General features: G+C 39.1%; 3 protein-coding genes, 1 long non-coding RNA gene, 1 other non-coding gene and 2 pseudogenes across 12 annotated transcripts, besides 11 other annotated features; 2 read left to right on the top strand and 5 right to left on the bottom strand.

Annotated features, from left to right (window-relative positions):
- Nucleotides 1-18,995: 18,995 nt before the first annotated feature.
- Nucleotides 18,996-51,919, bottom strand: DDIAS (DNA damage induced apoptosis suppressor). 5 transcript variants are annotated; one of them, XM_024448400.2, is made up of 6 exons: nt 51,833-51,919; nt 40,269-40,372; nt 38,804-38,932; nt 24,717-24,878; nt 23,381-23,498; nt 18,996-21,923 (listed from the first exon to the last, which is right to left on the bottom strand). In XM_024448400.2, exons 3-6 carry the CDS (start codon nt 38,914-38,916, stop codon nt 19,320-19,322), a joined length of 2,997 nt encoding a protein of 998 aa, XP_024304168.1. In that variant the 5' UTR covers nt 38,917-38,932; nt 40,269-40,372; nt 51,833-51,919; the 3' UTR covers nt 18,996-19,319. The 5 variants fall into 5 exon arrangements, with proteins under 5 accessions (XP_024304168.1, NP_659455.3, NP_001350410.1 ...); NM_145018.4 differs by having other exon boundaries at nt 40,269-40,368; NM_001363481.2 differs by lacking the exon at nt 40,269-40,372.
- Nucleotides 28,628-28,677: a silencer, noted in NCBI's record as "silent region_3818". NCBI's record gives its function as "represses an Ori minimal core promoter by ATAC-STARR-seq in GM12878 lymphoblastoid cells {active_cell/tissue: GM12878}" and the evidence as "EXISTENCE:reporter gene assay evidence [ECO:0000049][PMID:35858748]".
- On the top strand, nt 51,600-52,741 carry LOC124902602 (uncharacterized). The gene is made up of 2 exons (XM_047427953.1): nt 51,600-51,607; nt 51,974-52,741. The coding sequence occupies exons 1-2, from the start codon at nt 51,600-51,602 to the stop codon at nt 52,629-52,631; spliced, it is 666 nt and encodes a 221-aa protein (XP_047283909.1). The 3' UTR covers nt 52,632-52,741.
- PRCP (prolylcarboxypeptidase) lies at nt 52,011-130,719 on the top strand. 4 transcript variants are annotated; one of them, NM_199418.4, is made up of 10 exons: nt 53,225-53,420; nt 68,770-68,832; nt 93,538-93,678; nt 100,377-100,478; nt 103,150-103,331; nt 103,584-103,741; nt 104,437-104,606; nt 114,230-114,394; nt 115,081-115,268; nt 128,533-130,719. In NM_199418.4, the coding sequence occupies exons 1-10, from the start codon at nt 53,253-53,255 to the stop codon at nt 128,747-128,749; spliced, it is 1,554 nt and encodes a 517-aa protein (NP_955450.2). In that variant the 5' UTR covers nt 53,225-53,252; the 3' UTR covers nt 128,750-130,719. The 4 variants fall into 4 exon arrangements, with proteins under 4 accessions (XP_005274150.1, NP_001306143.1, NP_955450.2 ...); XM_005274093.2 differs by lacking the exons at nt 53,225-53,420; nt 68,770-68,832 and adding an exon at nt 52,011-52,062; NM_005040.4 differs by lacking the exon at nt 68,770-68,832.
- Nucleotides 52,290-52,379: a silencer, noted in NCBI's record as "silent region_3817". NCBI's record gives its function as "represses an Ori minimal core promoter by ATAC-STARR-seq in GM12878 lymphoblastoid cells {active_cell/tissue: GM12878}" and the evidence as "EXISTENCE:reporter gene assay evidence [ECO:0000049][PMID:35858748]".
- Nucleotides 52,430-52,479: a silencer, noted in NCBI's record as "silent region_3816". NCBI's record gives its function as "represses an Ori minimal core promoter by ATAC-STARR-seq in GM12878 lymphoblastoid cells {active_cell/tissue: GM12878}" and the evidence as "EXISTENCE:reporter gene assay evidence [ECO:0000049][PMID:35858748]".
- Nucleotides 52,502-52,795: an enhancer blocking element, noted in NCBI's record as "294 bp MIR3 fragment used in the reporter constructs". NCBI's record gives its function as "blocks activation of a CMV promoter by a CMV enhancer when located between the enhancer and promoter in transfected HEK293 cells {active_cell/tissue: HEK293}" and the evidence as "EXISTENCE:reporter gene assay evidence [ECO:0000049][PMID:26216945]".
- Nucleotides 52,528-52,789: a mobile genetic element.
- Nucleotides 52,690-52,739: an enhancer, noted in NCBI's record as "active region_5336". NCBI's record gives its function as "activates an Ori minimal core promoter by ATAC-STARR-seq in GM12878 lymphoblastoid cells {active_cell/tissue: GM12878}" and the evidence as "EXISTENCE:reporter gene assay evidence [ECO:0000049][PMID:35858748]".
- Nucleotides 53,020-53,119: an enhancer, noted in NCBI's record as "active region_5335". NCBI's record gives its function as "activates an Ori minimal core promoter by ATAC-STARR-seq in GM12878 lymphoblastoid cells {active_cell/tissue: GM12878}" and the evidence as "EXISTENCE:reporter gene assay evidence [ECO:0000049][PMID:35858748]".
- Nucleotides 53,270-53,329: an enhancer, noted in NCBI's record as "active region_5334". NCBI's record gives its function as "activates an Ori minimal core promoter by ATAC-STARR-seq in GM12878 lymphoblastoid cells {active_cell/tissue: GM12878}" and the evidence as "EXISTENCE:reporter gene assay evidence [ECO:0000049][PMID:35858748]".
- Nucleotides 53,450-53,499: an enhancer, noted in NCBI's record as "active region_5333". NCBI's record gives its function as "activates an Ori minimal core promoter by ATAC-STARR-seq in GM12878 lymphoblastoid cells {active_cell/tissue: GM12878}" and the evidence as "EXISTENCE:reporter gene assay evidence [ECO:0000049][PMID:35858748]".
- Nucleotides 85,823-86,082: an enhancer, noted in NCBI's record as "active region_5332". NCBI's record gives its function as "activates an Ori minimal core promoter by ATAC-STARR-seq in GM12878 lymphoblastoid cells {active_cell/tissue: GM12878}" and the evidence as "EXISTENCE:reporter gene assay evidence [ECO:0000049][PMID:35858748]".
- Nucleotides 94,396-95,595: an enhancer, noted in NCBI's record as "CDK7 strongly-dependent group 2 enhancer chr11:82569102-82570301 (GRCh37/hg19 assembly coordinates)". NCBI's record gives its function as "activates an origin of replication core promoter dependent on BRD2, BRD4, P300/CBP, MED14 and CDK7 cofactors, with strong dependence on CDK7, by STARR-seq in HCT116 cells {active_cell/tissue: HCT116}" and the evidence as "EXISTENCE:reporter gene assay evidence [ECO:0000049][PMID:35650434]".
- LOC124902840 (small nucleolar RNA U13) lies at nt 109,670-109,770 on the bottom strand. The gene has a single exon (XR_007063023.1). It is a non-coding gene; the product is annotated as a small nucleolar RNA U13 (small nucleolar RNA).
- EIF2S2P6 (eukaryotic translation initiation factor 2 subunit 2 beta pseudogene 6) lies at nt 116,213-118,243 on the bottom strand (annotated as a pseudogene).
- Nucleotides 130,720-135,913: 5,194 nt separating the features above from the next.
- Nucleotides 135,914-172,153, bottom strand: LINC02734 (long intergenic non-protein coding RNA 2734). Its single transcript, NR_183631.1, has 3 exons — nt 172,060-172,153; nt 161,960-162,066; nt 135,914-136,891 (listed from the first exon to the last, which is right to left on the bottom strand). It is a non-coding gene; the product is annotated as a long intergenic non-protein coding RNA 2734 (long non-coding RNA).
- On the bottom strand, nt 146,452-148,460 carry RBMXP3 (RBMX pseudogene 3; annotated as a pseudogene).
- Nucleotides 172,154-216,243: the final 44,090 nt, after the last annotated feature.

The following is a 216,243-nucleotide window of genomic DNA, read 5'->3' as shown; positions in this document are numbered from 1 at the left end:
AACTGAACAACCTGCTCCTGAATGACTACTGGGTAAATAAAGAAATGAAGGCAGAAATAAAGATGTTCTTTGAAACCAATGAGAACAAATACACAACGTACCAGAATCTCTGGGATGCATTTAAAGCAGTGTGTAGAGGGAAATTTATAGAACTAAATGGCCACAAGAGAAAGCAGGAAAGATCTAAAATCAACACCCTAACATCACAATTAAAAGAACTAGAGAAGCAACAGCAAACAAATTCAAAAGCTAGCAGAAGACAAGAAATAACTAAGATCAGAGCAGAACTGAAGGAGACAGAGAAACAAAAAACCCTTCAAAAAAATCAGTGAATCCAGGCGCTGGTTTTTTGAAAAAATCAAGAAAACAGACTATTAGCAAAACTAATAAAGAAGAAAAGAGAGAAGAATCAAATAGATGCAATAAAAAATGATAAAGGGGATCTCACCACTGATCCCACAGAAATACAGCTACCATCAGGGAATACTATAAACACCTCTATGCAAATAAACTAGAAAATCTAGAAGAAACGGATACATTCCTGGACACATACATCCTCCCAAGACTAAACCAGGAAGAAGTTGAATCTCTGAATAGACCAATAACAGGTTCTGAAATTGAGGCAGTAATTAATAGCTTACCAGTCAAAAAAGGTCCAGGACCAGACGAATTCACAGCTGAATCCCACCAGAGGTACAAAGAGGAGCTGGTACTATTCCTTCTGAAACTATTCCAATCAATAGAAAAAAAGGGAATCCTCCCTAACTCATTTTATGAGGCCAGCATCATCCTGATATCAAAGCCTGGCAGAGACACAACAAAAAAAGAGAATTTTAGGCCAATATCCATGAATGAACATGGATTAGAAAATCCTGAATAAAATACTGGTGAACTGAATCCAGCAGCACATCAAAAAGCTTATCCACTACAATCAAGTTGTTTTCATCCCTGGGATGCAAGGCTGGTTCAACATATGCAAATCAATAAACATAATGCATCACATAAACAGAACCAATGACAAAACCACATGATTATCTCAACAGATGCAGAAAAGACCTTTGACAAAATTCAACAGCCCTTCATGCAAAAAACTCTCAATAAACTAGGTATTGATGGAACGTGTCTCATAATAATAAGAGCTATTTATGACAAACCCACAGCCAATATCATACTGAATGTGCAAACACTGGAAGTATTCCCTTTGAAAACCAGCACAAGACAGGGATGCCCTCTCTCACCACTCCTATTCAACATAGTGTTGGAAGTTCTGGCCAGGACAATCAGGCAGGAGAAAGAAATAAGCATATCCAATTAGGAAAAGAGGAAGTCAAATTGTCTCTGTTTGCAAATGACATGATTGTATATTTAGAAAACCCCATCGTCTCAGCCCAAAATCTTCTTAAGCTGATAAGTAACTTCAGCAAAGTCTCAGGATACAAAATCAATGTGCAAAAATCACAAGCATTCCTATACACCAATAACGCAGAGCCAAATCATGAGTGAACTCCCATCACAATTGCTTCAAAGAGAATAAAATACCTAGGAATCCAACTGACAAGGCATGTGAAGGACCTCTTCAAGGAGAACTACAGACCACTGCTCAGTGAAATAAAAGAGGACACAAACAACTGGAAGAACATTCCATGCTCATGGTTAGGAAGAATCAATATCGTAAAAATGGCCATGCTGCCCAAGGTAATTTATAGATTCAATGCTATTCCCTTTAAATACCACTGACTTTCTTCACAGAATTGGAAAAAACTACTTTAAATTTCATATGGAACCAAAAAAGAGCCTGCATAGCCAAGACAATCCTAAGCAAGAAGAACAAAGCTGGAGGCATCACACTACTCGATTTCAAACTAGACTACAAGGCTACAGTAACCAAAGCAGCATGGTACTGGTACCAAAAACAGAGATATAGACCAATGGAACAGAACAGAGGCCTCAGAAATAACACCACACCTCTACAACCATCTGCTCTTTGACAAAGCTGACAAAAACAAGAAATGGGGAAAGGATTCCCTATTTAATAAATGGTGCTGGGAAAACTGGCTAGCCATATGTAGAAAGCTGAAACTGGATCCCTTCCTTACACCTTATACAAAAATTAACTCAAGATGGGTTAAAGACTTAAACGTTAGACCTAAAACCATAAAAAGCCTAGAAGAAAACCTAGGCAATACCATTCAGGACATAGGCATGGGGAAACACTTCATGACTAAAACACCAAAAGCAATGGCAACAAAAGCCAAAATTGACAAATGGGATCTAATTAAACTAAAGAGCTTCTGCACAGCAAAAGAAATTATCATCAGAGTGAACAGGCAACCTACAGAATGGGATAAAATTTGTGCAATCTATCCATCTGACAAAGGGCTAATATCCAGAATCTACAAGGAACTTAAACAAATTTACAAGAAAAAAAACAAACAACCCCATCAAAAAGTGCGTGAAGGATATGAATAGACACTTCTCAAAAGAAGACATTTATTCAGCCAACAGACATATGAAAAAATGGTCATCATCACTGGTTATCAGAGAAATGCAAATCAAAACCACAATGAGATACCATCTCACACCAGTTAGAATGGTGATCACTAAAAAGTCAGGAAACAACAGATGCTGGAGAGGATATGGAGAAATAGGAATGCTTTTACACTGTTGGTGGGAGTGTACATTAGTTCAACCACTGTGGAAGTCAGTGTGGTGATTCCTCAAGGATCTAGAACTAGAAATACCATTTGACCCAGCAATCCCATTACTGGGTATATACCTGAAGAATTATAAATCATTCTACTATAAAGACACATGCACACGTATGTTTATTGCGGCACTACTCACAATAGCAAAGACTTGGAACCAACTCAAATGTCCATCAATAATAGACTGGATAAAGAAAATGTGGCACATATACACCCATGGAATATTATGCAGCCATAAAAAAGGATGAGGTCATGTCCTTTGTAGGGACATGGATGAAGCTGGAAACCATCATTCTCAGCAAAATACCACAAAAACAGAAAACCAAACACCACATGTTCTCACTCATAAGTTGGAGTTCAACAATGAGAACACATGGACACACAGAGTGGAACATCACACACCAAGGCCTGTTGGGGGTGGGGGTCTGGGGGAGGAATAGCATTAGGAGAAATACCTAATGTAAATGACGAGTTGATGGGTGCAGCAAACCAACATGGCTCATGTATATCTATGTAACAAACCTGCACATTGTGCACATGTACCTTAGAACTTAAAGTATAAAAATTAAAAAAAGAAAAAAGAAACCTATCAAGACTTTAGTTACTAGAATTGTCATACACAAGTATAAAACAGCTATGTTTACTTTGCTTAAAGCAGTAACAGATAAACTTGAAAATGTCTGCAGGAAATAGAAAACCTTAAGACAGAGCAGATTTGAAAAAGACTATATCCAACTTTTAGAAATAAAATATATAATTTTTAAATGTACACAATGAACAATCAAATATATAGAAATTAAATATATATAATTTCTTTTGAAAAAGAGTTTTGCTCTGTCGCCTAGGCTGGAGGACAGTGGCACAATCTTAACTCACTGCAACTTCCACCTACTGGGCTCAAGCCATCCTCCCACCTCAGCCTCTCATGTAGTTGGGATCACAGGCATGCGTCACCATGCCCAGCTAATTTTTGTACTTTTTGTAGAGACTGGGTTTCACCATTTTGCCCAGGCTGGTCTGAAGCTCCTGGGCTCAAGCAATCCACCTGCCTCAGCCTCCCAAAGTGCTGAGATTACAGGATGAACCAACGCACCTGACCTAAGATATGTAATTTTATATATAAAATAAAAAATACAAGAAAATATTTAAAACAAAAACTCAATGGATAGGTAGAAAAGTAAATTAGACATACATGAAGAGATGAAAAGAAATCACATAGAATGAAGCATAAACAGATATAAAGATGAAAAATATCAAGGAAATGCTAAAGAGACATGGAAGATAGAGTGAAAACATATAATATTTACTTGTAATTCTAGAATGAGAGAAAAGAGAGAATGGGGTAGATGCAATATTTTACAAGATTATGGCTAAGAATTTTTCAGAATTGATGAAAGGCACTAATCTACAAATTCAATAAACAATGAATTTCAAGAAAGATGAATAAAAAGAAATCCATATCACAACACATGATTAGTAGAACTAAGTAACACTAAAAAAAATTCAGCTCACTTTCAAAAGCAAAAGGCAGTTAGATAGAAAGCTGGCTTCCTAACAGCAATGAGAGTCAGAGGACAGGGGATTGGCATTGTGGTTGGAAAGAAAATAACTCCCAACCTAGACTTCTGCATCGAGATAAAATATCTTTTAAGATTGAAGCCCAAATAAAAACATTTTCAGACAAATGAATAAGTAAGCAAGCAAAGAAACAAAAATTGAGTTTGCACAACATGGCACATGTATACATATGTAACAAACCTGCACGTTGTGCACATGTACCCTAGAACTTAAAGTAAAAAAAAAAAATATATATATATATAGCAAAAAAAAGATACTATCTTAAATAAGCTAATATAACTCAGTAATCACTATAAAAAATTGAGTTTGTCACTAAGAGAACTTCAACAAAAGAAATTCTAAAAGATATATTTCAGGCCAAAGGAAAATGATATAAAGTCTGAGATGAAAGATACATCAAAGAGTAAAGAAAATAGTAAATATGTGAGTAAATCTGAAAGAAAGAAAAAGAAAAATGGTAGAAATTGGTATTCTTTGGAGTTAAAAAATGTAGAATTACATGACAAACATAATTCAAGAGAAGAGTAAATGGAATAAAATAATTTAAGGTCTTTGGGAAAAGACTGTAAGTATTGATTAGCTTTATACTTTGATAAGCTAAGTTTGCATGTTGTAATTCCTAAGGTAAAAACAAAAGAAATAGCATTTGACTTTCAAACCTAGGAGAAAAACCAACAACAAATAATAAAAGTAACAGAAAAAGAAAAGAAGGAGAAGAAACATTGAATAGGCAGGACAAATAGAAAATATGAAATAAGATAATAAACATAAATATATTTTAATTATTACATTATTAATGGACTAAATGTTCCAGTTAGAGGACAAAGATTGTCATACTGGACAATAAAACAAAGCCCAACTACAGGTTTACAAAATAAACATCGAAGACAAAGATATAGAAAGATTGAAAAAAGAATAGTGGGACCTCTCACAAACACTAACTAAAATAAAGCTAATGTAGTATAGTCATAATAATTAGATTTTAGGACAAAAAGCATTAGTAGTGATGTAAAGGAACTTTTATGATGAAATCAGGAAGACGTAAGATTGAATTTGTGCCTAATAACATAACCTCAAAATAAATTAAAATGGACAGAACTAAAAGGAGAAATAAACACATTGACAGTCATAGAGGGAGAGTTTATTTGATGTGTGTGTGTGTGTTTGCAGAACAATTGTTGCCTAGAGATGGAGATTTTAACATCTCTCTTTCAGTAATTGATAGAATAAGGGGAAAAATCAGTACAGATATAGATGATTCAAACAGTATAATTAATATATCTAACATATGCACAAAAAATACTCTGACCATAATGTAATTTAGGTACAAAGCATTCCCAAAGACATAACTAGAAAAAAACCCTTTCTGTTTAGAAATTAAGAAACACATTTTAAAATAATTCATGCATCAAAGAAACCACCTGAAAATTATAAAACATTTTGAACTGAATGAAAATAAACATTAACATACAAGTTTGGTCTCAGGAAGAAATTTAGACAGAAGATAGACTTTGGATTAAACAGCCTATAAGTGGTAACTGTAGATAAGCAGATGAATTCAACCAGCGAGTACATGTAGAAAAAGGCCAATTCTAGAACATTAAAATCTTTTACTTCTTTCTTTAAAATTGATGCATAATAGATGTACTTTTTTTGGGCAACATGTGGCAATTTAATACATTCACATATTTTGTAAAGATCAAATCAATATAATTGGGATATCCGTCACCTTAAATATTTGTCTTTTCTTTATGCTAGAACAATTTCAATTCTCTTCTAGCTGTTTTGAAATATACAATGGATTACTATAAACTATAGTCACTCTGCTGATCTGTCTAACACTAGGTCTTATTTCTTCTATCAAGCTGTATATTTGCACCCATTAACCAACTTCTGTTCATCCTCCTTCCCCCTTTCCCCTCTCAGCCTCTGGTAACCACCAATCTATTCTCCATTTTCATGAGATCCACTTTTTAAGCTATTACATATGGATGAGATATTTGCCTTTCTGTGCTTGGGTTATTTTACTGAACATAATGGCCTTCAATTCCATCCATGTTGCTGCAAATGACATCATTTCATTCTTTTTTTTATAGCTGAATAGTAGTCCATTATGTATATGTACCACATTTTCTTTATCCATTCATCCATTGCTGGGCCCTTAGGTTGATTCCATATTTTGGCTATTGTGAATAGTGCTGCAATAAACATGGGAGTGCAGATGTCTTTTGGACACATTGATTTCTTTTTTTTTTTTTTTTTTTTTTGGCTATATACCAAGTAGTGGAATTGCTGGATCATATGGTAGTTGTATTTTCAGTTTTTTGAGGTACCTCCCACCAACAGTGTATGAGGGTTCCCCTTTCTCCAGATCCTTGCTGGCGTCTGTTATTGCCTGTCTTTTAGATAAAAGCCATTTTAACTGGGGTGAGCTATCTCCTTATAGTTTTAATTTGCATTTCTCTAAGATTAGTGATGTTGAGCATGTTTTCATATACCTGTTAGCCATTTATAGGTCTTCTTTTGAGCAGTCTACTCAGATCTTTTGCCTTTTATTTTTTTGCTGAGATGTTTGAGCTCCTTATATAATCTGATTATTAATCCCTTGTCCAGATGGGTAGTTTGCAAAAATTTTTTCCTATTCTGTGGATTGTCTCTTCACTTTGTTAATTGTTTTTTGTTTTTGTTTTTCTCTATGGAAGCTTTTCAGCTTGATGTAATCCCATTTATCTATTTTTGCTTTGGTTGCCGGTGATTTTGAGGTCTTACCCCAAAAATCTTTGCCAAGACCAATCTTCTGGAGCATTTCTCCAATGTTTTCTTCTACTATTTTCATAGTTTGTGGTCTTAAGTTTACGTCTTTAATCCATTTTTTTTGGTGGTATGGTGAGAAATTAGGTGTCTAGTTTCATTGTTCTGCATCTGTTATCCAGTTTTCCCAGCACCATATATTGATGAGACTGCCCTTTTCCAATTGTATGTTCTTGGTGTCTTTGTGGAAAATGAGCTACTGTAAATGCATAGATTTATATCTGGGTTCTCTATTCTGTTCTATCAGTCTACGGCTGGGACTGCATGCTCCATGGAGCTGCAGGAGCTGGGAACAGGCAGAAGCCTCACTCCCTTGTGAGTTGACAGGGCAGGAGCTTCGTGCTCCCAGGGTGCAGCTGCAGTTGCCCAGCCGTAGTTATGTACCCAGGCATCCCTGTGCTTTTGGGGGCTGGGAGCAGGCAGGAACCCTGCCCTCCCAGGTGCAGCTGCAGCCACCCAAACTGCAGCTGTGGACCTGGACATCCCTGTGCTCTTGGGGCCCAGGAAAGTCCCCCTGCTCCTGCAAACTCAGAAATGCCTGCTCCTGCTGCCTGGCCTCTCCCTGCTCCTGGTGCCTGCTCAAATCTTGGAACAAAGACAAGACTGAGCCCAGGGGCTGTCATAACCCACCTGGGTATGTGCATGCTTGGGGCTGTGCTGACATGCTAGCTCCCTGCCACCTTGGCCACCTCTGGACTTTGGGCCAGAGCATGGGAGGGAGGCTGAGGGGGAGGGGAGGGCAGCTCAGTACTGACTTGCAGGGTCCCATCTGGCATGAACAGCCTGGGTGCCATGAACAGTGGCAGAAGGCAGACAGGATCTGGGGCAGAAAGGGGCAGGTCCCCAGTGAAGCCTCACTTTCAAGCTGGGGAAGGCCTGAAGCCTGGGGGTTGGGCTGCCAGTCCCACATACCAAAGTGGGAACTTATAGTGCTTTTTCCAGGTCCTCCCATGGCTGCCTATGGACCATTCAGCATGCATTTTCTCCTCTCTGAAGTCCATAAAAACCCCGTACTCAGCCAGGCTCAGGGAGACGACAGGATGACTAGTCGTAGAGAGGAGCTCCTCACCCCAGGGTCTCCTCTCTGCTGAGAGCTGAAGAGACGTCAGGACAACCAGCAGTAGAAAGGAGCTACTGATACGGTTTGGCTGTGCCCCCACCCAAATCTCATCTTGAATTGTAGCTCTCATAATTCCCATATATTGGGGCAGGGACCCAGTGGGAGATAATTAATTCATGGGGGTGGTTTCCCCCATACTGTTTTCATGGTAGTGAATAAGTCTGATGAGATCTGATGGTTTTATAAGGGGAAACCCCTTTCACTTGGCTCTCATTCTGTCTTGCTACCACCTTGTAAGAGGTGTCTTTCAGCTTCCACCATGATTGTGAGGCCTCCCCAGCCACATGGAACTATGAGTCCATTAAACCTATTTTTCTTTATAAATTACCCAGTCTTGGGTATGTCTTTATCAGTAATGTGAGAACAGATGAATACAGTAAGTTGGTACTGGGAGTGGGGCGCTGCTGTAAAGATACCCCAAAATGTGGAAGCGACTTTGGAACTGGGTAACAGGCAGAGGTTGGAACAGTTTGGAAGGCTCAGAAGAAGACAGGAAAATGTGGGAAAGTTTGGAACCTCCTAGAGACTTGTTGAATGGCTTTGCCCAAAATGCTGATAATGATATAGACAATGAAATCCAGGCTGAGGTGGTCTCAGATGGAGATGAGGAACTTGTTGGCAATTGGAGTAGAGGTGACTCTTGTTGTGTTTTAGCAAAGAGACTGGCAGCATTTGCCCCTGCCCTAGAGATTTCTGGAACTTTGAACTTGAGAGAGATGATTTAGGGTATCTGGAAGAATAAATTTCTAAGCAGCAAAGCACTCAAGAGGTGATTTGGGTGCTGTTAAAAGCATTCAGTTTTAAAAGAGAAACAAAGCATAAAAGTTCAGAAAATTTGCAGCCTGACCATGCAACAGAAAAGAAAAACCCATTTTCCGAGGATAAAGTCAAGCTGCCTCCAGAAATTTGCATAAGTAACAAGGAGCCAAATGTTAATCCCCAAGACAATGGGAAAAATGTCTCTAAGGCATGTCAGAGGTCTTCACGGCAGCCCCTCCCATCACAGTCTTGGAGGCCTAGGAGGAAAAAAAATGGTTTTGTGGACAGGACCCAGGGTATCCCTGCTGTGTGCAGCCTAGGAACTTAGTGCTGTGTGTTCCAGCTACTCTGGCCATGACTAAAAGGGATGAAGGTACAGCTTGGGCCATGGCTTCAGACAGTGCAAACCCCAAACCTTGGCAGCTTCCATGTGGTGTTGAACCTGTGGGTGCACAGAAGTCATAATAATGGTTTGAGAACTTCCACTTAGATTTCAGAGGATGTATGGAAATGCTTGTATGTCCAGGCCAGGGGTGTGCTGCAGGGTGGAGCCCTAATGGGGAACCTCTGCTAGGGCAGTGCAGAAGGGAAATGTGGGGTTGAAGCCCCCACACAGAGTCTTCACTGGGGCACTGCCTAGTGGAACTGTGAGAAGAGGGCTACCATCCTCCAGACCCCAGAATGGTAGATCCACCAACAGCTTGCACTGTGTGCCTGGAAAAGCCACAGACACTAAACACAAGCCTGTGAAAGCAGCCAGGAGGGCTGCTGTACCCTGCAAAGCCACAGGGGTGGAGCTGCTCAAGACCATGGAACCCACCTCTTGTATCAGCATGACCTGAATATGAAACATGGAGTCAAAGGAGATCATTTTAGAGCTTTAAGATTTGACTGCCCCACTGAATTTTGGACTTGCATGGGGCCTGTAGCCCTTTGTCTTTGCCAATTTCTCCCATTTGGAATGGCTGTATTTACCCAATGCCTGTACTCTCATTGCATCTAGGAAGTAACATGCTTTGGGATTTTATAGGCTCATAGGTGGAAGGGACTTGCCTTGTCTCAGATGAGACTTTGGACTATGGACTTTTAGATTAACGCTGAAATGAGTTAAGACTGGGGGACTGTTGGGAAGGTATGATTGGTTTTGAAATGTGATAACATGAGATTTGGGAGGGGCCAGGTGTGGAATGATATGGTTTGGGTGTGTCCCCACCCAAATCTCATCTTGAATTGTATCTCCCAGAATTCCCACATATTGCAGGAGGGACTTGGTGAGAGATAATTAAATAATGGGGGCAGTTTCCTCCATACTATTCTCTCATGGTTTTATAAGGGAAAATCCCTTTCACTTGGCTCTCATTCTCTCTTGCTGCTGCCAAGTAAGACATGCCTTTAGCCTTCCACCATGATTGTGAGGCCTCCCCAGCCATGTGGAACTGTGATTCCATTAAATCTCTTTTTCTGTATAAATTACCCAGTCTTGGGTATGTCTTTATCAGCAGTGTGAGAACAGACTAATATAGCTGCCACTCCAGGATCTCCTCTCTGCTGAGAGCTGAGCAGATGTTGGGGCAACCAACTGCAGAGAGGAACTACCCATTACAGGGTCTCCTCTCTGCTGAGAGCTGAACACTCATCAGGACACCATGGCTGTGGAGAGAAGTTATCTACTGTGAGTCTCCTCTGGGCTGTTCTATCACTCAGTAAAGCTCCTATTCGCCTTGCCCACCCTCCACTTGTCTGTGTACCTTATTCTTCCAGGGCGCAGGACAAGAACTCAGGACCCACCAAATGGCGGGGATGAAAGAGCTCTAACACAAACAGGGCTGATACATGCCCCTTGCTCACCATATTGCAGGGAGAAAAAAGAAAGAAAAGCTGCAGCCCTTTGGGGATCCCAGACCTAGTAGCTCCTTAAGCCAGGGCTGTGACATCCTCTTTGGGGCTCTGCAGTTCCTGGCATCTCCAAGCTTCTGGGCCCCACCACATTCCCCAATGTCAGCTGTGGAAGTAGCTTGTGGGATGACTGGTCCAGCCACAGCCTTGCAGAGAGCTGGTGCTTGTGCTGGTTCCTGGAGCTGCCCATCCTGCTGCAGTTAGCATGCCTGGCTGTGCGCAGTGGCTGGACCTCAAGCTCACTCGCTCACTCACACACCCCCTGCTGCTCCTTTCACCCTTGACAGGCATGGGATCCAAGCTGGTAGCATGAACCAAGTGCAGTCTGCCAAGCTGAATGGGCCCAGTGGGCCTGAGAAAAACTCTGGCAAAGGCACCATTGGCCACAGAGGTTTCTGGTTGGTGAAGCAACACCCCAAGGATCCCATAAGAGTACCATGCTGATTTGGCTACTCTAGCTCTGCAGTAAATTTTGAAGTCAGGAAGTGTGATGAGCTGAAAGGTTTTTTTGTTGTTGTTGTTCAGGATTGCTTTGGCTATTTGGGGTCTTCCATGGTTCCATATAAACTTTAGGATTTTTTTTCTATTTCTTTGAAGAATGTCATTGGTATTTTGATAGGGATTGTATTGAATCTGTAAATTGCATTGGGTGGTACTGTCAGTTTAACAACATTAATTCTTCCAACCCATGAGCATGGAATGGCTTTCCTTTTTTTGTGGTCTCTTCAATTTTTTTCATCAATGTTTTATAGTTTTCCTTGCATGGATTGTTAGCTTCTTTGTTTAAATTGATTCCTAGGTATTTTCTATTCTTTGTAGCTATTGTAAAAGAGATTGCTTTCTTGATTCCTATTTCAGATTGTTTGCTCGTGGCATATATAAATCCTATTGATTTTTGTATGTTGATTTTGTATCTTGCAACTTTACTGAATGTTTATGAGTTCTAGTAGTTTTTTTTTTTAAGTCTTTAGGTTTTATTTCTTTCTCTTGCCTTAGTGTTGTGGTCAGGACTTCCAGTACTATGTTGAGTGGAAATGGTGAAAATGGGCATCCTCTTCTTGTTACAGACTTTAGAGGAAAGGCCTTTAATTTTTCCCCTTTTAGTACAATGTTAGCTGTGGGTTTGTCATATGTGGCCTTTATTTTGAGGTATGTTCCTTCTATACTCAGTTTGATGAGGTTTTTTTATATAAAGGACATGAATTTTATCAAATGCTTTTTGGCATCTATTGAAATAATCACAGTTTTTGTTCTTGGTTCTATTAATGTGATGTGTCATGTTTATTGATTTGTGTATATTGAGCCATCCTTGAATCCCTGTGATAAATTCTACTTGATCATGGTGAATGATCTTTTAAATGTGTTCTTAAATCAGGTTTGCTAGTATTTTGTTGAGGATTTTTGCATCTATGTTCATCAGTGATATTGGCCTGGAGTTTTATCTTTGTGTCCTTATCTGGTTTGGTATCAGCATAACACTGGCCTTGTAGAATGAATTTGGAAGTATTCCCTCTTCTTCAATTTTTATTTTTTGAAGAGTTTGAGTAGAATTTGTAGTTGTTCTTTTTAAAATGCTTGGTAGAATTCAGCAATGAAGCTCTTGGTTCTGGGCTTTTCTTTGATGGTAGACTTTTTATTACAGCTTTGATCTCACTACTTTTTATTGGTTTGTTGAGGTTTTCTATATTTTTCATGATTCAGTCTTGGTAGGTTGTATATGTCCAGGAATTTACCCATTTCTTCTTGGTTTTCCAGTTTGTTGGTGTGTAGTTGTTCATAATAGTCTGATTCTCTGTATTTCTGTGGTCTCTGTTGTCTTGTTTCTAATATTATTCGTCTGGTTCTTCTTTCTCTCTCTTTTTTGTTGTTAGTGATATGGCATGAATCTGTGTCCCCACCAAATCTCATGTTGAATTGTAATCTCCAGTATTGGAGGTAGGGACTGGTGGGAGGTGACTGGATCATGGGGGTGGATCTTTCATGAGTGGTTTACCACCATCCACTTGGTGCTGTTCTCGTGATGGTGAGTTATCATGAGATCTGGTTGTTTAAAAGTGTGTAGCACTCCTGCCCCCTACTCTTGCTCCTGCTCCCACCATGTTTGCCTTCTGCCTTAAGCAAAAGCTCCCTGAGGCCTCCCCAGAAGCAGATGCTGTCATGCTTCCTGTAAAGTCTGAGAACGGTGGGCCAATTAAGCCTCTTTTCTTACAGATTACCCAGGCTCACATATTTCTTTATAGCAGTGTGAGAATGGACTAATACAATTAGTCTAGCTAAAGGTTTGTTGGTTTTGTTTCTTTTCAAAAAACCATTTTTTTTTTCATTGATCTTTTGGGCTTTCTTTAAGTCTCAATTTCATTTATTTCTGCTCTGATCTTTATTATTTCTTTCCTTCTACTAATTTTAGGTTTGTTCTTGCTTTCCTAATTCCTTTAGGTACATCATTAAGTCATTTATTTGAATCTTTTGACTTTTTTTCATACAGGTGTTTATTGCTATAAACTTCTTAGTACTGCTTTTGCTATGTCCCATAGATTTTCATATATTGTATACCCACTTTCATTTGTATACCCACCATCATTTTAAGTTTCTTTTTTTTTGAGACGGAGTCTCACTCTATTGCCCAGGCTGGAGTGCAATGGCGTGATCTCGGCTCGCTGCAACCTCTGCCTCCCGGGTTCAAGCAATTCTCCTGCCTCAGCCTCCTGAGTAGCTGGGATTATAGGCATGCGCCACCACACCTGGCTAATTTTTGTATTTTCAATAGAGACAAGGTTTGACCATGTTGGCCAGGCTGGTCTTGAACTCCTGACCTCGTGATCTGCCCACCTTGGTCTCCCCAAGTGCTGGGATTACAGGCATGAACCACCGTGCCTGGCCTAAAATTTCTTTCTTAATTTCTTTATTGACCTGTTGGTTGTTCAGGAGAATGTTTAATTTCCATGGAAATTAATTTTGTAAAGTTTCTGAGGTTCCTTTTGATATTGATCTCTTGTTTTATTCCATTGTGGTGAGAAAAGATACTTAATATGGTTTTTACCTTTTTTTGAATTTGTTCAGACTTGTTTGGTGGCTTAAGACATGGTCTATTCTTGAGAGTGTTATGTGATGTTGAAAAGTATGTGTATTCTGCAGCACCTGGGTGAAATGTTCAGTATGTGTCAGATAGGCCTTATTAGGTGTTTTCCATCTAGATGATCTGTTCATTCCTGAGAATGGGGTATTAAAGTCCTCTACTATTATTTTTAGAGACAGTGTCTCACTCCGTTGCCTAGGCTGGAGTGCAGTGGTGTGGTAGCTCACAGTAACCGTGAACTCCAGTAGTGGCTCATTGTAACCATGAACTCCTGGGCTCAAGTGATCCTCCTACCTAAGCCTCCCAAGAAGCTGGGGCTACAGGTGCACACCACCATGCCCAGCTAACTTTTACAATTTTTTGTGGAGATGGGGTCTTCTTTTTTGGAGATGGGGTTTTGGAGATGGGGTTGACCAGGTTGGTCATGAACTCCTGGCTTCAGGTGATCCTCTACTTCAGCCTCCCAAAGCACTGAGATTGTAGGCATAAGCCACTGTGCCCAGCCCCTTACTATTATTGCATTACTGTTTATCTTTCCTTTAGCTCTATTAATGTTTGCTTTACATACTTGAAAGTTCTGATGTTGGGTGCATAGATATTTTTAAAGGTTATACCCTCTTGCTGAATTGACCTATTCATCATTATGTAGTGATTTTTTTTGGTCTCTTTTAACGTTCCTTGATTTGTCTTCTATTTTATCTAAGTATAGCTACTCTTGTTCTTTTTTTGGCTTTCAGTTGCATGGAATATCTTTTTCCGCCCATTCACTTTTAATCTACATATGTCTTTATAGGTGAAGTGGGTTTCCTGTAGTTAGCCCTTGTTTCTCTATCCATTCAGACACTCTATAAGAGGCACCATCATTGGGCTGAGCATGGCAGCTCAACCCTGTAATCCCGGCATGTTGGGAGGTTGAGGTGGGAGGATTACTTGAGCCCAGTAGTTCGAGAGCAGCCTGGACAACACAGGGAGACTCTGTCTTCCACAAAATATTTAAAAAATTGGCCAGGAAAGGTGGCTCATGCCTGTAATTTCAGCATTTTGGGTGGCCGAGGCAGGCAGATCACTTGAGCTCAGGAGTTCGAGACCAGCCTGGGCAACACAGCAAGACTCTGTCTCTACAAATAATAATAAAAAAAATTAGCTGGGCATGGTGGTGCACGCTTGTAGTCCCAGCTACTCAAGAGGCTGAGGTGGGAAGATTGCTTGAGCCCGGGAGGTGGAGGTTGCAGTAAGCCAGGACTGTGCCACTGCACTCCAGCCTGGATAACAGAGTGAGATCCTGCCAAAACACAAAAAACAAAACAAAAAAAGGCACTATCTTTTTAAAACAGGCAAATAAGGAGGCACAAAAGGACAATAAGGAGGGATGATAAGAAAGTACCTCTGAGGCCTGGGTGAGAGGGGATCCTGTCACAGCCCTCTACGCTTCAGGGAGACTAAGGCTTTGGAATGCCTTCCTCAAGTTTCCTTCTAAATTCTCCTCTAGCGCCTGGTAGAAGTCCACCCTGAGCCTGGACCTGGTCCCACGTGGGAGCTAGTTGCCAGAAGTGCCTCCCTCGAAATTTTCTAAGTCTCACTTTTGTGCTTGTGACAGTGCCATTTATCCCATTTGAGGTATTCTCCAACCCTCTACATCATGTTTGGTGTGTACCAAATGTCCTGAGGAGCTTGGGACTTGCGCCTATGAAATCAAACCTGGGTCATTCCCATTGGCTGAGGCAATAGTGCTTTCATAAAATAGTACAAGATTGGGCTGCCAGAATGGTGCTGACATATTTTTAGGTGACTCTCAAATTCATTTAGGTGACTCTCACAAGTTCAGGGTTGTGGCTACCAAAGGTCACCACTGGTCCTTGGGATTGAGTTCTGTGTGTAGGCCTGTGCATTGGCTCTCCCTGGTCTGTGAGGGTAGTGGCAGCTGTTATTTACCCTGTCTGCCTCCAGCCACTGACACCAGGAAGGTCACCCTTCCCCCTTCTGCAGGCCATGCCTATCTTCTCTGAGGCCTTTTAAGACTGTTGGTCCACAATGCCAGTGGGCACTTCCAATCAATGTCCTCTCATTTCCAGTTGATAGTGACACTGTGATTTCCAGATTAGGCGTTAAGCCATGCTGATGGAGGAATAGATATTCTTTGCACAAATGGAACCGCTCTTGTTGCTCCAACCACAGAGCAAGGATAGGCTCTTGCCTATCCTTCCAGGGTGCAGCCAACATTGAAAGAGATCACAGTATAGGAGTGCAGTAATTGCAGCCTAAAATGTTCAAAAGACTGCATGGTTGGGAAGCAATATTTAGTACAAATGGTAAATAGGACCAAAAAATGGATTATTATTTATTTTCCTGCACACTCTGGGTAGGACTTGCTTTTCGGTAGTCACCAGCAAAGTATAGTAACAACCTTTGAGAGATCATTGGAAACCAGTATTCACAGTAGCACAACGGATGCTGCATCACAGAGGAACTAGCATTAAACAAATGACATTAGGTAACTGCTAAGGCAAGATCTATATAGCTCAACAAAAACAGTTTCTGAAGTCATGACATTGTAAATACTAACAGCATCGTTACTCTTTTATCACAGAGGGAGGTATGAAATTAGCCAGGAATAGAACATCTGACAAAAAGAACACAGACTATTTCCTAGTCCCAAAGACTAGGAAACAGTCTAGAAAGAATTAAGAATCTTTGTATGAAATGATTGGACAATAAATATGCACCAGTTTTTTTGAGACAGGGTCGCCCAGGCTGGAATGCAGTGGCGCAATCTCAGTTCACTGCAAGCTGCACCTCTTGGGTGCACCTTAGCCTCCCAAGTAGCTGGGACTACAGGCGTGTGCCACCACACCTGGCTAATTTTTTGTAGAGATGAGGTTTTGCCATGTTGCCCAGGCTGGTCTTGAATTCCTAGACTCAAGCAAGCCTCCTGCCTCGGCCTCCCAAAGTGCTGGGATTACAGGCATAAGCTACCAGACGTGGCTTGTTTTTCTTTCCATAGGAAAAATAAAAATTCTTGAGTCTGTAGTGATAGAAGGAAAAGCAAACTAATTTACCACCACTGACTCTTTACTCTTAAAAAGGAAAAATAAAGTATATTTAACATCGAGATCCGGTGGGCAACATTTTAACCAAGCAATCTAACTTAGCATTACTAATAGTGGAACAACTTGATATTGTGTCTCCTCATGTGTTACAACATAAAGTACACAACATGAGCCATGGAATATCCCTGCCAAAACCTGAATCACATCTAGTCTTTAGGCCTAATTTTCAGGAAATGTGGGGACTGGGGTGGGGTAGAGAAACAATGTACTGATAGTATAAGGAAGCAAACATACCAGTCGAGAATGTGGGACATTCTACAGAACAGTGGTTTGAGGTTTTTTTTCCATAAAGTTACTATTATGTGAAATAAGAGGTGAGGTTCTAGAAAAAGAGACAAGCAAACACTATGGATGAACCTTGATGAAATTCTGGTTAAATAACAATTATAATTTGGGGACAAGTAGAAAAATTTGATTATGGGCTGAATATTAGATATTGGGGATTACTGTTATCTTTCCTTGGTGTGATAATGATACTGTGGCTATGTAGAGAGAAGCCTTTAAGAAAATTTGCACTGAAGAATTTAGGGGTGAAATGTCCTGTCTGCAGCTTACCTTTAAATGGTTTAGCAAAGCAAAACTGTATCTATTTAGACACACAGAAACCAAACACACACACACAAAGGCAAAATGTTTAAAATGATTGAATCTAAATGGTATGTACAGATACCGTATCATTCCGTATCATTGTGCTATTCTTTCAACTTTTTTTTTTTGAGACAGAGCCTCACTCTGTTGCCCAGGCTGGAGTGCAGTGGCAAGATCTTGACTCACTGCAACCTCCGCCTCCCAGGTTCAAGTGATTCTCGTGTCTCAGCCTCCTGAGTAGCTGGGATTACAGGCATGCATCACCATGCCTGGCTAATTTTTGTATTTTTAGTAGAGACAGGGTTTCACCGTGTTGGCCAGGCTGATCTCGAACTACTGACCTTAGGTGATTTGCCCACCTCGGCCTCCCAAAGTGTTGGGATTACAGGCATGAGCCACTGCGTCCGGCCGCTTTCAACTTTTCTGTTTGCAAATTTTCAAAATAAAAAATTGTGGAGAGGGAGAGACACAGTAGGGCAAGAAGGTGAAAATATAGGGGGAATATTTGGTATAAGACCTCAAAGATGGGTGTAATAGATCAATAGTCTAAATGGAAAGATTAGCACTTAGATGGTATTTTCTGAGACTAGAGGAAAGCAGCTGTGGGTGAGTACAGATAGACATGTGGGTAGGTATGGGTGCGAGAAGTTGAGAAAATATCAAGTGATCTCAATATTGTCCATGAAGTAGGAGGCAAGGAGAGTAGCAGTTGCTTTGTGGCATGAAGAAAGTATTGTTTTGGAATGGTTGCTGTGGGGAATGGCAAAGGAACCTGGCCAGGTATATGTGAAAGATTTCACAGGGTGCAGCAGAGCTGCTGCTAAGACTTGAGTGTCTGAAAATTGCTTTTCATTTTTGTTCCTGTTAGCACCCCAAGCTTACCTCCTATCATAGAACCTACCAGATTCTAATTACCTGATTATTCCAATAGCTCATGAGTTTGAGGGAAGGAGCTTGATTTTTATCTTCAGTTTCCAGCACTAAGCACGGCCCTTGGCATGTAGAGTAGGCATTCAGTGTATACGTATTAAATAAAATAGCAACAGTTTCACATACAACTTCTAAATAGCTTTTTTTCTTAAAACGTTTCTTCTTACCCTCAGCTCACTGATGAGTTAGCTGCTTTTCTTCCATGCTCTCATAGCAACGTAAATGTTTGTCATGCCCATTACAAACCCATATCATTGCATCTTCTGCACTGTATTGAAGTTACCTGTTTATCTGTCTTATCCAGCAGACTAACATATTTTAAGATCAGTGATCTTGTAGCTTTCTATCCCAAACTCAGCACACTCATTGGCCTATAATATAGCTGGCATTTTCTGGTCTGAGCTGAACAATTAAAAAAGACTAAGTTTTGGTTTGCAAAGTCTTTATTTCTGGATGTATATGTGATTTTAACAAACATTAATACTTTCAAAAACAATCTTAACAATATTATTAAAGTACAATAAACAGTATAAGATAAAGTGCTCAACTACCTAATCATAGTATTCTAGATAAAACCCTGGGGAAAACAATGGCTTTATATTTTAAAAGGCACAGTAGCTCCCAGCAGAGTCCTGTTTTCAATTTGCTTCTCTCCAAGTGTTCAAAATGTAAAGAATGCTTTCCGTACCCCTGAAGGCAAACATTTCCAAACAGATTTAAAAGTTCAGGAATTGGGTTCAGGTGACTTTTTATGAAAACAATTCAGGTGACCAAGCACTTCGAGTTTCACACACTGAAGGTGGGCCTTTTTCTGAAAATGGAAGGCAACATTTGACTTCTGAACAAGAATCAGGTCCAAGAATAGGGTGCAGCTGAGGTGCTGCTAAGACTTGAATGTCTGGACATTTGGAAATCCAGCCTGAACTTTTACAGTTATATTTATGAGTTTTCTTTTTCGTAACAACTGCTGCAAGCATATTCTTTAATTTCTTCTTAATTAAACCTTTATTGGTTCCTTGTCTAATATGTTTCAGTTTCTTTCTTGGTAACTCTTGTTGATCAGGGAAATGATAGGCAGCAAGGCATTTCCCTAGACCTATGCCTTGGAATCCAAGCATATCTGAAGGAAATATTTTTTGTGTGGTAGGAGGGACCCATTCATCACTATCAGTTTCATGGCACTCAGCAAAAGGGTAGTGATTGAAAACGTCTGGTTGTGAAACACCAGATACAATAGGGCTTCTGATTTTCTGGCTAGGTGTTTTTATATTTTTTGGACAGCTTGGGCTGGCTTGCTGTTTGTCATTTTCAGGGAAAATCCTTATTTTTTCATAGTTACCATCAAGATCTGAATAAAATACAGGTTTTTTGAAAGCTCTGTTTATCCCATGAATTCTTGTTTGGTGGAACCCTGAAATTGGAGTTGACTGTGAACATGGAACAAAGTCTTGACTATTTTCAAAATTATATTCTGAATCTGATTGAAAATGAGGTGTTGGAGAGCATGTTCTTGAATGCCTAGAGTCAGATAGGCTTTGCAAGGATAATTTTTGTGAAGGCTGGATGAAGTCTTCAGAAAGTGATCTCAGTGAAAAATCAGACTCTGAAGGGTGACTTTCTGCCAAAGATGTTCCCCATTTTAACAAAATATCCTGTGATTTTTTGGTAATCTCAGTTGCAATGTCCATTTCTTTAGCAATATCATCAAAGAGATCAGCAGAGGCATCATAGCTACCTTCATAACCAATAGAATAGCTCTGTGTTACGTTGTTATTGATATGTCCCCAAGGCATTTCTTTCAATGTATTTGTACTTCTATTTGGACTATTGCAAAGAGTTTCTAAAGGATATGTAAGTTTCCTGCAAATTGTAAAACTGTCATCTTGGTTCTTGGACCACCTACAATATTGTTTATTTTCTAATTTGCAAAGATCAGAGACATCATTATACTTCCTATAACACAGAGTTGTCAACTTTTCATTCATTTCTGAAACTGATATTTCTCCACATCCATTCAAATATTTGTTATTTAGACTAGAATGGTCACTCTCCCTGTGTGGTGAGATTCTGATAGTCTTCTTAAGAGTAACTATTGTTTCTAAATCTTTTGAAGATGAAGACAGAGCTGACAGGTAAGGATTCGGTAAAAAATATTCTGACATATCTCTTCCATTATGATTTACAGAGACAGCCTCTACTTTGTTATCTGGTTGTGACTCCTTTTCAACACTAGGACTTAGATTTCCTTTACAGTTGAAAAGGAAGTCATCTTTGCTACAGTTTGCTTTGACTATTACTTGTGATGATCTTAAAGCTATAGGTGGTGTATGCAGGGCTCCAGTAGTTCTCTGGGGAGTCACAGATAACCTGCTGTGGTCTGCATGAAATTTATCAATGTCATTATCTACATGATGTTTCCTACTACTGACATCTGCCTGGGTTACAGCAATCTCACTTTCAAGAACTGCCAGAAACTTGTTCAGGCTTTCAGAGAATGGCAGATCATCCCAAATTTGAGGGTCACCATCCTGGGAACTGCTGGCTGTCTCTTCAAGTCTGAGTAACGAAGGTGGACAACATGCAGATCTCTTCTGAAGGCTAGTTGGGGTATCTATACCATGATGCTGAAAACATGGTAGCTCATGCTGGGACCTATTTTTAATTTCCACTGCACTGTGGAAGGATTTTGTATTACTTGACTCAAGGGGCTCTCGCATTTCCAAAGAGAATAAATTAGAGTCATTAACTCCAATTTCATGATGACTGCTGTGAACTGCACTCAGCTCCTTAGCTTGTAAGCCAAGTTCTTTACCCAACTTTTCTGCTGTACTCTTTTTATCCATATATGAAACAAGGCTCCATGAATCCTGAATGGGATCATGGCAGCTACTGGAACCAGTGGCCTCTGCAATGGAGATGGACTTTCTGTTCTGCTGAAGAGTACCAAAGGCCTTACTTTGTTCTGAAGCTGAAAAATCATCATTATCTGTTAGTTGTGAAACAATGCAAGTGAATTCAAGTGATGGCTGCCAGAATTTTGAAAAAGTATCCTTGCTGCAGGACTTGAAAAAATCAGAAGTGCTGTCAGAAGTATATATGCTGCTGAGATCACTATTTGAGTGATCTAAAGCAAGTAAGTGATTGTTAGGTGCCTGAGAGTCACACTGAAGTTTCCTGAAATTAAAAGTCTGCAAAAGTTGATGGAAGTAGTCAATGACAGTAAAGCCTGCAATACCTGGGTCTGGTAGAACAATCTGGCAAGCCACTAGTGCTTTGGCTTTTCTTTTGTGGTCAGAGCATTGCTGTAAGAAGTTACTGGCATCTGAACCTTGTCCAGGTTGGTTTTCAAAATTCTGTGAAAGAAGCAAAGAAATTTAAGTAAGAATAAAATTGTCTTCCATTTACTTAAACATGAAACAGAAATTTAGCCAGGCACAGTGGCTCATGCCTGTAATCCCAGCACTTTGAGAGGCCGAGGCAGGCAGATCACTTGAGCCTCAAGAGTTTGAGACCAGACTGGGCAACATGGTAAAACCTCTCCTCTAAAAAAAATACCCCCACAAAAATTAGCTGGGCATGGTGGCGTGTGCCTGTAGTCTCAGCTACTCAGGAGGCTGGGGTGGGAGATCACCAGAGCCTAGGGAGGTCAAGGCTGCAGTGAGCCATGATCTTGGTACTGCAGTCCAGCCTGGGTGACAGAGTGAGATTCTGTCTCAAAAATAAAATAAAATAAACAGATTTAAAAGGTTAAAACAGATACAACTATTACCTCCATCCCCCAATTCCAATTTCGATTCTGTTAGTTTTATAGGCAAAGTAGCATATGTAAGAGAATATAAACCTTAGAGTAAAGAGCTTGTTTAAACTGATTTGAAGAAATCCTAGTTCCCGCATTTATTAATAGTGTTGAGACTTTGGACAATTTATTTAACCTGAGTCTTCTCCTTTATAAAATAAAAATAAAAATAAAAATGCAGGATTACTGTTTAGTAATAAAATGGAAAACTGCACAGTGCTTAGAAAATAGCAGTGGCTCAATAAATGGCAACTATCATAGTTCTCTTTAGCTAAGGAAAGAGAGGAGGGGAGGGGAGGGGAAAAAGGGGAGGAGGAAAAAGAAGAGAGGAGAGAAAAGGACTGTCTACGATTTTAACAAGTAAAGCTCTGTAGCCGTTGATTCTACCTTCCCTTTGGATTTTTCTCACTCTTCTGTTGTGGAGTCCTCTTTTAAAACCCTGATTCCAGTGTGGAAAAAAATGTCTCTTTGTTCCCTTTAGCATAGATGAGACAGAAAACTATTACTCCTTCAAAGTCAAAGGAGTAACTTCTTTTTTTTTTAACTTCTTCTACAGTCACTTTTATATTTAAGACCATCTTTCTTAATCTAGTTTTAGTATTCTTATCAATACTCAAGATACTTTGCCTTCAGTGTTCCATTATTCTCTTTTATAGAAGACAGAATTAAAAAGCTAGAGAATTGGTGGAAGTTTTACTATAGAATTTGAACAAAATCCGGAGGGCAAAATAAATACTAAATACCAAAAACAAATATCTAACATTTCTAAATATATAATAAATTTATATTTTTAAGCTCTGAAAGCATTTGAAGTAGGCTCCCCTGACTTTCGAAAGAGGAAGTTGTCACACATGGTGTTTTAACAGACCACCTATAGGCTATTTTTACATAGTTTAAAGTGTTTCTACAGGCCTTCACATGTACAGAACTCCTAACAACTATTTAGAAAATTCACATAATTCATTACAATGGAAATGTTAACAGATTATTAAAAAGAAAGCTAGTCTCAATTACCGTCACTCCAAAAATAAAGCTTTGTCCAACAAAGCAAGTTTCAACTGCTTTAGTTAATAGATTCTGAGTTGTATCATTGTCCAGTGTTTCTGGAATTTTATTAGGATCCTGAATGTACCTTGATTGGAAAAAAAGTAAAAAATGTGAAGCAATGAACTTTGAAATTTTACTTGCCATAAAGTCAGAGACACAATTAATTTGAAAATGCAGCATGAACCTTTTATAGAGGAAAAAAAGTGACTTTAAGAGCCAGGCAGTTTGTTCTCTCTAGTTTCTCATAGCACAGAAAAATCAACAAAACCAATTGATCAAGTGGGAGTAAAGTAGTTACCTGCCTAACCATCAGGCCCGGCAATGATTATAAGGAAAAATAAAAGTGGCAGTGGGAATAGTGGTGGCATCTCTAGCTCTTCACTTGAAAGCAGGAAAAAGTCATCCCTTTTCTCTGATAAGCCTGGTTGTGGTCCCTTTATTGTCTCAAGCACAAAAATGTGGACATAGATTTCTTGCATGTGATTAGGGGAGGAGGGCAGAAGACTGAGGGGGAAGAAAAGCTTTTTTTTTTTTTTTTGAGACAGAGTCTCGCTCTGTCTCCCAGGCTGGAGTGCAGTGGTGCAATCTTGGCTCACTACAAGCTCTGCCTCCTGGGTTCATGCCATTCTCCTGCCTCAGCCTCCCGGCGTAGCTGGGACTACAGGCGCCCACCACCATGCCCAGCTAATTTTTTGTATTTTTAGTAGAGATGGGGTTTCACCGTGTTAGCCAGGATGGTCTCCATCTCCTGACCTTGTGATCCGCCCGCCTCGGCCTCCCAAAGCGCTGGGATTACAGGCGTGAGCTACCGCGCCCGGCCAAGAAAAGCTTTAATTGCTTATTCTTATATTCTCAGGACAATGTCGTAAAAGGTCAAACTATGCAAATTAAATTGCAATACAGATAAAAAATAAAATTTCAATTTCTGAAATGCAAATATTCCCTCAAATAGATTCTTCTGCCTCAGGGGAACCTAACTGTTTCAATGCTAACCTCAATTTGGATAATTCTTCAATTTGAAATGATGTTACTTTCTTAGCCTCTATTTCTGTAACTTGGATTAGAGATTTATAACTTAATATTCTAATTACAGATTAATTACCCTAAATAAAAGGAGACTGTTTTAATATCATCATAATATGTATTCAGGAAATAAACATCTTTCTTACTTGCTTGTCTTTTAAAGGAATTGACAATCTGGGGTTGAATGATTATCTTTCTACAAAAATGCATATTGCCTTATAAACTTGTATCTTCAAATTCTAAGGGCAGTCAGGAAAAAGGATGTTTTAAGTATTCTTACCTGTGCAAACCAGTGGCAGTAAGACCAAAAAATGTATCTAAGCAACTTCCAAATACAGTAATAACAAACAATTTGTTTGATTCTGCAACTTTTAAGGAAAGTTTGTATCTGTAATTGGCATTTCCAGATTCACCAGTAGAGCCACATTTTGGACAATTAGACCTAGAAAAGTGGTGGAAAAAAGTGTGGAGATGTTCATTAAATGTTTTTCATATGATGAAAAATCCAGAACAGTAAAAATTTAAAATAACATTTTGTGTATAAATGCTCCTACACAACTCAAATTCTTCTTAAACTCTTTCAGATCAACTTATTTTAAATTTCTCTAGTCAGAATAGTTAGCGTTACTGATTTAAATTAAACAGCCCCAAGTTGATAGAAATACATACCAAATTGATGGAAAACTAAAGGAGAACTGTGCATGAAAGAGAGGACGAAAAGGCCGGGCGCGGTGGTTCACACCTGTAATCCCAGCACTTTGGGAGGCCGAGGCGGGTGGGTCACCAGGTCAGGAGATTGAGACCATCCTAGCTAACACGGTAAAACCCTGTCTCTACTAAAAATACATAAAAATTAGATGGGTGTGGTGATGGGCACCTGTAATCCCAGCTACTTGGGAGGCTGAGGCAGCAGAATGATGTGAACCCGGGAGGTGGATCTTGCAGTCAGCCAAGATCGCACCACTGCACTACAGCCTGGGGGGCAGAGTGACATTCCGTCTCAAAAAAAAAAAAAAAAAAAAAAAAAAAAAAAAAAAAAAAGAGGACAAAAAATAATCTCAAAATATTTAATACCTATTTATACACAAAGCACTTAATTGCATTTTTCTCACCATAATGAAAATTACTTTCTTTAATTCATTAGACTATGTTGATAACTTATCAGATTATAAAATTTGATATGAAAACCATGCAATTTAACTTGTTTTTTTAAGACAGTATGTAATGGTGGCTAAAGGCTTTCTAGTCAAAAAGTACACATCTACATGGCAGTGTAACTCTATTGCCATGTACTCATTGTCTGACAGTTACTAAATTCTTGAGTTCCTCATCTATGAAGTCCAGGGCTGAAGAAGGATTAAAATAGACAAATAAAGGGTCTAGTGCAAATACTGTGAAATTAGTGTTAGTCTGCTTCTCCCTCATAATTATATCAAGTATTGTGATAATTACTGTCACTTGTACTGTTAACTTCTCTTCTAGTTTGCAATGTATTATAACTCTGATTTCTATCTTTCAGGTTCTTAATGTCCACCCCTCAGTTAGGTTAACTTTATTTAACAGACAGAATAGTTTAAAAAATTTTTTTGAAATACAACAAGCACCTAAAAACATTTTATGGTAATGGCTAATACTAGAATTTTGTTTTTTCTTCAGATTGCTAAAGATCTTAAAAAAGAGTGGCAAAAGGCAAACAGAAAGCAAGGTGAAAGATGGTTGTATAAATTTGATTGTTGCCAGATGGCCACTAGGGGGAGTCTAAAATCTGTAGCTCTGAAAGTGACTCACCTTTATTAGATCTGTGCTGTTATTCTTCTGCCATACTGAGGATAGATCTATACCAACCCATTCATATAATCCTATACAAATCTGCTAGAGTTTGTGCTGTAGGTTAGCCATAGAATGAATTAAAGGTAATTGACTCACTAGGGGATAAAACTCCATTAGTACCAAACTCTAGGGAAATGAACTGTTTAAAATATATATTGGAATTTCTTTAAAGGCTATGCAATAATGCATACAGGTTTAATGTAAAATTCCTAGCAAAACTTAGACTAATATGCATTAGCATTCAGTTTACAAATGTTTTCAACATACATTATTTCATTTTTATAGGTAAAATTTACAAATGGGGAAATTAGTTTGAATTTTTATCTGAGATGACAAAGTTGGTAAATATATGACCCAAACCCAAGACTGTGAACTCGTATCATGAAGTTCTGATATTATGATATGATAACAGTGGGACCAAATGGTTAAAATAAAGAACTGCTTGCAATGACAGTATCAATAATAGCCTCAAAAAACTATGTCTATTAGTGTTCATGCATTTACATATTAAACTATATATATTTTTATAAAGTACATATGTATAATGAAGATATTTATTTATATAGTTTTCTTTAATCCTTTTAGGAACGATGCTGGATTAAAATAAATGTTAGTGTGGTGTAATACAGATTAGAGCTTCTCAAACATTAATATGTATACAAATCATCCAGAGATCTTGTTAAAATGAAGATTCTGATTCAGGAAGTCTGGGATGAGGCCCAAGATCCTGCATTTTTAATAAGCTCCCAGGTAATACTGATGCAGATGTACCTTAGGCCATACTTTGAGAAACAAGGATATAGACAACATATTCACATCACCGTCCCGATTTAACTTCTAGAGGCACCCATATTTCTAAAATGTCATTTGTTACAGAATAGCAGTTTTCAAACTTTTTGGTTTCACACTCCTTTAATACTCTTAAAAAATTATTGAGAATATCAAAGAGTTTTGTTTATGTGAATAGTATCTATTTTTTTTATTCAAAAATATTTACTTGGGCCAGGCGTGATGGCTCACACCTGTAATCCCAGCACTTTGGGAGGCTGTGGCGGGCAGACCACTCAAGCTCAGGAGTTCGAGTCCAGCCTGGGAAACATGGCAAAACTGTGTCTCTACAAAAAATACAAAAATTAACGAACGTGGTGGCATGCGCCTGTAGTCCCAGCTACTTAGGAAGCTGAGATGGGAGGATTGCTTGAGCTCAGGCGGCAGAGGTTGTGGTGAGCTGAGATTGTGCCATTGAACTCCAGTCTGGAGGTGACAGAGCCAGACCCTGTCTCAAAAAAAAAAAAAAAAATTACTTGCCAAAGATTGAATATATTCAAGGTATACAACATGGTGATTTGAAATACGTCTACACTGTATAATGATTACCATAGTCAAAATTTTTTTTTTTTTTTGAGACAGTGTCTCGCTATTGGCCAGGCTGGAGTGCAGTGGTGCAATCTTGGCTCACTGCAACCTCCACCTCTTGGGTTCAGGCGATTCTCCTGCCTCAGCCTCCCGATTAGCTGGGACTACAGGTGCCCGCCACCACACCCAGCTAATTTTTTGTATTTTTAGTAGAGGCAGGGTTTCACCGTGTTAGCCAGGATGGTCTCGATCTCCTGACCTCATGATCCGCCCACCTCGGCCTCCCAAAGTGCTGGGATTACAGGTGTGAGCCACCGCACCTGGCTACCATAGTCGAATTATTTAACACATCATCCATTACCACTCAAGCTGTACATTAGATCCATAGAACTTGTTTATCTTATATCTGTCTATATTTCTTTTTTGGTTTGTTTTCAGACAGGGTCTCATTCTGCTGCCCAGGCTGGAGGACAGTGGTGCTATCATAGCTTACTGTAACTTCAAACTCCTGGGCTCAAGAGATCCTCCTGCCTCAGCCTTCTGAGTAGCTGGGACCACAGGCACATGCCACCATATGTGGCTAATTTTAAATTTTTTTGTAGAGATGGGGGTCTCACTGTGTTGCCCTGACTAGGCTTGAACTCTTAGGCTTAAGTGATTCTCTTGTTTCGGCCTCCCAGAGTGTTGGGATTACAGGCGTGAGCCATCACACCTGGCTTCTATCTACATTTCTCATAAAACGAGAAATTAAATGAAAGTGAGAAATTAAAACTGAGAAATCAAAAAAATATTAATTCATTAAAAACAGACCCTTTACATGGTTAACACAAAAAACATACTTTTATGAAAAATAGTTATGTTTTTCAAATTTTAAAAATTAGTAAGAAGAGACCAGCATTGTTTTACATTTTGCAAATCTCTTTAATGTCTGGTTTCATAAAAAGACAGCTGGATTCTCATATCTGCTTCTCTGCTCAATCTGTTGTGATAGTACGTGTTATGTAGCCTCTGGGAAACTCCATTATGCACTCATGAGAGACTGAAAGTGAAAAGGCAAATAATGCCTTAGAATTATGAAAATAGATTTGAGTTCAAGGAGCCTCTGAAAGGATCTATCTGAAATAATAGCTGTAATTTGCTATCTTTTTTGTTTGATCCCAGTTAAAAAAATACCAAGTTTCATTTGTTTTTTTTTTATTTTTATTCATTTATTTTTTTGAGACAAGGTCTTGCTTTGTTGCCCAGGCTGGAGTGCAACGGTATGATCTTGGCTCACTGAAGCCTTGACCGCTCAGGCTCAAGCGATCCTCCCACCTCAGACTCCTGAGCAGCTGGGACTACAGGCACATGCCACGATGCCTGCCTAATTTTGTTTATTTTTGGTAGAGGATAGGTTTCACCATGTTGCCCAGGCTGGTCTCAAAATCCTGGACTCAAGCAATCCTCCCATCTTGGCCTCCCAAATGCTGGGATTGCAGGCATGAGCTACTATGCCCAGCCTCATTTGTTTATTTTTCTAGCGTACTTATATTTAGCCCAGATGTAGAAGAACTGGTGAGATAAGTAATCCTTAATGTTTTCTTAGTCTTGAAAACCTTAAAAAATCTGATGAAAGCAATGGACTCACTCTCTCCCCACAAAAAACAGATATGAACACGATATTCTACATATCTTAGGGACTGGAGGAGTCATACATACCTATAATGTATCCACAGATTCCAGCTTAAGAATATCCTGACTATATGATTATATAACATCCCTTTCCAAGTTTATAGACCCAGATTAAATACACACAAAGTAATGAGACATATTTTAAAAAACATATCTCTTAATGCTTCCACATATCACTTCCCCCACAAAGTAAGAAAACTATGATCTATATGTGTGAAATTAAATTTGACTTGCTTAAGTAAATGATATAAACTTTTTGGGTAGTTGGGAATGGGGGAGAGGATAGGTAGCCTCTGAGCGATGAGTCCTATTTTAAGATAGGAAAAGAAAGTTATTAGTGTTAGAAATGGATTTCTAGGCTAAAAGGAATTATGGGTCCCATTAGTCACCCAGAAGGGCAATTTCTATGTAGATAGCTTGTCTGGATAAATAAATCCCTTCTCCAGCTTATAATCTGGGGAGAGTACAGACATACACTATTGTGTGTGTATGTGTAGTTACTGCTTCATATGAAGGACCGAACTAACTTTGTACACATTTTTTTTTATAGATGTATGTCTATGTTTGTATATTTACATAATGAAACCCCCTTTCAAATGAAATTTAACTTGGAACACTAATATAAGGATGAGAATAGAGATCTTGTTGAAACTAACGTGGGGGCCCTAGAGTCTTACCTACTACTCAGCACTAGGTACTATTACTACTCTAATCCCATCTCCCTCCATAAGCACTTCCATGGAGCCCCAAGGCTCTGCAGAATACCTATAGATTGAAAACTACATTCAATCTACTGATCTGATCTTGGAGGTAAGAAAGTTAATTCCATAAAGCACAAAATACTTATTATGATTATAGTCACTAAAAATTTCAGGTTCAAAGAAAATATTTAGGGACGTCTCTCTGTTCTTCAGCATCTCTAAGATCTTCTGCAAAGGCAAGAGCATGGAACTCCTCTGTCATAAGCTTGCAGTGCTATAGCAATGGGGAAATGAACATGAGGAATTTCTGTTTCCTGTGTTGGCTTACAACTGATTCCAAGTAAGAAAAAGGGAAAGCAAAAACAACAGTAGAAAAGATAAGCACCAGGATTTAGATCATCATGGCGGATGGGAGGCAGGATTAGATTGCAGCTCCAACTCGGACAAAGCAGCATGTTGGGGCTCGCACTATGAATTTTAGCTCCAGAACAACTGCAAGAACAAACCAGGAATCCCAAGAGGACCCACAGACCCTCTGAAGGAAGTGGACTGCTCCTGCAGGACCTGGGAGACACCCCAAATACTGTGTGGTATTCAGGGCCGAGACACCCATAAACGATTCACATCACAGGACTCTGTGCAGACAAACCCTGAATACCACCCCGGAGCCAGACAGACTGGCTGGATGGCTAGACCCAGAAGAGAGATAACAATCACTGCAGCTCGGCTCATAGGAAGCTACATCCATAGGAAAAGGGGGGAGAGTATCACATCAAGGGAACATCCTGTGGGACAAAAGAATCTGAACAACAGCCTTCAGCCCTAGACCTTGCCTCTCTGACAGAGCCTACCCAAATAAGAAGGAACCAGAAAACCAACTCTGGTAATATGACAAAACAAGGCTCTTTAACACCTCCAAAAAAAATCACACTAGCTCACCAGCAATGGATTCAAACCAATAAGAAATCCCTGATTTACCTGAAAAAGAATTCAGCGAGGCACCAGAGAAAAGCGAAGCCTGACGCAAGGAAATCCAAAAAACAATACGAGAAGTGAAGGGAGAAACATTCAAGGAAATAGCATAAAGAAAAACAATCAAAACTTCAGGAAACACTGGACACACTTACAAAAATGCAAAATGCTCTGGAAAGTCCCAGCAATAGAAATGAACAAATAGAAGAAAGAAATTCACAGCTTGAAGACAAGGTCTTCAAATTAACCCAATCCAACAAACACAAAGAAAAAAGAATAAGAAATTATGAACCAAGCATCCAAAAAGTCTGGGATTATGTTAAACAGCCAAACCTAAGAATAATCGGTGTTCCTGAGGAATAAGAGAAATCTAAAAGTTTGGAAAACATATTTGGGTGAATAATTGAGGAAACCTTCCCCGGCCTTGCTAGAGACCTAGGCATCTAAATACAAGAAGCATAAAGAGCATCTGGGAAATTCATCACAAAAAGATCATCACCTAGGCACACTGTCATCAGGTTATCTAAAGTTAAGACAAAGGAAAGAATCTTAAGAGTTGTGAGACAGAAGCACCAGGTAATCTATAAAGGAAAACCTATCCGATTAACAGCAGATTTCTTTGCAGAAACCCTACAAGCTAGAAGGGATTAGGGCCCTATCTTAAGCCTCCTCATGCAAAGCAATTATCAGCCAAGAATTTTGTACCCAGTGAAACTAAACATCATATATGAAGGAAAGATACAGTCTTTCTCAGACAAACAAATGCTGAGAGAATCTGCTACTACCAAACCACCATTACAAGAACTGCTAGGCTGGGCGCAGTGGCTCATGCCTGTAATCCTAGCCCTTTGGGAGGCTGAGGCGGGTGGATCACCTGAGGTCAGGAGTTTGAGACTAGCCTGGCCAACATGGTGAAACCCTGTCTCTACTAAAAATACAAAAATTAGCTGGACGTGGTGGTGGGTGCCTGTAATCCCAGCTACTCGGGAGGCTGAGGCAGGAGAATTGCTTGAACCTGGGGGGGCGGAGGGTGCAGTGAGACGAGATTGCACCACTTCACTCCAGCCTGGGCGAAAAAGCGAAACTCCGTCTCAAAAAAAAAAAAAAAAAAAAAAAAGAAAGAAAGAAAAAAACTGTGAAAAGGAGCTCTAAATCTTGAAACAAATCCTGGAAACACATCAAAAACAGAATCTCTTAAAAGCATAAATCATGAAGGACCTATAAAACAAAAACAATTTAAAAAGCAAAAACAAAAAAAACAAGGTACACAGGCAACAAATACCACAATGAATGCAATGGTACCTCAAATCTCAATACTAACATCGAATGTAAATGGCATAAATGTTCCACTTAAAAGATACAGAATAGCAGAATGGATAAGAACTCACCAACCATCTGCTGCCTTCAGGAGACTCACCTAACACATAAGGACTCACATAAACATCAAGTAAAGGAGTGGAAAAAGGCAGTTTGTGCAAATGGACACCAAGCAGGGGTAGCTATTTTTATATTAGACAAAAACAAACTTTAAAGCAAAAGCAGTTAAAAGAGACAAAGGACATTATATAATGATAAAAGGCCTTGTCCAACGAGAAATATCACAATCCTAAACATTTATGCACCTAACACTGGAGCTCCCAAATTTATAAAACAATTACTAATAGACCTAAGAAATGAGATAGACAGCAACACAATAATAGTGGAGGACTTCAATACTACACTGACAGCACTAGACAGGTCATCAAGACAGAAAGTCAACAAAGAAAAAATGGATTTAAACTATGCCTTGGAACAAATGAACTTAACAGATAATATACAGAGCATTTCATCCAACAACCGCAGATTACACATTCTATTCAACAGCACATGGAACTTTCTCCAAGATAGACCATGTGATAAGCCAGAAAACAAGCCTTAATAAATTTAAGAAAATTGAAATCATATCAAGCACTCTCTCAGGCCATAGTGGAATAAACTGGAAATCAACTCCAAAAGGAACCTTCAAAACCATGCCAATACATGGAAATTAAATAAGCTGCTCCTGAATGATCCTTGGATCAAAAATGAAATCAAGATGGAAATTTAAAAATTCTTCAAACTGAATGGCAATAATGACACAACCTATCAAAACCTCTGGGCTGCAGCAAAGGCAGTGCTAAAAGGAAAGGTCATAGTCCTAAATGCCTACATCAAAAAGACTGAAAGAACACAAACTGACATTCTAAGGTCACACCTCAAGGAACTAGAGAAACAAGAACAAACCAAACCGAAACCCAGCAGAAGAAAGGAAATAACCAAGATCAAAGCAGAACTAAATGTAATTGAAACAAAAACAAATACAAAAGATACATGAAACCAAAAGCTGGCTCTTTGAAAAGATAAATAAAATTGATAGACCGTTAGCAAGATTAACCAAGAAGAGAGAAAATCCAAATAACCTCATTAAGAAACAAAACGGGACATATTACAACTGACACCACTGAGACACAAAAGATCATTCAAGACTACTACAAACACCTTTACACAAGCTAGAAAACCTAGAAGAGATGGATAAATTCCTGGAAAAATACAACCCTCCTAGCTTAAATCAGGAAGAATTAGATACCCTGAACAGACCAATAATAAGCAGCAAGATTGAAATGGGAATTAAAAAATTACCAACAAAAGGCCGGGCGTGGTGCCTCACGCCTGTAATCCCAGCGCTTTGGGAGGCTGAGGTGGGCGGATCATGAGGTTAGGAGATCGAGACCATCCTGGCTAACACCGTGAAACCCTGTCTACTAAAAATACAAAAGATTAGCTGGGCATGGTGGTGGGCACCAGTAGTCCCAGCTACTCAGGAGGCTGAGGCAGAATGGCGTGAAGAGAGGTAGAGCTTGCAGTGCGCTGAGATCACGCCACTGCACTCCAGCCTGGGCGACAGAGTGAGACTCCGTCTCAAAAAAAACCAACGAAAAAAAGTCTGGGACCAGATGGATTCACAGCAGAATTCTACCAGACATTCAAAGAAGAATTGGTACCAATCCTTCTGACGCTATTCTATGAGATAAAGAGGGAACCCTCCCTAATTCATTCTATGAAGGCGACATCACCCTAATACCCAAATCAGGAAAGGACATAAGCAAAAAAGAAAACTACTGCCCGATATCCTTGATGAACATAGATGCTAAAATCCTTAACAAAATACTAGCTAACTGAATCCAACAACATATCAAAAAGATAATCCACCATGATTAAGTGGGTTTCATACCAGGGATGTAGGGACAGTTTAACATACATAAGTCAATAAGTGTGATATACCACATAAACAGAATTTTAAAACCAAAAATCACATGATCATCTCAATGGATGCAGAAAAAACATTCAACAAAATCCAGCATCCATTTATGATTAAAACTCTCAGCGAAAGTGGCATACAAGGGACATACCTCAATGTAATAAAAGCCATCTATGACAAACCCACAGCCAACATAACAATGAATGGAGAAAAGTTGAAAGCATTCCCTCTGAGAATTGGAACAAGACAAGGATGCCCACTCTCACCATTCTTCTTCAACATACTACTGGAAGTCCTAGACAATGCAATCAGACAAGAGAAAGAAAGAAAGGGCATCTAAATCAGTAAAGAGGAAGTCAAACTGTCACTGTTTGCTGACAATATGATTGTTTACCTCGAAAACCCTAAAGACTCCTCCAGAAAGCTGCTAGAACTGATAAAAGAATTCAGCCAAGTTTCTGGATACAAGATTAATGTACACAAATCAGTAGCTCTTCTATACACTAACAGCAACCAAGTGGAGAGTCAAATCAAGAATTTAACTCCTTTTACAACAGCTACAAAAACACACACACAAAAAAAAACCACACAAAAAAAACAAATTTAGGAAGATACCTAACCAAGGAGGCAAAAGACCTCTACAAGAAAAACTACAAAACATTGCTGAAAGAAATCATAGACAACACAATGAATGGAAACACATCCCATGCTCGTGGATAGGTAGAATCAATATTGTGAAAATGACCATGCTGCCAAAAGCAATCTACAAATTCAGTGCAATCCCTACCACCATCATTCTTCACAGAATTAGAAAAAACAATTTTAAAATGCATATGGAACCAAAACATGGCCTGCACAGCCAAAGCAAGACTAAGCAAAAAGAACAAACCTGGAGGCATCGCATTACCTGATTTCAAACTGTACTATAAGGCCATCGTCACCAAAACACCATGGTACTGGTATAAAAATAGGCACATAGGCCAATGGAACAGAATAGAGAACCCAGAAATAAACTCAAATACTTACAGCCAACTGATCTTTGACAAAGTGAACAATAGTGGGGAAAGGACACCCTTTTCAACAAATGGTGCTGGGATCATTGGCTAGCCACATGTAGGAGAATGAATCTTATATAAAAGCAACTCAAGATGGATTAAGGACTTAAATCTAAGACCTGAAACTATAAAAATTCTAGAAGATAACATTGGAAAAACCCTTCTAGACATTGGCGTACCCAAAAGCAAATGCAATAAAAACAAATAGCTGGGACTTAATTAAACTAAAGAGCTTTTGCATGGCCAAAGAACAGTCAGCAGAGTGAACAGACAACCCACAGAGTGGAAGAAAATCTTCACAATCTATACATCTGACAAAGGACTAACATCCAGAATCTACAACGAACTCAAACAAATCAGTAAGAAAAAAACAAGCAATCCCATCAAACAGTAGGCTAAGGACATAAATAGACAATTCTCAAATGGCCAAGAAAACACATGAAAAAATGCTCAACATCACTAATGACCAGGGAAATACAAATCAAAATCACAATGCGATACTACCTTCTTCCTGCAAGAATGGCCATAATCAAAAAATCAAAAACCAGTAGATGTTGGTGTGGATGCAGCAATCAGAGAACACTTCTACATTGCTGGTAGAAATGTGAACTAGTACAGCCACTATGGAAAACAGTGTGGAGATTCCTTAAAGAACTAAAAGTAGAACTACTATTTGATCCAGCAATCCCACTGCTGGGTATCTACTCAGAGGAAAATAAGTCATTATATGCAAAAGATACTTGCACACTCATGTTTATAGCAGCCCAGTTCACAATTGCAAAATCGTGGAACCAACCCAAATGTCCATCAATCAATGAGTGGATAAAGAAACTGTGGTATATATACACGATGAACTACTACTCAGCCATAAAAAGGAATGAATTAATGGCATTGCAGTCTCCTGGATGAGACTGGAGACTGTTATTCTAAGTGAAGTAACTCAGGAATGGAAAATCAAACACCATATGTTCTCAGTGATATGTGGGAGCTAAGCTATGAGGATGCAAAAGCATAAGAATGATACAATGGACTTTGGGGACTTGGGGGGAAGGGTGGGAGGGGGTGAGAGATAAAAGACTACAAATAGGGTGCAGTGTATACTGCTCGGGTGATGGGTGCAGCAAAATCTCACAAAGCACCACTGAAGAACTTACTCATGTAGCCAAATACCACCTGTACCCCAATAACCTATGGGAAAAAAAGGTAAGCACCAGAAATTATGGAAATAGTTTTAAAAAATTTTTGTGTCAATGTAGTATATGCAGAAAACAGGTTATATTTCCATGGACTATGTTTCCATAGGCAAGGACTATGTGCCATGGGTTTTATATTCCAAAAGGGTCCAGTCACAAGTCCTTTCCGAGGTCACTTTAAGTTCTAAGAAAGAGAGGGGAAGATGTCATTCTGAATACAAACTTCGCTGCTAATTTGGAAGTAATATGGTGACTATGAAGGTAGACAGAATTCAGATTGTTTAGGCTTGAATATGTTTCTGCCCCTAACTAGCTGGCTGTGTGATGATTTGCGGTAAGTTACTTAACTTTCCCAAGCTTCAGTTGTCTCCTTTAAAGGTTGGCATTAACAATAGCATTCACTTCATAGGGCTATTGTATTAAAAGATATAATGCCCACAAAGTTCCTAGCACAGTGCCTACTGTACAGCAAACACTCACTAATGTTATCTACTGGTATTACCCGTCTAAATAAGTAACAATGGCATTATTGTTCAACCTAAATTTTTGTTGCAGATTATCTTTAAAATAAATGACTGGAAAGAAAGAGTTTTAAAAATATTTTATATCTATATATTACTGATAATGTATCAGACAATGTTCTAGGCATGTTATGTATATTAACCTATTTGATCCTTACAAGAACCTTATTAGGCAGATATTACTTTCCCCATTTTGAGGCTCAGATAATTAAAGTGACTTGCCCAAGGCCACACAGCTATAATGGCAGGGTTGCAATTTGAATCCAGGCAGTCAGCTCCAGAGAATTATGCTTTTAATCATGATAACATACTGCAATAAGGTAAAGTATACTTATAATAGATTATAATAATAATAGCTACCACTTTGGAAATCCTAATATATGTTATGTATTCTACTAGAACATTTCTGTGCATTATCTCTAACTTTACAATGATCCCATATTGTGGGTACCATGATCCCACCTTACAAATGAGTAATTAGACTCACAGAAGTTAACTATCTTGCCCTAGGTCACATAGTTAATGAGAGCCAGAGCCTACATGAAACTCTGTTGTGTTCTCTGAAGCTTGAAATTGTTCCATTACAGTAAGTCCTCATTTAATGTTAGTGATAGGTTCTTGGATACTGTGACTTTAAGCAAAACTACTTATAGCAGATTCTCAAACAACATCATTATAACGTTGATGAGAAAAAAATTTGTTTCATTATACATCATTTTGCGTAAAGTTGCGGTGTCTAAGAATCCAACAACATTAAGTAAGGACTGTATACCACACTGCTTCTAAGTACAGATTTTGATGAAAGGCAAATAGCCCATGGGTTTTAGTTGTTTCAGATGACAGGCAAGAACCTGAAAAGGGGTGAACCTAAGACAATCTAAACACTATCATGCTATCACTTATTCATTCATTTAACCAACATTTGTTGAACACTTTCTATGAACTAAGCCCTAGCCAAGGATTTAATGATGAATAACACAAACAGGGTCTTTCTCTTAGAGCTAACAAATGAGTGCTTGAGAGAGTGGCTTAATAAAGGAACAGTGTGATAACTACTTCAAGGATTACTTAGAGTCTAGATATGAGTTAGAACTGCCAATCCTTTTCTGCCTCCCCATTCAATGCTAACTAGACAAAAAGACTAGTTAAGAATATTGCTGGCACACTACTCTTTCTTACATAGTTCTAGTTACTTACTAGGTATTCTTGTCCTCTCTTCGATGCAGAGAGACAGTGTTCTGGAGAAACTTCAAACCTAACCTCTCGTTTCTACTCTATAAAGATCAGAGGAAGACCTTAGGCTCTCAGGTATAGTTGGCTTGCATCTGAGCACCATGATAAAGAATTATACGCCAAACACCTTTCTAGTTGCTAAAGGATAGAAATTACTATAACATAGTCCCTGGTCTCAAGGAATTTATTTATTTATATTAACAACTATTCTACTGATCATGCAAAAATAAACAAAGAATAAACACAAGTCTCCTATATTATTCCCAGGGATATCCCAGAAATGGGCTAAGTTTTGTACCCAGTATTGGAACTTACTCTCTGAGAAGTTATTTTTCTTCAATGAGGCAAGTATTTAGCAAAGGACTTGACAGTAACTTAAAACTTTTCTCTAGTAATAGAGGATTAGCAGTGAAATCTGTTCTGGGATTTACAGAAGAACCAACCCCTGAGAGAATCTAATGTCCTTGTTTGGTAAATCTGGTCCTTGCCCTTGAGCCATAGGAAATCTACAGTGTGCATTTGTATTTCCTCTCTCACACTTACAGACTTTACTTTTACCTTTTGGAGACCAGGATTATCCTAGAGAAGCACTTCTGACATGATGGATATATAAAACTTGAATTCTGGAGAGCAAGTACTGAGGCTAGAAGAAATTTTCGTCTTCTGTTCATGTGTTCACACCGTGGTCTGCAAAACAAAATAGCCATTGGGATGACTGGCAAATCTTTCATTGCAGTGCATATTCTTTTCTTAGGAAAACCACTTAACCTCTACTGCAAAGCTAATAGATGTCATTTGTTTCACTTTCAAAGTGAAGGTGGTATCAATGTATTGGAAAATTAATTCTTTTTCTCCTTAAAATATTAATAGGAAGAAAATCACATTTAAAACAGAGTAGTTTAAGAAAATTCTTGTATCCTGTTTCTTAATAAATGCTCTATCCCAGTAATTCAGGAAAGATGTCATTTAGCTTCTTCACACCTTTACAAGAAGATACACAACTTGTGTCTGCCATCAATACAAAGGAAACTACCGGTTGAGCATCTTGAATCTGAAAGTCCAAAACCCAAAATCTGAAATGTTTTGAGTGCCACCATGATGGCACAAATCAAAATTCCACACATAAGTACTTAACACAAACTTTGTTTCATGCACTAAATTATTAAAAGTATTGTGGCCGGGCGTGGTGGCTCATGCCTGTAATCCCAGCACTTTGGGAGGCCGAGGCAGGCGGATCACCTGAGGTAGGGAGTTTGAGACCAGCCTGGCCAACATGGTGAAACCCCATCTCCACTAAATACAAAAAGTAGCTGAGCATGGTGGGGGGTGCCTGTAATCCCAGCTACTCAGGAGGCTGCGGCAGGAGAATTGCTTGAACCTAGGATGCGGAGGTTGCAGTGAGCCGAGATTGCACCATGGCACTTCAGCCTGGGCAACAAGAGCAAAACTCCATCTAAAAAAGAAAAAAAAAAGTATTGTATAAAATTACCTTCAGACTATGTGTATAAGATGTATATAAAACATAAACAAATTTTATGTTTAGACTTGGGTCCCATTCCTGCATCTCATTAATTATGTGCAAATATTCAAAAATCCAAAATTCACAAGACTTCTGGACCCAAACATTTCAGATAAGGTATATTCAATGTGTACATGAACTTACATGAATCTTTTAAAGAACCTAAATTGGTGGAAATTGTTCTTTTTTAGCTGAAATATCACTTTATTAGATTTCAGTGTGCTCATTTGATACATCTTGAAGAGAAAAAAAAGACTTCAGATTTTGTAAACAGAAAAAGCAAAATGTTACATGTCAAATGATAGCTCAAAGTGTTTTAATATCCTTGTATAAAACACATCAGGAAGGCCAAGTGTGGTGGCTTATGTCTGTAATCTCAGCACTTTCAGAGACTGAGGTGGGGGGATTGCTTGAGCCCAGGAGTTCAAGACCAGCCTGGGAAACACAGGGAGACACTGTCTCTACAAAAATATAAGAGAATTAGCTGAGTGTGGTGGCACGTACCTGTAATACCAGCTGCTTGGGAGGCTAAGGCAGGAGGATCAAGGCCATAGTGAGCTATGATGATGCCATGGCACTCCAGCCTGGGTGACAGAGCAAGACCCTATCTCCAAATAAACAAAATCAGAGAAGTCAAATAATAAAATACAGACACACCTCATTTTATTATGCTTCACTTTATTATGCTTCACAGATATTACATTTTTTTTACAAATTGAAGGTTTATAGCAACCCTGTCTCAAGCAAGTCCACTTTTTCAGTGGCATGTGCTCACCTTCCATCTCACATTTTGGTAATTCTCACAATATTTCAAAAGTTTTCATTTTTATTATATCTGATGGTGACTTGTGATCAGTGATGTTTGATGTTACTATTGTAATTGTTTTGGGGTGCCACAAACTGTACCTATATAAGATGAATTTAATCTATAAATGTGTGTCTGACTGCCCCACCATCTCTCTCCCTCTTGTTGGGTCTCCCTATTCTGAGACACAACAATATTGAAATTAGGCCAGTTATTAACCCTACAATGACCTCTAGGTGTTCAGGTGAAAGGAAGAGTCACATATCTCTCACTTTAAAATAAAAGACAGAAACAAAAATTAAGGTTAGTGAGGAAAGCATGTTGATAGCCGAGACAGACCAAAAGTTAGGTTTCTTGTGCTAAATAGCCAAGTTGTGAATGTAAAGGAAATGTTATTGAAGGAAATTAAAAGTGCTACTCCAGTGAACACATAAGTAAGAATGTAAAACAGCCTTTTTGTTGATATGGAGAAAATTTTAGTGGTCTGGATAGAAGATCAAACGAGCCACAACATTCCCTTAAATCGAAGCCTAATCCAGAGTAATACCCTAATGCTCTTCAATTCTATGAAGGCTGAGAGAGTTGAGGAAGCTGCAGAAAAAAATGCTTGAAGCTAGCAGAGGCTGGTTCTTGAAGTTTAGGAAAAGAAGCCACCTCCAAAACATAAAACATAACTTGCTGCAAGGTAAAGCAGCAAGCGCTGATGTAGAAGCTGCAGAAAGTTATCCAAAAGATCTAGTTAAGATAAGTAGATCTTAACTAGTTGATGATGGTGGCTACACTAAACAACAGATTTTAAATGTAGACACAACAGACTTATATGGGAGGAAAATGACATCTAGGACTTTCATAGCTAGAGAAGTCAGTGCCTGGCTTCAAGGCTTCAAAGAACAGGCTAACTCTCTTGTTAGGGGTGAATGCAGCTGGTGTCTTGATACTGACACCAGTGCTCATTTGCCATTCCAAAAATCCTGTGGCCCTTAAGGATTATGCTGAATCTACTCTGCTTGTGCTCTAGAAATGGAAGAAGAAAGCCTGGATGACAGCACATCTGTTTATGGCATGATTTACTGAATATTTTAAGCCCACTGTTGAGACCTACTGCTCAGAAAAAAAGATTCCTTTCAACATATTAATGCTCATTGACAACGCACCTGGTCACCCAAGAGCTCTGATGAGATGCACAAGGAGATTGATATTGTTTTCATACCTGTTAACACATCCATTCTCTACTCATGGATCAATGAGTCACTTTGACTTTCAAGTCTTATTATTTCAGAAACACATTTCCTAAGGCCATAGCTGCCATAGATAATGCTTATTCTGATGGATCTGGGCAAAGTAAGTTGAAAATCTTCTGAAAAGGTTTCACCATGCTAGAAGCTAATAAGAACATTCATGATTTATGGGAGGAAGTCAAAATATCCACACTAATTGGAGTTTGGAAGAAGCTGATTCCAGTCCTCATGGATGACTTTGAGGGGTTCAAGCCTTCAGTGGAGGAAGTGACTGCAGATGTGGTGGAATAGCAAGAGATCTAGAATTAAAAAGTGGAGCCTGAAGATGTGACTCAATTGCTGCAATCTCATGATAAGGCATGAACTTATGACGAGTTGCTTTTTATGGATAAACAAAGAGAGTAGTTTCTTGATACGGAATCTACTCCTGGTGAGGATGCTGTGAACATTGTTGAAATTACAACAAAGAATTTAGAATATTCCATAAGCTTAGTTGATAAGCAGTGGCAGGGTTTGAGAAGATTGACTCCAATTCTGAAAGAAGTTCTACTGTGAGTAAAACGCTATCAAACAGCATTACATGGTACAGAAAAATCTTTTGTGAAAGGAATAATCAATGCAGCAAACTTCAATGTTGTCTTATTTTAAGAAATTGCCACTGCAACCCCAACCTTCAGCAACCACCACCCCAAGCAGTCAGCAACCATCAACACTGAGGCAAGACCCTCCACCACAAAAAATTATGACTCATTGAAGGCTCAGATGATCATTAACATTTTTTAATAATAAAGTGTTTTTTAATTAAGATGTATTTTTTAGACATAATGCTATTGCATACTTAGACTACAGTATAGTGTAAACATTTTATTAATATATGCACTGGGAAACCAAAAAATTTGTGTGACTTGCTTTACTGCAATATTTGCTTTATTGCAGTGGTCAGAAACACAACCCACAATATCTCCAAGGTATGCCTGTAGCAATGTTCTCCTCTTTATACTTTCTTTTTAAAAATTCAGCCTGGGCAACACGGTGAGACCTCATCTCTCCAAAAAACAAAAAAAATTAGTCAGGCGTGGTAGTATGAGCTTGTGGTCCCAGCTACTTGGGAGGCTGAGGTGGGAGGATCACCTGAGCCCAGGAGGTAAAGACTGAAGTGAGCTGTATTCATGGCACTGCACTCCAGCCTGGGTGAAAGAGTGAGACTTGTTCTCAAAAAAAAAAAAAAAAAAAAAAAAAAAGAGAGAGAGAGAGAAAAAATTAAAAGCTTGATCTGTGGCAGGGTGTGGTAGCTCACGCCTATAATCCCAGCACTTTGGGAGGCCGAGGTAGGCACATCATCTGAGGTCAAGAGTTTGAGATCAGTCTCACCAAAATGGTGAAACCCCATCTCTATCAAAAATATACAAAATTAGCCTGGTGTGCACCTGTAATCCCAGCTACTCAGGATACTGAGGCAGAATTGCTTGAACCTGGGAGGCGGAGGTTGCAGTGAGCCGAGATCATGCCACTGCACTCCAGCCTGGGCCACAGAGTGAAACTCTGTCTCAAAAAAAAAAAAAAAAAAAGGTTGGTTTGTTTACTAATTTTTTAAATGGATTAGCATAACATAAAACATATAACATAAAATACATGCCTTACAACAAAGGTCTTTGTAACTGTTTGAGATAAAGCTGTATTAAGAAACTTTCATTTTTAAACACATGGCAAAAACTTTCAATTCTGAAATGGGTGATGCTGTTTTTGACACTGGCATCAGCAAACTGACAAAGTGGAGGTCACTGGTTTTAAAATAATAAAATCTTTTCGGTATAGTACTCTAAAGATGATGACAAACATAGAAATGTGGTGACTATGGAAGGGAGATGTTAAAGTGATACTAATTCTGATAGTCAATCAAAATAACATTTCTATAAAAATAAAATCTTGCCACTCAAGGTAATAAGATGGAAATTTACAGATGAAAGATAAATAATTTAAATAAATCACTAATCTGTATTACTGAAGGGAGCACAGAAAAGAGAACGCTAATCCTAATTTTTTGCTATCCTTGTTGGGACTCTTATATATACATTAGTAAGGTTCTGCCAAAGCCGATTATGTATTCCTAGATTTGGTTGTCACCTTAGGCTACATGGCAATCTCAAAGGACATGGTAGGGTAGGTAATACAGGATACAAAGGAAAGGCAGAAAGAAGGGTCAAAGAAAATTGCCATTGTAAGTGCTAAAACCTCAAATTCCTTGCCATTGCAACTGTCAAAAGACAAAATTACAACAATTTTGTGAAAGATCTTAATTGGCTTTATTTATGATTCTGTCAGATGTGTTTGAATAAAAAAGCAACTCCATCTTGTCTAGAGGCTGGGTAAAATGAAGCTGAGACATACTGGGCTGAATTCCCAGACGGTTAAGGCATTCTAAGTCATAGGATAAGATATGAGGTCGGCACAAAATACAGGTTATAAAGGCCTCGCTGATAAAACAGGTTGCAGTAAAGAAGCCTGCTAAAACCCACCAAAACTAAGATGGTGATGAGAGTGACCTCTGGTTGTCCTCACTGCTACACTGCCACCAGCGCCATGACAGTTTACAAATGCCATGGCAACGTCAGGAAGTTACCCTATATGGTCTAAAAGGGGGAGGCACAAATAATCCACCCCTTGTTTAGCACATCATCAAGAAATAACCATAAAAATGGGCAGCCAGCAGCCCTCGGGGCTGTTCTATGTCTTTTATTCCTTTACTTCCCTAATAAACTTGCTCTCACTTTATGGACTTGCCCTGAATTCTTTCTTGTGCGAGATCAAAGAAGCCTCTCTGGGGGTCTGAATTGGGACTACTTTCCTGTAACAATTCTAGAATCGGGAAATACTTTATTCCATAAAATAGAGTAAGTGACCCAAGGGGCTGAGCAGAGAAGTTCAGTTTTACAGAAAGAGAAGGGCTAAAGAAAGTAGAAACAAAGAACAAAAAGCAGCTTGGTCATTTCAAAGTTACTTTCCTCCTAAAGTGGGAACAGAGGAACAGAAAAATACAGGAATAACTGGTTAACATAAGGCTACTTTTTGTTGTAAGCATCAAAGGCAGAGCGAAGTTCGTTGTTATGACAATTGAAACTGGCACATGTGGGAAATTTGGTTATTTCTCTCTTCTGAGTTCTAGGAAGGTCAGATAACAATGTAGTTTTGATTTGGTGAGGTGGAACTTTAAGTATAAATGACTCTATTTTGATTTTTAGTCTGGTCCACTGGGGCCTAGTGCAGGAGCTTAGTCCAAAACAAAGGCCTCCTATAACTTTTAGTTAACATAACAAATGATGTTATGTCAACAAAGGCATTGTCCTCCACATTCTAAAATCCAATTTAGTGTAGGGTTTAGTATGGAGGTACATCTACCTGTGAGTTAGGGGAGCTAAAAGAGCATAAAGCTCACTCCTGAACATGCTGTCTCTTACCTGCTTAAAATCCTGCTATTTAGAATGAAGCCTCAATATCTCACAATGGTCTGTGCAGCCCTGGGTCATGTAGATCTTGCCAATCCCTGACCTCACTTTGTACCACTCTCCTCCTCAATCACTGTATTTCAAGCCATGCTGGCCTTCTTTCTGCTCCTCAAGCACACCAAACGATTTCCCTTCTCAGGCTTTTGTGCTTACTATTCTCTTTGGCTACGATATTCTTCCCTTAGGTCTTGGAATAGTCGGTTCTTTATTGTCCTTCAATCTGTAACTCTAATGTTATCCCTTCAGAGAGCCCCACTTTAGCTCAAGTAGAATCCTCCTTCCTCTTAGTTTCTATGGCATCACCTGTTTTATCCTTCATGGTACTAACCCTGCTGGATAGTCATCCTATGTATGTCTTTGCTTACTTATTTTTGTTCATCTACCCATCACTAGCCTAAGTTTCATAAAGACGGGGACCTAGTCCACCCTGTTCTCTACTGTAACCCCAGTGCTTAGAACAGTGCTCAGTACACAGTAAGTTCACAATAAATATTTATTGAATGGGGCCAGGTGTGGTGGATCAGGCCTATAATCCCAGCACTTTGGGAGGCCAAGGTGGGAGGATTGCTTGAGCCCACCAGTTTGAGACCAGCATGGGCAACACAGCAAGAACTCATCTCTACAAATAATAAAAAATATTAGCTGGGCATGGTGGTGCATGCTTGTAGTTCCAGCTACTCAGGAGGCTGAGGTGGGAAGGTCACTTGAGTCTGGGAGATTGAGGCTGCAGTGCGCGGTATTGCGCCACTGCACTCCAGCCTGGGCAACAAAGACTAGTCTCAAAACAAAATTTATTGCATGAATGAAGAACTATAAGCAGAATTTTGCAATTCAAGAAAATTTTTACAACAGAGTAGGCAGACGCCATACGATAACCAGAATTTTCTTCCTATTTCATTTGAAGTTCCCCTAAAAAGTCTTTCTTTATTAACAAAGGGAATGGCTTTTCTTTTTTTCTACACCATATACTATTGTACCTCTGTAGTCCTACCATTTGTTTTGTCTATTGTAGTGTATTGTCTATTTGGTTTTATTCTCCCTAATGCCTATTCTCTTAACTTTCTTTTTGCTCTTTATGTGCTAGTAATTTATGCCAAGAGAAACAATCTGAGTTGTGTTCCTTGCTTCCCCACCCCCACAATATGTTTCACATTTCTATGCCTTTGCTTTTTTCCATTCTTCTCTCTAAAATGCTTTCATTCTCTTGGTAATGCTTATTATTCTTTAAGATCCTTCTTAGAAGTCTTCTTTTCTAGGACGTTTTCCCAGAAGTTAAATTACTCTTTAATTCATCACATGCCACATTATATTAAATTTATCTGTTCAATATGGCTTGTTTTTCCTGGACTCAAAGTAAGATCGTAGAAGGACTATCTGTTTATATCTTCAGTGCCAAGCTCAGAAATTGTCAATCTGAACTTCAGATATTAATCTTCATGATTTGCATTTCCTCTTCCCAAGCCACAATTTTGTCACATAGCGTTAAATATAAAACACAATTTTACCAAATCATAAAATTATCTTCTATTTGTATACGAAGTACACAGCCTAGTTTCATATATAGTACCTTATTTCATACTTATTTTAATCATTACTTACATCTTATCCTCACTTCTAATTTTTTTACTTCTGTTCATATTGTGAGCAGAGACTATTTTCTTTAGGGCTCTAAAACAGAATTTTATACTGTACCACAACAATATGGGCATTCATCAAATCATGTTCTTTACACAATTGTTATTCAAACTTTAGGAAATGTAATAAACTTGTAACATGACTCGTACACTGGGCTAAGTGAAAATAAGATACTGTCTGTCCTAAAAAAAATTGCTAATTGGGCAGACAACTCACTAATAAATGAAAAACTTAAATAAGCAGGAAATTTTGGGTTCATTTCTAAATTAATTGTGCCAGCACTTATTACTATACTTTTAAAGGAAGGTTGGTTACATTGTCTTTATTTAAGGGTTTACTGCCCTCTAGTGGATCAAATAAGTAAGTCTAAAAATCTATAAAAACAGCAAATTTGAGAACTGTAATGAAAGGGATCATTAGTATTTTTACTATTTGTATTTCACCTGGTGAACCCCAGAAAATGGCAAAAAGGCTTCCCATTTATTGTCTGTTGGACAATAATAGAATAAGATCGTTTCAGACAGTTACTGTTAATTAATTTCCTTTGGTGTTTTCATAATATTTCCTTCATACTTGCCACCTAGTTTATTTTTGTATTTATTTATTTATTTACCTAGGCTCTGGGGGTGTTTTTATACTTTGTTTTATTTCTCTGTCTCTCTCTACTGCTTGACTTGCAGTATAGTGGATGCATGTCTGATGAATAATTGAATGAAACATCAGGAATAAGTAAATACTAAAATTAGGAAGATATGATGATACACTTGGGAACAATTTCATATGTGGTATCTTTTGCAGTTTATCTTTCTTTTCACATTTATTGGGAAGGATGATGATATAGTATTACATTTCTTTCAGCTCCATCACAGCAAACCATATCCCAATTTAATATGCGAACATATTTATTTATTCATCAGTTATTAGTTGTGCAGCTGCTAAATGCTAGGTGGGGATAGTGTGATTGATGGACAAACAGACAAGGTCCCTACCTAGTCACTAGACTTACAGTCTAGTGTAAGAGACAGACATTAAAATAATCACACAAAAAATTTAACTGCAATTCTGGCAAATTCTATTTTGGAAATGCATAGTGCCATGAGAAAATATAACAGGGGGACTAATTTAGTTTTTGATGGGAGGAATGGGGAAAGAGAAGAGGATAGTTAGGAAAGTATATAATCTTATTTTTAAAAAGTATTTTCTCAGGGTGGTAGTGTTAAGGGCGATTTTTATTTTCTTTATATATTTAAGATATTTTCTAAGTGTATTGCTTTTATAATTAGAAAAAATCAATAAATACAATCTAAGTGTATTGCTTTTATAATTAGAAAAAAATCAATAAATACTATAAAAATGCTGGATAGGGACATTAGCAATAATATACAAAGAAAATCTTGCTTTCTTTAAATCTCTCACACATAAAAGTAGAAATGAGGGTAGAAAGAGGGACAAAAGTGTAAGTGTTGGGGCAGAACTAATTAAGGCCTCAGTTGGCCTTTGATTTTTCAAAGGGCACATACCAGGGATTACCTAGGTCAATGTCCAGGAATGAAGGCTCCAATAGACTTATGCTTATTAAAATATGTGGGGTCCATGTGGACACACTATAGTACATATCTAATTTACCATGGGATATTCTGGAATACTTGCTTTCTCTCCTTTTAGACAAGCCATATGGGGAGCTGAACTGTAATCCAAAGATGTTCTACTAATTTACCACGAAAAATTACCATCACAGGGAAGGGACATATCAGAAGCCCATATTTGTATATTTGGTATAACCTCATATTATACTAAAATTATAAACAGAAAGTTGCTTGAAGAAGAGCTGTTTGGTGAATCAACTATTTAATGGAATCAAGCTAATGCCTGATGCATTTTTCATTCTAGAGATGGTTTTGTCAGTGGTACCAGATATATAAACTCATTGATTACAACCTCTGCATCCCATTTTCATACTAGACAAGTATTTCTCAAACTTTATCATATATCAAAATCACCCAGAAGGCTTGATAAAACAGATTGCTGGGCTCCAACTCCAGAGTTTGATTCAGTAAGTCTGGGATAAGGGCCTGAGAATCTGCATTTTAAGTTCCCAGGTAATGGCCAAATTGCCCACACTTGAAAACCAGTAGCCTAGTCATTGAGACTATCTCATGGTGTGTAACACTTGTGATAAACATGGTTATAGTTAAATCCCCAAGGCCTGACAGCATCTTAGTCTCATTTGGATGATTTTGCAATTCTTTACTCTAATCCATTATTTGGTGATCTTTCAGCTTAACTACCTCATAATCAAGTTCTCAGAAGGCAACTTAATCATTTATGAAAAACCGTGCCCATACATGCACATACCAACACATCTTTTTTTCTTCTTCCGGCTAGACTAGAAGATCTAGAAAAACTGGGTTAGATTAGAAAATCTAAACTAATTCTTATTCTATGTTAGATCCTAGAGAAAAAGTTCAATTAAGTATTTAGTGTAAACTGGCATCTGGGGATGGGGCTGAAGAGAACATAAAAGTATAAGATGTGAATCCTATCTTAAAGTTCATAATCCAGTTTGAGTTCATTTGACTGCTTTACAGTTTGCAAAGTGCTTTTGCAACATTATCTGATCCACTCAGAGAAGTTAATCAGGTCTGGAACTCATGCCTTCTGATGAGTAGCTTACCAGTCTTTCTAGTCCATTACTCTCTTTGCTCAAGCTTCACACTTGAAAGAAACTATGTGTATTTGCTTCAAGACTGTGCCCAAAGGATGAAATTACTCCTTTAAAAAACTAGTTCCACTTCTAATGGCATAAAGAAAAGAAAGTATGACTAATTTTTCTCCCTTTCTTCGTTCCTCTCCAAACCCTTCTTGCCTTGCATGAAAATCTTTGTCACCTTGTAATTCTCCAATTTTCTGTTTCATATTTTACAGGCCAAGAGGCCTCAGCTATGGGAAGGGTGGCTGTTTTGAATTGTTTTCTTAACACTGTCTAATGGTCTCCTCCAATGGCACATACTTGTTTAATTTTTCTAAAGGCAGTCATAATAAGTCCCTAAAAAATAATTTAGTAACATTGACACGAAAATTCTAGAAAAGTAAGAGAGGCAGGCAGGAGAGTGAAAATTAAGTAAGCAAAAAAACAAAGAGACAAAATCTTCAGTGAAAGGAGAAATACTGATGAAAAATGCTTTAAAAACATGAACCAGGAAAATCTTAGTACGATACAGTTTTTCCATTGATATCATTTATGAGACATTTATTACAGGGATGGAGAAGGTCACATCTCAGTAAATGGTACTACTCACTAACCAGTAACTCAAACCAGATACCTAGGAGTCATTTGTCATTCCTCCCTTTCCTTCATATCCCACATCACACTCATCAGAAGGTACTTGAATCTACTTCCATACTTAGAAACCATCATTCACTTTTCCCTCATATATTCTGCCATCATCTTAATCCAAATCACCATTATCTCCTGTTTATGGTGCTGGATTAACCTCCTAACCATGATCCGGTCTCTGCCCATCTTTCCAGACTCATCTCATACAACTGTCCTTTCTAAATATATTCCAGCTATACTGGTCTTTCCTTAGATTCTTGAACATTAACATGTCAAGCTCTTTCCTGCCTCAGGACGTTTGCACAACCTGTTCACTCTGTTTAGAATGTTTTTCTTTCCCTCTTTTGCATGGTTGGATCACGCTCATCTTTTAGGCATCAGTATCAACTCCTTGGAAAGGTCTTCTTAGACCAGTCTAATTCACATAGTTTCCTTGTAAATTCTCCTTAATTCCATCCATAAAAGGTAAGTTCCATTAGAACAGGAATCTACCTTGTTCATCATTGGATCTCAGTACCTAGCAATTCTTGGCACAGACGAAAGAAGCATTTAACTATCTGCAGAATAAACAAATAATTACTTGGTGCTCTGTGATCCAGTCCTGTGGGGTCAGGAAAGGGTTTCTGATTTAAAAGGCTTTGCAAACTGACTAAGAATTAGCCAGGTCAGGGACAGGGTCAGAAGACGGTTTGGGGTGAGAAGGAGGATAGTGCACTTCAGGAACACAAAAGACATTCTATATGGCTGGAGCGGTGGAAAACCACTAGGGCTGAAGAGCCAGGCAAAAGTCAGATAGGAAAGAGTCTGTAAGTCATGTTAAAGAGTTTGGGCTTAAACCTGAGGGCAAATAGGAGCGACTGAAAGGTTTTCAATGGGGAGTGCCTCGGTCAAATATGAACTTTATCAGCCCAGCAATGTGGAGACTGGACTGGAAGGTAGCAAGATTGAAAGCAGGAGAACCAGCTGGGGCGGCGGGGGAGGGGGGGGTTACTGTCACAGCTATGTAGCAGTCATAGGGTCGAACCAAAATAATGTCAGTAAAAAACGGAGAGAAGTGAACAGATCTGAGATATTCAAGAGGCTGGTAGGGACTGGCTGGATGTGAAAAGGAAGAAAACTTTCAAGCTCTGGTTTAAGCACATGGCTCAGTTAAAATATGTTCCTTCTAAGCCATCATAGCATTTTGGAAGATCCCCTTTCAGCACGTACTACTCTGCACAGTGGCCCACTGAATACGTATTTGCACATTACAGAAGCAAGAGTCGCGCCTTTTCCTCTCTATTTCCGATTCTAAAAGCTCACTCCGAGTCTAGCTCGATGGCACTGTAAGTGTTCAATAAACGTTCGTTAGGTGATTGCAAAAGCACTGAGTCTAAAATAAAATAACTGACGTTTATATTCTGTTACCCTCATGGCTGCCCGTTTACAGAGAACCACTTGTGAAAAAACAAGCGCCGGGCTCTGGGTGGGTCTCATTCATAATGAAGTTAAGAGCCTCCTTAGGAGTCTCCGGCTCTTCGGCTTCCCGAGAACCCCTTTACCCAGCTCACCTGGGGGAGAAGACCAGGAACGGGCCCAGGCGACGCACAGTGACTCGGACCGGCCGAACTCAGTAGCACGCCGGCAGCCTTCCAATCGAATCTCCCGCGTCCTTTTCCGCCGGAAGTAACGCTTTGGCTCTGATTACTCAGAGCCAATCAGAAGAAGGCGCCGCAGAGGGTGGAGCTTAGCGAGGAAATCCTACAAGCATCTGGAAACGACCATTTTCGTCAAACTGCGGGTAGAGTCTTTCTCCCCGACAGGTGGATCAGTAGTACAGTCCGTAAAATTGGTTTTGGAGCTTCGCTGAGCCTCCTGGGCGTAGGGTTCCCGGGAAAGTGTGGAGTGAGCCGCAGCGCCCTGGGGTCTGGCGGGGTGACTGAAAGAGGGAATGGAAGCTGGATGAAGAGGGTTGAGGGAGCTTTGGAAGCCAGACCCGGCGCTGTCCTAGGGGCTAGCACTACCCACGGGCGGAGGGAGGAAGGGGGCGGTGGCAGGAGGCAGGAGGGGGGTGGAGCGCGGAGTGGGTTTTCGGGTGCCGGAGAAGAAAGGGGGCGTTATTTGAAAGAAGGGACCGGGACCTGGCGGGATTTAGGGGCGATGTGGACCCGGGGCGACCTGTGTAATGGATGGGTTGTGCGAGCAACACAGTTTTGGGGTGACCCAAGAACGGAGTATCATAGGGAGTGGTTAGGCTCCAGATGGAGGTGGGTGCAAGGAGCACAGTCTTTGGACCTGGACCCAGCGGTCTGCGACGACGTGCTCCGCTCACTGCTGAGTGATCTAGTGCAAGTTCCCGCACCTCTCTGAGCCTCAGTTTCCACATCTGTAGATGGGAATAACAATCATATACGACGCACAAGATTGCTGTGACGATTTAGTTAGAGGAGATGATGCGTGTGCCTCCCTGCCTCGTGATACACTGGCCTGTAGTGAACCTTCAATAAATTGTCATGGTAGCTGTTATTGCCGTTACGTAGGATTTGCGGAAGGCAGGAGGTGTCGCAATGGAATTGCGGTGGCCAGGGCAGGGTTTGGTGGTGATGATAATGGTAGGGATATTGGGTGACCTGAAGGACAGGTGGGCTTCGGGGGCGCTATAGATAAAGCATGGGCTACAGCGATGAGTTAGGAAGAGGCCCTAGCATGATAAGGGCAGACTTGGGGTGTGACCGCAATGAAGGTGAGTGCTAAGGAGCAGATGGCACGAGAGGAAAGTGGAGTGGAGGCGGTGTCCTCGGGGATGGGGGCGGAGTGGCTGTGGTGACCTGGCTTGGGCGGCGTCTCTGAGGAGCTGGCTGGCTTTGGGTTTCCCCTGGGAGGAGCTGTTTTGCGGCGGGCGGAGCTGCAGGCTGGGCAGGGCTTAGCCTGTGCGCTTCTGCTGGCCTCCTTTTCGCCCTCCCACCCGCACTGCAGTCTCCAGCCTGAGCCATGGGCCGCCGAGCCCTCCTGCTCCTGCTTCTGTCTTTTCTGGCGCCCTGGGCCACCATAGCCCTCCGGCCGGCCTTAAGGGCCCTCGGCAGCCTACACTTGCCAACCAACCCCACATCCCTCCCGGCTGTAGCCAAGAACTATTCGGTTCTCTACTTCCAACAGAAGGTAAGGGGGAGCGGGGGCTTCGCCGTCCCAGGCCCAACCGCCGGGAACCCTGACCCTCAGAGCCCGGGCAACGGAGCCTACCTCGAAATTCACACCCCTTGATGCCTAGGATCTGTTCGGTTTTTGGCTAACATCTTCCAGAAGGTGGTCCCAAATCCCAGTTCTGTTTAAATTTTCTCCTCCCATTACCAATAATTTGGTAGTAGTTTTGGCTGCATACTCTTGATTCAGGCTTTTCTGTAATTGGACACGACAGTCACTTCAACTCCCTCTGCTCCCAGAGGGTGCCCCAATCCGAACTCCCTTGACCTTCCCTCAAATTCAAATTATTAAATGCCAGCTCTGGTACCTAGTCTGCGGTGATAGTCATCCTTTGCCCCAAGGCAGCCCTAAATACAAATTTTAATATCTTTACCTATTAGAAAATATTGGATAGTTATCCATCCTAAAAGCCAGCCTCTCAGAAGGGGTCAGCTCAGAGCTGATTTTGTAGCCCTATTATTAAGAATTGTTGACAGTCCCTATTCCCCATAAGACTGAATGTATGTAGCCTATGCTTGTAAAAGGAGTTGTAGGAGTTTGTGGTGGGGGTGGGGATTAGCCTTTCTATGGTCTGTAACGTGAAATTAGAGGTTTTTGGGCTTGATGCCTTTGTGCTTGGCTGCAGCATGAGGCATTCCCCCACAGGTCTTGATGGAAAAGTACATCCTCTGTGAAATGACAAGTAATCCTTACAGTTCAGCATTTCTGAAAGCCTGTGTAAAAATAGGAAAAGATTTGGAAAAGGTTGGGATTAGAAAGAGTGCAAGGGTCTGAAGCTTGGCTTTAGGAGTCAGATAGAACCGGATTCCACCCTGCTAGCTCTGTGACCTTGGGCAGGTTACAGTACTTCTGTGAGCCTAGTTCCTTGATCTCTTGGGGTTTGTGGTGATGGTTGAATGAGAGCAGATAACGTACTCTTAGCAGAGTATCTGGCTTCAAGTAGGCACTCATATAATATGTGGTTATAGACCTATGTGAAATTTTGTTGTTGTTAATTGTGCAGAGACAAGGCTCACTATGTTGCCCAGGCTAGTCTTGAACTTGTGGGCTCAATAATCCTTCTGCATCAGCCTCCCAAAGTGTTGGGATTACAGGTGTGAGCCACTGAGCCCAGCCCTTATGTGAATTTGGAATGGGAATTTGTGGTAGAGGGATGTCATAGACTTCCAGAATAACTTAGAAATAATTTAAAAATTTTTTTATTTTTAAAAATAGAGATGGGATTTTGTCATCTTGCCTAGGCTGGTCTTGAACTCCTGGGCTCAAGCGATGCCCCTGTCTTGGCCTCCCAAAGGGCTGGGATTGCAGGCGTGTGCCACTGTGTCCCCAGCCAAGAAACAATTTTTAACCCAGACATTTGAGTTCAAGTTTATGAGGAAGAGAAAACATTTTAATTTTAGCAGGGGTACTAGGAAATAATCTTTTTTCTCAGGCAACTCCCTTAAATTAATTCTCTAGGGCATAATTCCCTCATTTGTAAATTAGGAGGGTTGGGACAAGGACCAATGTGTTTTACACTTTACTGAGGAAAATTAAGGGCTCTTTGGGGAGCTGTTTCAGAGGGAAAGTGGATGAAGGCTGAAGTGGAGGCCAAATTAGGTGCTCTAGTACCCTCTCTTGGATCTCTTTCAGCTTTTACCTGTTTTATATGCTGGGATTTTATATACAACTATTTGCAGAACTCAACTGCTAAAGTAAAACGGTGGGGAGGACTATTGGATTGGGAGATCTCTAAAATCCCATTGGGATTGATGAAAAAGAGAACTATCAGCAGAAAAGAGGAAGGGAACAAATGAGTTGTTAGTACCTTAGTTCCTAATTTATGTTCCTTTATTGTAGATTCTTTTCTTGGCCACTACACTCCTTAGAAATATAATTCAACACTGTTTCTTTTTCCATTTTTGATGATATGCAAAGTCCAGCTTTACTCAGCCACATTTTGTCCACTGGCTTATATTTAATTTATATTTTAGGATACAGATTCCACGTATGTATTTATTACCATAATAATAATTTTTCTTCTGTCTATTCCAATTGAGTTTTATTTCATTTTCTGAGGAAAACTTTTACATATGTATTTATTGCATAATTATAATTATACTAGTTGCCAATTTCTGAACCATTGATTTTTAGTTAGGACTATGTGTGAACTCAACTTTAAGTTTTTAAGTTAGAGCACATGAAATACTTTGATGCCTTCTAGTAATAAACTTATTATTAAAACTGTAAGGCTTAGTTTTTTATTCAAGGTTTAATTTTTATTAAACTTTATAATGATTTACCTGTGGTTATATCTGCCCCAGTGACCAAGCTGGACCCAGCTGTCCTTCTATGTATATAAAGGATGTGGTTTTATGGAGTGGTCTCTAAGAAGGCTTAGCCCATGGTCTTATCCCTCCCCTGCTTAGAAATTCTTCATAACTCTGATTGCAGGATAAAGGCCAAACACCTTGGCATGGGAATCCATTGTTCCTTACTATGTAACCCTAGCTGGTCGTTCCAACTTTATATTCTGCCATAATTCCCCATCCCAGCTCCCACTTTTAGCAACCTAACAGACTCAAGTGACTTTTACTGTGTCAGAAATTCTGTCTGGAATACCATCCCTCTTCCCCACTATTTAAACTCATAATTCTATTCCAGCAGAAATGTCTCACCTCTTCTGCGAATCTTTGACTTCTTTAAGGAAATTTAGTTGGTCTTTTTTCATCCTGCACATTTACTATATTGTATGTGTCCCTCCAGCTCGTTAGTACTCTACAATACCTAGAAGAGCCTATAAAAAAGTATAAAGCACAAAATAAATAGTTGTTGAAAGAGTGAATGCATGATTATTCAAAAAGAACCTAAACAAAGCAAAGGCTACCATCATTTAATTGTCACAAATCATTTTTTATTTTTCTTTTTATCTTTTACTTTAATTCTTTACTAATTATTTTTTCCTCCTTTTTCAAGGTCTTCAAATATTGAGTTAGGTAGGACTATTTGATTTCTTTTACCTGAAATAACTGAATTAGGAGACCAGAGAGAGGATAGTACATCACTTGGGCACATCGAGGCTCTGGGTACATGTGTAGTATGTGTGGTATCAGTGTCATAAAGGGCTCTCTGGAATATGTGGCTTGTGGTTACAATGTTGCATGCTTATTACCTTGTACCTCCCACCTGAGCCCCTCAGGCTAGAATGTGAGTCCCAAATCACACATTTTAGTGTGTGATGTAGTGAAGAGGGAGAATGGGTCCTGTCAGGCCATCATTTTTCTCAGTGGTAAAATTGGGAGCAATATCTATTGTATTAGGGTGTGTGTCTGTGTGTTTCTCTCTCTATGAGAGAGATTTTTATTAAGGAATTGGCTCATGCAATTGTGGAGGCTTAGTAAGTCCAAAATCTTCAGGGTAGGTTGGAGGCTGGAAACCCAGGGAAGAGTTGCAGTTTGGATGCCCAGGCATTCTGCTGGCAGAATTTCTTCTTGCTTAGGGGAAGTCAGTCTTTTTTTTTTTTTTTTTTTTTTTTGAGTTGGAGTCTCGCTCTGTTGCCCAGGCTGGGGTGCAGTGGTGAGATCTCGGCTCACTGCAACATCTGCCTCCTGGGTTCAAGTGATTCCCCTGCCTTAGCCTCCCGAGTAGCTAGGATTACAGGTGCCCGCCACCACGCCTGGCTAATTTTTGCAGTTTTTAAAATACAGACAGGGTTTTACCATGTTGGCCAGGCTGGTCTTGAATTCCTGACCTCAAGTGATCCACCCACCTTGGCCTCCCAAAGTGAGGGGAAGTCAAACTTTGTTCTATTAAGGCCTTAAACTGATTAGATAAGGCCCACCCAAATTATGGAGGGTAAAGTCCACTGATTTAAAGTCCGCTGATATAAATGTTAATCTCATCCAAAAAATACCTTCACAAAAACATCTAGAATGATATTTGACTAAATAGCCGGGCACCATGGCCTATAAAGTTGGCATATAAAATTAATCATCACATCCACCAAGGTTGTTGTCAGAGTTCAGTGTCGTAACAAATGAAAGCCACATGGATGGTGCATAAAACATGGTAGGAGTTTAAACAACTTGATGGAACAAGTGCTAGTTCCTTCACAACTCTGTCCTGAAAATACACTCTCATCCAAATGCATGACAATAGTGGTAATGCCTCTTCTGAAAACTTAGTACCCAGCTATTCCTATTTAACTGCTGATCATTGTTTCTGTTACAAGTCTGTGTGTTGGCCCAGCATTGAGCTCATGGTCACTGACTTCTGCAGCTCCTTCCTCATTTGCTGTGAGGGGATCACATCAGTGGGCTAAGCTATTTAAATTTATGTACATCCTTTATAGTTCCACTTTCAATTGCTGTTCTAGGTTCCCCTTTCCCACCTTTGTCACAGTGGCCCTGATGTCTAGTAAAATGTTATGTCTAGCTATGTTAGGCACCTTGTAGGGCATGTTGATAAAGATCTTTCTCCTCCTCCTTTAAATTTTTCTTCCCCTTTCTCCTCTTCTTATCTGTTCATCTATTGATGGACTTTCCCTTAGGCCTGGAGTGTCCTGTCAGAAATATTGTGTGAATTCAGAACTGATTTATGTGTTTGGTGACACAGAATCATTTTTAGAAGGGGCCTTAGAGATCATGTAGCCTTCCCCTTAGATATGATGGATTGACCTTGATCTAAATTATAGAGGGTCAGAAACTTGATAGAGCTTGAACAGGAGGGTGGTTAAAAGCACAGCTTTTAGTGCTGGGTGTGGTGGCTCACACCTGTAATCCTAGCATTTTGAGAGGCTAGGAGGATCACTTGAGGGCAGGAGCTAGAGACCAGGTTGGGCAACATAGTGAGACCCTGTCTCTACAAAAAACAAAAAACAACTACAACAAAACCTAAAGCATACCATTTAGAGGCAAACAGGTTTGAGAGCAAGTTCTGTTTCTGCCACTACCTGAGTAAGTTACTCAGAGGCAGCCCCTATTTTCATAATCAGCAAAATGGAGATAATTATATTACCTATACCATAAGTTTGTTGTAAAAAGAGGTGGTATGTGTAAAGTGCATATTTAGCACAGTGCATAACAGTTAGTAAACAATAAATGATAAACATTATTTTTATCTTGCAGTTTCCTAATGTACATGGCTTTAATTAACCCCTTCACTTTTTTAAAATCAATAGGATTAAAATAATCAATACTTTAATAGATTTGTGGCCTAGGAATTAACCTTTTTTCTTGCTTAAAATCATTCTTTTCACACAAGATTCTGTACATAAAAAGAAGCATATGAAACTATTTCTATTTTTCTTTCTATGCTATTTTAAGTGTTGATAAAGTGTTGGGGGGAAATATGGTAATGAATTTACCCTTTTAGGTTTTTGGAAGTACCTTCTTCTCTTGATAACAATAGTAAATCTAACACTGTCTTTCTGATAGCTGAGTTTTAAATTTCTTACTAGCTAATGCTAAAATCTAATTTCAATAAAAATTAACTTTAGGTTTTTCACTGACTTGTTTATATTCCTCTGTCAGCATACTGCAGGAACTTTGTGCTTTAGAGAATTTAGACTTTTAAAACATTTTCAAAGTTTGGGTTCTAGGATCAGCCCTGCCACTAAATCACATCATACTTTTGGGCAAGTTGCCTAACCCTCTAGATCTCATTGTACTAATTTGTAAGATAAATGGATTGGATCTGCTGATCTCTGATTTACCTATAATTTTGTTCACTGAGTGCCTCCTGTTTATAGGGCACTGCGTTAGGAACAGTGGGAATGTGGGTACAAGTTTTGTTTTTTGCCATAACATTAATTGCCTTTGATGAATTGGACCTAAACAACTTTACTATCTTGACTTTGAATAAGACACAGACCCATAACATATAAAGTGTTTTTAAATTAAAAAGTAATCACCTCTTCAATTGGTACAATATTTATAATATTGCATAGTTGATTTATATTATAATATAATAAAACATTGTGTTTATGATTTTAAAGTTTGCTTGGTTGTGGGTCTATTGCAGAAGAAAGGAGAATCATAGGTAAGGAGAATACCTTGATGGTAGATCTTATTTGTCTTCATTTCTAGTGCCTTGGATGGTACTTCTTTTTATTTTTTTATATGGTTCTGACAGGATATGGTACTTCTTAATAAAGATATTATGAATTGAAAAAATTGACCATAAATTAAAATGAATAAGGAGTAAGAGATGAAAGTAAAATTACATATGTAGTGTAAATGTGTCTAATGCATTATTAATGATAGTAATTTACTACCATTTATTGAAAGCTTCAAATACCGTAAATATTATCCTAAGTACTTAATAGACATTCACTTAATTAATCCCTATTACTGTTCTATGAGGTAGATGCTATTATTCCATTTTGTAGGCAAGAGAACTATCCTTTTTGTTTGTTTATTTTTAGACAGGATCTTGCTCTGTCACTCAGGCTGGAGTGAAGCCATGTGATCATAGCTCACTAGAGCCTTGAACCTATGGGCTCAAGTGATCCTCCCACCTCAGCATCCCGGGTAGCTGGGACTACAGGTGTACACCACAATGCCTGGCTAATTTTTTAATCTTTTTGTAGAGATGGGATCTCGTTATGTTGCCCAGGCTGGTCTTGAACTCTTGTCCTCAAGCAATTCTCTTACCTTGGTCTCCCAAAGTGCTAGGATTACAGGCAGGAGCCATCAAACTCGGCGAGCAAGAGAACTATCATATAGAGAGGTTAAATTATTATACTGAGCTATACTACTTATCTGTACCATTTTGTTTTTCTGAAATTAAACTCTGATTAATTTCTAGTGCTGAAATGAATGCCATTAGCTTGCTTGTATTATCCAGGATAAGTTAGGTTTTGCTGCTATAGTAAAATTTATGAATTTCGGTCACTTAACCTAACAAAATGTATGACCCTTACTGTCATAAACTTCCAATTGAATGAGCAGGGGGCTGTGCTCCTGCTTTCACTCAGAGACTAAGTGGCTGATCGGGGTTTCCTTTTTAGCATATGCTTTCATGAACACTTAGCAGTGGAAAAAGAACATGGAAGATCTCATATGAATGCTCCAAAATGGAAATTACTTATGTCACTTCTTCTCACAATTCCTTGGCTAGAACTGGTTAAATGACTGTACCCAATCACAGGGTAGGGAGACAAAAAGTATTGGCTTTGTAGTGCCTAGACAGACAGCACTAATGACTACCATACTCAATCAGTCACTTACCCACCCACCTACCTACCTACTCAGTGCTGATCTGGTGTCTTTTGTATGTCAGGCACTGGGCTAGGTCCTGGCCAGGCATAGATGACTATACCCTGAAGGAGTTCAAATTGTACTTGTTGACCATTCCAACTGCATATACTCAAACTTATATCGAAACAACATGGAAAACACTGAAAATTTTGTAATGTCTTGGCATTCATCTGACTCCAACACACAGATTGCTTCAAGAAATAGCCCTGAAGTGAGGCGAATTTTTAAAATGTTTTCTTGCTTAACTTGTCATCATTATAATAGTTTACTGACCTGTTGTGTGTGTACATTAAAGCACATGATAAAAAGGAACTTATTTATTGATACCATCATTCAGTAATTAAAAATAATTGTTTTGCCTAGCTTTATTATAATAAAAGAAACAAAATTGATATATAGATTTTTGTAATCTTAAGTGTGCTTTGGTAAGTGTTGAGTAATTGTTAATTAAAAAGAATAATTCTGTACTGAAAATTTTTATTATCTATTTAACAATATGTATGTAATGGGATAATTTATAAAAATATTTTTTTCTTTCTGGTTCACAATTTTAAAAACCCTAGGTATTGTTTATGAGAAGTGAATGAATGAACATTTATTGATTATCTACTCTGAGCTCAATATTATGCTAAACTCTTTTACATCTCTTTTTAATTATTATTAATATAATCGCTTTTTGAAATAGATGGTTTAATTGAAACTCATAGAGGTTAAGTGTCTTAAGCTATTAAAGGACAATATTGTGAGTCATGTTTTTTATCTGTTTCTTTCAAGATCTATGATCTTTCATTGACATCATGATGTCTCTGTAATCTAAGCAGTAGTAACAAAACTGATGTCTCTGTGTCCACTTATTAGTTCATATTCAGCTTTACAACAATCCTGTGAGGTACATATTCTCACTAGTAGATTCACTTCTAAAAGTGAAGTGAAGTTCACAAATATCAAAGGAAGAAACATCCAAAATATCCCATTTGTAAATATCCTGGTTTTTCAGTCCCAAATTGTAAATAACTTGTGGTATGTCTATAAAATGGAATATTGTTAGCCCAAAAAATTATGGTCTTAAAGTATTCTGACAATGTGATAAAATGTTTATGCGTTAATAATAAATGAAAAAAGCAAAATGGAAAATGAATGTTCAATGTCTGTCTAAATTCATTTACCTAATTTTTTATTAGGTGCCTACTATATTCGAGGCACTGGGGAAAGAGCATTCTAGGCATGGGGAAAAACATTCTAGGCACAGGGAATGTCTAGGCAGGGAAGGTCAAGTGCAAAAACCCTGAGGTAGGTGTGTGCTCAGTGGGAGGAACTGTAGGGAGGATGGTATGTCTGGAGGGACATGCCCCAGGGAGAGAGTACTAGAGGAGGACAGAAAGGAGGTTCAGGGAGCCAGATAATGCGGGGACATCTGGGCCATTGTAAGGAATTTGGCCGTAAATCAGAATGAGATGAGAAGCCTTTGGAGCTTTAGGGGTAGAAGAATGACTCTGATTAATAAATCTTAAGAAACACTTTGGCTATTGTGTTGAGAATAGACTATGTAGGGGAAAGGGGGTAAACAGAAAGACCAGGTTGTTGCAAAATTTCAGATTAGAGACGATGGTGGCTTGGATTAGTGTGGTAGTGGTGGAGGCTGAGAAGTGCTCAGATTCTGGATATTTTTGAAGGTGTAGCTGAGAGGTATAGTTGATGAATTAGATGTAGGTTGTGAGATAAAGAATTGAAGATGACTCCAAGGTTTTTGGCCTGAGCAGTTAGAAGGTAGGAGTTGTCATTTACCAAGAAGGGGAAAGCTGCAGAAGGAGTAGGTTTGGGGAAGGAAGGAGAAGAGGAACTTGGTTTCAGAAATGGTATTGTGTCAAGAATTTAGAAGAAAGGTGGGGCAAGTAATACAAATTTGAAGCTGTTAGTATACAGATGGTATGTAAAACCATGAGATTGGAAGAGAGCAACAAAGGAGTTAGTGAAGATGATCTTTTCTTTTAAAGATGATCTTCTCAACACTGCATATTTAGAAGTCAGGGAAATGGGGAACCAGTTAAGGAGACTGAGAAGGAACAGTTGGAGGAGGAAAACCAGGAGGGTGTGATACCCTGATTACTTAATGAAAAAAGCATTTCCGTAAGAAGGTAACCAGTAGTGCCTAAATAAATGACTGGGAATTGGCCACTTGATTTAGCAATGTGGAGGTTATGGTGACCTTGACAGCAATTTCCTCAGAGGGTGAGTGGAGGCGAAAGCCTCATTGGAGTGGATGCAAGAGAGAATGGGAGAAGCTGAATTGAGACCACGAGTGTGGTAATCTTTTGGGGAATTTTGCTGTGAAGGGGAGCAGAAATATGGTGTGGTAGATGGAGGGGGAGAGGGTTCCCATTTTTAAGATGGGAGAAATAATCGAATGTATGCTAAGGGAAATGAGCCGAGAGAGTGAGAAAGTGACGGAACAAGAAAGAAATAGAATTGGTAGTGGGATATCTTAGGCAAGAGGAAATGGGATCTAATGAAAAAACAAGAGCATGAACAGTTTGACCATAGTCAAACTGGGTTAGGCACATCATATAGGCACAGATGAAGGTAAGAAGGTGGTATGGTAGTGAGAACTTGTGTGCTGTTTCTCAGAACGCTTCCCTTTTCCCAGCAAAATAAGATGGAAGGTCATCAGCTGAGAGTGAGAAAGGGAGAGAACAGAAATGCTCCTCTAGCAGAGAAGGAAAGTAAATGCACTAGGGGCATATGGTTTGATTGCAGGGCAGCTTTTCTAACTTTGTAAGGCCATTTGATGTAACTGTTATGTAAGTTAGTAAGGCCATTTGATGTGGCTGTATGTTTCTCTAGCTACATTCAGTTTCTTGGGTATGGCTGTGGAGTTGGTGAATTGCACTTTTGCCAAGTGAGAACAAAAAGGTGAGAGAGGCCTGGGTAGTGAGAATTGCATGCAAGGGAGTGATTACAGCCCCTTTTTGCAGCCCCTATTACCGCCTCCCCTGACTACTAGAAGAGTAAACCAGTTGGTCTTCCTAGCTTCCTGCAGTTTCCCCCTCCGGTACAGCTCCCATGGGTTGTCACATAAATCACCTCTCCTCCAGTTGAATCACTGTTCTTTTCAGAAACTGCGACTCTTTATTGTTTGCTTTATTAAGAACAAAATCCTGTAGCATTTAAGGCCTTTCAATCTATGGCCCTAACTGCCTTTCCATTTTGCTTATCTATTCACCACATATGCCCATTCCTTTCCTGTCTATGTGTTAATCCACATTGTTCCCTTTGCCTGGAATCTCTCTCTCCCATGGGCCTTACCTCTTTTATCAATCCCATTCCATTTTTTAACCCCTACCTCTAACACTGCCTCCTCCAGGAGCTGTTTTTTTTCTTCTGCTTCTGCTGCTCCTGCTGCTGCGTCTTCTGCTGCTGCTTCTGCAGCTTCCTCTGCTGCTTCTGCCTCTGCCTCCTCCAGGAGCTGTCATCCTTCTCCTTCTTCTCGCTTCCTCTTCCTCTTCTTTCTTTCTCTTCCTCCCCCTCCTTCCTCCATCCCTCCTCCTTCTCCTTCTTCTTCTTCCTCTTTTTTATTTTGTTGGTTTTTTTTTTGAGACAGAGTCTTGCTCTGTCACCCAGGCTGGAGTGCAGTGTTGTGATCATAGCCCACTGCAGACTTGGCCTCAAACTCCCGGGCTCAGGTGAACCTCCTGCCTCAGGCTCTTGAGTAGCTGAGACTAAAGGCTTGTGCCACCATGCCTGGATATTTTTTTTAAAAAAAAGAAATGGGGTCTTGCTATGTTGCCCAGGCTGGTCTTGAACTTCTGGCCTCAAGTGATCTTTCCTTCCACCTGTACCTCACAAAGTGTTGGGATTACAGGTGGGAGCCACTGCACCCAGCCCATTTTTAAATCTCCTGGACAGTGTGTGATTGGTCAAATCTTTTTTTGTACTTTTATGGCACATGTCTTATTCTAGCCTTGTGTTATATATAATCTTTTATACTCCTCTCTTATTCTACATTTAAAGCAGGAATCCTGTCTTGTAAACATCCATACTCCTCCATAGCACATGTGACATTGTTTTTCCTAGAGTATTATTTTCACAAATCTGATGAATCTCTATCTTTCCCCCTCCTTCTCTCCCATTTTTCTACACACTGAGGTAAGGAAGGTGTGTGTATATGGAGGAGGGGAAGGTTAAGGAAACTTGGATCCTAGCTGTCTCACATCCTTTGGAGAGCATGATAGAATGTCAGATAAAGACAGACCTACCTGTTTTAATTTTCTTATTTTGGGGTCTGGAAGCTGTGGCTAGAAGTTTGTGCTTTTCCTTCTCCCAACATATCTACAGAGAAAGGATTAAGGGAGGGAATGCTGCATTTCTTGTTTTTTCTTTGTTTTGTGTATGGGCGAGGGCTGGGATGGAGAATGAACACAAGAGGAATGTCTCCTTACAGGCTACTTCTGTGGTAATTGTGTACCACCTGTATTTATTATTGGAGTGTTAAAGTAAACTTTTTATGATTTCGGTTTTTCATTTGCAAGTGGAAGCCAGTTAACTGTGTATATTTGTAAATCCTTACTTTCTATGGCATACATGTTAGTTCAGGTTGCCCTGTGGTGCTGCGGCTGGAGAGAAGCAGCAGCTGTGTCTCTGTCAAGCCCATGATGCTGTCTTTCCTGCTGCTCATATGGTGCAGATTGACCACACAGGTTAGGAGAAACAGATTTGTTAAAGGCAGATTTTCTTAGAAGCTTTCTCTGAGCAGCCCTGCAATTTGGTTGTACGGTATGTATGGGCAGAAAGGTGCGATACTTTTTCTCACCCATCATAAGGGTCATGGTCAATGCCCCTATAATAAAATACAGTTTAACAAGAGAAAAGCATAACAAGTGTATTTAAGCACAGTTTTATGTGATATGGGAGTCTTCAGAAATGAAGACCCAAAAAACTCAGGGGAAACTCTTCATTTTTAGGCTTACGTTTGATGAAGAATGGACAGTCCTGTAGAAAAGTGATGGAACAAAAAGGGAAAGATCCTAGTGGTAATAGTCTGAATGGGGAAACTCAGCAAGGTCTATCTGTTCTGATTCTTCTTGGTCTCTGTGTGGCATTCTTTCCTCCTGGATGTAGTGTCAGACCCCTTTTGGAATGACGGTCTTAAGATCAACTATGGGACAAGGTAGGTCAGATAATTTCTTTGTAACCAGCTCCTATACAGAAAGGAAGGGGAAGGTTAGATTTAGTATTTTTAGGCTTCATGGCTGGCTTTCAGGAAGAAGGGTCCTAGTTTCTATGACCTGCCTTGGGGGAGAAAGAGGAGTAGGAGAGAGAAAGACAGAAGAGGGAAAGAGACTTTGCTTCTGAGACTCTTCCAGTGTTCTTCAGTTCAAAGTACTCCCAAGGAACAATACTTTGATAACAGTAAGTATCACTCTATGATAGTTGACATAGTATCAATACTTTGGGGTATTGTTTTCTGAGCTCCAACAGATAACAATGAAGTATCACTCTATGATAGTTGATATAATACCTAACAGTTACACAGTAAAACAGCACAGTCATACATTCATTTAAAAATATTTGTTGAACTCTTCCTTTGTGCCATACTCCGAGTTAATAGCTAGGGATAAATGGAGAGCAAACATAGGCCTCATGCAGCTTACAGTTTAGTGAGAAAGAAGATAGTCACAAGTAATTAAAGGTGTGATGTATGCTTTAAGGAAGTATGAGATGTCTATAATGGGATCCTAAGTCTGGAGTATTAGGGAATCCTATAGATGGTAATGATGTTAAAGGAGAGACCAGAAAGATGATTAGGAGTGAACTAGAAGAAGGGAGATGATAAAGATTTCTGTCAAGGTAGAAGGTATATCATGTACAAGATCCTAAGGTAGGAAAGACCAGGCTGTGTTGGAGGAACTGAAAAGAGGTCAGTAAGACTGAGATGGGAGGGTCAAAGATGATGACCTTGGAGGTGGGCTTCCAACACTGTGAGGTCAGTATTGTCATTATTTCCATTTACATACACACGGTGTGGATATTCCTTCTCTGTAGCTTTCATTGACTTTAAGAGCATAGCTTGGTGTTGAGATGGTGTGGGACAGAACACAGTTGATCAGAGTATGGTTGTTTTGTATTCATCTTGTGATGGCACTGAATAAATGCATATTTATCTTTTACCCTGTAGGGAGTTACTACAATTTTATAGAGGAAAAAGGGCTCAGAGGCTGAAGTGATTTATGCATGATTGCACAGCTGATAAGTGATAGAGCCAGGATTTAAACCTGGCTCTGTCAGCATCACAGCCCTTGTACCATGTTGCCTCATATTTCAGAAATAGACAGAAGGTTTTACAATTCATGGCTTATATTTAATTCATGTAGTTCAACCAAACATGTTGGTTCACACCTGTAATTCCAGCACTTTGAGAGGCTGAGGTAGGAGGATCACTTGAGACCAGGAGTTTGAGACTAGCATGAGCAAGAAAGCAAGACCCTGTCTTTAAAAAAATACAAAAATTAGCCAGGCATGGTGGTGTGCACCTGTGGTCTCAGCTACTTGGGAGGCTGAGGCAGGAGGATCACTTGAGCCTAGGAGGTCAAGGCTGCAGAGAGCTATGATTGAACCACTGTACTCCAGCATGGGCGACAGAATGACACCCTGTCAAAAAATTTAAGAATTAAAAAAATTCAGGAAGTTCATGGCTGATTTAGAGATATTAACCCATATTAGACAGTAATAAAGTTGAAGAATAAGCAGAATTTTAGTTCTCCTAACACCAGGTTGGGTAATTTTGGACAGCAAAAATATAATGGAGATTTCAATTATACAGAACTTTCTTCTGACTTTGACTTTGTGTTACAGAAAGAAGAGATTTAAATTAATGGGAACTATGTTAGCATCAGAAGGGGACTATGAAAACTTCTAAAATAACTCTATGAGTTATTTTGGATAGCTCTATATATTCATTGAGTGAAGGATGTTAAGAGACCTCCATTGACTATCACAAAAAGGTCCTATCCAAGGGAATAAAGGAAGATACATCTTTGGTGAGGCAGGAGTGAAGTCACTACTATAGAACTTTCTCTCCTGAAGCTTGGTGCTCAGTCCATGAGCAAATTATCCATTTTAAGCTTTCCCAACAACTTGAGTATAAAATTTGGCTTGGAATAAGTTATAGAGTTTGTGTAAAAGTCTCTAATCCATGCTGCATGGACTGGTCACTGCCATGTATTCATCTTTCACTCTTGGAAGAGTGAAAGGTCCTTGCATGTCCCTATCTTGCATTCTGCTTTTGAAAGTCTACCAGCTCTTAGACTAGGGAGTCAAATCTGATGAACTATACCTAAGTATTTTGTTTTCTTTAAAAGCCTGGAGACTGGTCTTATTTTTAACATGTTGTTTAGAATAAAAATGCGTTCTTCTATTTAATAAAGTGTATAATTTAAAAGGATATTAGACTGAAAATTTAAGCTAGTCTCCTTAACCACATTTATGAGAAGCCTGGCTGTTTGGACCATGATTGTAGTTGTATTATTCTGCCATCTAAGGGGAAATAAATAGTCCCTTGAGATGTGGGTTTATAATCTTCAGTATGTGGAACAATGAAAGTGATGTCACAGGTTATTTAAAAAATAAAATATCCAAAGCACTCATGTTATATTTCTGCAATATGTACCATTCCTCATAGCTCAGTTATTTATACAATGAGGAATGTATATTAAATATATATTACACATGTCACAGCATTGGTGACTATAACTGAACAGAAAGGAAAAAGAAAAACATGTCATATACCAGGCCACATCATATTTGGTGTATAAGAGGTTCTTACTGTCACGAAGACACTACCCTGTTTCTGTTATCTGTTCCAAGATAGCTGCCATTAAAAAAGTAATTTTACTTTGCAAGTCATGGTTTCTTAAGTGACCACTCAGAACAAATTGCTGAAGTTTTATATCATATTTTTTCTTTCACATGACAATATTGAGCACTGATGGCATATATTGTTTGAGCTGGGAGGTGTGTGCTAGTAAAACCTTTCAAAATATATTAGTAATAAATCAAGCCTTTACTTCCTGCAGGCCCTTGCTGCTGGGCAGTTGCACATATGTATTATCCAACTAAATCATTACAAGACTCCTCTGGTAGGTGTTATTTTTTTCATTCTGCATTTGAGAAAACAAGCTGAAAGCCATGAACTTGGTTAAGTAGCTAATAAATGGCCAAGATGGCACTGAAAGTCAGGTCTGTCTGCAAATTCTCTTCTTTTTCCACTACATCAGAACATTTGTGGTCTTCAGAAGGAGGGAAAAAAGGGTGTTAAAAGGTGCCTTGGTACAGATTAAATTTTATTAGTGCAAAAGTATGTGTGTTTATATGTTTAAGACTTGACACAACTGGATTTTTTGTAGTTGTTGAGACAGGGTCTCACTCCCAGGTGGGAGTGCACTGGTGTGATCATGGCTCACTGCAGCCTCGACATCCCGGGCTCAATCAGTTCTCCCATCTCAGCTTCCTGAGGAGCTTGACTACAGGTATGACCATTATGCCTGGCTAATTTTTGTATTTTTTTGTAGAGATGGGGTTTCTACAGGTTGCCCAGGTTGGTCTCGAATTCCTGGGCTCAAGTGATCCTCCTACTCAGCCTCCCAAAGTTCTGGGATTACAGGCCTGAACCACTGTGCCCAGCACAAATGATATTTTTGATAAGTTTTCCTGATGGCATATGACCAGCATGTTTGGCCAGCATCATTGTGATTGAATAATCTAATTTAAACCAGGAACTACAACCCAAACAATGGCTGTGATTCAGCAGATAGGAAAGTAAGGAAGTACTTGTTATCATTTGTCAGTGAATTTATATTTTTATGCAGCTTGAACTGTGGGTCACACTGCAGACACTGTCCTTTAAAACTGTCGGAAATCTCTGCCTCTTCCTGAGCACTGATGGCCTCTTCCTTTGAGGGAGCAGCTCATACAACAATTTTGGAAAGCAGCGGTGATGACTCTCTTCTCCTTGGCGTTGAGTGTTTCCTTCCTCTTGAACAATTGGCTCTAGATGACAGTGACCAGTGCAGACTAAAACAGGCTGTGGTTTGCCTTTTTATGTAGTCTAATTTCTAAAAAAACAACAACCCTTTAAAAGAGATGGGAATTTACACTTACCAACCACCCTTCTGTGATTTCATTAAGCAACCTTGGGTCACACTCATCTGTGCATCTGAGAGGCCTGCAGCAGCACCAAGTCTCATCTTTGCTTACACACATCTAACAAGTGCAGTCAACACTAATTGATGTTGTGAATTTATTTTTACGTGCTTTATTTTTAAATTCCAAACTGACTGACCCCTGCCTTCCGGGATATCTTGAATGCCCATCCCTTGCTTAGCTAGTGTAGGCTTAGACAATGCAAATATATTTTAGGATCAACCTTTAAAAACATAATCAGAGAAATAAATCTGCCAGAAAAACTCTAATATTTATTATTTATTGTTATTTATTATTGACACTGTGTGCCAGACATTACACATTTTTCATTTCATTATTTTGTACACAGTATATTGGGTTGTGGCTTACATAGTGCTGCTGTCTATCAGCTTGGAATGGTTTGTCTTCCTCCTTTCTCTCCCTAGCAAACTCCTGTTCATCTTTCACTGCTCAGGTCTTGTATCACCTCTTGTTAGGAACTGCTTTGCCTCCCTGCCATGGGCTGGGTAACTGACTACTATCCTCTTTGTGCCTCTTATTGCACTTTATAGCTACTTCGATGCTGCTACTCTGGATCGCATTGCTTTATTTATTTATATGTTGGTATCCTGTTAGACTGTGAGCAGCCTGAGTGCTAGGACTCCACCCATCAGTGTATCTCAGTGTGTGCCTTCATCAGCTCTTCAGACAAATAACTGGCTCAAGCTGAAGTTATTCTTCTACCATTAGTACTTGGTTTTGTCAACAGTCTGCCAGTATTGTACTACCAATATGGCATAGACACTGGCCAGTGGGAACAGAAGCTAGTCATGGAGTTGAGGCCTTTTGAAGTATCATCGTTCTTTAGGTCTGGAGATCTAAAAAAGGGTCTGTGGCAGTAGGGCTGTGTGTGTGTGTGTGTGTGTTGCACAGGTAGTTTTTCTCCAACTCATATGGAAATATTTCAGTATTTTAAGAACTGGCTCGGCCGGGCGCGGTGGCTCACGCCTGTAATCCCAGCACTTTGGGAGGCCGAGGCGGGCGGATCACGAGGTCAGGAGATCGAGACCATCCCGGCTAAAACGGTGAAACCCCGTCTCTACTAAAAATACAAAAAATTAGCCGGGCGTAGTGGCGGGCGCCTGTAGTCCCAGCTACTTGGGAGGCTGAGGCAGGAGAATGGCGTGAACCCGGGAGGCGGAGCTTGCAGTGAGCCGAGATTGCGCCACTGCACTCCAGCCTGGGCGACAGAGCGAGACTCCGTCTCAAAAAAAAAAAAAAAAAAAGAACTGGCTCAGTATCAGCTTTGGTCCTCCCAGGTAGTGAGTGCCTACAGAATGGGATTCTGTCTGTACTGCTTAGTGTCCCTAATATGGATATCTCAGCACAACTCAGGTGTCCAAAACAGGTTTAACTTCTATAGCAAATGTTAATGTTATTACATAACACTTCTTTTTAAAACTTCTCTGAATTTTTCACATTACTATGAATACTACTGCAGTTGACCCTAGAACAACATGGGTTTGAACTGCACGTGTCCACTTATAAACGTTTTTTTTCAATACATCTCTTCTGTCTCCCCTTTCACCTCCTCCACTTCTTCTGCCTCTGCCACCCCTGAGACAGCAAGACCAACCCCTCCTCTTTCTCCTCCTCCTGTTCAGCCTTCTCAAAGTGAAGATGAGGATAAAGACCTTTGTGATGATCCACTTTCACTTAATGAATAATAAATATATTTTCTCTTCCTTAAGATTTACTTAATAACATTTTTACCTAGCTTATTTTATTGTAGGAGTACAGAATATAATACATATACAAAATATGTGTTAATTGACTTTATGTTATCAGTAAGGCTTCTGGTCAATAGTATGTTCTATTAAGTTTTTGGGAGTCAAAGGTTATAGGCAGATTTTTGACCATTTGTGGGTTGTGGAGGGTGGGTTGGTGCCCCTAATCACCCTGTTGTTCAAGGGTCAGTTGCACTCTCCTGTTCACATGGGATAGAAAACTTTGGAATTTTCTGATTCTCTCACCTTCACATCCAAACCAAAATCCAGTCAATCACCAAGACATTTCCAAGATTCCATCCTCGTTTCTGCCCCTTCTTTGCTTTCCCAGGGTTACCAGTTTGTACCATATAATTCCAGGCTAACTTATTATAATACCCCCTTCAGTCCCTCTGTTCTTTTAGATTCAGCCCAGGCCAGCTGGCACCATGTTTTTTTTCTCCTCTCCTTTTGTCCAATCCAGGCTTTATAGGGCCCTGCTTAAACCCCACATCTTCAGAGAAACCTTCCCCGCTGACTCAGCCCAGCGGGGGCTGTCCTACCCCCAGGTGCCCTAGTCCTTACTGTCTGTAGCATTTGGATGTTACCTGTGCTCTACTTTGTGAGGCTGCCTGAACTGTAATTACATCTTCAGATGACGTTGAACGGGTGGTTGTCCCTCAAGTAGAGAGCACACACAGCCATTAAGTGAGAATTAATACACTCACCGGGGCATAATGGTTCAGGTCACTTAGATTTTTAAGATTTCTTAATAGAAATAATTTCAAATTCTGTAACTTGGTTGCTGAATAGCATGAAATTTTGTTAAAGAAAAACACTATGACCCACTAAATGAATTCCTAACCTACAAATGGATCACAACCTCCATTTTATATAACCCTGATCTAGACCACAAAGGCCTTAAAAAGAAGAATGTTTCTCTCATAATGGAAAGGTAAGACCTGGAAGCAAAAGCCTTTACTATGAGTATAAAGTGTTGCAAGAGAGGCATAAAGCATGCAAGTCTAGAAGAGGGAAAATTGCACAGTGAAAATGACTTCCTATTGTAGGAAGATGATTCTGTTTGTGGGAGCAGGCACTTGGCAGTGGCTTAGCAGTTTATAGGTTTTCCCTTGAAAATTAAGTCCTTCCTTGCAGAGGGTTTTTTTTTTTTTTTTCCTCCATAAGGGCAGATGGGAAAAACACACATTTCCTCCTCTCTAGTTTTCTTTAGGCTTTTATTTATTCACCATTTTGTTTTCCTTCTCAATATTTTTGCTCTTGCATAATAGCAGGGCTTGTTGAGCTTTTCTGATTTGGACTGTGTTTCTAAACACTAAAATGAGCAAAGTGAGGAGGTTCCAAGATGGCCGAATAGGAACAGCTCCAGTCTACAGCTCCCAGCATGAATGATGCAGAAGATGGGTGATTTCTGCATTTCCAACTGAGGTACTGGGTTCTTCTCACTGGAGCTTGTCAGACAGTGGTTGCAGCCCATGGAGCAGGGCAGGCCATTGCCTCACCTGGGAAGTGCAAGGGGTCAGGGAATTCCCTTTCCTAGCCAAGGAAAGCCATGACAGACGGTACCTGGAAAATTGGGACACTCCCACCCTAATACTGTGCTTTTCCAATGGTCTTAGCAAATGGCACACCAGGAGATTATATCCTGTGCCTGGCTCAGAGGGTCCCACACCCACAGAGCCTCGCTCACTGCTAGCACAGCAGTCTGAGATCCAACTGCAAGGTGGCAAAGAGGCTGGGGGAGGGGCATCTGCCATTGCTGAGGCTTGAGTAGGTAAACAAAGTGGCCGGGAAGCTCGAACTGGGTGGAGCCCACTGCAGCTCAAGGAGGCCTGCCTGCCTGCCTCTGTAGACTCCACCTCTGGGGGCAGGGCATAGCTGAACAAAAGGCAGCAGAAACTTCTGCAGACTTAATTGTTCCCTGTCTGACAGCTTTGAAGAGAGTAGTGGTTCTCCCAGCATGGAGTTTGAGATCTGAGAATGGACAGACTGCCTCCTTAAGTGGGTCCCTGACCCCTGAGTAGCCTAACTGGGAGACACTTCCCAGTAAGGGTCGACTGACATCTCATACAACTGGGTGCCCCTCTGAGACAAAGCTTCCAGAGGAAGGATCAGGCAGCAACATTTGCCATTCTGCAATATTTGCTGTTTTGCAGCCTCCGCTGGTGATACCAGGCAAACAGGGTCTGGAAGGGACCTCCAGCAAACTCCAGCAGACCTGCAGCTGAGGATCCCGACTGTTAGAAGGAAAACTAACAAACAGAAAGGACATCCACACCAAAACCCCATCTGTACGTCACCATCATCAAAGACCAAAGGTAGATAAAACCACAAAGATGGGGAGAAACCAGAGCAGAAAAGCTGAAAATTCTAAAAATCAGAGTGCCTCTTCTCCTCCAAAGGAATGCAGCTCCTCACCAGCAACAGAACAAAGTTGGATGGAGAATGATTTTGATGAGTTGAGAGAAGAAGGCTTCAGATGATTGGCAATAACAAACTTCTCTGAGCTAAAGGAGGATGTTTGAACCCATCGCAAAGAAGCTAACAACCTGGAAAAAAGATTAGACGAATGGCTAACTAGAATAAACAGCATAGAGAAGACCTTAAATGACGTGATGGAGCTGAAAACCATGGCACGAGAACTACGTGATGCATGCACAAGCTTCAGCAGCTGATTCAATCAAGTGGAAGAAAGGGTATCAGTGATTGAAGATCAAATGAATGAAATGAAGTGAGAAGTTTAGAGAAAAAAGAGTAAAAAGAAACAAACAAAGCCTTCAAGAAATATGGGACTATGTGAAAAGACCAAATCTATGTCTGATTGGTGTACCTGAAAGTGACGGGGAGAATGGAACCAAGTTGGAAAACACTCTGCAGGATATTATCCAGGAGAACTTCCCAAACCTAGCAAGGCAGGCCAACATTCAAATTCAGGAAATACAGAGAACACCACAAAGATACTCCTCGAGAAGAGCAACTCCAAGACACATAATTGTCAGATTCACCAAAGTTGAAATGAAGGAAAAAATATTAAGGGTAGCCGGAGAGAAAGGTTGGGTAACCCATAAAGGGAGGCCCATCAGACTAACAGTGGATCTCTTGGCAGAAACTCTACAAGAGTGGGGGCCAACACTCAACCTTCTTAAAGAAAAGAATTTTCAACCCAGAATTTCATATCCAGCCAAACTAAACTTCATAAGTGAAGGAGAAATAAAATCCTTTATAGACAAGCAAATGCTGAGAGATTTTGTCACCACCAGGCCTGCCCTACAAGCGTTCCTGAAGGAAGCACTAAACTTGGAAAGGAACAACCGGTACTAGCCACTGCAAAAACATGCTGAATTATAAAGACCCTCAGTGCTAGGAAGAAACTGCATCAACTAATGAGCAAAATAACCAGCTAACATCATAATGACAATGGGGAAGAAGCAAAAGTGGAAACCCTGATAAACCCATCAGATCTCATGAGACTTATTCACTATCATGAGAATAGCATGGGAACGACCCCCATGATTCAATTACCTCCCCATTTGTCCCTCCCACAACATGTAGGAATTCTGGGAGATACAATTCAAGTTGAGATTTGGGTGGGGACACAGCCAAACCATATCATACCACTCCTGGCCCCACCAAATTTCATGTCCTCACATTTCAAAACCAATCATGCCTTCCTAGCAATCCCCCAAAGTCTTAACTCATTTCAGCATTAACCCAAAAGTCCACAGTCCAAAGTCTCACCTGAGACAAGGCAAGTCCCTTCTGCTTATGAGCCTAGAAAATCAAAAGCAAGTTAGTTACTTCCTAGATACAATGTGGGTACAGGTATTGGGTAAATACAGCCATTCCAAATGGGAGAGATTGGCCAAAACAAAGGGGTTACAGGCCCCATGCAAGTCCGAAATCCAGTGGGCAGTCAAATTTTAAAGCTCCAGAATGATCTCCTTTGACTCCAGGTCTCACATCCAGGTCACACTGATGCAAGAGGTGGGTTCCCATGGTCTTGGGCAGCTCCACCCCTGTGGCTTTGCAGGGTACAGCCTCCCTCTCAGTTGCTTTCACTGGCTGGCATTGAGTGTCTGTGGCTTTTCCAGGCTCACGGTACAAGCTGTCAGTGGGTCTACCATTCTGGGATCTGGAGGATGGTGGCCCTCTTCTCATAGCTCCACTAGGCATTGCCCCAGTAGAGACTCTGTGTGGGGGCTCTGACTCCACATTCCCTTCTACCCTGTCCTAGCAGAGGTTCTCCATGAGGGCTCCACCCCTGCAGCAAACTTTTGCCTGGGCATCCAGGCATTTCCATGCATCTTCTGAAATCTAGGCAGAGGATCCCAAACCTCAATTCTTGACTTCTGTGCACCTGCAGGCTCAACACCATGTGGAAGCTGCTAAGGCTTAGGGCTCCCACCCTCTGAAGTCACAGCCTAAGCTCTATGTTGGCCCCTTTAAGCCATGGATGGAGTGGCTAGGACACAGGGCACCCAGTCCCTAGGCTGCACACAGCATGGGGACCCTGGGCTCAGCCCACGTAACCACTTTTTCCTCCTGGGGCTCCAGGCCTGTGATAGGAGGGGCTGCCGTGTGGTCTCTGACATGGCCTGGAGACATTTTCCCCATGGTCTTGGGGATTAACATTGGGCTCCTTGCTACTTATGCAATTTCTGCAGCTGGTTTGAATTTCTCCTCAGAAAATAGGTTTTTCTTTTCTACTGCATCGTCAGGCTACAAATTTTCTGAACTTTTATGCTGTTTCCCTTTTAAAATGGAATGCTTTTAACAGCACCCAAGTCACATTTTGAATGCTTTGCTGCTTAGAAATTTCTTCTGCCAGATACCCTAAATCATCTCTTTCAAGTTCAAAGCTCCACAAATCTCTAGGGTGGGGCAAAATGCCACCAGTCTCTTTACTAAAACATAACAAGAGTCACCTTTGTTTCAGTTCCCAACAAGTTCCTCATCTCCGTCTGAGACCACCTCAGCCTGGACCTTGTTGTTCATATCACTATCAGCATTTTTGTCAAAGCCATTCAACAAGTCTCTAGGAGGTTCCAAACTTTCCCACATTTTCCTATCTTATTCTCAGCCCTCCAAACTGTTCCAACCTCTGCCTGTTATCCAGTTCCAAATTTGCTTCCACATTTTCGGGTATCCTTTCAGCAATGCCCCACTCTACTGGTACCAATTTACTGTATTAGTTCGTTTTCATGCAGCTGACAAAGACATACCCGGGACTGGGAAGAAAAAGAGGTTTAATTTGACTTACAGTTCCACAGGGCTGGGGAGGCCTCAGAATCATGGCAGGAGGTGAAAGGCGCTTCTTACATGGTGGCGGCAAGAGAAAATGAGGAAGAAGCAAAAGCGGAAACCCCTGATAAACCTATCAGATCTTGTAAGACTTATTCACTATCACGAGACTTGCACAAGAAAGACTGGCCCCCATGATTCAGTAACCTCCCCCCGGTCTCTCCCACAACACGTGGGAGTTCTGGGAGATACAATTCAAGTTGAGATTTGGGTGGGGACACAGCAAAACTATATCACGTGCCAAATGCAAAAATACACATATGGTTGTAATGTACTTTTGTGTGTGTTTTGTTTAATACCACAGTATAAAGTTATTGATGGTTATCAGTCACTGGGAGTACTTTTTGAGCCTTTGCTGTGGTCAGGGACTTGTACACACACCACTTTGAATCCTTGCAACCTTGTAAGGAAGTTAGTTTTCCCTTTTATAGATGAAGTAACTGAGGTACACCTAGCTAGAAAGTGGCACAATCAGCATTTCAACGTGGGACTTTCAGGCTACAGAGCTGGGCTCTTTTCACTGTGCTGAGCCAACCTTCAAAACAGTGACAGCACAGTGTGGTGGTGACTGTTCTGGAAGCTGTCATAGGATCAGAGAAGGAGCATTCTCCTTTGGGCCTGGGGTTGTCCTAGAAAACTTTGTAGAGGGGACAGCACTTGAATGAACATTTTGAGGATGAGGTAGTAATTTTTTTTTGTAATGATGCGAGAGAGGAATGCATTCCAGGCAGGAGGAAATCCATGTAGAGAAGCCTGGAGACTTCAGAAAGCGTATGTCCAGAGCATTTCTGGAATATGAAGTGGGAGAGGGCCATGTGGTAGAAGACGAGGCTGGAAAAGAGGTGAGCAGGGTGCCAGGACAGACATTATCAGCTTCTCTTGAGTTTGCCTTCGCTACGGCCTTGTGTACCACTGGTTAGTTGGGTTGTGCCTCCTCTTTGCTGCCATAACAATCACCCTGTTCTCACCCACATTCATAATGTGCATTCCTTATATAGAAATAATTTCTTTGCTTGCTTGTCTCCTCTGGTAGACTGTGGCCTCTTTCAGAGCAAAAAATAAGGCTTTTTATCCTTGTATCCAGTATAGCCCGGCACACAGAGTAAGTACTCAGGAAATGGTGGAACGATGAAAGAGCCTTGTCTTTGCTGAGGAGGCTCAGTATTAATTATAGTCACCTATGTGTTTACAGCTTTTCTACCTTTCAAGGTTGAGTTGGATTTTAACTGAGTAATTGTAGGATCTGTTCACATTTCCTGAGGCTAACACACCTCTGATAGAAAGAAAACAGTCTTGCTGGTAGCCCCACAGGCCTAAAGCAGAGTTAACTGGTGTAGTCTAAGTTCGGGTGAGGTCACTTGGTCTTCAGATGTCACATCATACTTCTCAGTTCTTCCAGTTCAACTCAGGAGTCATTGATGTAGTAAGGCCTGTGCACATTGTGTTTTGCACTTTGTGGATACAGAGATTAGCCAGAAAGGGAGAGGCAGTAAGGCATGGTGGGGAAAACACAGCCTCTCTACTCCATAGGGTTCCTCTGAAGAACAATTGAGATTATTTACATGTAGTCCTAGTTCAGCCCTTACACTATTCACAGGGGCAGGAAGAAATAACACACATGGTGTGTTCAACAGATTCTAACTTTTTTTATACAGGTTTTTTTTTTTTACAGTTTTACAGTTTATAACAGTATGGTGGTTATAAGACATGTATGTATAAATAACTACTGTGCAAGGATACATTTGAAAAGATTATAATATAGCTAAAATACCATGAAAGCACAAAGAAGGCAGGAATGCTTCATGAAGGGAGTGGCGTTGAATAGAACCCCCAGGACATTTCACAGGGTAGACGGCTGTGTGGATTAAAGGCTTAACTATTGCCTGCTCCAGGACTTCTTTTCTGACCACCCTGTTAGAAGTCGATCTGCCTCTTTTATTCTCTATCAGAATAAAACCTGTACAACTAGTTTTCTTTTTTTTCTTTTTTTTTTTTTTTTTTTGAGACAGGGTCTCACTTTGTTGCCCAGGCTGGAGTCCAGTGGTGTGATCACAGTTCATTGCAGCCTTGAACTCCTGGGCTCAGGTGATCCTCCCACTTCATCCTCCTGAGTGGCTGGTACTACAGGTGCATGCCATTATGCCATGCTAATTTTTGTATTTTTTGAAGAGACGGGGTTTTGCCATGTTGCCCAGGCTGGTCTCGAACTCCTTGGCTCAAGTGATCTGCCAGCCTTGGCCTCCCAAAGTCCTGGGATCACGGGTGTGAGCCACCGCACCCAGGTAAAACTTGTACAATTAGTTTCTAAGTTCTTATTTGTGTATTTGCTTGTTTGTTTTTTGTTTCCTGTTGTCTGTCACCAGACTATAAGCCCTGTGCGGGCAGTGACCATATCTAGCTTGTTCACTGTTGTTATACTCTAGTACTTATCCCATGGTAGGCACTCAAGAAATACTTACACATCCCACTAACTCTGGGAAGTTGTTGATTATCTGGTGTCGTGGTGGCAAAACCACCTGAAAGTAATCAAAGGAAGCCACTTGGTTACATTTGAACTTGTTGTTATTGTTCTGAGCTTTTTGGTTTCTGCTGAGGATATCCTTTTCCCTTCCTTTATCTTTTTTACAGCGCCATTATCATTTAGACCGGATGAATGTGCAAAACAATGAATAGTCTGTAGAGTGTATCTTTAAGATAATGATAAAAAGTCCCTGGAGGACATTTTATAGTGAAATCAGGACTGCGAATTTGAGTTGGAGTTTCCAGGGAGGAAAAAACTTAGACATTACTTTCCTCAGCTGCTTCCTTTGGTGGATGCTATTCATGTGGGGATTTTGTAAAGTTTAATTTTCCAGAGTGCTTTAACATCATGTATTTTTCAATGTGATAAAAAAATTTATTTTAAAGCAGTCTCTGAAAAGAGGTTGTAGGTTTTCTGTTTCAGTGGTTCTCATGGTATCATTCACAGAAGATTCTCCATGGAAGAAGAAGAGTTGTATTTTAGCATTATGTTGTAATACTATGTTTGTATGTACTTTTTCTTTTTTAAACATGTAGTTTATTAATTCATCAGAGGTAACCAGTGAAGATTGTGGCTGCTGATGTCTTTTATCTCACCAGGGTGGAACGGGACCTAAACATTTGAGAACAATTAGTTTTATTACCTTCTATCAATTTCTTGAATAGGTTTTGGAGAAAAGGGTAGCAATAGAATATGCTTTACTGACTTCTATTAAATGCTGGGGGGAGCCTGATGGCCTTGGAACTCTTTTGCCAATTTAGTGGGGCATTTCGTGTTTAAAATGCCCACAGTCAGGGCCACTGCAGAATCTGTTATAAGTGGGCTATAGTGGTGACTACAGCTGTTCAAAAGACTTCCTTTTGTTGATTGTTGTTAAACGAATACTGCTGATGTCATATATTGAGTCCTTCTTCATTGAGATCTTTCTGGGGTGTATTATGACTTTGGAGATTAAACATTGTCATATATGTTAAATATGTAGCAATTTAAGAGAGACATACCTTGGCTTGAAGCCTGGCTTGTTCTCATAATCATGTGCCATGTGAACCTTTCAATAGCCTTCTACTTATTCTTCTTACTTTCTTTTTTTTTAAAAAAAAAAAAACAGATCAGAATAAGTTTTAAAACTCTTGAAGGCTTCCTATTGCCTTTAAATTAAGTTCAGTCTCCCTATCATAGCCCACTTAGCGCTAAGCCTCATCCAGTACCATTCTCTCTCTTGTTCACCACTGATCTTATCTCTCTTTCTACATTAAACTCTTTCTGGCCTCTGGCTCTTTGTATTTTCTGTTTCTTCTTTCTAGAGTTCTTTCTTTGTCTGGCTCCTTCAGGCTTCGGTTCCATTGCCACCTCCATAGAGAGGCCTTCTGTATTAGTTTCTTAGGGCTGCAGAGTATCACAAACTAGGAGGCTTAAAACAATAGAAGTTTATCCTCTCACTTCCCGAGGCCAGAAGTCCAAAGTCAGGGTGTCAGCAGGATTGGTTACTTCTTGGGGACTCCTGGGGAGAGCCTGGTCCGGGCTCCGGGGAAGAGTCTGGTCTGTGTCCCTCGCTAAGCTTCTGCTGGCTGTTGGCAGTCCTTGGCGTTCTTTTGCTGGAAGCTGCTTGACTCCAGTCTCTGCTTCCATTGTCACATGGCCATTTTGCTTTTGTGCATCTGTGTCTTAACATGGCATTCTTCTCTCTGTGCCTCTTTGTCTCTTCTTTTCTTATAAGAACACCAGTCATATTGGATTAAGGGCCCACCCCTCTCCAGCATGCCCTCATCTTAACTAATGACATCTGCAATGATCCTATTTCTAAATAAAGTCACATTCTGAGGTTCTAGGAAGGACATAAATTTTGGGGGGATGCTATGCAACCCAGTATACCTACATGACTTTCAATTTAAAGTAGGCTGTGTTATTGGAGCTATACAGTAGTCCTCCCTTCTTCGCGGGGGATACGTTTCAAGACCCCCAGTAGATGCCAGAGATGTCGGTTAGTACTGAACCCTATATATAGTATGTTTTTTCCTATACATACATACCTGTGATAAAGTTTTATTTATAAATTAGGCACAATAAGAGATTAACAACAATAATGAATAATAAACAACTATGACACATTATGTGAACGCGTAGTCTCTTTCTCTCTCTCAAAATATCTTGTTGTACTGTACTCACCTATTTTCTGACCATGGTTGACCATGGGTAACTGAAACTGCAGAAAGCAAAACCATGGATAAGGTCTATAAGCACACTCATCGGTTATTTATTCCTGGCCAGTGATGAGCAAGGCACTTTATTAGACCACGTTACATATTGTACTCAGCTCTGGGCACACCATCTGTAAGAGGGAATGTTAATTAATCCAGTGTGAGCAGGGTTAGGAGGACTTTAGAATATAGTGTTATATGGGAAATAGTAAGAACTGGGGTTGCTCAGTTGGAGAACAGAAGATTTATGAGGTCATCACAGTTCTTTGCAGGAGGAGTGGTAGTATGCAAGATTGGATTGTGAGTTACATAGATCACAGGTCTGAACTCCTGTTCGTGAGAAACGTGGTTTTTGCCTTTTTTGGAGGTTGAGGGGTCTTTGTCCTTTTACATTATACCAGCAGATACCAGCCTCTATCTCTCAGAAGATGTGATGTAGTTATAACAGTGGTGTCAGGAGAATATTTTGCATGTATAGAAGAAACATTCAGAACAGTCCAGGTGCAATGGCTTATGCCTATAATCCCAGCACTTTGGGAGGGCAAGGCGGGTGGATCACTTGAGTTCAGGAGTTCGAGACCAGCCTGGGCAACATGGCAAAACCCCGTCTCTACTAAAAATACAAAAAGTAGCAGGGAATGGTGGGGCACGCCCATAGTCGCAGCTACTCAGAGGCTGAGGCAGGAGAATTGCTTGAACCCAGGAGACGAAGTTTGCACGAGCCAAGATCATGCCACTGCACTCCAGCCTGGGCGACAGAGTCAGATTCTGTTTCAAAAAAAAAAAAAAAAAAAAAGAGAAACATTTAGAACAATAGACTATAAAGGAAGAAAATCAGTAACACATCATCTTATGTTTAACAAAGCAGAAGAATATAAACTTTCAAGGCCTTGATGATATGCAGCCTTACATTATTTTTATGAGATTATTATTGAAATGCTTATATATCATATATATGAGTTCTGGCAAGATTATTTACTCCTTAAAATAGAATAAATACAGCATAGTTTAGATTACCTTGCAAATCAGCAAACAGATTATGGCAGCATTTGTCTGTGGTGGACAGGACCTCATAGCTCTGGGCATATTCAGGCTGCATGAAGATAGGAATGACCTTAATTCTCTTGCCCCCTGTCCTCTCACAACCCCTTTATGACATTCTCATCCTAGTTTTATCCAACCATTAAACTTCTCTGCTCCTGCTCCTGGGTTGTAAATATCTGCTAAGCGGCAGATTATTGTGCATACCAATTCAGTCTCCAACCTCAGGAGCTTTATGGAGGCCTAGGCATCAGTTTTTTCTTCCATGCTGAACTTTTACCTCTGTCTTTAAATCATTGCCATCCTAGGCTCTCTTTTACTATCTCTTTTAATAGATTACTTTGTCCCTTTACTTCATTGACTAAAAACTAAGGTGTTATATGAGAGGCATTTTAACTAGAATCCTTTTAGTTTCCTCCCTCGGTAATTAGAAAGATAACTCTTGCATCCATCTGTTTCCCAGTGGAGAAGGGGTTCCCAAGTCAGATCCTTCTGTTGGTGCTATTGACCCCATTCCCTCCTTCCTTCCCAGGATCTCGCAGCATCACATATCCCTCACTTACCTAGAGTCTCAACTATTCCCTCCAATTACTTTTTGTCCTAGGGTATTATACCTCTTCCCTGTTTCTTCCTTCTTAAAACTCTGTTGTTGGAAACACAAATTTTACACATTGATCAAATCAACATTTTGCAGCACATGTGGATTCACCAAACACTAGTATGCTGCTGAACGAGCTGCTATGTTGTACATTTTACAGAAAGCTGTTTCTCAGGTAAAGTTATTGTGTCCTGGCTGACAGCCATGACTTTAAAGTCCTTTCCAGTCTTAAAAACTTTGACTTATAACCTTGTCACCAAGATCAATTATATTTTAGGTAATATGCTTTGGTAAAATGCTGATTAGTCCTTCTCCTGCACTCCCTGCAATGTTGGCCTTCTGTCCATATTATTTGTAGTTATATAGAACTGTTTCTTCACCCAGCAGAAGGCATGCATTTCCTGCTTCCTCAGCAGTCCAAATGTTATGTGGTGCTCTTAGATTTAAGGCTTGGGTTCTCCATTAGGCATGTGATTTGTCACTGGGCAAAAGGCACATCCAACTACAGTGTTGTGCAACTCTTCCAAAGCTGGGAACAGACCCACCCAATAAATGAACCTGCACAAACTTGACCTTCTTGGGAACTTTGCTTTCCATTCTCATTTTTGTTTTTATACCAACTGCAGAGCCATGATGCATGCATGCATTCATTTACTCTCTATATATTCATTGGTCTTCTACTACATGCCAGGCCTTATTCCAGTCACTGTGTACTCAGAAGTGGACAAAACAGAAAAAAGTCCCTGCCTATTTGAGTCTATTTCCAGTGGATGTTTTTCATTCACTGTTGGTTTAGAGAAACAATCTTGGATTTCAGCTAGGTTTCTTTCCTCCCTTTCTCCCTCTCTTCCTTCTTTCCTTCCTCCTTTCCCTTCCCTTCCTTCTCTTTCTTCTGTCTCTCTATACCGCTTTCTTTCTTTCCTTCCTTCCTTTCTTCCTTCTTTCTTTTCTTCTTTTCTTCTTCTTTTTTTTTTTTTTTGAGATGGAGTCTCACTCTGTCGCCCAGGCTGGAGTGCAGTGGCATGATCATAGTTCACTGTAACCTTGAACTTCTGGGCTCAAGGGATCCTCTGATCTCAGCGTCCTGAGTAGCTAGGACTATAGGCATGTACCACCACACCCGGCTAATATTTTTATTTTTTGTAGAGACAGGGTCTTGCTATGTTGCCCAGGCTGGTCTTGAACTCCTGGGCTCAAGTGATCCTACCACCTTGGCCTCCTGAAGTGTTGGAATTACAGGTGTGAGCCAGTGCACCTGGCCTAGGTTTTTCTTTTTCCTTATTTATTTATTTATTTTTTGAGACAGAGTCTTGCTCTGTCACCCAGGTGGGAATGCAGTGGTGTGATCTTGGCTTACCGCAACCTCTGCCTCCCAGGTTCAAGTGATTCTCGGGCCTCAGCCTCCCAAGTAGCTGAGATTATAGGCGTGTATCACCATGCCTGGCTAATTTTTTGTATTTTTGTAGAGAAGAGGTTTTGCCATGTTGGGCAGGCTGGTCTCGAACTCCTGGCCTCAATTTGATCCTCCCGCCTCAGCCTCCCAAAGCGCTGGGATTAAAGGTGTGAGCCATTGTGGCAGCCCAGTGAGTCTAATCTCATCTCCCATGTCTTCCCCTCATAAACCTCTTGCCGTAAAACAACAGTTCCTGAATTTATGCTCATTCTGTATAGCTCATCATAGCCTTGCACATGTTTTTCTTCCTTTGCTTGAAATGCTCTTTTGTACCTGAAAAAAAAAAATTCTTCTCTGTGTTTCAGCTCAGATATTACCTCCTTGGTGCAGCCCTCTGTAATTTCCTCAGGCAGGGTGGTGACTTTGGCTTCTGAGCTCCCACAGTGCTTTGTATACAGAACTTAACCACACCACTGCTTGGTTGTTTACTAGCACATTAATCATTTCTGTTAGATTCTCCAGAACTTGAGAAATGGAATTGTATCTTAGTTTTTTTCTTAATACCTGCCTTTTAGTGAGCACTCAATAAGTATTTTTAAATGAAAGAAAAATTTAATATTAATGTGATTTAGTGCAATATAATTTACATATGCCTGTATAGTGAAATAGAAATATAAACATGTATCTTGTAAAATAATATATATCTTCAATGAGATTTTAAATGTTTATCAATCTGCTTTTGAATTATCTTATTATACATACAGAACAATGCATTATCCTAACTCCAGAATCCCCTCATTCTCTTTTACAGTCAGTTTTCCCCTGCACTGGTAACCAATATCCTGGTTTCTGACAGCACAGATTTTGAATCCTGACTTTAAAAAGAAGGGGGATGATTGTTGTTTCAATCATGTGAACATATAATATATTTATTTAGAAAAGAAAGATTTAAAATAATTGGCCTCTGTGTCTGTTTTTTATCCAAGAGTTTGGACTTGAGATCTAAGTTCCCTTTCTGTCCTAAGATTTTCTGAAACTTAATTTAAAACTTAACAAACCGGGTGTGGTGGTGTGCGCCTTTAGTTACAGCTACTCTCGAGCTTAGGAAGGAGGATCGCCTGAGCCCAGGAGTTCGAGGCTGCAGTGAGCTATGATCTGGCCACTCTACTTTGCCTGGGCTACAGAGGGGAGACCCCGTCTCTTAGAGAACAAACAAAAAAAAAGTAATGGTCTTTCCGACTTTACTACTTATATAAGGGCGCCCTCTGGTGGTGTGTCATTTCCTAAAATTTATATGCAGTGCTTGATTACAGCAGCACTTTATCTCTAATTTGGGAGCTTGAGCTGTGGCCCGGTAATTCTTCTAGTACAAAGCTTCCTGAAGCCGTGGGAAGGCATTGATTATGTGGTGCTTTCACAGAGCTGTTTGACCAACAGATAGAATCTCCCTCTAATGAAACACTTAACTGTTATTTGTCAAAACATGTTATTTCTTGATTTACTGGAGCATTTTAGGTATTCTCAACGGCAGGATATTTTCACCTCTGTTTTAGCAGTAAAGCAAAGAGTGTTTTGGTTTCACAGCATTTTGATAACTTAGCAATTCCCCCTCTGGGCCCAGGAGTTCTTGGTTTGAGGAAAGAAAGGTTATTAAGCACTGCAGAATTTTTCGAGAGGGTGTTTTCTCTCCCCATTTGGTTACTAAGCACAATTTTTTTTTCCACATAGATAGATGCTGTTGTGATATTTATTTATACCATTATTGAATTTATAATAGCTTCTCATATTTTCTCAAGCACTGGCTACTAATATATAACACATCTGTGATAATTTTAACATTAAGAAGGGAACCTCATAATCAGAAACACAAGAACCACTTACTTAGAAGATTTAAACTGCATCAGTTGAGCAATTATCTATGGCCGGGCGCGGTGGCTCATGCCTGTAATCCCAGCACTTTGGGAGGCTGAGGCAGGTGGATCACTTGAGGTCAGGAGTTTGAGACCAGCCTGGCCAACATGGTGAAACCCTGTCTCTACTAAAAATACAAAAATTATCCGGGTGTGGTGGTGGGCACCTGTAATCCCAGCCACTTGGGAGGCTGAGGCAGGAGAATTGCTTGAACTCGGGAGGTGGAGGTTGCAGTGAGCCGAGATCACGCCCCTGCACTCCAGCCTGGGTGACAGAGCAAGACTCCGGCTCAAAAAAAAAAAAATTAAAAACAATTATCTATAAAGTATCTGCCATGTACAAGGGCACTGTGGTAGCTATTGTGTTCTTGCCTTTCAAACCATCTGAGTATAGGAGGCTGGGGCACTAAATTTTCCCCATGATGGACTCTCCCATTATCACTTATTTGCTTCCCTTTCTCATTTACCATTTTCTCTTTAAATAAATTTATTTCTAAGAGTCTCATTTTTAAGATTAGGGGCATGTTAGGAAAAAAAAAGCATAGGAGTCAGGGAATGCAGTTCTGTCTCCTGGTTAACACTTATAGAAGTATGTGTAAAGAGGAGCAGTGTCTTATTACATACGAAGATGATTGCCTTTGAAGCATATCTCTGAGAGGACTTCCACCCTTTTTGTTAAGATGGAAGCTCGACCCTCTAAGGTTGGCAATGACGAGAGCATCTTCGTGGGAAGGGAGGACAGTATCTTCTTGGACTCACCTTCCTCTTGGAGGGACTTGTAAACATTTCCTTTGCTACCACTACACTCACTGGGGGATACCGTTTCCTCTTTAATTCTTTAAGTCAAATTTAATCTCCAATACTTTCTGGTATCTTCATTGTATGGATGAGTAAAGGTAGAACATTTAAGCAGGGTTTTTGAAAGGCCTTGACATAATAAAGAAGAAATAAACCAGGAGTCATCCAAGAGCCAGAGATCTGACTCATAAGATGTGGCTTGCTCTCTGATCTTGTCCTACCTCTAGGGTGCCCATGTGTGAGGGACAACTTAGTAGGAATCCACTCCTAGACATCCATCCTTCTCCAACTGTAGATCTAGGGCTTGTCTAAACTCCACCTTCCTTCCATGTTTTAGTCCTTCTTTGGGAACCCGTGTTCTTCTAACATAAAAGTGTCCATCCTTTCAGGGCATATCAAGCTTGCCCAGAAAGCTGTCAGTCTCCATTTAAGAACTCTAATGGAATGTAACCCCACAATCCCCAAATTAATATAAGACACACACATCAAATGGGAGAAAGAGGGTCTTATTTTATTTTAGATCTCTGCATTAGAGTTGGAAACCAGAGCACATGAAAAACTCCTTTAAGGTGCTTTGATTTATTGGAGGCGTAAGTTAATTTTTTTGGTCATGTATATCTCTGGGTATACTTTTTGTATCTTTAGTAAAATTTTAGTTAACTGTTATTAGATGTCTGGGTGCCTGAATAAATCCAACTGCATACTGAATTTTCTAAAACCGAAGGCTGCCAAGAAGGAGCCAATGTGATTTTGGTTTTATCAGTGGCCTAATGGAGTTAGCAATAGTAGTGTAGTAACAATTATTGTCAGGTCAGTGAAAAGACCAACATTCCACATATTCTGCAATGTAACTGTTAGTAAATGGCTGGGAGATTTGTCCTTCATTTTGCAAATTTAGGAGAAAGATACTCACTCTTAAGTGTCGCCTACCGAGGGTTGAAGTTTATAGTCAGCTTTATCTGCATGAGCGTGTTATAATGCAAGGAGTATAAAGATCTGGGTTTTCTTGGAGGCGGGATTGGGTAGGGGTTAAAAGCACATGAAAAGAATTACATTTGATTCCTAATTATTAGTTACATTACCTTGGGCAAGCTCTCTGACCTCTCTGAGCATCAGCCTTCTTATTTTAAAACTGGGTGATGAAAGTGGCCCCAGAGGGTAACTGCCGAGATGGTGAAGGGATCTGTGTAGAGCAACAGCACTGTGGCAGACACGTGGTAGGTGCTCTGTGTTATTCCCTCCCATCCCCACCTCTCCCACCCCCGCTGTCCCCAAGTTGCCATCAAAACTAACAGATGTAATGTTGCTACTGATTTTTCTGGATGCGAACTTTATTCTTGAGTGGTTTTAAAGTCCAAATAATTACTTTTATACAATAAACATCATTTAAAGGATGGTCTCTTTTCTTCTTGCCTACCCATTCTCACAGATCTATTTCTCCTCCACATGGTAAAGTGGGGAAGCATGTTTTGAAATTTCTTGGGCCATAAAAAAAATTATAAAAAAGAAAAAATGAAATTTCTAGGACCACGTGCTAGAAAGAACTGCTGTGCATGACTAGAGAGGTTTGTTTCCTTTCCAAGGTCATACGGTGTTGTCTTTACCATGCTATTATTTATTTTAATTGGTTCAATAAACCAAACTGCAAAAATAAAGTTCTAGCTCTGCCTCTGCCTTGTGACCATGGCTAAGTCATGTGACCTCTTCGAGCCTAATTTCTTCAGTTGAGCAACACAGACGGAATGGTTTCTAAGGCCCTTGTGACCTTTCCGTGTTGTAATTCATAAAATCTTTATTCAGGAGCCCAGAACAGGGAGTGGCACGTGGGTCCCACTTCTCAACAGCAGAGGGCATGCTGCCCCTAGTGTGCCTGGCCATTAGGTGTTGAAAACTATCTAGTTATCTAGCCAGAAGTTGATATCCTTGATGATAGGAAGGAGCCAAGGAAATTCTGTAAATTCATGTTGTGCAAAGAACATTTCACTACGTATTTCCAGTTGTTTAGCACCTAGGTGAAGCACTCAGAAAATAGGAGATTTTGACATTCTAAGGTCCTGTAATTCTGTGAAGAACTTAATCTGTCTCCCATCTAAGTACTCCGTGCTTAGGATTGGTGTGCAAATGGGATAGAGAGGAGAACTAACATCTTTTAAGCACGTATATATCTGGAACTATGCCTGGTACATTAGGTGCATTTTCCCTATCCTCACAGAAATCCTTTGAATTGTATGTGGTTATCCTTATTTTATACAGGAAGATACTAAGGTTCAGAGAGGTTAAGTAATTTGCCCGAGGCTTCACAGTTAGAAGAGATTCAAGTTCAGGTCTTTTAACTCCGAAGTCTGCTTTCTTGCCAGGGTTCCTCTCTCTTTTCCCCAATCTTAACAATCAAGGCTGATTGCTGGGAGCAGGAGTACCTTGGGCATGGCCACACAAGGGAATTTGGCTTTCTCTGGTTCTGAAGTTCTTGTGGCCCTTGTGATTCTAGATGGAAGTGTTTCTCTGGCAAGAACTTTATATCAGTTATATTTAGCATGACATATACAAACACATACCCATGTTTTCAAATCTGAAAATTTTAGACTGGATTATTAATGTTTTTCTTTGTGGGATGCTTTTAAAGGCTACGGCAATATCTCAGTTTACATGAAGACTCAGTTCTGTAGTCAGTGGGTGAGGTGAAAATCATTAGGGCAAAATTATCTTCAAGAATCTCATGGGAAGGCATCTTGTTAGAGAGCCATGAGCTTCCTTTCTTTAAGTCCAACACAGTCAGTCTTTCCTCCCTTGTTGAAACCTGCTGAGTTTCGAAAGGTGTTCCTGTGGTGGTTTCTCATGTTGAGTTTCAAATGATACAGTTAGCTTATATTTGGGGGTATGTTCAGTGGTAATTCAAATCTTTAGACACCAGAGTCTCATTCAGCATGATGAGATACTTACAGTATTTCAGGTACTCTGAAACCTAGAACAAGAGAAGGAATAACAAATTAATGTCTATTTTGGTGCTTATTCTAACTCAGTGGTTTTCAAAACTTTACAGAATCACCTGTACGGCTTGTTAAAGCACAGTTTACTGGGTTTTACCCTCATGGTTTCTGATTCTGTAGGTCTGGGATTCAGCCAAGGGGATTGCATTTTCAGCAAGTTCTCAGGTGAAGCTGATACTGCTGGTCTGGGGACCTCACCTGGAGAACCACTGTACTAATTGAATGGAAGCAGGTGGAATCACTTATCCGTCTTCCTTTCACTGTCTGTCTGCCTTTCTTGCCCTTTCATTTTTAGGCTGAGTGGATATAGTTGAATTAGCTTAAGTTAAATTCAGGGATTGCAGCTCAGCCAACTCTTTATCCCATTGCTTAGCTTAGTACTTGGCCCAAAATAGGAATTCAATAGATTCTTGTTGAGTGAATGATTGAGTAAATTAACATGTATAATGGAAGGGTTTATAGCACATGGACATCATTATTACATACCTCGTCCATAAAAACTGCTTATTTTCCTGAAAAGTAGACAGTCTTTAGATTAGAATATCATATTTTAGGACTACATATGGTGATGATCATAGATACCAGGAAGTTTGCAGTTAGGTAAAGTTTTGAGACACTTGTGTTTTGGGACCAGTGGTATGAATGGGAACTGTGTGTGTAGATAGAGCTGGGTGCAGGAAGTCCCATCTGTTTTAGAATGACCTAGGCAAGTCTTACAGGGTCTGGTTTAGGTCAAAACTAAGCACTGTTCCTGGGAGACTGGAGCAGCGCTGGAACAGCCTATGTCTGACCCAGACTGGGTGCTGCATTCTCATTTCTGTCTTTCCAAAGCACTGAGGAATTTAGCCCCCATGATGCTAAAGGCTCAGTGAGACTCTGTGCTGCAGGGTAAATCTGTAAATTCAGATTGTTGTACATGAATCTTACCATGTTATAGTATTTGATAATTACATTTTAAATAGTAAGTTAAAAAATCTCAAAGGGTAAAAAGAAATCTCAAAAATATATTTAAAATTCCGTTTAAGAAATCATTTTCTTATGTAGCCAAAACAATATGAACACTTTTGACAAAATGAACAAGTCTTTAGGTCAAATTGAGTATTCCTTTTCTGAAATGCTTAGGACCAGAAGCATTTCAGATTTTGGATTTTTTTTTGGATTTTTTTTTTTGATTTTGTAATAGTCATATTATGGTTACTGACTGAATATACCTAATCTGAAAATCCAAAATTTGAAATACTCTAATGAGCCTTTCCCTTGAGTATCATGTTGGTGCTCAAAAGTTTCAGATTTGGAGCATTTGGATTTTGGATTTTTGGATTAGGGATGCTCAACCTGTATCATTTAATAACTAGTCCATATTAAAATTACACATTTGTCCCTACATCATTGTGTATATCTTGTTTGTTCAAACTAGGATCCAATCCAGGGTCATGTATTATGTCTGGTTATTATGTTCCTTAAAATTCATTTAATCTAAAATAGTCCTTTCTCATGATATTGCCTTGTCAATTGTCTTGTAAAATGTTCTACCTTCAGTATCTGTTGTCCCTTTGAAATATCTTCAACTTGCTCTTTTACCTTTATATTTCCTGGAACCTGGAAATTAGATCTAAAGGCTGGATTAAGATGAAATGAAACATTTTCGGCAGGAATACGTCATAGGTGATATGTGCTTCATGTTGTGCCACATGAGGAGATACATAATCCCTGCGTGCTCTACCATTGATGATACTAACAAAATTAATTACTAGATTAAAGTGATAGCAGCCTGATCCTTCCATTGTAGTTATGTTTTCCCCTTGTGACAAGCGAGTATTCTCTATTGTATTACTTTGATACTATATGAATGTTCATTTTCATATTATTCATTTTCCTAATGCTTTTAACACCAATTGATAATTCTTGCCTGAATCAGTAACTTTACAGAACTGTCATATTCTAATTCTGTCATTCCTTCCACATTAGCTGACATTTGACTAAACACAGCTCTTCTTTATTAACTGGGACTATTCGTAGCCATCAAACACAGTTCTGTTGGACAGGCAGGTTAAATGTTGAATTTTTTACTTTTTAATTCCCAATTTCAGAGTAAGAGTTGATTTAATAAACAAATGGTGGCAAATGAACCTTTTCCTTTCTTTCCTTTTTAGAAATATTTTTGTGGACTAATGGAGTTTCATGAATTGAATGTTTCAATTAACTACAGTCATTATTCTTTTTATGTTTAATTTGTTTTTGTTTTACGTTCAATTTATTAAAATGATTGCCAGTGATAGTTCCTTGTGGTTGGTTCCTATCTTCTTTAAATATAACTCTCCATTAATTGTGAGCACTTTCTTGCTTCCTTGCACAGCAAAATGCATAAGCTTATCTTGCAGCTTCCTTGTCCCAAATGTCAATCAGCCACTTCACTAATAAGCCCTAATTTCTTTTGGTGGGAATGATATAGACATGAAATTCTTGTAACTTAGAATATCTATGGTGTGCTGGGGTGACAAGGTTTATGGACCTTTTCAGTAGTCTATTTAGTTCATGAATTTTTAATATTGAAAGTTTGTACAATGAAAATTCAGATAGTAATGGAAAACTGTATTTTGAAAAATAATGGGATGTATTATATACTTAAAAATTGCTAAGGGAGTAGATTTTAAGTGGTCTTATCACAAAAAATGATAAATATATGAGGTAATGCTTATGTTAATTAGCTCAATTTAGCCATTCTACAGCATATACGTATTTCAGAACATCATGTTATATACACCATACGTAAAATTTTATTTGCCAATTAAAAATGCATTAAAAATTAAAAAAGGGTTCACATTGTATTTACAATTCAATTTTAACATTATGTTTTTAAGTAGCTATTTGATTTTATAATTGTATTTTTTCTTTTACATTGAAAATCTTGATCACCAATAGCAAATATTACTTTATTTTATAATATAAGGAAATGATTTCAAAATAATAATATCGATATTACTATTAATAATAAAACAGTGAAGTTTAAAATTTCTTGTGATTATTTTTGTAGTAGAGATTGATTTTAATGGAAGAATTAATTACCTTTATGTTGATCTCATTTTATTACTTTCCTTTGAAATATGTTTTGTTTTGTTTTTATCACAGGTTGATCATTTTGGATTTAATACTGTGAAAACTTTTAATCAGCGGTACCTAGTAGCTGATAAATACTGGAAGAAAAATGGTGGATCAATACTTTTCTACACTGGTAATGAAGGGGACATTATCTGGTTTTGTAATAACACGGTATGTGCAGATTCATGAAATTCCAGTGCTCAATTTGACTTTTATTATGATAACTTGGAAGAAATGTTTTGCAATATGTATGACCAAACATTGCTGTTCTTAATTGTAAAGTTCTGTAAAAAATAACAAAAAAATTAACACACTAATAATAGAAAAATAGCAAAAGCACATGAATAGGAAGTTCATAAAAGAATTAAATACAGATATCCAATAAGTCTGCATATTCAGCTTTAAAGAATTACAAATGAAAAGAATAATGTACAATTTTTGGAGAATTGAATTATTTTATTTTATTGTATTTTTCATGGACTGCCTGAACATCCCAGAGAATTGAATTTTGCAAGTTTTTTGTTTTTGTTTTGCTTTGTTTTGTTTATAAAATCTCAGCTTGTTTCTAGAGTGAACAAGCATATAAGGGAAACGGATAAGAATGTTACTGTGTATAGTTTATTTTGATTATGGTCTCTAGAAGGTAAAAACAAGGGTGGGAATTTTTGTATGTTTAGTGTTATATTGTCAGTGTCCAGGACATATAGAAGGTGATATATGTCTGTTAAATGAATGAATGAATAAAACCTAAACAAAGCCAGTGCAAATGAGAAAAAAATATACAAATAGGAATGGGAAAAGGTAAAGTTGTAGTTACATTTTAGTTTAGCTTTCCTGTTCTACCATTTTCTTTTATTTGTGAGGGTTAAAAGTAGTATATAGCCTGTTAGCTTGCTTCCCTGACTATATTTTCTATCACCTTTTATAATGCCGAAATCCATTAACAAAACTTAATTTGGAAAGATATGTGAAAGGAAGAAATGCTCCTTTTCAATGTGTCAGTGCTGTGACTAGGAAATGTCAACTTTCTACCAAAAAGCTAGTTGTGAACTACCTTAAAGTGGGGAATGAATTATGTATTATCCCTAATGCCAGTGTCTGGCACAATGCCTGGTAGTCAGGAGGTCTCAGTAAATGTTTGTTTAACTGGTATATGAATTTAAAGTAAAGATATGAACCCAATTACATTGTTATTGCATTTCTCATTTCTGATTATTTCCTTAGGAATGTTAAGAATCTAAGTAATTTAGTTGAAATAAAATACTTCCCAGAGAAATGAGATCCTAGGATGCCTATTTCTTTTAGGTCAGTGACAAGAGAAATCAGATTCTTTCTCTGATTTCTGGAAAGGAGACAAGAGAAATCTCCTTTCCATCAGATTCCCGTTCTGTTATTCTGTGAAACCACAGAGGCTGCCTTGTCTCTTTTCTCCTTTTGGTGTGACTTTCATTTTATGTGAAGGCCACAGGGTAACTTACCCTGTCCAGTGATTTTTCCAGTTTCCATTCTCTTGTATTATAGGCAGGTAGCTGTTCCTGCCTCCACTAGGCACTACTCTGACAGGCACTGTGGCAGAACTTAAGGTTTGCTGGGGTATCTCTGTTCTCGAAAGTGGTGGAAAGGAAGAGATATTCAGTGTAGGAACAGTTCTGAAGAACTGACTAGAGGCAGATCATAGAAGAGCAGATCCTGGCCCATCCGCAGCCCCAGAGACCTTCCTTTACATACCAAAATGTTCCAGTGCACATTCACTGCTGGACATTAATTTGTTGAGAGGCAGCATCACACAGTGGTCGAGAGTGAAGGCTTCAGTCAGATAGACAAGGTTTGAATGCTGATTTTGCCACTTTGCTGTGTGACTTTAGGTAAGTTTCTTGTTCTGTGCCTCAGTTTTCTCATCTGTTAAATGGATACAGTAATAATGGTTCATAGAGTTGTGTAAAGAATTAAAGAAGATTAGGGGACTTGCAAGCACATAATGTTAAAAGATGTTGATATATTACATTGACCTCTTTTGAAAAATAAGAATACTCCTGAAATACATCACTTATTACTTTGTGAACTAGTTCAATGAAATTGCCTCCTCTCAAAGCCTGAAATCAACTGCACAGAGGTCTGGACATTGTAATGGATGATCTTTACTCTTAAGATACTCACGGTCTGGTGTGTGACATACATGTAAGCAAATTTTGCGGCACAGTACCAGGGACCTATACCTAGCACAGTGGTGTTGAGAAGGGGGAGTGATCAGCACTGCCAAGGTGGGGCAGGCAGAGGTGGGCATGCTTGAGCTGGGTGTTTGCAAGATCTGTAGATAAATGGCAGGGAATGAGTAGATCCTTAAGAGAGAAAGTGGGGGTTATTGAAACCATCACAAATATCTGGTTAAATTCTCTATCCTTACATGCATATAACTCTTCTAATTGTTCATTTATCGATCAAAACAAAAACACTTGAGGTTCTTAGTCTTTGTTAGGGAGCAGGAACTCACTAAAAAGCAACAATGTGCACTAGGAATGACAAGTAGTTTTAATCTGTGCTAAATCTAAATCTAATCGATTGATGTTGACTACCTAGAATGCTTCGTTGAGAACAGATTCTGAGGCCACAACTGAGTAAGCGAAAAAATGAAGTGATTGGCTAATGACCAGATATAGATGGTTCTAGCAAGGAGATCTAACAGCTCTTGATGATGGTGCTCTGGAGCCAGACACCTGTTTGAATCTTGGCAATGCCGCTTACTAGCTGTGTGAATGTTGAAAGTTATTTAAACTCTTGTGCCTCAATGTTCTTGTCTATAAAATGGGGGTAATCAAAGTGCCTATTTCATAGATTGCTGTGATAATTAAGTGAATTAATTCATATGAAATGCTTAGAACAGTGCCTGACACATTATAAACACTCAGTTATTATTAGCCATTGTGTGCTACTATTTATTTTCCAATAAAGAAGATTAATTGAAACCCCCTAGGGAGTTTAGTATGCTTGTTTGTTTTGCTTTCTCTTTTATGTTGTCAATGCCTATGAGTAGACAGCTTCTTTAGATATCTTTAGCTCTTTCCTAGAAGATTTGGCAAACAGTGCAATTTGTAGACTTTTTTTTTTTTTTTTTTGAGACAGAGGCTCGCTCTGTCGCCCAGGCTGGAGTGCAGTGGCGCTATCTCGGCTACTGCAAGCTTCGCCTCCCAGGTTCACGCCATTTTCCTGCCTCAGCCTCCCGAGTAGCTGGGACTACAGGCGCCTGCCACCACGCCCGGCTAATTTTTTGTATTTTTAGTAGAGACAGGGTTTCACCGTGATCTCGATCTCCTGACCTCGTGATCCGCCCGCCTCGGCCTCCCAAAGTGTTGGGATTACAGGCGTGAGCGACTGCGCCTGGCCCATTTTTTTTTAAAGTTGAAATTACCTTTTATTTTTATTTAATTTGTTTTCTCTCCATCGTGTTTTTTTTTCTTGACTTTTATTTTAGGTTCAGGGGGTACATGTGCAGGTTTGTTAACTTGGGTAAATTGTGTGTTGCTCAGATTTGGTGTATGAATGATCCCATCACCTAGGTAGTAAGCATAGTACCTGATACGTAGTTGTTGAACTCATGCCCCACACCCACACTCCCTGCACTATTAGCCCCTCTAGTAGTCATGCAGTGTCTATTGTTCCCCTCTTTGTGTCCATGTGTATTCAGTGTTTAGCTCCTGCTTATAAGTGAGAACATGCAGTGTTTGGTTTCCTGTTGCTCTATTAGGTCACTTAGGATAATGGCCTCCAGCTACATCCATGTTACTGCAAAGGATATTATTTTGTTCTTTTTAATGGCTACGTAGTATTCTATGGTGTATATAGACCACATTGTCTTTATCCAGTCCACTCTTGAAGGGTATCTAGGTTGATTCTGTGTCTTTGATATTGCAAACAGTGCTAAGATGAACATACAAGTGCATGTGTCTTTTTGGTAGAATGGTTTATTTTTATTTTAAATTTTTATTTAGTTTTTAATTTTATTTTTTGTAGAGAAAAGGGTTTCACTATGTTGCCCAGGCTGGTCTCAAACTCCTGGACTCAAGTAATCAACCTGTCTTGGCCGCCCAAAGTGCTGGGATTACAGGCATGAGCCGCCACACCTGGCCTATTTTTCTTTAGGTATATACCCAGTAGTGAGGATTGGTGGGTTGAATGGTAGTTCTATTTCAAGTTCTTTGGGAAATCTCCAAACTGCTTTCCGTAGTGGCTGAACTAATTTATATCGTACTAACAGTTTATAAGCATTCCCCTTTCTCCACAACCTCACCAACATCTGTTATTTTTTTACTGTTTTTTAATAATAGCCATCCTAACTGGTATGAGATGGTATCTCATTGTGGTTTTCATTTGCATTTCTCTGATGATAATGATGTTGAGCCTTTGTTCATGTTTGTTGGCCTTGTGTATGTCTTCTTTTGAAAAGTATCTGTTCATGTCTTTTGCCCACTTTTTAATGGGGTTGTTTTTTCTTGTAAATTTATTTACTTATTTATTTTATTGTTATTATTTTTTGAACAGAGTCTCGCTCTGTTGCCCAGGCTCGAGTGCAGTGGCGTGATCTGGGCTCGCTGCAAGCTCCGCCTCCCGGGTTCACGCCATTCTACTGCCTCAGTCTCCCGAGTAGCTGGGACTACAGGTGCCCGCCACCACGCCCGGCTAAGTTTTTTGCATTTTTAGTAGAGACGGGGTTTCACCGTGTTAGCCAGGATGGTCTCGATCTCCTGACCTTGTGATCCGCCCACCTCAGCCTCCCAAAGTGCTGGGATTACAGGCGTGAGCCACCATGCCCGGCCCTTTTCTTGTAAATTTAAGTTCCTTATAGATTCTAGATATTAGACCTTTGTCAGATGCATAGTTTGCAAATATTTTCTCTCATTCTGTAGGTGGTCTGTTTACTCTGTTGATAGTTTCTTTTGCTGTGCAGAAGCTCTTTAGTTTAATTAGGTCCCACTTGTCAGCTTTTGTTTTTGTTGCAATTGCTTTTTGGGACTTAGTCATAAATTCTTTGCCAAGGCTGATGTCCAGAATGGTATTTCCTCAGTTTTCTTCTGGGGTTTTTGGGCTTTTTATAGTTTTCAGTTTTACATTTAAGTCTTTTATCCATTTTGAGTTGATTTTTGTATATGGTGAAAGGAAGGGGTCCAGTTTCAATCTTCTGCATATGGCTAGCCAGTTATCCCAGCACCATTTATTGAATACGGAGTCCTTTTCCCATTGCTTGTTATTGTTGACTTTATTTAAGATCAGGTTGTTGCAAGCATGTGGCTTGATTTTTGGATTCTCTATCCTGTTACATTGGTCTGCATGCCTATTTTTGTACCAGTACCTGATGTTTTGGTTATTGTAGCCTTGCAGTATAGTTTGAAGTCAGGTAGTGTGATGCCTCTGGCTTTGTTTTTCTTGCTTAGGATTGCTTTGGTGATTCAAGTTTTTTGTTTGTTTGTTTGTTGTTGTTTTATATGGATTTCAAAATAGTTTTTTTTTCCTAACTCTGTGAAAAATGATGTTGGTAATTTGATAGCAATAGTATTGAATCTGTAAATTGCTTTGGGGAGTATGGCCATTTTAACAATATTGATTCTTCCTATGTATGAACATGGAATGTCTTTCCATTTCTTTGTGTTGTTTCTGATGCCTTTCAGCAGTGGTTTGTAATTCTCATTGTAGAGATGATTCACTTCCTTGGTTAGCTGTATTCCTGGATATTTCATTCTTTTTGTGGCTATTGTAAATGGGATTGTGTTTTTGATTTGGCTGTTAGCTTGATTGTTATTGGTATATAGACATGCTACTGATTTTTATACATTAAATTTGATAATGAAACTTTACTGAAGTTGTTTTGTCACTTCTAGAAGTCTTTTGGTGGAGTCTGTGGGGTTTCTAGGTATAGCATCATATCATTTGTGAAAAGAGACAGTTTGACATCCTCTCTTCCTGTTTGGATGCCTTTTATTTCTTTCTCTTGCCTGATTGCACTGGCTATAACTTCCAGTGCCGTGTTGGATAAGAGTGCTGAGACAGAGCATGCTTGCCTTGTCTTAGTTCTCAAGGGGAATGCTTACAGCTTTTGCCCATTCAGTACGATGTTGGCTATGGGTTTGTCATAGATGGCTTTTATTATGTTGCGGTATGTTCCTTCAATACCTACTTTTTTGAGAATTTTTACCATGAAGGGATGTTGAATTTTGTCGAATACATTTTCTGCATCTATTGAGATGATCATGTGGTTTTATTTTTTAGTTCTGTTTATGTGGTGAATTCTGTTTATTGATTTGTGTATGTTGAACCATCCTTGCATCCAGGAATAAAGCCTATATGATTCTGGTAAATTAACTTCTTGATGCTGCTGGATTTTGGTTTGCTAGCTTTGTTAAGGGTTTTTGCATCTATTTTCGTCAGGGATATTGGCCCGAAGTTTTCTTGTTTCATTGTGTCCCTGCCAGGTGTTGTATCATAATGATGCTAGCTTCATAGAATGAGTTAGGGAAGAGGCCCTCGTCCTTATTTAAAAATAATTTCAGTAGGATTTGTACTGGCTCTTTGTACATGAAGACCATTTTAGACATAATGTTGATGCTAGGGCTAGAGTGTCAGGATAAAAAGACGTGGATGACTAGTGGATGAGCAACCTGGGATTATTTTTAATTGTTTCACTCATAAAGTGTGAGATTGATATGCAACAATAAGACATCAATTATGTCATTTATTTGTGGAACAAACACAAATTGTGCAACTTTGTAGAGTGCTCTTTTTGTTCTGGCTTAACATCTATTCCATATGGTTTGCCAAAAGGTTCAGTGACTTTTTTTCACATTCTGATTTTATCCTGTGATTTTGTAAACTCTTCTTAGGGGTTCATGTGGGATGTGGCTGAGGAACTGAAAGCTATGTTGGTGTTTGCTGAACATCGATACTATGGAGAGTCTCTCCCCTTTGGTGACAACTCATTCAAGGTAAAGATACTTTTTACTTAAAAGTTACAAGCTTTTTCTTTTCAATTTAGAATAGTTTCTAAATTATATGCCCCACTGTGAGATAACTTAAATTTGAAATGCCTAAAAGCTCAATAGTTTATATTTAATAGTTTCTTTTTAGATACAATTTGAACAGACTGAGGGTTTTTTTTAAGCCATTTTATTATAATTCTTAATGTTAATCAGTTTTTAACTCTGTGTGCCTCAGAAAGTTAAATTTTACTCTGTGGCTGCAGAGACAGCACAGGGAGCTTTTTATTATTTCAAAAATATCAGTAAACAATTCCGCTTTATAAATCGTACACTTAAATTATTGAGCCTGCCACTGGAAAAAATATAATGAGCATAACAAATTTATCTGATAAGATGTTTTTAATAAAATAAAATCAATAAAATAAGGACAAATAAGCTGTATGATGCATTAAGGCCAACTGGCCCCTTGGATTCCCTTTCAGCCTTTCCTGTTCTCACAGGAGCTTTGGCCTTTGTCACAGACTCTACCTAATAAACCAGGACACTTTTTCTTCAACTGAGTCATTCATGTACTACTACACTTGTGACTTTGGCTATATTAATTTGCCACGTGTACTATTATTTACCTAATATTTTTCTTTAATCAGCTCACTTTTTAAACTTAGCATTATCTTAACCAAGGGCTCTGTGTACTGGTTATTCTTTACAAATTACACTAAAATGAAGCAATAAATGTTCCATTAAAAATGTTTGTGTGCTTCCTAATACCATCAGTGTATACATATGCTTTTGGGAACTCTCAGCTAGAAGGACTTGGGGCCAGTCCTTTACTAGGCTGCCTATTTTGAAAGGAGTTTTTATTTTTAAAAAGGATATTTTACTATCTCATATTATAAATAAATACAATAGTAAAAATAAGTAAAAATGTTGTGTTATAAATATAAAGTGGGATGATTTGCTGATATTTGTTGAGCTGTATGGGAAATTCTATTCTTTAGCTTGGTATTTTGCGTAAATATCTGATTAAGGGACTTGACAAGTCCTGAAACCACTGGGAAGCAGTTAGCTTGTTGTAGATAGAACATAACTTCCTCTCCTAGGTTTCTATAAATGATACTGTGTTAGCAAAATGGAGCCAGGGGCTCTTTTTGATATACTTCTTTCCCTTTGTGTGCTCACAGAATATGTCAGTAGCATGAAGGATATTATAGATATTATGCAAGGATTAGAAAAAAAATGCACTCAACTGTACAGAGTGCCATAAAAACTGGAAGTAAAGGATAGTGACAGACAGGGAGAGAGGAGGTAAGAAGGCATACATCTTGGAAGAGGGGGGAAAGCTAAAGGAGTAGGTGGCATATATAGGAGATAGGAAAGATGGGATCTATGTGATTCAGTAATATGCCAGATGATGGAAGAAATCAGGATGGTGAGACCAAAGCATGAAAGTCAAACAGGGTAGCCTAATAGAGGTATGTAGCTGTATTCGTTGTCTAGTAAAGATGTACTTCAAACCTTATGGCTTAAAACAGCAATAAACATCTATTACTTTATAGTTTCCATGGGTGAAGAATTAGGAGTGGTTTAGCTAGGTGGTTCTGTTTCAGGGGGTCTCATGAGGTTAGGATGTCAGCTGGTGCTGCAGGCATCTGAAGTCTTGACTGGGGCTGGAGAGCCTCTCATATGGAGGATTACTCACATACGAGATAAAACTGGTGCTGGATGTTGACAAGAGGCTGCAGTTAAGGGTCTACTTGAGTTCATTACAAGGCAGCTAATTTCCCTCAAAGTTGGCAGTGCGGGAGAGCAAGGTGGAAGCTGCAGTGTTTTTTTAATGACCTAACCTTGGTAGTCACATATCATTATTTCTGCCCCATTCTATTCATTAGAACCAAGTCATTAAATCCCATCCAAGTTCAAAGGGAGTGGAATTAAGCTTCACCTTTTAAAGGAATGAGTGTCAAGAATTTGCAGACATATTTTAAAAGACCTTCTTAGCCTTCTCAGCTCAGCAGGACACTGGGCTTCACCTTCTGCAGTAGGGAAATTGTCTTCATGTAGAGAGCAGGATGTTTATGAAACTTAACATTATGAGTTTTCCTTTTCTCAAAGATCAATGTCTCATGTTGCCTGTTTTCCAATACCTGAAAATAGTTTTTTTTTCTTTCCAATTTTATAATTGTTTAAAATAGGCAGGCTACTTTGTTTCAGTTGTTGATATGGCCGAGGTCATATATAATCTTTCCGATGAAGAAGGGTGAGTTTTATTTTTACTGGTGATTCTTACCTCAATTGTCCACTAGATTTAGTTTATATTTGCCTGTGTGGCAGACATTTTAAATGTGCCAAGATTTAAAACAAAAGTTATAACAGTTATCTATTAAGCTTAGTTTATATTCGATCACATTTGCTATTAAATTTTACCTACAATTTGTTTCTGTTGTTTCTACAATCTACTTGCATACAAAATACATTATGTTCTTCCACAAACTTAAAATCATTTTCATGAGTTTGAATCCACACAGTTATTGCTTTGACTAGGCATTTTAGCTCAATTGCCTAGAAATTCTATTTAGAGAAAAGCTTATCTGACACTGGCTCTCTTCTGGATCCATGCTATTCCTAAGCTGCTGTTATGTGCACATTTATACCCGTGTTCTTTGTTATATTTCTTTAGGATTCCAGACACTTGAATTTCCTGACATCAGAACAAGCTCTGGCTGATTTTGCAGAGTTAATCAAACACTTGAAAAGAACAATCCCAGGAGCTGAAAATCAACCTGTCATTGCCATAGGAGGCTCCTATGGTGGCATGCTTGCCGCCTGGTTTAGGATGAAATATCCTCATATGGTAGTTGGGTAAGTGCATTTGTACTGGACATGAACGTTTCTTAATGATTATCAAGGGAAACTTAGAGATTCATTTTGGGTAAAACATGTTCCATGCCATTACCCTGAGGTTTCTGGCTTCTGTCTCATTAACAGCTGTGTTATTTTTCTCAATATTTTTATTATGTTTCAACTTTAAAACTTGATTTAGATGACATATATATAATATATATATATATTTTTTCTTTTCTTTTTTCTTTCTTTGATTTTCTTGCCATTTAGAGCTCTTGCAGCTTCTGCCCCTATCTGGCAGTTTGAGGATTTAGTACCTTGTGGTGTATTTATGAAGATCGTAACTACAGATTTTAGGAAAAGCGGTCCACATTGTTCAGAGAGCATCCACAGGTCCTGGGATGCCATTAATCGACTCTCAAATACTGGTAAGCTTTAATTAAGAGAATGGAATTGTGTGTTTTTTTAACCTTTCATTTGTTAAATTCAGTAGTTGTCGCTTTTTAAGTAAACATTTTGTTAAAGTATAATGTACATACAGAAAATTATACAAATCAAAATCAAATCAAAATGCGTAGCTTGATGAATTTTCACAAAGCAAGGACACAGTATAATTAGCATTTAAATCAGTAAAGGGCGTTGTCAGCATCTCAGAAATCTCCTCGTGCCTTTTCAGTCACTACCTCTATACCTACCCAGCAAAAACATCCTCACTTCTAGAACCATAGATTAATTTTTACTTGTTCTTAAATGTTTTAGTAATTGGAATTACATAGCATGTCTTTTTTGTGTCTACTGTCTTTTGCTTAGCACTGTTTGATAGATACATCCATTTGTTTTACTAAGTTGTAGTTTATGTATTCTTGTTGTTCTATAGTGTTCCTATTTATTCATTTTAATAGTATATTAAAAAGGGAGAATAATTCTGAATACTAATTATGGTAAACTCTATGAGGATAGGCAACTTGTCTGTCATGGGATTCTCCAGTTGCTCTGAAAATATCCTGGGAGAAGGGGTATAAAAGATTGAGTTTTCTAAAATACTATGTGAAGAATAAATGATCTGTAAAGACATCTGTTGACCAGTACTTTTTAGATTCCAACAGTGTGATTCTATTCCCAGGCAGTGGTTTGCAGTGGCTTACTGGAGCCCTTCACTTATGCAGCCCATTAACTTCTCAGGACATCCAACATTTGAAAGACTGGATCTCTGAAACCTGGGTGAATCTGGCAATGGTGGACTATCCTTATGCCTCTAACTTTTTACAGCCTTTGCCTGCTTGGCCTATCAAGGTAATAGGAAAATGTCCTGTCATCATTTTTTAATAACACACTTTTTTTTTAATGTGCATACTCTGACTTTCTGCCTCAGAGAAAGTCCCAGTGACAAAGGGGCTCCAGAGTTTGTCAAACTTGAGCTGGAATCCTGGGTTCTGCTACTTTCTGATTATGTGGGCTTGGACATGTTACCTAGCTTTTCTGAGCCTCAGTTTCCTCATTTGAAAAATGGAGATAGAATTCATTGATTATAGAGTTGTACGAATTAGAAATAATACCTAAAGTTGCTGTTAATGGAATAATTACTATGTGCCAAATCCTGGGCTGTGTACTTTGCATGTATAATGTATTTAATCTTTGTGATATATGTGTAACTTCCATCTATGTAATACATGGTTGATGCTTAATAAATGGCAGTCATTATCATAGCACCATGATCTAGTCAGCTGCGAAAGCATTGTAGGTGCTACCCTCAGTGTGAAGAGTGACCCCATGCAGCACAGTAGAGTGGAAAGAACATCAAATTAGATTCTGAAAGTGAGGTTTTGGTCCAGAACTGCTGCTTCACTTACCAACTGTGTGATCTTAGGCAAGGTGCTTTTCTTTCCCCATCCCGTCTTCCTCTGTAGAAGGGAATAACAGTACTTACATACCAAATAGGGTTGTGCTGAGGATCTAATAAAATGTTGGATGTGAAACACTTTGGAAAGTATAAGGACACATTACAGTATAAATTTTAAGGTTCTTTTCATGTCAAAATTATTTATTGTGTATGTTCATTTTAAGCATTTCTTTGTAAAGAGCTTTCCTTTTAGTTTTAAAAACAAAGGCTGGCCAACTTGATGGTTAAATTTAGAGAATATAACCAACTCTTCAGCTAGAATGAGTGTTGGAAGTGAAAATAGAATTGGCGATATAGAGCCGGGTTTCAAATGCACTTTTAATTTAACCACCCCTTTGAATTATTACATGTATACCTTGCTTAAAAATTTGTAACTTAAACAAGTTCATTTGCTATTATTTTTCTTCATTTAAAAAGTAGAATGACCAGTGAGTGTATTGCATATAGCAGGCCAGAGGTAAGTATATATTGAATTAGAATGAATTTCAACAATACAAAGTTGTTGAAAAGAGCAGATCATGTTTTATGTTAGAAAACCTAAATCAATAGGCCTGGCATGGTCGCTCATCCCTGTAATCCCTGCACTTTGGGAGGCCGAGGTGGGAGGATTGCTTGAGGCTAGAAGTTTGAGACCCACCTGGGCAACATAGTGAGACCTCATCTCTACTAAAAATCAAAAAAATTAGCAGGGCATAGGGGTGCCTGCCTGTAGTTCCAGCTGCTTGGGAGGCTAAGGCGGGATGATTGCTTGGGGCTGCAGTAAGCTGTGATCATGCCACTGTACTCCAGCCTGGGCAACAGAGCTAGATCCTGCGTCAAAAAAAGAAAAGTAAAGAAAAGAAAACCTGGATCAAAATGATAGGGAAAAACTAAATCTAAACTAGTTCATCTCCATAAACATCTATGTGCTAATAATGCTTTATCTGTCCATATTACTTTACTATTTACAAAGCGCTTTCATGTATGCTGTCTCACTAAATTCTTTTAAAAGTACTGTGTAGAAAAAGAGGTATAATCCAAGATTTATGGAGAAGAAATTAAAGCTCAACTAAGAGGTGGTAGAAGTAGGATTTGAACTTGGGTCTTCACTGTTCAGAGCCTCTGATCATCTACTGCATTGCACTGGGTTAGGAGGAAACTTGACTGAGGATTGAGGGGACCATTGCTCACAGGGTGACATCTATCAGATTTAACTCTATATCTATCTGTGTACAAGGTGAGAATTACATTTGTATCTTTATTCTCACTTGAAGAATGAATGAGTTGTCAGATGATAAAAACATATGGGGAATTCTCTCATTATTTAGAACAGAGGTTGAGAAACTTTCTGCATTCAAAGGGCTATATTTTTAGGCTTTGCGAGCCATATAGTTTCTGTCACAATTACTCAACTCTGCAGTTGTAGCATGAAAGTAGCCATAGGTAATACATAAACAATTGAGGATGGCTGTCTCCAATAATAACTTATTTGTAAAAATAGGCAGTGGGCTGGATTTGGCCTGGGGTTTGTACTTTGCTAACCACTTATCTAGAAAAAGGCTGGAGAAATATAGCTGTTGAATGTTAGTTGGTGTACCACAATTTGGAATAGTGAGCAGTCTAACTGGTTTTCTCCCTACCTCTTTAATGTTCATTTTGGGATATTTTGCTGTTCAGTCTTACATGTGAATAAATATTTTATCCTTTGTTCTTCTAAATAATTACTCAAAACCAGCAGAGTATACCTCAAATATTTTGTCATCTAGTTTTGATTTACTGCAATCCTTTTATGCTTTATATATATGCATTATAAAAGTTTATTTTTAAGGTAAGATATCTTTAGGTCTTTCCCTCACAGTCACCCTTTACTTCTTTTATCCAGGATTAATTCTTGTCATTCTCTTCAGTTATTTCTTACTGACATTATCCTTTCTTTTGACAGATCAAGGAATTCTTGATTGCTGGTATTTATGATTCTGTTTCCAGCCTGCACCCCACCAGAAGTAATCTTATCTCTTGCCCCCTGCTTGAGAAATTCCATTGCCTCTGTTTCCAATTTCATCCTATAGTTAGTTACCCATCTGATTTTCAGAATTTTTCCACTACGTCTCCCTCCCAAACTTGTAGCTTCAGATCACTTTCTTTCACTGTTCATTCTATTTCTCCTTTTTTTGACCCCCCTCTGTGTTCTCCCAACCCACTAATCCCTGGAACACTACCCAGTTGGGGACTGCTCTTTCACTTGGATAGTTCCATTTAACCAGAACTCCTCCTCCCTCTGATACACTTCCTCCTTTTTAAAGGGCTGACAAACAGGCGTCCTTTTCTGAGTCTGTAACTCAGGCTTAGGATGGTGAGATAATATGTAACAGTTAGGTTATGAAAAAAAGCAGGTGATTTCCAATTCTGTCTGGGACCTTGTACAGTTCTGAAGGATCCATGGGCAGCGACTAAATGCCATTTTCCGTGTCAATTCAAGTATCGTTCCTTTTAATTTGTCTTTGGGCTTTGCACACTCAGACTCCATTTGCTTTTGTTTACTGTTAACAGAAGCTGCAACATTCATGCAGAAATAATCATGGACTTGGCTGGTAGAACACAAGGAAGAAGAGAAAAGGGAAACAGAAAACCCCTCTGTCATTTGACTGTTCTGTCAGCATGAAAACTACTAGGTTTCTTCCCAGCTTAAAGAGCAACTTTAAAGGATGCTGTAATTTGTTAATTTTGGAATCACATTTCAGCTGATAACTTCTCAAATATTTCAGCATAGGCTGCTGTGCATGTAGATAGATATAGTGAAATAATGACATAAGATGGAAAAATCTCTTCCGTTTGTCTTGGTGTTTGGTAATGTATGCGACCTCTCTGGGTGGTTTAAGCGGTTTAGGTGCATTCTATGAAAAGGGAGCTTTTAATGACAAAACTAATGTGATTATCTGAGTGAGTGTGAGAGGGGTATTGAAGCCTTAGAGAAAGAAAATCTGTTAGAAAAGCTGAATGTATCTGCTTAATCCTTTCTCTAATGTGGATGGACCATGCTCTGAGAGGAGATTGGTCTTTTTTTTTTCCCCCAACATATCTTCTTTCCTTCCTCTGTTAAAAAATTTTCTTTGACCCCCTTTTCCTTCTCTTATTTAAATGTGTACTCTCATAGGTAGGAACACTTAAAACTTTTAAACAAATCATTATCTTTACTTTGTCTGGTGCATGTGGGATTAAAGGGCAGAACTGAAATACTTGGTTGCAGATCTGATTAGTTTGGTAGTAAGGTTGCATGAATGTTCTATTTTCTCAACTATTTCTATACACTTTAAAACTGGAATGAGTAAAATGGACTTTCTAATGCTCTTTCTGTTTCCTGAATGTTCATCTTTATTCTAGGAAATGCCGTATCACTCTACTATTTTACAGTTGTTTTTTTTTTTTTTACTATTACATACTTTTAATGTTTTATGATTTCATATTGCCACAAAATTCATTCTAAGTTTTTGCCAAAACAAATAAACCTAGAAAAATATAAAGATGATCTAAGAATTAGGAAAATTGTTTTAAAAAATTAAGCATGAGACAGCAGGTGTATTTAAGCATTGTTTGTGTTGTTATTTTTCTTTTAGCTTTTAGTTGAATACATGCAATATAGTTACAGTGGTTGGAAGCTCCAGAGAGTCTGCATTTGTGTTTTTTTCTTTTCTTTTCTTTCTTTCTTTCTTTCTTTTTTTTTTTTTTTTTTGAGACGGAGCCTCGCTCTGTCTCCCAGGCTGGAGTGCAATGGCATGATCTCGGCTCACTGCAACCTCTGCCTCCCGGGTTCAAGCGATTCTCCTGCCTTAGCCTCCCAAGTAGCTGGGATCACAGGCACCCACCACTGTGCCTGATTTTTGTATTTTTAGTAGAGACGGGGTTTCACCATGTTGGCCAGGCTGGTTTCGAACTCCTGATCTCAGGTGATCCACCCGCCTCAGCCTCCCAAAGTGCTGGGATTACAGGCGTGAGCCACCGCGCCCGGCCTCTTTCTTTCTTTCTTTTATTTATTTTTTTAAGAGAGAAGGTCTCATTCTGTTACCCAGGCTGGAGTGCAATGGCATGATTTTAGCTCACTGCAGCCTTGAACTCCTGGGCTCAAGGGATCCTCCTGCTTAAGCCTCCTGAGTAACTGGGATTACTAGAGTCTGTATTTGAATCCCAGTTCTGCCACTTCCTTGCTGTGTGGTTTTGGGCAAGTTTCTTAACCTCTCTGTGCTGTAGTTTCCTCATTTGCAAAATGTGTATAATAACAATTGTAATGCTTATTAGGGTTGTTATGAGTATTTCATAGCATCTGGTATAAAGTAAAAGCACTAAATTGATGCTAGTTATAAATAATAATAGCTATTATTATTATGTAATATTGGGAAACCAGATGATTATACCAGGACTTTGTGGTTGACGTCTGGGTTGAGACCTATATTCATAGTGCTTTTTTTTTTTTTTTTTCCCACATCAGACAGGTAATGTGCTGATAGCATAACCAGGTTTGAGGGTGGTCCATTTCACACGTGAGCATGAAAACCCAATCATACGCTTCTTGCATTCATGGTTTTTAAATTGTGTATCTGTAGCCAGACCTCTGAGCTTGTTTTCTCTTCTGTGAAATGGGAATGATCATTATATGGTGCTCTCTTGGTTATTGTGAGGAAAGAACCTGCCCTGCCATCAAAGAATATTCAGTAGTTGTACTAGCAACCTCAGTCCCAGCTATTCACATTTCAGCGCATTTACAGTATGTGTAGGAATGACACGCCTTATGTAGAAATTGTTTAGAAGAAGCCGTTTGCTAGGGCTCACAAAATAAATAGAAAGTAAGTTCAGGGATACCTGGGTGTTGAGTATTTTGGACAGAGATGGTTGTCTGATTATATCACAGCCTCTATGTAAACAATCAACAGGCCAAGTGCTTGCTTTTGTCACGTCAGTAATATCTGCACATTATCAGGGTTAAGCTAAAGTATTATATGAGGTTAAGACAAAATTGTTGATATTTGACTGTTTTTGACTTATAAATGTGAGAATTTCATATGGTTCAATTTAATATTTATGTATTTTATGCATCCTACAGTTATTTGATAAAAGTATGTGAATATCTCCTTTTAAACTACTCGTCTTTTTTTTTTTTTTTAAGAGATGGAGTCTCACTCTGTCACCCAAGCTAGAGTGCAGTGGTGTGATCATAGCACTGGAGCCTGGAACTCCTGACTGAAGCAATCCTCCCACCTCAGCTTCCTGAGTAGCTGAGACTATAGGCACGTGCCATCACACCTGGTTAAGTTTTAATGTTTTGTAAAGATGAGGACTTGATATATTGCCCAGGCTGGTCTTGCACTCCTGGCCTCAAGTGGTCCTACTGCCTGGGCCTCCCAAAGTGCTGGGATTACAGGCATGAACCACTGTGCCTGGCATTGAGTTACTCTAGTCTTTAAATAAGCATAGGAATAGTGCTGAGGTCTGGCTAATATGACTTCAGTATTTTTTTGAAACTTCATTCACTCTGCTACCAAAATTGTTAAGGAAGTGCAAAGAGATATTAGAGATTCTGTTTTTTAATGGTAGAGGATGATGCTTGGACTCACAAAATCTTTGAGTTAGAAAGGAAATTTAGACTTACCTAAAATAAAATTTCCATATTAAATTTGCAAATATTTTGCAAAAAAATTTTAAGTGACATTTTTTCAGGCTTTCTATCTAGCATAGTAGTAGAATTAAAAATCAGCACTTCCTTTCTATAAGGCAGTTTGACAGGATGTACCAAGGGCCTTAAACATGTTGATCTCTTTTGAGCCAGTAATTTAAGAATTTATCCCAAGAAAACAATTAAGAATATAAGAAAGATTTAGCCCCAAGGGTATTTATTGTAGCCTTATTTGTAATGATGAAAGGTGGGGAATGACCCAATTTTAGGGTTGCTTCAGCTGTTTTTCAGCTCCCCATCCCGATTGCTCTCTTCTAGATTTTCTAATGTTGGTCGGTGCCCTTCGTAAGTTGTGTACAAAGCTGGATCCAGTACTCCAAGGGTGATCTGACCTCACAGAGCACAGTGCCTGGGGAGTGCCCTTAATCTGGACTTGGAATTCCATCATACAGAGGCCAAGTCTCTGACCATGATGTTCTCTCTGTGTAACTGGGGCTGCTGAAACCCAAGTATTGTCAGCCAGTGCCGGTCTCCAGCCATGCTTGTGTCTTTTAAGAAGTGACAGTAACTGCTATTTGTGGAGATGGCTATTCATAGGGACTCCTTTTCTTTGCCTGACAGAGGCCCAGTGTTCTAAGCTCTAAGAGGGGCTCTGATGCCAGCATGTGAGTCACACTCACTTGCTACTGTTCTTTTCCAGAGTTTTGGGCCACTTGTTGCTGCACATCACTACCTCCTCTCCCCCTGCCCAGCTTGCATTGTCGCCCTTCCCCATCTACCATGCTGTCCTTGAACATAAGGCGCTTCTCTGCATTCCATGTGTCTACTTTGTAGTTATGTGCTGCATTTTGAAAGAGCTGAATCTATGTCCAGGTTCAGGAAAGAATGCTGATCAACTGTTGGCAATAGATGGTTTAATATATCTTATGATTGTTTCTTGATTTCCATATTGTCTTGAGTTATTTCTTATTGACATATTTCCTAGGAATGTTTTCTGAGAAAAGTGCCATGCAAATGTTAGGTATTTTTTTGACTTACCATGAAAAATCGAGAGTTGCCAAAATAAACACTATTTTGACTTTTAATTAGCTCTCAGTTTAGCTCAATTCTCTCTTCATGTACATCCTAAACCCTGGTATTCCTTATTCTTATGACCTCACAGTTACTTTTGAAAGATATATCCAATTATTTGAACATCTTAATTTCTGACTTTTCTCACATTCAGCAGTTCTGAAAACTTTTGGCAATGATGCACACTCCATCTTCCTTTGGAAAGTCATATTACATTTGAGCATGTTAAAGGTTCTGAGAAATCATCTGAGATTATATAATAATAACAACCAGTCAGGAAAACTGTTCACATTTGCTAATATACAGTTTCTCAAAACTATCTGGCTAGGAAACATTTTTCCACAAAGTACCAATAAACATTCCATGGAAATATTGTGGTGCAGAATATATTTGGGGAGAGGCATTGAATTTTCCTGAAAATTCATTTTCTCTTTTACAGTTTTCCTTTTTTTTTTTTTCCCCCGCTGGCAGCTGGTGCCAGGCAGAACTGTGATGAGGGGCTGGGTTTGGTTGCATCCTTTCTCAGTACCCTCCTTTCCTGACTGGGAGCATGTCCCCAGCCCAGGCCCTGTTATTCCTGCTGCCCAGAATCTCTCTCCCTGAGGTGGGGTGACTGGGCTCCTTTCCTGGCTTCTTCTCTGGACTAGTCTTTTTTTTGTCAGGACTAGTCTATTATATATATAATCTTTTCCGTATGAAATGGAAAAGGACCAGATTACTGAATTCATGTCAGAGTCAATAGAGATTCAAGCTTACTGGGTTTGCCTTGCCACTGGGACTATTTGTAGTTTTACAGGTGGACACTTCCTAAGCTGTGTGTCATAATGGATAAGATGTATATTTCATAACCAGAGACAGCTGGGAACAAATCTAGGCCCTATTATTTACCAACTGAGTGACCTTGAAGATGACTTAACCTAAGAATCAGGTTTTTTTTTTCATGTAAAATAATGGACAATCATCTATCTGATAGGGTTCTTTGAAGATTACATGGTGTATTGGTTGGAAACCCAAGGCTTAATAATTACTAGCTGTTGTTGTTGTTAGTATTATTCAGCTATGATTCCATTGCCTGTTATTTTTCTCCAACATTTTATTATGAAAAGTTTGAAACATATGGAAAAGTTAAAATAATTGGACAATGAACACTCATGAACCTAACATCTAAATTCAATAAATAATATTTTATTATATTTGATTTGTCACATATATATTCACCTATCCATCACTTCATCTATCTTTTAATTTATCCTATTTTAAAATGAATTTTAAAGTAAATTGCAGACATCTTCCTCTTAAATACTTCAGCTTTATTATCATTAACAAGAGTTCAATATTTGTGTATGGTTCTTCTTCTGGTGGTGGAGGGGTGAAATCTAGATACCATGAAATACACAAATTATATCATTTTTCATGTAACCCTATTAAGATATAGAATATTTCTGTACCCAAGAAAGTTTGCACTGGCTCTGTTTAGTCAGTCCTCACCTTTACTCCTAACCCTGAATATTGTCTGATTTTTATAGCTAGGATTCCAGGCATTTTTTATAGGATAGTGATAGGAATATTTGGGAGCTGGGGAGTTGCAGCATATGCTTTTTATCACACGACAGATGCTGGAACTTGGTATAGTTTTTCCATACGAGATTTTATAAATTTTGCATTTTTATAAAAGTATAGTAATTCATTCAGCAAACATTTACTTACCAGATACCTTGCTAAGTACTGAGGGAGACATTCTGAAATCAAGTGAGTGAAGTAGAGCATTACAGGGGCTGTGATAAAAATAGGTACAGGGTATAATGGAGGCACCAAGAAGGGAGAGGTTTAATTCTTCCCAACTTGGAAACATAGGCAAGGATGGCCTTGAAGAGGAGGTAATATTTGAGTTGAGTGTTGTAAAAGATGAGTTGGTGTTCAAAGGCATTAGTGGAGTGGGAGAGGAGTTGGAAAACAGTGTTTCAGGGTGAGAAAGGGCAAAGGGGAAGGAGCCTGGTGTGGTGGGGAATGGTTTTCCTAGGCTGGAGCAAAGGCAGCAAAGAGGAAGCTAAGATGGTAGATGGAGAGGACTTTGCATACCATGCAAATGACTTCGGTTTATTTCTATAGCCTAAGGAGTAATTGAAGAGGTTTATTCATTTATGGAGGGGATTAAACCCAAGAGAGAAATTAAACACTGCAGTTAGTAGCTTAAGAATATTTTATGATCAGATCAAAATCATATTTCTTCTTTGTGTTATTAAACTGTCATTTTATATTCATATTCTGACTCTTTCCCCATTTATCTTTCTAAAATGACAGGTAGTGTGCCAGTATTTGAAAAATCCCAATGTATCTGATTCACTGCTGCTGCAGAATATTTTCCAAGCTCTGAATGTATATTACAATTATTCGGGCCAGGTGAAATGCCTGAATATTTCAGAGACAGCAACTAGCAGTCTGGGAACACTGGGTTGGAGCTATCAGGTAAATATGTATAATTTCCCCAAGTGGAACTTACTTTTCACTGACACAGTTGTGCTGTAAAAAAAAATCAGGGTACACAAGATTTTGTCACCTAACCTGGATCCAGTTTTGGGCTCTGTTACCTTATGCTGTGATACTATGGACAAGTTTTCTTGTTCATTCATTTGTTCATTTAATAATCACCAAATAGATATTGAGTTCTTACATGTGTCAGGCACTCCTCTAGGTTTCAAAGATACAAAGATAAATGGTACATGATCAAATCTAGTGTAGTAAAAAAGTAAGTAAGTAGTATTTCAATAGATCTTGATAAGTCCTACAAAGGAAGCATTTTATAGACATATAAAAGAAAGGGAGTCTAATTTGTCCTTCATCTGCACAATGAGACTAATAATAATAAACTTTCCTTGCAGAGTTGTTTTGAGGGTTAAATGTGATAATAAATGTGAAATCAAGCAGTTTGCTATGAAGGGACATAATCCTGACTTCCGTGACTTCTTGGCCAAGTCTTTTTAAGAATAATGAGAGATTATATGGCGCAGAAGTAAAGAACAGGGCGTTGAAGCTGCCTTGCCTGAGTTCAAACCCTGCCTTCACTACTTACCAGCATTATGACTTTGTGTAATTTATTTAACCTCTTTTTGCCTCATTTTTCTAATTGGATTCTCTCTTGGTTTGCTTCTTAGGCCTGCACAGAAGTAGTCATGCCCTTTTGTACTAATGGTGTCGATGACATGTTTGAACCTCACTCATGGAACTTAAAGGAACTTTCTGATGACTGTTTTCAACAGTGGGGTGTGAGACCAAGGCCCTCCTGGATCACTACTATGTATGGAGGCAAAAACATTAGTTCACACACAAACATTGTTTTCAGGTGAGTTTTTGCTGTCCAAAGATAAACTTCAGTTGGTGGAACATTTGTAGAATATCTGAAAAAACAGAACCAGGGAAATGCTGGACAATATAACAACATAGAATACAACAGTGCTACCTGTCATGTTTTCCTATGCCTTGAAAGATAGGATGCTGAGAAGAGATAGGATTTTTTGCTCTATTACCAATGTGCTTTATGAAAGTCTTAAAAATCAACAGCAACAAAATTTTTTAAATATTAAAAAAACTCTCCAGCACAAAATAAAGCATCATCTGTTGTTCTTAATTTGTCTTATTATTGTTATGTTGTTGTTGATGGTAATAAAAAATTTTCAGTATTCATCACTTTTGAAGTGCCCACTTCATTCTGTTCCAAGTACTAAATGAGGCACTTTAAATAAATTACCTGGTTAAATCCTCACAACAACCCTGTGAAGTAGTTTTTATAGCCCCTTTTTTACTGTGAAGGAAACTGAAGGTCACTGTGTTCAATCACTTGCCAAAGCTCATCCAGCTTTGTTTTAGTTACTAAGTGATAAAGCCAGCTTTCTATCATGGCCTGACTACAAATCCCATGTTTGTTTTTCTACATTACACTGTTCCTTAAGAAGTCACACAGTTGCCACTGGTTCACATTAGAGTTAATTGAGCAGACTCCATGTGTATCTGACTGGGACTTCAAAATTTCCATGTTTTGAGTTGAACATTAGGTTGTCAGCTATTAAAATAGCAACAAGTTAATCAAGAATTTCCCCAAGTCTATATAGAAATAGGAGATGCCACTACATACCTGTTAACCAGAGCTATTTTTAAAATTGTAAATGTCATTCTTTTAGAAGTTCTTTTATTTGTTTTAGTTTTTATTTTTTGAAAAAATCTGTTAAAACTTTATCTTGCATTTTACAGAAGTCTATGAATGATTTTTAAAAGGCATCTCCTTACCCCATGTCGCATTTCTCTGACAGTTGTTAAAGTAGGCAATGGATATATCACCAGCTTGAGCATTGCCATCTTGCAAGGATTTCAGACCAACCAACTACTCACCAAAGAACTTGGCAGCTTTTTAATCTCGTTTTTAATACAATGGTAGATCCACTCTGATGGCAAACTTATCCAGCCAAATCTCCACAACACAATTTGCAAAATTAGTGATTAGCAAATTGGTTAGCTTTGGCATGGAGCTGTGCTTATTTGCCCGTGACAGCCTGGTGTTGATACTGGCAACAGAACATTGAGAAGGACAACTTTCACACTGTAAGAAATAGAGTCGGATGCCCTTCTGCAGGATTGTGTCTGGTGATTGGCATGTGTGACATCACCTTGACAATTCCTTGATGTATCAAGGGCTAGTTTCCTCCAGCCCTTTTATGAGGCACTACTCTGTTCATAAGGGTGGAGCCCCATAACTTAAATGACATATTCCTTGATATATCTCCTCAAGACATTTTCTGTTTCTATGGGAATCTTCCTTTGATTACAAGTTGGTTATTACCGTCTGTAGAACCACTTGTACCCAATTCAGCCAACAAAAATGCAAGGAGGCTGGATGCAGTGGCTCACTCCTGTAATCCCAGCACTTTGGGAGGCCAGGGCAAATGGCTTGCTTGAGCCCAGGAGTTTGAGACCATTCTGGGAAACATGGTGAAACCCCATCTCTACAAAATATATAAAAATTAGTTGGCATGGTGGCATGTACCTGCAGTCTCAGCTACTCAGGAGGCTGAGGTGGCAGGACGGCTTGAGCCCAGGAGGTGGAGGTTATAGTGAGCTGAGATTGCACCACTACACTCTAGCCTGGGCAATAGAGCCAGATCTTGTCTCAAAAAACAAACAAACAAAAACTCCCCAAAAACCATAAAAACAAAACAAAAAAAAATGAAAGAAATGCAAGGAGACATTTGGGCTGTTGATGTAATAGTTTACAGATATCCATAAAGTTGATGAAAGGAGTTTTCTTGGTTCCTACTTGGACGACCTGTAGAGGTTTCATGGTGAATTTCCTTTTCTTTCAAGCAACTGTGTCTGGATTCTTTCCCCTTATAATGTTGAACATATGATCCAGTAGCTCCTTATATGTGCAGTCTCTTTCTGACCTACCTATCAGGGCCTATCTGATTGCTGAATGAGACAGCATCGTCTTTTTTGCTGTCTTCATCTTCTAGAGCTGTGTCTTTTTTTTTTTTTTTTTTTTCCTCGAGATGGAGTCTCACTCTGTCACCCAGGCTGGAGTGCAGTGGCACAATCTCTGCTCACTGCAACCTCCGCCTCCTGGGTTCACACCATTCTCCTGCCTCAGCCTCCCAAGTAGCTGGGACTACAGGCTCCCACCACCACGCCCAGCTAATTTTTTGTATTTTTAGCAGAGATGGGGTTTCAACCATGTTAGCCAGGATGGTCTTGATTTCCTGACCTTGTGATCCACCTGACTCGGCCTCCCAAATTGCTGGGACTACAGGCATGAGCCACCACGCCCGGCTAGAGCTGTGTCTTTAGTATTCCATCCTCATCTGGGATCTTGACATTCTTCTTTTTATTGCCAAGCATAATGTCAAGGTCCTCCTCTGGTTCATCTGGTTCTTGAACATCACTTTCAATCTTAAGATCCTTTACAACTTCTTCAGCTTTATCAGCATCAAATGTCTTTTTTTTCTCCTTTTTCTTCTGATTAAAGAAGTTCAAGTCATCTAGAACATCAGAAATGTCTTTTTTCCTACCGTCGTCTTCATCAGCTTCTACATCGTTGTCCTCAGCTGGTTCTGGTTCCACTTCTTCGGCTGGTTTTTCTCTGTTTGTGTATCCCCTTCCTCATCTAACATAAAGGGATTCTTCTTTTTCTTCTTGCTCATAGTAGGACCAAAAACTGTCTCATCCCCGGACGTGGCTGTGGCTCAAGTGGGCTTAGCACATGGGAACTCGGACAGCCCAGCCCCAGGCCCCTGGCAGCATTGCTGCTCCTGCAAGTACCTCTCTGACCACTGTGCTCTACAGATTATTTTAAATAAGTCAAATTTGGCCTTTGGTACATAGCCAAAAGCTTTTAGGGATGAGGAGAGCTGTTTGCCTGGAAGTTGACTCTGAGTTTAGGCTAGTGGCACTGCCCACTTTGCAAAAAAAGGCCTCTTATTAGACTCTTATTAGACTTATTAGACTCATTCTATTTTCTTTTTTAATTTTTAATTTTAATTTTTAAATTCTGGGGTACATGTGTAGGATGTGCAGGTTTGTTACATAGGTAAACGTGCACCATGGTGGTTTGCTGCACCTATCAACCCATCACCTAGATGTTAAATCCAGCACGCATTAGCTGTTTTTCTTTTTCTTTTGAGATAGAGTTTTGCTCTTGTCGCCCAGGCTGAAGTGCAATGGCATGATCTTGGCTCACTGCAACCTCTGTCTCCTGGATTCAAGCCATTCTCTTGCCTCAGCTTCCCAAGTAGCTGGGACTACAGCTCACCTGGCTAATTTTTGCATTTTTAGTAGAGATGGGGTTTCACCACGCTGGCCAGGCTGGTCCCAAACTCCTGACCTCAGGTGATCCGCCTGCCTCGGCCTCCCAAAGTGCTGGGATTACAGGCATGAGCCACTGTGCCTGGCCTTAGCTGTTTTTCTTAATGCTCTCTTTCCCCCTACTCCACCCACTGACAGGCCCCAGTGTGTGTTGTTCCCCTCCCTGTATCCATGTGTTCTCATTGTTCAGCTCCCACTTATAAATGAGAACATGCAGTGTTTGGTTTTCTGTTCCTGCATTAGTTTGCTGAGGATAATGGCTTCCAGCTCCATCCATGTCCCTACAAAGGACATGATCTCATTCCTTTTTATGGCTGCATAGTATTCCATCCAGCAGGATACCTGTCCCCAAATAAAAGGCCAGACACTTTAATGGAAAACGTAAAACTGCTTTTTGTTTAATTTCCTTACGTTGTATTCCTTGTTCTCAACAGGATTCTTCAAAACTATACTCTTCAGCTCAGTCTTATAAAGTGACAGTTAAGCAAATACGTCTGCTTAGGATGTTTAAGGAAATTGTGCCAAATTTATGGTATTTGAAATAGGAAAACTTGAAAGAACTGAGAGGGTTGAAAAAGACCTAAATATAAGCCTTTGGGTTTGTCTTAGTCCACTAGCACTGCTATAGCAAAACACCTGAGACTGGGTAATATATAAACAGCACAAATGTATCGCTCACAGTTACGGAGGCTGGGAAGCCCAAGATGAGGATGCTGGCAGGTTTGGTGTCTGGTGACGGCCCAGTCTCTGCTTTCAAGATGGCACCTTAAGGCAGCACCCTTACATGGCTGGAGGTGGAAGGGCAAGAAGCTCGTTTCCTCCAGTCCTTTTACAAGTATATTAGTTATCCATTTGCTTTTTTATGTTATCTTTCTCAGATTGTCAAAGCGATGATGATGATCATCATCATCATTACTATTATCATCATCATTGGAGAAGGGGGCATATTTTGTGAGAAAAGTAAGTGGGTAGGAATTAGAGCTCCATGTAAGAAACTTTTAGCTCAGTGTAAGAAAGGACTTTCAAGAAGAGCTATACAAAGGTAGAATGAGCTGTCTTGAGTAAAATTACTTAAGCTTTTTTGATTCTCAGTCTTATCCTTTGTGAAGTGAGAATAATAATACCACTCACCCCATAAAGTTGTTGTGATGCATTAAAAGAGTTAGCCCATCAAAGTACTTGGCCCAGATCTGGCAAATATCTATGCTCAAAAAATATTTGTTGAATGAATAAATGAAAGTACACTCTTCACCTTGCCCTTTATGTTCTAGCCACAGAACATAAAGGGAGTATATACCCAGGAATGGGATTGCTGGGTCAAATGGCTCTAGATCCTGGAGGAATTGCCACACTATCTTCCACAATGATTGAACTAATTTACACTCCCACCAACAGTGTAAAAATGTTCCTATTTCCTCACACCCTCTCCAGTATCTGTTGTTTCCTGACTTTTTAATAATCGCCATTCTAACTGGCATGAAATGGTCCCTGAATGTCCTTTCTCATCCTCTTTTTCCATTTTCCTTAAGATTCATACCTTCTCCAAGAAATATTCCATAAGGGAGGATAGGTTTCCACTTCCCCCTTACTTCTACTAGCACCTGTAAATACCGCTTATCACTCCATGTGGTAGTTACCTGTTTGCGTTTCTATCTGCCCCATGAGATTGTGAATTTATCACTGGCAGGGACTTCATCTTAATCATCTCTGTATCTTTAGCATCTGCTACAGTGACTGGCGCATAATGAATGCTCAGTAAATGTGCCGGTTGTTGATAAGGATGATGAATGAAATACACAGCTCAGGAAGGCTTCAGAAGCATGTGAAAATTTAAAGGCAAGACTGTGTAAAGATGCTGGTTTATCTTTTAGCAGTGGCAAGTCTACTTCTACAAAGAAATCTTTTTCTATAGTTTGGTAGGTATGAGAAATACAATGCAAAAATTAAGTAATTAAAAAATTCAAAATTCTCCTACTTTTCTGAAGAAACAGCACTCCCAAAGTAAAAGAACAGCCATAGGTGTGTCTGTTCTGTGTACTTCATGACCACTAGCTGTGAAACATTTCTGGTTGCTGAGTAAGAAGGTGTCCAAGCATAGACATGGGCAAAGACTTCATGACTAAAACACCAAAAGCAATGGCAACAAAAGCCAAAATTGACAAATGGGATCTAATTAAACTAAAGACTTCTGCACAGCAAAATAAATTATCATCAGAGTGAACAGGCAACCTACAGAATAGGAGAAAATTTTTGCAATCTGTCCATCTAACAAAGGGCTAATATCTAGAATCTACAAGGAACTTAAACAAATGTACAAGAGAAAAACAAATAACCCCATCAGAAAGTGGGCAAAGGATATGAACAGACACTTCTCAAAAGAAGATATTTATGCGGCCAACAAACTTATGAAAAAAAGCTCATCATCACTGATCATTAGAGAAATGCAACTCAAAACCACAATGAGACACCATTTCACGCCAGTTAGAATGGCGATTATTAAAAAGTCAGGAAACAACAGATACTGGAGAGGGTGTGGGGAAATAGGAAGATTTTTATACTGTTGGTGGGAGTGTAAATTAGTTCAACTATTGTGGAAGACTGTGGCAATTCCTCCAGGATCTAGAGCCATTTGACCCAGCAATCCCATTCCTAGGTATATATTCAAAGGATTAAAAATCATTCTAAAAAGACACATGCACATGTATGTTTATTGCAGCACTATTCACAATAGCAGAGACTTGGAACTAACCCAAATACCCATCAATGATTGACTAGATAAAGAAAATGTGACACATATACACCATGGAATACTATGTAGCCATAAAAAGGATGAGTTCATGTCCTTTGCATGGCCATGGATGAAGCTGGAAACCATCATTCTCAGCAAACTAACACAGGAACAGAAAATCAGACACCATATGTTCTCACTCATAAGTGTGAGTTGAACAATGAGAACACATGGACTCAGGGAGGGGAACATAACACACTGGGGCCTGTCGGGGGGTGAGGGTTGGGGAGGGATAGCATTAGGAGAAATACCTAATGTAGATGACAGGTTGATGCCTGCAGCAAACCACCATGACATGTGTATACCTATGTAACAAACTTGCACATTCTGCACATGTATCTCAGAACTTAAAGTATAATTAAAAAAAAAAAGAAAGTGTCCAAGGAGCCCTGTGGAAAGTATCTTAATCTTTGTTTCCAGGCCTCTCCTTAGGCTGCCTCACATGAATCCAAGTGTGATTGCTTTTCCGGTTGGGAAGTTTAATCTTTAACTGTTGGATTGGAGATTTTTCTGTTAAGGCTTTGAAGTCAGGTAGACCTTGATGCCATTTTTCTTCTTCCCTGAATTAGCTGCGTGGCCTTGGGCAAATTGCCAATTCATATTAGTTAGGAATAATAATGAGTACCTAACAGGGTTATTTCAAGGAACAAATTATTGTGGAAGTAAGCAACAGAGATTTTGTCTGTTTTGTTGACTGTGGAGTCCCGTGCCCAATCAGTGCCTGATATATAATAGGCAATCAGTAAACATTTGTTTACCTGTTAATAGTCTCATTACAGCAATTCTTTTTTTATTCCACAGTTGCTTTTTGGGGGGAGTTTTATTGTCTTTCCCAACTTGTAGGCATTATTTTACCAATAGTCATTTTCAGTTATTTTAGTATAAATCCAAAAGGGAGTCCCTGAGGAGCTGGTTAGTTTAACATAATTTCTCAGGCAAATTAATTGTTGCCAGTGACTAAGTGAAGCTCCCTGTTGGGGGAATTTTACCCAGGCATCTAGATCCTCTCATGAAAGCCAGGATTTTTTTTTTTTTTTTTTTTTTTTTTTGTAGATTTTCCAATGACTGGTTTAGCTTTCACATGTCTAGGACCAAGAAATTCAAGTCCATGTGCATCTTAGGTCTCTCAGCAACTCCAAACACTGTTGCTAAGCCACTAGGCTATTTCAGATGACCTTTTAAATCAAATGCAGTTTGCTTATTATGTGGCTGTTGGGATAGCTTCTTTGTTTTGCAAATAATGGAGAGTTTCCTATCTGGGTTGGGCTTGTCAATTTGGAATAATGATAAAGGCGATTTGTTAATTTAAGAGAATCCAACTCCTTATGTAGTTTACTTTAAAAGTTTACCTGGTAGTTGAAAACTAAGGCTTCTATTTTACATGAGTGTTCCTTTTTGTTTTTAACAAAACCAAAAAAGTACACTTCTGGAGTGTAGTTTTTTTTTTTTTTTTTTTTTTTTTTTTGAGATGGAGTCTTGCTCTGTCACCCAGGCTGGATTGCAGTGGCATGATCTGGGCTCACTGCAACCTCTGCCTCCCGGGTTCAAGCCATTCTCCTGCCTTAGCCTCCCAAGTAGCTGGGACTACATGCATGCCCCACCACGCCCGGCTAATTGTTGTATTTTTAGTAGAGGCAGGGTTTCACCATATTGGGCAGGCTGGTCTCGAACTCCTTACCTCAAGTGACCCATCCACCTCGGCCTCCCAAAGTGCTGGGATTATAGGTGTGAGCCACCGTGCCTGGCCAGCGCAGGCAATTTTAGATTGTATTACAAACACACATATACTTAATGTACCTAAATGTTTTTTTCTCATATAATTTGTACATTTACATTTTCATGATTCATTTACCTCTTGGTGGTGGTAATACTTATTATGCTTACAGAGTATGGTAATAACTATAATGACATCGCACATTTGTATAGTATTTATAGTTTATTTATTTTCACATATATTATTTGACTTGGGTCTCACAGTAGTTCTCTGAGAGAAGGGTACTATCTTTCTTAAAAAACATTTTTTTCTATAATCCAGTGAGAATTGAGGTTCACAGGGGTCAGTAACTTACCCAAAGTCATTCAGCTAGTAAAAATGTACAACGTAGATCTACTGAATTAATTCATTGTTCTTTCCACTATTAACACACAGCTGAAGGTTAATCTCTTTATATTTCTATTAATCATTTATATCAACTTTTCTTTCCCACGTAAAAAGTACCAAAGTGATTTACAACATGTTTATGAACTTGCATACGTGTATTTATAGATGTCTATGATGGGCATCCAGTATGAGGCCACAGACAACTAGACACTTTTTAAGTTCATTCAGTAAATTTTTTGGGCCTCCTTTTCTAAGCCAGGTCTGCTTCTAGGAACTTGGAGATGTAGAAATAAACAATATGGACAAAAATCTCGGCTCTCATGGAGTTCTAATTTGAGAGATAGGAAATGAAACAAGATAGAACTTATAAATATGTTAGAAGGATGTGAGTGACAAGGAGAAAAAAGTAAACCGGGGAAGGGGACTATAAAATGTCATAGGGAGGGAAAACAGTTGAAATTTTTTATTAGAGTGACCAGGGAAGACTTCATCAAGGGGTGACTTTTAAAAAATGATATAGAGGAAGTAAAGGAGCTAGCCATGAGGTTGGTGGGGTAAGAGGATTAACCAAAGGCAAAGGCCTTGAAAGAGCCCCAGCATGTTCTTCTTCACGTGGAGTAAGGTCAGTGTGGCTGGAGTGGAGTTAGTAAGTGAGAGAGTAATAGAAGGTGAAATCAGGGAGGGAGCAGAGGGCCTGAATCATGTAGAAACTTGTTGGTTCTAGTAAGGACTTAGGTTTTTACTGTGAATGAGATGGGAAAACTTGGAGCATTTTGAGAAAAGGAATGACATTATCTGGTTCAGGTTTTAACAGGATCAAGTTGCCTGCTCTATTGATATTAAATTGTAGGGAGACAAGAGTAGAGGCAGGAAGATCAGTTAAAAGGCTATTATAGTAACTCAGGCTAGAGATAATGGTGACTTGGATCAGGGTTGTGCAGTGGAGGTAATACAAAATGGTCAGATTATGGATATATTTGAAGATATAGATGACAGGATTTGTTGACAGATTGTGTGTTAAACAATGAGAAAATTAAAGAGTGAGACCAAAAAGATTAAAGAGTGACATCAAACTTTTTGGCCTGAACAATGGAAAGGATAGACTTCCCACTGACAGAGATTGGAGAAGATGGCAGGAGGAGCTGGTTGGCATTTGGGGAGCATCAGGAACTGCCAAGTGTCTAATTTGACTTCCATGTAAAAATGTCAAGTACACCATTGAACTTTGGTTCTGAAGTTTAGGGGAACAATCCTGGCTAGATACATTATTTGGTAGTCATCTGTATATAGGTTGTACTTATAGCTGAGAAATTTTTTGATGATTTTGCAAATTATGGGAATTATTTTCATGTATTTGATAATGTGGGCTTGAAGACTTTTTATTTCAGGCTTTGTAACCAATACCAGCAAAATGGAGTTTGCATTAAACAAATATCAGGACACACATAAAATGTTCTAGAAGTGATTTCAAGTGGTGGGTATAGATATGCCGAGAGGTACCATTCAAGGGGAAAGTGATCTAATACATGCCATGGGTGGAATACTCAGATCCAGGTATTTCAGTGACAGTTTTTTTCCTAAGGAATCTGTTTCAATGAGATTAGGTAGATGAGAGGCAGACCTGGGACTGGAACCAAAGTGTGTCTGATCCCAAAGCTTATGCTTTTCTTACTTTGCAGCACACAAGAGAGTGTAAGCTGTCGACTTCCAACAGCAGTCATGGTTCCGCTGAAATGCAACATAGTGTAAAATTAAGCATTGGACTAGGGTTTTTAGAACTGTGTTTGAATCTCAGATTTGCCAAATCAAATGATTTTGGCAAGCCTTTTAACCTCTTTGGGCATTAGTTTTCTCTTTTATAAAAGAATTGTAATTAAACCTACTTCATAGGGTTGTTACAATGAACAAATGTGAAAGGCTTTGTAAACACGAATGCAATCTATGCATAATATGTTATACTAGGGAAAAATTTGATTTAAATAGCATCAAGAATAAAATGCTTTGGAATAAATTTAACAAAAGAAGTGCAAGATATATACATTGGAAACAAAGACATTAAAAATTGCTTCCTTTAAATGGAAAGACATCTCATATTTATGTATTAGAAGAATTAATACTATTAAGATGACTATACTCCTCAAGTTGATCCACAGATTCAACGTGATCTCTGTCAAATTTCCAGCTGGACTTTTTTTTAAAAAAATAGAAATTGACAAACTGATCCTGAAATTCATATAGGAATATATGGGACCCAGAATAGCCAAAACAATCTTGAAAAGGAAGAACGAACTTGAAGAACTCACACTTCCTGATTTCAAACTTATTACAAAGCTACAGTCAATACAGTGTGATACTGGCATAAGGATAGACATATAGACAAGTGGAAGAGAATCGAGTGTCCAGAAGTCAAACCTTATATGTATGGCATATTGATTTTTAACAAAAGTGGCAAGACAATTCATTGAGAAAAGAATAGTTTTTTCAACAAATGATGCTGGGAAAACTGGAGATCCGCATGCAGAAGAATGAGGTTGGCTCCCTATTTCATACTATAACAAAAAAATCAACTCAGAATAGGTCAAAGGCTTAAATATAAGAGCTAAAATGATAAATCTCATAGAGGAAAACATAGGAACAAATCTTCATGACCGTGGGTTAGACACCAGTTTCTTGGATACCATACCATAAACATAAACAATGAGAAAAAATAGATAAATCGACTTCATGAAAATGAAAAACTTGTGCTGCAAATGATACTATCAAGAAAGTTAGAAGATAGTCTACAGGATGGGAGAAAATATTTGCAAGTCATATATTTGATAAGGGACTTGTATCTAGAATAGATAAGGCTTTGTAAACAATACCAGCAAAACGGAGTTTGCATTAAACAAATATTAGGACACCCATAAAAATGTTCTATAAGTAATTTCCAGTGGTATGTGGGTAAAGATATGCCAAGAGTGCCATGCAAGGGGAAAATGATCTAATGCTTGCAATGGGCTGAGTACTTAGATCCAGGTATTTCAGTGCCAGTTTTTTGCCTAAGGAATCTGTTTCCATGAGATTAGGCAGATGAGAGGCAGACCTGAAATTGGAACCAAAGTGTGTCTGATCCCAAAGCTCATGCTTTTGTTACTCTACAACACACAAGTTAAGAGAGTGTGAGCTCTCACTCAAAAATAGAAAGATATATAACCCTAGTTAAAAAATGAACAAAGATATGACTAGGCATTTTCCCAAAGAAGATATAAAAATGGCCAATCAGCACATAAGATGTTTAAATACCATCAGTCTCTTGGGAAATGCAAATTAAAACCACAGTGAAATACCATTTAATACTTACTAGCTTAGGATGTCTAAAATAGACAGATAATAATAAGTGTTGAAGATGTAGAGAAAGTGGAACCCTCAAATGTTGCTACTGGGAATATAAAATGGTGTAGTCCCTTTGGAAAGTAGTCTGGTAGCTAATTAATAGGTTGTTACTATATATCCTAGAAATTCCTAAGTATATGCCTAAGAGAAGTGAAATCATGCATCCACACAAAAACTTGTATGTGAATGTTCAAAGGAGCAGTACTCATTAGCCAAAAAGTGGAAACAATACAAACGTGCATCAAATGATGAAGAGATAAATAAAACATGATGTATCCATAAATGAAATATTATTTGGCAATAAAAAGGAACATGTACTGATTCATGCCACAACATGGGTGAAACTTGAAAACATTACGCTGAGTGAAAGAGACCAGTTACAAAAGACCGCCTACTATTTAATTCCATTTGTATGAAATGTCCAGAATAGGCAAATCTATAGATTCAGAAAATAGATTCATGGTTTCCTGAGGCTGAGAGCAAGGCAGGAAGATGGGGAGTGACTGCTAATGAGTATGGGTTTCTATTTGGGGTGACGAAAGTGTTCTAAAATGGATTGTGGTGCTGGTTGCACAACTCTGAGTATACTAAAAACCATCGAATTATGTGTTTTAGATGGACAAATTCTGTGGTAGATGAATTATATCTCAACAAAACTGTTCAGAAATATTATTAGGGATGCTGTCTGTGGTTGTATTGGATTTTTTACTCAGTGAAAGTAGATACTCAGTTTCAGTGACTGATTCTCTTTACATTATTCTGAATTGTGTTGTGTGAACCAGCTGAGACTAAAAACCTAGTAGCATTTCCTTAACTTTAAAGCTAATGTAAAATGAAGATTTTCGTGTAATGCCCAAATTTTCGGATTCCAGATCCTGGTGACATTTTTTAGATCTACCATCCTGTTTCCCAAAGTACTGTACTATATTAGATAAAAAATGCAGCCTTCTCCTTTCCTCCCTCCCTCCCTCCCTTTCTTCTTTCCTCCCTTTCCCCCTTCTTCCCTCCCTCGAGAAGACGGAGTTTCACCATGTTGCCCAGGCTTGTTTTGAACTCCTGGGCTTAAGCGATTCACCATCTTGGCCTCCCAAAGAGCAAAGATTACAGGCATGAGCCACTGCGCCTGGCATGTTATCTCCATTTTACAGATGAGGAAACTGAGTCAGGTAACTTGCATTATATAACTTTTGAATAATGAAATCAGGATTGAAATTCAGGTTTCTAAATTTCATATCCCAGTACAGTCTAGGTTGATTTGTGGGAACGCCTCCTTCAATTATCTCTGGTTCTTTTTTTGCACCTGGTTGCATGAATATTGCAAAACTCCAGTATGAAGTATCTATCCATATGATAAATTAGATCCTCAGATCAAATCCCCCAGGTTACAAGTTTATAATTTTAGGTGTTAAACATGTAATAGGTTTCTTCTAGCTTATCTGAGTGTTAACATGAAAAACTAACAACTTTATTTTTTCTTCTTTTTTTCACTTGCAGCAATGGTGAACTAGACCCCTGGTCAGGAGGTGGAGTAACTAAGGATATCACAGACACTCTGGTTGCAGTCACCATCTCAGAGGGGGCCCACCACTTAGATCTCCGCACCAAGAATGCCTTGGATCCTATGTCTGTGCTGTTAGCCCGCTCCTTGGAAGTTAGACATATGAAGAATTGGATCAGAGATTTCTATGACAGTGCGGGAAAGCAGCACTGAGAAACTTTTGATTGTTTTCAATTTCTTCTTTTATGTTCACACCACCACATTCCCATTCACTTTGATTTTCTACATGTAATTACCTTCTTTTGTTTATCATTAGATTTGATGGGGCCAAAGTTGAGATAGAATAGAGGGTGATGACGGTAAGAGCAAGTGTCCCATGAATGTGATTTCCTGGGTTCTCACTGTCTTTGCACCACGTCTAGGAAGAATCTTCTTGATAGCTCTCCCACACCATCAGTGGCCCTCATAACTGGAGTAGAGTTCCTGGTTGCTTTTCATAAGAGGGAGAGTTACTTTCTTTGTATCTCTGCAAGCAGAGATTTCTCTTTGGTTTTGAGGTTGAAGTGTCTTTGGCCCATTTGTAAGTCCCCATCCCTACCCTACACAAAGTAAAAGCAGAAGATAGATAAAAAATGATGTAATTGCAGCTGGTAGGATGTCTGGTGCCAATCCAGGAAGTGAGAGCCATTTCTTTTGTACCGGATTTAATGACTTTGAACTGTGCTGTAAATAAATAATACAGCTGGACCTTATACCTGTGTGTTGCTTCTGAAGCTCACTTCAACTCCGGCTGATGGAAATGCTGTGTGCACTGGGCTTAGCTGTTTTTGGAAAGTCCTTTAATTTTTTCTCTTCCACTTGGCAGCTTTTCTTAGTTCTGGGATGTTGGCCACTGTGGTACTGCCAGTAAGAAATCTGGCCTTTTTCTGCTCCATTTCTCTTTGTTTCTAAGGTCAGTTTTAATTTGTTTGAATTCTGCCAGTTTAGGAAAATGACTCTGTTTTGTCTTTTTAAATCTGAGCAAGCTTTATGCTGTAGTCACTAATTATATTTCAGTAAGAAGCCTTTAAAAATTGATGAATCAGCTATTCCAAAAGTAGAATATAGTAATATTCAGCTTTTAAATTTTTAAAATTTTATTTTCTGATAGTTGTTACTGCTGTCATTAAAACCAGAAGTGTTAGACACTAACAGGCAGGTGCACAAGAACTTTTCTGTATGACTTCCAAAAGACAAGCTGACTAATTCATGCAGGCAGCATATTTGACATTAATAAATGGCCAAGCCATTCCTATTTCCAAGGGGTTGGCTTCTTTCAAGCAGTTCTTACACTGAGACCTTTCTTCAGAGAGCTTTTCTAGGATAACAAATAGGGTTGGATCAAAACCTTTCAGGGACACAGAGAGACAGAGAGAGAGAGACTAACAGTTTCTACTCTGTTGAAAGATTTCTTCCTCCTTGTTTCTTTTCATTTTCTCTCAATAATTTTTTTTTCTTCACCCTGCCTTGGGAACATTTTCTGCTTTTAAAAAACTGTACCTTGAGCTTGATCATTTTTATGGCATTTTTTTTTTTTAAGGGCATATATAGAGTTCATTCTTGGGATGGAAAGCTGAAATATTTCCTTTACTTTCCCTGGCATCTGGGAGATACAGGAAAATCTTTGTCTTATTTTGGGAGCCTTCAGTTCTCATTGTAATGAGTTGTCTATCAAAGCATTTGGTAACTATTTTGTTTCAGCATCACAGAACAATCGATTTGGGTGGGAATTTAAGGGCCAAAACAATACTAGTTTTTATTCTTTGTCAACTAAGAAATTAAATAATGCAGGGTTTATGGGCTCAATAGAGGATATTCTTACAATTTATTTTACGATTTTAGGGTTTTTCCCTTGTGTAGAATCTTTAAAATACTTTGCCATTTTATTTGATGTTGATTATTTGGATGAGTTACATTATTCTGAAGAAACAAACTGCAAAAAATAGAATTTTTTGGCAAGCATAATTGTATCCTATTACTGTATGCATTTTAGGAATATAGATAGCAGCCTTAATTGAAGTGAGTATAATTATAATATGCTAAGGTTTAATTTTAACATGAAAAAGAATTGGAGTGTCAGATAAGCCTTATTATTTAAAGCATCCCTCTAATAAAACTGCACTTTTTACTGACAGGGAAAGAGAGACATGGAGACTTGAGTGCTTTCTATTTTTATTTTTTTCAGCTCCCAAGAGCTTAGAAAGAATTGGGTGCTTTTTATTTTCTGTTTTTGTTACTTTAACTGCCTGGAGTCAATGGGTAGAACTAAAGTAACTTAGGAGAACCTTCATAAGGAATCTGTAGCGCCAAGAGGTTATCCAGAGGAGCCAGTGTCTAAGCCAGCATAGTAGAGGGTGAAGGCCCCTGAGATATCCAGTTCAACTGCATCATTTTGTAAGGGATAGAATTGTAGCTTAGAGAGAAGGAACTTATCTACGGCCTCACAGCTCCTTTTTGGCAAAACTGGGGCAGAACTGGGGCTCCTTTTTGGCAAATTTTGTTTGCTTCATTTTACTGGTACAGTTTTATTTTTGTTTGGATTCAAGCAACAAAAGCCCACAAAACCAGCTTAAGGAAAAGAAATGTTTTGAAACTGCCAGATCAGCTCCAGGACTTGGGTTACCAGGAATCATGGGGAACTAGAACTAGGGTCTGGAAAGTCATTAAAAATCAGTACTGCTGTGTTCTGTTTCACTTTCAACAGAGGTGACCCATTGTCAGACTGTGGTTTGGATTTGTTCGTCAGATGTCTACAGTTCGATAGGCAGTCTAAAGCGTGCATCAGAATTACCCAAAAGGGCTTGTAAAAATGCTGATTGCTGAGCCCCATCCCAGAGTTTCTAACATGTCTTGGGGTGGATCTTGGGAAGGTGCATTTCTAACAAGTTCCCAGGTGATGCTGGAGCATCACACTTTTGAGAGCCCCTAGTTGAAAGAATCTGGAATTTGAATTTGAATTCAGTTATCTTACTTCTGTCATCCTGCCTGACTCATTTGAGTGTGGGAGCCCTGCCTAATGCTTCTCTTCCCATGACTGCTTTATTCTCCCTCTACAGACCAGCTTACTTTTCTCTACTCGCACAATGCCCATAATGACTTCTTAGAATGGTGTCCTCGACCCTCTGAGGGAGCAATACCTCACAAATGCACAACTCTCAGGTGGTTAGGAAAGAACAGGGCCATGAAAACATGGTTACAAAGGTGTACTTCTTAGGATTGGGGAAGCAGTTCAGGCAACTCAATCACACGACATCTATCACACAGTGTTTCTTGGAGCACAGGTATCCAACAAAATGCCAATAACTTGTGTAGTAGAAAGACTTATACCTATAGTTGAGCAAGTGTGGAAAATAATGGGACAAATGAAGTTAAATAGTTGCTTCGTTTATCTGTAAATAGTATGTGACTCTCCAAAATGGTGATTGAGAATACAACTTTTTTTTTGGAGACGGAGTCTCGCTCTGTTGCCCAGGCTGGAGTGCAGTGGCGCGATCTCGGCTCACTGCAAGCTCCGCCTCCCAGGTTCACGCCATTCTCCTGCCTCAGCCCCCGGAGTAGCTGGGACTACAGGTGCCCACCACCACACCCGGCTAATTTTTTTTTTTTTTTTTTTTTTTTTTTTTTTTTTAGTAGAGACGGGGTTTCACCGTGTTAGCAAGGATGATCTCGATTTCCTGACCTCGTGATCTGCCCGCCTCGGCCTCCCAAAGTGTTGGAATTACAGGCGTGAGCCACCGCGCCTGGCCAGCTTTTTCTATTCTTAACAGAGCATCTCCTAGGCATAAGGCATTGGTCTAAAACCTAAAAAATGCAATGGCGAAAAAGCAAACACAGCACCTAATTTAATAAGGTTTGTGTTCTGCTGGGAGAAAGACACGAAATGTCAAGTTATACAATGAATTGGTACAATTATAAATGTTACGAAGAGTTGAGCTTATTAGGACATTAATTGCAATCTAATAGGAAAATAGAGATTAATTGCTAAATGTTCTAATCTAATGGCCCCAACTCTTCATAACACTAAATGTTAAATGTTTAGCATTTAGACAATGTAAGGTAGTCTGGGGGAATAGCAGTGCCTTTTTGAGATGTTACATTTTAGCTGTGATCTAAACGATGAATGGGAACTATACTAGGAAGAGGAGTGGAGTAAATGACACATGCAAAAGCCCTGAGTGTAGCATATTCAAGGAACTGAAAGAAGGCCCCTGCAATGGGAAGGCAAACAACCACAGAGAATGTGACATAAGGTGAATATGGAGACATGGGCAGGGGGAATGCTCATTCAAGTAGAATTATGCGGATGAAAAACCTTTGATGGGCTTTAATCGGGGGAGTGACACGAACAGATTTTCATTTAAAAGGACTACTCTGGCTATAGAGTAGAGTAGGCATTGTAGGGGACAAGCAAGTAAGGTAGGAGACCCCAGTCACAGTTGTCAAGTTAAGAGAAGAAGGTAGGTTTGACTAGAGTGGTAGAGATGGAGATGAGGAGAAGTGGGAAAATTGGAGAAAGATTTAGTAAGGAAAGTCAATGGAATTTGACTCAGTGTGTGCTGGAGAGTCATGGTGAGTAGATGGCAATCAGAGCATGAGCTCAAGGAGCTAGTGTTTGAGAAACATACTTCAGGAGCTATAGTGTACTGTCTTTAACCTGATACTTTTTAAAGAAATACCCAAACATCCTAATTCCTCTGCATAGGACTCCACTGATCCAAGACACCACTTGAGCCCCACTACAGCCTTTCCTTAAATTACCTCTCTGGACTCATTTCCCATTTTTACTGCCACCCTTCACTTTCCTAATAACCCTGCACTTCAGGTATACCAAACTTCTCATAATTCTGAAATACTGCTCTTCTGTCTAAAATTCCTTTCTCAGCACCAACCTCCAATATTTTTTTTACTGGTAAACTGCTGTGCATCATTTAAAGCCTGGAACAATTTGACTACCTTCCCTCTGAAGTCTCTCCCAGCTTTCCTAAAGGAAGTAATTCCTTGTCTGTGCTCTCACAGAACCAGGCTTACACTTAGTGTGTCTGCTAGAATGTAAACTCCACCAAGGTGGGGATTGTCTGTCTTCTTTTCTAGCACTGTAAACAGTACCTGACCACCTCTAAGTTGGTATACATATCCTAAGTTATAATATTTTGCTTAGTGTTCTCATCCTGTTTTTAGGAAAACCAAGCTCTCTGAAGACAAGGACTATATCTTATTCCTTCTAATGATCAGCAATCTAGCACAGGTCCTGGCAGGCAGGACACAGTAGGCCCTCCATACATTTATATTTAATGAATACATTTTAGGGCAGAAAGATCAGGATTTCTATTGATCTCTTTCTATAGCCATGTACCTTTCGGAGCTCTGATGTGCCCATGTAACCTTGTGCCCTTGGCTTCCCTGGATTTTGGAAAGGGGATCTCCAGTACTCAGTACCTCTGAAACTTGGACTTTCTGATTTACCCTCACTTGAACTGCATGTGCCGGGCTCCCTCTTCCACTCTATCAGGCTGGAACTCTCTGTCAAGGTAGTTGAATGTAATTTTGCCTTGATGTTAGGTGGGAACAGAACATTGAACACAGCCATTCAAGGAGTCAAAGAATGGGTTGGGGCTGGGTGTGGTAGCGTACACCTATAACCCCAGCACTTTGGAAGGCCAAGGCAGGAGGATCACTTGAGCCCAGGAGTTCCAAACCAGCCTGGGCCATATCATGTATTGCCTTGCAAAAAATTTCTTTAAAAAAATTAGTTGAGCATGGTGGTGCATGCCTGTAGTCCCAGCTACCCAAGAGGCTGAAGTGGGAGGATCACTTGAACCTGGGAGGTCAAGGCTGCTGTGGCCCATGATCATGCCACTGCACTCCAGCCCGGGCAACAGAGAGAGACCCTGTCTTAAAAAAAAAAAAAAAAGAAAAAAAAAGGGATGTGGTGGGGTGTGGGGTTGGTGCCAATAAACTTTGCTATCTTTAGTAATGGGAATGGAAAGATAGAATCTTCCAACAGCAGACCTGGAAAGCAATCTTGGGATCATTTATCTCTTTGTGTTTGTTTAATGTGGCTAACATCTTTAACAAGAAACTCAAATGTGAAAGTTACTTGCCTAAGGTTGAGGTATTGCTTCTCACAAGAGGTCATTAGCTGTGGGGTTCTGCCTGCAGACCCTGGCCTAAAGGACAGATGAATAAAACGTACACTGACACACAGATATTCTGTTTTGCCAGTCCTGCTGAGTGCCCGACTGCCTGCACACCAAGAGAGGTTTGTTACTGTGGCCGGCCCTGAGCAGCTCGCACTTCAGGCATTTATTTAGTATACAATTAACAACAGAAGCTTTGAGTCCACACACTTGTGGATAATTAACGTGGTTAACAGAGTAGTTCCACGAATGATTAAAGCTCAGGTACTGCGGTTTAAAATAAATACCATTAGGGGGCAATATTCCTGGTAGACCTCCACACCGCCTTGGAGAGGGCCATCTGGTTCAAAGGTTAGTTAATGGAGGTAAGGTAAACAGACTTAAATGGGGAAGCCTCTATTGTCCCTACTATTTACCCTATGACCTAATGCTGTAAGGTAAGAACTGGCTGCCTTCAGCCTGTTCAACTATTAGAAGCTATGTAACCTTTCGGCCTTCCAAAAAGGTTCGTGACTATTCCCTATAACTTTCCCTAATATTTCCCTTTAATATTTCTGCCACCATCCTGAGTGAATCCCAACACAAAGTCATACAGCTCAACATGTTTATTAGTTATTCATGTATTTTTGTCACACTTTGTTCTGAAAGGATTTCAGATGATCTAAAGATACACACTGAGGCTGAGCGTGGTGGCTCATGCCTGTAATCCCAGCACTTTGGGAGGCTGAGGCTGGAGGATCACGAGGTCAGGAGATCGAGACCATTCTGGCTAACATGGTGAAGCCTCATCTCTACTAAAAATACAAAAAATTAACCAGGCATGGTGGCACGCGCCTGTAGTCCCAGCTACTCAGGAGGCTGAGGCAGGAGAATTGCTTGAACCTCGGAGGCAGAGGTTGCAGTGAGCCGAGATCACGCCACTGCACTCCAGCCTCGGTGACAGAGCAAGACTCCATCTCAAAACACACACACACACACACACACACACACACACACACACAAAACAGATATACACTGAACACAGCACAAGTGGGACATAAGAGATTTAAAAGGGTTAGAGATGTAAAATGGATCTAGGAATGGAAACCATAAGGCGGGATTTATCAACTGGATTCTGCAGAATGCTGTTAAGGCCAGATGTTAGCAGGTGTTACATAAAAAAGGGATACCATGAGCAAAAGTATTTGAACATGGGCAATGGTTGAAACAAGTTTAAACAGATTATCTTTATTACCAAATCTCTCAAACCTTTAATATGCTATAAACATTGTGAAACAATAAAAAAACTTTCCAAAACTAAGGTTTTTTTCCCCAAAACTTATTTGATCCAGAACCCTTTTTCATGTAACATTTCACTCATTGTGAATTAACAAGAATGTGACATTTCTCAAATTTATTTGATCTGAAACTCTTTAAATGCAACATTTGAGAAACTAGTGCTCTGCTGAGCACCTGTTGGGAAATACTGCCATAGAAGTCTACATATTTTCTGAAGATGAGGGCTAAGAAAATCTGGCTCTAAGCTTTCTAGCAGAAAACAAAAATAAAAGCAGTTAAACAGTTTACTCTGTGCAGCAGATAAAAACAGACCAATTAATCTGGAGAAGCCCACGCGGGAACTTACTGGAAGAACCTCAGAAATGGGAAAAGTATGAGTGGGAGCTCTAATCTCTCTTCACATATTTATAGATTTCATTGTATTCATACTTGTACATTCTTTCAGTATAAACGAAAGTCATAACACCAGAGTATAACAATGATTTTACAGTGAACAAAGGAACTATATTACAGGTGTACACATTTTTGCTAATCTGGTTTAATTTAGAAATAGATTATTCTATTTGGAGGAACACTCTCAGCCAAAATTTTGCTAGATAGATGTTTCTTGGCCAGTTTAAATGTCTTAGTAGATAGTTGAACAGGGGGAATGAATAATGTGTGGTAACACAAATGAAGTAGATTCAAAAATGAGCTCAGACACCAAATATACTCTCATCCTACTTGGCTTAGAGGTGAACTAGACTCCTCAGCGATGGGAGGCAGGGTCAAGACAAGCAACAAGGAGCTTCTTCCAATACAGAGAGGTTGACATCTTTACTAAATTTCCTCTATTCATTTGGTGGAGTGGTGTTAACTGTTTTTCTTTGTTTTGTAACTCCTAAAATGTAGGGATGCACAGCTAAAGAAAGAAAGTTAAAAAAAAAACTGTCAATCAATAACTCCAAGATACTAAACTCTAAATGAAGCTGTGTGCTAAGGAGATATAGAAAGTGCCATGACACGCACATGTATACATATGTAACAAACCTGCATGTTGTGCACATGTACCCTAGAACTTAAAGTATAATAAAAAATAAAAAATAGGAAGTGCCATGACACTGATAATGTACAGTAAGTGTCCTTGAATAAATTTACAGAAGTGGAAGAAGCCAGATGATTTGATAAATGGCCTCTCATCATCAAAGAACTATCAGATTATTCCTATTTCAGAAGTCTCTTTTATGGTTAACAGAAGACATTTCATATGTTACCATATGATGTCAGTTCATTTGGTCAATCTACCTCCCTTCAAAGGTAAAATATAAATCAGTAAAACACCCATCTGCTTTATCTTCAACGAGCTTACATTCAGATCTACCATCTCTTCCGTCTCCTTTTCTGATGCCACAGAACCCTCACCTGAGTTTGTTCTTTAGATCTAAAACAGTGGTTCTCAATTTGTAGCAATTTTGCCTCCTAGAGGACAGCTGGCAATGCTGGAGATGGTTTTAGTTGTCACAGCTGGGGTGGGGGCGTGCCAGCGACATCCCTGATACAGACCAAGGATGATGCTAAACATCTTACAATGCACAGGACAGCTCCCCCGTAACAAAGAATTAACTGGCCCCAAGTGGCAATAGTGTCGATGTTAACTAGGTCGAATCTAAATTTTTCCCATCATAATTTAAGACCCTTTCCTCAAGTTTTACCCTGCATACGAAATGAAAAACTGATTGTTAACTCAATAGCCTTACACTTTATCCTCTACACAGCGCAATAGCACAACGTCTAGTATAGACATTAATCTGCAAATTTAATAAACTTAATTTTGGGGACTGATTCTTGAGATACTTCCTCTTTTCTAGGCCAAATAACCCCAATTCTTTGGATTGTTTGTTTACTTATCATTCATTCACTCAAACATTTATTCAACGGCAACTTTGTGAAGGTATAGTGTTAAGGAGTTTAACTGTTTAAAGGTAAAGCTCAGTGTTCTCAAGGAGCTCAAGGCTCATGGGGAAAGACAGTCACAATGTCAGATGATTACACACATTGGGCTAAGAATCTGTGTTGCATTCAGGATGCTGTGGGAGTGTGAATGCAGATGTGATGAACTCCTCCTAAAGTTCTGAGGAAGGCTTTAAAGGAGAAGCAACATTCAAACTGCGATTTGAGGGATGAGAGTTTGCAGTATGGTTGGGGACTTGAGGGAAAGACAGTAAAAGCACTATTCATTGAGAAAAAGTTGCTAAGCACTCATTATATGCCAGTAGTTAGGCACCACACATTACTGTGAAAAATCAAAGCAAAACAAACCCCAAAACACGTAGCTTCTATCATGAGGCCTATTTAAAAAAGAAACAAATAAAATCTCCCCTTTAATGCTTGAATCATACTTTATAGACCTCAGAACTCTTCTGCTTACCTTTTCTCATTTTAGTCCCACAAACACCCTGAGTGAGAGGAGAAATACGTATTGTCTCAATTTTATAAATGAGGACCGTGAGGCAAGATAAATGAAGTGACTCCCTTCTCTCCCCAACCATGACCACAGATCTAGTAAGTGGTAGTTGCCTGATTCCAAGTCCTGTGCTTTTCTACTCTTTTTCAGTTCCAAATGCAATTTCCTGTGGCAGAGAGGCAAGCACGCTCCTTTCTACCCCCTCCTTGCCCTTGCTGTCTTCATCTCATTCTAAACTGTTTTCTGCCAGCCTCAATGCTGAAGTTGTTTTCCAGTCTTCCCAGTTCTGATTGCAGAGGGACTATCCAGGGAAGGAAGGAGTGAGGGTTGCTCTGCAGCCACTGACCATTTGGCAAAATCATTTCTACCTTAATTTCCCAAATTTTTTGAGGAAAAAGGAAAACTGAGATGTGGGACAGAAAATCCCTTTTGTTTGTCTTGGTGTTTGATAATGTATGCAACCTCTCTGGGTGGTTTAAGCGGTTTAGGTACTTTCTATAAAAGGGATCTTTTAATGACAAAACTAATGTGATTATCTGAGTGAGTGTGAGAGGCGTATTCAAGGCTTAAAGAAAATCTGTTAGAATAGCTGAATGTATCTGCTTAATCCTTTCTCTAATGTGGCTGAACAATGCTCTGGGAAGCCATTGGTCCGTTCTTTCTCCTAGTAAATGCCTGCCTCCAGAGGTAGGGACTGTTTGCAGCTTTTGATACCCGTATGCTTCACCTTCTCAGCTGCACAAAAGCACAGGAAAAGCTGAAGGAGTCTGAAGCACTGACAGAAAGCAATGTCCCCTCTGAATGCTGAGGGCTAAATGTACAGCACATGGCATGCTATCTCCAGGGCATCCTGAGAAGCGAGGACTGTGGTCACCATTGGGCATGGCATCTCAGAGAAGGGTCCCCCTTCCCGGCACCTGCTTTCATTAGGTGCTGGGTGTCAGATCACTTATCGATGTTTAAAATCTTACACCTGAGATTTAAGAGTGACCAGCCTGATCAACATGGTGAAACCCTGTCTCTACTAAAAAATACAAAATTATCTGGGCATGGTGGTGCATGCCTATAATCCCAGCTACTTGGGAGGCTGAGGCAGGAGAATTGCTTGAACCTGGGAGGTGGAGGTTGCAGTGAGCCGAGATCGTGCCATTGCACTCCAGCCTGGGCAACAAGAGCGAAAGTCCATCTCAAAAAAAAAAAAAAAAAAAAAAAAAAAGAGTGGTTTAGCTATTCCTCTTTGGGGGCAAGAGAAACATAAGAGGGGATAAAAGTGATACAGGTTTGAGTTCTGCAACCTCCTCTGTAACTCTGGCCCAAAACCAAATTCTTCTGGTCCTCTGCTCTCTCATTTGTGAACTAGAGATAATAATACTTGACATATTAATTCATGTGAGAATCAAAATAAAAATGGGAACATGAATACAAAAGTGCCCCAGCCAATCTGGAATATTATCACATAACAAGTTGCACACTTTTTATTTTTATTTTAAAGTTCTAAATCTTGTTCTTTGAAGAATACTCTTCTAGATGTATAATTGACTACTTACATGCTGGGCGTTATGCACAGTTCTGGAGATACAGATAGGAGTAAGTCAGTCTCTGACTTCTAAGAAGGTCACAAGTTATAGGGAGGCAGAAATGTAAGGTGCAGCTAAAAATGTGTATTAGAAATGATTAATTCTAACTTGGGAAAATTAATAATAATAGCTAAGACTCATATTGTGCATATTATTTGCTTGGAGGTGAGCCAAATGCTTTGCTTGAGTTACCTCATTCAATCCCAACAGCCCCAGGAGGTAGGAACTGCTATCATCCCATTCACAGATGAGGAGGCTGAGGCTCAGTCAGATCAAGTAAGTCACGTTCCCATAGTATCACAGCTGGCACTTGGTGGGCCAAATTAGAGTCCTGGGTCTGCTTGACTTCCCAGTCCAAACTCTTCCCCATTGCTTGGTGCTCTATCCCAAGTTAAAAGAGACATCCTAAAAGATGTGGCCACAGGTGGGTTTCAACGCAGAATTGGAAGTTTGCTAGGTACACAGAGGAGAAAGGGCATTCTGAGCAGAGGGAATGGCACAGGTAAAAGCATTTTGGCCAGGAAAGCATTTGTGCAGAGAGGAACTGGAAGCAGTTTGTAGTTAGCAGTGGAGTGGGGACAGGTTAGAGGAATAAGCAGGGGCCCAACTATGATCTCCTTTATGGCCCCTTTGTGAAAAAAAAAAGTATTTCTATTTTAATTAATTATTTTGTTTATATATCCCGTTTGTCAAAAAGATTTTGCAGCAAAGTGGGAACTGTTGTAATGGTACAGGGTTACAAAATATACTTCAAATTTTAGAATCAGAAAACTTTAAGGATGGAAGGCACTTAAAAGATCAAATTCATTCTACGCAAGAGGAAATCAAAACTGAATGCACGTAAATGTCTCAATCAAGGTTACAAAGGAGTTTAACCAGCCAAACCAGAATATTTGCGTTTTTTAGATGAATTATGGAGTTAAAGTAAACATTAAATGAGAATTACAGAATTATCTTCAGATGCATTTATAGAAATTGGTGAGTTGAAAAGAGGGAGAGATGCAGTTGGTAATTCCATGAAATGAGAAGGAAGTTCTGCTGAAGCTGTAGGTTTCCCATTGAGAATGCTTGTGACAACTCTGTGGAGAACGCTGCTGGGTGTCTAAGTGGGTGCCTTGGCTGGGTTAAAGCTGGGAATCAGGTCTGCCTGGAAAGTAGAATTTATTGATATCTTTCTATGTCAGTTTATTAATTTTCATTGGCTACTTAAATGGGGGCCTGGTACAGATGTGGCCTGGTTCTTGTTCTCACCAAGCTCATGATCTGAAAGACGTAACAGACAAGAAAACAGGTAATTGCCACAAACTGGGATTAGTCATGTAATATGGAATAGGATGCTTTGGGAGCCCAGAGGAGTGAGCAACCAAATGGGTTAGGAAAAGCTTCCTGGGGAGAGTAATGTCTAAGAAAGACTTGAAAGGTGAGTGAAAGTGGGGTAAAAGGGAGAACAAATAGTGCTCTAGGCAAAGGAAACAGTTTGTGCAAATGCTCCAAGAAGACCACAGCATTTGGGAAAATTAACTTGAATGCACTTTCCCATTTGATAGTCTTGGCATGGAGTGTGTAAGTTGGGAGTGACGTGAGAGTTTTTTCTCTACCCTTTCCTTCTCCAATATGCAAATATATATATGCAGTTTATTAGAGAACGTCACAACTCTGATAAAAAAGATTGAAATGCATTTGGGAATGCCACAGAGAGCAGGTGCTGACATGCTGGGACTCACTAAATGATTGCACAAAACAAAAACTCCAATATTCCTCTTTCCCATGTCACTACAGCCATCCCACTGACCTGAGAACCAGTCTCCCCAAAGTGACTACTTCTCACCCTAAGATGGAAAACAAAAAGGCATGAAATCAATGCTCTGAATGTAAACTAGACAGAGTGCAGCAGGAGGGGAGAGCAATAAAGTGAGCAGGCCTGAGTGATGGTGGTAGCCAGCTGGATTCTCAGGTCACAGAGTAATTTACTCACTGGTCCTAGGCCACTGGCTAATTATCCAGACAGCCCTGATCCTGGTGCGAAGCCTCCTGCTGCTCATGTTATTAATACCAGCAGCAACCAGCGGGCGTTGGTGGGAGCAGAGGAGCAGACCGAGTTGTTAGACTGCTGAGCGAATGCAGAGGCATCTGCCTGGTCCCTCTGAGTTGGACCTCACCAGGAAAACTGACCCAGCGCCAGCATTCAGCTCTCGGCTCAGCCACTGCATGGGCCCCAGGGAGAGGCTCTCCAAGGATGGCCGAGAGCTTGGGCAGAGGAAGAAGTCACCCAAGTCATGGAGTTTGACCAGCTTGTGTCAAAGAACCTCTGCCTGTTTCCCCCTTGGAGCTGACTGGAAAGTGATTTTGAAGCCTACCCAGAATAACTTAATACCCATGGAGTAATGTCAAACACTCCTCTTTGACATGGCGTGGGAATTAGACTTCACTGCACTCAAATGGGGCCAGGGAAGGTTATGGTGTTTGTTTTAGGGTTTAATAATTTAGGAGATTGACCTTAGGTTACCCTGAAGGGATTTCAGGGGCCAGTGGGGATGGAGGTGGGGTTCTCTTGTCTCATACCCCACTTTAAAATACGAAAACATATGTAAAGTCCCCAGCTCATAGTAGACATTTTCAATCAATGTAAGTGCACTGCCCTCTTTCCCCTATAACATTTTCCAGTAAACGACCTCTATCTGACTGATCTTTCATCTTTTCCCTCTAGGGCAGTAGTTCTCAACCAGGAGCAATTTTGCTTCATAGGTGACATTGCAATGACTGGAGACTATTTTCATTGTCACAACTGGGGGCAGTGGGACGTTGCTGGCATTTGGTGGAAGAGGCCAGGGATGCTGCTAAAAATCCTGCAATGCACAGAACAACCCTCCACAACAAAGAATTATCAAGTCCAAATATCAATAGTGCTGAGGTTGAGAAATCCTACTCTAGAAGATTCTGTACATTGTAGCCTGAGTAATCCCTGTAAATACAAATCTTGTCATTTGCTTGCTTAAAAAAACCCCAGTGGTTTAGTTATCATAAATAATGCATTCCAAATTATTTACTCAATACAGAGCACCTGTTCTGTGGCAGGCACTGTGTTATGGTGTGAGATTGCACAAGTACATCTATATAGACCCCGACCTTGAAGAGATGGTTACAAAACACTGGCTTCCTGTCATCTCCAGGGTAAAGTCCAATCAACTGAGGGTAGAGATGGGGTATAGAAGAATGAAAAATAAGAACTTTGTTTTAGGACATGAGGAGCTAGTTTGGTGGTGGGCCATTCAGGTAGATTGGGCAGAAAGGACAAGAACCAGTACATTAGATGTGGAAGAACTTTCTACACCAAAAAGAGGGGGAATATGTGTGTTTCTAATTTCAGTAAATAGAACTCCCAGCTTCACAGTTTCCAAGCCAGGAACCCATGCTTTCTTCTTAACCCTTTTCTCTTTCCTAAGCTTTCTATTCTGAATACCACAAAGGAATTATGCCCCAATGGTGTAAAGCATCCGTTGTGTAAAAGTATCCAATGGTGTGAAGTATCCAATGGTGTGAAGTATCCATTGTGTAAAATATACCCAATGGTGTAAAGTTACCATTACTTTACACCATTGTGTGTGTAATGGATTAACATCTCACCATTGCATCTAGAAATGGTATTAGCTATATAACATTGTTATGAGAATTTTTTAAGAAGTCATTCATGATATTTTTTATAGAATTTAATTTTCTCAAGAGACCATTACTGAGAAAGACTGCCAAACATTGTGTCTCTATGGCTTGTGTTTTAATTGAACTCTTAACATTATTATCTTTAAAATATCTCTTTTCTTTTCTTTTTAAATAACAATCCCTCATGATTGCCATTTGTTTTGAGACAAGGTCTCACTCTGTAGCCCAGGCTGGAGTGCAGTGGTACCATTACGGCTCACTGTAAAGCTTCATTAAAAAAGTTTGAAACACCTGCAAACTTCCAAAAAAGTTCCATATGCAGATTTTTTAAACTTAAACACTTGAGAGTAAGTTGCTGACATAATGTCCCGTTGCCTCCAAATACTTTAGTGCCAATTCTGACAATTCTCCATAACAACAATATATCATCAAAATCAGGAAATTAATATTGGCATATTATTACCATCCAATCCTCAGATCCCATTAGTTACCCCAGTTGCTCCAATAATATGCTTTATAGCCAGAAGTTATAATTCAGAATCAAGCTTCGAATTTAGTTGTTATCACTTCTTCAATGTGGACCAGTTTCTCAGACTTTCCTTAATTTTCATGACCTTGAAACTCTTGATAATTACTGGCCAGTTATTTTGTAGAATATCTTTCTGTTTGGGTCTGCATCAAGTTTCCTCACGGTTAGATTCAGGTTATGCATATCTAGCAGGAATGATGCTGTGTTTTCACAGCATCTTATTAGATGATGCATGATTTCAATTTGTCCTGCTACCGATGATGTTTACTTTAATCATTTGATTATCTCTGCCAGGATTGTCCAGTTAAATTTACTCATTTTTAACTTTGTAATAAATAAGTATTTTATGGGTAGGGACTTTGAAAATATGTAAATAATGTGTTTCCCTTTGAACTTCTCATTTATTCATTTATTTATTTTATTCAATGGATTATACTTTGTTACTATTTTTATTTTGCTGCTCAAATTTTCTTTGATTTGGTCAGTAGGAACCCCTTTAAGCTGAATTCTCTGTCCTTTTGACGTGGTCCCATCGTTCTCTGAGTCCTCCTGTGTCTTTTAGCACGATATTCTAGGCTTATCTTGTAATTTCTCTACCCCAGCCCTGAAATCAGCCATTTCTCCAAGGAGCCCTGGTTTCTTTCATTAGAGAGTGGTATTTTAGAAACCACACATTGGTACAAATTGTACTCATAGCTAGTGAAGTGTTGCTGATCTCAGACCCTCTCAGGGGATAGAGTTAGGAATGATATATATCTTTCCATAATTATACATATATATTTATTTCTACATCTATCATTATATATTGAAAACCATGATGCTTCCAATTTCAGTCCAGTATCACAGGGTTCCTGCTAGTTTTATTCCTTTCCATAATTATAATTCTCTTTTCTAACAATGAGGAACCAGCTCTCAATATACTTAATATATTTACTTATTTGATCAATCTCCCCACATGTAACCAGTCTTCCATCAATGACACCAACCTTTCTTAGCATGTATTACTTCTCACTCTACTTGGGTGGAAGCCTCCTGTCTTAATCTGTTTGGGCTGCTGTAACAAAATGCATAGACTGAGTAGCTAATAAACAACAAAAATTTATTTCACACAGTACTAGTGACTGAAAAATCCAGTGACTGGTCAGGACCCAGCCTTTTCATTAATAAATGGTGCCTTTTGTCTGTGTCCTCAGATGGTATAAGATGGATGGTTGTTTTCTTCTTTCCCTACTATCACACAGACCTTATGGTTGCTTTCCTTCCTTCTTGCCTATATCATCCTAGGTGTGCTACATATTTAGTTTTCCCTTTAATTTCCCTCAAATCATCATTAATAAAAGTTATGTCTGGCATACTTTCATAAAGGTTTGTGTAACAAAAGGGGTTACAGCATGTGCGTGTAACAACTGACAGCTTTCATTGATGTAAATATCAACGGACCATTTCTTGCTCTATGGATTTCTGGCTAGAAATATTTTCCAGCTCACTGTCATGCTTTCTGGCATCATTTCTCTTCAACTTTCCCCCTATCCTCCTAGCTTCTAGCCTCCTTCTTGTACATTCCTGCTACTTATACACAGTTATTCAATTCTCTCTGTATTTTTACGTTCTCCTTTCTGCCATGACTTGCATTTAAATGTGTAATTGTTGTAGTTTATTCAGCATCTAGATATTTCTTAAAGTACATAGTCTATCATGCTGTCAGTAATTTATGTCTCTGTTTTTGTCTCTTATGTTCTTACAATATTGCTTTATGGAGTTACGCATTACAGTCAGTAAAATGCACAATCTGAAGGGAATAGATCAGTACATTTTTTTACATAGATAAAAACTTACGTGACCATCATCCAGAAAAAGATTAGAACATTTTCATCACTCCAGAAAGTTTCCTTATGTCTCTTTCTGGGTGATGCCACCCCCTTCCAGAGGTAACCACTATATTGATTTCCATTACCATAGATCTGTTTTGCCTGTTATTGAACTTCACATAAATGGAATTATACAGAATGCACTTTTGTTTCTAGTTTATTTTGCTCAACAAAACAGTTTTGAGATCCATTCTTGTTTTCACTTGTTAGTAGTTCATATTATTGAGTAGGTATAATTCATTGTATAAACACAAAACAATTTCCTCCTCCTTCTCCTCCTTCTCCTCCTCCTTCTCCTTCTCCTCCTTCTCCTCCTCCTCCTCCTTCTTCTTCTCCTTCTTCTGCTTCTGCTTCCTCTTCCTCTTCTTCTCTTCTTCTTCTTCCTTTTTGGTTTGCCAAACTTTTTTTTAGTATTCCGTAGTTGTTTAACACACACTTAAAAGATCTTATTTGGGGGAGGCAAAAGGGGAGGTTCTTGCAGATACCCAAGGAAACGTCAGAAAGGTAAAACGGCCAGCATTATCCATTTGCTTTTTTGGGTTTACTGGGTGAACAGCACTTTCCGTAATAGGCACCTGATTTCAGGTTTTTTATATTGAGAACATTGAGATTTCAGTTGGAAATATATATCATATATTATAAGTAGCATACCCCAACCACCCTCTAATAGCTAGCTTGTTTGTATGGGCAGAACGATTCATCTCTCCATATTTTAGATGGCTAGATGTCTTGTGGAGATCTTAAGAATTGCTTGCCTCGTTTACTGGGAAAAATCCGATAAGAAGTGGCCTTTAGGGACACTTTTACTTGGAAAGTTACAACACTAGTACAACAAGTCTTAACACATTTAACATTTGCTTGTTGAAAAGCAACGTCATAAAGTCAAATAAAATTAAACAATGTTTTACTTTTTTCCTCACAAGAACATAAAAATTATGGAAGGAAACTTAACAGGGAATTTAAAAAAGGTAACACAATTTTTCCTTTTAGTAGTCCTTGGGTAGTTATGACAGAATAGTTTCCACTTTTTGTTTGTTTCTTTGAACTGGGATTTTGTTCCAAAGTTTTGCTTGTTTCTAGTATCTGCTTCTGCCTCCCCCTCTATCAGACTGGCTTCCTCCATGGCCACCACCTTGGTGCTCTGTGGCTTGAACTGCTGTAGGAATCACGTGGAGGAGGGTGCCCCCTTTCCATAGAAGGAGGAAGCCCTCTTTCTTATCTGCCAACCCGATCACGACCACTTGAGTAGAGATCACTTCAGCTGCTGAGTAACTGTCTGACTTCCACCATATCCATCACGTGAGCTGCTGTAATCATCATAGCGACTGCTTCCGCCGTAAGCTGGCAGGGGCCCTCGTGTATGTCCAGCACTACTTGAGTTACCATAACTCTCATATGAATCTCTGTAGGAACCTCCATTTGGATGATCTGAATAGTCAAGATCACGACCATATCCCTCTCTATCGCCATAGCCTCTTGATGGATAGTCATCACGTGAACTGGAATGACCATAGTCACGGTAAGTATAATCTTGTGGTGGTGGTGTATAATCTCTTGTATCACGAGAACTTGGGTAATCTTTGCTGGAATAGCTGTCTTTAGTAGAATACACATCATCTCTTGGGGACAAATAAATATCTCTGTGAGAGGGCAGCGGTTCCCTTCGAGGTGGACCTCCGTAACTATCTCTTCCACGTGATACAGGAGCTCTTCCTCCCATTCCACTGCTGCTGCAAACTGGTCCTGAAAGTGCAGATCTCTTAGGAGGAGGACCCGCACTTCTTAATGGGGGTCCTCTTTTTACTGGGAGTAATCCCCTGGAAGAACTCATGTTAAAATTCATGGACTATCCACCATCATACATGTGTCCTCCCCGTGAGGGAGGTCTCCTGGTTCCTCCACTTCCTCCTCTTCCACCTCTAAGACCTCTTGGAGGGCCTCTACTTCTTGGAGGTGGAGGGGTCCACGTCTACTACTTTCAAATGATGGTTTGGTGGTTTGTTCCACCTTAATGGCTTTTCCATCTAGTGACTTTCCATACACGTCTCTGGCTGCATCCTTATCGTCTCCTGGGCTATCAAAGGTGACAAAAGCAAATCCTCTTTATCTGTTCGTTTCATCAAGAGTACTTCCACTATTCGTCCATATTTGCCAAATACTACTTCAAGACTTTTCTCACTTGTTTCCGTATTAAGCCCACAAATGAAGAGCTTTCCTGGGCGATCTACTTCAACCATTTTTTGTTTGTTTGTTTTTGTTTGCCGGTGAGTCAGAGGAGTAACAATGGGTTCGAGCTTCAACAAGCTTGCAGACAGGGGCTTCCTAGCAGCTCAGCACCAGTGGTGGCTGCCCGGTCCAAGGACCGAACCTTGAAGTCGCTAGCACTACTGCACAACAAAAACAATTTCTTCTTTGTCTATTCTTCTGTAGCTAGACATCTGGGTTATTTAAAGTTTCGGCTATTATAAATAAAGCTCTTATGAGTATTACATTACAAAACTTTTTGTGAATATTTGTACATGTTTATTTTAGGCATATACCTAAGAGTGGAATTGCTTGGTAGATATATGTTTATGTTTATGATAATTGTTAGACCAATTTCTAAAATTGGCTTAAAATTGTAGAGTTCCACTCACAATGCATGAAGGTTCAAATTACTCTATCTCCTTGATTACTTTTTGTGGCCAATCTTTTTTTAAAATTTGGCCATTCTGGTGGGTGTGTAATGGCATCTCATTTTGGTTTTATTTATTTTTTTTTTGAAAAGCGTGTGTTTTTAGTTTTTATGAAGTTGGATTTATTATTTTTTGTGTGAGAAAGAAAGTGACTTTTGTGTCTTAACTAAAACACTTTTGCCCACTCCAAGGTCATGAAAATACTCTCTACGTTTTCTTCTAGGATCTTTATAGTTTTAGCTTTCACATTTAGGTCTGTGACACAGATTTAATTACTCATTTATGTGCTGTGAGGTAGGGGTTAAGGTTAATTTTTATAAGTTTCAAACATATGTAAAAATATAATAGTATGATGAGCCCCCAAGTACCCATCACTCTGCTTTGATAATTATCATGGCCAATATTGTTAGATATATTCTCCTCACCCACTTTCCTTAATTCAAACTGAATTATTAGTAAGAAAATTTCTGATATCATACTTTTCATTATTACTATTTCAGTATATATCTCTAAGAGATAAGGAGTGTTTAAAAAACAATGCAACCACAACACTCCTATTATATCTAAGCAAGTAACCATAATTCCTCAATATCATCAAATATAGAATGATTTTCCACATTTTCCCAGTTGTCTCATAAATTTAAAAAATTATTTTTTTTATGTTATTTTTTTGAGATGGAGTTTCACTCTTGTTGCCCAGGCTGTAGTGCAATGGTGTGATCTCGGCTCACTGCAACCTCTGCCTCCTGATTCAAGCAATTCTCCTGCCTCAGCCTCCCAAGTAGCTGGGATTACAGGCATGTGCCACCGTACCCAGCTAATTTTATTGTATTTTTTAGTAGAGATGGGGTTTCACTATGTTGGTCAGGCTGGTCTCGAACTCCTGACCTCAGGTGATCCACCCACCTTGGCCTCCCAAAGTGTTGGGATTACAGACATGAGCCACCGCGCCTGGCTAAAAATTAGTTTATTTTTAAAACTAAACTACGATCCAAGTGATTTCTTTTTATTGATTTGGTTGCAAAGTCTTGCAAGTATAATTTAATAAATATACTTCTACCCTTTACAAGTTATTTGTTGAAGAAATGTTGACATTTTTTCCCCTATAGTTTCCCATACTCCACATTTTGCTGTTTGAATCTCTTTGGTGTGATTTAAAATGTTCCCTCTCTTCTGAAATTGCTGCGAACTGATGATTAAATCAACACTCCCCAAGGGGCTCAAAGACACATCCAAATGGCTCAGGACCTGTGAATTCACTGGCTAGGAGAAATGGCAACAAGTTTGATCTCCTCTAAATTAATGTTTCCAATTTCTCTTCTTCCTTTCTTACAGAATACAAAGGGAGAAATCCTCTCATTCTGAGTAGCTCCATTCTTCCCCTGTTGGCCTCCTGGGTCAAGTGGGTCAAATATTCCTTTCTGTTCAGAGGTCCCTTGGTGCAGTGGGGCCCTTTCTGCTCCACACTGGGGCATAATTTGGTATACTCACTTACCTGGATTAGGAACCTGAGCTACCTCTTCCTTCAGGTACAGAGATCTTGGTGCAGTGACACCCCCTCTACTCCATGCCTGGATTTATCTCCAGGCATTCAGCACACCCACTGTTTAGGTGTTTAGGCCACCCCTCCTTTCCTGGGTGGAAAACTTGGGGAAGCAGAAGTTTCTCCACTCCATACTCAGGCACAACTCTAGGTGCTTGGTGGCTGCCTTCTGGACTTTACTTTGGAGCCAGTGCTTACACCTGCCACTGGGGGATGAAGAGGTGGGCCTGCCCAATTTGGCAGGCCAAGCTTGGTCTCTCCTGGAACTGAGCAGGGAGCTCAGACCACTGTGCATTCCACAGGATGGTCTATTGCCTGAGGCAACAGGGAGCATCTTATGGCAAACAAAGATCAAGCATATACCCATTTACCTCAGCTGCACCTGGCTGTTACCCATAAGCATCACCCACAGACTGAGGATGAACTGCACAAGCCAAAATATACTTTGCTGACATAAGCACACAGCAGTGGGGAACTAGATTAGCTTCCTGAGGCCTCTGCTACACGAGCCATGCAGGAGGCAGAGAGCCTGCTCATCTGCCCAGTACATTGCTAGCACAGCCAGCATTTAAGAAAGCTACTGTACAAAAGCTATCTGTAACTAAGGAAACTACACAAAGTCTTTGCCACTGGAAGCACCCAGAACCAAAGCCAAAGGACTCAATACCATAAAAATTGTAGTCAAATCCTTGAGAGAGAGAAAAATATCTCATCCCAATGAAAGTAAATTCAAAAATAAGCAGAAGAGATAGCTTACCCAGATGAGAAGGAACCAGAAGAACAGTTCTGAAAGTATTTAAAGATAGTGTTATAACCCCCAGCAAAGGACCACACTAACTCTTTAGCAATGGATATTAACCAAAATAAAATTTTTGAGATGCCAGATAAAGAATTCAAAATATTGATTTTAAAAACATCCAGTGAAGAGAAAGTTGAAAACACACACACACAGAGACACACACAAACACACACACACGCACACACAAAATCAGAAAAACAATTCAGAATATGAAAGAAGAGACAGATATTATTAAGAAAACCAAACAGAAGTTCTGGATTACAGGGGCTAACCTAGGAGTTTTATATTTTCCTGTGTGAAATACTGTTGAAAGCTGCAACAATAGGCTTGGCCAAGCAGAAGAAAGGATTTCAGAGCTGGAAGACAGGTCTTTCAAATCAACCCAGTCAGACAAATATAAAGAAAAACAAATTTTACAAAATGAACAGAGCCTTCAAGAAATATGAGACTATGCATATGGCTCAAACCTACAAGTTATAGATATTTCAGAAGGAGAAGGGGAAAAATTACAAGTATGGAAGGCCTATTGGAGGGAATAATTCAGGAACACTTCTCTGGTCTTGCTAGAGATATATAGAGCCAAATACAAGAAGCTCAAACCTCTTGAAGATACATTGCAAGAAGAACCTCGCGAAAGCACATACTCATCAGACTATTAAGTTAACATGAAGGAAAAAACCCTAAAAGAGGAAAGAGAGAAACATCTAATCACCTATAAGGGAAATCCCATCAGACTAACAGTGGACTTCTCAGCTATAAGAGACTGGAATCCTATTTTCAGTCTTTGTAAAGAAAAGAAATGCCAGCCAAGAAATTTTTTATCTTGCTAAACTAAGCTTCATAAATGAAGGAGAAATAAAAAGTCTTTCCCAGACAAACACTAAGGGAATTTCTCACCACCAGACCAACCCTTCAAGAAATGCTCAAGGGAGTTCTAAACATAGAAATGAAAAGGTGATACTTGTCATCATAAAAGCACAGGAAAATATAAAACTCCTAGGTCTTATAAAGCAGTTACACAATGAAGACTGCAAAGCAACAGAGTAACAATTAACACTTAACAGGAACAAAACCTTACATATCAATACTAACCCAAATGTAAATGGACAAAATTCTCCACTTAAAAGATATATGCTAGGGAAATGGATTTAAAAAAGCAAAATCCAACCATATTCTGCATACAAGAAACCAACCTAACTGGTAAAGACATTTACAGACTCAAACCAAAGGGGTAGAAAAAGATATTCCATGCAAACAGAAACAAAAAATGAGCAGAAGTAGCTATAATTATATCAGATTAAACAGACTTTAAATCAACAACCATAAAACAGACTTTAAATCAACAACCATAAAAAAGACAAAGGAGGTCATTATATAAAGACAAAAAGATCAATCCAACAAGAATATATAACAATTCTAAGTATATGTGCACCCAACACCAGAGTACCCAGATACCACTAGATCTAAGAAACAAATACTACTAGGTCTAAGAAAAGATATAGACACCAATACAATAATACTGGAGGATTCAATATCCCTCTGACAGTACTAGACAGATCATTGAGACAGAAAATCAATACAGAAACTCTGGACTTAAACTGGATTCTAGACTGTACAGTTTTAACAGACATTTGTAGAACATTCTACCCTACAAACACAGAATATACATTCTTCTCATCTGCACATGGAACATTCTCAAAGACTGAACATATGCTAGGCCACAAGGCTAGTTTCAACAAATTTTAAGAAATTGGAATTATATCAAGTACTTTCTCAGGTCACAGGAGAATAAAACTAGAAATGAACACAAAGAGGAACAGTCAAAACTATAAAAATACATGGAAATTAAATAATCAGCTCCTGATTGATTGTTGGGTCAATGATGAAATTAAGGCAGAAATAAAAATATTTTTTGAAACAAAATAGAGACACAACCTATCAAAACCTCTGGGATACAGCAAAAGTAGTGCTAAGAGCGAAGTTTATAGCATTACATGCCTACATCAAAAAGGTAGAAAGATCTTAAATTAACAACTTAATATTGCACCTCAAGGAAATAGAAAAACAAGAACAAACCGCACACACATTTAGTAGAAGAAAAGAAATAACAAAGATGAGAGCAGAACTAAATGTAACTGAGACCAAAAAATAATACAAAGGATCAATAAAATGAAAACTTGGTTATTTGAAAGGCTGAATGTGGGGGCTAACACCTGTAATCCCAGCACTTTGGGATGATGAGGCAGGAGATCCACTTGAGCCCAGGAGCTTGATACCAGTCTGGGCAACATACTGAAACCCTGTCTCTATAAAAAAATTTTAAAAAATAAAAAGTTGGATATGGTGGCACACCCCTGGACTCTCGCTACTTGGGGGGATGAGGTGGGAAGATCTCTTGAGTCTGGGAGGTTAAGGCTGCAGTGAGCCATGATTGTGTCATCGCACTCCAGCCTGGGTGACAGAGAAAGACCCTGTCTTTAAAAAGCAAGCAAACAAACACACAAACAAAAAAACAGAACAAAAGATAAACAAAAGTGATAGACCACTACTAGGTTAACTTATTAAAAAAGGGAATATTCAAATAAGCACAATCAGAAATGACAAAGATGTCATTATAATTGGTACAATAGAAATAGAAAAGATCATGGGAGACTACTCTGAGCATCTCTATGTGTGCAAACTGGAAAATCTAGAGGAAATGGATACCTTCCTGGAAACAGAAACCTCCCAAGATTGAACCAGGAAGAAATAGAAATCCTGAACCCACCAATAATGAGTAGCGTAATTGAATCGGTAATAAAAAATCTGCCAAAAACTACAAAAAAGGCCCAAGACCAGACAGATTCACAGTTGAATCCTTTTTTTTTTTTCCTATTTGGCCCAAACAAATGTCTACACAGGCCAGTTACACCAGATGTACAAGGAAGAACTGATACTAATCCTACTAAAACTGTTCCAAAAAGATCAAGAAGGAGGGAACCCTCCCTAACTTATTATACGAAGCTAGCATCATCCTGATACCAAAGCCAGGCAAGGACATATCAAAAAAGAAATCTAGAGACCAATATCCCTGATGAACATAGATGTCAAAATCCTCAGCAAAACACTAGCACATTGTATCCAACAGCAGATCAAAAAGATAATACACTATGGTCAAGTGGATTTTATTCCAGGGATGCAAGGTTGGTTCAACATACATAAATCAATAAATGTGATTCACCACATAAACAGAATTAAAAACAAAAACCATATGATCACATTGATAGATGCAGAAAAAGCATTAAAAAAACCAGCATCCTTTCATGATAAAAACGATTACCAAACTAAGCATAGAAGAAATATATGTCAAAATAATAAAGGCCATATATGACAAACCCACAAGCAACATCCTACTGAACAGAGAAAACTTGAAAGCATTGCCCCTAAGAACTGGAACAAGACAAAGATGCCTACTTTCACCACTTGTATTCAACATAGTACTAGAAATCCTAGCTAGAGCCATCAGGCAAGAGAAAGAAATGAAAAGCATCCGAATTGGAAAAGAGGATGTCAAATTATCTCTGTTACATGATGATGTACTCTTACACCTATAAAATCTTAAAGACTCCTCCAAAAGATTCCTAGATTTTATAAGTAACTTCGCTGAAGTTTGAGGATACAAAAATCAAACTACAGAAATTAGTAGCATTTCTACACATCAATGATGATAAAGCTGAGAACCGAATCAAGAATGCAATCCCATTTAAAATAGCTATGAAAAATATGTAGGAATACATTTAACCAAGGAGTTGAAAGATCTGTACAAGGAGAACTACAAAACACTGATGAAAGAAATCATATGTGACAAAAACAAATGGAAAAACATCCCACGCTCATGGATGATCTCCTCCAAACTATTTTTCCCGATTTCTCTTCTTCCTTTTTGACAGAATAAAAAGGGGAGAAAACTTCCTATTTTGAGTATCTCCATTCTTCCCGTTAGCCTTTAAAAATTTTGACCTATTTAATGCTATTAATTGGAAGAATCAAATCTTGATTGGAAGAATAAAAAATCTTCCAACAACAACAAAAAAAGCCCAAGACCAGACAGGTTCACAGTTGAATCCTTTTTTTCCCCTATACTTTGTGCACACCTCTTTTGGCTTTGTAACATCACAATGTGATTAAGTGTTTTTTATGTTTGTTGTTTTCACTGGGCAGGGATACTGACCCCCCTCTGCCTTTCTAAACTATTATTTATTGATTATCTTCTATGTCCCAGTTACTGCATAAGAATTTAACATAAGGAATCTCATTTCATCGCTTCTTCAGCAACATCTGGAAACAGGTATGATGATCTCCACTTTAGAGGTGAGGATTCAGAGAACACAGATTTGAAGTGACTTGCTGAGTTGTGAGTCGAACTTTATATTCTGCATCAGCCAGCCTCGGGACCAGGCATGTGGCAGATGTTCAATGCTGAGTTACGACTAATATTATGAAGGTAAACCTCAGTGCAGACACCATCTATTCTAGGAATCCTCTGTAGCCTATTTTTGCTGATATTGCCTCCTCTTTGTTGCAAACGAACCTGGAACAGTCCTCTATTATCACACTTCTCACACTGACTTTGATCAAGTCAGTTTTCTATGTGGAGTGGACTATATGGATTTTGCATATATGTATCTTCTGGCAGGAGTGGGAAGCTGGACTGCTGAGCTGGCTCTGGAGGGATGCTCCCAGAGTACCCAGGACTGAGGCAGTTAATTTGCCCCACTGGTGAGGAGGAAATTTCTTGTAAAAGCTAGCTCCCCTCAGAACAAAGTGGCCTTTTATTTTTTAGCTTTGGAAAGGAGCCTAGCTGTCCATGGAAACAAAGAGAGGAGAGAATCACTGAACCAGTCTTGCACATAAAAAACCTACCATGCCTGTCTTTGAAGTCTCCTTTATGTCATTTAGAAAACTTTGGATTATAGGAGTGTTTTTTCCTCCTTTTTTTCCTCAGTTCCTCACCCACCCCAATTTTTTTTTTTCAGAGAAAAGAGAGAACTGGGTATAAGAGAACCTTTCTTTGAAACAGGGCAGAAGTCATTAATTAAGGTTCCCATTCATTCCTGCTGACACTTGCTCATCAATCAGATTTCCTCTTAGCATTCTGATGACCTTGCTGACCTTGGTCCTCCATGCTGTCTGCTAGACAGAATTGAGACTCAGACCACACACACCAGAACTGAGGGAATGGGCTCTGACTCTCGGCTTCCTGAGATGGAGGAGAAAGGGTCTGGGGACAAAGCTGGCTGGTCCGGAGCTCTTCTGGCTGAGGTGAAGGTGAATAAAGAAGACATTTTCTTTGCGGAAGCAAGTGTTGCTTACTTCACACAAGCAGTGATCTATAGCTGCCCTTCTCTTTTTCCCCAGAACCCAGGGCCAGCCATGGAGCTTGGAGCCCAGCCAGCTGAGCCCAGGAAACAAGGCTAGCAATTTCTCTCTGCTAACTCAGCACTGCTGAAAGAAGTTAACAGCTCTAGTCTTCTCTCAGAAAAGTACAGGAAACTGTTCTGGAGATGGGGGTGGCATCTGGGACTAGTCAGCCTAAGGTGTGGGACTTTTATTTCATTACTTGTGCCTTTATTCATTCATTAAATATACATTTACCTGGCAGCCACTGTGTATACTAGGCAAATTTTATGTTATGTATAGTTTATCACAATTTAAAAAAAGAATTAAAAAATTATGTGTGTAGATAAACTTGGAAACACAAAAAACACTTGCTACATTACTGGGGGTAGTAAGGTTGTGGGTAAATTTCTTCTACATGTCTGGTGCTAGAAAGTATTTGCAAAGCATAAAAACCTTAAAGAAAAAAATGGACAAAAAACTAAAATAGATTTTTCTAGAAAAAACCTATATACACAAATGGTTAACAAATGCATGAAAAGATATTCAATATCATTAGCCATTAGGAAAATGCAAATCAAAATCATATGATACTACTTCAAACACATAAGATGGCTATGATAACAAAATGACAAAAAGTGGAAAATAGCATATGCTAGCAAAGGTGGGGGAAAATCAAAACTTTCATACATGACTGGTGAGAATATATTAATAAGATGGTGCAACTGCTTTGGAATTACCGAAAAGGAGAAGAGATTTTCTGGAATGATGCCTTTTTAACTAAGGGAGTGGGGACGGCATCTCATATACAAGTGGACAGGTTGGCCTGAAGTAGGAGTAAAGACAATCCATTCACAGTAACGAGAAGGAAGGAGGCGAATGTGGGCACAGACAAATGCATTAGGTCAAATGTAGTGATGCAACTTCTGAAAGTTCTATGTGACTGTTGCTATTTCCTCAGTGAAGAAAGTGGAAGAGTGAATGGATCTGGAAGATGATTCCTGAGCAGTTACAAGGGCCTGCTTGAGCTTAAAGTAATGGACTTAAAATCAGACTGGTCAGCATGGTTGTGTGTTGATCTTCAGCCAGGTTCAGCTGCTCAGGTGTAGGCTGGGAGTGAAGAGGTGAATCTCACTGAGGTTGGAGCTTTTCAAGAAGAGTATAATAAAGCAAGAAAGGGAAAATATAGTTGAAGAGAGAAATTATGATGATGAGAATATGCTCTAAGCTAGATATGGAAGGGAGGGGAGTGAAGCCTCCACAGGTACTGATAGTTGGGGCGAGGGGGTGGTGAAAAGGAGTGGTATCTGTAGATTGGAGGTCTCTGTGGGGTCAAAAACTTGCTGGAATTGGGACACTCAAACTGGAAAGATAAGAGGGGGGATGATCAGAGAGTGGGTTGCTTGAAACTCAAATTAGGTAAAATTTGCAAGTATTGGGAATAATAAGGTGCAGTACATGACCATGGGAATGATGGCTAGACGAGGGTGTGAGACAATGGAGGAGATGAGGTCAATGAATACATGAGCCAGGATACAGGGAGGAAGAGCTGCATGATTATTTAAATTATGTCTCAGTGAAATTATTGATTTAAACTAAATGAGAGCAAAAGTGAGATATAATCTTCAAGAAATGAGGGAGCATGACTTAGAGGTCAGTAGATGACAGCAATGAAGTGGGAATAGGGGATTGTATAGCCTGGTGATGTGATTAAAAGCAGAGTGTTAAGGCAGAGGGGTGAAGTGGTCAACAAGCATCAAGATGGGCAAGGAAAACTTTTACCCCCACCAGGGATCTGTGTGGTACAAGGAGTTTGGAGATAAAACAGCAACCACTTGAGAGGGTTTCTGGAGAAGCAATGTCCTCCTGGGAGAGTCAGATGTCTGTTAGACCAAGAAGGCCAAGGGAGAGTACAAGATTGAAGATGTATGGGATTTGCTGATGACTGGCTCTGATTTCCAGGGGGATATAGCGGAAGCGTTTCCTCAGACATCTCCCCAGGTAGATGGCATCAGAAAAGTGAATATAGCAAGCCAAATGGGGATAAGAGCCCAGAGGACAAGGAAGCTCCACACTCTTTTTGGTGTCTGACTTAAGTAGATGTAAACGGCATATGAGGTAACCCTGATGGTCTCCAGGCAGGAGGGGTGTAGGCTGTGAGTGCTGGAGGGACAGGGAGGAGAGAGAGTGAGGGTCCTGTCAGGGGCACAGAACTCAAAAGAGGGGTGGTCTTTTCTGGATCAACCCAAACTCTGAGGCACTCTTCTTACTTATATGGCACAAGGTGCTCTGAGGCTTTCTCCTGACTCGATTGGTGGATGTTTCTGGTGAAACTGGGCTGCAGTTAGTTGTTTAAAACCATCTGTTGACATTTATTCCAGACCTGCTTTGGCTCCCCTTATGAACCAGGATGTTGGAAAGTAGCCTGGCAGGCTCACTCCTAAATTTGGCCTTTAAAATGGTGAATAACTCAGTTTGGTTGAAGATAATCACAGGATTACTAATAGATCATTCGTGGCAGGATGTAAGTCAGTCAGGATATCCTTGATTCTGGGATGTCTGGCAAAGCGCTGGGAGTAAGAGCTCATTGAATCCTAGTGTGCTCTTTGGGCCAGGTCTGCTAGTGGTGTATACTATACACCTTTCTAAAAGTGTATTGGGCATCATACTTTTTGGACTATTCAGATTATTTTTAATATATTATAAATCTTGCTGCTTTGTAGCTCTTCACTCAATGACTCAATGTCATCATCTGTCACTGCAAGAGTAGATACCACCATAGCAAAATGTCCATTACTCAGAATTCAGCTTCACCCCTGAATTCTTCCATGAATTTCTAGTAAAACAACGGTTTTGAGATCAGACATTTTTGACAGAAAAGATTGATTTTTTTCCTTTTTTATTTTTTTTTTGAGATGGTGTTATTGCTCTGTTGCCAATGCTGGTCTCAAAGTCCCATATTCAAGCAGTCTTCCTGCCTCAGCCTACCAAGTAGCGACAGGGATGCACCATTTTGCCCGGCCAGGATTGATTTTTTAAGTCTTAAGCTATCTTTACATACCAAAAGCATTGCTTGAATTTCTATTTATTTATTTTTGAATTTTTCAACAAGCTCATTTAAATGTAGCTAGTGATTTTTAGTTTTTGTTTTGTTCTGTTTTGTTTTGTTTTGTTTTTTTTTGTTTTGTTTTGAGACAGGATCTAGCTCTGTCACCCAGGCTGGAGTGCAGTGATGCAATCACAGCTCCCTGCAGGCTTGACCTCCTGGGCTCAAGAGATCCTCCTATCTCAGCCTCCCGAGTAGTTGGGACTACAGGCATGTGCTACCACGCACAGCTAATTTTTATTTTTTGTGGAGACAGGGTCTCACTATGTTGCCCTGGCTGGTCTGGAACTCCTGGGCTCAAGCAATCCTCCTGCCTTGGCTTCCCAAAGTGGTGGGATTACAGGCATGAGTCACTGCACTGGCCTGGACTTTTTGATTACAATCTATGGTAACAAATATATTTTTTGTTATCACTCAACACACACACACACACACACACACACACACACACACACACACACATACACACATTCATGTAAAATTGTAATAAAAATTTCAGATGCCCTCTGATTGACACTTTTTATTGTGTTTTAGATTTTATTTCTAAAAATCTGGTCTTGGCCTGCTAAATTGATTTTATGACACATTAGTAAAGTATAATTTTAAAAATTACTATAAACCATAATACAAGGAATGCTCAGGGTACATAGGAAAAGGCTCTGACTCATGAGAAATAACTAGAGAAATCCCACCTCTTCTGGCATTGTTAATCTTAGAAGGAGGAGAGAGAGCATGGTAGGGTAAGACAGACGAACACCAGCGTCCTCATTTTCCCCTCTTTTTAGGGTATAACTTTGAGGTGTGTGTGTATATGTGTTTGTGTGAGGGATGTGTGTGTGTGTGTGTTTATGTGTGTGCACCATGGAAGTCTTCAGAGAGGCATAAGACAACTGAAGGCATTAGAAATACTGGCCTGGGTCCAGGGCTTAGGGACGCAGCAAGCCTCTAGAAGAAGTTGTGCATTCTGGTTAGCACTGAGCCTAAGCTGAGGCAGAAGCTGTACAGTGCAGCAGTGGCTGACAAGTGGTCTAGATAGATAGTGTAAGATAGTACTGCTGATTGCCCTGGTCTGTGCAGGACGCACAGGGAATTCGAAAGTTTCTGCTTGGTTTGGTGATGGGGCTCAGATGTGCCAAGGAGATTAGTGGACTAGCCGAGCTGGGCTTGAGATAAAGAAAAGATCACATAGAGGCCAGGTGCAGTGGCACACACCTGTAACCCCAGCACTTTGGGAGGCAGAGGCAAGTGGATCACTTGAGGCTAGGAGTTCAAGACTAGCCTGGCCAACATGGCAAAACCCTGTCTCTACTAAAAATACAAACATTAGCCAGGCATGGTGGCACATGCCTATAATCCCAGCTACTCGGGTGGCTGAGGCAGGAGTACCACTTGAACCCGGGAGGCAGAGGCTGCAGTGAGCTGAGACTGCGCCACTGCACTCCAGTCTGGGAGACAGAGCAAGATGCTGTCTCAAAAAAAAAAAAAAAAAAGAAGGAAATAAAGATCACATAGGAGTTTTGCAACCCAGCCAAATGACTAGTACTAAGAATTTCAAAAGCAGTAGATACAGTATGATAACCGTAAAAGATATGATGGAATCAGCAACACCTCATCGTGTCCCAGTCTAGAGGCCAAATGAGAGTACAATATAAGGAACTTTCTGGAGAAATGTGAGGACCCTGCTCTTCAACTGCGGCAAGTCCAGGTAAGCTCCTCCTCACTGACCCAAATGCCATTTCTAGGTGGATCAGAGGAAGGGAGAGAAAGTCAAAAGAGCATTGACCCCAAAGACACCAACATACACAAAAGAGACTGTTAAACATGAAGAGAAAGAGATACCATGAATTGAAAAATTTGTCTTCTCTCTCCTGTAAGTTTTGAGGATAATTGGAGCAATTAAAGAAAATATGAAATAGTAGTTTGTTAAATTGCACCCTCGTTACAGGAGTACTAATTTCAAGATATTTTGTCTTAGTGACCTGGACAAGCATAATCATGCTTATCTCCACCTACCAACTGGGAAGTTTAGACAGCTTACCAATCACCCCAACTCAGAAGGTATGTGCCGTTGGCCTGATATCACCGATAAGAGTGCACAAACAAAAACATAAGGTAATGTGCCCAAGGCCCTGTAGCTGGTAATTGCTTATCTGCCTTCAGGCCTATGTGATTTCCTCTCCACCTTGCAGTCTTCTTCGGTGATCTAATTAGGCTATTGTCCCAGGCAACATGACAATTGGCAGTCACTGATTCCTTTGCTTTGTCCTAGGTCATACATAGGACAAAACAGAAAACAGGCAGATGATAATTTGATGAATACACTCAAAACCAGACTCTAGAGAGCCTTTAGATGCTCTTAATACTCACTTATGTTTAGTGCTTTATAGTTCACAAACCTTGTCACATTTCTTAGTTGACCTTTATGAAAATCTTGAAGCAGATGTTCCTATTATTCTCTCTCCACAGAAGAAGCAGCCAGGTCTTAGGAGGCCCAGGTAAGTTTCTGAAAGGCACAGTGAAGGAGTGGAACAGAAACCCTCAGCCAGATCATTTTACTCCTAGAGAAACGCACATCCACAGACTCTGCTGCCCTATTTAGGTCAAGGACAGGAAGATACTGGCAAAATGTTCTGTTATGTTACTATCTTCTTCTCTGCAAGTGGGCTACAGGCCCCTTGGCTCTCCCTCACATTCCCCTTCTTGTCCTCTGACTGGTGCTTATCTTAGTGTGTCTGGCTGTGATGTTCAGGACAAGTGGAGTCTGAATTTTTGACAGGTGATAAATGGCTATGGTTTCATTTCCCTCCCTCCAGTCTGAGGGTTGGCAAGCACTGCAGCTGGGAAGCAGCTGCCCAGAGCTGGGGTGTGGTGGGAGAGGGGCCTCCGGAGGATGCCTGGCTACAGGCTGATGCGGTTACACAGGCTCCTGCCTCCACAGCCTTTGAAAGAAGGTCTTGCGTGAACTCAGACCTGTCTTACCATCTGGTTAGGTATATTTTCCTCTCTGGTTTTGAGGAGTCAAGAGGTAGTTAAGGGATAAAGGACAAATGTTTCCCTGGTGACTAGAGACCTATCTTGGAGGCCTGAATAAACTGGCTTCCACATAAATGAAAAAACAAAAAGCTCTAAATGAATTGTAAACAGAAGAACTGATGTGTCTCTTATCAGTCTGCTGCCTGTAGACTTTGGCTGAGAGATAATCACCATGGTTAGTGAGGATCCTGGAAGCCAGTTATCATTCATTCCTAACTGTGTTCTCCCGCCATTGTTTTGGCATAATAAAACCCTAAAGAATATAAAATCCCCAGTGCTCTGCAGCATCGTGGCTTCTCTTTATGAACCATAACCTCCTCATCCTTTTCCCAGTTCTCCCCATCTGCTTGCAACCCCACGCCTACCAAGTGCAAGGGACAAGGAGGGGGCTGAGCAGGTGGCATTCTGGACCTCACACCTTCACTTCCATCAGAAGAGCTCTGCTCTCATCTGCTTTATGAAATGACCTACTGGGCACCATTTACTCCTAAGGTTTCCTCTGTGGCAAGGTGAAAACTGCCTGCTGTCAGATGTTCACCATCTTTAGCTACAACAGAAAGGGTTGGGGAAGAGAGTGAGGTGGGTGGATTCAGGCTTCCTGCTCTCCACTTACTGTATAAGTAGGCACAAATAATTGTTGGTGCTTACCATATGTTTTTCCCTCCAACTGTGACACAAGAAGGAAGGTGAGGAAGCCCTGGCACATCCTGTGTGTTCCAGTGTCTGAAACGTAACTAGCTGCCTTTTCTTGATCAGCCTAGTGTCTCATGTCCTCTTGCCTCAGCCTCCTGAGTAGATGGGACTACAGGCTTGCACCACTACACCTGGCTAGCATTTTATTATTTGCAGACACAGAGTCTAGCGATGTTGCCCAGGCTGGTCTTGAACTCCCGGTCTCAAGTGATCCTTTTGCCTCTGCCCCACAAAATGGTGGTATTATAGGCATGAGCCACCATGCCTGGCCCCTTGCTAGATCTTGATGGGCAAATTCTAGGAAGTTTCCTGCCTGAATTCTTGTTAGGAGGAGATAAACAGGAATGTGAACACTTAAGGAAAGCCCAGAGAAAATAGTAAAATCTCTATTAGGATTGAGAGATTGGGCTATACATAGAATTATTAGCAGGCACTGGGCCAAGTGCTGGAGCCCAGAGGTGATCAAGACCCAGTCTTTGCCTTCATGGTGCTCACAGGCCAGGTGCTCTTCATGGAAGAGAAGGCAACTTCCAAAGCAAATAGTTCCAATACAGTTTGCTCAGTGTTGTAATAGATCGCATATCAAAATCCATAGGAAGGAGAGAGTAATTGCTGAACGGTAAGCTTCATGAAGGTAAACATCCTGTCTGTCTTATTCACTACTATTTACCTAGGACATCGCAGGGTGCCTGGGATGTAATAGCTATTTATATGTATTTGTTAAATGGAATTGATTCATTTACTCCAGGTATATCAAATGGTTTGACTCATTGCTGTGATTATTCATTGATTTATTTAGTCATTTATTCACTCCTTAAATAGTATTAGCTATTCATAGGTAGTAAGCAACTTATTATCATTTAATTTGAATATAAAGTTATATTCAAATAATAATAGGGGGAATTTTGATTAAATACAAGTAAAAAAGTAATGGCCATGGACAAACCTTAGGGAATAGCTGACAAGTAATGAAAACACCTACCCTTTATTGCAGAATGATAGTGTGCCAGGTTTCTCATAAGGGGAATAGTATTCTATTTCTAATGCAGACTGAAAAAGTTTACACAGCTGACATAACTTACCCAGCTCATATAATGGGATGCAAACCGAAGTCTCTGCCCGACTCCAAGTCATTCCCTTGGAGTCAGGCAGGATCATTCCCTACTCTACTCTACCTCTGCCACGGGGTATGAAACTTTAAAGTCAGGCCCTGGAGAAGTGACTGGAGCTGGACTCAGGGAGGGCTCAGGTTGGAGGAATGAAGCTCTCTGTAGGGGAGACCTGACCTCTGACCTCTGAGGGGGATAGCCAAGAATTTGATTTAATCCAGACTGGTATCAGGTGGCCAGAATTTTTACCTGGGAACCAGAACCACTCATGATACACCAGCAAGGGTTCTTGGCAGTGATGATACTTAGACAATAGGGAATGGGGGTAAGGCAGGGACAGGATTTGAAGTAGGATTAGAGCTAGCATCAGGTTGGGAGGTGGTGGTGAGAGAATTGGGATGGGGCAGAGACTCCTCAGCAAAGATGGGAGGGCCTTAGGACCCAGATCAAGCAGGCTGGGTTCAAAGAACTAAAGTAAACCAGGACATTGCTGAACTAAATTAAAAGTTGCTTTTAAGGGGACAGCTCTCATTTTAATCCTTTTGCCGATGTATTAACAACATAGCTGCCGTGTGGTGCGGTATGAAGAGTTTTGGACTTCAGTCACCTTTACCCATAGTTGCTGGCTCTGAAGGTTTCTTCAGGTGACTTAATCTCCCTGGATTTCATTTTCCCCATCTTAAGTGTGAGGATTTTGACACTTGCTTCACTCTGTGGTTCTGAGGATCATATGAGAGAGTTTGTGAAGTAGCACACTGTCAGGATGCTGAGGCTTTATAACCACTGAAGTCGTATTCTTATGTTCTATGTCTCTCACAGAACCAGGGCTTGAAACTATGTGAGTGGATGCTGGTTTTGAAGGCAGAGCTGGTGGAATGGTACACGTCAGTGATTGTAGGGCAACAGGGGCATCGATTAAAAATGGACCTTCTTAAGGTGGGGGGTGGTGGGGCTTAATTGAAAGTAACAAGAAATGCTCATAAAACAGCTCTTTATGCAGAGAGGAGCCAGTTTTTGCCTTGTTGCTAAGGTCCCGATTGTTTCCTGGCTGTGTTTTGTGTGTCTGTGTCAGGCCATTCTGTGGGCTCCTTTCAGGAAGTTAGTGATATTGGCCTGCAGATAATTAGATCAGTGTCATCACTTTCACTGTCCCCCTTTTTATTCTGCTGGGACAATTTGCATGAAAATAGAAGCGGGTGATATTCCTTTCCCATTAATAAGGCTCAGTCTCTTACTTGGGGGGCTATCCACATATAGGGGATTTGGAAAAAAATCCCAAATCTACATATAAGTGAGCCTTTTTTTAAAAAGGCCTTAAAGACCCAAATGTTCAGCCCAACCATCCCCTTGCCAAAATGGCTTTAAAAAAGGTTCCCTCATAAGGTAGAAGATCTTCATCTGGGATGCAGGTTTTTCAAGAGAAATGTTTAGGAGGCCTGTATTCTGCAGTGAAATTTACTCTGATGTTAATAAATATATATTAGTTTTTACAGGTCTTCTCTCAGCTTACAGCTTATCAAAGAACTAGACCCATTAGAAATCTTACTTTGCAACAATGAAGTTTGGGAGGAAGATTCTCATATTTGTTATTAATTCGCTATAAAGCAGTGGAGATGCAGTAGAAAGGATAGGTTTAGGCATCAATCAACTAGATTTAAATATTTGCTCCACCATCTACTGGTGGTATGACCTCAATAACCCTGTTTTCTCATCCATAAAATGGGAACGACAGACTTACCTTGCTATTTTCCTTCTCATATACGAGCATGCAAATGATATATAAAAGGCCTAACAAGGCAAGAGGCATGTATTAAGTGCTCGTTGGATTTATTTTTACTTCTTTTTTTTTTTTTTGAGACGGTGTCTTGATCTGTCACCCAGGCTGGAGTGCAGTGGCGAGATCTCAGCTCACTGCAAACTTCGCCTCCTGGGTTCAAACAATTCTCCTGCCTCAGCCTCCCAAGTAGCTGGAATTACAGGTGCCCACCACCACACCCGGCTAAGTTTTTGTATTTTTAGTAGAGATGGGGTTTCACCATGTTGGCCAGGCTGGCCTCGAACTCCTGACCTCATGATCTGCCTGCCTCGGCCTCCCAAAGTGCTGGGATTACACGTGTGAGCCACTGTGCCTGGCCTATTTTTGCTTCTTGTTTCTTTGTAATCTTCCTTCTCTCATATTTCTTAATAATTAATGAAGAGATGGTATCATTCAGGCACCAGACTTCCTGGATCAATGGATTTTACACTAACTGCTTCCAGCACATGTGAAATCCATGACATGGGGTAGTTTGTTTTTGATGTAGATCAAAAGGCAGATGTTAGCTTGTTTTTTGTCTATTAAATGTAAGAAATTTGCCTCCAGAAAGTGCTCCCATCCAGAAAATTCTCTCATCCAGAAAATTTTATGGGCAATTTTTTTTTGAAAGGAGTATGAGAGGAGTGTGGAGAGGGTAGAGGAGGAGGGGAAAAGAGAGGCTTTATTTTTTTTATGATTACTTTTCCGGTGCTAAGAGAAGGAAGAAAAAAAAGTTTTCTGAGTTATTTATGAAGCTACGTTTATTTTTTAGGCCAGGATAGATATTCGAGATGTTATTTTATGTTTTTTTCCTCTACATTTTCCCCATTTCCTTCCCTGCTTTGAGCAGGTAGCTAGTCTTTATGCTTCTTTGCCCGAGGATTTGTGGTAAGATAGAGAGTAGGGGCTACCCACATCTTCCTTTCCTGACTTTTCTCCACCAAAAATCCAAGCCTGCTGAAGAAATCTTGCTGGATGTCCTGAGGGGTAGAAGTGAGGGATAGCGCCCTTTGAGAAGCATCAAGCAAGAGACTGGGTAGGGGATAAAGATTTGTGAGTCCCTTGAATGATGACTCTTTCTCTGCTCTTTAGCGGTACCACCCAGAAGATGCAGAACTTTAGTGGAATCTCTAACCCTGTCCAAGGTTCCCATGCTATAATTAATTTTAAAAAGTAGCTAACATTTACACCTGCTCTAATTCATTTATTTCTCACATAAACTCTATGGGTTAAGTATTATCATTCTCCCCATTTTATAGATTAGAAAACTGAGGTTCAGCTAGGCAGAGACAGAATTTAAACCTGGGGGATTTGGATTTGGTCCCTGAGCCTATTTTTCTAACCATATTTTTCTGTAATTCTGTACTTCTGGGCCAGAACTGGCCTGCAGATTATGCAAGACTGCGTATCAGCAAGAATGACCTATGACTGAGCATATCTCAAAGTCTTGATGCCATGTAAGACCCCAGAACCTTGTAACACCTGGGGAAGGGGTAATCCCAAGAATGGTTGAGGTATAACTTCCTGTCTATAGAGCTGGATGGGAATCTTAGTGTTGAAGTGAAAATGATTAAAAATAAATTTTAAAATGTGAATGTTGTTTTCTCTGTTGTTGTTTATACATTGAGATTCTTATCTGCTAAAAACTGATAAAATGTGGCAAAGGAGTGCAAAAAAAGTATTTATATAATCTCACCTAAAATATTAACATTAATAACTCGAATTAATTGAGTGCTTACATATGCCATGAGACATAATTTTTTTTTAAAACGTATATAGATTTTGGGGATACAAGTGCAGTTTTGTTACATGGATATATTGCATAGTGGTGAAATCTGGGCTCTTAGTATAGCCATTACCTGAATAGTGCACACTGTACTCCTCAAGTAATTTCTCATCCCTCACCCCCCTCCCACTCTTCTCAGTCTCCAGTGTCCATTATTCCATGTGTATGAATTATTTCACTCCTGCTTATAACTCCAGTGTCTATGCCCACGTATATGAATTATTTCACTCCCACTTATAACTAAGAACATGCAGTGTTTCATTTTCTGTTTCTGAGTTCACTTAATTGCTTCCAGTTCCATCCATGTTGCTGCAAAAGACATGATTTTGTTCTTCTTATGCTTGAGTAGTATTCCATTGCACATATATATATACACCACATTTTAAAAATCCAATCATCCACTGATGGATACTTGGGTTGATTCCATATCTTTGCAATTGTGAATAGTGCTGAGATAAACATACCTATGCAGGCATCTTTTTAATATAATGATTTATTTTCCCTTGGGTAAATACCCAGTAGTAGTATTGCCAGATCAAATGGTAGTTCTATGTTTAGTTCTTTTAGAAATCTCCATATTGTTTTCCATAGAGGTTGTACTAATTTATTTAATCCTACAGTCTTATGTGGACAGTATTAAGGTCCTAGGGAAATTAAATAACTAGTCCAAGCACAGACCATCACTAAGTTGTGGAGTTAGGATTCAGATCCAGGATAATGTGATTTGAAAGCCATTGCTCTTTTCCAGTATGAAGCATCTAATGCTTCCACACTACCACCACTAGGTAGAAACATCCTCAATGAAATAATACAGGTTTAATTTATGAACATATTAAAAAGCGAATACATCGTAAAACATGTAGTTCAATTGCAGAAATACTAGGAAAATCCAATATTAGTAAATATAATAATAAAATCATCACATATAAATCATCTTGATAAAAGTTAAAAAGTAATTTGAAATGAATTATATACCATGGTTAACTGGAATTTATTCCAGGTATTCAAAACTGATTCAACATTTTAAAAATCAATTAATGTAATTTTTCACATCAACAGACTAGAGAAGAAAAATTATAGAATTTTTCAAATGTAGAGAAAGCATTTGACAAAATCCAACACCCATTCATTATATACATTCTCAGAAAACTAGGAATAGACAGAAACTTCAAGTCTGAGAACAAAATAAGGATGTCTCCCTCACCATTCCTATTCAACTTCACATTGGAAGTCCTAGCTAATGCAATAAAATAAGAAAAGGATTTAAAAGGGATATGGATTGAAAAGGAATAAGTATAACTATGCTTGTGGATGATATAATTATCTATTTGGAAAATTCTAAAGAACCAACAAAAAATCCTGGAACCACTACGTGATTATAGTGAGTTTGTAGGAAAAAAGATTAATATAAAAAACTCAATTGCTTTTCTATCTAATGGCAATGAACAATTAACATTTTAAATTAAAAACACGACTTCTTTTATATTATCACTAAAAATGACATAGTTATAAACTTAACAAAATATGTATAATACTTATATGAGGAAAACTATACAACTGTTAAAAAATCAAAGAAAACAAAAATGAAAAGATATTCCATGTTCACGGACAGCAAGAAAATGTTATTAAAATGTCAGTTCTTCCCATATAGATTTAACATAATCCCAATCAAAATCACAGTAATTTATTTCATGGATATTGGTAAACAGATTCTGAAGTTTATATAGAAAGGAAAAAGAACCAGAATATCCAACACAATATGGAAAAAAAAAATAAAGTCAGAGGATTGGCACTCTATGGCTTCAAGACTTACTATTGAGCCATAGTGATGAAAACATTGACAAAGTAATAGACAAATAGATCAGTGGAACATAATGGAGAGCGCAGAAATAGACCCATGCAAATATAGTTCAACAGGACTTTGACAAAGGAGCAAAGGCAATTCAATGGAGAAAAGGCTTTTCAATAAATAGTGCTGGAACAACTGGACATCACCATGCCAAAAACCAAAATAAACAAAACAAAACTTAGACACAGATTTTACACCTTTCACAAAATGAACTCAAAATGAATCATAGACCTAAACATGACACAAAAAACTACACAACTTCCAGAAGACAACATGGGAGAAAATCTAGGTGACCTTGGGTTTGACGATGACTTTTTAGATATAGTACCAAAAGTATGATCCATGAAAGAAAAAGTTGATAATTTAGACTTCATTAAAATTAAAGACTTCTCTGTGGAAGATAATATTAAGAAAATTTAAAGAAAAGCCACAGACTGGGAGAAGATATTTGCAGAACACATATCTGATAAAGGACTTACACCCAAAATATACAAAACACCCTTAAAACTTAACAATAAACAACCAACCCAATTGTGTTAAAACAACCCAATTACAAAGTGAGCAAAAGATCTGAACTGAAGCACCTCCAAAGAGAATATACAGTTTGCAAATAAGCATATGAACAAATGCCCAACATCATATGTTATTACGTAATTGCAAATTAAGACACCAATACACACCTATTAGAATGGCTAAAATCCAAAACACTGACAACACAAAGTGGTGAAAATATGTAACAACAGGAATCCTCATTCATTGCTGGTGGAAATGCAAAATAGTAGAGCTATTTTGGAAGATAGTCTATCAGTTTCTAACAAAGTTAAACATAGGCTTACCATATGATTCAGCAATTTCACTTCTTGGTATTTGCCCAGATGAGTTGAAAATTTATCCACACAGAAATTTGCACATGAATGCTTATAGCAGTTTTATTCTTGATTGTCAAAAATTGGAAGCAACTAAGATATCCTTCAATGGGTGAATGGAAAAACATACTGTGTACAATGGAATATTATTCAGTGATAAAAGAAATGAACTATAAAACTGTAAAAAGACATGGAGGAAACTTATATGTATATTGCTAAGTGAAAGAAACCAATCTGAAAACCTACTTACTATATGATTCCAACTATTTGACATTCTGGCAAAGACAAAATTATAGAGACAGTAAAAGGATCAATGGTTGTGTTACCGGTTGAAGGTAGTTGTTCAGGTTCTTGGCATTTTGAACAAAGAATTGGACAAAATGCGCAAACAAAGCAAGGCAGCAAAAGCAGAGATTTATTCTAAAAGAAAGTACACTCCTCAGGGTGGCAGTGGGCTCAAGCAAGTGGCTCAAGAGTGTCGGTTACAGATTTTTCTGGGATTTAAATACCATCTAGAGGTTTCCCATTGGTTCACTCTATGCAAACGCAGTAGTGGCCCATCACCAGTCTGATTGGTTGTAGGAGGGGACCAATCAGAGTGAAGAGTAGGCCCATGACCAGTCTGATTGGTTATGGGAAGGGACCATTTAGAGATATTGTCATTTTTCATCTGCCACCCAGAAAAAGGAGGGGTTGAAAAGGAAGTAGCCTCTGATGTCCAGTCAGCATGAATCGGCCTTAGGTTCCCTGCCTCCAGACCCTATTCTCTGCCTCAGTTGGTAGAGGTTTGGAGAAAAGGGACAAATAATTGTAACACAGGGCATTTTTAGGTCAGTGAAACTATTTTGTGTGACACTGGAAGAGTGGATACATGGCATTAAGCATTTGTCAAAATTAATAAAACTGTACAACCCAAAAAATGAACCCTATGGTAAACTATAAACCTTAGTTAATAATAATGAATCAATATTGGCTTATCAGTTGTAACAAATAGCACAAATGCAAGATATTAATCATAAGAGAAACCATGTGTGCATGGGGAGGGTTTTCATGGGAAATCTCAGTTTCCGTACAATTTTTCTGTAAGCCTAAAACAACTCTAAAAAATAAAGTCTATTAAAAATCGTTATTAATAAAATTCAATATCTATTCCTGTTTAAGTGTCTTTGTTTTATCAATGAAAGGTTACGTTTTGAATGTGACAGATTCTACCTATCTTTAGCCACCAGTCAACAATTACTCTATCATTTCTTCTCTCCTCTTTACTGTAAAATTTCCTGAAAGTGTTGGCTATACCCACTCCACTTTCTCATCTTCTAGCCTATCCTAATTCTTCACGATCATAATGAAACCACTCTTGTTTACCAGTAACAATTGCCGTCCTGTGTCAAAAACCGAATGGTTGATCTCAGCCAGCATCTTTCTTGATCTCTCAACAGAATGCAACAGTTTTGTCTCCATGACACTACATTCTTCTCATTTTCTCCTACCTCATTGGCTACTCATGACCAGCTTCTTTTGCTGGCTCTTTCTCTTCATTCTGAATTCTAAATGTTGAGGTGCTATTAGACTCTTCCTTCCCTATATGATCTCATTTAGTATCACGGCTTTCTTTACATAACTTTTACATATTGATGTCCTGGGTTTTATCTCTGGCCCTGACCTCTTCTCTGAGCTCTAAACTCATGAACCCAACAATCTTCACTTTGATTCTAAGAGGCAGGTCCATCACATATAGTTTTAGGTGCACACACACACACATATACTTACACACATATATACATATATATGTCTCAGAATCAATATACATCTCAACATGAAAAAATATATATAACTTAGGGAGGCCAAAGCAGGAGGATTACTTGAGGCCAGGAGTTCAAGACCAGCCTAGGCAACATAGTGAGACTCTGTCTGTACAAAAATTTAAATATATATATTTATGTATCTATATATAAGTCTATATATATAGATATATATAAGATATATCTATATATGTCTATATATATATATATAAATATATATATAAATGTAGATGGCACTCCATTGAATCCCCTAGAGTTGTGCAACACATCATCCTTAAATTCGGTATTTTAAAATTTAAATTTAAATTTAAAATTTAATTAAAATTTAAAATTAACATGGCCAAAAGAGAACATTTTCCTCAAGTTCATTCTTACTCCAGTCTTTCCCAACTGAGTACAAGGCACCATCTTCACTCCCTGTACTACAGAGGCTAGAAAATATACATTTACTGAACTTTCTTGCCATAGGGTTCTAGGTATGATTTAAGTTCTGACAATAAGATGCATTTACTTAAGACTTGGAAGGTGGAGGCCAATCATCTATGATGGTGATGGCTAATGTGTTGGCCCTGGCAGACATGGGATTTGCAACCATCAGTCTATGTTTCCCCATGAGGAACAAGAATGCCATTATGGAACACCGGTCAGAGTGGGGACTAGGGAGATCAGGTGAGAAATCACATTTTGGTCGCATGTGCCTGTAGTCCCAGCTATTTGGGAGGCTCCTGGGAGAATTGCTTGAGCCTGGGAGGTCGAGGCTGTAGTGAGCTGAGATCATCACGCCACTGCACTCCAGCCTGGGTGACAGAGGAAGACCCAGTTTCAAAACAAAAAACAGAAAACAAAACAAACAAACAAACAAAAAGTCATCAGAGATATTGGCCACTAGTTTTCCTTTTTTAACGTGTTTTTTATTTTTTAAGTATTTTTTGAGAGGGAGTCTTGCTCTGTTGCTCAGGCTGGAGTGTGGTGGCACAATCTTGGCTCACTGCAACCTCCATCTCCCAGGTTCAAGTAATTCTGTTGCCTCAGCTTCCTGAGTAGCCAGGACTACAGGCACCCACCACCATGACAGCTAATTTTTGTATTTTTAGTAGAGACTGGATTTTGCCATGTTGGCCAGCCTGGTCTTGAACTCCTGATCTCAGGTGATCCACCCACTTCAGCCTCCCCAAATGCTGGGATTACAGGTGTGAGCCACTGCACTTGGCCTTTTAATGTGTTTTTGTTTGGCTTTAATAACAAAGTCATATTGGCCTTGCAGAATGAGTTTGGAAGTAATCCCTCCTCCTCTATTTTTCAGAAGAGTTTGAGTAGGATTGGTGTTAGTTCTTCTTTAAATGTTTGGTAGAATTCAGCAGTAAAACCACTGGGTCCTGGGCTTTTCTTTACTGGGAGACTTCTTATTATAGCTTTGATGTCATTACTTGTTATTGGTCTGTTCAGGTTTTGGATTTCTTCATGGTTTAATCTTGGTGTGTTGTATATGTCTAGGATATGCCCATTTTTTCTAGATTTCCCAATGTAACGACATAGAATTGGTCATAGTAACCACTAATGATCCTTTGAATTTCTTCAGTATCAGTTATAATGTCTCCTTTTTCATCTCTGATTTTATTTATTTTGACCTTCCCTCTTCTTAGTCTGGCCAATGCTTTGTAAATTTTGCTTAACTTTTCAAGAAAACCATTTTTGTTTGATTGATTATTTTGTATTGTTTTCTTCATTTCAATTTCACTTATTTCTTCTCTGATCTTTATTATTTCTTTTCTTCTACTAATTTTGTGTTTGGTTTGCTCTTGCTTTTCTAGTTATTTAAGGTGTATTGTTAGGTTGTTTATTTGCAGTTTTTCTTCTTTTTTGATGTGGGCACTTATAGCTGTAAATATCCCTTATAGTACTGCTTTTGCTGTATCCCACAGGTTTTGGTCTGTTGTGTTTCCACTATCATTTGTTTCAAGAAAATTTTCCACTTCCTTTTTTATTACTTCATTGGCTCACTGGTCATTCAGGATCATATGGTTTAATTTCCATGTATTTTTATAGTTTCCAAAATTCCTCTTGTTTTTATAGCTTTATTCCATCATGGTCAGAGAAAATGTTTAATATTATTTCAATTGTTTGAATGTTTTAAGACTTATTTTATGACCTAACATATGGTCTATCCTTGAGGATAATCTTTGTGCTGAGGAAAAGATATTCTGCAGCTGTTGGATGAAATGTTGTGTAAATATCTATTAGGTCCATTTGGTATATAGTGCAGATTAAGTCCAATGTTTCTTTGTTGATTTTCTGTCTGGAAGACCTTTCCGATGCTGAAAGTGGGGTGTTAGAGTCTCCAGCTATTATTATATTGGAGTCTATCTCTCTCTTGAGCTCTAATAATATTTGTTTTATATATATGGGTGCTTCAGTGTTGGATGCATATATATAAAATTGTTATATCCTTTTTAGCAATTCAGACCCCTTTATCATTATATAGTGACCTCCTTTGTCTCTTATTATAGTTTTTGTCTTGAAATTTATTTTGTTTGATATAAGTATAGCTACTTCTGCTCTTTTTTGGTTTCTATTGGCATGGAATATACTTTTCCATCCTTTTGTTTTCAGTCTGTGTATTTCTTTATATGTGAAGTGTTTATTTTGTTGGCAACAGATTATTGGGTCTTGTTTGTTTTTAATCCATTCAGGTTCTCTATGTCTTTTGACTGAAAAGTTTAGTCAATTCCATTCAATGTTATTATTGATGAGTAAAAATGTACTTTTGTCATTTTGTTATTTGTTTTCTGGTTGTTTTGTGGCCTTCTCTTCCTTCTTTCTTTCCATCCTGTTTTCCTTTTAGTGAGGACAGTTTTCTCTGGTGATATGATTTAATTGCTTGCTTTTTATTTTTTGTGTATTTGTTGTATGTTTTTTGGTTTGAGATTACCATGAGGCTTGCAAATACTATCTCATAACCCATTATTGTAAGCTGATAACAACTTAATACTATTTTCATAAACAAACAAGCAAAAAGGAAACTAATAAAAATTCTGTCTTAATTTTGTTGCCCTACTTTTTAAAAATTTGTTGTTTCTATCTACATCTTATTGTACTATGTCTTGAAAGTTGTTGTGTTATTTTTGATTGGTTCATCATTTAGTACTTCTATTTAAGATTAGTTTACACACCACAACTACAGTGTGATAATATTCTGTGTTTCTGTGTACTTACTATTACCAGTGAGTTTTGTATCTTCAGATGATTTCTTATTTTTCATTAATGTCATTTTCTTTCTGATTGAGGTACTCTTATTAGCATTTTTTGTAGGACAGGCCTGGTGTTAATGAAATCCCTCAGCTTTTGTTTGTCTGGGAAAATCTTTATTTTTCCTTCATGTTTGGAGAATATTTTCACCGGATATACTATTGTAGGGTAAAAGTTTTCATCCTTCAGCACTTTAAATATGTCATGCCACTCTCTCCTGGTCTGTAGAGTTTCCACTGAAAGTCTGCTGCCACATGTTTTGGCACTCTATTGTATGTTATTTGTTTCCTTTCTCTTGCTTCTTTTAGGATTCTTTCTTTATCTTTGACCTTTGGGAGTTTGATTATTAAATGCCTTGAGGTAGTCTTCTTTGGGTTAAATCTGCTTGGTGTTCTATAACCTTCCTGTATTTGGATGTTAATATCTTTCTCAAGGTTTGGGAAGTTCTCTGTTATTATCCCTTTAAATAACTTTCTACCACTAACTCTTTTTCTATCTCCTCTTTAAGGCCAATAACTCTTAGATTTGCCCTTTTGAGACTATTTTCTAGATCCCATAGGTGTGCTTCATTGGTTTTTATTCTTTTTCTTTTTGTCTTCTCTGACTGTGTATTTTCAAATAGCCTGTCTTCAAGCTCACTAATTCTGCTTGATCAGTTCTGCTATTAAAAGACTCTCATACATTCTTCAATATGTCAATTGCATTTTTCAGCTCCAGAATATCTGCTTGATTCTTTTTAATTACTTCAGTCTCTGTTAAATTTGCCTGATTGAATTCTGAATTCCTTCTCTGTGTTTTCTTGAATTTCTTTTGAGTTTACTCAAAACAGATTTTGAATTCTCTTTCTGAAGGTTCACATATCTCTGTTTCTCCAGGATTGATCCCTGCTGCCTTATTTAGTTCACATGGAGAGGTCATGTTTTTCTGTTTATCAATTATTGATATCTTTAGATGTTCATCTGTGCTGGACATTGAAGAGTCAAGTATTTATTGTAGTTTTCTCAGTCTGGGCTTGTTTGTACCCATCCTTCTTGGTAAGGTTTTCCAGATATTCAAAAGGATTTGGTTGTTGTGATCCAACCTGTGACTGCTTTAGGGGGCACCACAAGTCCAGTAACACTGTGGTTCTTGCAGACTTGTAGAAGTACTGCCTTGATGGTCTTGGATAAGATCCAGAATTCTTTGGATTACCAGACAGAGACTCTTGTTCTCTTCTATTACTTTCCCCAAACAAACAGAGTCTGTCTCTCTGTCTATTTTGAGCCACATGGAAATGGGAGTGGAGTGACTCAAGCACCCCTGTGGTCACCACTAATGGGACTGTGCTGGATTAGACCTAAAGCCAGCACAATACTGGGTCTTTCCCAAGGCCCGCTGTAATCATTCCCTAGCTATGGCCTATGTTTGCTCAAGGCCCTGGGGCTCTACAATCAACAGGTGGCAAAGCCAGCCAGGCCTGTGTTCTTCCCTTCAGGGTGGTGAGCTCTGCGAGGCTCCAGGTGGGTCCAGAGGTGATGTCTGGGAGTGAGAGAGAGAAGTGCCGTCTGGAAGTGATTAGAGTCAAAAACCTTAGAAGTCTACCTGGTGTTTTATTGTATTGCAGTTGAGCTGGCACTCAAACTACAAGACACAGTCCTTCCCACTCTTCCCTTTTCTTCCCAAAGGCAGAGGAGCCTCACCTGTAGCCACTACCATCACAGGTGCATGGGGAGTACTGCCAGACTACCACTGATGTTCTCTTAAGACCTGAGGTTGCTTCAGTCAGCTTGTGGTGAATGCTGCCTGGCCTAGGACTCACTCTTCAGGTCAATGGGCTCCCTTCTGGCCCAGGGCAGGTCCAGAAATGCCATCGAAGAGCCAAGATTTCCCTCTGGCTACGGCTGGTTTATTGCTCCCTCTGTGGGTGGGCATCAGCTGAATTTGTTCTGGTTTTATTTTCTGTTATAATAGGGCAGCTCTGAGTTCAATGTCTCAGAATTGCTGCTCTCTCCCTCCCCCTAGTGCCCAGAGATGTGTACCACTGCTGCTGGGTGATGGGTGAGGGGTTGGTATTGATGATTCAAGACTTTCTTTTTCTTCCTGACTCTTCAGTGCCTCTTTCAGTGATATGAAGTTGAAACCACGTACTGTGAGTGCCCACCTGATTTTTGGTTCTTATGAAGGTGCTTGTTTTGTATAGATAGCTGTTAAATTAGTGTCCTTATGGGGAGGATGATTGGTGGAGACTTCTAGTCCGTAATCTTGCTCTTCTAATACTTTCATGTTCAATATTTTTAGAAACTGCCAAACTGTTTTCTGAAGTGGCTGCACCATTTTGTATTCTCACCAGAAATGTGTGAGTGTTTCAATTCTCCACATTCTTACTGACACTTGTTATTGTCTTTTTTATTTTAGCTATCCCAGAGAATATAAAGTCACAACTCATTGCTGTTTTATTTGTACCAATGAAGTTGAATATCTTTTCCTATGCTTATTGGCCATTTGTATATATTCTTTGGAGAACTGCCTATTCAAATCACTTGCCCATTTTAAAACTGTGTTGCCTTTTTATTTTGAATTGTAAGAGTTAGTATATATTCTGGATACAAATATCTTTTCAGATATATGATTTTCAAATTTTTTTTCCCATTCGTGGGTTGTCTTTCTACTTTATTCATACTATTCTTTGCAGTAACATGTTTTAAATTTTAATGAAGCTCCTTCTATTTTTTTCTATCTCTTGTGCTTTTGGTGTCATATCTAAAGATAGACATACAGATTAATAGAATAGAATTGAAAGTCCAGAAATAAACCATTATGCTTATGGTCAATTGGTATTTGTAAAAAGTGCCAAGACAATTCAATTGAAAAAGAAAAATAAATGGTGTGGGATAACTGGATATCCACAGGCAAAAGAATGAAGTTGAGCCCTGAACTCACACCATATACAAAAATTAACTCAACTGGAGAATAACTCCAAATATAAGAGTCAAAACTAGAAAACTCTTAGAAACAAGAATAAGTATTTGTAATCATGGATAATTTTAAGGGAATTGATTTTTCAGATCCTTAGCTTCATATTTTAAATTTTGGAGTCCTAAAATACATCTGCTTAAGAATGTGCCTGTGTGTCCAACTGCTCTTCTGGTACTTTACAGATTCTGTTAAGGTATGCTGAATTCAGGCAGATGAGAAAAGAAAAGTGATATCCTGACCTTACCCTAACACTTTTCACAAATAAGAACAAACAACTACGTAATGACCCACAGTCCAGAAAACACTTTGTAATTTGAGATAAACCATGAAACAACACTTTATCTTTTCTTAAACCAATTAATAGTTTTGCTTAGCATTAATTCCTATCAGAGATGAAGGATGAAGGATTTGGTTTATTTCTTCTAAGTTATTGACTTCCACTTAGAAAACAACTACATGGCTCACTGCTTGCAATGCTGACCTTAGCAGTTGTGTAGCACCCCTTGCATATACAATAATCACATGAGAAGCTACTGTTTTTCTTTCAATGACAATAATGGACAAAACAACACTAACTTTGTTCTTTTTGTCTGTAAATATTGCTATAGTTTTTATTCAGTGCATGCATTCTTTTGGAAGCTGGCCCCTTTGCAAGCAACTTCTCTCAGCATTCAAATTTGTCTCTGAATCTTTGTCATAGAGTGAGGCGGTGGGAATACAGACAATTTTTGTCTAATGATTATACCTTTTATCTGATTATTTAAAAAGTTTATTGCCTTTGAGAGGAGTCTGGAAACAAAGCAAAGTGAGAGGTTGGTAAAAAATACCAATGCCAAACAAGTCTTTAAAAAATACATTTAAATGTAAGAAATTCTTTTTAACCATTCTAAAAACTAATACCTAGGGTTGTATCATTAGAGAAAAGAAAAGCTCCTCTGAACAGCTAATGAAGTAGACATTACATTATATAGGTAGGTGATGCTGATTGCTTTAAATGCAATTGGAATGTGTGCTGAGGCTGCCAAAATTTTCAAGCTACAGTGGATCAAATCCATGGATGAATTTTTCATGATTGCTTTCCAATTCAGTATGTTTCATTTATTATTGTAGTTAAAACCAGTTTTATCATAAAATTATTTTAATTATAGCTAATTCTCATCTCATGTCCTTATATAGAAGTTTAAAGTTTTCTACTTCCTATTCATAAAAAAAAAAGAATTTAAAAATTCGATGTGCCAGAATTACTAGGTTTTGAAGATATACCTGTACTCTCCAATATGGTAGTGACATGTGGTTTTTGAGCACTTAAAATGTGGCTGGTCTACCTTCCTTACACCATATACAAAATTAACTCCAGATGGATTAAATACTTAAATGTAAAACCCAAACCTATAAAAACTTTGGATGACAACGTGGGCAATACAATTCAGGATACAGGCACAGGCAAAGCTTTCATGATGAAGACACCAAGAGCAATTGCCAAAAAAGCAAAATTGACAGATGGGATCTAATTAAACTAAAGAGCTTCTGCACAGCAAAATAAACTATTAAACAGACAACCTACAGAATGGGGGAAATTTTTTGCAAACTATGCATCTGACAAATGTCTAATATGTATCATCTATATTAAAACACAGGCAAAGGACATGAAGAGACACTTTTCAAAAGAAGACATACACGTGACCAAAAATCATATGAAAAAAAGCTCAACATCACTGATCATTAGAGAAATGCAAATCAAAACCACAGTGAGATACTATCTCACACAAGTCAGAATGGCCATTATGAAAAAGTAAAAAAATAACAGATGCTGGTGAGGTTGTGGAAAAAAAGGAACACTTATACATTGTTGGTGGCAGTGTAAATTAGTTCAACCATTGTGGAAGACAGTGGGGCAATTCCTCAAAATCCTAAAGACAGAAATACCATTCGACCCAACAATCCCATTACTAGGTACATACCCCCAAAATATAAATTGTTCTATTATTAAGACACATGTACGTGTATGTTCATTGCAGCACTACCCGCAATAGCAAAGACATGGCGTCAACCTAAATGCCCATCAATAATAGACTGGATAAGGAAAATGTGGTACATATACGTCATGGAATACTATGAAGCCATAAAAAAGAATGAGATCATGTCCTTTGCAGTGACATGGATGAAGCTGGAGGCCATTATCCTTAGCAAACTAATGCAGGAACAGAAAATGAACCACCACATGTTCTCACTTGTAAGTAGGAGCTAAATGATGGAAACACATGGACACAGAGGGGAACAACACACACCGAGACCTATCAGAGGGTGAACGGTGGGAGGAGGGAGGGAGAGGATCAGGAAAAATAGCTTATGGGTACTAGGTTTAATACCTAGGTGATGAAATAATGTGTACAACAAACCCCCATGACCCAAGTTTACTTATGTAACAATCCCGCACATATACCCCGGTCTTAAAAGTTAAGAAAAAAGAAAAGAAAAGAAATGTGGCTGGTCTAAATTGAGATGTACTCTGAGTGTAAAACACACACTATATTTTGAAACTTAGGACAAAAAAGTAAAAATCACTATTTTTTACATGGATTGCGTTCTGCGCAGTGATAATATTTTTGGTATATTAGTTTAAATAAAATATGTTCTTATAATTTTTTTTTCTGTTTCTTTTTCCTTTTAAAAATGTGGCTAGAAAACCTAAAACTACATATGCACCTTGCATTTGTGGCTTGTATTATAACTTTTGTTGTATAATGCCGATATATATGTTTATCTTCCATTAAATGTGAGAACATGTTTGATCATATATATGTAGTCTAGAGCAGAAATCTTCAAACGTTTTGCTTGCGTATCCCTAAAGGAATTTTATTTTATTTATTTTATCTATTTATTTTCATGCAGGGACTCGCTCTGCTGCTCAGGCTGGAATGCAGTGGCATGACCAAGACCATGCCTGGCTAATTTTTATTTATTTATTTATTTTTGTAGAGATGAGGTCTCACTTTGTTGTACAGGCTTGTCTTGAATTACTTCCTGGCCTCAAGCTATCACACCCACCTTGGCCTCCGAAAGTGCTGGGATTATAAGCTGTGAGCCACCTCACCTGGCCTCTCCCTAAAGGAATTTTAAACAGCTTCATACCCCCTCACATATTTTCAAGTTGACATCTGCCATTTTCATATATGTTTAAATATTGCAAGGAATGTATTTTTAAAATACATTACAAATATTGACATTTTAAAAAAGAAACTATTTTATGACTCTGAAATGAATCCATGCAAATTTTTATGAAACTCATGTATTTTGAAACAGCATTGGCTGGGCACAGGTGGCTCACGCTAATAATCCCAGTACTTTGGGAGGAGGGTGAGGCAGGCGGGCCACCTGAGGTCAGGAGTTCGAGATCAGCCTGGCCAACATGGTGAAACTTAGTCTCTACTACAAATGCAAAAATTAGCTGGGCGTGGTGGTGGGTGCCTGTAATCCCAGCTACTCAGGAGGCCAAGGCAGTAGAATCACTTGAACCCAGGAGGCAGAGGTTGCAGTGAACCGAGACCATGCCACTGCACTCCAGCCTGGGTGACAGAACAAGACTCCGTCTCAAAAAAAAAAAAAAAAAAAAAGGAAAAGAAAAGAAAAAAGAAACTTACTTATCATCCATGTAAAAAAAAAAAAATGAACGGCCGGGCGCGGTGGCTCAGGCCTGTAATCCCAGCACTTTGGGAGGCTGAGGCGGGTGAATCACGCGGTCAGGAGATCGAGACCATCCTGGCTAACGCTGTGAACAAAAAAAATTAGCCGGGCGTGGTGGCGGGCGCCTGTAGTCCCAGCTACTCGGGAGGCTGAGGCAGGAGAATGGCATCAACCCAGGAGGCGGAGCTTGCAGTGAGCCGAGATCAGCCACTGCTCTCCAGCCTGGGAGACAGTGAGACTCCACCTCAAAAAATAAATAAATAAATAAATAAAATAAAATAAAATAAAATAAATGAACAAACTCTCTTTCAATATTTGAAAATTTTGTATTCATCTTTTTTCTTATTTCTTTTCCACTGCCTTAAAATAATTTTATTCTTAAGTAAAATATTGAAAGTCTCTTTGTAGATTATCCTATCATAGTTTTTTGCAACAAATGTATATATTCATGTGTATGTATAAATATTATAAAATTTCTTATGACCATAATGACGATAAAGCTTCAAAGTATCAAAACCTTTCTTTTTGCTTTATCATTTCTATTATTAACTGATCAAATCAACATAAATATTAAGCAACTTAATTAATGATTATTAAAGATAAGAGATAAGGTCATATTTGTAAATGCATTTCTTAATGAGATGGATGGGATGGTGGACTTCACAGTGCCTTGATTGAAGGGCTTGTAACATGATCTCTTCATTTTGATGCCCTTGACATTTTACACTTCATGACAATACACTGTCTTAAGATTTGAGATTAATCATCTCCATTTTTATTATTATTATATTATTATTTATTTCAAAATAATCACAAACTTATCAAAGAGTTGAGATACAATACAAAGATTTTTTTGTGGGTATAAACCATTTGAGAGTAAGTTATGACATGATGTCTCATCACTCCCAAATACTTTAGTGTAACTTTCTTGTGAGGAAGGCCATTCTTGTACATAAGCACAGTACAAGAGTTAATATTGGGAAATTAACATTGGTACATTATTACTATATATTTCTTAGATCCTATTCAAGTTACACCAGAATTTGCTCCTTATCACTCCTTGCATTTAGGTGTCCTGTCTCTTTTGTGTTATTCATTTTAGAACAGTTCCTTAGTCTTTCCTTCTTTCATGACTTTGGCAATTTGAAGATTATAGGCCAGCTACTTTGTAGAATGTTCCTTGATTTGGGTTTGTCTACTATTTTCTCATGTTGGATTCAGATTATGCATTTTAGGCAGAAATATTTCAGAGATGTTTCTGTATTCTCAATGCATTCTTATATCAATGATATAAGATTTCAATCTCTCCCTTAATTGATGTTTACACTGATCACTTAAGTTGTACCCTCTGTCAAGTTACATATCCACTGTAAAATTACTCTTACACTACACAAAATACATATTTGTGGAAAGGTATTTTAAAGCTTTGTAAATATTCAATTTCTTAACAAATCTTTAATTTAGTCATATACCTATGAGTGTCTGTTTGGATTTATGGTATCCGATTTTATTTGATTTTTGTCGTTGTTGTTGAGACAGAGTCTTGGTCTTGTCGCCCAGGCATGCAATGGTGTGATCTCGGCTCACTGCAACCTCCACCTCCCGGGTTCAAGCGATTCTCCTGCCTCAACCTCGCAAGTAGCTGGCATTACAGGCGCCGGCCACCACACCTGGCTAATTTTTTTGTATTTTTAGTAGAGACCGGGTTTCACCATATTGGCCAGACTGGTCTCTAACTCCTGACCTCAGGTGATCTGCCCGCCTCAGCCTCCCAAAGTGTTGGGATTACAGGCATGAGCCATCACACTTGGCCTTATTGAATGGATTATGATACATCATGATCATTATTTATTTTGATGCTCAAGTTGTTCTCTATTTAGCGAGTGGCAACCTCCTCAAGCTGGCTTCTGAGTCCTTTGGACAAATCTTCATCATTTTTTGAGCAAGTCTCTTCTGGCACAAAAGATGTTCCAGGCTCATTTTGTGCTTTCCCTCATCAGTATTAAAATCAGCCAGTTATCCAAGGAGTCAAGATCTAAGTGCCAGGTGTGCTCACTACTATTGGGCTACTGCTGTTTCCAGACTCTCTTAGTGGACAGGACCAGGGAACACGCATTTATGTCTATATTTCTACATATGTCTGCCTGTATTGAAAACCAAAAGTTCATAGCAAAGCCTCCAATTCTAATCCAATATAGCAGGGACTATTTTAGTTTCTTTCCCCTACATTTCAATATTTATACCTGTCTTCTCTGAAAGGGAGAATCTTGGCTCTTTTTATCCTTAATATGTTTAATTTTTGATCCATCTCCCTGTATAAAGCCAACTTCCCATCTCTGTCTCCTACATGAATGACCTCTTCCACATTCTTCAACACTGCATGCTGGGCCTCCCCTCTCCATGGATGCCTGCCTTACTTGCTTGGACAAATCATGTCATTCCCCATTCCTCATTGTGCTCTGGCTCTGACACTCCACAGTGAGCTCCAGTCCAATGAACTTCCTTCTTGCCAACATCAGGCTGCCTCCCAGGCTTAATACCTCTCACCCTGCTTGGGCTCTGACACCTGACCGTGGACCACTACAGCTCCCCTTCTTCATCCTGACCCATTGTTGCACTGCCAAGACAGACTTCTACTTTGCTCTGCCTCACCTAAATGCTTTAGAAGTGAATTGTTCAGGAAGAGAAGGGAAAGGAAATAAAGAGAAAGGGAAAAGGATTAGGAAAAGGGGGAAAGAAAAAGAGAAGGGCTATGCCTTGCTTTTTTAAAAAATAAAAGGAAGACAATCATGAGAGCCTAGGACAGGAAATGAGCCTCTATTATCAATTTTAGGAAAGAACCCATATGGAATTTAGGATATGGATATATATCTTGTTAGAGCTACAAGTATCTGAGTACTCTTGAAGAATCTTTTCACATCCTTAGGTGTATGTAACACACTAGTTTGAAGACCACTGATACCTAAAGTAAGTAAATGAAAAATATAAACACCTAGGAAGACACTTCCTACCTCAGAATTCTGGAAAACAGGCCCCCAAACCTTCTAATTACCATAATTTTTTTACCCTAACCTCTGCAAGTCTACTCCTTGCCCCTCTGTCCTTCTTTCATCCAGGTCACCTGTCTAGAAGCATAGTGCTGTCCATCCACAGCTTCTCTGTGTGCTAGAATCCACTGACTTGGCCCTTTCTTCAACTTCCTCCTCCCTCAACTTTAAAACTGACCTCCTTTATAGATGGGGACTCCAGGAGTTCTTCCTTTGCCTTTGCTGGGGGATAGGTCTTTAGTGATCTGTGGTACCTCTGGTTAGAGCTTTTCCCTTCAGGGACTCAGGGCTTGGAGTTCTGAGGTGGGCTGGATTAGAGGACACATTGAAGTGAAGTTGGAAGGAGACTTGAGCTGGGACTTTATATGTAGCATATCTAGGAAAGAAATCTGTTTGGCAGCACTAAGTTCCACATAGCACTATTAAGAGGTAAGTGTTTTATCACCACCATTTTACATAATGAAACTAACATTCTTTACTGAAGTAACTTGGCCAAGATCATAAATCTAAGAGCAGAGAACTAGGCAGATTTATTTCACATAAATTAGTAATTAACAACTTCAATTAAACCTGAGACACTGTCTGGCAATTATATTAGGTTCCTTTAGAATGCTCCTTTACCCACTTTCCATAATGGCCTCTCATATTTTTTTCTCTTTCTTCTGTCAAGAATAAAATTAGATGAAACTAGAATTTTTTCTTTTTTTTTCTGGGAGACTGGAGTTTTATTATTACTCAAGTCAGTCTCCTTGAGCATTTGGGGATCAGATCAGAGTTTTTAAGGACAGCTTGGTGGGTGGGGGAAAGCCAGTGAGCCGGGAGTGCTGATTGGTCAGATCAGAGATGAAATCATAGGGAGTCCAAGCTATCTTCTTGTGCTGAGTCAGTTTATTGATCTGGGTGCTGCCAGCTGAAAACTAGAAATTTTTAAAAAGTGTATTGTGCATACAACAGAACAGTTCACAAACCAGGAGACCTAAAACTGAAAGTGGTAGGAAGCTCTGTTTATAAGTTAAAGTGCAGGCATAAAGTATACATGAATCAGCATATTTATCTTTATTATAATTGGGTATCATAAATCTATATTTCTCTTAGGGCAAGTGGGGCTGCATAAGCTCATTTGTCCATAGTCGTTGTTTTAATTTTTTTAATTTGATTTTTAAATGTGCATATTTGTGTGGTACAATTTGATGTTTCCATGAATATATATGTTGTAAAATAATTAAATCATGGTACTTAGTTTACCTATCATCTCATGCATTTATCATGTCTTTGTGGTAAGCACATTAAAAAGCCTCTCTTCTAGCTATTTGTAATATATAATACCTTTCTGTTAACTATAGTCACTCTACTGAGCAATAGACTTGCTCCTATTGAATTGTAGCTTGTACCTGTTGATCATCCTCTCCCCATCCTCCCCTCCTTTGCTCCCCTCCTCAGCCTCAGGTATCCACTGTTACACTGTTCCACTCTCTGCTTCTATGATGTCAACTTTTATTTTTAATATTCCACATATGAGTTAGATCATGTGGTATTTGTATTTCTGTGTCTGGCTTATTTCACGTAACATGATGTCCTTAGGTCTATCTATGTGATTGCAAATGATAAGATTTCATCCTTTTATGGCGAATAGCATTCCATTGTGTGTATATACCAGATTTTTCTTTATCTGTTCATCCATTCTTGGAGACTTATTTTGATTCTATATCTTGGCTATTGTAAGCAGTGCTGCAATGAACATGGGAGTGCAGATATCTCTTTGAAATACTGATTTCATTTCCCATACAATCCAGTAGTGTGATTGGTGGATCAGATGGTAGTTCTATTTTTAACCTAATCTGGTTTATCTCTTTATGTATTTTAAACATATATTATTTATTTTTTATTTGTTCTTTTGTTATTTTTGATACATAATAGTTGTACATATTTATGGGGTACAGCATGATATTTCCAAACATGTATACAATGTGTAATGATCAAATCAGGGCAATTAGTATATCCATCCTCTCAAATCTTTATTATTTCTTTGTACTGGTAATATTAAAAATCCTCTCTTCTAGCTATTTAAAAATATACAATAAATTGTTTATTATAGTCACCCTACGGTGCTGTAAAACACTAGAACTAATTCTTTCTAACTGTAACCTTGTATCTATTAACCAACCTCTCCCCATGTCCCTACCCCTTACCCTTCCCAGCTTCTAGCAACAAATATTCTGCTGTCTACTTCTATAAGATCAACTTTTTAACCCCCCACATATGGGTAAGAACATGTGGTATTTATCTTTAGGTGCCTGACGTATTTCAAGTAACATAATGTCCTCCGGGTGCATCCAAGTTGCCACAAATAACTGGATTTCATTTTTTCTTATGGCTAAATAGTATTCCATCATGTATATATACCATATTTTCTTTATCCTTTTGACCGTTGATGAACAATTAAGTTTTTTCCATATTTTGGCTATTGTGACTGGTGCTTCAATAGAAACAGTAGGTGGTTTTCCCCTCACAGTGTAAACGAAGCTACCAGGAAGTTCGAACTGGGCGGAGCCCACTGCAGTGCAGCAAAGCCGCTGTAGCCAAACTGCCTCTCTAGATTCCTCCTCTCTGAGCAGGGCATCTCTGAAAGAAAAACAGAAGGCCCAGTCAGTCAGGGGCTTATAGATAAAACTCCCGGCCAGGCGCAGTGGCTCACACCTGTAATCCCAGCACACTGGAAGACCCGAGGTGGGTGGATCACGAGGTCAGGAGTTCAAGACCAGCCTGGCCAAGATGGTGAAACCCCGTCTCTACTAAAAATACAAAAAATTAGCCGGGCATGGTGGCACGCGCCTGTAAATCCCAGCTACTCTGGAGGCTGAAGCAGAGAATTGCTTAAACCTGGAGGGGCAGAGGTTGCAGTGAGCCGAGATCGTGCCACTGCACTCCAGCCTGGGTGACAGAGTGAGACTCCGTTTCAAAAACAAAAAACAAAAAACAAACAAACAAAAACAAACAAACAAAAAGAAAAGCAACAACAAAAAAAACACCTCCCATCTCCCTGGGACAGAGCACCTGGGGGAAGGGGTTGCTGTGGGCACAGCTTCAGCAGACTTAAATGTTCCTGCCTGTCGACTCTGAAGACAGCAGTGGATCTCCCAGCACAGTGCTCAAGCTCTGCTAAGAGACAGACTGCCTCCTCAAGTGGGTCCCTGACCGCAGTGCCTCCTGACTGGGAGACACCTCCCAGCAGGGGTCAACAGACACCTCATACAGGAGAGCTCTGGCTGGCATCTGGCAGGTGCCCCTCTGGGATGAAGTTTCCAGAGGAAGGAACAGGCAGCAATTTTTGCTGTTCTGCAGCCTCTGCTGGTGATACCCAGGAAAACAGGGTCTGGAGTGGACCTCCAGCAAACTCCAGCAGACCTGCAGCAGAGAGGCCTGTTAGAAGGAAAACTAACAAACAGAAAGCAATAGCATCAACATCAACAAAAAGGACATCCACACAGAAACCCCATCTGAGAGATCTGCATCACCAGCATCAAAGACCAAAGGTAGATAAATCCATGAAGATGAGGAAAAACCTGCGCAAAAAGGCTGAAAATTCCAAAAACTAGAATGCCTCTTCTCCTTCAAAGGATCATACCTCCTTGCCAGCAAGGGAACAAAACTGGGCAGAGAATAAGTTTGACGAATTGACAGAAGTAGGCTTTAGAAGGTGGGTAATAACAAACTCCTCTGAGCTAAAGGAGCATGTTTTAACCCAATGCAAGGAAACTAAGAACCTTGAAAAAAGGTTAGATGAATTGCTAACTAGAATAACCAGTTTAGAGAAGAACATAAATGCCCTGATGGAGCTGAAAAACACAGCACGAGAACGTTGTGAAACTTACACAAGTATCAATAGCCAAAATGATCAAGCAGAAGAAAGGATATCAGAGATTGAAGATCAACTTACTGAAATAAAGTGAGAAGACAAGATTAGAGAAAAAAGAATGAAAAGGAACAAACAAAGCCTCCAAGAAATATGGGACTATGTGAAAAGAACAAACCTATGTTTGATTGGTGTACCTGAAAGTGACGGGGAGAATGGAACCAAGTTGGAAAACACTTTGCAGGATATTACCCAGGAGAACTTCCCCAACCTAGAAAGACAGGCCAACATTCAAATTCGGGAAATACAGAGAACACCACAAAGATACTCTTTGAGAAAGCAACCCCAAGTCACGTAATTGTCAGATTCACCATGGTTGAAATGAAGGAAAAAACGTTAAGGGGAGCCAGAGAGAAAGGTTGGGTTACCCACAAAGGGAAGCCCATCAGACTAATAGCAGATCTCTCTGCAGAAACCCTGCAGGCCAGAAGAGAGTGGGGGCCAATATTCAACATTCTTAAAGAAAATAATTCGCAACCCAGAATTTCATATCCAACCAAACTAAGCTTCATAAGCTAAGGAGAAATAAAATCCATTACAGACAAGCAAATGCTGAGAGATTTTGTCACCACCAGGCCTGCCTTACAAGAGCTCCTGAAGGAAGCACTAAACATGGAAAGGAAAAACCAGTACGGCCACTGTAAACATACCAAATAGTAGATCATCGACACTATGAAGAAACTGCATCAACTAACAGGCAAAATAAACAGCTGGAATCATAATGACAGGATCAGACTCACACATAACAATATATATATATTTTTAGGAGGAATTATTTAATTATTTAGTGCACTGACCCAGTTGGATTAACATCCAAAGGACTGAGCTTGAACAAAGAGTCAAGCTACCTTTTAAGCATTTCATGGGGCAGGGGGAGACAGAAGCTAGAAACAAAGACAGTTATTCAATTAAGACATGCATTACATCATTTCTTACTTTTCAAGGAACACATGTTTTACGACTTGAGATTATCTGTCTAGTGACCTTGCAGCTTCACAGCTAGAGAAACAGTCTTCACAATGCCTGGGAAAGGGAGAGAGAAGGTTTACTAGCCACAGAAAAACAGGCAGTTAATTTTTAAGGACTCCAGCTCTTTCTCTTCTTTAGGGGCAATTGGGTTTTCTTACACACAACTGAGTTTTTGCTTACACATTCTTTTTTTTTACTTTTTATTTTATTATACTTTAAGTTTTAGGGTGCATGTGCAAAACATGCAGGTTTGTTACATATGTATACATGTGCCATGTTGGTGTGCTGCACCCATTAACTCGTCATTTAGCATTAGGTATATGTCCTAATGCTATCCCTCCACCCTCCCCGCACCCCACAACAGGCCCCAGTGTGTGATGTTCCCCTTCCTGTGTCCATGTGTTCTCATTGTTCAATTCCCACCTATGAGTGAGAACATGCGGTGTTTGGTTTTTTGTCCTTGCGATAGTTTGCTGAGAATGATGGTTTCCAGCTTCATCCATGTCCCTACAAAGACATGAACTGATCATTTTTTATGGCTGCATAGTATTCCAGGCTGCATATCTACAACCATCTGATCTTTGACAAACCTGACAAAAACAAGAAATGGGGAAAGGATTCCCTATTTAATAAATGGTGCTGGGGAAACTGGCTAGCCATATGTAGAAAGCTGAAACTGGATCCCTTCCTTACACCTTATACAAAAATTAATTCAGGATGGATTAAAGACTTAAATGTTAGACCTAAAACCATAAAAACCCTAGAAGGAAACCTAGGCAATACCATTCAGGACATAGGCATGGGCAAGGACTTCACGTCTAAAACACCAAAAGCAATGGCAACCAAAGCCAAAATAGACAAATGGGATCTAATTAAACCAAAGAGCTTCTGCACAACAAAAGAATGAACAGGCAACCTACAGAATGGGAGAAAATTTTTTCAATCTATCCACCTGACAAAGGGCTAATATCCAGGATCTACAAGGGACTTAAACAAATTTACAAGAAAAAAATAACCCCATCAAAAAGTGGGCAAAGGATATGAACAGACACTTCTCAAAAGAAGACATTTATGTGGCCAACAAACATATGAAAAAAAGCTCATCATCACTGATCATTAGAGAAATGCAACTCAAAACCACAATGAGATACCATCTCACACCAGTTAGAATGGTGATCATTAAAAAGTCAGGAAACAACAGGTGCTGGAGAGGATGTGGAGAAATAGGAACGCTTTTTACACTGTTGGTGGAAGTGTAAATTAGTTCAAGCATTGTGGAATACAGTGTGGAAATTCCTCAGGGATCTAGAACCAGAAATACCATTTGACACAGCAGTCCAATTACTGGGTATATACCCAAAGGATTATAAATCATTCTACTATAAAGATACATGCACATGTATGTGCACTGCAGCATTATTTACAATAGCAAAGACTTGGAACCAACCCAAATGCCCATCAGTGATAGACTGGATAAAGAAAATGTGGCATATATACACCATGGAATACTATGCAGTCATAAAAATATGAAATGAGTTTATGTCCTTTGCAGGGACATGGATGAAGCTGAAAACCATCATTCTCAGCAAACTAACACAGGAACACAAAATCAAACACCGCAAGTTCTCACTCATAATTGTGAGTTGAACAATGAGAACACATGGACACAGGGAGGGGAACATCACACACCGGGGCCTGTCGGGGGGTGGGGGCTAGGGGAGGGCTACCATTAGGAGAAATATCTAATGTAGATGACAGGTTGATGTGTGCAGCAAACCACCATGGCATGTGCGTACTTATGTAACAAACCTGCACGTCCCGCACATGTATCCCAGAACTTAAAGTATAATGAAAAAAAAAAAAAAAAACTATTGCTGATTTCGATTTGTGTCTATGTTCCTGAAGGATATTGGTCTATTTTCTTTTCTTCTAATGTCTTTCTCTGGTTTTGGTATCAGGATAATTCTGGCCTCATAAAATAATTTGGGATGTGATCCTTTCTCTTTTACATTCTGAAAGCAATTACAGAATCAATGTTGTTTCTTCTTTAAATGGTGGATATAATTTAACAGTGAAATTCTGATTCTGGAGATTTCTTTTTCAGACAATTTAAAGTTATAGACTTAATTTCTATAATAGCTATAGGGCTTCCTCTTCTTGAGTGAGTTTTGATTGTGATTTTTGAGGGCTTCATCCATTTCATCTAAATTATTGAATGTATGTGCATAGAATTCTTTGTGGTGTTTTCTTATTATCCTTTTAATGTCTGTGGAATTTGTAGATATATCATCTCTTTCATTTCTTGTATTAGTAATTTGTGTCTTCCCTCATTTTAATTTGTCACTATTGTTAGAGGTTCAAAAAGTTTATTAATATTTTCAAGGAAACCACTTTTGGTTTCAATGACTTTCTATTCTCTGGTTTTCAATTTTGTTGAATTTTGTTTTTATAAATATGTTTTCTTCTGCTTGTTTTGGGCTTATTTTGATCCTATTTTTCTAATTTTTTTTAAAGATGGAAGCTTAGATGATTGACTTGAGAACTTTCTTCTTCTTTAGAGTAAGTTACTTTCCCCATAGCACCTCTGTCTCCACAATCTATGTTCCTGGTATTTTTCCATTTCCAGGATCTCTTTTCCATCCCTCTGCCAGCTGGGCTTTATTTATCTTGCTCTGCTATAGCTGCGCCCACTTCCAGGTTCAAGTGGCAGAAGAACAGAAGGAAAAAGAAAGCAATTGAGTTTGTCACACTCTCTTAGGAACATAGTTGCTCTGACTGGGAAGGAAAATTCTCCCATCCTTCAAAATTTTACTTGCCTGCAAGTCCTCTACCACTGCTGCCACTCACCTTGATGCTACCATCACTACTGCAAGACTGCTTGAGGATTAGGGCATGAGAGAATTAAAAAAAAAAAAAAAGGAAAGAAAAAAAGGGATTCCTCAATACTCTCACTGAGTAAGATGCTCCTTGAGACAGAATAGAATAATTTTTCTAGTGCTCTCCATCCATGACACTGTGTACTTCTTATTTTCAGGCCATGAGTCCAGTCTGGAGAATGTCGGAGGTAAAAAATGGTGAACGCACTGCCATTTGGTGGTATTTCAGATTCTGGTCTTCCTTAATCTACCTACTACTATTTTCTCTTCAGGGTCCTCATTGCTGCCTTGTGTATTCTGTCCAGGTTTAATAGTTACCTTCAGTGGGAGAGGCAGAGTGAAGTGTGTTTACTCCATCTTATCCGGATCTATAACTTTCAAATATATTTTATTTCACAGTTTGTTAGTGTGATATAAAACTTTATTTAGACATTCGGTATGTGGGCCTTCATGCATGTGTACACTTGCCTCAGGCCCTGCAAATGTAGGAGCAGGCATGGTTGCGAAGATTTAATGAAAGGGAATAAGTAGAGAGAACAGTATGTGTTTGCAAAATATCTATCAGATATTGGACACCAAGGAAACAATATTTATTATCTGGTGTTTGTAATCATCTCTACAAAATACCTGAGATAAAACACCTAATTAATGTTGGATTATCTTCAGTTCAGGGAACTCACTGCCTTCTGAGATGGCCGATCTCATGCTTAGATAGTTCTGTGGTGAATTTCTTCATTATATTGGTTTAAGATTTATTTTCTTCTAGCTTTTTATTCATGGCTTCCAGCTGAAGTATTTGCTTTTTGAAATAATAAGTCTAATCTCTTTCTCAAATGCAGTACTTTAATTATTCAAAGAAAGTTGTTTCTAATTTTCCCTGGGCTAACATTCTCTTTCCATTGTCTCTCATTCCTTTCCCCCTCCACCGCTGCTTTTCTTATCTTCCCTTTCTTCTCTCCTTTCTTTTACATCAGTCACAAGTATTTATTAAATCTCTACCTGTTGTAATATCTGTCAGGCACTCAGGATACCTTCTTTCCTTTCCTCAGAAAGATTATACACTGTTTAAAATAAAGGGCTTTTTTTTCACTCTATGCTATAAGAATGTTCTGAACCTTATGGAAGCATCCTTTCTCTCATGGTTTAATTTTGATCATCCTCCTTCTCCCAGTCGTTTTTCTCTATACAAGCTATAACATACCAACAATCTCCTTAACTTGTGGTATGACCGTAGACCAATCAGTGCAGATCTGGAAAGTCCTCTTATCTCCCATTTTATAAGGCTAAATGTCTTTTGAATAGGTTGATGATTATTTATGTAGGCATAAGTCATGACTGGAAGAATGCATTTGAATGGCTGATGCCATATGCAGAAGGTGGACTGGTCATATATGCATTTTCTAATGAGTATTCTCCCCACAGCTAAATGTCAAACTGTAATTAAGTGCACAGAATTCACACAGAATGGCATAACTATTCTATAGTCTGGCAATTTTTAATGTAAGATGAATAAAACTTTATGTGTTGCTCTGATGAAGAGGAAGACTCTGATAACCATTAGGGTAGATTTGGACATAGTCTATCCCAGAAGTTGTCACAGGCAGCAGTTTTGCTATAAATCCAGAATTTTATGTTGTGGAGGGCCCATGATTTATACTGGTCAACTGTGACTCATTTATGGTAGATAGATGCAGGATAAAACAATACTATTTAGTGGATCATCATAGTTACTATTAAAAATAAAGACATGCATGTACGATTTTTTCAATTTTAGAGTATTTTCAAGGTGACTTTAAATTGCCTGATGCTGCATCCTAGAAACTAAATCGATGGCTTAGAATTCAAAAAATGAAGTGGGTTCTAGAAAGAGAGCATACAGTTTCTTAGGAAGGAAGTTTTGCTTTTTCGATAGAGCTTTGCAACTGAAAATTTGTATTTGGATTCCAGTGACCCTGAACAATGAGGGTGGAAGTGGGTCTTTATTTTTTTCACGCTGCTTTTCAGATTTCTCCTTAAATTCTCTGTGATAACTGACTGTCATTTTTGATGTTAAAAACATTCTTAAAGATGAAAGCCAGAAAAGACCTTGACTAGGGTAATGAAATCTGTAATACACCCTGGAACAGACTATATAAAGATTTGAAGACAGACGAAGTACAGAAAGGCATGTTAAGAAGAATTCCCAGCTCATGGCAGCTTAGTGGAGAAAAGCTAAGATCACCATATGGTTATTTTTTCTGCCAAAGCACAGTGGCTTTTGCTTCTTGCACATACGAGTTATTGGAAATCATAGCATTTCAGCATACACTAGTGAAAGTTCTATCTCACCATGCTAAGAAGTTATAACTTAGAAGAGGAAGTTGAAGAGAAAATTCTTCAGAGGATTTACACCTACTTGTGAAAATCTCAAATCTAAAAGAGAGGCTACTGAGTCAGATTTCAGAGCAAAATACTCACATCAAATATAGCTCTGATTTGTAGTGTATGAAGAAAGAACTGGTTTTCCTCTGAGAGATATTTCTTATCCCTGACTGAAACAGCAGAGAAACTGAAAAGAATGGCCTTTGGTCCTTCAAATGTTCAAAGAATGAAAGTGAAAGCCTAGTCTTAAACAAAATATTAAAAAAAATTTTTTTAACCAATACTTCTTGTGGCATGTAACAGAGTCTCCTCCTATCTCCTTCTCAAAATTAGATCATTCGTCCATATCCTCTAAGAGCCTAAGATTCACTTTGGGATGACTCTGGTGAACAAAAAGCAAGCACTACCTCAAGCCTGCAATTCTGAGCTTTTATGTCTCATTGCCTGTCACAGGGAAGCTTCCTGGACATTTTAGATTTTTTTATAAACTGCAATTCAATAAAAATGAAGATTTTCCTTTTAGGTCACCATTTCTTCTGGCAGACTGAGCCTAAAGTGCACTTTATTTCCCTTTAATTTAACAGCTCCAGCAGCTTTTCCAGTTAAATCGACTGTTCATTATTGAGCCCCATTTAGGAAGGGGCTGTGCAGTGCAGTTTAATGAATCCTTGGCACAAAGCTCCCTTTCAGGACTGGGAAAGAATAGGGGCTGTTCAGGCCCTGTAGGGCTGTATGTCAAAGCCAGCCCATAATGCCTGTCAGCCAAGGGCAGAAATTCCCACTGATATAAGAATGTGCAAGAAATCAACTTTCACCACCGACGAGCAGATTAAGACACGATCAGGAAATGAGACTGTAGGTTTAGAACAGTGACACCTGTTTGAAGAGAGCGATTTTCCCATCCCTTGATCACTGAGTGGCTGGAGTGGGGGCTGGGCGAAGCTGCAGCACAGCCAAGCCCTCAAAGCCCTCCAGGTCCTCTGAGAGGGGAAGGAAAGACAGTGGGTGGGGGCATCTTTGAGCTAAACTCCATGCTAAGTGCCTTAACAAACTTTTTCTACTTTAATTCTTATAACAAGCTATGAGGATTATTTGCATATGACAGGGGAGGAAACTGAAGCTCAGGTGCTTTCATTTCTGGTTCAAGGTTACACTGCTAATTGGCCACTAAATGGCAACGATGGGATGCAGCATAGACCTGTTTGGCTCTAGGATGTCTGTCTTTTCCAGAGCTCTGAACTGAGGTTCATCAAATAAATGTGATCCTTTAGAAATAGCTGTACTTTAAAATTCTTAATTGTGCGGGGTATGCACTGAATGTGTATGTGTTGGGCACATGTGATATGTTGGGAATATCAGCACATGAGACATAGCATGATGGTATGAGGAGTGGTAGTTAAGGTACTGCCTTTACTGCTAGACCGGCCCAGGTTTGAATCTCAGCTCTGATAATGCTTATGTCTCTCAGACCTTGGGAAACTTTGGGAAAGTCCCTCTCACTAAGCCTTGGTTGTGTTATTCTTTCTCCCAACCCTGCCCCAGCCACACAGAGATCAAGGATGGTGGCTACGGTTACTCTGGTATTGCTAAGTACTCTTTGAAAGTTAAAATGGTCCAAAAGGTTTCTACAGAAGGGAGTCCTAGATGTCTTTGTGTTACATTAGTACCATGAGATTCTGAGTCCTCAAGGTGGGTGTGTGTATTGGTTTTCTTCCAGTATCATGGGGCAGATCAAGACTGTGGAAGTACGTTTTCAAAAAGGTGAAATCATGACTCTTAAGCAAATATAATATGGACCACATGTAAAAAATTGTTTAACTCATTAATTAGTAAGAGAACCACTGAAATGTTAGGACTGGTTCAAAGAACATTTAAGAAGTCAGATATATATACATATATATATATATATACATATATATATATATATACACACACACATATATATATGAAATGTTAGGAAAGTTCATTAGTTACAAAGAACTGAGATATATATCATCGTGGTCATCTGTTCCATTGACAGAAATTATTTGCATATCTACCAGAAAAAACTCTACCAAGTAAAAAATAATTGTACTAAATCTAATAGCAAGTAGTGAGAAGAATGAAATACATTCCTCTAGACAATCTTTGGCTGTTCTTTTTTCCTGTATAACATTGAAAGAATGTGGAACTAAACTTTCTGCCTCCATTCCAAGTTTTGGATAATTTTTCTGGTAACCCCCATATTTTATATGTAAATTTGGACCATCTAAAGAAAAGAAGTAATTTGTGTACATCATAGGGTTAGTTGCAAAGGCAGAAGTAAAACTCAGGTCTGCTGTCTCCTCTACATGGCTGTGAGACCACGTAGCAACCCTGTTTCTTTAAGCTAACGTTTCCACTAGAGACCAAAGAGTGAGAGGAGTTTCACTTTTCTGAGCGTAAAGAGTGAAGGGATACGCATTTTCCAGGGCAGTTTTAAACCAGTTTCAACTAAATTTAATAAGTATGCCAGTTGATCCACATCATTAAGGTAGAAATTAGGAAGTCAACCTCAGAGTTTACTTCTTGCTAATAGCATAGGGGTGATTTGGTTGCTTAGACAGGGCTCCCTGGAAACAGAGCTTGAAACGGAGAGTTGTATGCAGAAGGTTGATTGAGAAGGACTCTTAAAGGATGCATATGTACGAAGTGAGGAAGTCAAGATTGGATGAAAAGAGAAACTGACTTGTCATCAGCCTGAGCTAATCCCATGGGAAGCTCTGGAGCTGGAATGCCCTTTGGGGCCCGACTCAAGTTGAGGAAAGAGAGGTTTTGCCTTTGTATCCCTGCATCAGCCAGTCATTGGTCTCTGGTGCGCCTGGGAAGGGGTATGAATTTGGCTAATCCAGTTTCCTTCAGCAGAGGTTCAATGCTTGGTGAGGGGGCCAGCTGTAAGCCATTAGTAGCCAGCCAGCTCAGCAGCTAGGGGACGGGTTAATCAGCCCTTAGGTGGGATCTGCGCAGAGCTTCATGGTATCCACTACATTTGGCTTTTATTACAAGAATATCTGTAATAAAAATATAACAACTCAAGGGTCAACACCAATGGATGAGTAGTGAATGTCAGGAGCACTATGTTGAGAGGGGTTCTAGGCTCATCTGGGCTCAGTGGAAAGAGTGTGAAGATGGATAAGTGATGTCCATACAAGAGAGTGGAAAGTGAGGTTACATTTCTTCTTGAATTTGATGGTGGTGAAGGGTGACTACATCACACAGTTTGCCGTGAACCATCCAGGGTAATTCTAAATGATGTTACCTTGTATTCAAAAATTTCCTTGTTCAGAAGCTCGATTTTATGGACATCCTAACTAAGAGGTTCTTTTCTCTGCATCCCAGTGGAACAAGTAGCCTAGTATCTTCGGTGCATTTAGGATTTCAAAGAACACTGGCAGAGAGAAATTCCTTCAGCAACTTCTGCTTCTAACTTAGCAGCACAAAACTCCCTTTAGGCAGAGATCTACCGTTCCTGGCAATCTTCCTAGAATGGGTAAGGAGGAGGTGGAATGTGGAGACGTGAGGCAAAGTACAGGGAGAATAAAAACAGATTACAATCACAAAGAATTATTCTGTCACATGGTAAAGCAGAACTTTGCAGATATATCCATCTCTGGCCTAGCTGAAGAGGGTTGACCCTGTACTTAAAATCAGACACTCAGAAAGTTGGAAGGAAAGGTAGAGATCATCTCTTCATTTTATAGATGGAATATAGTCCAAAGTTACACTCTAGGTACTTGTGGAGTGGGGATTAGGACTCTGGTTCCTTAAGCCTCCCAGGCTAATGCTTCTTCCACTGGACCAGCACTTATTTGTCTTCTGTTCTCAAAAAAGAAATTAGTAGGATCTGTAGCAGTGACAACAACATGGAGGCAGCAATTTGGCCTCAGTTAAAAGAGAAAAATTGCTCACAGACCTGGGAGGATTTGGCAGAGAGGCTGGCAAGAAAATTGGTATATGCAAGAGGATGGGGAATTATTTTTTCCTGTGTAAACAGAGGATGGCTTCAGGTTGGGGGCCAGAGTCCCCTCTTGTGCCAGGAAAGTGACAAATGCTAAAAAGTGCTACCAAGAACAAGGCAATGTGCCACACACCATGGAATAGAAAGATAAATACACTCCTCTGCTCGGAAATCTCCAATGGCTCACCATATAAGATCAAGTCTAAGCTCCTTTCCATCAAGCATTCAAGCCACCCTTTCCAGTGTTCTCCCCCTCTACTCCCTGCCTCTCACCTCACATTCCAAACATATAGTACTATTTAAGCTACCCTGAAATTTTTCAAGAATGTATTTTTTTAAAAGTAGTTTTAGGTTTACAGCATAATTAAGACAAAAAGTTCAGAGATTTTTCATATATTCCCAGCCCCCACACATACATAGTCTCCCCCATTATCAACATCCCCCACCAGAGTGGTGCATTTGCTATAATTGATGAACCTACATTGATACATCATAATTGTCCAAAGTCCATGGTTTATTAGGGTTCACTCTTGCTGTTGTACATTTTATAAGTTTAGACAAATTAATGACATGTATCCATCATTATGCTACGATACAGAGTATTTTTACTGCCCTAAAAAACCTCTGTGCTCCACATTTTCATCCATCCCTGCCCTCCAATACCTAACAAACACTGAGGTTTTTACTACTTCCATAGCTTTACCTTTTCCAGAATGTCATATAGTTGGAATCACACAGTATGCAACCTTTTCAGATTCTTTTCTTTCACTTAGTAATATGCATTTAAGGTTCCTTCATGTCTTTTCATGGCTTGATAGCTCATTTATTTTTAGTGATAAATAATATTCCATTGTCTGGTTGTACTGTGGTTTATTTATCAATTCACCAACTAAGGGACATCTTGGTTTCTTCCAAGTTTTGGCAATTATAATTAAAGTTGCTATAAACATCCATGTGCAGGTTTTTTGTTGGAAATAAATTTCCAACTTTTTTGGGGTGAATATCAAGGAGACCAATTGTTCCATTGTATGGTAAGAGTGTGTTTAGTTTTGTAAGAGACCTCCAAACTGTCTTCCAAAGTGGCTGTAATATTTTGCATTCCTACCAGCCATGAATGAATTCCAGTTGCTCCACATTCTTGTTAGCATTTGGCATGGTCAGTGTTCTGGATTTTGGCCATTGTAATAGATGGGTAAGTGCTACCTCATTGTTGTTTTAATTTCTATTTCCCTGATAACATATGATGTCAAGGATCTTTTCATGTGCTTATTTGCCATCTGTATAACTTCTTTGGTGAGGTGTTTGTTCAAGTATTTTGCTCATTTGGATTGTTCATTTTCAGGTAGTGAGTTTTATAAGTTTTTCGTGTATTTTGGATAACAGTCCTTTATCAGATGTGTCTTTTGCAAACGTTTACTCACAAGCTACGGCTTGTTTTCTCATTGTTTTGACATTGTCTTTCACAAAACAAAAGTTTTTAATTTTAACTAAGTCTAGCTTACCAATTATTTTTCTTATGATCATGCCTTTAATTTTGTATCTAAAAAGTCATCTTCATACCAAGGTCATCCAGATTTTTTCCTGTGCTGTCTTCTAGGAGTCTTATAGTTTTGCATTTAGTTCTATGATGCATTGTTGAGTTATTTTTTGTAAATGATGTAAGGTCTCTGTCTATATGCATTTTTCTGCATGTGGATGTCTAAGTGTTTCAGAACCATTCAGTGAAAAGACTGTCTTTCTCCATTGTATTGTTTTTGCTCCTTTGTCAAAGACCAGTTGCCTATATTTGCATGGATCTATTTCTGAGCTCTCTATACAGTTCCATTGATCTCTTTGTCTATTTTTTTTCAGCTAATACCACACTGTATTAGTTACTGTAGCTCCATGTTAAATCTTGAAGTTAGATAGTGTCAGTTTTTCAACCTTGTTATTCTCACCCAATATTATGTTGCTACCCTGCAATTTTAAATCTCCATATTTTGGTCCATGAGGATGCTTTTTAGGATGCCCTTTTTCTTTTTTCTGTCTATAAAAACTCTCCTTATCTTTTTAGGCCCAGTGTAATGGCATCTTCTTATGGAGCTTTCTTGACATTTCTCATACACAATGAATTATTCCTTTTTGTGTGCTCCAGTGACAATTTGCTTGTGCCTCTGTAAAACACTATCTTGAGGGCAGAAAATATGTGTATGCCTATTCTCCATGTTTAGTAAACAGTGTAACTGGGATATAGTAGGTGTTCAGTAAATGTCTGCTGAATGAATAAATAAATAACATGATGAATAGACCATTGGAAATATATCTATCTTCTTAGGACCAGGAGTCAATCATGTGTGTATCCTTGTTGCTTCGAATGGTGCCTAGCACATAGTAAGCCCCCAACAGATATTTAGTAAGTGACGAAGATAGACAAGTACACAAATAGCTGATACAAGGCACACTGGGCCTGGCAATAGGGGATTTGGTTTTTCAGCTAAAGCCATTTGACCTTTGGCAAGCTACCTAAACTCTTGACAGTTTAGGATTCTTCAGTAAAATGGGGATGATATTTCCTACTTGAAAGGATTATTGTAAGGATTAAATAAATAATGTATGCAAGTGCTCAGCACTGCTTCAAATTTAAGGTGGGATCTCAATAAGTGCTTAAGTGAATAAATGGATGAATGAAGAAGTGCTATAAAAGAAATAAAGGTAAAATATCAAGGAACTTGAGGAAGAGAGATGTGACAGCCTGAACTGGTGATAATGAGGACTTGGGAGGGCTTTTTGAAAGAGGTTAATATTCAATGTGGGCTTTAAAAGCAGGATAGGATCTTCAGAAAGTGCAGTGGAACCAATGACTCCCCGATTCAGTCTTATAGAAATATAATCGAACATATTTTCTGCTGTCTCAAATGCTGCACCCAACAAAAGTCAATTTAATAACACTGAGGAAAGATCAAGTGTAATATAGTAAAATTAGCCATAGGCAGGGGAGTCTAATTTCAGATTCTCTTTGCATAATAGCGGTTTTGAGGAACTGGAGTAGGGGGATTGAAACATAGGTGTGGTATCCTAAGACTTGAAAGCACTCCTTTGACTGATTTCCTCCCTTGATGCGGTCAGGAAGTACTTTCCGGAAAGAACAGGCAGGTTTAATGCAATTATGCGGTGTTGGCCCTCCCTAGCTTGGCGATGTGCTAGGCAACTCCAGCTGGCCTCACAGAAGAGAAAGTAAACTTCAGCTGCCCCTCAGGCCATTGTTTTAGCACTCCGCAGAGTAGTGTTCCAGCGGCTGATCCGAGCTGCTTAAGCTGTTTAATTGAATGAATTCAACCTCATATAATAGGATCTAGGTCTTTAAGCATTTCTGTCTGGTGCACCGGATATTGGGCTGCTCAAGTTACCCAGCTTCACTAAGGCCCTGGGTTTTTCTGGTGTCCATACTTGTCACATTTTGGTGCAAACCTCTGTGCAAGCCTTATGCTGTATGGACTGATGATTCACATATTCATTCAACTTGAGTCTAGTGTTTCTTAGAGGGGTCAGCTATCAGGTATTTTAATGAAGTCTGGAAAAAGAGATTCCATGTAGACAGACTTCTGTAATTTTCCTCATTTCAGGAAAAGGAGGGGGCATAATCATTATTTGGAAATAGAATCCCTCAGCTCTGTCTTGGTCTTATGTGCTTGGGCCTGCAGCAGACTGGTCACGTAATGGGGCAGGCACTGAATATATTCTAACAGAAGAGGGGGAAAAAAACAACTGAAAAACAGGTTAATCTTCGGCCTTACTGTCTTGTCAATCCACCCTCTGTACAGACCCCAACTGAGATTTCTTTTTCTTTTACTTATGTAGCATTTACTGACATAGACATGATATATCCTAAGTGTACAGTTCCATGAGTTTTGACAAATGCTCACGCCCCCACAGCCCAGTCAAGATATATGATATTTCCATCACTACAGAAAGCTCCCTGTGCCCACTTTCAGTCAATTCCAGCCCCTGTAGGCAACCATGATTCTGATTTCCAGCATCATAATTTAGTTTTCCGGTTCAAAATCTCATATAAATGGGATCATGCAGTACGTACTCTTTTATATCTGGCTTATTTGGGCCAACATTATGTTTTCAAGATTTGTCCATGTTCTTGCATCTGTAGTTTGTACCTTTTTACTACTGAATACTCTTCCATTCCATGTATCTACCACATAGAATGCTCTTTCTAAAATAAAGAAATGATCAGGCCAGGTGCAGTGGCTCACGCCTGTAATCCCAGCACTTTGGGAGGCCGAGGTGGGCAGATCACCTGAGGTCAGGAGTTCGAGACCAGCCTGGCTAACATGGTGAAACCCTGTTTCTACTAAAAATACAAAAAATTAGCTGGGCATGGTGGTGTGCACCTGTAATCCCAGCTACTCAGGAGGCTGAGGCAGAAGAATGGCTTGGACCCCAGAGGCGGAGGTTGCAATGAGCTGAGATCGCGCTATTGCACTATAGCTTGGGCAACAGGAGTGAAACTCAGTTTCAAAAAAAAAAAAAAAAAAAGAAAAGAAAAGAAAAAAGAAATGACCATGTGCTTAAAATCCTTCATCATTCCCCCATTGTTTATATAATAATGCCAAATTTATTTTTTAATTTTTAATTTTGTTGTGGGTACATAGTTGATGTGTATATTTGTTGGGAATAGGCCCCCCAAAATCTGGCCATAAACTGGCCCCAAAACTGGCCATGAACAAAATCTCTGCAGCACTGTGACATGATGGCCATGATGCTCACGCTGGAACGTTGTGGGTTTACCGGAATGAGGGCAAGGAACACCTGGCCCACCCAGGGCGGAAAACTGCTTAAAGGCGTTCTTAAACCACAAAAAATAGCATGAGCGATCTGTGCCTTAAGGACACGCTCCTGCTGCAGATAACCATCTCTTTATTTCGGCAGATCCCTTTGTTTCCCATAAGGAATACTTTTAGTTAATCTATAATCTATAGAAACAATGCTTATCACTGACTTGCTGTTAATAAATACTTGAGTAAATCTCTGTTCGAGACTCTCGGCTCTGAAGGCTGAGACCCCTGATTTGCCACTCCACATCTCTATATTTCTGTGTGTGTGTGTGTCTTTAATTCCTCTAGCGCTACTGGGTTAGAGTCTCCTCGACCGAGCTGGTCTCAGCATATATTTATGGAGTACATGAGATGTTTTGATACAGGCATGCAGTGAGTAATAATCACATCATGGAGAATGGGGTATCCATCCCCTCAAGCATTTATCCTTTGTGTTAAAAACAATCCAATTACACTCTTTTTGTTATTTTAAAATGTACAATTAAATTATTACTGACTATAGTCACCCTGTTGTGCTGTCAAATAGTAGGTCTTACCATTCTTTCTGGCTATTTTTTTTGTGCCCATTAAACATTTCCCCCACCCCACCACTACCCTTCCCAGCCTCTGGTAACCATCCTTTCATTCCATCTCCCTGAGTTCAATTGCTGTGATTTTTAGGTCCCACAAATAAGTGAGAACATGTGATGTTTGTCTTTCTGGGCCTGACTTATTTTAGTTAACATCATAATCTCCACTTCCATCCATGTTGTTGCAAATGACAGGATCTCATTCTTTTTTATGGCTGAATAGGACTCCATTGTGTATATGTACCATATTTTGTTTATCCATTCATCAGTTGATGGACACTCAAGTTGTTTCCGAATATTAGCTATTGTGAACAGTGCTGCAACAAACATAGGAGTGCCGATATCACTTCGATATACTGACTTCCTTTCTTTTGGGCATATACTCAGCAATGGGATTGCTGGATCGTATTGTAGCTCAATTTTCAGTTTTTTGAGGAACCTCCAAACTGTTGTCCATAGTAGTTGTGCTAATTTACACTCCCACCAACAGTGTACAAGGGTTCCCTTTTCTTCTTATTCTCACCAGCATTTGTTATTGCCTGTCTTTTGGATAAAAGCCATTTTAACTAGGGTAAAATGATATCTTACTGTAGTTTTGATATGCATTTATCTGATGGTCAATGATGTTGAGCACCTTTTCAGATGCCAGTTTGCCATTTGTATGTCTTCTTTTGAGAAATGTCTATTCAAATATTTTGCCCATTTTTTGATCAGATTATTACATTTTTTTCTATAGAGTTGTTGGAGCGCCTTATATATTTTGGTTATAAGTCCCTTGTCTGATGGGCAGTTTGCAAATGTTTTCTCCCATTCTGTGGGTTGTCTCTTCACTTTGTAAATTGTTTTCTTTGTTGTGCAGAAGTTTTTTAACTTAATGTGAACCCGTTTGTCTAGTTTTGCTGTGATTGCATGTGCTTGTGGGTTATTACTCAAGAAATTTTTGCCCAGACCAATGTCCTGGAGATTTCCCCCAATGTTTCACTGTAGTAGTTTCATAGTTTGAGGTCTTAGATGTAAGTCTTTAGGCCGGGCGTAGTGGCTCATACCTGTAATACCAGAACTTTGGGAGGCTAAGGAGGGTGGGTCACTTGAGGTCAGAAGCTCGAGGCCAGCCTGGCCAACTCAGTGAAACCCCGCCTCTACTAGTAATACAAAAATTAGCCAGGCGTGATGGCACATGCCTGTAATCCCGGCTACGTGGGAGGCTGAGACACAAGAATTGCTTGAACCTGGGAGATGGAGGTTGCAGTGACCTGAGATTGTGCCACTGCACTCCAGCCTGGGTGACAGAGCAAGAGAAACTCTGTCTCAAAAAAAAAAAAAAAAAAGAAAAAGAAAAATGAAAAAAAATTTAAGTCCTTAATCCATTTTAATTTGATTTTTATATGTGGCAAGAGATAGGGGTCTAGTTTCATTCTTCTGTATGTGGATATCCAGTTTTCCCAGCACAACTTATTGAAAAGACTGTCTCTTCAACATTGTATATTCTTGGAATGTTTGTCAAAAATGAGTTCACTGTAGATGTGTGGATTTGTTTCTGAGTTCTCTATTCTGTTCCATTGGTCTGTGTGTCTGTTTTTATACCAGTGCCATGTGCTTTTGATTACCATAGCTCTGTAGTATCATGTGGAGTCAGGTATTGTGATTTCTCCAGATTTGTTCTTTTTGCTTAGGATAGCTTTGGAATCACTCTTCTGTGACTTCATATGAATTTTAGGATAATTTTTTTCTATTTCTGTGAAGAGTGTAATTATTATTTTGATAGGGATTGCATTGAATCTGTAGATTGTTTTGGGTAGTATGGACATTTTAACACTATTGATTCTTTCAATCCGTGAACAGGGAATATCTTTGCATTTTGTGATGTCCTCTTCAATTACTTTCATTAGTGTTTTATAGTTTTTATTATAGTTATCTTTCAATGCTTTGGTTAATTCCTAGGTATTCAATTTTATTTGTGGCTACAGTAAGCGGGATTACTTTTGTGTGTGTGTGTGTGTGTGTGTTTTGCAAGTGTTTATAATTTTTTTAACTTTCATTTTAAGTTCAGGGGTACATGTGCAGGATGTGCTGGTTTGTTACATAGGTAAACTTGTGTCATAGGGGTTTGTTGTACAGATTATGTCATCACCCATGTGTTAAGCCTAGTACCCATTAGTTATTTTCCTGATTCTCTCCCTCCTCCCCACTTCTACCCTCCAACAGGCCCCAGTTGTGTTGTTCCCCTCTATGTGTCTGTGTGTTCTCATCATTCAGCTCCCACTTATAAGTGAGGACATGCTGTATTTGGTTTTCTGTTCCTGTGTTAGTTTGCCAAGGATAATGGCTCCAGCTCCTTCCATGTCCCTGCAAAGGACATGGTCTTTCTCTTTTTTTTTTTTTTACTGCTGCATAGTACTCCATGGTGTATATGTACCACATGTTCTTTATCCAGTCTATCATTGGTGGGCATTTAGGTTGATTCCATGTCTTATAAGGATTACATTTTTAAATTTGTTTTTCACATTTTTCACTGTTGGCATATGGAAATGCTACAGATTTTTGTATGTTAATTTTGTATCCTGCAACTTTACTGAATTCGTTTATGAGTTCTAATAGTTTTTCGGTGGAGTCTTCAGGTTTTTCCAAATAGAAGATCATATAGTCTGCAACATGGATAATTTGACCTCTTCCTTTCCTATTTGGATGTCCTTTATTTCTCTCCCTTGTCTGATTGCTGTAGCCAGGACTTCCAGTACTGTGTTGAATAAAAGTGGTGAAAGTGGACATCCTTGTAATGTTACAGATCTTAGAGGAAAGATTTTCATATTCAGTATGATACTAGCTGTGAGTGTGTCATATATGGCTTTTATTATGTTGAGGTATGTTCCTTCTATACTCAGTTGTTTTAGGGTTTTTATTATGAAGAGATGCTGAATTTTATCAAATGCTTTTTCAGCATGAATTGAAATGATCATATGGTTTTTACCCTTCATTCTATTGATATGCTGTATCAATCAATATGATTGATTTGCATATGTTGAACCATCCTTGCATCCCAGGGATAAATCCCACTTGGTCATGATGAATGATCTTTTTAATGTATTGTTGAATTCAGTTTGTTAGTATTTTATTGAGGATTTTTCATCAATATTTATCAGAAGTATTGGCCTGTAGTTTTCTTTTTTTGATGTGTCTTTGTCTGGTTTTGGTATCACGGTAATACTGAATGCCAAAAAGTTTTAGTATGGCATTCAAGCCCTTTCTCATCTGACCCTGGCCACCTCTCCTGCCACTTCCATCCATGCAAACCATATTCTAGGGGAGCATCTCACTCTTCTGCTAATGCATTCTGTCTCCTACCCCTGTGTCTTCTGTGACCTGGCTGTATTTTCACCTGAAATGCCCTTTCCCCTTTTTCCCCCATGGCAGTTTCCTCTCCAGCCTTCAAGCCTGTGTGAAGTTTTCTCTCATCTTTTAGCCAGATTCTCCTCTATTGTCTGTGTTGCCACAATCCCTTGTACTTTTTCAGTTACAGACTGGACTTTGTGGTCTTGAAAATGGGATAATGCCTAACTTCTCTTGGCCATTGCAATAACAGAACAGTGCTGCACTCTGTGAATAGAGGATTTTAAGATGGCAAATTGATAATTTCATTGGTTGAGTTAATGAATTGGTTGTTCAGCATTATGTAGGACAGCTTTAACAGCCCACATGAACCAGGGACTCTTCACAGCCCATGAAATTGCCTGGAAGAAAAAGTGCAAATGGTTGCCTGACTTCCACCTCATTAGAGATCTAGTGTCCATCCCTGATCATCTTTGTCAAAGTTTTACATGTGGGAGTCTTTTTTTTTTTTAGACAAGGTCTCGCTCTGTCACCCAGGCTGGAGTGCAGTGGTGCGATCATAGCTCACTTCAGCCTCGATCCTCCAGCTTCAAGCCATCCTCCCGGCTCAGCCTCCCAAGTAGTTGGGACTGCAGGTGTGCACCACCATGCCAGGCTATTTTTTCTTTCTTTTTTAGCAGAAACTAGATCTTGCTAAGTTGCCCAGGCTTGTATGGGAACCTCTTAGTGGAAACTCAGCATACATATGGACCACCATTTTTTAAAAAAGATGTAATTCACATGCCATAAAATTCACTGTTTTTCAAGTGTGCAATTCAGTGTTTTTTTTTTAAATTATATTCATGAAGTTGTACAACCATTACCACTAATTCTGGAACATTTTTTATCAACCCTAAAAGAAATCCCATATCCATTAATATAGACCTCTAGTTTTAGGAAAGTGAAATAAAATAAAAAAAAAAGAATCAGAATTTAGCAAGAAAAAACAGCTTTAAAAAAGTAATTAAAAATTTTATCTCACTCAGAGTAATGAAATCATATGCAGTCTCTTGCCATGTGTGTATCCATATCAAAACAGAATGCTTCAGAAGCAGACTCCATAACTGAGCAATTTTTCTTATTCTCTGCACTCTCTATTTATATTAACTTAGAAGTCCTAACTCTCAATTATAGGTTATTGGAAATGAGAGCAAATGTTTTGTGGTTCTGTTAGACAGTTCTGGATATTTGGATCAAACAAGGCATCTTGTTGATTATACACTCAACAGTCATCAAATTGATGTTGATTTAATGATTATTTTATTATTCTGTACACGCTTTCCACAGTTCATCTATATTTTACTGAATTTTTTTGTACAGTTTTTTGTTTTGCCTGAAATAAATAATTTTCTTTGGGGGGTACTTAGTTTTCCATATACATTTCATTAATTCTTCCCTAAACAATTTAATAGAAGGATAGCATCTTCTTATGGAATTTAGAATGCTTTTCATTGCAGGTAGCATCAGGTCCAACCTAAACAAAATAGCTTTTAAAGAAGATTTCCTCACTGATAAAGAAGTCTGTAGCTAGGGCTTTTTGTGGTTGGTTACTTCAGTGACAATTACAATGTCATTATGAATACAGGTGCTTTTCACATTTCTGTTTTGCCAGCCACAGCATGTTGATTTTTTGTTTCCAGGCTTAACCTCTCATGATCATAAGATGACTATTATAGCTCCAAGTATCACTTCCATACACCAAAGGCAGGAAGAGGAACACTTCTTCGTCCCTCTTCCTTTTCTCTCCCTTTATTTCTTTTTTCTTATATATAGGTAAGGAGAGACTTTCCTAAAATTCTAAGATAGACTTAATGTCCCATTGATCAAGATTGGATCTCATGTCCATGGTCTTGCTAAAAGGAAAGTACAATTGCCCAACATTTTTAGCCTCCACTGAAGGAGATGGACTCTGTTGTGTAAGAATAAAAATGGGATAGTTGTGGGTAAGCAACAAGAGTATATACCACTTCCTATCATTATGATCAAATACATAAGGAAATATGTCACTTCCATTTATTTTTCTTGGAGTCACCCTTCCTCAAGCACTACATTCTCCTGTTCCAATTTGGAGTGATTGTCACTAGACTTGCCATATGGCTATTGTCCTGATGTTTCTCTTTATCATTGTCTGGGGAATTCTCTTTGCTTCTTTTCCACAATAGATCTCCTGTTTCCTGGATACCCTTTTCTTCTATTTTCTTCATGGAGCACGTTATTCAATGGCTCCCTGAGAAAAGTTTCCTGAGAGGAAATTTCATAATATATTGCATGTCTTAAAATGTTATTCTGGGCCAGGTGCGATGGCTTATGCCTATAATCCCAGCACTTTGGGAGGCCGAGCCAGATGGATGACTTGAGCTCAGGAGTTCGAGACCAGCTTCTGCAACATAGCAAAACCCCGTCTTTACAAAAATCACAAAAATTAGCCAGACATTGTGGCATGCACCTGTAGTCCCAGCTACTTGGGGGTGCTAAGGTAGGAGGATCCATTAAGCCCAGGAAGTAGAGTCTCTGAATTGCGTTTGCAACCACTGCACTCTAGCCTGGATGACAAAGTGCGACCCTGTCTCAAAACAAACAAACAATAAACAAGCAAACAAAAATGTTATTCTATCCTCATGTTTGATTGAGCATTGGGTTTACTACAGAATTCTAAGTAAGAAATAATTTTCTCTCAGATTTTTAAGGGGATTGCCTCATTGTTTTCCAAGTTCCAGTGCTGTTAATGAGAGGTATGGTATTATTCTGATTCTTTTCTAGTTTGTTTTTATTTTTTGTACATGATGTTTATTTCTCTCTGGAATCTTTCAGGTCTTATCCTCATTCCTTGATGTTCTAAACATTTATAATAATGTGCTTTGGTGTCTTTTTTTCATTAAGTTTGCTAGGCATTCAGTGGGTTCTTTTAATTTGGAAATGCATTTTCTTCAGTTCTACAAAATTTCCGTGCTTTATTTTTTTGACAATGTTTTTCGCCTCCACTTTGTTCTTTTTTTCTGGAATTCCTACAAGGTTAATGTTGAACATCTCTTTTGCACCAACTTAATACTTCATTCGGATTTTCTTAGTCTCACCTAACATCCTTTTTCTGCTCCAGGATCCCGTTCAGGATACCACATTACATTTAGTCATCATGTCTTAGGCTCCTCTTGGCTGTGAGAGTTTCTCAGACTTTCCATGTTTTTGATGACCTTAGTAGTGTTGAGGAGGATTGGTCAGGTATTTTGTAGAATGCCTCTCCATTGGAATTTGTCTGATGTTCTTATGATTAGATGGGAGTAATAGGTTTTCGGAAAGGCCAGAGAAATAAAATTTCACTTTCATCATATACTATTAAGGATATTATCAACATAACATCGCTATTGCTATTAATCTTGATCACCTGGCTGAATGGTGCTTCTCAGATTTCTCTACTGCAAAGTCATTCTTTTCTCTCATTTTATAATGTACTCTTTGGAAGGAAGTCATCATGCACAGATCACATTTAAGGAGTGGGGAGGTATGATTCACCCTCTTAAGAGCAGAGTATCTAAGTTACTTGAAATTTTTTTGCATGGGAGATGTTCTATTTTCTCTCATGTATTTATTCCATCATTTGTCTGTATTAGTATGGACACATTTATTTATTTTATCTTTGGCTTATAATTCTGTAGCCCATTATTTATTCTGTGGCTCAAATTGTCCTAGTTTCGGTCATTAAGGAGTTCTTTTAGTTGGCTCCTGTATCACTTTGACATACCCTCATTGTTTTCTGATTTGAGCACTTCCTTGCTTCCTTGAACTATTAGATGTTTCAGGATCATCTTGTATATTCCCTGCCCCAGTCCAGAATCAACCAGTTATCCTAGGAGCTCTAGCTCTTTTTTATTGGAGAATGGTATTAGGAAACAATATTTGAGCATTAGGTTGTCATCCTGCTTTTAATTTGTGTTATCTTATTGCATTTTATGTACCCTTATAAGTGGCCTAAAATTCCTTCTGAAATAAAGCAGAATAAAATAAATAAATAAATAAGATTCACTTTAAACAGTAGATCTGAAACTTAAACCCAGATATTTTCTCTCCAGATCTTATTTTCCTTTGGCATAAACCAAACCCAATATCTCTCAAGAGATACAGAAAGGCAGAGACATACTTTAGAGTTTAATGTTGATTATACATTTGTGGCTTGGCATTCAGTATCTTTAATAGTTCTAGCCCAGTTAGCATTGTCTCCCACTATTTTCCTATAAACATAAACACAAACACAAACACAGAAGTACTTATTAATTACTGAAAATGCCATCCATATTCTTTGAAAAATTAACATTTTTGACTAAACATGTGATAGATATAAATAAGTAATATATGAAATGATTCTCTTTGTAAGAAATTTTTAAAAATCCTAAGGACATATATCATTTCTAAGCCTCCATGTGGCCTATATGTCTTATTTATGTTATATACTTTGGGAAATTCTTCTCTTCCTGAGAGTTGAATTCAAATGTCACATTATCCATGTCTCCTTCCCAATTTCCTTGATCTGAGTGAATTTCTCTTTCTGTTGAACCCACAATGATTCATTCACACCTTATTTTTTAAGGCTTTGCATTCTATTGAAGATGAGTCTGCATTGTCTGTAAGATTATGAATTTCTTGAGGATAGGAACTGACTTTATGCATCTCTGTGTTCCCCCAAAATTATTACCACTTCCTGACACATAATCTGTACTTAATAAATGTTTATTAAGTAAATGAAAGGACAAATAAAATATAAATTAGTATATGCCTTATTTTCAGAACTACACCAATAGTATAAAAGGAGCAACAGACTAGGAGTTAGTAAATCTTGATTTTACATTGAAATTATTCATTGTAGCACTATCTATAATATAAAAGGTCTGTAAAACCTCCAAGTAAGTTAATCAAAACAGGACTAGTTGAATAAACTATAGTAGATCCATTCAATGGAATACTACACACTGTAAAAAAAAAAAAAGGAAGGAAGATATATCGTTAAGTGAAAAGAACAAGTTAGAGGAAAGTTTGTATAATGAAAATATGACTGAGTTAATGAATTATAGGCCTGAACCCAAACAAAACAAAACAACAATGATTAACTCTAGGAGGTGAGGAGAAAATTGTGGAGGTAACTATGATAGAGGTTAGCCCTTCCTGAATATATCTTGTGACACAGTTTTGACTTTGAAACCATGTAAACTGTAGAAAAATTATAAAACAAAATTAAAGATTTATAAAGCTATTTTCATACAAAGCAAAGTAAAACAAGTGAATCTGATTGTGCATTGAGGGGGTGGCATAACAAGAGATAGTTTTGTTTTTTATTTTTTGATGGAGTCTTGCTCTGCTGCCCAGGCTGGAGTGCAGTGGCACGATCTCGGCTCACTGCAGCCTCTGCCTCCCGAGTTCAAGCGATTCTCCTGCCTCAGCCTCCCAAGTAGCTGGGACTATAGGCGTGCGCCGCCACTCCCAGCTAATTTTTTGTATTTTTAGTAGAGACAGGGTTTCACTATGTTGGCCAGGCAGGTCTCGAACTCCTGACCTCATGATCTACCCCCCTCGGCCTCCCAAAGTGCTGGGATTACAGGCGTGAGCCACCATGCCTGGCCAACCAGAGACAGGTTTTTAAAGTGAATTTGAAACATAGTAACTGGACTGTTCATCCCTATTGGGATAGGTTTTGAAGACAAAAAATGTGAATGACAAAGAAAAAGGAATTAAACTGTTTGTAGTAGTTGTGTTGTTTGTAAGAATATTGGCATTGTTATTCCAAAACTATTGCACATATTGTAGCACATATATAAAACAGCATAAAAAAGAATATGAATCTGATCAAGCCTCTACAACTATTTCTCATTTACAGGAAACACATGGACCATAGAAACATGTTAGGTGGCATCGTAGAGACAGATGCAACCAACCAAGTACAGAATGTGGGAAAGTTGACAAGATAAAGATGCAGTTTCTTCAACAAACAAATCACAAAGAAAACAAAACAGTAAGTGTATGTGGTTATATATTAAAAGAGATTTAAGAGACATACCAAACAAATTCTTTGTCTTTTCTTCCATTAAGGGGTAAATTCTAATTTCCCTTCCTTTGAATCTGAGCTGGCCTTAATGACTTGCCTGACCGATAGGAAGTTGTGAAAGTGACATTCTGGGAATTCTTGGGCTAGGTCATAAGAAGCCTGGCAGGTGCCACATGGGCCTCTTGCAGCGCTGCCTCCAGTATTCCTGAAGCTCCACATAAGAAGTCTGAGTACTCTTAGACCAACATACTGGAGAGGCCAGTATGTGTAGGTGCAGGTGCAGTCATGTGAATGATGCCATGTTGAATCCTCCAGGCCAGCCATTGTCAACGTCACATGAACCAGGAGGATCACCTAGCCAGCTCTTCCTCAAATTTCTTACCCATATTATTGTGAGATGTAATAAAATGGTTGTTGATTTAAGCCACTAAGTTTTGGAGTAATTTGTTATATAACTATAGATAACCAGAATAACATCTAATATTTTAAGACATAAATTAAAATCTAGTGTTAGTAGAATCTGGTTTGCAGGGGAAAACGATAAGAAAGAAAACAAGAGACATTTGTGAGGGTGCACAATTTGTAAGGTAACACTCTATTGTGATGATGATAATGATACTTTATAAGTCATGTGGTAAAATTCAGGAATTAATTTGCTTTATTCGAGATTTAAAAAATAATGAATGACAGGAAATTGGTTTGGGAAGGGAGAGAAAAACAGATGCATAATTATTTCTTTCATTATGAATGTACATTCCTGACATCTCTGAGGGCTAAGATTGTCCTGCAGGGAATATGATTAAAGTTACAAAAGACGAAAACAAAATAAATAAGTCAGCTTTTGATCCTGCTGCTATATTTACCCACAAGAAAGGAGGCAGCTCTCAGGTGGGCTTTTGTCTAAGTAATGTCCTGAAATCCAAGTGTAAAAGAACAATATGAAATCTCAATTCTCCCAAACGGTTTGGGGCGAGTTCAGCCCTTGAGCCCCTGGGGGACTTGGTTCCCAAGGAGACTAATCCCACTTGCACAGCATTAAGCGTCACTGGGGTGAAAGAGCTCTAGTTTGGAGTTCTGCAGAGAGCCCCTACTGCAGGCTGGAGCCGGGTCCCTCTGCTCCATAGGAAGTGAAATGTATTGATGTCAAAGCCACTCAAATGAATGTGCTCACTCAGGGAGTAGGAGGAGGGACTGATGGGCTTGGCTAGAGCTGGCTACTAACTTTACTGAAACCAATTTCATTCCAGATAGAGCTCTTCCTCAAAGGAAAGGAGATCAAGGGAAAAAGCAGCCAAGGCCTTGAGGCTGGGTCTATATGTACAATTTAGTTGGACAGTGGAAGCTCTAAGGATTTATTTTGGTCTCAGGTATAGAATTACTTCAAGCAGAAGCTGTTCTTTGTTGCCCTATTGCCTACATTTTCCCATAAACACCACTGCTTTCATTTAGCCATGCCTCTGCCCAGGCTGTTCTCTCTGCCACAGATATTGTGTGTTTGCTTTACACAGTCAGATATATCATTTAAGTCTTAGCTCAAATGCTGCATGTCTATGCAGCCTTCTCCAACTCCTGTGGGCAGACTTGAGGGTCCTTTTACTTCCATTGGACATGTATCACATTATATTACAATGGCTTGTTTGCATATTTGTCTTTCCACCCAAAGGGTAGAAATCATGGCTTCTTATCTCTGTATCCCCAGTACTAGCATAGCGCTGAGCACATTGTGGGTGTCAATATCTTTCTGTTGGAAAAAATCAGTGACTGGATGGATATTTATTTGTAAGGATCAATTTTGTGAATCAGGCTATAGAACTTCTAAGCCATGAATTTCAGCTCCATGGTTTACAAAAACTTCAATTTCCATTATCTTATTGATTTTCACAATAGCCCTATCAAATAGGATTATGTTATTATTCCCCATTTATGGA

Source organism: Homo sapiens, chromosome 11, assembly GCF_000001405.40.
Source record: "Homo sapiens chromosome 11, GRCh38.p14 Primary Assembly".
NCBI classification, from domain to species: domain Eukaryota; kingdom Metazoa; phylum Chordata; class Mammalia; order Primates; family Hominidae; genus Homo; species Homo sapiens.
The sequence above is the reverse complement of the archived record's forward strand: the minus strand, read 5'-3'. Positions and strand labels throughout refer to the sequence as shown.

What these genes read in the sequence shown, in the direction of transcription:
- DDIAS (XM_024448400.2), bottom strand. Translation starts at nt 38,916, where the DNA reads ATGAACAGAAGACGAAAATTTCTTCTAGCCTCAGTACTTGCTCTCCAG. An exon ending in ATAATCCTGGTCTCCAAAAG is followed by an intron (nt 24,879 to 38,803) that starts GTAAAAGTAAAG and finishes CCACTTTTCTAG; the next exon opens with GTCTAATTGTCCAAAATGTG. An exon ending in GCTTTATTTTTGGAGTGACG is followed by an intron (nt 21,924 to 23,380) that starts GTAATTGAGACT and finishes CTTCTTTCACAG; the next exon opens with AATTTTGAAAACCAACCTGG.
- PRCP (NM_199418.4), top strand. Translation starts at nt 53,253, where the DNA reads ATGGGCCGCCGAGCCCTCCTGCTCCTGCTTCTGTCTTTTCTGGCGCCC. An exon ending in TCTGGTTTTGTAATAACACG is followed by an intron (nt 93,679 to 100,376) that starts GTATGTGCAGAT and finishes AACTCTTCTTAG; the next exon opens with GGGTTCATGTGGGATGTGGC. An exon ending in TGCCTGCTTGGCCTATCAAG is followed by an intron (nt 104,607 to 114,229) that starts GTAATAGGAAAA and finishes CTAAAATGACAG; the next exon opens with GTAGTGTGCCAGTATTTGAA.